The sequence below is a fragment of the Tachypleus tridentatus genome, chromosome 8 (genome assembly GCF_004210375.1).
Source record: "Tachypleus tridentatus isolate NWPU-2018 chromosome 8, ASM421037v1, whole genome shotgun sequence".
Classification (NCBI taxonomy): Eukaryota; Metazoa; Arthropoda; class Merostomata; order Xiphosura; family Limulidae; genus Tachypleus; species Tachypleus tridentatus.
Genome location: NC_134832.1, coordinates 92084499 through 92328291, shown reverse-complemented (window position 1 = coordinate 92328291; position 243793 = coordinate 92084499). Strand labels below are relative to the sequence as shown.

Below are 243793 nucleotides of genomic sequence, written 5' to 3'. Positions count from 1 at the left end.
AAAATCCCTGAACGCTCGACAAAAACATAAGTGATGACTTCCAGAACTTATATTACACATAAACGTAATATTATTGGAAGTGATAAACACCATGATTGTGATCTAGAAACCAGGCCTTTGACTAACAGGAACAATATTATATCAAACTAAGCCATCCAAGAACTCAATCAGTCCACACCAGATGGGTGAGACATATCCCTCTATTAAAATGTAATTTCCTATTTTAATTTATTTAAAAATAATACTCTACTTATGATTAAGACAATTACAATAAAAATTTAAATTTTATAAGTACAAGTACGGATCGATATATCCGTAACCTATCTAGTTACAGTGATATAAGAAAGTTTTAATGCTCCAGAAATATTGAAATGAGGAAGTCAAAACTATAAAAACTAGGGATAATTTGTTTAAAATTTTAAATACTTACTTTCTGTAGTTTTAACTTTCTTGTTTCAATACTTTTTGTGACATCAAAACTTTCTATATCACTAGCTAGATAGGTTAAGTATATATAGATTCCTATCTGTCTTTATAAAATTTAATTTTTATGATACTTGTTTGTTTCCTTTCCACTAAGTGTATTTTTGTGCGTTAGCAATACCGAGCGTGGGGCGCGCGTACACCTGATTTGATTTTAATACTCATCAGGATTTTTACCAATCTACACTCAAATCTAATTATATGTTCAAAAAAAGTGCATCGTACGTTTTCTCTGTATAAATATGTATACTAGTATTCTTTTCGACACAAGAAAGGAATAATTGGGACCACACACTGAACAGTTCTGTAATAGAATTAGAGCGATAAGGATCATAATCTTTTTCTATATGCTTGTATAGAAAAGTCAGTTACTTACTTACTTAGATGATAATTTGTTGAAATAGTGAAATTTGTATTCACTCCATAAACACGTACATAATGATTTAAGTAGCTTTATAAGTATAATAAACTTTGGTTTTGCTAAACCAATACTGTGAAATTATCATTGCTAACAATCAGACGTTTCGAATGTGGTTTTAAATGGGTCTTTTTTGGCCGCCATTTTGTTTCATTATGATCCCTAATATAAGTAGTGCCGTACTTAATGTTTAAGGTCCTAACAAGTTGAATCATACAACGAGTATTTAAGCTATACACCAAAAAGACAATTAAATTTCCCCTTTCTGCGATAAATTATATATCAACATAATAATTAGCTACAGATGATTTCGACTATTCAGCAGCTATCGTCAAGTGGAAAAAAATTAGATGAAAAGAAACGCGTCATCTACGATACACAGAAATAAAAATTTTAAAATATTGTTATACTACTATTTTTTTAAATCTCCCCTATACTCGACTATTTATCCAAATCGAGAATCAAGTTTAATTTTAATAGCTAAAGTCTCTTTAATTCGTAAAACAGTCATTTCTAGGAGTTTCAATAATTTTAAACTGCATTATCGTCACCGGAATATCACTACAACCTAACACATATTTAGTAATATTTGACACTTCTGTAAACCTTATGAGGCCACATATAGCCTTATCCACCAATCTTCTTAACGTACATTCTACAACAACTAGTATATTTGGAGAATTTATAGATATAGATAATTTAAAATGCAAAAACGGCTCGTTTGGGTTGAGAAAATATTTTACATAGAAGAGCGAACAACGTTTCGACCTTCTTCGGTCATCGTCAGGTTCACAAAGAAAGAGGTAACTGACCGGAAGCTGACCACATGTTTGAAAGGGGTTGTGTAACTGTGTGTCGAAATGTAGAGGGCGGTATTAGATGTTTGAATATATAATTTTATTTATTATATTAATATAGGTATAAAGGCGTTCCTTTATATTGGTTTATTTTGGGTTTAAATTGTTGTATAAGTAAGGCTTCTTTAATTTTGCGTTTGTTTATGTTTGTTTCTTTATTTAGTATTTGAGTGTTTTCTATGGTTATGTTGTGTTTATTTGACTTGCAGTGTTCGAAAACGTGTGAAAATGACTTTTTATGTTCTTTGAATCTGGTTTCCATTTTTCTACTTGTTTCTCCAATATAGAAGTCGTGGCAGTTATCACATTGTATTTTATAAATAATGTTGGTGTGGTGTTTGTCAGTGTAGTTTTTACATAGTATAGACCTCAGTTTTGTGCCTGGTTTTTGAATAAATTTGGTATTAACTGGAATGTCATATGTTGTTACTAATTTTTGCCAACTGTTGGTTATTTGTTTGCTGATGTCAGGAATATATGGTATACAGCAGTATATGGTTTCGTGGTTTTTTGATTCGTGAGCTATATTTACTTTAGTTGGTTGATTTTGCTTTCTGTCTAGGTGTGTGCGTATAATGTTTTCTACGGTTTGTGGAGGAAACTTATTGATGTTGATGAAGTATTGTTTTATTTTGTCTAATTCATCGTTAATTTTATCTGGTGAGCATAGTTTTATGGCTGTGTTTATTTGGTTTCTTAGTATGTTTAGTTTTTGTTTTGTTTCATGTGCTGAGTCCCAAGGAATGAATAGTCCAGTATGGGTGATTTTTCGGTAGATTTCTGTTTTGAATTATGTGTCAATTCTTGTAATTTTGAGGTTAAGAAATGATATTTGATTGCTTTCTTCCTGTTCACATGTGAAGTTAATGTTGGGATGTATAGAGTTAATGTGATTGAAAAAATTAAGTATGTGTTCTGTAGATTTGAATCCCGCAACCGTGTCATCCACATATCTGTACCAGTATAGTGGTGGATGTAATGCTGTGTTAATTGCTTGTGTTTCAACTTGTGTCATAAAAATATTGGCTAGAACTGGTGATACTGGGTTGCCCATGCTTAGGCCATTTGTTTGTATATAGTTTTGGTTGTTGAACATGAAGTTTGTCTTTATCGTGGTGAATTCTATGAGGGTTGCTAACTGGTTACTGGGAATTTCTATAGTTGGGTTAGGGTCTCGGATACAGAGTTCTAAGGCTATCTTGCAGGCTTCAGTGGTTGGAACTTCTGTAAAGAGGGATATAACATCGAAACTGGCCATTAAGGCTTTATGATTAAGTTGATTTAGTTTAGACTTGAAATTAAAAGAGTCTTTGATGAATGAGCTGGCTGATGTTACATATTTGGAGAATGCCCATGCTATGTATTTACCAAGATTGTAATTAAACGATTCATATGTGGACATTATTCTTGCAGGCTTCAGTGGTTGAAACACAAGCAATTAACACAGCATTACATCCACCACTATACTGGTACAGATATGTAGATGACACGGTTGCGGGATTCAAATCTACAGAACACATACTCAATTTTTTCAATCACATTAACTCTATACATCCCAACATTAACTTCACATGTGAACAAGAAGAAAGCAATCAAATATCATTTCTTAACCTCAAAATTACAAGAACTGACACACAATTCAAAACAGAAATCCACCGAAAAATCACCCATACTGGACTATACATTCCTTGGGACTCAGCACATGAAACAAAACAAAAACTCAACATACTAAGAAACCAAATAAACACAGCCATAAAACTATGCTCACCAGATAAAATTAACGATGAATTAGACAAAATAAAACAATGCTTCATCAACATCAATAAGTTTCCTCCACAAACCGTAGAAAACATTATACGCACACACCTAGACAAAAAGCAAAATCAACCAACTAAAGTAAATATAGCTCACGAATCAAAAAACCACGAAACCATATACTGCTGTATACCATATATTCCTGACATCAGCAAACAAATAACCAACAGTTGGCAAAAATTAGTAACAACATATGACATTCCAGTTAATACCAAATTTATTCAAAAACCAGGCACAAAACTGAGGTCTATACTATGTAAAACTACACTGACAAACACCACACCAACATTATTTATAAAATACAATGTGATAACTGCCACGACTTCTATATTGGAGAAACAAGTAGAAAAATGGAAACCAGATTCAAAGAACATAAAAAGTCACCTTCACACGTTTTCTAACACTGCAAGTCAAATAAACACAACATAACCATAGAAAACACTCAAATACTAAATAAAGAAACAAACATAAACAAACGCAAAATTAAAGAAGCCTTACTTATACAACAACTTAAAGCCAAAAATAAACCAATATAAAGGAACGCCTTTATACCTATATTAATATAATAAAATAAATAAAATTATATATTCAAACATCTTATACCGCCCTCTACATTTCGACACACAGTTACACAACCCCTTTCAAACATGTGGTCAGCTTCCGGTCAGTTACCTCTTTCTTTGTGAACCTGACGATGACCGAAGAAGGTCGAAACGTTGTTCGCTCTTCTATGTAAAATATTTTCTCAACCCAAACGAGCCGTTTTTGCATTTTAAATTTCTCAACAAGTGGGTTTCTCGACATCACAGGTATAGATAATGTTCGAAAATGTACCTGATCTCTCTTTAAACACAAAGTATTTGCTTACTTTCACGATGGGTTCAAGAATTATTCGAAAATCTACTTTCGGATAAACATTGCAGAAGGTCTTGAGGTTTCTCTATTTATGTTATCTTAAAGGCGCTAGCCGTCCCTAATTTAGCAGAATAAGGCTGGAAGGAAGGCAGTTAGTCATCACCACCCACTGCCAACTCTTGGGCTACTCTTTTACCAAAGAATAGTGGGATTGACCGTCACATTATAATGCCTCCACGGCTGAAAGGACAAGATTGTTTGGTATGACAGAGATTCGAACCCGCAACCCTCAGATTACGAATCGAGTGCCTTAATCACCTGGCCATGCCGGGTTGATAGTGTTAAATGAAAATTCTTGATCCGTATATTATTTAAAGAGAGGGACAAAGACTATTTTAAACAGTATTTCAAATATTTGTTCAAACTTATATGAGTTAGTTTTTTGCCCTCTGAATAATTTATTTTGATGTCATATTAAGCACTGGCTTCTGTTAAACAACACTTTAACGTTTCGTCGAAAGACATTTACTAATAAATGGTAACATTTTGCTACCCAAGACAATTATCATGGAACATATTTTCAATGACATGTGGCAGCCATGTTCAACTTTACATAATATTCTAAAATATATTGTTTTTATTTTCTTCTGAATAATAAGGCCTAGTCAATAGGTAAATGTAAGATATAGTTTATCATAAGTTTTTTTTTAATCTTCATATGAAAATAAGGATCAGCAAAGAAATAGATAAAGAATAACTCAGGTTTAAATTATTTTAACAAAGTAGTTTTTGTTCCCATGCGTTTTTTTTATTTCATTCTGTGCATGCTTTCTATTTCCATTTCATATCCGCAAGATCCGTCAATCCGCCTAATGCTATTCTTCTTAACATGATCATTTATATATTGCTAGGTCAGATTTCAATTTTCTTTGTGTGTGGAGAGTTTTTTAAAAAAAACCTTTTTTATTTTAATCAGTAAGAACTTAGAACGTTACAAAGTATTAACATAGAATTTTAATTTATATTTGCTATACGTTTTGGAGCACAAAATCTATTATTTAATTTTGGTTTTCATTTGAACTATAGTGCACTACAAATGCCGTCTTGTCTCGCATTTTTACCACAATATGGCTATTCACTTGGAAGTTAATGTTGATTAATATATTATATTGTAGTTTTGTTTTTTAAAAAAATAGAACATTTTTCTTTAAGTGGTACAAAAGCCGAATTTACATAACATACCTAAACTAATAGAATTTATCAATTATTTGTGCATTACTTTATAACTAGGTAAATATTGTTAACTGATAAATCTAATCTATTGTCAATAAAACAAAGTGTTATAAATTATGCACGTAACCAATAGATGATATAAAAAAATCTGGTTTCGATACTTATGGGCACAACAGTGTAGCCCATTATATAGCTTTGCGTGTGTGTTTTCTTATAGCAAAGCCACCTCGGGCTATTTGCTGAGTCCACAGAGGGGAATCGAGCCCCTGATTTAATCGTTGTAAATCCGTTGGCTTACCGCTGTACTAGCGGGGGACTTATACTTTTGCACTTTCCAACAAGCGCGCACTTTAAAAAAAGCATGTTAAGCTGTCATATAAATATATAACTATTAGAGAAATAAACCGTGATAAAATATATTTTACTTTAAAAAACAGAGTAAAGTAAATGCTATAATATAAAAATACAACATATTTGAAACTACTAAACATATTTTACAAAACTGTAACCACAAAAAGAAATAACTGATATTTCCTGTATTCGCTTTGTTTTGTTTCGCGTATTTGTAACATAAGGAATGTCTTGGGCAAGCCCTGCCATCTTTTATTTCGTTTTCATGGAATGGAGTAATATGTTTAATATGTCATTAATATTTTGTTTTGTATTCATAGCTTAAGGAATAGCATATGTTTTTGTTGTTGCTTTGTTTTGTTTCGTATTCATAGCATTAAAGAATGAGTTAGGTTTTCCTCAAATTTTTATTTTTGTTACGTATTCCTGTCATTATGTGATATTTTGCATTTTTCTTTGTTTTATTTGCATTCAAGGCGGAATGACTTGGTTATATCCTATCATCCTTTTTTTGTATACATAGCTTAAGGAAGGAGAAAGAAATTGTTCTGTCATTTTCGTTTTGTATTAATGACATTAAGGAGTGACGTAGGTTTATTTTCTAAATTCTTTGTTTCATTACATATTCGAGGTATTAATGAATGACTTAGATTTATTCTGTCAATGTTTTTTCCAATGAATAACTTGGATTTGTCCTTTTAGTTCTTCCTTTGTTAAGTATTCATGATACTAAAGAAATTACTTGCCTTTGTCTTGTTGTCTCTTTGTTTTACTTCTGATTCATAGCATTGAGGATCAAAGGACATTTATTCTGTAATTTATTTGTGTCAAATATTGATGGCATAAATACGAAAATGTCTTCAGGATAATTTAACTGTTTATTTGTTTAGTTACGAAAATGTCTTCAGGATAATTTAACTGTTTATTTCTTTAGTTACGAAAATGTCTTCAGGATAATTTAACTGTTTATTTGTTTAGTTACGAAAATGTTTTCAGGATAATTTAATTGTTTATTTGTTTAGTACGAAAATGTCTTTAGGATAACTTAATTGTGTATTTATTTATCTTAGAACAAAACCACTTTGGGATAACTGATGTGTCCACCACGGAGACAAGTAAAAAAGTAGCTGTGCGCTTAGCAACAATTAAACCAAACCTTCAAACATATTAATGGTAATGTTTCTCACTCCTGCTTACAATTTCGACTAATATTTAACGAATATTTATTTTAAATGAAATTAAAAAACTCGTATTTGCTACATTTTTACTTTCATCGTTTTCTTAAAAAGTATAAATTAATTTTGGGCTTGTATGGGTAAATGTCATATTCATTAATCCGCTATTACAATTTATTATTGATTAATTATATTATAGTTGTGAAGTTATACCCAGCGAATTTGTATTATGCAATGTTAAAATTACACTATTCCAATGAATATTTGAGAACTTAATTCTATTACAAATAATTAATAATCGTTATATGACTGAAATACAAAATATCTTTTTAATAACTGGTGGCTGTTCATTCAGGGTAGAAAAAATTAAAGCTACAAAGAGTTCAACTCCATACGCACACACACAACAAACATGTTTGTGCCTATAGCTCGAAGTAGAAGCTTCATATTGTGGTAATTCTTCTAAATAAATATGTCTGTATAGTATGTATGAATTCCTAACAGTAATTTTTTTAATTTGGAAAATTAACTATTACTTACTTCTAAAAAAATGTATTTTTTCTTAACCCATTAGAACAGTAGTTATTTTAACAAGTTTACATTAAAGTAAAACAAACCTTCCTTGACTAGTCTTAGTGAATAGATGAAACTTCTATCATCTGGACAACCTTATTTATTACTTTAATTGTTATTATAAATAATATAAAAGTAGAAGACACACAAATGTCTCTCAACTTTTTTTGTTATATGGTTTTGTCTCCTGCTCTCCACTGACACCAGTAGAAGTAACAATTCAATCCAAAGCTAATAACTAGAGCAGCTAAACGCTAGTGTGATTCCAAACTAAAAATGTTTTATCAACAGAAATATTTCATTATATCATATCTCAAATACAATACAGGTTGTTGATGTTACACTAACTTGACAAGAAGTTTCTAGTTAACTTTCCCTAATATTTGGATTTTAGAAACAATGTGTGATTATAAATTGATGTCACAAAATATACAAAAGCTCATATACATGAAAAATTAAAAATAATATTGGCTTCAATTTGTTAAAATTGTTTCAATATCCAGAATTCTAGTTAACAACAAAGTAACTAAACATTAATACAAAATATTAAAATCCATTTATTCTAGAAAACATATTTTCCCTCAGACGGAAAAGATGCTGAAAACCATTAATCAAACAGTTGAAGCTGTAAATATATTGAGAGGATAATTTGTTTATGTACAACAGTCATTACTGCTTCATCACATTATCAGTATAGGTAGCTGCACTGAAAACAGTTATTTTAAACTTTGGTTATTTTCATGAAATAGTTGTGTATTTTGCTACCTGCTAGGTCAGTATTATCTTTTTTTTCAGTTTTAAAACATGATATTAAATCCTGTGTTGGCGACTGTATAATGAATATCGTTAAAGACGAATCCTTTCTTATGATGACAGAGCTCGTCAAGTTGGCTGGACATACAGTGTACAAAATATCAATCAAAACGCTATTTATGACAGTTGCTTGAGGTATCAATTCATATGGTGTATAATATCTTTGCTTAAAGCGTGATTTACTGGTCATAGCTCACATGACTTAATGCAATAAGAGCGAAAATATGTTTTTACTCTCCTGGTAAGGGTGCGTAAAGTGTACGGTTAAAGTGCTGTTATGTTATTATTAGTAGAATACCACAATGTAAGAATGTTAAACTTTTTAAATCCATAACACTCCAGAAAAGGTTGCACAAATGTATATATTTTTTGTAGATTAAAATAAATAATTTTTATTAAAAGATACTGAAACTGATATCGGTACTCAAAGATCATATTTACCAGCATGTTCTAAAGAGAAATAAAAAACTATATACATTTAACGATTTGGACTTTATAATGAACTGAAATTATTTATTGAAGATGAAAAGTGTATGAGCGTTTTCTTTTAGCGAAGCCACATCGAGCTATCTGCTGGGTCCACCGAGGGGAATGAAGAGCAAATTGTAAACGTTTATTGGTTAGTTGTTACCGGAGAGAACGAATAAAGACTAGTTGTTAAACTTTAGCTTTAAACTTCGTTTGTAAATTAGTCAATTGAACAATTTATTTTAACAGAGACAATATACAACACTGACTGATCCCAGAGAATTATATGTTTGTAAGTGAGAGAGAGTAGGTTCACAATACACGTGAAACAAATCTGTTAGCAAATTTCTTTAGATTTTCCGTGCTAATTGCAGACACTGGGACGTTAGACGTTAAGCCTTCTTCATCATTAAAAATGAACAGCAAATAAAAGGTAACCATAACAAAATATAGCACATTTTAAATACCAATGGATTCTACTAGTTTCTAAAGTAATACTGAAATAACAATCTCGACTTTCTTGGTTTTTCACGATTTGATTCCCGAGTGTTTCAGTTGAGTACACGCTCGTTCCTTGACACTTAACTACTGGTGTTTTCGTTCATCACATTTCTCATGTTGACGCTTTTATTCCAGTCTGTTTTCACTATTATCACTCAGTGTTCTTCATAGAGAAAGATACTTCTTTACTTGGGCGTTTGTTTGTTCTTTGAATTTCGCGCAAAGCTACACGAAAGTTATTTGCGTTAGATGTATTCAATTTAGCAGTGTAAGACTAGAGAGAAGGCAGCTATTCATCACAACCCACCGCCAACTCTTGGGCTACTTTTTTACTAACGAATAGTGGGATTGATTGTAAACTTATAACGACCCCCACGGCTGAAAGGACGAGCATGTTCGATTACGAGTCGAACGCCTTAACTCACCTGGCCGTGCCGGGGCCAACTACTTGGGCGTATCTTAATAGACACTGAACATAAATGAAAAAAATAGAGACGATATTTTTTCCGAATAATGATTTTTTTTTATTTCTCTGTAAAATACAAAACTCTTTCATAACGACATTTTAATTTCTTCATAGTCATATATTGCCGATAAAAAGTTTAGAAAAAAAACCTTTATTCTCCACATGTTTTTTAATCTTAACCAACATTTGATTAAAATATATATATATCAGAAGTATAATGGTAAAATAAAATATATATATATATATCAGAAGTATAATGGTAAAATAAATATATATATATATATCAGAAGTATAATGGTAAAATAAATATATATATATATATCAGAAGTATAATGGTAAAATAAATATATATATATATATCAGAAGTATAATGGTAAAATAAATATATATATAAATCAGAAGTATAATGGTAAAATAAATATATATATATATATCAGAAGTATAATGGTAAAATAAATATATATATATATATCAGAAGTATAATGGTAAAATAAATATATATATAAATCAGAAGTATAATGGTAAAATAAATATACATATATATATCAGAAGTATAATGGTAAAATAAATATATATATAAATCAGAAGTATAATGGTAAAAATATATATATATATATATATATATATATATATCAGAAGTATAATGGTAAAATAAATATATATATATATATCAGAAGTATAATGGTAAAATAAATATATATATAAATCAGAAGTATAATGGTAAAATAAATATATATATATATCAGAAGTATAATGGTAAAATAAATATATATATATATATCAGAAGTAAAATGGTAAAATAAATATATATATATATATCAGAAGTATAATGGTAAAATAAATATATATATAAATCAGAAGTATAATGGTAAAATAAATATATATATATATATATATATATATCAGAAGTATAATGGTAAAATAAATATATATATAAATCAGAAGTATAATGGTAAAATAAATATATATATATATATCAGAAGTATAATGGTAAAATAAATATATATATATATATCAGAAGTATAATGGTAAAATAAATATATATATATACATCAGAAGTATAATGGTAAAATAAATATATATATATATATCAGAAGTATAATGGTAAAATAAATATATATATATATATCAGAAGTATAATGGTAAAATAAATATATATATATATATCAAGTATAATGGTAAAATAAATATATATATATATAAATCAGAAGTATAATGGTAAAATAAATATATATATATATCAGAAGTATAATGGTAAAATAAATATATATATATATCAGAAGTATAATGGTAAAATAAATATATATATATATCAGAAGTATAATGGTAAAATAAATATATATATATATCAGAAGTATAATGGTAAAATAAATATATATATATATCAGAAGTATAATGGTAAAATAAATATATATATATATATATCAGAAGTATAATGGTAAAATAAATATATATATATATATCAGAAGTATAATGGTAAAATAAATATATATATAAATCAGAAGTATAATGGTAAAATAAATATATATATAAATCAGAAGTATAATGGTAAAATAAATATATATATATATCAGAAGTATAATGGTAAAATAAATAAATATATATATCAAGTATAATGGTAAAATAAAATATATATATATATATCAGAAGTATAATGGTAAAATAAATATATATATAAATCAGAAGTATAATGGTAAAATAAAATATATATATATATCAGAAGTATAATGGTAAAATAAATATATATATAAATCAGAAGTATAATGGTAAAATATATATATATATATATATATATATCAGAAGTATAATGGTAAAATAAATATATATATATATATCAGAAGTATAATGGTAAAATAAATATATATATATCAGAAGTATAATGGTAAAATAAATATATATATATATATCAGAAGTATAATGGTAAAATAAATATATATATAAATCAGAAGTATAATGGTAAAATAAATATATATATATATCAGAAGTATAATGGTAAAAAATAAATATATATATATATCAGAAGTATAATGGTAAAATAAATATATATATATATATCAGAAGTATAATGGTAAAATAAATATATATATATATCAGAAGTATAATGGTAAAATAAATATATATATATATATCAGAAGTATAATGGTAAAATAAATATATATATAAATCAGAAGTATAATGGTAAAATAAATATATATATATATCAGAAGTATAATGGTAAAATAAATATATATATATATCAGAAGTATAATGGTAAAACAAATATATATATATATCAGAAGTATAATGGTAAAATAAATATATATATATATCAGAAGTATAATGGTAAAATAAATATATATATATATCAGAAGTATAATGGTAAAATAAATATATATATATATCAGAAGTATAATGGCAAAAATATATATATATCAGAAGTATAATGGCAAAAAATAAATATATATATAATCAGAAGTATAATGGTAAAATAAATATATATATAAATCAGAAGTATAATGGTAAAATAAATATATATATAAATCAGAAGTATAATGGTAAAACAAAATATATATATATATCATCAGAGTATAATGGTAAAAAAATAAATATATATATATATATCAGAAGTATAATGGTAAAATAAATATATATATATATCAGAAGTATAATGGTAAAATAAATATATATATATATATCAAAGTATAATGGTAAAATAAATATATATATATATATCAGAGTATAATGGTAAAATAAAATATATATATATATATATCAAGTATAATGGTAAAAAAAATATATATATATATATATCAGAGATTATAATGGTAAAATAAATATATATATATATATCAGAGTATAATGGTAAAATAAATAAATATATATATCAGAAGTATAATGGTAAAATAAATATATATATATATATCCAGAAGTATAATGGTAAAATAAATATATATATAAATCCAGAGTATAATGGTAAAATAAAATATATATATATCCAGAAAGTATAATGGTAAAATAAATATATATATATAAATCAGAAGTATAATGGTAAAAATATATATATATATATATATATATCAGAAGTATAATGGTAAAATAAATATATATATATATATATCAGAGTATAATGGTAAAAAAATAAATATATATATATCAGAAGTATAATGGTAAAATAAATATATATATATATATCAGAAGTATAATGGTAAAATAAATATATATATAAATCAGAAGTATAATGGTAAAATAAATATATATATATATCAGAAGTATAATGGTAAAATAAATATATATATATATCAGAAGTATAATGGTAAAATAAATATATATATATATATCAGAAGTATAATGGTAAAATAAATATATATATATATCAGAAGTATAATGGTAAAATAAAATATATATATATATATCAGAAGTATAATGGTAAAATAAAATATATATATAAATCAGAAGTATAATGGTAAAATAAATATATATATATATCAGAAGTATAATGGTAAAAAAATAAATATATATATATATCAGAAGTATAATGGTAAAACAAATATATATATATATCAGAAGTATAATGGTAAAATAAATATATATATATATCAGAAGTATAATGGTAAAATAAATATATATATATATCAGAAGTATAATGGTAAAATAAATATATATATATATCAGAAGTATAATGGCAAAATAAATATATATATATATCAGAAGTATAATGGTAAAATAAATATATATATAAATCAGAAGCTATAATGGTAACGGTAAAAAATAAATATATATATAAATCAGAAGTATAATGGTAAAATAAATATATATATATAAATCAGAAGTATAATGGTAAAATAAAATATATATATATATATCAGAAGTATAATGGTAAAATAAATATATATATATATCAGAAGTATAATGGTAAAATAAATATATATATATATATATCAGAAGTATAATGGTAAAATAAAATATATATATATATCAGAAGTATAATGGTAAAATAAATATATATATATATATCAGAAGTATAATGGTAAAATAAATAAATATATATATCAGAAGTATAATGGTAAAATAAATATATATATATATATCAGAAGTATAATGGTAAAATAAATATATATATAAATCAGAAGTATAATGGTAAAATAAATATATATATAAATCAGAAGTATAATGGTAAAATAAATATATATATATATATATCAGAAGTATAATGGTAAAATAAATATATATATATATCAGAAGTATAATGGTAAAATATATATATATATATATCAGAAGTATAATGGTAAAATAAATATATATATATATCAGAAGTATAATGGTAAAATAAATATATATATGTATCAGAAGTATAATGGTAAAATAAATATATATATATATCAGAAGTATAATGGTAAAATAAATATATATATATATCAGAAGTATAATGGTAAAATATATATATATATATATCAGAAGTATAATGGTAAAATATATATATATATATATATCAGAAGTATAATGGTAAAATATATATATATATATCAGAAGTATAATGGTAAAATAAATATATATATATATATCAGAAGTATAATGGTAAAATAAATATATATATATATATCAGAAGTATAATGGTAAAATAAATATATATATATATATCAGAAGTATAATGGTAAAATAAATATATATATATATATATCAGAAGTATAATGGTAAAATAAATATATATATATATCAGAAGTATAATGGTAAAATATATATATATATATATCAGAAGTATAATGGTAAAAAAAAATATATATATAAATCAGAAGTATAATGGTAAAAAAAAATATATATATATATCAGAAGTATAATGGTAAAATAAATATATATATATATCAGAAGTATAATGGTAAAATAAATATATATATATATCAGAAGTATAATGGTAAAATAAATATATATATATCAGAAGTATAATGGTAAAATAAATATATATATATCAGAAGTATAATGGTAAAATATATATATATATATCAGAAGTATAATGGTAAAATAAATATATATATATCAGAAGTATAATGGTAAAATAAATATATATATATCAGAAGTATAATGGTAAAATAAATATATATATATATCAGAAGTATAATGGTAAAATAAATATATATATATATATCAGAAGTATAATGGTAAAATAAATATATATATATATCAGAAGTATAATGGTAAAATAAATAAATATATATATCAGAAGTATAATGGTAAAATAAATATATATATATATATATCAGAAGTATAATGGTAAAATAAATAAATATATATATATCAGAAGTATAATGGTAAAATAAATATATATATATCAGAAGTATAATGGTAAAATAAATATATATATATATCAGAAGTATAATGGTAAAATAAATATATATATATATATCAGAAGTATAATGGTAAAATAAATATATATATATATCAGAAGTATAATGGTAAAATAAATATATATATATATCAGAAGTATAATGGTAAAATAAATATATATATATATCAGAAGTATAATGGTAAAATAAATATATATATATATCAGAAGTATAATGGTAGTTTTTTCTATACTCGTTATCAAACAACCTAAAAGTAAATTCTCCCATTGCAAAAAAAAATAAAGTTTGTTCAAGAACTGTGGACGAGATGATGTGAAAATATCAATTTCAATAGTTGCACTGGCAGAATGTAGCAGTGGAAGCTGTGTGGTCGTCTCATGTTATTGGGTTGAAAAGTCAAATTTATGAATAATTCTATTTTTTCTTCTTTTCGTAATAAGCTGCTGTGTTAAAACCAAAAACTTCATAAAATATAAAAAATAAGAACAAAATTACACGATCTTACAAATTGAATACAACTGACTCATCTTGTGGAAATGAAACAGACAATGGTATGAGGAAAAGACATAGGGCAGTGAAACAAAACTAGAATGATTGATTGATTGAATGATAAATAGCTAGAAACTTGAGTCGTGGTGAAATAGATGCAAGTTTAAGATAAATATACAACGATGGAACTTTTCACATTATAAACCAGCTTTAGGTGCGTGGGTAGTGTATTTGGACGAAATGCAAAAGTACAGCGCGAAAACCCACGAGACGTAATAACTGTATGATAAGAATATTCTGATAAATAGAAGAAAAAAATTTTTAAAGACAAAAACGATTTTTCTTGCATTCAAAAATTATAGCATATAATACTCCTTATAGTTCAATACATTGACGAGTAGTTGTTCTTGGATGTATCTTTATATAATGACAAAATGCAAGAACCAATCGAATTAATCATTCCAGTGTTTTTAATTTTATACGATACTTTTTTTCAAGTTACACAAAAATATTTAAGAATTCTTTAAAAATAAGATAGTTTTGTTTCGCGAATTATTTTTCTGTACATAACAACGTAATTTAACATTTCGCTAAAATAAATGTCCAAATAAAAGACAGATATGATCATTTATAAATTTTCGAAAGCAATGAAAACTATACTATGCATAACTAAACACATAGAACGTATATAAGAAAAGATGTGGTATTTTGCTATTAGGAAACATCTTAACAGAATAAACGAATGTCATGTTTCATATCACAGTTCGTCATTGTTTGTAACAAAAAAAATGTACGACTACAAGATAAGATTTCGATTTTTTAACCGTAGAAAAACTATGAAACTATTTAGGATTGTTTATAACTAAACGTGGAGGAATGCAAAGTTAACACTTAGACGTTTTAAAAGACCGAAACACCATTTGCATTGAAAGTATGTCTCAGTACTGTAAACTATATATAAGGATAAATAGTTTATACGAGGTAGACGCATTAATATTAAATTCCATCCGTAACTGTTTTTAACAACATATTAGTTGTGTCTTCATCCTTTTCTATACAAACTTATTTCATTACTACTTTGTTTTTGGTTCACGTTGGTCACACAACGCCTTTGGTGTTGTACCATAATTATTTTGTAAGAGTATTGTGGTTTCAATAAAAATGCAAAAATACAGCTTTTTGAGTGGACTGTTATTCTTATTTAATCATTTTACTACTTGACCATTCGTGTGGCCATCATCAGGTAACTATTTTATACAATACTACATGAGCATTTTGGTGCAATTTAGAAAACGGAGAGTAAGATGTTTCGATTTAAATTAGGTTTTAGTTCACGAATGGTAAACGTTCCTTTAATTTTTCTTCTATTAATGTTCTTCCCATTGCATAATATTTTAGAGTGTTTGATGTTAATTGGATATTGATTCGTTGTGCTATGTCTGTAAGTGTGTGATGGAAAACTTGTGTTTTTTTACTCTAATACTTATCGACATTATACATTTAGGAACACAGCACAACAAGTCAACGTCCAATTACATTAACAACTTATTGTACTAAGAACGACATTAATAAACGAAAAATAAAAGAAGCTTTTATTATTCGTAAACTAACACCTAATTTAAATTAGAACACAGATTTCGCCCTAAATAGAGGGGAAATGTTTTATTTTAGCAAATTCAATTCAAACTATCTGCTGTGTCTACCAAGGAGAATCGAACCTCTGATTTTAGCGTTGTAAATCCACAAATTTACCACCGTCCAATCGAAAGACCCCCCATATAGACGAACAAAAATATTTTAAGGTAAGAAGTTATAGTAAATCTGGAGATAGAATTTTATTTGTAAGCTTGTTTGTTTAGAATTTCGCGCAAAGCTACTCTAAGGCTATCTGCGCTAGCCGTCCCTAATTTAGCAGTGTAAGACTAGAGGGAAGGCAGCTAGTCGTCACCACCCACCACCAACTGTTGGGCTACTCTTTTACCAACGAATATTGGGATTGACCGTCACATTATAACGCCCCCACGGCTAAGAGGGCGCGCATGTTTGGTGTGACGGTTATTTGCAAACAAAAAAATAAGTGCACAAAAAATAATTACCAACTTCATAAAAACTGAAGCAGTAAACATATTGTGCATATAAAAATACCAATTTTAATAATGTAGTAATTTATACATCTTATCAATACAGTATACAAGCTGGTTTAAAAGTCTAGAAAATTTAAGAGAAAGCAAAATGTAAGAGAAATAGGTCTTAAATCTAAAGAAAATAATGTAAATAAATATACAAATATGTTAGCTGCTTTTTGTCTTGATCATGTGTGTATTAAAATAGATAAAGTAGATTATATACAAACAGTAGTCATAAAAACTAGAATAACAGACAATTGTACAATATCTCTAAAATTAATTTGAAATTAAAGCTAGGTGTAAAAATAATAATAATTTACATAATAATAATGAGGTGAAAATAAGTTACAAAAAGGTTTATGTAATTATGAAACAAACTAAGTAAGATTCATATAACGATTTCATTGTAAAATTATAAAATATAATTAAATCATCTATGGAACACATAAAAATAAAAACAGAAAAAAGTTTAAATCCTGGCTGATAAATTACGTTGTATACAAAAGAGAAGGTCCGACAGGGTCAAGTTGTTAAGGCGCTCGAATTGTAATCTGAGGGAAGCGGATTCGAATCCCCGTCGCACCAATCATGCTCGCCCTTTCAGCCGTGGGGCGTTATTATGTGACTGTCAATCTCACTATTCTTTGGTAAGAAAATAACCCAAGAGTTGGCTGTGGGTGGTGATGGAGTTTAAATCCTGCTTGATGAATTGTTGAATACGTTGTATACAGAAGAGTAGGTCCGGCATCGCCGGGTGATTAAGGCGCTCGAATCGTAATCTGAGGTCGCGGATTCGAATCCCCGTCACACCAAACATGCTCCCCCTTTCAACTGTGGGGGCGTCATAATGTGACTCTCAATCTCACTAATTTTTAGTAAAAGAATAGCCAAGAGTTGACGGTAGATGGTGATGACTAATTGCTTTCCCTCTGGTGTTACACTACTAAATTAGGGACGGCTAGCGTAAATAGCCCTCGTGCAGCTTTGCGCCAAATTAAAAAAACAAACAAACAAATCCAGAGCTGTTCGCGTGCGTGTCTCGTGAAAATAGTTTATTATATCATTATCATTATTTATTTTATCTCTTCTAACCTTGACTAACCTAAAGAGTTTCCCAATTATACTTTTAGTTACTTGTGTAATAACAAACAAAGAATAAATATGAGATACAGAAATAAAGTACTTACCTAGGTTTGTTTTTTTCTGTCGACTGTGAATGACACTTAACCCTACTTTTTTTATGCTAACAGTAGTAGTGCACTAAATAATTTTCATTCAATTAAATAATATACCAAAGAACGCAGTGTAATAACATGCAAAGAGCACACAATATCCCATCACTATCACAATTTTCCGGGCGTTCTAACTATGTGAGAAGATCCCTTACAAATTTATCTGAGCTAGTCAATAGACTTTTTGTAGGAACGAAGATTGTATTGAAAGAGAAATTCGAAAATTCTCTATATAGATAACGACGTAATATACTACGTCATTTGATAGATAAAAACCCTGACTTTCTATTGGTTATAAATAAATAGATGGAGTATCCGTCCATTTGACTGGTGAAGTAGAACTTCGTTTGTAACAAAGAATAAGAAATTGTGCTTCTATTTCTCTGAATATAATAAACACTCAAACTGCAATAAAAATACACACACACACACATATATACCAAAATTGAAAAGAAGATCATGCTGTTCTTAATAATTATATCAATATGATATTAGACAAGGACCTCAACCCCCCTCATAACCTTCTTCATATTATCCTGTGTCATTGAGTCAAGTTTGATGCTGATGGATCAAAAAATATGGGAGCGTGTAAGAAACAGATATGAAATGATAAATATATCATCGTGTTTTTTTTTTTTTCTGGGACACATTTTGCTTTACATAATAAATACAATAATAAACATAAGAGAAAACTATTGACGATCCCTGAAAGAGAGGATGCGACAGATAGGTGTTACAAGGGGAATCTGATTTTGTATTTGTTGGCTCCGTAACCGAACGAGATTACAGAATAGGAAATATTAAAGTGAGTAAAGTACGTTAAAGTGTGTTCGTTTTAAAGAGTTGTGAATAAAATAGATAGGAGGAGATGCCTATAGAAAAAAAAGTAACATTTCTCACAGTAGGAGAAATTCATTAGGTTTTAAATATCGCCTTATAAAATTACGAACTTAAGTTATCTATACCATTAAACTATTTATTATAATGTGTGGAACTTACGCTATAGTATCTCATATAACTTAAACAGGAAGTAGTTAAATTAAATTCTGAATGTAGCTCATTAAAAGCTCGTGACATGCGCAGTAAAGAATGCCTGTAACAAGAGGGTGAAACATGGTATAAAACTAAGATGTCTGTAGGTTCATCGTGTGTAATACCATACAATGAATGTGGAATTTAAAAATTATAAACTCTATATAAACGGAAACGTTGCAGGAACTTCACTCACCAAAGGAAAGGCATCTACCTTGCAACACACATCACCACCGAAGGGAATCAAACTCCTGATTTTGGCATTGTAAGTCCGTAGACTTACCACTGTGCTAGCGAGGGGCGAACCTAATGAACCTTCATAACAATTTTGGTAAACATCCATCCACATCCTGAGAAGTATTTACATGGATATACAACAGAGAGTACTATCATATTTATATATGTGGCGCCAGTGTATTTAGATCCGCATGTGACGTATTCTGACGTCATATCTGAGCCCTGAAAATGGAACAAAATAAAGTTTTTCGTGACGGTAAACGGAGATGAAACGGAAAAATCGTGACTCTTACTGCAAATTTACATATACACAGGATAAAAAATTTAAATTGGGGGTTACACATCGCGTAATAAAAAAGTTTTTTTCCAGTATCATACAAACAAGACTTCCATTATGGTATGATGACGTGCCTGACCAGAACTTGAAACTAATGTTAATGAACAATACAATACATGATTTCAGACTAATAAATATTTCAATATATATATATATAAAGGAATCAGGAAAAAAGAATCAGACAAAACCTAATTCCAAACTAACGATATTCCGTATTTAAACTGCAAAACTCACTAACGACATCTAGTAATATTAAGCAATAATAATGTTCAGCTATTTCTCATGAGCTAACTTGTTACAGCTCAATATAAGATTTTTATTCACTTGTTACATCACGAGATCACAAATAATGTGATCGTAATTTACATTATTCTGTACAAAATATCTGTACGCAATTTACTCTTGTGCAACATCAGTGATATTTGTACGTCATTACTATGGAAAACTGACGTCAGTCTCATAATATATGCAAAATAAATGTGAGCATCTAATAAGTGAGTTGCTCCCCGCTAGTACAGCGGTAAGTCTACGGATTTACAACACTAAAATCAAGGGTTCGATTCCCCTTGGTAGGCTTAGCAGATAGCCTAATGCGGCTTTGCTATAAGAAAAGTACACACAAACACACACATTAATAAATGAGCTAGTGTTTTAAATATAACTAAAAATTCATAGATAATCTAAATGCTAGATTTTATTTGTTGTTATGCACAAAGCTATACAGTATGCTATCTGTGCTTTGCCCACCATAGATATCGAAACCTGATTTCTCGCTGTTTAAGTCCTCAGACATGCCGTTGTGCCACGCGAGGGCTAAACAAAAGAAGGAATAATAAATGAAAGATAAGGAAAACTATAACAAATAAAAGCAGAATTCGCTACTTCAAAAAATTTAATCACACACACACACAAATCCTTTCTGCAGAAGAGAGTTATTGGTTTAGGCCGTTTAAACTCAGTTACGTACTAATAACTAGAAATTAGGCTTAACGTCTTGACAGCGACAATATTTCGAAAATCCTTTGCAACTTGATGTTAATAAGGCCCGCAATGGCCTAGCGCGTAAGGCGTGTGACTCGTAATCCGAGAGTCGGGGGTTCGCGCCCGCGTCGCGCTAAACATGCTCGCCCTCCCAGCCGTGGGGGTGTATAATGTGACGGTCAATCCCACTATTCGTTGGTAAAAGAGTAGCCCAAGAGTTGGCGGTGGGTGGTGATGACTAACTGCCTTCCCTCTAGTCTTACACTGCTAAATTAGGGACGGCTAGCACAGATAGCCCTCGAGTATCTTTGTGCGAAATTCCAAAAAAAAAAACTTGATGTCAAATGAATATCTTATATTTTTAATAGGCTTGAAATGACCTTTATTATTTCATAAAAGTTGAAGAAGCACGGATATTAAACCATAATTACAGTTAAAATTTAGATAATTTTTCTTTTCCATATATGTGAGAGGAAGAGCGTATTTTGATAATGAGACTATTTTAAATGGTATAAAGCAGACGTCTGGTGCTAAATGTATTGGTTTATACTACTAGTCAGGAACACAAGTCTTAAATCCAGTTTCAGTAACTAGAAAAAATGAGGTCATTTCTTTTAAACTTCACAAATAATATTAGAATCCATTTGCCAAAACTTATCTTTCACACAAGTCATTGGGAAAATGTTAACTGTTGATATTAAAGTTATGTTAACACACTGTTGAAACCAGGACGCAGAAGATTACAACCTTTGTTACTATGACGATAAGCATGCGCACTGTTTCCTTTTAAGCTACCTGCAGCGTGGGCACACAACGTCCTCGTGCAATCACAGAAGTTAGGAATAAAAGCGCTCTACATTCTCGTCTGCAGGTTCATTGAGATCTACTAACTGAAACTGCACGATAGACATGAAAACATCTTATTTGTTGACAGTCAAATGATAGAATTACCAAACGCTAGAACTAGATGAACACCTTAAATTTGATCGACTGATGTTCATTGAGGATAATAGAGCCCCACGTAAATAGTTTTGTACAAACATTTTTTACAATACCAGTAAATTAAGACTTCCCTAAACGTTAAACTGGAGATTTTATCTGTTAAACCATTGTTCCTGGATCAAGTTTGACATTTCTTGCTGTTGACTAGACGTTCAAGCAGTTTGAACTGCAGATTTTATCTGTAAAACGGTTGTCGACTTGGTTTTCTCTGGTTCTGTTGAATGTAAGCCTCACTCCTTATTGTTAGATATGACATAATGCCAGGGGGAAGAAGAGGTCTTGTTGCTCCCCAGAATACCTTCCTGGAAAACGTCATCAGGAGATACAATTCATTTGGTAAGTTTGTCTCCATAAATCTCTCATGCACAGACGCAAACAAGTTATTTTATTGCTTAAAAATATAAGTAAATGAATAATGACAATGTAAAATTGTCACTTTTCATAGGTAAGAAATAGGTGCTATTAATAGTTTTATTTAGTCCATTGTAATGTTTGTAAAAACAAAGTGATGTCTCTTAAGCCTTGCATATAATATTACGATTCATTTGCCAAGATTCAACTCTTACACTGGTACTAGCTATTGATGTTAAAGATGTGTTAGTATACAGTAAATAAGTAATGATATATATAAATCTGCCTATGTGTTTTTTTTTTTATTTCACGCAAAGCTACACGAGGACTATTTGCTTTAGCCGTCTCTAATTTAGCAGTGTAAGACTAAACGAGAACGCAGCTAGTCATCATCACACACCGCCAACTCTTAAGCTACTATTTTACTAACGTATAGTGGGATTGACCGTCACATATAACGCTCCCAGACTGAAATGGCGAGCTTGTTTGATGTGAAGGGAATTTGAACCCATCACCCTCAGATTACGAGTCCAGCACTCTAACCACCTGGCCATGCCGGGCCCTGCCTGTATGTCTGACTGTTGACAAAATTCGTTTTATTCAGAGTTTCACACCAACATCGATAACGCAGGAAGTAGATACGTGTAGAGAAAAAAAAAAACAAGTATAGAATCTCCAAGGGACTTTGATAAACGAACAACTTATTATATCGAAACGAGATGCAAAGTGTTTAATTTCGTTATATGTTTTGATTATTACTTATATTTGCTTAATAAGTTTACACATATGTGACACTCTTTACCATTTTCATTATCATATTCAAATCGTGCAGTTATTAATACTGTTTCAATTATTCTAATTTAATTAAAGCACCACTTTGTGATTTTGAATAAAACACATAGACATATAGTATAATAGTTTGTTTACATAAAACAGAAAATTCATTATAATACTAAAAAATTAAAAATGTTCCATTACCAGTTTGTGTCATCGTCATTAACTCACAACGGAAAATATCTATTCCATCTTTCAGGCATAATCCAAATTCAGGTGTTATACTAGTCAGCAGGGCACGGCATGGCAAGGTGATTAAGGCACCCGACTCGTAATTCGGATTCTCTAGCCTTACACTGCTAAATTAGGGACGGCTAGCGCAGATGGCCCTCGTGTAGCTTTGCAAGAAATTTCAAAAAGCAAACAAACATTTTTCTATGCAACTCATAAATTGAATGAATCCTCAGTTAAGTTTAGGTTTATTATAAACTCTTTAAACACCTAATGCTTGAATTATTCTCCACAGCTGCTGACTATTCTGACATCTGTGGTTTAATCATGTTTGATAGATGGAATATTCTTAAAGCTTTTGGGAGCTATGACCACACATATTTAGAATTATGGGTTAATATGACAAGGGCTGATAAACGAACAGATTTTAGTCTCACTGTAAACCTTTTAATTTGTATTTATTTCATTATCGTTGTATAGTGATGAGTTTATCAGCTATTTAAAACTAATGTAACTTATAGTCTTAGCATTATTACACGGAAGGACTGCGTTAAAAACAGAAAATCCACACCTTTGACTAATTATATTGGTCTGTTACAACTTAGAAAACGAACCGAAACAAAAGTAAATTAAATAATAAAAAAACGCTGCAGTAATTGAAAAGATCCCATGGTACAAGCTATAATGTGGGATTATAAAATGTACCCTACGTTTTGGACATGACTGAGGAAATAGGACTCACATTGCGGTGGGGATACACCGTCTGTCAGTCTTAACATTCATTCACCAGTCTCACATAAGAAATGAAAGAGTAGCAACAGATATACAAACAGAAATTAGGAGAGCGAGATGTGGTGTGTTCAAACCCACACCTCAATATCACTCTTCACTGCATGTAACAATTGTGGGAAGGTGACTGTTCTCCAAAGTATGTATGTATGTATATATACCTACTTATGATTATTCAGAATTTGTATAAAGGGAAAAAATTCTCAGAACCAACTTTCCATTAAGAGATTAAGAGTTTAATGGGGTAAAGGTCACCATCCTACATTAATAATCAACCTAAATTTGGTAAACTATATATACAGCAGAACATAAGCAGAAAATATTTAAAAAAGAAGTATAGAAACAACGAAGATGGAGGAACACTTAGTAGTCAGTATTCAAAACAGAAAACTATTCGTTATTAGTCTCCGCTTTCAAAGAACGGAACTTGTCAAAAGTGGAACTTCCTAATGTTCATTAATGAATCGCTATCCTAACAAGGAAGAACGTGTTAACACAATTAAAGAAAGAGAGATATAACTAAAAGTTTCTGTATAATATTTCCAGCTGTTTCATGTGTTTACACGACAGTGTTTGTTTTTTTTTCGTTTGGAATAACATTTCATCGCTTTCGTGCTTGAAAAGATAATCAGTCATCAATGAAGATTAGGACGTTTTTCTCCGAAAGGTCCAGTGGATTCTGTCACCGTTCCTATACTAATCAGTTTTATTTAATTCTCATGCTGTTAAAATATTTGCTCAGTGAAAAATCTGAAATGGTTAACTGATAAGAAGTTTTTATTTCCTGTAAATGTATTTTTTTCTTAAGCAAAGCAGTTTAGTAAAGAAACCGAAAATACTTTCCATGCAATTCATTCAGGTCATCCCATAAGTAATGTCCGAAAATTTAATACAGAAAGTGCAACATCATTTCTGTTGGTGTGATCCACTTTGAGTTGCTGCCACTCAATGCAACGATTACATCAGACTTCTATTGTCAACAGTTAAAGCTCTTGAATGTTGCACTGAAAGAAAAGAGGCCTGCTTTTATCAATCGTAAAGGTGTTGTGTTACACCAGGATAATGCACGGCCCCATACAGCAAGGATAGAAGAGCCATACTGGGAAAAACTTCCACATCCTCCTTATTCTCCAGAACTTTTCCCATCTGATTATGATCCATTTTGAAGTTTGCAGAACTATCTGCAAAAAAATGGGAAAAGGCTTGGAACACATGAAGATGTCAAAAATACCCTTTCTATGTTCTTTTCCTCCAAACTCCAAGAATGTTATAGAAGTGGCATTCAGAAACTTGTGAATCGTTGGCAGGAAGTAATTAATAATAATGGATCATACATTATTGATTAAATAATATTAAAAGCGTTTGAAATCCTTTCTCTTTTTCTGAACCTAAAATCGGACATTACTTAAGGGGTGACCTGAAAAAACGTCAGTTGTGAAAAACAAAATTAAATAAAATTATAGCCTTATGCTACTTCTAAGTCTCTATTCATATTTCGCAGAAGAAAAAGATTACACGTGCAATTATATAGCTAACATGTAATATATAATTTGAGTTATGAATGCCTTCTATGCTACGACGAATACTTTTATTTACTACAAGGTGAGGTACCTGTCTTTTGTCCAGGTTACAAATTTAAAAACTGCAGATGTTGATGTTATTTTCGGTAACACATATATCCCAAGTCTCACACAATTTATTTATAACATATCATATTATTACAGTATTCGTTACTACCTCACCTAAGGTTTTGTATAAGCTTTCAGAACGATGTATATACTTAACACATAATATACACTGTGTGGTGGTCAGATTATCTTTGTAGGAGGAGGTGGCGGTAGCAGTGTTTTCTGTTACCTGATTTCAACATCCAATATTTAATGTCCTTCCACACTGTTTCACGTTATTAATTAATTGACGATCATTGGACGTACGAGTCTGACGGGGTTGAGCCATAAGGTGACATGTCAAAGTAAGACGTGGGTATAACTCAAGAATCGACTTTTTATATCATGATTGTTGTTGTACATTAATACTTCATCTGAGTTCATTATTGCATTGGTGGAAATCATTGTTTTTATTGCATCCCTCAATAGAGAGTGCAAGTACACTCTCTGAGATATGTAAGGCGTTTGCGTGTCCTCCTCCCTCACAAAGTGTGTACTTTGCGTCACAGAAAATATACGTTTTGTTGTTGTTGTTGCGTGGTGGAAAAGCATGGTGCTGTCAATGAATAAAATTAACGACTTTCATGAATAACAATAAATGTTCAATAACAACAATAATTGAGATGGAGATGAAGGGGTTGTGAACCCTCACTAACATGCCCCTATTCCCACAAAGTTTGATTGATAATAACTTAGGGATCTAAATGTGGTTAGATAAGGGACAAACAGACAGACACACAAATTTTTGTGCTTTATATATACAGATTTACAATACATCTGCTATTTCTAATCTAACTACTTTTCTTCTACAGGCTATCCGCCCATACTTTTTTTTTTGGGGGGGTGACTCTAATAACTATGACTGTTTATAGACAATATGGGATTTAACAATACTATGTGAAATATTTTAGAAACTATCTCGTGACACAAGTACTTGATCAACTAAAGTTATAACGTACCGAACTGCAGAAGACCTAACATAATCATTTTTAGGAATAAAATTAAAATAGTAGTCACTTTTTTATTCCTTTCTTATTCGTTTTTTTAAGTTGGTTTATAATTACATTGGTTGCTATTGTGATGTTGTAAGTTGATACCTTTGAAAACACTATGCTAGCCATTACATCAAACGCTTTTTTTGCGAAAGATCAATAGCATCGTGTCTGTCAGAATCTTAACAGCAAGGCTGTAAGCTTGCAATGGATCATAGAGATTCATTTTGAGAAATATTCCTGAGGTCTTATTATTCTTACAGTATTCCCATGTTTCGGATCTCACATGGTATTACAGCTTGTGTCCTCTTAACGAGGAATATGTGGCATGGTTGCTTATATTGTATTTACAGCTTGTGTCCAGTTACCGAGGACTACGTGTGATGGATGTTTATATTGTATTATAGCTTGTGTCCTGTTACTGAGGGTTATGTGTCATAGTTGCTTATATTGTATTACAGTTTGTGTTTTGTGAACGAGGACTATGTGTCATGGTTGTTTATATTGTATTATAGCTTGTGTCCTGTTACTGAGGGTTATGTGTCATAGTTGCTTATATTGTATTACAGCTTGTGTTTTGTGAACGAGGACTATGTGTCATGGTTGTTTATATTGTATTGGAGTATGTATATTTTTTACAATAATCATGTGTGATGGTTCTTGATGACGAGAAACCCATTTGAAATAAAAATGTATTTCAGAACGGCTGGTATGGCTATTGACACTTTTATTGATAAGCAGAGAACCTGAAGATGGCCTGGGAAGGTCGAAATGTTGTTCTTTTTTTATCAATAAAAGTGTTAAAACCCATACAAGCTGTTCTCATATACATGTATGATGGCTGTTTATATTGTGTTGGAGTTTGTGTCCTGTTAACGTGGTTTATTTGTGATAGGTTGTTTACATCGTATAAGAGTTTGTGTTTTCTTAACGATGATCATCTGTGATGGTTGTTTGTATGGTAGAATAGTCTGCATTTTGTAACCGAGGGTCATGTTTGATGATTGTTCATATTGTATTGGAGTTTGTGTCCTGTTACCAAGGGTCATGCGTGATAGTTGTTTATATTGTATTGAAGTTTGTGTTCTGTTAACATGGATTATTTGTGATAGATTGTTTACATCGTATGAGAGTTTATGTTCTCTTAACTAGGATCATGTGTGATGGTTGTTTTTATGGTAATAGAGTCTGTGTTCTGTTAACAAGGATCATGTTTGATGATTGTACTTCATTTTAGTAGTTAATATATAATGTGGCGACAAGTTGTGTGAAGATTATTAAATAAAAACATTATAAAGAGAGATAATTTTAGGGTAAAACCTTTGAAACATAGATTGATCAAAAGTACAGTCTTAGGGGACCCATTTAAATGTGAAGCGTTGCTTACTTTAGATTTTTTTTGTTTTAAGAAATATAAATAATAAACCTCTCTTTCTCTTCCTCTCTCTAAACTTACCAATAAAAATAAATATAATTACTATCAAAACAAGCATGATATTAAACGCGCTGAGATCAAAGTTCCAGTAAAGGAAGAAGACATTGACTTCCTTAATCATCATTATGTTGAATTGTTTTAAAAGTGGAAATATTTATAAGCAGTATCACAGTTTACATAAAAATTTTATAAACACTTATACATCTTGTTTATTTCAATTTTTGTATTAAAAATATTAATCTTTTATATGTTATTGTACAATATCCTTATGCAACAATACATTTAAGGACATCAGTGAAAGGGTTTGTCATGCATTTCATTCTTTAAGAAATCGCATAGTCAGAAACATTAACTTAGAAGTAGAATAACTAATAAAAACAAAATGACAAACATTATTATTCGTTAGTCCGTGAACACTTCGAGCAATATTGGACGAAGCAAGAACAAACTTGGCAGGTGAATTCAGAGTGTCCCGAGGGCTGTTCCTGCTACATGGCGTATCCCTTTAGCATAGAGACTACAAAATCTCCAGAAGATCATTCGTTCACAATGGGGTTAAAGAGTTTGCTGAACTCGCATGTGGTGCATCAGAGTTTCTGTTCTTGACTTCATCACGATCCTCGTAGCGCCATTTTTGAAACTATATTCATACTCCCTCTCACAAGGCTTAGCACAATCAACCTTAACACACGTACTCAGGTGTCCTAACAAAGTTTAATTTCGTTTGTAAAAGATATAGAAATAATTATGGATAACGAAATAACTTGACGATCAATTATTCCCACCGTGAATCATGACGGAAGGCGGTGTTTTGAACTCCGCAGTGGAGCGCGGGTATTCTATGCTAGTTACAACAATAAGCACATAACACACTTCCACAGCCATCACTTATTTCGTCAAATGTATTTTATCCAGACATCAAAACTAACCTTTATCTCGATAAGAAACCATTAGGTGAATAACAGTCTGTGAAAGATCAGATAAGAAAGCTTTGAACCACGCCTTTTAATCACCACCTGAATATAGTAAACAACGTGTTAGGCAGCATTTGGTACAAAGTAGAACAGCACAGTTCAACAGTATCTTCTAATGTAATTTAAACTTATTGTAACTATATTGATTAGAACTGAGAGTAACTTATAAATTAATAAAACTAATTCTATATACTAAAGTAACTAGAAGTATACGATGTTATAAACCAACACACAAAAACCTAAAGCCCTTAATAATTAGAATGAACTGATTCGTTCATACACTTCTTAACAATATTTTCAACCGTAAACCTAAAACTATCTTCTGTACTAGAGATATTACAGTTAGTCCTACATAAATACACTAAGTTAACAAATGTAAAAATTGATAATGAAAACGTAAAAATTATACATTATAATAAAAAATATCAATATAAAATCCACTTCAAAGAAAAATATAGCAGTTATTACTAACATAATACATGAAAATCAGCTGTTTATTTTTCCTATGTTCTGTCAATGATCCTGCAAACCCTAGTTGAAAAGATTTGGAATGTTTCTTTTGAACAATGATAATGCGAAAACATGAGTGATTCTATTATTATGTTGTGTTTGATTTTGGAATGTTTTAGTGAAAAAATATAAATTGTTACATGTATGAAACTTTGTTACGAAAAATTTGTATTAAAGTATTATCGGAGTTTTCACCTAATAGTGTCATCTGCGTGTGGTTTTTGGGGATTAACTGTGCTTTACGAGGTGTTGTGACAGTCGCTATACAAATATTTCTCTTTATATTTATATACAATCGAACGATGCAATTACTAAGAGGAACTGAACGTGAGAAGAGTAAAATGTAATACATTCTACCGTTTGTAAATAAAAACAGTTCAGAAGAAGGACGCTCAAAAATATTATTTTATATCTATTTTTCTTAATACCAATCAATGGTGATGATTTGCAAAATGAATTACACGTAAATAACTTTATTTTGGTTTTAGTTAATATATTACTTAAAGCCTTAGTTTATAATAACACCATTGTGCATAATCAAACTCTTATCCCTTTTCCTTCTCCCTCACGAATTTCATTGTAGCTATTGGATTCAATAAAAATTGCTACAAAGAAATTGCCTTCCTAAAATTGCCCCTAAATTGGAATTGCTCCTCCACAAAAAAATAAAAGTTAATAGATTCATATTTTTATTTTGTGGAATAAACACACAGTTTTAAGTACATAAAACACGTTTTTTTAAAAAACACTATGTGCATACAAGCATATGTTTAAAAATTCAGTTTATAGGTATCCCTTTCAGGTTTACTTTAAAAGTCACAAAATAAAAAAATAATAATATATTTCTCATTCATAAAATAACTGAAATATCGAGTACTTACACAAAGTGAAAACTTATTACTTAAGTCACAATTTGTGTTTAAATAACACTTGTGCATACCAAATTGCTTCAACGTCTTGAATAGCTTTGTAAGTTTTCAAAAGCATAAGCCATACAAAAATATATTAAATAATTTTGTTCAGTATTTCACAACATATAATGTAATTTTAGATTTTACCAATGCACAAATATTCAGCAATGTTGTAGAAACATTGTGTATTAGCCAGGGTTAGTGTTAAGTAATCATAAATACAATATTTTAAACTGGAGGTGGGCAATTTTATTGGGCAAAGCAATTTTCTGAGGCAATTTTCCTGATACTTAGTTGTTGATATTTAAATTATTCGTTAGCAGCTGGAGTACCCGTACCCTGTATGGAAGTTATATAAATTAATGATTAATAAAAGGTTATCTTAGGACATGAAAAGTTGCTTCCCTTATCTGTAGTTATAAAAAAAGCAAAAATGCCCATAAAAACACCAAAACACAAAATGTGAAAAGGTAAATTTGTATGTATCCCCCCAGAGAGCTAATAAACCTCGATACCAAATTTGGTAAGAATCCGTCTGTATGTGGTAAAGTAGTGATAAAAGCACAAAATCTCCCATAAAAACCGCAAAATGGAGAACTGAAAATTTGTATGTACCCCGCATGAACTGAGTGAACATCCACATCAATTGTGGTGAAGGTTTGTTTACATCCTGCAAAGTAGCTATATGGCTATACAAGTTGACAGTAATATTATACTTATATAGATTTATCATTTCTTAAAATTATATTTAACCAAGCTCTGGCATAGTCTACAGCAATTTCAAATCCGTATTGAAAAACTATTAATATATTATGATTGTTAAAAATTCAATATAAGGGTTAGTATATAAAAAACTTAACGTCTCCGTAACTCTACAGAAGCTTTAAAACAAATATACTTATTTTCCAAGCAACATTTAAGTAACTAAGCTGAGTTTTTCAATTACTCTAAAGTCACTAGATTAAGTTTGTAAATAGCATTTAAAATGATTAGGATTAGTTTTTAAACACTTAAAGTAAATATATTTAGGGTATAAACAGTGGTTCAGTAACAAGGGTAAGTTTCCAAGCGACGCGTGAAGTCAATATGTTTATTCAATAAACAACACTTCAGTAGCTAAGATTAAGTTTGAACCAACATTAAGGTAAATAGGTTGAATTTCAGCAACTTTTCAATACCATGCACCACATATTTCACTAAATACATAACAAATATGAACTCGTAAGCCAGAATACTTCTAAAACTTTTTGTTCTCTTAATATTAATTAAATAATTCACTGAAAGTTCCAACATTTTTGTTACATATATTCGTTAATAAAATTTTGAAAAATACAGAAATAATGACAAAACTTATGTTGTATTGTCTTTTTGTATGAAAGCAATTTGATAAATGTGATGGATTTACTGTTATATATCAACTTTAATAATGATATTTGTTTGAGTTAAATTTGTATTTAGAATGTACATAACTTATACTGTTAATTCTCTATATCAAAATTCGCACCTATTTACCAAAATAGTAGAAGATTCTCGAGTGTTAGAATCAACATATGTATGTGCGTAAACGGAATTGTATCTTCTATATTGTTGTGCAGACTGAATTTTCTAGAAACTCTCCTTATGTCTATAAATATAATCAACGCGACGCGCGAAAAGACAACACATACTATTACTTTGCTGTAATTGGCGTGCCATAAACCTCGGAAGTTATAACTGTGGTTAACGTTTATTAATTACAAACTTCAGCTTTATTGACTAAGAATATTTATAGATTTCGAACATAACAGACCAGTTAATTTCAATGGATTTAAATTGGTCATTAGTATTTTTACGAAAACATTATATAACTTCATCGGTGAAAACTCAACGAAGAACGCAGAGCCAGCCTATATCAGCTCAAAGTTAATTCGCTCGTCGTGAACCCCCGAAAAGATATCCAGTCCCAGACCAAATAGAAGACTCAATATTGTTGGTAAATTCATAAAACTGTTGTACATAAATAATTATTTGTAATAACCTGTCTTATTTTAAATTAAATTATTGTTTGTATTTAAAAAAATTAAACTGTGCGTATCAATCTTTTGCAAATATCATAAATGTGTTACATTTCAACATTTAATTAATTTCTAGGCTATTTGAAAGTTTACTAAGCAACATAAAGAAATTTTTGTAATTAAAGAATTACATAAATGAGGAAGTTACTAAATGCTGAATAAAACAAATAATGATAAAACACTTCATGAATTAAAATAAATTTTCTAAAATACGAAAATAACGTTCAAAGCGACAGCCTTTAATATAGTTTCCATTGAGAAGAAAAACATCTGATAAAGTATAAACATCATATCAAAAGATATATATATAAATAAAGATAAAAAAACAGATAAAATTAATTCAGAATAACAATAATCGATTATTGCATATACAGTAGACAGAAAAAAAGAATTTAAAGAACATTTAAACAATCAATCTTTTCAGTGTTTTTGTTTATATCTAGAAGTTGGAATTTATGCATAGGTTATTCAGGTATATATCTCACTGTCTTCACATTTTCAAATGCCCCAACAGTTCAAAATGCTTGTGGTTTTCGTAAACTGAGAAAGTATGACGTTAGAAGCGTCGAACGTCAGAAGGCAGTAAAACTTGCTCACGACATTACATAGTAATTTATATTACCAAAATGTAGAGTGTATATATATATATATCCGTTTATTGTGTGTGTGTTTTTTTTTTGTATTGTAAAAATGGTTTACTGCAGAACTTTCGATTGGTACGATAGATTTAACATATTACCAGGTTTAAATGTAACAAAAAAAACACATTGAATTCATATCATGAACATAGAGACTGCGCTATTAACATTCTGTACACTTTAAGATACAATGTTTTGATTATCACCCCATAAAACTGACACAAATGAATACGATTATGTTAGAAAAATAGGTAAAAATCCAACGCCATACCAGCAATATTAGACCCGGCATGGCCTGGTGGTTAAGACACTCAACTTGTAATCCGAGAATCGCGGGTTTGAATCCTAGTCACACCAAACATGCTCGCCCTTTCAGCAGGTGGGGGCGTTATAATGTGATGGCCAATCTTACTATTAGTTGGTAAAAGAATAGCCCAAAAGTTGGCGGTGGGTGGTGATGACTAGCTGTCTTCCCTGCTAAACTAGGGAAGGCTAGCGCACATAGCTCTCGTGTAGCTTTGCGCGAAATTCAAACTAAATCAAACCAGCGATATTTACTACTGCATATGATTGGTGCTCAGTTAGTGTCAAACGAAATACTTGAGAGAAATCGTCTTTTCAAAAGAGGGCTTTTAAAATACGACAGTGTGAAAAGATAAAACTACTTTTCATTTAGGTGCTGTTTAAAATAGATGAGATCAGGAAAATAATTTCAAAATATTAATTAATGTAAAATTTAGATTTAGAATTTTTTTTTTTTTACTGTTTGTATAAGACTTATGCGTAAAACCTTCCAATGGAAGAAAAATGTTACTTTAATCTAAGAAAGCCTTTATAAAATCATATATATCTTGATCCAACTGTCAACATAATATATGTCTGTATTCTTTGATAGATTGTCTAGGCAGAGTATTCATGATGAAACTTTGTAGAATGGACGACAACTGCCTTTTGTGGAGACACAAGTGTAGAAGATGAAAGGCGGAAAACTTTCGAAACGTCGTCCTCTACACTTGTGTCTCCACAACAGGCAGTTGCCGTCCATTCTACAAAGTTTCATCATAATATATGTTTGTTTTTATGATGTTTAAATTATCTGATTGAATCAACTCGATATGGTTGAATGTTATTAGGATTAAAATTCATACCAGTTTTTGAGAAGAAATGTCTGGAAAATATTTAAAAAAAAGGTATTTAAAGATTGATTCGTTGTGATATTTTGCTTCGTCTATTCTAGTGCATACTATAATGTAAATAATGTATTGGCTGTCTTTGACGTCGACATATTACGCTTGTAGAATCTAACTAATCTTCACCATTCTTCGAACCTCTTGATGATGAGCGTACATACTTAATACATTTTGTATGTGTTATTAATTATGTAAAACCACTTATTTTAATTATATATGTTTTGAAGCATATTAGGTCACCGACTCGTAATATTACAAAGAATAAGTTGATTAAGTGTCCTTCGAATGCTCTCATTTCGAGTTACGCCTCCTAAGTAAACTACACTGTGAATGAAATAAACTACCAGGTTGTTATTTAAATCGATCAAGTGTGCTGTTGTATTAGTTCTAACAAATTGAACGCTGTGGATGGAAGTGTAGTTAAGAAGTCGATAATTCCTTGGATTCATTAATTATGACCTGAAATTATTAACAAAATCCTGCTTACTTTTAGTGTCATTAGAGATTCGTCATCACTGCATGACGAATCACTTAGTTTATTCACTAATATCGATATTGTTATATTCAGTATGATATTTGACTGTGTCGGTACGCAGTTTAAACATTACTAACTAGTTAGTTTCATTTTTTTATTGGCAGGGTCAGGTGGTTAAGACACTCGGCTCGTAATCTGAGGGGCGCGGGTTCGAATCTCCGTCACACCAAACATGCTCGCCCTTTCAGCCGTGGAAACTTTATAACGTGACGGTCAAGAGTAGCCCAAGAATTGGCGGTGGGTGGTGACGACTAGCTGCCTTCCCTCTAATCTTAAACTGCTAAATTAGAGACGGCTAGCGCAGATAGCCCTCGAGTAGCTCTGCGCGAAATTCAAACCAAACAAACAAACCACTTTTTTAATATTGAGGTTTATATTCATCATGAACATTCTGTATATGTTGAGTTTTGTTCTGCATAACAAGTCTTATGATGGATACAAACAGACAGCTTCAACATTTCCGATTTTGTCAGGTCGGCGTCGAAACATGTTGTATTTAGAGCTGAGTAAAGTATGAATACGTACGTTCAATAGTTTTAGTAAAACATGATCAGATGTTGTTTAATGCTCAGAGCAGAATCAACTTACTGTACGTATATATCCTTGACTTTAAACTATTATTTCAAATACTATATGATTTATGGTTTGAAGAACATCTATATACTTACGCGATCTAGTAATGTATAAACGTAAGAAAAACAGGTTATCAAAATCTGTATTCTTTTATTTATAATCCTTTAAAACCACAAGAGCACCGTGAGTCTCTGTTTACCCATAGTGTTAGAAAAGAAACAGACAATTACGGGCTCTATTTGAATGCCCATAATATTAAAAAAACAAAAAAAACAACAGGCGACCACAGGATGCTGATAATACTTGAAAGCCTGACTGATAAGAGCTGTGTTATTACATTACCATATTTACGTCTTTTCCACCTGGTATTTTATTGCCGACGGGTCAGTTCTGTATGTGATCATTCATGGGATCTTGAGCCAGTTTCGTTTGGTAAGAGTTCTGGATCGATATCAGAGCTGTTAGAAAGGAATCACTCTTAACGGTAACAGTGCCCTATAGATAAACATGAAAAATATGAGTACAGTCAACGAAGCAACAACAGCATGCTTATGTAAAAGAAGGACCCGTACAGCCTGTTAATTCATTTTTGTTTTTCCTTTCGTTGCCATCATGTGTTTGACCGTAAGTTTTACCATTCATTTATAAACTAAATTCTCAAATTTGGACTTGTCGATTCTAACACTATTTTCAAAACTTTGCTCTCTGAGTCTTAAAAGACATCGTAAGAATTTTTAAAGTAACTAGTTATTCAAGGTATTTTTTATATATTATGCTGTCAAAAATGAAATATAACTTAACGATAAAGGTTGCAATAATGTACACGTGCAGTACCTGTTGAATGTACTGATTTAGGGATATTTTACGAAACGTCTACATTCATCATTTTTTGAGAAAAAGCTATATTTTTCACATAGAAATTGGCATTAGCTCACTTAAGAAAAGATAAAAGATACCAAAATTGACAGACGGATCGAACAAATTAACACCCAACGGAAAATATCTTAAAACAGATCGTTACTAAAGTTTCAAATAGGATTCCTCTTATTATTACTTAGTGCTTTAAACTCAGAAACGTTTCACGAATTCTGAACAAAACATTTTAATCTCCTACAACTGAACAGTCGCCTTAAAAGATATTTTCTGAAGTTCCTGTTGCCTCCATCCGGAAACTCAGAAGTTTAAAATATGTACTTAATAACACAAAAGTAAATTACACCTCACTAAAGAATGTTTGTCATTCATGCGATAAAGCTTGTTGTAAAACTTCGAATTCATAAAAAAATACTGTCTCTTTCTGATAAGCACAATTAGAAAAACTTTAAAATTTCTAGAGAAATTACTTGCACAACTCAAAATACTGTTTGCTTCACACAACGTAAAAAATGCAATCATTAATATATATAGGGCAGACCCAAACGACTCTTAAATAGCGTTTCAACAACCATAAGTCTTCTTTTAACACCACAAATGGTCTACCTGTTGCCCAACACTTTAAACAATCCTGTAAATCTATTAGCCTGACTCTCAACAATATTGAAACCGATTTCAAAACTGATAGAAAGAGAAGAGAAGCCTGTTGGATTCAACTTTAAACACTGTGTGACGTTTGACCTTAATGAATAAATCAGTGATTTTTGATTATTCATTTGTTTTGTGTCAGAAATGCAGTTTTCTTCAACCGTGATAGAGAGATTCCTACTATGACTCTGACTTTTGTTGTTGTTGTTTTTCAAGTACAAACTTTTATCTGGTAGCTCCGCCATAGCTTCACCTATTTGAGATCTAATTACAGTTTTGGACTCAGGAGGGTGGTGATGACGTTCCCTCTAGTCTTACACTGCTAAGTTAGAGACGGCAATGGCAGATAGACTTCATGTAGCTATGCGTGAAATTCGAAAAAACAAATACTTATCACAATGCATTGAAAGCTACTCAAACAGTTCGGGAATTCCATAGTAGCGTGCATGACGTCACTTAAATTCACTTTATTACATACTTTGATTTAATCACCACTCCTAGTTTGCCCTCGAAGACGAAAGGCTGGCCTTTCGAAAGAGCTCGGATTCTAGAGAGTATGGTATTTTTAAGTTAAATTGATTTCTTAAACCTACTTTGTTTTCCTGACATTGTGGTCTCCTGGTGGGACAGCGTGAAGTTTATTGAATTCTAACACTAAAATTTGGGCTTCGATTCTCTGCGATGGAAATAGCAGATAGCCCAACGCGGCTTTGCTCTAAAACAAACAAAATCTAATATCATGAATATAAAGAAAGAATCTCTGTATAGACTATTGTATCAAATGAAAAAATAATTAAAACTCCTAAAAACGTCTGCGTATATAGTAAATAACAAGAAAAAAAAGAATAAATGGAAAACGTCTAAAATAAAATGTCGATATATTTTTAGACAAGTTTATGACGCAAATATTTAATATTCCCACTGCTTGATCCTTGGTATATATTTCAACCACTAAGTTCTAGGATTATATAGATTAACAGCTATTCTTCCAATCATACAACCATTTCTTTTATTGATGGCTTTTACACACAATATCGAAGTTTGTCTGTTTTTGAATTTCGCACAAAACTACTATCTATACTTGCCGTCCCTGATTTAACAGTGTAAGACTAGAGGGAAGGTAGCTAGTCGTCACCACCATGGCTTTTGACTCTGACGTTTTTCTTTTAAATTTGGGTCGGTTTTTCGCGGCCACCCAGAGGTTGTATATAACCGAAGGATTGGCTTGAAAATTTAAACCAGTTAACAGCAACTTTCTTAGTTTAATACAACAAGGAAAGATGGCCATATTCCTCTTGACCTCCGACCTCTGTTTTTACCCGAGAAATATAAACAATTTCCATTAGTTTACCTTGGCCTTTGATGAATATTTACTAAAAACTGAAACTTTGTTGTTACTTAGTTCTCTAATACCTTATTAGATATGCAGTGTGTTACAGTTTAATATCGCCTAAAAGTATGTAACTACAGACGTGAATGATAATTTTACCAAAATTATTATCAAGTCGAATCTTAAACTGTTTGTAGTTAGCCAAAGCGTTAATGGTTACAAGTTACAAACCTAGTAATATTTCAAATATAAGCAACGAGTGAAACTTTATTACAGAATTGAGGAAGAACAAGACAATTGCACTCTTCACAAATACGTCATTTATTACGATCATGGTTTCACCAGTAAAGACATCATCATTAGTTTTTGAACCTACTTGTTTAGGTGACATCAAAATAGGAGAGGGGGGTGTTTACTGAATTTCAGCGCTAAAATCCAAAGTTCGATTTCCCGTGGTGGATATAGTAGTTATCCCAGTGCGACTTTGCTCTTAAACAAACAAGGCCTTACATCATCATTTGAAAAAAAAAAAGCCATATATAAATGAGAGAAACCATGGTCATAACATATTTTGTATTTCTGAAACGTTTTGGTTTAGTTTGTTTGTTTTTCCTCAAATATGGTATTTGGAGATTTACCAAGTGTAGACAGTTTCAAATATCAATTATATGAAACTTTATTAAATATTATATGCGTGGGTCAAGGTTCACAATGGACACAGCTTGTGAATTTGATGTCAGTCACCTATATACAGGGTATCCCAGAAATCTGGAACCAAAGGGAAAATAAACATTATATTTTTAAAGTTAAACAAACGATTTCTAATGTCAGTTTACATATTTGAGGAAATAAGATACCCTGATGGCACAGAATATGTGTGGCTGTTAATAACATGTAATTTTTGGGTAACCCTGTATTTAAAGGATATTTTCTATATAATAATACAGTGTAGCAGTAGAAACAAAGTTATATATAGAAACTCCATGCTAAATTACGTATTTCCTTTTCCTGTGTTTTCATTGCAACAGCTGTGGGTCGATAACGATCGATGCGGACAGGAATTCTTTCATCACATAACAAATTTAGAAACAAAGCTCATGGAAAACCTTCTTGATTATCTTGGACACAACACCATTGAAATCGAATTACTTGAATTGTTAACTAATGTATTTTTTATTACTTGCATATACAACTTGTATAAATAAAGCAATTTTCCCCGTTAGTAAAGTGTCATCTCTTCAACCGTGTCTGGTTTCTCCAAAAGTATATTAATTATAAAATAGTAGATCGTCTTAAAATGTTGAATATTCTTTCTTTAAAGAAATGGCGAATGATTATTATTATTTCCTATTTTCCTGATGCTAAAATTACCCAGTAACGGAAAGGCAGTAAGTGAAAAATTCTTTATATTAAGTGATTGATTTGAAATCCTGTTAAAAAGCACAATGTGAGCAACTAAATTATCCAGTACAACATAACAGGAATTTAATGTTATACCCGAAACAAAAAGGAAGTGCACCATTATATTTTAACTATTAAAGTGTGTAGATTGGCAACGCTATCAAAATTAAAAAGAAGCTTTATAACGTGCCACCAGGAGCACTTACGTCACTAGTTCTACAACTCGGAAAGGTGCAGAAACTAAAAACTAAAGTATACTTTCTTTGAATATTTGATACATAAATCAACAGCTACATAAACGCCTTAACAGAGAATATCACGTGTTTGTGTTTTAGTAAATAAAATAATAAAATGTATTTTAAATATAAAAGTATCATATCATATCGAATCAGCAAATAATAGTAAGATTACTATTGCAATTTTCAATATATCGTATGGCGATATGATAAGAAATACATTAATACTTTTTTAAAAGTGTATTCTACAAGAAAGGAAGACAGCTTCCTGTGCATAACATAAAAATAAAGACAAATTACTCAATTATTCTATACATTTTAGACAACAAAAGTTAATTCTTCCTATTTCGATTAGTGCCTCGAAACTTTTTGTTTTTGCGAGCTATAAACAAACAATCCGCTAGGGCATTGTGCACCACTGTTGCATTATAAATATTCATAAGAGCTATGAATGAAAATTTATTATAAAGTACATATTTCATGATTTCGTCTTGATCATAATTAACATGTTATTGGTACATGACCAAAAGAAATCTGTCCAGATTTGGTAAGAGTAGTCCCTCTCAGTGGCTAGTGGCAAGTCGCAGGACTTAATAACACTAAAACTCTGGTTTTGATATCCACGATGGGCAGATAACAAATAGCCCATTATTTAACTTCGATTTTAATAATGAATGAACAATAAAATTGAGTTTTGCAATAATGACTACGTGGAAAGGTAGGTAAGCGGCAGTTCATCCTCTGTTCCTATATCACCAATTTAAACTATGATTTATAAAAACTTGACTTATTTGTTCTACTATTTAGTACAGTGCTTCCTAAATTGCAAACCAACAAACTATTGGATGATTATAGACCCAGTAATAAAACTAATCATTTCTCATGAAACTTTATGCTCCATTAGGTCTGACATCACCTAGTGCTTATGGTGTTTTGCCATAATTTAAGGGTCAAAAGTTCGAGATATGCTGTCAAGCACGCTTCTAACCTTTAGGTGTAGGGGCGCTATAATATTGACAGTGGATGACAGCCGAAATTATATTCTTAGTGGCCATGTAGGGCGACAGTTGTTACAAACTGATTTTAATACTCCATGACGAACAGTTCTAAATTAGGGATGGGTTATGCCTGAACCTTTAGACCTCTGACCTGTCCGCTTCACGCATATGCACGTAAGGCGTCATTTGGGTTGTTTGTTTGTTTATAGCTAAACACAAAACTGAACAATGGCCTAGCTGTGCTCTGCCCAAAACGTGTATCAAAACCCGGTTTCAGTGTTTGGGTTGAAAACCAAATACCAAATTGTCATCCACCATCTTAAATATTCTCAACCATTTTACTGAAAACTAGATGAGATGAACAGAGCTTTTAAACTGGCCCTCATTTATGTCTTCCGGAATGTAAAAATGGTGTTAGCATACAATTAATTACACTCAGTATCCTATACGTAAATAAACGAAAGCTACTTTGCATTTGAAAAAAAAAGATCATTTACCATGTTTTAATATATTAAAACTTAACGAAATTTCAACCGTGACCATAAGAAATACTATAGATGAAACTGTTTGTTTCCACACAACGGGCCCGGCATGGCCAGGTGGTTAAGGCACTCACTTCGTAATTTGAGGGTCGCGGATTTGAATCCCTGTCACACCAAACAGGCTCACCCTTTCAGCCGTGGGGACGTTATATGGTGACGGTCAATCCCACTATTCGTTGGTAAAAGAGTAATCCAAGAGTTGGCGTTGGGAGGTGGTAACTAGCTGCCTTCCCTCTAGTCTTACACTGCTACATTAAGGACGGCTAACGCAGATAGCTCTCGTGTAGCTTTGCGCGAAATTCAAAACAAACTCAAAACCAAATCCACACAAGTCTGCTTAATGCTCACCACAGGGATTGAAACCGAAGTTTAGCTTTATGAACTCTCATGTTTACCACTTAACCTCCTCGGTGGGGACCTTAACTGGAACTGGAAGAAATATTTCCATTTTAACATTCGTTCTAAGCACCTCGAAAAACTTTATCATTCTTCTCTCTCATTGTTCCGAGTATAAACTAGTTGTAAGTATAGTAGATTTTATTGTTTGGAGTGTACCAAACTGATTCATCATTTTTTTCTTGTTATTGTTCCCCGCTGATACAGCATTAAATTTACGGATTTACAACTCTAAAATCAGTGGTTCGATTCCTCTCGGTAGACTCGGCATATAGCTCGATGTGGCTTTGCTCTAAAAAACACACTTCTTACTCATCTGAGTTTGTACCTTGTTTTTAGTAACTTCATTTGTCACTTTACTTCCTCATTATTCCAATTATTCCAAAAAAGCTACCCGTACAACTTAAATCCTCAATAAAGCAAAAAAAATTGGATAATTCATTTTTAAATTAAGAGTGTGTGTGTGTGTGTTTCGTATAGCAAAGCCGCAAAGTGCTATCTGCTCAGCCCACCGAGGGGAATCAAACCCCTGATTTTAGCGTTGTAAATCCGGAGACATACCGCTGTACTAGCGTGGGGCTTTAAATTAAGAAATTTCTGTCAATATTCATATATTTATAAACATCTATAGATCTTTAAAACTAGCGAAACATGAGCTTCAAAATAAGTACTGTTTTAGTAGCTTCATGATTAAAGAACATAATTAGGAAGCAAACACACATGAGTTCACAATCTTTACTAATCAATAAATAAGGATACGACCACAGCAAACAGTGTTGTTAAAAGGACAGAAAGGTTCGCTAATTCTATGCTATATGATTGTATCCTGTTGTTTCCTTTAAAATTATGTCGTACTTATGTCTTACTGATATAAACTCTGCATCAGGCTAATTTTCTTTAAAATGTATTGACAAGCTATAAATCTTAATTAATAAAAAAAGGAATAGGTTTACGAACTTTATTCAAAGTCTTGTAATAATTACCAAGTCCTCTTGTGTTCAATAAACTGAGAGTAGTAAACATTATAACATGATTTGTTTGTAATATTCGTATTTGAAAAATAAAGTTTATAACCTCAGAGTTGCAAGTGTCAGTTTTATTGAAAACTTTAAACAAATGAGTGTGGTATTTATAACTTTTATATGAGTCCAGGCAGGTTGCTTTGTTTACAACTGAAGAGCTTTTACCTTGAATTATTATTATTACAAAGAAACGGATCTTTTAATCTGTTTACATTCTTCATTAATCACAACATAAACGAGGTACTGAGTTTCCACTTCTTAGCTTTGGTAGACAAAACTGTTAAATAAACATGTAGAAGATAACTTCGCTTTACCACTAAAAAATTTGATTTTTGTATTGAATTTCCTAAAAATTTATAAAGTACCGTGTAAAATATAGGTTTGTTTAATGATTCATTAATTCTAAATAATTGTAATTATGTTCAAAATGTAGTTTTGGTCTATACTTTGCACTATATAAGATGTTTCTTGTAACTACAGATTCTAGTACCATTTACCTTTAACTTGTTGACTGCCAAGTATTTCAGCTGGTACAATACAACTCTAGTACTTCTTCATTTTGTAACTTTTTCGTGACGCCATTTTGGATCGAGAGTGAAACAATTTCTAAGTAGGTAAAATGCATGTATGGTGCTGAAATCTAGCGTTGAAGTTAGTTATTATTGAGAACGAATTAACTCGTCCGTGGCACTGTGTTACCGATCGACTTGGACAAGTTATCTCGTCTCCGGCACTGAACAGGTTAATACATGAGTTAACCTTTTTGTGAGATTATAGTTTTACTTTGTGTATCTAGTAATTTGAAAAGTTTTATTTGTAGTTTAGATACCCGCAATAGGCAGAGCATAGATAGTCCATTGTGTAGCTTTGTACTTAATAATAAAAACAAGCCACCATAGTTACTTCTCTATCGGAGTTCGTGGTTTTTGAGCAATAGTTATTTACTACTGCATGAATGCAGATAATCGCGAATGAACTGAATACTTCATTAACCTTTTGTTGGAATGTTATCCTTCTAATAAATAAACAGCTGAAGATAGCTATGAATATTCTAATTAAATAAAAAAATATTATTTGATATGAATGACTATTGCGAAAGTTTCAAGTAGAATCTTTGTACACTAATATTCCTTTAGAATGAAGATACTATAAGATTTACAAAATTGTTGTCAGAAATTATATGGAATTTTCCTCATAAAAACATTTTATATTCTATGATATTTATGAGCAAACTGATGAACGTAGTTGTCAAATTATTTCACCCGTCTATTTCATGACATTTTGCATAAAGTAATAGTTAGAAAATTTTAAAACATTCATTATAACTCCTCTTGACGATAATTTGTCACTTTGATTGATTCTCAACATGTAAGTTATTTTTATCATATTTCAATAATCAAGATATATATTAAAATTTAATGTGGAATATCATCTTGCTTTCCTTGACACATTGGTATAAAGAAAGTAACAACAGTAATGTTAAATATATATTTTGCACTTATGACGAATCTGCTAAGGGTAACTCCTTTTGTCTCTTATTTTGAATTACTGAATAGGGAAAAAGCAGCCAATCAGCAGCACCCTATTGCTCACCACTCACATTAAAGGACTGACTATCACGCAGAATACATTCAGTTTATGCTTTAATTTTAACAGTTGGATCTCTAAGACACTTAAAGTAAAGCTAATTAAAACATTACTTCATCGCATTGAAAAATAGCCAGCACATATGTATGTTTTATACAAATACTTAAATATAAATCGTTTCCTAAATAATATTATTGACAAGATATACGTAATTACACACAAAAAAAGTTAGTAGTAATAAAAACGTAAAACGTAATGTTCTACAATGAACAATATCTATAAATATTACACCTACGAGTAAAAATATATTCAATTTAAAAATTTAACACCATCGGAAAATCGATTCAAGAATAGACTTTACATCTAAGAAGAGAAGAGAGTAATTTTTCAAGTTTAATTCTAGGCTCATTGATCCTCCCAACAGCTGGTTTAGAAACACACACATATAAGGCCCAGCACAGCCAGGTGGTTAAGGCACTCGACTCGTAATCTGAGGGTCGCAAGTTCGAATCTCCGTCACACCAAACATGCTGGCCCTCTCAGTCGTGCAAAATTAGAGACGGCCAGCTCAGCTAGTCCTCGAGTAGCTTTCCGCGAAATTAAAACAAACACACAAACGCGCATATAAAGTGATGTACAACAAATATGCAGTCACATATTTGAGAATGTGATATTGTCATAGGTCACAGTATGTTTAAAATTCTCACTAGAGGACGTGAAGAAAGTTCTTTAAGTAAAAAAGAAATATAAATGTTGTTGATTAAGTGATTACAGCCAGAGATGGGTTTAGAAATAAGGTTCTTACAGTAAGAGAGTGAGTTTATAGATCGCCCAACGTTTTCTTTTTTTCCCAGATATTCTTCTAAGCATCAGATTATCTTAACTACATTACAAGATAGACATTTAAGTCCTTCAGTCTTTTTATTTCTAACTAGAACAACCATGTACGTTTATTATTTCTCTCTCTTCTTTCCTATCAACAAGATCACTACACGATAATTTTAAAGTTAGTAATTTATTAATGATGCACGTGTGTTTCTCGCTTACCTTTACCATTTCTTTACGTAATTATTGCTTCATTTCAACTCCTAAAGCAACACGAGGACTATCTGCGCTAGACGTCCCTAATTTAGCAGTGTAAGACTAGAGGGAAGGAAGCTAGTCATCACCACCCACCGCCAACTCTTGGGCTACTCTTTTAGCAACGAATAGTGGGATTGACCGCCACATTATAACGCCCCCCACGGCTGAAATAGTGAGCATATTTGGTGCGACCGTAATTCGAACGCGCGACCCTCATATTACCAGTCGAACGCCTTAACCAACCTGGCCATGCCGGGCCAAGATAAGGAGGTCTAAAGCACCATTTGTTTGGTTTGGGTATTTGTTATGATAGGATAATTCTATTATTTTAGTTTTAAGTTCTGGAGCTTAGTTTACGTTGTGGAATAGAATTCATTTTATAAAAAGTAGGAGCTCTCAATCCCAGTAACACAGTGTTCAGCCTCAAGACATATAACACTAAAAATGGCCTGGCCTGGCCAAGTGGTTAGGGCGCTCGACTCGCAATCTGAGGTTCGTGGGTTCGCATCCCTGTCACACTAAACATCCTCGCCCTCTCAGCAGCGGAGGCATTATAAGTTATGGTTAATCCCGCTATTCGTTGGTAAAAGAGTTGTCCAAGATTTGGCAGTGGGTGATGACTAGCTCCTTTCTCTCTTGTCTTACACTGCTAAATTAGGGACGGTTAGCTTTGTGTGAAATTCAAAACAAGAAAAACACTGAAAATATGGTTTCGATACACGTTGTGAGTACAGCACACGTAGCAAACTGTGTAGCTTTGTACTTAACAAAAATAAGATGGAAAGTATGCTTTTAAGATGCTGCAAACGTATGCAGTAGGAAGTAGAAACAAAAATCAAAATTTTTTCTTTAATTTTTCAAATTACAAAAAATATTCAAACTTACATGATGAGTATTACAAATTCATAATGATTTCCAAAGAATCGTAATCTAATAATACAGAGAAAAACATAATACATGGAATATAACATCAAACGAAATATGAAGGTAATTTATGTAAGAATGCTAGAAGCTTGCTCTCTGATCTCAAGCTGGAAAACAGTTGTTTTGATCATAGTAGAGAACAAAGTAAGGAATCGTTCAATCGTATTCTAAGGTATCTAGAAACGTTTCTTTCGCGTCATTTTTAAGGTTTCCTGTTTTGTTTTTTGAACTTCATGCACTAATACAAGAGAAAAGACAATTAGTTATCACCACTCACCGCCAACTCTTGGGCTACTCTTTTACCAACGAATAGGTGAATTAACCTTCATGTTATAACGCCCCCACGGCTGAAATGGCGAGATGTTTGGTGAGATGGGGGATTTGAACCCTCGGCCACAAGTTGAATGTTTTAACTACCTGGCCATGCAGGGATTTTAGGATTTTTAAATGAGATTTAATAAAGTATTATTAAAAGCAACACGTTTACTCTAATGTCTTAATAAGAGTTACTTAATTAGAAGTTGTGAATAAATAAATAATGTTATTTGTTTGTTAATTCTCCCTAAAAAAAAATCCATTTTCGGTTTAAAACTCGAACAGAATCTGTACCGAATGCTCTGATATTTATTCAATTCTTATTGGGCCATAATGCATTGAATGCGTGACGTGTAAATCCTTTTCTTTCCTCCTACGTTTATAAATTGATCTCTTTTCGAGTTATCTTTATTTCGAACTTTCTTCTAGACTAAATGTCTAGCACGCAATTTAGAGCCCATTGATTTCAGAGCAAGTCAGACAAATCTTTCTGTGCATGTAATATTCTGTTAATATCAAATATGGTTTTACTTTACATAAATTCATATAAAGTTCCATAAAGTTTAAAAATTAAAATATTAAAACAAAAGCAAAATCATCAATTTTCCACGTAAGAATCGTTAAAAACAAGAGATAAATCCTGGAAGAATATAAGATTATTAGAAATATTAATCGTCTATCGTTTGTTGTTATCGTTATCGCTTTGTTTAACACGTATTCTGATCATCTCTGTCTGCTGAATTATACTGATGAAGACAAGGATTCCATAAAGGCGTTTAAACACAACTAATGCGGGGATGTTTCACCAGATCTATTAGAAATATTTTGTAATACGTTTTTAGACTCTGTAAAACAGGGTTATTTAATAATACACAGATCTAATTCTTTCATAAAATTATGTGATTGTTTAACAATAAAATATTTTATCTGTTGTTTCCGAATATATTTCTTTGATGTGTTTATTAGTCATTTTTAATTATTTGTTAATCTTTAATTGTTATTGTTTTCTTTAGTGCAAAACTATACAATGCGGGGAATCGAACCTCTGACTTTAGCGTTTTAAGTCTGTAAACTGACACTGACACACCGAAGGACTATCCTTTAATTAATCATATCACATTATATTAAGTATGGTTAAAAACTAATATTTTTAGAAAATAACGATTAAATGAACCAGAAAAAGCAATTAATTTGTAATAATATAATTTCCTTGAAATAATTTGCGTGCATTAACGCAGACTGTAAGAATTAGATTGTACGACTGTCGTGGCTAGAGAATTATATCATGTTAGGGTTGAATTACAAAACTGTGCTAAGTAGTGAAGTAGTTATGTGAGGCTATGTGCTACAAGCTGCACGTGTGAATACACTCGTCACTCCCCACTTTTCTAACATGATTTAAGACATAAAAATATTTAAAATACCTTTCTCAATGAAAATAATTCTAAGCGAGCACTTGAATACTGTCATCAAACTTCTCGGATATCTGAAGTTAACCTCTTGTAACTGTATTATATGAATATATTTATTACATGTGTAGTGTATTTTGTCAGAAAAATTATCTAAGACAAAGAAAGTACTTTTTTAAAAATATATGGGATATTGAAAAGTTAAATGTACTTACACTATCATCTAACCTGTCGGTAATATAACATAACCTTACAATTAAGGTAAGGTGTTTTTAACTACTAATTATTGAACATGATAAATCGTAACACTTAATGACCTGACAAGCTAAATCAGTTGATTGTTATAATATTTTAGCTAACACACTTTTAACTAACTATATCATCAGGTTTCAACTAGAAGTCTGCTGCCGCTCTTAGACGTGTAATTCTGAGTAAGAATTTGAAACTGAAGCTTAAGAACAAGAGAATGTGTTATCCACTGTTACCTGTAAATCCGTACAACCTAAAAGATTGTTATTGTTTTTGTTTCGAATTAAGCACCACGCTACACAATAGGCTATCTGTGCTTCTCCCCACCACGGTTATCGAAACTCGGATTCTAGCGATGTAAGTAAGTTTGGAGTCATACTACTGTGCCACTGGAGAACAACCTGAAAGATACCATCACTACATAATCTGATTTTACCACTATACGAAGGCTGTCACTTTCGACGTCACTCTAAGAAACCTGTTTGTTTGTTTTTGGAATTTCGCACAAAGCTACTCGAGGGCTATCTGTGCTAGCCGTCCCTAATTTAGCAGTGTAAGACTAGAGGGAAGGCAGCTAGTCATCACCACCCACCGCCAACTCTTGGGCTACTCTTTTACCAACAAATAGTGGGAATGACCGTCACATTATAACGCCCCCACGGCTGGGAGAGCGAGCATGTTTGGCGCGACGCCGGGCCACTAAGAAACCTAACTATACTATCACATAGCCTTAGAACACAGTCTCATAACTTGATTACACTACATCATGACTTAAAGACGCTATCAACTAACCTGATGACACCACCACATGACTTGAAGACACTATCATATGACTTGAACGTACATCCATATGATCTGAATACACCATCAAGTGATATGATGACGGCACACATGTCCTGATGAAACACATCTCATGACTTGAAAGAAACCACTACATGACCTTATTAAACCACAACATGACTTGAAGCATTACCACATGGCCTTATGATACGTAACACAAGATTTGAAGATAACCCCACATGATTTGATGACACCAAATGAGCTGAAGATACAACTAGTGACCCGTAGACATCATCTAATAACGTTATGACATTACCAGTTAATTAATCATAATATATTTTTTTAAACTTTGAGTTATAGTTGATGTTTTCTTAGTACAAAGCTACACAATGAACTATCTTTATTCTGCCAACCTCGGGAAATCTAGCCTCGGAATCTTTAAACGTTGAACCAACATGCATTTTAAGTTTAGTAAATGACAGAAAAATATTGACAAAGTCTACTTTTATAGTTAGATTAGTTTGTGGAATTTTAGTATTTAATTATTAAGTTTTTCACTATAGGTTTAAACCATTTCATTGTTTAATATTTTAAATTTAATGTGGTTATAACGAGATATAAAAGGCCAAAAGTAGACGAGCCTATGTTGTTTGTACCAGTTTAATCAATACATGCATTTCATAGTAGACTAACATTTGGCCAAAGATACCTCTTTTCATAATTAGTGTTTGCTAACCTACTTTACATATCAAACACAACGTGCATTAATTTGGTCGCTATATGTGATTGAACAAAAATTTAATGCGACTTGCAATTCTTCATTTCAGAATGCATGAAATAATTTGTAACTGTTCACAATTTACACAAATGATAATTTTGCAACAGATTAACAACACGGAGGCACAACATGGCCAAGTGGTTAAGGCACCCGGCTCGTAATCTGAGGGTCGTGGGTTCGAATCCCCGTCACAATAACCATGCTCGCCCTTTCAGCCGTGGGGCGTTATAATGTGACGGTCAATCTTACTATTCGTTGGTGAAAGAGTAGCCCAAGATTTAGCGGTGGGTGGTGATGATTAGCTGCCTTCTCTCTAGTCTTACACTGCTAAATTAGAGATAGCTAGCGCAGATAGCCCTCGCGTAACTTTGCGCAAAATTCAAACAACAAGAAAAATAAGTATATGGTGTATATTCCATTTAAGGATGGAAATATTTTAACACAACAGTGCAATGAAAATAAAATGTCAGTATGTCAGTCGTAGCCACAATATCTTAAGATTTCTATTTTGAAATATGAGAAAGGTAGCAATAAAAGGAACATGTGGTGGGGTATTTAATTTAATTTGGATTTCCGAATTTTCGTAAATAGTAAATAGTAGCTCCTTTCTCTGTTTATATTGATCAATATAGACTTGTAACATTTCTGTTAAGTAATATTTCTGAGCTAACACATGACTTGAAGATACTATGGCATGACCTGTTGTAACCGCCACAGACCAATTGTAAGTGTGTATGTGTAATTTACACCAGCCTGATCAATACACTCAGCCTATAGTAGACTGATGTTCAGCCAAAGCTACTTACACACTTCTACGTTATCTGCTGATCGTTTATTTCATTTAAACAAGAATGATTACTTTTACTTGATATTTTAACGTTAACGAGTATTCACTATAGAGTGTATGTGAGGACTCGTAACCAAGAAGTAATTAGCTTATTTACAGGTACGATTTATAGCATATATCCTCATGTAACTGGGGAGTGATGTGTTCTTTCATACGTGATAGTACAAGTATATTTAACTTTTCAATATTCCATATATTTTCTATAAAAGTTCTTTCTCTGTCTTACTTAATTTATTTTGGCAAAATACACTATACATTTAGTATATTCATATAATACAATTACAAGAAGTTAATTACAGATATCCGAGAAGTTTGATGGCTGTATTCAAGTACTCACTCAATTATTTTCACTGAGAAAGGTATTTTAAATATTTTTTTATGTTAGAAAAGAATGCATAAATTGATTCTCATCTTAATTTTTATTACGGTAAATATATCTTTCAGTTGTCTCTCACAAATAATTATTTTAGTTTCGTTAATTATCTCTATAAATAAGTTACAAAAGTAGCAATCAGCAGCGGATTAGTCCTACATTTTATCATCATTTTCAGGTTCACATTGGAATTTAATTAATGTGAATAAAATCATTATTGACCTTAATATTTTTAAAAATTCAACAGAACTTGCACATAATAACTATATGTCAAAATACAAAAAAAAACAGGTACACAGATACAGGTTACCATAAACCTTTTATACGTAAAAAAACAGGTATACAAATACAGGTTACCATAAACCTTTTATACGTAAAAAACAGGTACACAGATACAGGTTACCATAAACCTTTTATTTATACGTAAAAAACACAGGTATACAAATACAGGTTACCATAAACCTTTTATACGTAAAAAAACAGGTACACAGATACAGGTTACCATAAACCTTTTATTCGTAAAAGTTGTTTTCCTTGACGCTTTAATGACAATAGATTAGAAATAAAATGAAAACACTGTCTGTATAGCTTACACAGAGTTTAATGTACTTGAGAATCGAGTCAGTACATTCTCCTTAGGTGGCTCCTAGGAAGGGATTTTGTTTTATTATCAGGGTGTGGAAACAAGTAACATTTAAACAGAATAAATTATCAGCATCAAAGATGGATCCTAAGAAAGTTTTTTTATTATTTTTCTGTTAAACTCTGAAATAAAATTTTGATTAAGTTCACATGCGAATGGAGTTTTTAGCATTAGCCGAAGTAGAGAGTCTTTCTTCAATTATGACGTCCAAATGCAGAACTTTCATAAAGGCACAGCCTAGGTAGAGTTACCATGCCCCTTCATTTAATAATTTATTATAATCATTATTCAGTATCATTCTTTTACTACAAGTTCCCTAAGTAAATAGAGGGAGCTGTGGTTTTCATACAGATAAATGAGGACTGTTAATCGCTGCTCGACTCCATACCAACACAACATTTTCACTACTCACATATCATTATTTACATAAATGTTTGTTTAGGGTATTTTGATATATATATATAATATTGAAAGTCCTGCTTAGGATTTTCACTTAAGAAAATATTTTGGTTTTAGACTGAGAGTCAGCTCAAGTTCCGAACGCTTTGCAGTAAGTCGTGATGAAGAGAAACCCACTTAAAGTAAAAATATATTTCAAGATGGCAGGTATGGGTATTAACACTTTCTCTAATAAAGCAGAGAACAATGTTTTAACAATTTTTTTAACAATTTTTTTGTTAACCTGAAGATGACCTAAGAAGGTCGAAACGTTGTTCTCTACTTTAATAGAAGTTTTAACATCCACACCTGTCGTCTTGAGATACAGGCTTAGCAGTAAGATTCAAACATCTAGCTACACCAATCTGGTCTTTAAAATGAGATTCTTTAAACCAGTGGGTCGCATTATTAATTCTCACCTAAAGCTAAGACCGTGCTTAATATTTGCAGTGTAGCATTGTTACAACACCAATAAATTGAAACTAGTTCTTAATTTATAACGTGTAAGGCAGTTATATCTTATATTTGCGGTTAAGGAAGAATGGAGGCTTCTGATGCAACATTTCCGTATCAGTTAAATCGTATTTTTACATACGTTACTGACAACTGTGCGTAGTTGATTTATTACACGTAATTTAAATTATTTCAAACTATATGAAATATCATATAAATCAATCAATAAAGAAAAATCTCGTGGTCGTCTTAGTCTCTGGCGATTGTCTACATAACTAGTCCTTTGAACATTGCTGGTCAGGTATGAAACCTGCAGCAAAGAAAACGTTCTTATCACCATTTGCTCGATGTCTGTTAATTCTGGTTCGTGGTAAGTGTTATGTAGAATTAATATATTAAATTTGATGCTAGCAATTGCTTCTTTCGTATATATTTACGTTCAACTTAATAATTAGTGTCTAAATGTAGTAATGAATGTTAAATTACATAGAAAAAGCAACGTTTACATCTAGTCCTAAGCAAATATAGCTCAAATCGTGCAATTTATATTTTAGTAGCTGAAACAAAACTCTTTGTGCGTAAGCCTAATACTTATATGTAACAAGAAATGTTTTTAATACTGTAATACTTGATAACCTCAAAATACTAACTACTTTACCAGTTATTGATGTGCTAATCTTTAGTAGGTTAACTGAACTAATTCTTCACAAAAACATCATCGAAAATTCAGTGAGCAAATGCAGATGAACAAAATATTAATGTAGTGAGGTGAAGAGACATAAGTGTACCACGAAACATACTCTTACTTAGCACTTGGCAAATGCTTCGAAGTACAAATACATTGTGGAAATAAACACTCCTTGTGAAAATTAAGGCAACTTGAAATAAAAATATCTTGAAAATTAAACTTAAATGGAAGTTATACAAAACGACATTTATTTTAAAAGAAATGATCAAATAGCGTTGGTACAGGTAAATCTCAAGACCTGCACAACTTTTCTGGTTGAAAAGCAAGACCAGAGCGGATTGCTTCGAAAGTTGGAAAACGTTTGATATATTAAAGATTTACTCTATCGTATTTACTGTAACATACAGATCTACAATCTGTTTATGGTCCAATATGTGGTACACGATTGATTTATTGTTTGGAAATAAGCACAAAGCTACATGATGGGCTATCTCTGCTTTGCCCACCACGAATATCGAAATCCGGGTTTTAGCGGTTTGAGTCCCCAGACTTACTGCTGTGCTACTAGGAGACAGTGGTACACGAATATACCGTTATTCCACCAATCTATGCGTACATTAAAAATTATCCGAGAAATAACAGGTTAATGTTTTTTGTTTGTTTGTTCTTTTCAATTTCCTAAGAGAGTTTCACACGTGTCTTTAACAGATGTACATGTTTTCAAGATTTGAAAAGGAAATGAAAAATAAAAGAGTTGTATACATATCTTAGTTATTAACTATAGAATAAAGAAATAGTATAGGTACCACCATCACAACCTCTCATCCTTTATCTACAGTCAGCCTTCCATCTGGTCTTAATTAAATAAAATTGAAATATTAACTAAAATTTTTAACATGAAGCTGTCATCTGCATCTTAACTTCACACATAAGTAAACAATACAAGCACAGAGTTGATTAAATAACTATTCACGACACGTGATGTCATAAACATCGGGAAAACAATACGGACACATTTCAAGGGAAAACAACACTTACTCTTATCTCTGGAACAACACAAGAACAAGATAAAACAAACCAGAACACAACACAATAACGATTCATACAACCCTCATTACTGTAAAATATTAAAGTTCCGCAAGAGAAGCTCTAATAAGGTACTATGAATGAATAAACACTCAAGATCCTAAGCACAACAGAAAGTAAAAGTTCTAAGTCGAAACTGAAGTTACAAGATAACAAGCAAGTGAGACACATATGAAGGCATGCGAAATTTTACTATAATTTCACTATACAATAACAAAGTAGTATAAAAGGTTGAAAATTCTATATTAACTCACTTAATTATACCCATCACTTTATCATTTCTTAAAGTAAACACAAAATCAAAAGTTCATTAAAAACAGCATGAATACCCTTCACCATAGATATCAGCAGTATCACAATATCAATATTGGTTCATATAATCTATGGCAAACCCTTTAATATAAAGACACTGAGCTTAAAAATAATTATTTCATAATGATATATAACATTTCTTGACTTGAAAGAAATTGGATACAAATACACACCAAACTAATAACACGGCATACTAACTCGCACAGTTAATTCTTTAACTAACCTCAAAACATAGAAACTAAACATGGACAGATTATTCTGTAACTGTATATATTTTCTTATAGTAAAACCACATCTAGCTATCTGCTGAGTCCACCGAATGAAATCGAACCCCTGACTGTAGTGTTGTAAATCCGAAGACTTACCGCTGAATCAGCGGGAGACTGTTTTGAAATTAAATTGCTTCTAATACAAGTAGCTGACCTAACGCATTCATCAGTCCTCAATGAAACCATTGAAAATATTGGAATCTCTCTTCTTTCTTTCTCAGCTGCTGTTATATTTGTGAGGACCAGGAATTTCTCATTAGAACCATCGCTTGTATTGTAAATATTGTCCTTTATTCTTAAGCCCCTTGATTCATTGTTAAAGGCAGTAGTGAATAGTGAATGTCAACAGTTCTCACTTGAAGACATTGGTAGTTTGCCTTCCTTTTCTAACTCCTGCTGTAATAATTAGTTATATGTTGATGGCAACAGCTTCTTTGGATTTCAAGAGAAATCCAACAAGTTTTCCACCAAAGGTCAAACATCCACTGTCAAATCTTTGGCATATAGTACTACTTGTGGAGATATATTCACCTCTATTAGGGTTGTAATTTAATAGAATAATGTTGTTTCAGCTATGTTATTACCACGTTGTATGAACAGCTCATCAAATTTCACGTGAGCTACCACATTCAGCATACTTTCCACTCTTAGATTTGTTTTTCATGACTCAAAATTAAATCACTTGTGAAACTGTCAAATTTAAAATATTCTAACTTTTCAAGCTGAGGTTTGTTTTCTTGTACCAAAGCCACATCGGGTTGTCTGCTGTGTCCACCGAAGGAAACCAAACCTCTAATTTTAACATTATTGTAAATCCAAATACTTGCAACTGTCTCACTGGGGACCCAAACAGAAGTAAAGGAGGGGCAACCTTGATCACTCGAGACTGCCACTCCCTTATTTTTCTAAAGCTAGCATACTGTCACAAGACCTTGCGCTGAGCTTTAGAAAAGAGTAACCAAAGTCTAGTAACAATATCGAGTGCTTACTATGTTTTTTATAATAAATATTTCAAACCAATACAATCAGAACATGAAATACACTTCACTATTGTTGTTAAAAAATATAAAGAATTGATTCATAAGCTTAATTATTTCCTTTAATAGACTAATAAAAATATTTTGAGTTGTGCTACTATCAACTAAAAATGTGATGTTTAATTCAGACTTTACTTGGAATTATTTTCATATCCACCCTATATATAAGCGTAATAAAACTACAAGCCAGACCGCGTATACCGACTGCCAGTCAAAAACATCACATACTGCTGAACACCCTCGATATCAATGGGTACAATATAGAACACACATGTCTCTAGCCATACTTAATGACACCTAAATACAGTATAAGTACAACATGATACAAATAGTGCAAACTAATTATGCAAAAGCACATTTTATTATCATACATTATAACTATGTGTAGCTAAATATTATAAATGTTATATCCTTTTCGACCAACATGATAGTTTTCACTTTTCAACTTTTTGTGCGAAATTTGTTTAGTGAGAGAAAACACAAAAATGCCACTAAAAAGCTTAAAAAATTCACAACATTGTCTTAAGTCAGAGCAGAACTTTGTTCCTCACCATCCCTGTCTTATGCAAGAGCAGAACTTTGTTCCTCACCATCCCTGTCTTATGCCAGAGCAGAACTTTGTTCCTCATCATCCCTGTCTTATGCCAGAGCAGAACTTTGTTCCTCACCATCCCTGTCTTATGCCAGAGCAGAACTTTGTTCCTCACCATCCCTGTCTTATGCCAGAGCAGAACTTTGTTCCTCATCATCCCTGTCTTATGCCAGAGCAGAACTTTGTTCCTCACCATCCCTATTTTATGTCAAAGCAGTCATATTATGTATTTGTATTCAGTCCTATCTCCTGGACTGAAATATTGCATGTAAAGTTTGTCAGCTACAAAGTGTTGAATGTTTAAGGATAGTGCACGGGAATAGTATTTGCAAGAATTCGTGGTTCAGTTGAACCTGTATACAAGACTCTGAAGACGGTATACGACAGTAGTTCTTTCTTCATCTGGGCAAACTAGTCGCTCCTGATGAAAAACGGTTTGCCTTTAGTAAGTAATTGGAATATGAGGTGTCTTAATTTTAACTCTAACCGATATTTTGAATTTACATGTTTCCTAACATAATGAAAGAAACTAGTGTTTTTAATAATATAAGCGATCAAGGCAGAAGAACCTACACCAAAAGTGATACTAAGTATCTCAGAGTCTGTTCTTTTAGAGATAGATGATGGTCGAGTACAGGTCTTGCCAACATCATTTTTTTTGAAAAAATATGTATTTGAATGGTACCCATGAAGAGTAAAATATACATTAGAACAAATCGGTCTCAATGAACGTGAACCTGTTTAATAACATAGCTGAGAAAAGTTAACCAAAGCAAAAAGATTAAATAGGTATTAGACCACAATTAGAGCAACGAGAAAAGTTGAAGATGCATGCTTTTTGCAATTGAATCCAAGTTGTATTTGCTTGGCAGAAATCAGTGGCAATTTGTTCTATGAGTTTGTTTGTTTGTAATAAAGCGCAAAGTTATGCAATGTGCTGTGCCCATAATTGGTATCAAAACCCGGTTTCTAGTATTGTAAGTCTGCAGACATCGCTGTGTCACTGTGTTCAATGGCAAAAAGCAGAATGGTGCCATATTCATTGTGTAAGATCTAGAAGTATATGTTTGGTACTAAAGCTTAGCCAACACTGTCGATATTTGACATTCTGACTTCTGACAAATTCTAACATATTTTAATATATTAGTTCAATGCCTCAGAAACACAACTTATTAGGCAGTATTTCATCTTCCAGCGATATACTGAGCCCCAGTATTGGTGAAAGAGGTTTAGCTTGTGTATAGCACCTATATTAACATTCTTGAGACTGTTTTAACTTTTGTAAAAATTGAGAAGTTCAAAAGGCGACCAAACAAATTTATTAAATTATAGGAAGAAACAGAGAACAGTTTTCACAATATTCTCTGACTATACATTAACAAATGGTAGCACGAAAACAAGATATAGTAACCTGTGTAAAGTAAGGAGTCATATATAAAATATTGTTCATTTTATATTTTATTAGCTTTTACAAATTTCTTGTGATAATATTTTGTATTATTAAGATATTCATCATTTAGTTGCCATTTTCACTGTTGTGTGTTTCCATAATTATTTCCATTATATAGAGAATACAGAAAGAAAATATAGTGTTACAACTGACTACTTACAATAGATATAATGAATGTGCATACTGGCATCTAAGACCCTACAATTCCAACTCATCCAATGCTGCCATAAACATCTGATGAAATGAAATTCTGCATTGCTATTGTAAATGTTTCTGAGTTCTATTATTGTCAAAAATCTATTTTCTTACACAGAGAAATTATTATTCCATTGGAGCTTGCATTCATATCTTCTTTTTTCATCTCTGTCATCACCTATGTTTCTATTTTCCTGTTGCTATCACTTACTAGCGACTTTACTCAACTAGGTTTCAGTCTTTTGTTGAATTACATATATATTTGATCGAATTCCTTTTTAGTTTTAACATCAAAAGACAGGATATTTATTTATTTATAGATGTAATGCATTACAGGTTGATTGCAATACGGTGGTAATTTTTCTAAATAAGGCGATGACACATGAAAGAGCTTTTTCTTCCAGGTTTTTATAAGAAACCAGATAAATACTTGAAACGTTTCTACATTAGATGGTCAAGGTTAGAGTAACCGTTGCTTCCATTACCGTCTAATCCTTTAATACTGTCTCCCAGCAATCTAGACGTTCATTTTCAACATGGCTCATCACAGTTTGACAAACAAAAAGCTCTTGAGGTTTGATCCTTTGGAGGAATTTTTTCGAGTGCTTTAAAACAAGATATTAACCATGAATGAGCTAAAGCGTTAACAAAAGATAAACTTGAACTAATAAGTTAAAATCGTTTACACTAACAAAAGTATGTTGATTATCTTTTTCAGTCTCTATTTATGGCTATTACTACATTGGATAGCCTACAATCTCTCTGTTGTATCTTTCTCTAATATGTATGGCTTTTTTTTATGAAAAGTGCACAAACAATACAACGCCTTCATCAAAATTATTACAGAAATGTGACCAGTGGAATCATCTACACAGACTGATTATAATATATGATAGTTCCTCATACTGTTGTTAGAGGTTTTGAACTTCTGTGTTACATTCACAACACTGTGAATGTTATGAATCAGCATGCTCTACAAGAAGAATCAGAGCCCAAGTTAGAACTGGATCATTCTACTACTTCTTTCACAGCACTTTATTCATCATTCTTGGCATTACTACTGCTGATAAGTTCGAGTAACGTTGTGGTAAAATTCATTTATACTGCAGCATTGTGTCCTACTTCAGAACAGCTTGAAAACAGACTATTCTCCCTAACTGTCAAGAAAACCCATATAAATTTATTTGCTGTTGCATCATTTTGTGTGCTATATGAAGGTGTGCTCTTGCAATGCTATGATGCAATATGCAATCATACCTTCCATTTTATTAAAATTCATCACCTGTTTAAGTGATATAGGTAGTGTCAGTGGTACTTGATAAACAACACATCTTCAACCAATTCTTTCGTTTGTGAGCAATAATAACATTTAGCGGCTGTCTAAAGTAGAGGTACCATACTTAATCACGTTTTATCAAAGCAAAAGTACTGCTATTATTCCATTACCACTTATATCCGTATGTACATGGACGGTGTAACCTTGGATAAGTTAATAATAGCGCAAGAATTAAAGCACATCTTAGTAAGTAAAATAACAGTCCATCCAACATGTAACTGAGTTTTAAGGAATGTATAAAGTAATGTGACTATCTTAAAAACGTTGGCCACATAATGTTGATAATACTCCAAAAATAATACTTTCATGTCGTTTAATTTCACAACTTCCAGGTTTCAGTTCCAAACTTGTTTCTCTTATTTTCTAGAAGATTATTTTAAACAGCTGTCTGAAATATGTTTCTGACACAAGCGTATCACTGACACATATTTTATCTTTCTCGCTGAAATCATGACAATAGCTGGAATATTACAATGTCTGACAGACATAATGCAAAAGTCAGTATGGTTCGAGTGTTATAATTAATCTCAAGTTTTCTTTCTTTATCAAGAAGCTTGACCCGCCAGTAGCCAGATATAAAATGTAAAGTTCTGAATCAGTTGGATTTCTTTAAAGAATATAGAGCTAAATGAATTCAATTACCGCATTTACCCACCTTATGCCAAAACATATCCTTATGATGAATTTTATCCCTTGATAATAACAATCACAGACTATAACCAAGCACTATCCGATGGTCTTATGATTCATGTGATTAGCCAGTATTTTAATTATTTTTTCTTTGCTAACCTATATCAGCATTATTGTTACGATCTTCAGTCAAAAATCCAAGAAGCTATATAACCTGTAATTTCAAATATGAGTACAATGTTACCACAGTTGTATAACATATACATCTAGCTTCCAGCTGTTTATTCTCCATGAGAGTGTACAGAATTATTTTGATATTGTAACGTTGTACCTGCATCTCATATTCTGTAAGAGTATACTACTACCAAAATGTGTCTTTCTCTCAGATTTATTATAGTTCAACCAAGCCCTTCTTCATGCATGGACAAAACAACGTTTCATATGTGGCTTTCATTATTGCATGAAATAATGCAATCTATTATTTCTGGAATTACTTGGGCTAAAATTTCATTACTTTTCGCAAAATTGCAATTAACTTCTTTCAAATGTCAGTTCTTAAGGGTTCGAGCTGTGGCTTTGCATGATAAAACACATTTCTGGCAGATTCAATATCCACCAAGAAAGCAAGTTCGTGTGATTTTTATAAAGCCGTAAACACCTATCATACTATGTTTTTGTAGGTTTTGTTATGTGAATCAACCTACCTTCTGATATAGGAATTTCACCCATTGTAGTAAGTATCGACTTGAGGCTAGATAATTAAAATCTGTTAATGCTTCACTTTTCCTGGCTGGCCTTCTAGACACCTTTTTGATGATAGGATAGAATAAAATCTACTAATTCTTACTTAGGACTTGAACAACATACAAGTGTTTACTCCAACACCTATAATACCAGTTGAAGCAAATGTTTTAAATTAACTTGAAGTTATTGAATTCGGATAGTATTCTTGCCATGTGTATGAACTAGTACATGTGACAGGTTGTGGATAGTTTCATAGGTAACACTAGATGATACTTGACCACAACATCTGATGATGTTTGCAGCTAAGGATCACTGAGTCATCCTTGGCTCTAAGCCATGAAAACCTCTGAAGACTGTAGGATTGGCGAAGCTACTGTAAAAGTCAGTGCAGGTTTTCTTTAATGGCACTGCTTTTGTGAGAGCCAGTATGGCTGTCATACATAAGTAATGCCACAACACCCTACTTAGTAGACGTCTACTGAATGTATTCATGAGGATACTGTTATAAATCTGTTGCATTCATGGTTTAATATTTGTTGTCATATAAATGGCATAAATCAGGCCACATAAGCTGCTATATTCTCCTGTAACCATGTTATTGAACCTTAGTTTTGACTCAGTGTATGGCTTGATATTTCAACAGATTCGATCTAATATATTTATGCAATCTTATTATGCATTATCAGTCATCCAAAAATCCTCGTTTTGGCATGTCCACTACATCCAATACCATGCACGATCAACAGAAGTTACTGGACTATTTGATCTCACTATCCAAATATTTCACGCAGCTATTCATTGAAATTAATTGATAAATTGATATAAATTCTCATTCACTGTTTCCTTGTATGTTGAGGGGTTGATAACATTTCTCTCACAATTATTTGTCGTCTGGCTGCACGAAAATTAAAACGGTTTCGAGTCCGTGATGATCAACTACACTATAAGTATGAATGTGATGTACAAGTTCAAATCCAGCTGGTGTCATATTGCTAAAGAAACTATGTATGCTGTTTGTGATGGTGGTGAATACATAACATACATGTTAATCACTCCTTATGAAAGCTCTAGCTTCATTGCTCATTAGAATAAAGTTTAACTTGTAGCAAAAATAAGATTAATGAAAATTAAATGCGATCCCGCTTTCATAGTATTGTTGTAACATGTTCTTTAGTTGATAGGGTTATTATTTTTGTGAAAATAATACAAAATTCAGTCCACGTAATGATAAGAAATTAATTTACTTTATCAAAGAACTTGCTATCAGCTATGTTCACTTTCACGGACGTTTTAGGCCTATTCTCAAAGTTTTCAACATAAAATCTTGAAACTACTGTAGGCTTAACATACCAATATAACAATATCGCCTAACAGGAATTGTTAGATAACGTCTGAAACTTACTGAATTACTTTACTTCATAAATATTCTCTCGATTGGCTGGCGACTCGGTCTTTCACACACTGTCTTCAATCACTATTCAGTAATTTCTTAATGAAAAGTTCACTAACTTTTTATCCACTGATTTCTCGATCTAGATATTCTAAGTCTACTTTTAAAGTCGTGTACCTTATAGATAATATTTAAATTAATACATTGAAAATATCCTTTATTACAACATCGACGCAAGCACCTGTGTATTGCAGGGGAAAAAATACTCGACACGTGTTAAATGCGATGACATAAAAATTTCAAGAAAATTCTTTTTTTTTTTTTCATTTTACTAAATAATCGTTTGTAGCTTGTAACTTTTTGTTCTGCATTATACTGGTTTGAATAGACTGTCACAACAAGTGTCTGAGCAATAACTTGTTTTCTTGAAAAACTTGTTTGTTTTGTTTTGAATTCGCGCAAAGCTACACGGGAGATATCTGCGCTAGTCGTCCCTAGTTTAGTAGTATAAGACTAGAGGGAAAGCAGTTAGTCATCACCACCCACCGTCAACTTTTGACCTACTCTTTTACCAACGAATAGTAGGATTGATTGTAACTTATAACGCCATCCACGGCTGAAAGGACGAGCATGTTTGGTGTGACGGGAATTCGAACCCGCCACCCTCCAATTACGACTCGAGTGCCTTAACCAGCTGGCCATGCCGGGCCTAAACAAGTTGGAGAACTAAGACCTAACAAAACAGACATTTAAATCAATTAAAATCTTTTTACCTTTAAAAGTTTAAGATCCTGAATTTACTTCTATAAAAGTGACGTAATTCAATGAAAAAAATTATAATGTTCATTAGCAAAAATTACTACTTATTGGAAGAAATTCACTCTTTCAAGTTTTTATTAACGACATTTATTGCTAATGGATGTTTCTTCGAAGTATCGTCAGTAGAAAGAATTGATTTTTTTTATTATTTAAATAGTTTAAATATTTTCCATTTTATCAACAACAATCATTTTAAGGTTTTTAGACGACTTGAATAAATAATAAAAGGAGCTTTATTGTAAGTAACAGATGAACAATGTTTCGAAACTCGAGTGTGTCTTTATAACCTGACGATGAGAAAAATTTGTCGAAACGTTTATTTTTGAAACTTGCAACACAATTTTTTTCGTTACCCATTCAAGTCGTCTACAAACTTTATTTTCTAAATGTGGGTTCTTCGTCAAATAATAATTTTGATTTTTATTATTAATTACACAATGTTTTTGATTTCTTCATTTACAGTAGGCTGTTGTTTCCTGTATAGGAAATTGTGCATAAATATCAAAGGATAACATTGGTTTGTTTTCTTTAACATGAGAAAGGTCTCGCAAGAATAACATTTTCTTGCGTTTTCGAAGCTAGTTATTTATTGTAAAAAGGAAAGCTTATGAAACTTTTCTCATTACCTCAAAATTCCTGGGAAGCTCTCAAGTAATTCTAATACACATCTAACTGTTTTTTCCTACAAACGTGGTTGTTTTTTGTAATAAATCTGGCTACTTGTTTCAAAACCTGAGGGCCCGGCATGGCCAAGCGTGTTAAGGCGTGCGAGTCTGAGGGTCGCGGTTTCGAATCCCGGTCGCACTAAACATGCTCGCCCTTTCAGCTGTGGGGGCGTTATAACGTGATGGTCAATCCCACTATTCGTTGGTAAAAGAGTAGCCCAAGAGTTGGCGGTGGGTGGTGATGACAAGCTGCCTTCCCTCTAGTCTTACACTACTAAATTAGGGACGGCTAGCACAGATAGCCCTCGAGTAGCTTTGTGCGAAATTCAAAAAATCAAAACAAACAAACAAAAACTGGGTGAATGCTCTGGTAAAACCAGCTGAGTTATGCGTTTATAGAATCAAACTCCATCTTCAGGTAACGCGCAATGTCACTGATGTTGAAATGTTTACAATAGTATCTAAAAATAATTTAATTATTTATGTTTTTCACACTTGAAAGTCCATTCAGTTATATTAATTAAAAACACTTCAGCCTGGTATTTCTAAATATAAAACTTTCAGTCACCGTAAATTGACCTGGCATGGAAATAACATGGCAAATAGACCTCACTGCTGACGTTTCAAAACACTTCTATTTTTGTCTCTTCAATAACAAGATTATATAATATTTTGCCACGTTAATAGCACCTCTATGTATTGTTTTATTTTGCATTATTAATAACATCATTGTATATTTTGACTCATTAATATCATTTCTACATATGTTTCTTAAATATTCTTTATAAAAACAACTATTACTTTATAACCTTATAAATTTAGATTTATTTAAAACGTTCAGTTACTGTACAGGTTGTTCTGTACTTGAGTTTCTGATAGACAATTGGAGTTGCCTTTACATTTTGGCTATAGACTCCTCATATATCTTATATATATGTATTGCTTCCCGCTAGTTAAATATATTCATGGATGCAATTGTGTTAAGTGCAGTGAAATTTATATTTTTCCAAACCTAATGAAGTTAAAAAAAGTGTTGGCATGTTTACTGTTTACAATTTCTATTCTTTACGTGGTTTTTATCTAAAACCATGTAAACCTCATTATGAAATGAAACTTTGTAGTAAGGACGGCAACTGCCTTTTGTGGAGACACAAGTGTAGAAGACGAAAGGCGGAAGACTTTCGAAACGTCGTCCTCTACACTTGTGTCTCCAGAACAGGCAGTTGCCGTTCATTCTACAAAGTTTCATCATGAACACTCTGCCTAAACAATCTATCAAAGAAAACTCATTACGAGATACTTCAAACTCAGTTCAACTATATAGGGGTCGTATCTGCAATTCGTAGCAAATGCTTTTAGAATATATTTGCATTTACAACACTTAGAGCTTTACATGAAGACATAATAATATATATGATAGATTATAAAGTAGTAAAAACTAGCAACAAAATAATTCTTCTCAAAATATAACATTAATTATAATGTGTTTGTCTGCGTTTAGTGTGTGATATATTATTAATTATAACGTGTATGTCTGAGTTTAGTGTGTGATATATCATTAATTATAACATGTGTTTGGCTGAGTTTCTTGTACGATATATCATTAATTATAACATGTGTTTTTCTGAGTTTAGTGTGTGATCGGTGAGAAGACTAGTAATAATAAATATGATCGTCTGCAGTTTTTATTAGATAATTTTCAGTTAATTAGGTTTCAGTATTTTAAAATATCTTAGTATCTATGTTATATTACATTTCATAGCTAAAAGAGTAACAGTTTTCCAGATGAAATGTCTCGAGAGTTCTCTACTGGTTAGTATTATATACATTTTTAAATCTCTGACCAAGCTAACTCCTTTCCTAATGAAATGGCTCCAAGAAACACTTACTCCCTTTTTTTGAAATGTTTTATTCATAATTCACTCTTTTTCTGCCTACTGGATATGACTAAATTTATAAATAATCTCAGGAACAAGTTTTATTTAGGTGGCCCTCTTGCTTTTAGTTTGAAATTGTTTGCTTAATTAATTTTTATAATAAATGCTCATGAACGTTATTACCATCTCTTTCATCTGTTTATTTTAAGATAGGAAAAGCACGATATTCTGCCAAACAGTTGTAATTATATATAAAAAAGTATATATTTAAATGAATTAGTTTGGGCGATTTTGATTAGAATTAGAACGAATAAATGGTTTTCAGTAGGATAAAAATATTGCATTATCTTGATAATTTAAGCTACTCTGGACATTTAATTATTCGCTTCTTACGATTTCAATTTTCTCAAATTATATTCTACAGTACTTTCTGACCTTGGCTGTTGAACTAGTTTCCGATACATATTGAGTTCCCGTAGTTATCCTAAGTAAAATATTGGATCGTGTTGTCTGATACTTTTAATGAAGCATTTGGATTACAAATGCCCTAACTTTCCATATGACATCCTCCAATTCGCTTTAACTTTACTATAATGGACGTGGTGTGCATGTCAGTATCTTTTTTTATGTAACCAAACTCCTGTGATATCTATTGTTTGTTTTCTTTAATTTCGCGCAAAGCTACATGAAGGCTATATGCGCTAGCCGTCCCTAATTTGGAAGTGTAAGACTAAAGGGAAAACAGCTAGTCATCACCACCCACCGCCAACACTTGGGCTACTTTTTCGTCAACGAATAGTGGGATTGATTGAACTTATAACACCCTCCACGGCTGAAAGGACGAGCATGTTTGGTGTGATGGGGATTCGAACCTGAAACTCTCAGATTACGAGTCGAACGCCCTAACCACCTGGCCAAACATCTGTTGAATGGCACCACAAACAAACAAAAATGTCCCTCTCTAGTACAGCGGTAAGTCTACGGATTTACAACACTAAAATCAGGCGTTCGATTCTTCTCGGTGAGCTCAGCAAATAGCCAGATGTGGCTTTGCTTCAAGAAAACACAAAAAAAATTACAACTTTAGGTATTTAAGATCTATTCAAGATAGCTGTGGTATGTGCAGGAACCATTTCTTTATAATAGAACACAATTTAAAATAAAAGTGCTATTGTCACAAGAGGAACATGGCTTTCACTAGGGCTGTATGTGAAGTTTTTATTACATTTTTATTGGTGTCATTTGTAAATATAGTACTGAGACACTGGAATTTTTATAAAAATTGTTGTTTTTTTGGTTTTTTTTCATAAACGGTACCACTTTTACGATATATAAAACATTACAGTTTATATCAACAAATGTATATAATATTTTCAGCTCTGTACATTGAATCAATTTCATGCAATGAGTTGTGTATGACTAAAGCCCACAGTCAGAACAATTTTTCCATGCAGTTACAAAAAAAATCGTTTTATTTAGAAAAATGTTCACTTTTTTAAATTGTTTTCGAATGACATATGAGTTTTACGATTACACAAACATCAACTTGTTTGATGGCGTTTCTGCAGTTCTCGATAGTTGTCACTTTCACACTAAAATCTTCACAGTGAGCACTAGAAAGTCTTTGTTTTTTATTATTATAGTTTGTCGAAACATTCCTATTCGAACACAACAGAAAAGTTTTTCAAGAATAGAATTGGTGGTGGATAAAGAATGTTAATGGTAGATATACTCATTTCTACCTTAAAATTGAAACGCATGCTTAACACCGACGTAACTGGTGAGTTGAATTAAAATAGTTTGGGTAGAGTGCGCGATGGTGATAGGAGTAAACGCAGATTTTAGCGTACACTATATTTTATGATGCGCCCCACCCATTAAGTGCTGTTAAATAATTTCTACTTCTGATGATAGATTTAAGACTTGAAAACAATAACTGAAATCTTATTTCTGCTAGGCCTAACAATTTGTAATGTGTACTTATATCGACAACAGAAGATTAATTAATTTTATTTAACGATATTTTAAGGTATCATTAGACATGTCTTGGGAAATTTACTATCCAGGTAGGTACGGGGGTTAAAAATCCCGTTGAAATTACACCAAAGCATGTTTCTTATTGAGAGAACTGCATCATTTATTAACAAATCCAGATATCTCTGTCTAATACAGTATCGTTGAACCTATAAAATCCGATTACTCCAAGAGATGATAGTCCTATCCACATGACCCGACAAGGCCAGGTGGTTAAGGCAGTTGGCTCAAAATAATCCGATGGTCGCGGGTTCGAATCCCTGTCACACCAAACATGCTAGCCCTTTCAGCCGTGGGGGCGTTATAATGTTCGGTCAATCCCACCATTTGTTGGTAAAAGAATATCCCAAGAGTTGGCGGTGGATGGTGATGACTAACTGCCTTCCTTCTAGTCTTATACTGCTAAATTAGGGACGGCTAGCGCAAATAGCCCTTAAGTAGCTTTGCGCGAAAATTCAAAACAAAACAAACCCACCCACATACTATTCCTTGGCAGTTAAACATCTTTTTGTAGAATTAAGTGTACATTTTAGCTGTAAAATAGACAAGATGTTGTTCATATTGATCACACTCTCTACGAAATACGGCTATTTAAAGTGCTTATACATAATTTTGACTCACCCTGTATTTTAACGTATATAAAAATCCCTTGTATAATTCTACATACCTCTCCTATTTTAAAACCAACTGCGCCACTATTCCTCTCAGTTACTGTTACACTAGTATTATTAAACCTTCCTCACCATAATATATTTATCAAAATGGACTGGAAAAACTCGTGAACTAATGACAAACATATTTTAGAAGAATTGTGGTTAATATATTTCTTATTTTAACACCACACCCTTTGTATAATTAACGCACAACAGTTAACCATCTAGTGTGTTGAGCGAAACGCAATAAGAAAATCAATATTGAACCTTTTCTGTTACCTTTGATCGATTCTTTAAAACTAATTATACACAATATTATATTATAAAATATTGTTTGTTTTGGAATTTCGCGCAAAGCTACAAGAGGGCTATTTGCGCTAGCCGTCCCTAATTTAGCAGTGTAATACTAGAGGGAATCCAACTCTTGGGCTACTCTTTTACCAACGAATAGTGGGATTAACCGTCAGATTATAACGTCCCCAGAGCTGAAAGGGCGAGCATGTTTGGTGCGACCAGGATTCGAACCTGCGACCCTCAGATTACGAGTCAAACGCCTTAACCCGCCTGGCCATGCCGGGCCCAATATACAATAAATTGACCTGTATGACAAGAAAAGACAAGTTTCATGGAAAGATTTGCTGTAACTGTTTGATTAAACAATAATCACCACTATTTTCGGTACGGTCTGTCACTTACAATTATACTGGAAAACTACGATACTTATAAACTACACAATGCATTGAACGTTATGTTGTTAAACAGTGACGATCACCTAAATATTTCTCCTCAGAAGCATTTTAATTACAATATATTTTTCAACATGTACGTTATTTGAATTCCCTCTATCAATATGAACATTCGTGGGATTACTTCTCAATAACTAAACACGTCGTAACTGGAATATCTTTGTCAACGTGACGTTATCTGGCTTATTTCTTTTCTGTCATAAGCATTACCTAATGTATATATTTTAACAGGAACTCTTTTTTATCTCTTTATATATCGAATCCCCGTCACACTAAACAGGCTCGCCCTTTCAACTGTGTAGGCGTTATAATGTGACTTTCAATCCCACTATTCGTTGGTAAAAGAGTAGTCTAAGAGTTGGCGGTGGGTGGTGATGACTAGCTGCCTTTCCTCTAGTCTTACTTACACTGCTAAATTAGGGACGGCTAGTGCAGATAGCCCTCGTGTAACTTTGCGCGAAATTTAAAACGAACCAAACCAAACATCTCTAAACATGCACATTACCTAAAATTAAATTTTTCAGTATTGACGTTACCTACATTACATTTTCCAAAATGCAAATCAATGCTCATTACCTGAATTACTTATTCCAAAATAAACATCACCTAAGTAATCTGTTCTGAACCTAAAATGACTTAGGATAATGTTTTTCAAGAAAAGACGATTACTCTAGATTATCTCTTTTATCGTGTACATTACTTACAATACCTTTTTCGATCGTACCAGTATTATTTATTTCTACACGCACGTCAAATCCTCAATATGCGCATTCCCAGCTTTAACTCTTTTATTATTCATATCTTCCAACGCATAAATACCCACGATTACCAGCAATATAACTTTACACAATACCTGAAAAGTAATTATAACTAATGGTTTTGTTTTAACCGTTTAAACTACTTGAAGCTTTAACAACTAGATGTTTTCTGCGTGTTTACGTTTTTTATCTTGTGTACCAACGTTTCTTGATGATTTGCCGTATATATATATATATATATCTGTTGGTGAGACGTTTCACAGAGATGCGATTGTGAAACGCAAGATTCGAGACCACGACTTTATTAACTGAAACCGAGCAGTCTTACACTTGTTTTTGTGTAGCAATAAAAATGTTTTCATGGATTACGCATCGTTTTTAAGCATTCCTGTTTTCATTTGTTCAAACAGTTTAGGCTATGTAATACCTTCAAAGTTTTTCTATAAACATTAGTATATAACGAAATACGTTTAATTTTTCTGACAGTAGAAGTGAATGTATGATTGAAATATCCTACTTCCCAATTGTATTACTTTTTATCAAAGTATTTAGATAAATTCTTGTATTTTTAAAGCGATTAAAAATTAGATATTGAAAATTTGATAAAAATTTAACGGTAAAAAGTATATAAAATAACTTACTCTTGTAAAAATGAATGTTTAAAGGAAATTCGATTTTTTATTTGTCTTGTGGAAGACAGCTCACGTTTTCTCATCTACATTATTTTCAAGTTCTTAGAAAAGTTTAAGTTTGACATCAAACAACTAAGTGTAAAGTCTAGAACCAAAAATATCGATAACAGCACAGATACCCTACTGATGGACAAGAGCAGAGTAGTCGCGAAGGTTTTGGTCGTGTAATATTTATTGAAAATATCTAGTACCTCTCCTACTAGAAGTTATTACCTAAATGTACCTTGCTAATAACCTAAATATCCTTTCTTCTGATTCCTCATTGAAACTGAAATGTCTTTAATTGCATCTTGTTTCATTGCAAAATAAAAAGAATAAAAAAACAGAAAAGACAAGTCTTACGATCCAGTAGGTGCATACTTTTCGTGGAACATGGTGAATATGATACTGTATGTATATCTGGTTAAGCAAAGCCTAACTTCTTTCTCGTTACTATCTACTTTATCTAGATTTTCACTGAACATGAATTTCATTCTCTTTACTACACATTTGTTAAACCTAATTATATATGTACATTTTACTCTTCAGTCACAGTAGTTATATTCAGTTTAATTATTGTGCCTAAAGAGCTTATAAGCTGTTAAACCTGTTCAACAAATGTATAGTAAAAGAATAAGAAAATTAATTTACAGTGATAAACCTGGATAAAACTGACATCTCTATCTACACACACACACACACAAATATATATATATATATACGATACTTTACCAAACTTATTTTTGTAAAGATGTTTGTGTTTGTTCATTATCAGTGTCGTAAACAAGATATCCAATACTATAAAACAAGTATTAGATGGTTGGTTGTTTTCAGTCACGTGGTATCCAAGATAAACTACTTACTTTAATGCGAGATCTCGAAAACTAAACTATCAATTTTAGAAGCAAAAAAAAAATCGATTTTCTTTCGTTGTATGAAGTGTCCTAATAATGATTAAATCGAAGTGTCGCCGGTAAGTTCAAAGGTTAATTACACTTAGAAAAATCTATATTTTGTGTATATCTAGGAATAATGCCTACGGTTATAGGTTTCTCAAACTGTGCGATTTGTTCAAACAATGTCGTACTATACTTTGTTTAAAAAACCAATTGTTTGTATCGTATCATTTGCTACATGTTAAACCTCACTTTTCATACGTAATAACAGCTAATAAAAGATCATTTTACATTATATATCTTCTAAGTAATTAGAACACGAGTTATAGTACATAGTTTTAAGGATTTTAAGAAGACTTAAACAATTAATTATGGTATAAAAGGCTTTTAATAAAAGTATAAATAACTGTATATTTTGATTGTGATAACTTTCTTATTCGAATGTGAAAAATGATAATTACTTATAAATGAATGACTTGTAAAGGTCGCACCCAACAAAATAAAGCGTGTCGTTCTGTAAATATGTTCTATAATTTTCAATAGCAACAGAATAAAACGTGTCGTTGTATAACTGTGTTGCCATAATTTGCTATAGCGACAAAATGAAATGTATAATTATACAACCATGTCTGAGGACTTATATCCCTAAAAACCTGGTTTTGATACCAGCTGTGAGAAGAAACGAGAGCCTGTTTTGAAGCTTTAGTATTAACAACAAAAATAAAACAGAAAATGTGGTGTTTTTGGTTATCTGTCCACTGATTCCATAGCACAGTGACATGAAAGCGAAGAAAAGAAATGGCTTAGCTTCAATAAAACTGTTTCATTACTGGATTTATTTAAAAAGCTAGAAAGTTAAATGCATGCAGCAAGCACAGAATTACAGGAATCAGATTGTGACGTCAATTATTTGTCATATATATTTGCACTAAGCTCATACATTTAATTAATATTGTGAATGTTTCGAAATGGATCAATAGGAAGAGACATTAATAGAAGAATTATTTCAAATTATGAAAGTGGGTTTCTGCTGATTACAAGTTAGAATTATTTCGTCATTACCAAAAGGTTTATCTGATGTCTTATCCACATATAATTATATAGATTAACATATATATGCAAGAGGACTAATAAATATTTATTTCTATGAAAAGAAACTTTCTTTATATGCCATTGCTGATATTTTGAAACATTTTGACAGTCAGTACATTAAAGAGAAAAATACAGTATGTGTTACTACTACTTTATGTATTTTAAAGACTAAACATCAGTCATCTGAATATAAATATGATAATTATGGAAAAAGTCCTCGGTTGCTTTTTAGTTTCAATGTAGCAGATTATGGAATGATCAAGCAGCTCAGTTTGATAAAAATCGTGTCAGATAACTTGGTGAGTTGAGGTAGATTTAATAACAAAAAGTATATTCTGACATTATCTTACCACAACTTAATTGTAGGCTAACTTGGTGAGTTGGGAAAGATTTAATAACAAAAGTATATTCTTACATTATCTTACCACATCTTGATTGTAGGCTAACTTGGTGAGTTGTGGTAGATTTAATAACAAAAAGTATATTCTTACATTATCTTACCACAACTTAATTGTAGGATAACTTGGTGAGTTGGGGAAGATTTAATAACAAAAAGTATATTCTTACATTATCTTACCACAACTTAATTGTAGGCTAACTTGGTGAGTTGGGAAAGATTTAATAACAAAAGTATATTCTTACATTATCTTACCACATCTTGATTGTAGGCTAACTTGGTGAGTTGTGGTAGATTTAATAACAAAAAGTATATTCTTACATTATCTTACCACAACTTAATTGTAGGATAACTTGGTGAGTTGGGGAAGATTTAATAACAAAAAGTATATTCTTACATTATCGTACCACAGCTTGATTGTAGGCTAACTTGGTGAGTTGGCTACGTTTGGTTTTAAGAAGCATATTTGACATCAATTGATTATGGATTAAGTGTAGGCTAAATAGGTTTGATATTTTAAAAAAATGTATTTTACATTGACTCAGTATGGGTTAAATGTGGGCTTAAAAATGATGCCGTTATATCATCCGTTTCTTTGAACCGCTGAAATTGCTACGGTCTTGTAAGTGATAACGTAAAAACCCTAATTGTGGTTTTTCTGAACCTCCCACTTAAAAACATCATTGACAAGTCATGCATGCTTAAAAAAAGTAAAGATGTAAAAGTTATAACAGCTTAATAAAATGATGTTGTACTGATTGATACATTCCAAAATGCAAAATCTATAACAGTATTTAACGTCACTCATCTTTTCTCCAGCTAATTATACAGTATTTATGTATAACAGAAAACGTTTCTCCACGTAAGTTATGTGAGGTAATCAATGTTTAGGTATTTCTTATTAATCTTTACTGTAGGTTTATTTACATTTGTGTAAGATATAAGTTGTTAAAAAATGGTGCCTAATCTTTTTTTTTCTTTTTTAAAATATTGTTAATTGTTCACTCGCTCAAAAAATCCCCTTCACCCCTGGTGGCTTAACGGTAAGTTTGAGAGCTTATCACGCTAAAAATCCGAGTCTGATATGAGTGGTGGGCACTGAACGGGTGGCCTATTCTGTAACTTTGTGCTTAAATATAAATAAACAAATATTTGTTCAAAGAACCTCTCGATATTGGTTACCTGGTCCTTCAGTCACTTTTTAACACTTATAACAAAACATGAAACTTTGTTTGCATTAGGACAAAGCTACAGATTAGACAACCAGTAGCGCAGATAGCCCTCGAGTAGCTTTGCGCGAAATAAAAAAAAAAGACTACCAGTCCTCTGTTCACCGCGGAGAATCTAGCCTCGAATTTTAACGTTGTAAGTCTGTAAAATTACCACTAACCAATAGGATGAATCAAATATGAAAGTCAGAAAGTGGACTCATGACTAAATCATGAAAAAACACGCGCTCATGCATATATATATACATAAATATGTAGCTATCTTTCCTGTCAAAGTGCTTGTTTATAACAAATGGCCAGTTTTTAACAGTGAAACTTTTTTTTGGCTTGTTTCGTAAAGTAGAACATTTGTTTGTTTGTTTTGAAATTTCGCACAAAACCGCACGAAGGCTTTCTGCGCTAGCCGTCCCTAATTTTCAGTGTAAGACTAGAGGGAAGGCAGCTAGTCATAATCACCCACAGCCACCTCTTGGGCTACTGTTTTACCAACAAATAGTGAAATTGATTGTAACTTATAACGCACCCCACGGCTGATAGGACGAGCGTGTTTGGTGTGATGGGGATTCAAACCTGCAACTTTCAGATTACGAGTCTAAAGCCTTTAACCACCTGGCCATGCTGGGTTAAAGTGGAACATACAGAAATCATCATCCAATGATATTTATGTATAGTAGACCATGATCGGTTGCAGAAATGCATACCTGGATGCAAGCCGTAATTTGCCGTATTACATATTTTATACTGAAGTATGTATATGTAGGAACGTCTTCTTTATTTTACTTGAAAATTGACTATATATCATGTGTTACCTTGTAAACATCTAATTTTTTACTTGAAAAGTTATCTAACGCATGGTTGGAGGACAACTTTCTCTTCAGCTCATGACTGCTTTAATTCATACGCTAAGACACATCTTCAGCTTTACGTCATATGTGTTTACTTCTAATCTATGTATATATCTATTTCACCTTATGCACCTGCTCATTGTATCAGTAAAGAACTAGTTTAATTGACGACATGTATAAATATTTCAGTCTCAAGTATTGATGGTCAGCACGTGTTTGTATGATGACTGGGTGTGTCCGTTTTTTTAGCACGCAAAGCTCATCAGAAAGAGTCGGTAGTGACTTTGCAGAAGTCAATGTAATGTCAGAAAAAACGAATTTCATGCCCGACACAGTAGAGTATGGTCTATGATATGATTGTCTCTTCGATCTTTGGTCTTAACAACCTATTTGATCTATATTCTATCTACCATAACTGCTACAATTGTTGAGTATATTTCCCTTGATTCGAAAATTATTAGGCTCGGCATGGCCAGGTGGTTAAGGCACTCGATTCGTAATCCGAAGGTCGCGGGTTCGAATCCCAGTCACACCAAACATGCTTGCCCCATTCAGTCGTGGGGACGGTCAATTCTATATGTGACGGTCAATTCTACTATTCGTTGGTAAAAGAGTAGTCCAAAAGCTGGCGGTGGGTGGTGATGACTAACTGCTAAATTAGGGACGGCTAGCGCAGATAGCCCTCGTGTAGCTTTGCGCAAAACTTCAAAACAAACTAAACAAACCAATCGAGAATTATTAATCTAAATGCTAGAACATTTTAATGTTGGGAGATATAACACTCGAGCTACTAGGTGAACAAAATGTATTATCATAGAAAGTTAAATGTTCTACATAACCCAACGTATACTGATTTAGAATGTCACATTTTCTAGATGAGACAAAGTGTTCTAACAAAGTTGGATCATCAATACTAGACCTTTAAAGTGTATTAACGTAGATGGTTCAGTAATGTACATGACATTAATTTACTGTTTATTAACAAAGAGAACTAAAGCTTCTTGATCAGTCAACGTATATTAACATGATTTAGTGAAAGTTAAAGGTTCATCTGATTTAAAGTGTGTTAGTATAGTAAGATGGTTGACCATCTTCTTCCAAAACATGAACAAATCGATATCTTCAATGTTACAAAATATTATTTCCGTAAATTGTTCGACCTCCTTAATGTCTTGCACAGAAAATTAGGCCATTTATTTAGAATATATAGTACACCACCAAACGTTTTTCGAAGAGTCTAATGCGGTTTGTATAATATACAAATCATTGAACTGACCTGGATTGCACGTAACTGCTGTTAGAATATGATGCCAAATCACACTACGTTAGTTTGACGTTTATACACTACTTTATTTGTAAAAAGCCACTTTTTCCTTGCTTATTCTGTTTAGTTTTATATATTACTACTCACTTGACTTCTTTATTGGGTACTTATCAGACCCGTCGAGCCAAACATGCTCGCCCTTTCAGCCGTGGGGGTGTTATAATGTGACGGTCAACCCCGCTATTCGTTGGTAAGAGAGTAGCCCAAGAGTTGGCGGTGAGTGGTGATGACTAGATGCCTTCCCTCTAGTCTTACGCTACTAAATTAGGGACGACTAGCACAGATAGCCCTCGAATAGCTTTGTGCGAAATTCAAAAAACAAAAAACAAAAACAAACTTATCAGACTGGCGACCTCTAGAATCTAGTAAATTGTAATGTAAGACTCTGGCGTCTATATTCTCTGTTGGGTGTCATTACTCTCGATAAAATCTCGATTCCTGTGGTTAATGACTTACTCTAGATTTTTAACATGCTAGGAGTTAATTATAGAGTAAGAAGATTTCGAGCTTATTTGTTGTATAAGATACTATCACCATTATTTGTTGTATGAAATACTATCACTATTATTTGTTGTATGAGATACTATCACCATTATTTGTTGTATGAAATACTATCACTATTATTTGTTGTATGAGATACTATCACTATTATTTGTTGTATGAAATACTATCACTATTATTTGTTGTATGAGATACTATCACTATTATTTGTTGTATGAAATACTATCACTATTATTTGTTGTATGAGATACTATCACTATTATTTGTTGTATGAGATACTATCACCATTATTTGTTGTATGAGATACTATCACTATTATTTGTTATATGAGATACTATCATCATTATTTGTTGTATGAGATACTATCACTATTATTTGTTGTATGAGATACTATCATCATTATTTGTGTATGAGATACTATCACTATTATTTGTTGTATGAGATACTATCACCATTATTTGTTGTATGAGATACTATCACTATTATTTGTTGTATGAGATACTATCATCATTATTTGTTGTATGAGATACTATCACTATTATTTGTTGTATGAGATACTATCACCATTATTTGTTGTATGAGATACTATCACTATTATTTGTTGTATGAGATACTATCATCATTATTTGTTGTATGAGATACTATCGCTATTATTTGTTGTATGAGATACTATCACCATTATTTGTTGTATGAGATACTATCACTATTATTTGTTGTATGAGATACTATCACTATTATTTCGTAGTGACAAACTGATGAATTGTTGTCCATTGGTGTAATGTTTATTTAATCACGTATATAAGAAAAAATATAATTATTAAAACTGTTGTCACACGCTTAAGAAATTGTAGTGACTTCCGGCTTGTCGTTTGTTTTTCTTAACTCTCAAAATATTTTCTTTCGGGGAAATTTGGTTCTTATAAAGGTTACTTATGTTCAAATAACGGAAAGACATATAATATACCTGATTATTCTAAGTAGTGCTAGGTTATTTTTGATAAGGATATTATGATATTAAAATCTATTATTAATTAATTTAGGTTCTTATAATTGTAACATATATGGGCAAAGAATGTGGCAAATTACAAACAAGCACGTAACATTTCTGTTGGTGAAACGTTGATTATTATAAAAGCTCAAATTTTATTTACCAATTTTAAATTAACCTACGTCTACATTTCAGAAACTGGGTGATTCGGAGTAGTGTAGAGAACGATGTTAGAATAAATATATGAACAACATAAACTGATTTATTTTAGTATGTACCACTTATGTAGATAATATGCAGTGATTAGTTTATAATATATACCACTTATTTACATAATACGGACTGACTGATTTGTAGTATGTACCACTCACTTACATAATATTGACTGATTAATTTGTAGTATATACATGTAAAAGCATGGATATCTTCAACTTTCAAAATGACGTACCAGTGAGTGGCTTTCTAGTGTAAACATTGTTTCTAAAGGTCTTTTTTTATTTACTATTAACAAATGTCTTTCATCAACCATTACGAACGGAGACAATCGAAAGGATACACATACACTACTAAGAATGGTTGTAAATCTCTAACTACTAACGACTAACCGAAGCTATGGTGCAGGCTCATGATATACAATAGACTTCTTCATGTATCTTGTTTGGCCGCTTCCTTTAACAAAGTTACCACAAAGCAGCCAAAACCGGAATGTGTCACCTTTTTGTATTTTGTAGAGTTTGCAATACATCGAATTTAGGTTATAATGTTATCAAAAATTGGTCGAATCCGATACTAGGTGAGGCATTTTAATAAGATGGTCAGTAGGGAATATTTTGAAAACTGTAAAATTTTAATATTAATGTTTAGCTATTTTAAATTTATTAATAAACTGATAATTATAAATTTCAAGTTCCAATCTCGTTTATTGTGATGTTTTGCATCTTAAATACATAAAAATTAGATAAAGACTGGCACCATTGCGTTATAATTGTTAAATTTATTTTTAAGTCAAAGAAATTAGAGAACCAATATTGATAAAGAATTCTCATCTTTCATTAGACGTATAAAAATAAGAAAAATATATAAAAAATCAACAAACTAACAGCTTCTCTGTTCTTCTATTTTCCCAGCTGACTGCAGCTTTCTTCTGGCTAATGCCCAGATTGTGGATTATCCTATAGTTTACTGCTCGGACACTTTCTGTAAGATAGCGGGCTACAATCGGGCAGAAGTCATGCAGAAGTCATGTCGCTGTAGCTTCATGTATGGTGACTTAACAGACAGAATTACTATAGCAAAGATTAATCAGTGCCTCGACAGCCAAGCATCAGACCAGCTCGAAATTCTTCTATATAAAAAGAATAGTAAGTATAGAAACTACCATTGTCCTCTGTAATATGAGACTATTCGTCTTTACTCAGAATTACATTAAATAATTCACTTTTATGTTGTTTCCATTCATAACATGTTTATCGAAAGTAAATATTTTTCATTTCTTTTCATTCTTTTCTTCTTGCAGTTTTCTCCTGTTTTCTTGCAAATTATTCAAAGTTCACACATAACGAACTAATACAGGAGTAATATCAATTTGATAACAGTCCAGTTTTCCAACATAAGAGTTTAAGAATACGTGGATCTCATATTTTCTTCAAACTATCCATTTAAGTAGAGTCGCAATAGAATATTAAGATATTAAATCAAGATAAAACAATTTTTTTCGGACATTTCAACGAAAGTAAAATTTTCCCAATAGTTTTAACATCTGAGCCTTAACTATATTCTTATCAAAAGTTCCCTCAAGACAATAAAATAATCTTAAGAACAGTATATTAAAATCTTTGAGAGATCCATTTGACGCCATGCTTGTTCTTATTACAACACGAAGTGTTTTCTTTCATTATCAGTTTCTGTGTCGATAATCTCACCTTGAGTATTAATATGAACGTAAGGGAAACAAAAATCAAATAATAAAACAACAATTTAGAAATATAATTATAAACATATAACGAATAGATAGAAAGTCAAAAATACAGATTTAAAATCTAATAAATACGTGTTTCAAAAGAAGAAACATAAGAATTGTTCAAAGCGCACACACAACAATCTTATGACCACAATACTAAACATATCTTTCAATTAAGGACAATATAAAATTACTCAATATTACTCAAGCCATCGTATCGTCTACAAAAGATCATCGGTTATTGTTACTATGCATAAGAGAATAACAGAAGAAGGCTTCGACTTCTATGTGTAGAACGATCCAGTATGAAGGTTTCTTGTTTGTAAGTAAAACCATTTTCCATCCGGAATTTTAAGTTGAAACATGATGAATTCCATGGTCGTTCTTGTTTGTGTTTTGACGAAACATACTTTGTGTGTACGCTGTAGCCTGAGTAACTAGAAGGTAAGAAAACAATCTACTGCTACAAAGGTGCTTATTTTGTAACCGAGACTTGTCTTTCCATAATGCTGAAAATTCTCCATTTTCCAGTACAGAAGTCTAGGAATTTGCGTGAAACAGAAACAATCGGTGAGATCAATTGAGTATTCCTGCCACTAGCAATGTTCTACATATGCCACGTGATTATAAGAGTTCGTAATGAAATAAGTTAAAGCGGTTAATTACTCTGTATTATTAATTAGAATATACACACACGAGATTTACTTCTTCTTTTGTATAAAAGTCATTCACGATATTCATAATTCATTGCACTTAAGTGATTACGTAAAGTAAAATGGTGACCCACCAAAACTATGAGAAAATAAGTAAACTTACATTCATTTGTTTAATTTCAAAAAATAAGCGACAGTTGTTAAACATACCTTGTTTCATAGAGCAAAGATCATTCAGTTGAATGACTTTTATTTCTCGTACCTCAGTTTGTTTGTTAACAAGTCCATAAGTACACAATGAGCTATCTGTGATGTGCCCAACTTGAGTATCGGAACTCGGGTTTTAGAGGTGTGAATTTTTAAATGGATAGAGAAAAAATAAATAATTATTATAAACAGTATATGTTTATCCATATATTTATATATATCGCATACAACCAGTGCGCAAGGTCTTATTGTTCCATTGTAACGTTCTATATAGAATAAACATGACCACCGTTTATCAAGAAAAGTGAACTGCAGTCTTTTAAGAGAGTTTTCTTGCCATTATCAAATGCATAAAATACAATGTTCTTATCATCGTTACTTTAAAGATAATAAAAATTATTTTACAACGAAGAGCTGATGTTTAGTTATTTTGACAATGATCAAAACACACGATAGTCTGTCATGCGACCTGAACAACCTGCAGGACACACTGTGTGATATTAACAGGACTGACAGTTTAGTTCATCTTCTGTATATCCGACTGATATAATTCAAACTATCACACATTTTCAGAGGATATGCTTTACTAGATACTTACTTCAGATATCAAAGTTCAAAACAATCTATTAATAAATACACGAGATATAAAATCTCCAATTTTGATTGAATGTTTCGTATTTTTTTCTTCGTACTTTATTTGATATAAAAACAAACTTAACTTCTACGGATTTTTTTTTTAATTTTGTACATCGATATACAGTTTCTTCCTACAATTATTAGTTTCATTTGAAATAAGCATATGCCACATGTTTAAAGGTATTTAACAAAAATCGCTCAAATTTGACGAAAATGCTTGCGTATGCTTACGAAAAACGTCAGGTGAAATATTAGTCTAACATTTTTTATTATAGCCTTACCTAAACGGGAAAGTTGACCGTTTTTAGTCAATTTGCTTTTTGTCATTTAGATTAAAGACGGCGGATTTAAAGCAGCCAAATAATAAGGTGAAATGACATGCAGATAATAAAGTTAGACCAAGCTAACTAGATCAGCAATTTTTAGCTCAAGTTTTCAAAAGAGTCAGTCGGGTGGACATTTATTATTAATCATTCATTACAAACTTTTAAGCTCATATTTACCATATTTCATGAAATTATCCAAATTAAAAAAAGTTTAGCGTAAAGTGATAGTTGCTTAAGCAATTAATGTAAATAATGATTATTCACACGGCTGAACGGAATGCATGTAGGCTATGATAGGAACCGTTAATCTAGTTTCCATGGAGTTACCTTAAAGGAAGTTATTAACACTGTTTTAGAGAGTAAAACTACCACCGTATATTGTAAAGACTGGTTAGTTCTGTAAAATATAGGTTTGTTCCAAATAATATGGTTTCGATTCTGAAGCTAATGTTGATTACTATTCAGTGTCACTTTCTCACTTGCTGTAGTTTGTTGGTGTGTATGGACAAAATGTCATGACATCTAATAATAAAAAAGCCGTTGTTGTGAAAAAAAAGTTGTGAGTTAGAAATTAGATTCACTTGTAGCATTGATAATAATTTTACGGCAAATATTCATTCATTAGTTAGCTAGGTCGCGTTTTGTTTTGTTTTCAGCTTGGGACATTTGTTTTTTTGTTTGTTTTTTGAATTTTGGACAAAGCTACTCGAGGGCTATCTGCGCTAGCCTTCCTAATTTAGCAGTACAAGACTAGAGAGAAGGCAAGCTAGTCATCACCCCCCCCCCAATTCTTGGGTTAATCTTTAACCAACTAATAGTGGGATTGACTGTACCATTATAACGCCGCCACGGCTGAAAGGGCGAACATGTTTGGTGTGACGGGAATTTGAACCCACGACCCTCAAATTACGAATCGAGCGCCTTAACCACCTGGCCATGCCGGGCTGGTGGTGAGTAAAATAAAACGCACAAGCTAGCTAACTAATAAATGAATACTGGCTGTACAAGTCTTATCAATACTGTAAGTGTTGCTTCCAATTTGTCCGATAATTTTGATTTCACTCCCTTAAGTTTCATCGCAATCCTTTTCGGGAAGCACTTTTTTCTTTTACACCTAAAGTGTTTTTGGTTAGATTTAACTTGCATCGTTTCATTACAACCTTCAAAAAAAAGAAAATTCTCTACAAATACAAATTTATACACACAACTACGTTAAGAGCATTGACTGTAGAAATAATTATAAAAGAAAAATTTGCCTTGCGTGAAGCAATAGTATAAAAATACTTCAAATCCATGCAAAATTATTATTTCTCAATAGCGATGAGTTAAACATTTTGTTATATAGTTATTATATGAGCAATAAATGTTTCTGATATTACTATTGTTGTGGCTTGCAGATATCATGTTTCCCGTTCTTTTTCAATTTATTTGTTTAGTTTGACGACAGAATGGTAAATGTTTTTTTTTAAGGTGTTACTTTTTATAATAGGATTAAGACAAGCGTGGTATATATTTTAATTTAGTATTACATATTTCAGTTTGTAGATCAATGTCCTGTGTATAAGATTGTTTTATAGACGTCGCTTGGAAATTGTAATTTATGAGATCAGAAGCGAACATATGTAGTGCAAAGTAAAATCAGCATGCAAAGCATTCTAATTGCAGATATTTTGTAAAATATAAATGCTGTGAAATGAAACCTTAAAGCGAGTTTTGCATGAATTATAACCTAAACAATTGCATGGCTGTTCATATAAAATGTACAAATTAAGATTGTGAGTTTACCAATAAAGAGCATGTAGTGGGGATTTTTATAGCGAAATACTCACAGATTGTATTGTAATAACAGAGAAGGAAAAATAATTTGTCTTTTTAATTGTATTCTGAAGCAACTGAACCAGCCTGGATGACTTTTACGAAAAAGAGACAATTATTTAAAGCTCTGTATACGACTGTGACAACCAACAGTGCAATAAACATTTGTATAATGGTTTGATTTATTTTAATATGTTATTTTAAAACAAATGTATTATGTTGTAGTTTGTGTATTATTGAAATTTATTGCTAACTAGTCACTGTCATCTACTGTTAAGAATTCGACCTATAGAACGTGACAGTAGTAATAAAGCTTCGGGCTTCCAATTACATGAAACTATTTGAAGTCAAAAATGCTGATGCTTCATCAAAGGAATGTATGATAGATTGTGTATGAAATGTTAAATACCATAAAGAGCTGCACTATAACTATATAAGCATAATTTTTACAGCACAAACTAGTTTCAACTACCTTAAACAGTTTTCGTCTGCTAGATTTGCGACTATAATTTTTCATCAGAAAGTTAATCTTAATTGCATTAAACTGTTGGTGTTAACTGTACCAGTAACTGAAAAGTATACACAAGGTTGATCGTACTTTTTATGAACGATTTAATATCTACTAATATAGCAACGAGTCATCGCAGATATCCCCACAATACTTTTGTAAGTGTGTATTTCTTAAATGTAAAGGTAAGTGTAGTCATGTAATATTTCCTTCAGTATTACAAACCAAATCAGCATCATTAGTTTCTTTCTTGTAACAAGCTATGTAGCCATTTCCAGTTACCTTCATGTTGCAAGCTATAACGCTATAACAGCATCATTAGTTCAGTAATGCCTCAATATATCGTAAAATATTTTGAGCTTCATATCTTTGTATGTTCCTTTGGCAGTATATTACTTGTATTGATTTGCTTTCACTTTGTTAACAACCTGTGTACATTGTTTTCCACCTTAATGAGCCCAAACTATACTTAGACAAATACGTTTTTTCCCTCTTGTCAGACTCTCTTTTCGGATTAAAATGAGTTTTTAAATATAATTGGAACATTAAGAGTATTTTATTGTGAAACGTTTCATTTCGAATAAGTTAAATAAAACATATTTTTTTCATAATAATTTGTTTTCTGGAGGAGGATTATCTGTAGCTGTGTTGTTTAGTTGGATTAGACTACAGATTTACAAGTACACTGTGTTAACATTATCTGACTAACCCATCATTCAACATAACTGCTTTTATATCACAAACGTTATTGTATCCGACAAGAGGATTGCAGATATCCAGACTTTTAAGATAATTTTTCATGTGATATTTTTTATTCTTATCACATAGTTTTTCTAATATCATAATTAACATTTTTGTAACTCTAAGTTCATTTAATATTTGTTTGTTTTTCATTAAAGAGCTTATACTTTAAACACTGAGCGATAGAATCAAAATGACTTACAAACAATTATTTTGCTCTTTATTTCTCTTTTCTTGGAAATCTTAAATTCACACAACGAACCCCACTATCTTATAATCACAGTCCTCCATTTCCTATCCTTGTATGAAAATTACCATAGTTTTATACATTTCCTAAAAACCTAAGAAATTACTATTTAACTATCTGTGTATTTTATAGTTATTTTTGACACCTATATACTGACTACTATCTCCATGATGCTATAAACATTTACTATTTCATATTATTGTTACATATACTCCCTGAATGCCTAAAAAGTTATTACTTAATTATCTGTTTATTTTATAATTATTTTTTACATGTTTATACTGACTAAAATCTCCATAACGCGAAGCCCTAGAAATATTTACTATTTCATATTATTGTTACATATATTCCCTAGACACCTAAGAAGTTATTATTTAATTTTCTGTGTATTTTATAATTATTTTTCACACGTTTACACCGACTACAATCTACAATATGCTAGAAACATTTACTACTTCATATTATTGTTATGAAAAAACAGCTTTAAAAAAGCAGATATTCTAGTACAGCTGGACTTTTGTGTTGTCTCCATTCCAATATATAACAACGTATCTTCCGAATTAAAATGCGCAGTTTTATTTATCTACTTTTACTACATACAATATTTCTTCCTGAAAACTCAAAGACCTAAGATTCTGTGTATGTTAACACAAACATTTGTTTGAATGATTTGTATCCTGTGTGTTTGCTAATCTTATATTCCACTACAGCATCTATTATTTAATGTTTGTGTGGTAATATTTTACCTTCGCATTTTCTATACATCTTTTCATAGTTATTATTTCTTGTTGTTATGATAGTACCCTATGTGCTCTTACGTTCTAGATACTTTACTCTGGATGTTCATCTACAGATACTATTCGTTAATATTTCTATGGTAACAATGAACGCTTTATTCTGCATTTTTCTGTATAGGTATAAATCTTTGATATCTAAGGATAACTTGTTTAAATTTATGTTCAGACACTCCACTATGGTTGTTACTTCACATTGCTCCTATAAAAAACGAAAAGGATGTCGTGGTTCTGTTTCTCCTGACATTCAGAGACATCACAGCCTTGAAACAACCGTTAGAAGACGATGCCAGTAAAGGTGAGCTTGATGTAATCATATTATGTATGAACGTAACACAGAATTGTGCTGTACAAATACTAACTAAATTAAACCATACAACAAATTAAATAGAATACGTTTTCACGAACAACAGATAAAGATCGGATCAAAGTATATGTTAAGATACTTAATACAACTCGGTTCAAAAAAAAATATTTTAGACAATTGAAGTTGTGTGTGCGAAAACTCAAAATACTTCAAACACCATCATTTATTAAACACATTTTAGGTCTCAGCAAGTTTGCTCGACTAGCACGCTCTGTCACCAGGAGTCGCTCTGTTTTTGTCCAGCAGTTCTCCTCTCACCTGCCCGTCGTCAAGTCAGACAATGCCAAACAATCGCAGATTTCACAAGTAAGTATTATCACAAAGTTAATAATCACACTGATATACAATTTGGATATATTTTTCAAAGATAAGACACATAATTAAATTGGATTTATATAGATGTTAAACACTGGCGCACATAAGCGTTTTAATGTAATCTCTATAAAATTCCAGTGTTTTAGGTAACAATAAATAAAGTATTCGACTGTTGTTACTGCAAGTACTTTATGAATGAAACCACGTGAACTGGTTTGTTCGAAAAAATGATTTAGCAAGGAGTGCTGTTTTAGATCATAGATTCATATCAAAAACCAATATCATTAAAAGAATAAAAATCGTTGCTTAAAACATGAAAGTGTTTTATTTTTTCTTTATATAAAGAAGACATCTTTGAACGTCATTTGGAATAGAACTGAATAATAAAATTGTTCAAATCTATCTTAATGTTTCTCGTTATTTATAAAAAATATATGAATACTTATATCTGGTTTATATGAAACATTAGGTAAAGGGATTTTTTTAAAGTATCAGTTATTAACCTGCTCAGAACATCGTGATAATATTATGTAAAGCGAAATGTACTTCTCAAATGGGAAAAACTGTAATTAATGTCTGTAATCAGAATCCAAAAATTCGTTAATTGTTAAGAAAAATAAATAAGGATAAGGCAAAGGGAATTATTTACTTTTTCGTGGTTTAAAAAATTGATAAATTTCTTTATAATTTTGAAGCGACTGAGTAATAGAATAGTAAGACTGCGAAAATAAAACGTCTTATTTCTATAAACAAGCACTTAATATAAAGCGATTTTAATGATAAATTTACTTATTTTAAAACAGAACAACACCTTTGTTTAATAATACATGTTAATATAAAGGATGTTAAGTTACCTAAACAACTATCACGTATAATATAATCCAAATGCTTGTGTGCATATCAGATAAAAGCAGGTTTTAGATCTTCAAATAACATTGATATATTATCTTTGTTCCCTAAGTCAAAAAAAAGAAAAAACATGAGGTTTTATTGCACCATTAAGTTTTCATTATGCTTATGCAAACTATGACCAGGTTTACTGAGTAACAATATTATTGTACAATTTTGTAGGATTAGTTAAACTGTGTGTGGTAAAATGTGTTACTTACTAAAACTAAATGTTATTAATTTCTTAATGGAAGGTTGTGTAGGCTAATTATTTCGAGTTTCAATTTAAATCTAATTTCAAATAGATTTATATTAAATCTAAGTATACACTCGCGAGTGAAGTACAAAAGGCACTAACTTGAGGAAGTTTACGGTTAGAATAAAAATTTGTCTCAGAAACTGGGGTTAAAGAACACAAACAACACTTTAATTCAATATATTAAAATACTCAGCTACATCAAAATTACAAAGGGTATCTTTAAAAATCTCTTTGTCAAAATTACTAAAATCGTCAATCTAGACAGATAAATGACCTTCAGTTAAACTTAGTAAATACTTTACTACAATAAATATGTTATCAATTATAACATCAATTGCATTATGCTCAGACATAAGTTACTTTACTTTCTTTAACATTAAATTAGTGATGTTCGTTTATAACACTGCTACGTGACTGACAGAAACAGCTATTGTTACTTACATTGACCTTGAATGGTGACTATTCTGGTCAACTGTAGGATGGAGGTCTTCATTGCTTCTGAGGAATATCCATGTGAAAACATTGGTCAGCAAGACTAATACTTTGTCAGCAAAGTCAGAGAACTTTCTTCAGTAGGTTCGAGGCCTTTTCTTCACCATTGAATAGACCGACTTTGGGTCTAAAAATATGGGTTGTTATATAGATTTTCTTACGTTTTTGCAAATGGTGTACTCATCAATTCATATGTAAATCTGTCATTTAATTCGTTTAATTTTTTTCGTCTCACAATAATTCTAGGAACTAAAATAAGAACCAATCCAATAATTGGTTATGACTGAAGACGGTAAATTGGCAGTCTTTTAGCATGTATTTCTCCTTGTCTCTCTTCTGATCAAAGCTCCATCCAGAGTATTTGATTTCCTTTTGAACGCATTTTATAGAACGCATTTCTTGCCTTTAACAAGGCTAATATAAATTCTCTTATGTCCCTCTCTCTGCAACATTTGCGTCTGTTTATGTTCATAAGATAAACAGTTTATTTTTTATATTGTCTGGAATTCGTCCTACTTATACTTGACATATACCTTCCTTCCTTGATTAAGCATCATTCACTAAATGTGCACAATATTTGTTCTTATTGCATGTATATTATGCACGTGGAGCTTTATGAGATATTTTTGCTCAGTTCTTAAAGCATTCATAACGTGCCTCAAAATACTATAAAAACTTCAGTTTTATTTATTTTTTAGGCTACATGTGTTTACTTGTTTATTTTTACGCATAAAGCAATACAATGTGATAGCTGTGCTCTGCTACTGCATGAATCGATCCTTGAATTTTAGCATTACAAGCCTTAAATGCTAAGGATACGCAATTGGCGTCTTTTACAATCAGACTGTGACGCCAAAACATGTTATGATTTACAACTTGTAATTGGACACAAATCGCCCAGATGTATAATTACCGAATTGTTTATGTTAATCATACAAAAAAATTTGCTGTTCTTCATTATTTTTTTAAAGTTGAAACTGATGAGCCATTAAAATCAATGGGCATTAGAACTTTAATTTAAAATATTAAACTGTAGAGTTCTTTACTTTTCAGAAACCTTTTAGTCAATTAGCAGCGAAGTTTATAACAAAGGTTTGTAGTAACAACTGCTTGTTGTTAAGCACAAAGCTACACAAAGGACTATTTGTGCTCTTTCGGTTTCTCGCAGTGTTAGTCCGCAGACATACTCTTGGGCTACTGTGGGGTTGTCATACCAGCGTTTCAGATTTAGCTTTCTTCTGAAACAGTTCTTTGCTAGAGGGGGAAAGGAGAATGAGAAAAAGTTATTAAAATATGACGTGATGTTTATTCACGTTTCTGAACTGATAAACTGAGCAATTATTGTAATATGTTTAAACTTTTGTACTTTTGTCGTATTAAGTAACAAGAGCTGTATTTAAATCTTTTAACATTTTGCATGAAATGGTAACATTAATAATTTGTAGCAACTACTAAATCAGAAATTTATTTTTTAAATATTTTACATAATAAAGTTTGCATGTGCAAGATATAAATAAAAATGTTAAGGGTAATTCCTAAACATTATTGCATAATAAGAACCTGATGTCATCTTACCATGGTCACAGTCAATGATTGATACAGAGAGTCATTTACAATCTAGGACAAAGACCAGTTTATTCAATTCAGCTGAAGTTTCGTGATTACTAAATGCGGATGGTACCGAAAATTGATCTTGTCTGGGATGTCATCATTTTAAGACTTTCCATCTTTGAGTTCTCCAGTTTAATAATTTTAATGACTAGTATAAACGCTGCTCTATTTCTAAAGAAAACATTTTTCCAAAGTGCTGTGCGTGAAAAATGTTCAGATTGTGCTGTTTAGTCATGCACAACTCATTGCATCAAAATGATTTAATGTACAGAGCTCAAAATGTTCGTAACTTTTATTGACAGAAACCGTAAAGTTTTATATTAAAAGTAGATTAATTTATTATTAAAAAAATAATAGTTTTTAACAACTTCACTTTCTCAGTACTACATTTACAAATTACGTCAATAAAGATATAATCAAATCTTCACATACAGCCCTAGTGAAGGTCGTGTTCTTGTTGTGAGGAGATAACTTTTGTTTAAAATTGTGTTATATTATAAAGATGTGGTTATTGCACATACCACAGTTATTTTTCTAACTTTCTGTATCTTGAATACCCAAAGTGTGAAATTTGTATGTGGTGTCATTTAATGGATGATGCAGGAATTTTGGTTACATACTACGTCCATTATAGTAACATGATCAAAGCTCAGACTTTTAGGGTTTTTAAAATAGGAATGTATTTAGTTTTGAGGCATTTCAGTTAAAAAAAGATAAGACATTGTTCTAACAAGGGAGAAACAAGATATTCTACAACCAGCTACGAAGTAATAGCTTTTCACTGCAAGTAACTCCAAAATACAACAACAGATAATATGGGAACCTACTTTGGAATTGAAAACAAGATCATTCACGTGGCCTTCAAGTATAGGAAAGCGACACAAGAGCTATGTTCACAGGTTTTTCCCAAAGTACATAGCCAACCAGAAAAACTGACAAAGTCTGTATAAATTGTATCTGGTATGTGCAAAAAATTGAAATGTTGCCACAAACTATCTTAAAATGTACTAACAACTTATTACTGCAATGCTTTTTTGGTCGGTTGTCTTAAGTGTAAGGCTACACAATGGGCTATCTGTGCTTATTCATTGCAATGGTTATATTCTGATATTTAATATTATAAGTCCTTGATATTGTTCATGGGCCACTGTAGGGTTGAGGCATTAACCTGCCTGTGATTCAAAATTTCAAATATGGTACACAGCATGTCAAAAAATGTTCTTTCTGAAAAATGTATGACGGTTAAGGGCTACAGCATCAATGGTAAGTTAAGCATCCAAAAATTCGAGAAGAATAGTGACCTTACTATATCACTAGAAAACACCACCTTCGTGCTGACTGGATGCTAATAAAGTACGACTAAATCAAAATAAAACATTCAACAACATGCCGAAACCTACGTGCCAATCCCTCAGGAAAAGTCCAGAACATAAAGGTAATTTATACCATAATGTTCGCATATTCTCTTATGGACTTCTACTTCTTTAAAACACTCAAGTGGGTTCTGTTTGACTGTACACAATTGATGGACTTTCGAAAGCACGTAAAGCACTAGCATTGATCTCTGTGTACAAAATCTTTCCACAGTGCAACTTGTGCAGCAACAATAGTGTGTAATCTGGGTCATTACCTAGAACTCCATAAGTCATGGAAGAAGTGGATGCAAGTCCTAGGCTTGTATCATTACTTACTATAGGTTGTAAATGCTTTTCTGTATTGTAAGATATCTTGTCTAGTGTGGACGAATGTCGTGAATATGGAATTATAGATAATAGCTGTTACAATCTTATAATTAGAAAACTTGGAGAGCAATACATTTCTATGTATATCTTGATGTCTTATTATAATGAGAAACATCTGGTATATCGTATTAGATCAATTGTAGTGTTGTGTTTAATCAGTTGTGGTCTTATTAAAATGACAATAGTTTGTTGTAGCATAAGTGTAAAAAAGAAAGGCTTATGTGCAATAGCTGTTGTTGTTTTATAACGAGAATAGATGAGGTCGCAGAGATATAAGTATTAGCTTTGTAGTTTTATAGAGAGAAAAAATAAGAATAATGGAATTATAGTTATTTGCCGTTGCTGGCTTATAATAAGAAGAGTTGAGGGTCTGATTTTTATTATTATTAGCTATTTTCTATAGAAAAAAGCTAGGATTATAGAAGGCTAGGGATTATAACCAATGGTCTTATAGTGGCCTAGACTATAGTGTTATAGATGAAAGCTTATCCCGCGATATACCAATAGTAATCGAAATGTATACTGTAGGTGTCAACTATCCTGATAGTAACAAAACTCTACAGTTGTTGTACTCTAAGTATTAATTTTCATTATACAACAACCATGACATTTGATATAATGATATTTTAGGTATTAACTACCAAATCTTATTGTAGCAACAATCAATGGATACAGTATTAAACGCGTTAGCTATGACGAATTGATAATAACGAAAACCGAAAGTTCATAATATTATATGTGTTACCCGTCATGTTGTAACGTCATAGTCAAAAGTCTTAATGTTATATGTATTAGCTGTCACGGCCTGGCAGCTTACACGACTAAATTAATATCGACTGACAACACAGGATTCTTTCCCCCTGGCTCGCCTCCAGATGATGAGTCTGAGTGCCGACATGATGCCCCAGTACCAACAAGAGACTCCCAAAACTCCACCCCACATCCTTCTACACTACTGCGCCTTCAAAGCCATCTGGGATTGGGTCATCTTGTGTCTCACTTTTTACACTGCCCTCATGGTGCCCTACAACGTGGCCTTCAAGAGCAAAACGAGTGAAGATGTCAGCTTTCTAGTGCTTGACAGTATTGTTGATGTCATCTTCTTCATCGACATCATTCTCAACTTCCACACAACGTTTGTTGGTCCAGGTGGTGAAGTAGTTTCTGACCCTAAGATCATCAGGATGAATTACTTGAAAAGCTGGTTTATCATAGACCTGCTATCTTGCCTTCCCTATGATGTCTGCAATGCCTTTGACCATGATGATGATGTAAGTTGTTTTCACAGTTTTGGAATAATTATGTAAATATGGCGACTGTAATTAAAACCTTGCTCCTTTGTTCTCGTTTACTTTCCTACTTTACATTAACTTCTTAATATTTCTCACAAGGTTATCATACATATTACCCCTTAACGTACTCGACCACCATTATATGTCGTGAAAATATGAAAACAACTTTTACAGTAGAAAAATTAAACATCTGATTATAACTTAAACACTAAACTATATATAAATGTCGTTAAATATCCAGTTATTCTTGATCATCGTTTCTCAAATGCGATACTTTAGGAAAATTACAAGAAATCTTCTTCATAAATAAAACAACAATGTAATTATTTTGCAATATAGTGCATAATTTAAATAGCGGTCATATTAGTGATATTAACATTATCATGACTATATTTCAAGAAAGGTATTAGTAGCATGATTTATGATATAAGGGGTCATATTACTAATATTAACATTCTCGTGTTTCTCTTTCAAAAAGGATGTTTGTCCCACATTAAATGTTTTCATACTACTGATATTAAGTTACCAAAATCCTTTTTTCAAACAGGGTATTATAAGCCTGGTTTGTAACTAAACATTATCAGGTTATTCACATCAACGCTATTATCTTCCTTTGTTAAGAAGGGTATCTGTAGTTTCAAGTATTTTTCTTACTAACGGTAATGTTATCTTGATTATCTTCCAATGAAGGTATTCGTAGCATGGTTAGTGACTAAAGAGGGTCATGCTGCTAATATTAACGTTATCATATTTTTCTTTCAGTCAGAGTATTGGTATTCTGATTAACGACCAATGATTTACCTTAAAGCAGACTCTTTGCAGTCTGGTTAGTGGTTAAAGGTAGTCTTGCCACTGATATCAGAATTACTTTATTTCTAATTCAGGTAGAGTATATGGGTAGCCTAGCTAGTGACTAGCTACAGATTCTCTTTAATGTAAGATAACCTGGTTAATGACTAAGTCGTCATATTACTAATACTAATGTTATCATGTTTCTTTTTCAATCAGCCTATTATTAGCCTGGTAATTATTTAAATGTGGTCATGCTACTGATGTCAATGTTTTAGTCATTCAGACAGAGCTTTAATAGCTTTGTGAGTGACTAAAAATAATTATGTTACTTATATCAAAATTATTTAACTGATATTAACGTTATGATGTTTCTCTTTCGGTATGATGATTTAACGTTATGATGTTTCTTTTCAGTAGAATGTTGGTAGATGATGTTTCTCTTTCGGTAGAATGTTGGTATCCTGGTTGATATTAACGTTATGATGTTTCTCTTTCGGTAGAATGTTGGTATCCTAGTTGATATTAACGTTATGATGTTTCTCTTTCGGTAGAATGTTGGTATCCTGGTTGATATTAACGTTATGATGTTTCTCTTTCGGTAGAATGTTGGTATCCTAGTTGATATTAACGTTATGATGTTTCTTCTTCAAGCACAGCATCGGTAGTCTAGTTATTGACTAATGGTTTATTTTCAAAGCGTACATTTGTAGCTTGGTTAGTGATTAAATGTTCTATATCAAACAGGGTATTGGTAACTTGTTTTAAACCAAAGATCATCATGTTGTTGATACTAATGTTTCTCATTCACGAAAGATACCAGTAACTATGTTACTGATATTAACATTATCATGTTGCTCTTTCAAGTAAAATTTAGGTTTTCTTAGCAATAACTACAATATGTCCTTCAAGTAGGTTAATGATAGCCTGGTTAACGACTAAAAAGTGTTCGTGTTATTTATATTAACCTTATTATGTTTCTAGTCATGATACTGCTAGTAACTTCATTACATTTCTCTTTAAAGCAGGGTATTGGTAGCCTCTTTAGCGCCCTGAAGGTGGTTAGATTATTGAGACTGGGACGCGTCGTTCGGAAGTTGGACCGATATCTGGAATACGGGGCCGCCATGTTGATTCTGCTGTTGTGTTTTTACATGCTTGTTGCACACTGGTTGGCTTGCATCTGGTACAGCATTGGTCGCAGCGATGCAGAAAACGGCTACGTGTACAGCTGGCTGTGGAAACTGGCTAACACTACTCAGCAGCCGTTCTACTTTGACTTCTCCAATGAAACCTATAGGGCAGAGTTGTCCGGCGGTCCTCCAAGAGGGTCTATGTACGTCACATCTCTCTACTTCACTATGACCTGCATGACAAGCGTGGGGTTTGGTAACGTTGCTTCGGAAACAGATAACGAAAAGGTTTTCACCATATGCATGATGATTATAGGAGGTAACAAAAACAAACGTAATAATCTGAAACACAAATATGAATTATTTTCATTTCGAGTATAATATTTTGTTTTAGAACATTACAAAACGATATGAAGTTCAGAAACAGACCAAGTCAGTACGTGTTCAACTTTTTAAAACAGACGTCAGTTCTTTATTCAGATTTTGTTTCTCTAGCAATGAAAACAAAATCTTGAGATAAACATTGTGACTCTCGAATCTAGCTGTTCAAACAGGGAGTGAAGAGGAATAAAAACATGCGAGTCTTTCTAAGTATCGGCCGGCATACCTTAGTGGCTAGGGTACTCGACTCGTAATCTGAGGGTCGGGAGTTCGAATCCCTGTCACACCAAACGTGCTCGTCCTTTTAGCCGTGGAGGCATTATAATGTTACAGTCAATTCCACTATTCGTTGGTAAAAGAGTAGCTCAGAAGTTGACGATGGATGGTGATGAATAGCTGCCTTCTCTCTTGTCTTACACTGCTAAATTAGGGACGGCTAGTGCAGATAGCCCTCGTGTAGCTTTGTGCGAAATTCAAAACAAACTAAACTATAGCTAGAAGTATGTGTTTCACACGGTCTATAATTATACTGTTTCAAAACACAGTGTCTATGGCTAGAAGTATGCGCTTGATACGTTCCTACACTCTGTTAAATACACAGTGGCAACACTAAAAGCATGTGCTTCACAAGTTCTTTAATTTTACTATGTTTAACTCTTAAACAGCAGAAATGTTGTAGGTAGCAGCATCAAGTAATGATGACCGCCGTTTTAGGGTTAATATACAGTGTTTATGGCTAGAAGCATGTACTTCATTTACTCTTTAAATGTGTTACGTTTTATATATGCAGTGTCTAGTGCTAAAAGCATGTATATTACAAATTCATTAGGTGTACCGTGTTCAATACGCAGCGTCCTTTGGCTAGAAGTATGTATTTGATAAATTATCTAATTATACTGTGTTAAATTGAAAGTGCCTCTCAAGTAGCATATACTTCATAAGCTCTTTAGTTATACTGTGTTTAATACACAGTGTTTATGGCTAAAGGTATGTACTTCAAAATCTGTTTAGTTCTACTATGTTGAATACACAGTTCTATGGCTAAATGGTTGTGCTTCACAAGCACTGTTAGGCCCATATTTTAATACATACTTTCTGGCTATAAGTAAGTACTTTACAATTTTAGTTATACGGTATTGAATACACAGAGTCTGGCTAAGAAGCATATACTTTAAAAACTCTTTAGTTTATAATGTGTTGAATAAAAAGGATCTATAGGAAAAGGATTTGCTTCACAAGCTGTTTGGTAATGCTGTTTTGAGTGCAAAGTGTCTGTGACTAGTACATATATGCTGTTTTGAGTGCAAAGTGTCTGTGACTAGGACATGTATGCTGTTTTGAATGCAAAGTGTCTGTGACTAGAACATGTATGCTGTTTTGAGTGCAAAGTGTCTGTGACTAGAACATGTATGATGTTTTGAGTGCAAAGTGTCTGTGACTTGAACATGTATGCTGTTTTGAGTGCAAAGTGTCTGTGACTAGGACATGTATTTCACTAATTCCTTAATTAGACTGTGGTACATACATAGTGTTTTATAAATTAACATTGACATTTATGTCCTGTAATTCTTAATGCCAACTTTATTAAGTTTTAAATTTTGATAAAGTGATGCTGCTTTATGTCTTTATTCATGCATTGTCTAAAACTGGATATATATATATATATTATCACTTGAACTGTACCTTATGTGCACGTGGTATTGATGGCGAGGTCTGAAACCGTTGTTTTTTGATATGACTTTCACAACTGACCAGATAACAGGCACCACGAGGTTTCTTCCTGGCGTTTTGAGTCAGAAGTCAATATTAATTGTAATTTAACAGCTTAAAGTGGAAGAGTTGAGATCATTTGATTTCTTTATCGTAAAACAGCCCCTAAGTCAGTCTGTGAGAATTTTCTTAGTATTAGGAAATGTCGTGGTAGTAGTTCAAGTTCGTTTTCACATAAGTAGAAACAAAAACCAAAGATCTGGTTCAATCTTATGTTTATATTGTACGAGCATAATGAGAAACACATAAACTAGCTTACTGTATCTGTTTACATCATAAGGGTTTCAAGTTCATCTAGGCCACACTTCTATGTAAAAGACAGAGATCGTGAAACCGCTTTTCGGAATGACTATATATACATTTTTGTGCTATTAGTAATATATATGTACTTATCTAAGTCTAAGTAAAGGGAATTTCGTTTTGTGTTTTTTCCTTTTGTTTGTCTCTTTTATTTTTTTACGACAACCATCTCGAAGTAATTATCTATAATAAATTCAGATAATTTAAATAATAATTGCTTTTGATGTTATTTCGGGAAAACAATTAATCTTTGGGAAAAAATACCGGAAAGATGTAGTTGTTAAAATAAAGTATTTGGTAGCTAATCAGCTAATTATCAAAATAATGAATATTTTTTGTTCCGCTGTGCAATATCAAAGCATGTTCAGTCACTGTCACTGAAGGATCACGTGACAGACTATGTTCCTGAAAATATATTTCCAATTTCCGTAGCTATAGAATATAATACAATCTTTTCACCATCCTATTTTGGATAGTGTATAATCGTTTGTAATTATCCTAAAAGATACGGAGATATGGAGCTTACTTTCCTATTGTACGATCTTGAAATTCACTAATGTTTATTGTTACGTATATGATTTTTTTATGCATTTTCGTAATTTGATTTCAAGGCTTGAAAATATCCTTTATCCGTATTGTTTAAAAAAAAACTCGTGGAAACTCGATAATCGAGACGTCAGTGTTTATGAAAACGATTTTTAATATAAATGATTCTATTTCGCACGAAGAACATCACGATTATTTGTATTCCCAGTATTATAAGTATGATGATTGGTAATAAGCAACTACAACGTTCTCCAACTAATACCTAATTCAACAACATTAAAATAATTCATATAATAAATAATCGAAAATATCGTACTATGTACAAACAAATTTAATCCAAGATCATAATATTAGGAAGTGTTTGTTTGAAGCTACGATGAAAACATATAGGAACAGTTAATACCACTTCCACCTTCATTTGTCGCATTTATGAGTTGCGTGAAATTTGGAATTGCTTTAGCTGCTTTTCTATCTGCCAGTTTCTGTTGCCTAAAGGAAAAACTTTCAATGCAAGCATTTCACTAATTAATTGTCCCAGTTTTTATACATTACACCCATATATATATATAATTTAGGAGGGTTGCTCTTAATTTGCATAGCTCTTTTCTACATCAGTTTGTTATCGGGGATAATCAAGATAAACTTAAAAAGCTTTTGTTTTTGAATTTCACGTAACGCTACACGAGGGTTATCTGCGCCAGCTGCCCCTAATTTTCCAGTGTAAGAATAGAGAAAAAGCAACTAGTTATCCCCACCCACCGCCAGCTGCCCCTAATTTTCCAGTGTAAGAATAGAGAAAAAGCAACTAGTTATCCCCACCCACCGCCAACTGCTAAGGAGCTTGTGAAGTACACGCTTCTCCCCCTTTCAAAGTGATGGAGAGGTGATCGAGGCCTGTTGTCTTACTGCTTTTGATTTTGTAAATACAAGTCACGTATAAACTTCAAGACAAGAAATTTCGACATCTATACATAAACTAAACACGTTCCTCTATTACTTGCTAAATCAAATCACTTACCACTTTCCTAATTTTCTTAGAAATGAACATAATAGGAGATCTTGTGCAGTATGGCAACCTATTCCTTACTGTGAGTATGAGGCAAATTAACATAAGCTCTGAGATAAGTTGATACACATGAAATTAAATCAAAGACACTTTATATCAATATATTTATTTTAAGGCCCGGCACGTATTGTATCTATCTGTCTTTGATACAAGTTTAAGAGCATAAAAATAAATATAAATTCCTATTTGTGAGTATGGTTGACACGTGTGTCAGTACGCTCCAACTAAAATGTGTCAAAGCTCCAAACCGCCACTTTGCTACAAATTACTTTCCTATGTCGTTCAGATCATAGCTACCAAACAAAATTATGCACTATTAAATAGCCTAAAGTTGCGCTTTTAAAACCTACGTAGTTTAAATTATTTTAACAAATTATTTAATTGACATAAAACATGACATAAAACCTTCACATTACAAAATATTTATGCACGGGAAAATATCAATTTTTCACCTTGCACGTGATATAAGCTTCCGATCATGAGGAAACTATACAAGCAAGAGACACATGTTTCGATGTACTAGAGAGTGTAATATCACGGCTACAAACTTCAGAGCCTGGCATGGCCAGATGGTTAAGACGTTCGACTCGTAATCTGAGGGTCGCAGGTTCGAATCCCTGTCACACCAAACATGTTCGCCATTTCAGCTGTGGGGGCGTTATAATGTGACTGTCAATTCGTTAGTAAAAGAGTACCCCAACAGTTAGCGGTGGATGATGATGACTAGGTTCCTTCCCTCTAGTCTTACATTGTAAAATTAGGGACAGATAGCGCAGACAGTCCTCGTGTAGTTTTACGCAAAATTCAAAAACAAACAAACAAACAAAAGAATTTCAGCTTGTGAAAAATATCAGCGTTATGTCAACCCTCTTCCCCTGTGGCCAACCATTCCCTCCTTCCCCTATTATCAAGTTGGCACCAAGGAAGTCGTTAACAGAAAGTATTTTTTTTAAATGCCTTATCTTTTTCACCGATTCGGCAAAGCAATGATATTTTGTTCATAAATACAGGATTTCGAGACATCTTTTAAAATAAGAATTTGTAACACACTTCGTACTTAATAATGTTTATAGTATTTGAGCTGAAAATGCATTGTAACAAAACTCAAGAATTCACCATGAGTGAACTGGCTATAGCAAATACATGAAAAAAGTGTTTATGCATGTATCGTTTAACTGTAACAAGATAAACCTAATCTAAGTCGAAACACCTTTGAAAATGTAGTACATTATTTAACATGAAAAAAATCACATAAACAAGTAAAAATTTAGACTGTTTCTTTTTACTTTTTACATTTTTTTACGCATATAAGTGTGCCTAATTAGTTTTTAAATGTCATAGATTACTGTCAGTCTTCAGTAGATATGGGTGTTAAGAAGTGTACGAAAACAAATATTATTTCTCTATACTAATGGTATAATTTTACCTCGATCTTTTCCTTGGTATCAACATTTCTATAGAGAATGTAAGACTATATTCCAAATGAATTCAATATGCATTGACTGTTATGATTACTTCAGTCTCTGTCAGAATCTTCAAGCACAATTTATTTTATAATTTGTTGAAGAATTTCGGCGAAAAGCTATTCATGAGTTGTATAGACAGAACCGTCCTGCTAGACTAGAGGAAAGACAGCTACTCAACTGTACCCGCTATAAATAAATAAATACACATTTGAGCTATTCTTTTGTGACAGAATAATAGGATTTGACCGTCACTTGTATAGTACACCCATCGGCTCAAATTGAAAAGCTCTTTCCTGTGTCAACAGATCACCAACTTTGAACCTTTGAACTTACAATACAAGCACACAAATTATTACACCGCTCTCAGTACTGCAAATATAAAGTAACTCTTGATTTTAAAAAAATACATGTATGTCCTCACTGGCTCATTATTTCACATACCATAATAACAAATCCCAACGATGTCGATATATAATATGTAGTTTTTAATATGTTCTTTATCAAGGAAAAGTTGGAACACAGAGTGTTAATGGTTTAATCTATTTTCACACGTCATAAAATGACTTAGTAGTCTGTTTGTTCTGTACTTTATTTTAATTAAAGTTTTAATGCCCATACCAGCCGTCTTGACAATACGATTTACTAGTCTCTCTTTGTGTACCATATCCATATGGAACGTTGGTCACTATGGTCTTTCACAGATTTCATTTCCTTGGTGCACGAAGAATTGCCAGTGTCGATACACTCAACCATTTAAATAAACTCTTACGTAAATCAACCTCTGTCTTTCACGGTCTCTCCTTACTTCAGTCTTTCCAGTTACAATTAGACTTTCATTTCCTTCCCCATGATGTGTCTTAAAAACTCTAACTGTCTTTTTTCTGGTGTTAGTCAACAGCTCCCTCACGCGACACGCGCTTGACAAATATTTTAATATGAGGTATGACTTGTCCAACATAATTTGACGATGAACCTTAAAAACCACAACTCAGTTGTTTCAATTCTCTCTTCCATATTTGGTGATATTGTACAACATTCAGATGTATATGTGAAAACTGGTAAAACGTAGGAGTCCAAAACTCTTAACACTCTACGAAAATTGGGGCCTAATAGGCCCCAGAGCAACTTGAAATGTTATTAATATTAGGCTAATAATTTTGTATTTAAATGAAATTGCCATTAACTGACTCTATCCCTTTATATTTTAAGGAGCAATAATATTTTGACTTTTCAGACATTTGCGAAATAATATTTAAAAATTTTTAAAACATCCACTAAGGGTATTTTGGGGCCTATTAGGCCCCAGATCAAAAAAACATAAAAATGACTTTATTTGTTACCTGAATAATTCTAGAACAGGCCTGGGCAACCGAAAAAAGCAAATTATAGTAAAAATATATTAATTTCACAACTTCTTTTCAAAAGATGGATATTTAGGATAATAACTCTACACCAACAATAATTTTAGACGGTCCTGATTATTGCCTAGTTTGCCCACGCCCGTTCTAGAACATTCTAGAAACTTTACAGAAGTATTTAGAATAATCTAGAATATTCTTGAAGCTTCCAGAATATTCTAGAAGAATCCACAAATCCTATATATATAGGAGCTGAAATTTTCAAACCGTGTCAAAAATGATATCTCTTGATGAAGCTGTACATTTACTGACAAAACCATCCGACGATGAAAGTGAACATGATAATGTCGAAGACTACTCTGAAAGTTGTGATGATGATCCTTCTGAAGCCGAAAATGATGAACAAATCGCGCCGTACCCTTCTGAAAGTGAAGAAAGTAATCAAGAAGATCTTACTACGATGCCAGTGAACGAACTTTTGTCCAAAGATAAGAATTTTAGTTATTCAACAATACCTTCAAGGATCAACAGGAGAACCGCAGCTCTCAATATATTCAATGGGAACCCAGGCATTACAAGGCAAGCTGCTCCAAGAGTCTCTACACCATTCGAAACATTCAAAATTTTCATTTCAGATAATATGATGGAACAGATCATTCACTCAACAAACACCGTCATGAAAGAACCAATTTTTGAAGAAGACCTCTAGAAATGGATTGCAGCTAATCTTTTCCTTGAAATAAGCAAATCCAAAAATGCATCGATAGACGTAATGTTTTCAACCGAATTCGGTTTGCCATTTTTGCGAAAACTAATTACACAAGACAAATTCAAAAAAATGTGCTCAAAAATCAGATTTGACATCCACTCTCAAAGAAATAGAGAAATCAAAGATGCCGCCATCTCTGGAGTCTGGAATTTTTTCATTGAAAATTGCAAAAACAGTTACAACCCAAGCAAATACCTGACAGTGGATGAACAACTATGTAACTTCAAAGGAATAGTTGGCTTCAGAACATACATTCCGACAAAACCAGGCAAATACGGAATAAAGATTTGGTGCCTAACAGATGCAAAGACAAGTTACCTCCTCAACGCTCAAATTTATACTGGAAAGGGTTAAAATACGACAGAAACAAATCAAGGAGAAAGAATAGTCAGAGAACTGAGTCAGCCATTTCTTGGAAAAGGAAGGACAATAACGACAGATAATTTCTTCACAAACAATGACACTTGCCAAGTACCTACGAACAAAAAAGAACAGGACTTGTTGGAACCATACGGAAATCAAGAACCTTCCTGCCTCCTGAAATAAATGCAAAATCTAGAGAGTTATCACCAAAGTTTTTCTACCATGACGACATCACTCTTCTCAGGCACTCAGACAAACCAGGAAAATATGTGCTACTACTGAGTTCTCAGCATCAGTTTGGTGAAGTAGAAGAGAATGGAAAGCCCGAAATCGTCAATCTTTACAATGCAACGAAGGCAGGTGTCGACACTCTCGATCAACTGGTGAGATATTATACAACAAAGAGGCGATCAAAGCGCTGGTCAGTCTGCATATTCTATAACATTCTAGATCTTGCTGCGTACAATGCTTTCGTTCTATACTCGACAAAACATCCAGAATTTCTTCGTCAACATAAATCAAGAGCCAGAAGAGAATTTATACGGCAATTGGTGCTTGAAATCAAAGAAATTTACTGCAAAGATAATGACAAAACAACCTCATGTGAACCGCCTGCAAATAGGGCAAAAAGAGACGATGACATTTGTGCGGCAGATTAAAAGATAGACAGTCGAAAATTGTTTGCTCAAATTGTAAAAAAAAATGTTTGTCAGAGCCATTCTAAATTGTTTGTAATGAATGTTGCTAAATCACTGTGTTTCTATTGGAAAAATATATGGGGCCTGATAGGCCCCAAAATCACTTTAGTGGATGTATATATTTTTTTCGTAGGAGTGTTAACTACGTTCCCAAAGGAATTTTACAATTATTTTAGTAGTAGCTTTCTTTATTCATTAAAAGGTGGCGCTGTGCGTCATTTTTAAGGTTTATCACATTGAAATAAATCAACTCTCGAAATATTTTTCAACGTTTCATCATATTTTAATAAATCTCTTTACAGCTCTGCTATACGCCACTATTTTTGGGCACGTGACCACCATCATCCAGCAGATGACATCAGCTACGGCACGTTACCATGACATGTTAAACAACGTTCGCGAGTTTATGAAACTGCATGAGGTGCCCAAAGCTTTAAGTGAGCGTGTTATGGATTACGTAGTGTCAACATGGGTCATGAGCAAAGGAATTGATACTAAGAAGGTAAAAATCTCATGAGCAAAGATAATTTACTACTATAAACGTTAGATTTTGAAGAATTAAAGCAGCGTACGTAATTAATGCGTACTTTCTGTTTTTATCAAATAATAATATTTACATCTTTCAAATAATATTTACATCTGACGGTCAATCCCACTATTCGTTGGTAAAGAGTAGCCCAAGAGTTGGTGGTGGGTGGTGAAATGCTAAATTAGGGACGGCTAGCACAGATAGCGAGTAGCTTTGTGCGAAATTCCAAAAACAAACAAACAAGACTCTGTAGCAATTGCTTAACATTACGAGTTGTCACTTGTATGGAGAAGTAGTAGTTTTCATATATACTGTAGAATAACCGGCAAGAATGACTTTGTCTTTGCAAGCCCCAAACGAAATAGATCAAAAGTTCTGACATATTTCACACATTAACAAACAAGTAGAATAATAACAAAACGTCTCTAAACTTAAGATGTATTGGTTCATTAAAACATTTGCCCAACAAGCACACTGTCTGAATTCCACCTAATTATTCTTTTACACCTCTTTTTTTCCAAAATTACCTGACAGAGTTTTGACAGATTGGGTTATTAAAAGTTGCCTTAGTTGTTGTAACTAGGAAATTAGATTTTCTGCTCAGATGATAGAATGCTTATCTTCTGTACGTTGTGCTCGAGTTTAAACCTGATGCGGAGAAATAGGTACTGTTTTTGAGAGGGGAAAGAAGTCATAAATTGAGTTATTAAAAAAGTATCTTACTAAAATTGTTAATTAATCATATCCTTACCTCATTTAGTAGAGTATTCAACTGATGAGCAAGAGGTATTTGGTTCAATACGCAGTCATAAACAGTGTCTTACTTTTAACATTTCTATACTTGTAAATTGAGCAAGTTGATGCTTACTTCTTTATGAGTGACTTTGGGTGCTAAAATAATTAATTATTCAATTTCAGAAACTAAAACCTTATAAAATACTCTTCGCTTTGGAGGTAATATGCATTTGTTGAAGCAGTAGAGCAGGCTGATCGGAATATCTGCCTTTAAAGGCTACAAGTGGAAAGTTATTTTATCAAAAACTTAATTGGCCACAAACTATAGCTTACAGGCCATTAAGAGTGGCGATATACAATTTTTAATTTGAGTTTTGTAGCTTGGGTTTCGATAAGGTTGGTTATCGATGAATTTGGTGACAAGATTTTCCCTAAACAGATTAAGCTTGTTTTCACTATAGTGGATATGTTTGTTTGTTTTTGAATATCTCGCAAAGCTACACGAGGACTATCTGCGCTAGCCATCGCTAATTTAGCAGTGTAGGGCTAGAGGTAAGGCAGCTAGTCATTACCACCACCACCAACTCTTGGGCTACTCTTTTATCAACGAACAGTGGGATTGACTATCACATTATAACGCCCCCACGGTTGAAAGGGCGAGCATGTTTGATGTGACCGGAATTCGAACTGAGGATCCTCATATTATGAGTCAAGTGTCTTAACCACCTGGCTATGCTGAACCTTAGTGGATATGTCATTACAGAAGACGTTGTCATCTACCCCATGTAAACCTACACTCAGTTCATCAAAGGCCCACCTACGATCCTTTTGTTATTGTAAAATGTACCGTTACCAACACTTTTTATTCCGAATTCTTGTTTCTTTGTAAATATTGAAGAAACTGGCTGAACCATAGTTTTTTTGGTAAATAGAGTCCGTTATGATAAAATATCAGATCGTGTTATTCCTCGTAGACATCAGCAAGACATTGAAAACATTAACTTCCAAGAAAGCGGGAAACACTTTTATAATTGTCCTCTTGTTAAAAGTACTCTAACATTTTCACTGGAGATAGAATCATAAGCCATCCATTTAGACAAAAATGTTCGGCAAGAGTCTTGGGCATTGCAACAGGCAACTTTTGATAGGCGACTTCTTCAAAGAGAATGTATGATACATGAGAATATCCCATGAAATTTGGGAAATCTGAAAACGGACTTCAGAAATGAGACTGCAAAGATCAGTGAAAACTGTCCATGAATTTGCACATTAGTTTTACTTGGGGTTGCGCTTAATATGTTGATTGAGAATGAAAGAAACCATATTGAACACTTCTTATGGCAGATTTGGAAACACTTTATATCACCTCCAAACTTTACAGAATAAAACTTATAATTCTACGTGTTCATCACAGAAAGGAGTTAATCATTTTAAATAGAGAAGTTTTTTTGTAATAATACTATGTATTACAATGCACTACATCTTGAAAAGTATTTTCAAGTTTAATATTTAAGCTAAAAGTGTGTAAAAACTAATAACCTAAATTTACTACTATTTAGAAAAGAAAAATGTAATTTGTGTTTGATCGTAACATAGAATAAACTGAAATAATATTCCATTTTGGTTGTTGTTAAACACGAACATATGCAAAGGGCTATCTGTGCTCTCACTGCCACGGGTATCAAAACCTGAATTTTGGCGTCTAAAATCTGCAGACTTCACGCTGAGCTGCTGGAGACATTCAGATAAAACTTCAGAGGAAACAAAAGATACATTTAAAATATAACTTAGCAAAAACACAGACTATGAGCAGTTTCATAGTTTGAGTTTTAATATAGTTCAGGCATGATGCTATCATATTTGTACATATATTGTCAAACAAGGAAACTTAAAGCCCTGTCACATTTATTGAATGTTAACCTTGTATTTGTTCCAAGGTGCTAAACTATTGCCCGAAGGACATGACTGCTGATATCTGTGTCCATCTAAACCGTAAGGTGTTCAATGAACATCCGGCTTTCCGACTAGCCAGTGATGGCTGTCTTCGTGCTTTAGCTATGTACTTCACCATGGACCACAGTGCACCAGGAGACCTCTTATATCATACAGGAGAGAGCATTGATACATTGTGTTTTGTCGTTTCCGGCTCACTGGAGGTCATCCAAGATGATGAAGTTGTAGCTATATTAGGTGAGAAGTTTTATATCCGTTATTAATCAGTACTTTGGCTTTAATATCTAAAACTTTTCGTCTGCCATTCACAATATATACTTAGTCAGCCATTCACAATATATACTTAGTCAGCCATTCACAGTGTATACTTATTCTGCCATACACAATGTATACTTAGTCAGCCATTCACAGTGTATACTTATTCTGCCATTCACAATATATACTTAGTCAGCCATCCACAGTGTATACTTATTCTGCCATTCACAATATATACTTAGTCAGCCATTCACAGTGTATACTTATTCTGCCATTCACAATATATACTTAGTCAGCCATCCACAGTGTATACTTATTCTGCCATTCACAATATATACTTAGTCAGCCATTCACAGTGTATACTTATTCTGCCATTCACAATGTATACTTAGTCAGCCATCCACAGTGTATACTTAGTCTGCCATCCACAGTGTATACTTAGTCAGCCATCCACAGTGTATACTTAGTCTGCCATCCACAGTGTATACTTATTCTGCCATTCACAATGTATACTTAGTCAGCCATTCACAGTGTATACTTATTCTGCCATTCACAATGTATACTTAGTCAGCCATTCACAGTGTATACTTATTCTGCCATTCACAATGTATACTTAGTCAGCCATCCACAGTGTATACTTATTCTGCCATTCACAATGTATACTTAGTCAGCCATTCACAGTGTATACTTATTCTGCCATTCACAATGTATACTTAGTCAGCCATCCACAGTGCATACTTAGTCTGCCATCCACAGTGTATACTTAGTCTGCCATCCACAGTGAATACTTAGTCTGCCATTCACAGTTTACTTAGTCTGCCATTCACAGTTTACTTAGTCAGCCATCCACAGTGTATACTTAGTCTGCCATTCGCAGTTTACTTAGTCTGCCATCCACAGTGAATACTTAATCTGCCATTTACAGTTTACTTAGTCTGCCATTCACAGTTTACTTAGTCAGCCATCCACAGTGTATACTTAGTCTGCTATTCACAGTTTACTTAGTCTGCCATCCACAGTTTACTTAGTCTGCCATCCACAGTGAATACTTAGTCTGCCATCCACAGTGTATTTAAGAAAACAACCAAAAGATAAAGATTAATTTGAATACTAAAAATACTACTAGAGCTGGTCAATATTTTTTTCTGTTAAAAGTAAAACATCACGCACGTATGCAGGCAGGTTTGAAGGAGTTTGACCAAAACCCTTTTTTGTGATGTAAAATAGCCTTGCTAGTAAGATCACTTGAGCGTTCAACATCTACTCTCTACTGATTGAATTACACTATGTAACAAAATATTCACTTTTTCTTGTTCATGGACAGAAAGTGTTATTTCCCAATTGCTTATGTCTAAAGTAAATGAAAAAGACCTATTTTTCCCTTCAAACTTTGCTTTTGTGACCTGGGAGCGTATAACGAAAACATGATGGGGGACTATATTTTAGGGCTGATACGTGAAAGTGATTTACATTACAGTAGTAAATCTCGAAAAACTACTCACTTCTGAACATTTTCGTATAACTTTAGTATAAATACATGTAAATCTAGATTCATATATTGTTTTATTCAGAACTTATGTGAATGAAAATTTGCAAATTTTCCCGTTTTTACATAAAAAAAATAGGTTACTTTCTAAATTTCATTATCCAGATCACAAAAGCAAAGTTTGAAGGGAATAGTGGATATTTTCTGTACTTTTACAACATAAGCAAATAAGAAATAGCACATAATATCCAGGAACAAGATTTGTGTTACATAGTGTTATTTATTACTGAGGTGTACAAAAGCAGAAAAAAACTGGGTTCTAATGAATGTTTTTCATCCAAAAATAATCAATTTTGGTGACTTTACACTACCTACTTAACGATTAACAAAGCAAAAAAGTAGTTCTTATACATTCCGTTCCATGATGACTTTATGTATGCTGTAGTTGTCACATAACCTACTGACTTGCATATTCAAAATAGTTCTAATATATCGTATTTAACTCTGTGGTATAAAGCTTTCTGGCTTTATTTTCTCTTAACAGGCTCTTTTGAGAACTATTGATCTATTAATGTAGAAACGTTAAGGCAAGTTACAGTGTTTAAGTTAGAACATAAGCTGGGACGGACTTCCTACTCACTTAAGTGTCTATATGCATTAATGAAATCAATGATTTTTTAATACTGTTTCGTCATTTCTTTCAGATATTCACACAAAATGTTATTTGCACTAGACGTTCCTAATTTTAAGCTGACAGACAAGAAGAAAAGCAGCTAGTCAACCTCACCACCATTAACTCTTAGGCTACGCTATTACAATAATGGGATTTGAGCGCTACTTTTATAAAGCTCTCATGCTTCCATTGTGCAGAGAGCGATTTTTGTTTTGCAACAACAGGACTCGAAACATTAATTCACAGCTTTTCAGTCCGAAAAGGCAACCACAAGGTCACGTCCAATTCTTCCACATCGGGTCACAGATAGTACCAAGTTATGACATCGTTATTGTGTTATATTTATGATGTACAAGAATAAAAGTCTCTTAATTTTTACCTGAAGTCAATTCGAAGTTAGGAATATCTTATTTAAATCATATAATAACCCAACAGTATTGCTAACGTGGTACCTGCAAGAAACACATCAGTGGATAAACCGCGAGACACCATAATTTACATATACATATATATGTGTGTGTGTGTGTAGATGTATGTGAGAAAATATACTTAGTTTAATCAAACTTCATAAAAAAATATGTTTCAATCTCTGTGATTATCTTGGATAATCTTCTAAAGTGATCTGAAGCAAGTACAGGATCTTGAGTAACTTTAAGAACGAGGGACTGCAAATAATGAAATGAATTTGTGACTTTATAGTGAAGACTGGCGTATTACGCCCACCCCTTCTTGTCTCATATTAATCTGATAATGTATAATTTTAAATAATAAATTATCAAAGTAAAATTATACGTAATACGTAAAACTTCGAAATTTAAATAAATATATCTTAACAGGCCGTAACGCAAAAATATAGCACAAATTATGATAAATCAACGACAACGAACACTGATTACATGGTTTTCGAGTATCTTATCTCAAGCCAAAATAACTGTAGCTCTGTTTGCACTATTTTTCGTGTCATGAAACTTCATGAAAAGTTACAGAGTGGGTAAACATCTTCACCGTGCTTTCACATGACTTCTTAAGGATCAGAAAGTACACTTTAAACCAGAAAAAAAAAAGATCATTGAAACAGTGAATGTGTTAGTTGATCGTGAATCAGTTCTCTGTCAATCATTAAACATTGCTACTGCCTTACATTTGACCATAATAGTAACTATAATCAAAGGTCAGACACGAAAAAAAAAAATTTAAAAATTGAATTTAATGCGCTGATCCTACTGTGGCAGCAATGGTCACGCCTGCTGGTCTTTGAATTTTTGTGTTTTCAAACGTCAGTCACACTAACTTTGATGGTTGGTTTGTCTGTGTTTCGCGCAAAGCTACAGGGCTATCTGCGCTAGCTGTCCATAATTTAATATTATAAGACTGGAGGAAAGGTAGCTAGTAATCACCACCCACCGCCAACTCTTAACCTACTCTTTTACCAACGAATAGTGGGATTGAATAGCGTCACATTATAACGCCTTAACGGCTAAAAGGGCAAGCATATTTGTTGTGACGGGAATTCGAACCCGAGACCCTCGGATTACCAGTCTAGTGCCTTAACCACCTGGCCATGTCGGTTAGTTATACACTATTTCCCGAAACCGTAGGAAAAAATTAGGTCAAACTTATTTCAAATGTCTTCACAAATTCCCATGAATCTTCAACTTTACCTAGAGTCGACTTCCAAGCCTACGTTTGAAAGAACTGAAAAACTTAACAGACAAGAAGTTGAAATGAATTAGTGTGTTGTATACACTATTTTGTTGCAGGTCGTTTCTGACATCACATTGGCCGACTTTGTAACGATCTCGCTATCTTCACATCAGCTTCAAGTACAACAGCTTTCCGTTTATTACTATATCAATAGCACATAAGAAAATAAGATTGAGTTTCTTATTAGCAGTACATTACTTTCTTCCACGCCTCTTTCGGCTTATCCGTTTGATCTCACATCTCACGGTCTTCTTTTTTTTTTTTTTAGCCGCAGCATAGCGGCTCATAGAATGTTTTTTTTTTTGTTGTTGTTTCAAGTACAAACATTTAGCTCATAGCTCCTTCGTCTCTTCATCGATTTGAGATCCAATTAAAGTTTTGGACGCAGGAAATCAACCCCTTTAGAAAAATATATTTACCACCCCCAAGGTTTTGTAGGTTAATTAACTCTAATCCTGCCAAGAGAAGTTCAATTTAAGAATTGGCTGGTAGAGATCCTGATGATTAGTAAAATAAATCGGGTATTGACGGCCTACAGTAAAAAAGAAAAAAGTATTATAGCTTATTTTACTCTATTCCAGTCTAAAATAATTTCAAGTGCTGCGGCTATTGAGGGTTCCCTCTTGTTTTCGCTTTACTGTTTTCCTTTATATTTCTTTCTCAAACTCACGCCAACAGATCATTTTCTGTCCAACATTTCAAACCTGTTTTCCTGACTTAGTATCATAAAGATGTAAATTCCACAACAAGTAAACAAGAAAAATGGCAGATCATCCAATAATTTTTAATCACTTAGCGCTGCAACTCCTAATCTCCTAGGAGCTGACCAAAATTCGACTCCTTTCTCGACTCTCTCAATCCCAACCCATTCTTATACGAATTTCATAACACTGTAATGCTAGTTTTTTCATCTTAGTAGTAGTAAGCTTGCATGCTTATAACCCTAAAAACTGAGATTCATACCAGCGGCAAGCACAATACAGATGAGCCATTGTGTTGCTACGCACTTGACAACAAACTGCAACAGATGTGACTGAAAGTGTGTGAATCTTCGTCAACATCGAGTCCTAGTTTTATCTGGGTAACGTGTTATCAGAAGATGCAGTGGCTTTTTTAATTGGATAATAGTTTAAGTAGATATAATACTGCTGCAGGTTGGGTAGAGTACGTTTTCGGAGTCTATCAGTCCCTGAAATACTCTTTTGTGCAATATTTTCACTTTCACAAGGAATATTAAAACTTTTCTTTTTGAGATGTTGTGCCCTTTGATTGTGTGCTTTAAAGATTATCGGAAAGAGCTGTGAAACCTCCCAGCCAATAGTCTATTTACAGGTGACGTTCTATTGTCAACTTGTCGGGAATTCTCCGTAAATTATATATATGCTAATGCAGGGTCGTGTCTCACATATGCGAGACTTGGCGCCGCGGGTGACATGTTTAACATCTATATATATAATCCTTAGTATATATGTGTACACAGATATGTTTTTATTCGTTTATTATTACCTAAAATATATTTTAGATAAAAGGGTGCATTATTTTGATTGAAATGGAATAAAGACTAGCTGGTTTGTACATACTAGAAATAAACGATCTTATAAAATCGATTTTTTTTTTTAAATTAAGACACTGAACGTTTCGCTTTGCAGCTTCTTCAGAGATGTTCACTAAAACACAAACCGAAACTAACATTACAAAGCTTTAAAATATTTTGATATACAGTTTAACGAAAATTTAAAAAAATATCTTCAACAAAGTCCAGATTTTAAATAACTACAAATTTATTTTTAAAGAAAACTTGTGTCATCACTTTATTAAACGAGACGTAAAATCGTTAGTTATTAAAACAATGAGCAGTGTGTGTTTTGCTTATAGCACAGCCACATGATACCATCTGCTGAGCCCAGAGAGGGGAATCGAACTCCTGATTACAGCGTTCTAAATCCGCAGACTTACCACTGTACTAGCGGGGAACAATGAACAGTGAAAAAAACTGAATAAATGAATATTGTTACTTGAATAAGTATTATAACGTCAAGGTTTTTATGTTCTTAATTTTCTGAAGAAAAACATCTACATTAAAATTATGGGGTCCCCTGCTGGTACAGCGGTAAGTCTACGGACTTACAACGCTAAAATCAAGGGTTCGATTCCCCTCGGTGGACTCAGCAGATAGTTTAATATGACTTTGCTATAAGAGAAACACACACATAAAGTTATGTGAAGGGTCAGGTTCTATATTTCAATATTTTTTTTGTTTCGAAATTCGCTCCAACCTACTCGAGGATAGCCATCACTAAATTTAAAGTGATAAATTAGATGGAAGGTAGCTAGTCAATACTATTCACTACCAATTGTTTACCAACTAAAAGGGGACTAGACTGTTACATTATAACACCCACACAGCTGAAAGTGCGAGCATGTTCGATACGGGATTTGATTCCGCAGCTGGACGAAAATGAGTCTGTTTTCTTAGATTACCATTAGAAAGAGCGCTGAATAATAACGTTCATTTTTAGCACAAAAGTACATAATGGGCTATCCTCGCCTCCAGGATCAAGCCTTAACAGCATACATTTTCTATTACTGTTATCGACAATATCGTGTGGGAAATTTGTATGTTTTTAGTTAAGGACAATGCTCTACAATGGGCTATTTATGCTCTGCCCAACACAAGTATCGCAACCAGGTTTCTAGCATTGTAAACGAGCAAACATGCCGCTGTGCCACTGAGAAACTGTAGGAAGTAATAAGAAATTAAATCAACCATGAATAACGAGGTTATTGTCTTTTTAGCTTGTAAGATGAACTAAATGCCGATTAAAATACCTTCCTCCTAAAATAAATATATTTATTAATTTGAAACTCAGATCAAAATATCTCTCTTATATATATTCTTATTGTTGTTGTTATGAATTAAGCACAAAGATACACGATGGGCTATCTGTGCTCTGCCCACCACGGGTATCGAAACCCGGTTTTTAGCGTAGTAAGTCCGCAGACATACCGCTGAGTCACTGGGGGTCATATATTCTTATAAAATTAATTCTATATTTTTAGGTAGCAATTAGGACTAAATAATGCTAAATGATTATTTTTATTTGATTTAAAACAGTTTGTCATTTTTTAGTTTTATTTTTGATATTTGTACACATAATTTGAAACTCAATATTCAAAAACACAAGATAAATTAAAAAAATAATAATTTTTTCTTCTGAAACTGCCAATTTGCATATTACGTTTTGTAACTTGTCAGATAACAGTTTTTAAATATTTTTGTTAACCTACGAATCTCGCTATAAACCTAATTTACTCTATATTAAGTTTTTTGTGTGTTTTTTTATTTCGCGCAAGGCTACACGAGGGCTATCCGTGCTAGCCGTCCTTAATTTAGCACTGTGAGACTAGATAGAGGGAAGGTAGCTAGTCATCATCACCCACCGCCAACTCTTGAGCTACTATTTTATGAACGAACAGTGGGATTGATCGTCATGTTATAACGCCTCCACTGCTGTAAGGGCGAGCATGTTTGGTGCGACGGGCATTCGAACCCCCGACCCTCAGATGACGAGTCGAACGCCTTAACCCACCTAGCCATGCCGGGCCACTATCTTTTTTAGTTTTCTATTTGATTTCAGATTTACCAAAGTTTATTGAAATATCTTACGCTTCATGCCATAAATGTCTTCATTCTTTACAGCATTACATTCACAGAATGAATGTATGGCCACCCTTCTCCTTTTAGAATAGTATTTTTAGTCAACTCGCCTGCCTAACGTGTGATAGAAGTTGTATATTAAGCTCTATTGCTTTTTATCACATACAGACATGGAATGTAGGATTCCGATAACTTTATGCAGAGAAATATCCGACTTAAGCAGAAATTAATCTTTTGAATTCTGCCATAAAATCAAGAAAATACCTTTGAATCAAGTTACCAATACAGAAAACTAACTTAGGTAAGTAACTTACGAATATAGAATTTGTTTGTTTTTATACTAATCATGCTCTAATCATGTAGGTAAAGGTGATGTTTTTGGTGACGTTTTCTGGAAGGAACCTACGATTGGACAGTCTTGTGCTAACGTACGAGCTCTGACATACTGTGATCTCCATGCTATTAAAAGAGACAAACTTCTTGAAGTGCTCAACTTTTACCATGCCTTCGCCAACTCCTTTGCCAGAAATCTGGTCCTAACTTATAACCTCAGACACAGGGTAAGATAAATCTGTTTACAATAAAATTTAAACCTTCAACGTAAGTTTTGACTCCAAAATGTCCTTTTCTAATTTTCTAACTCAAATGACCACGACTTTAAATTGCAGTCGCTTGGATGATTTTTTTTTTACTTAATCGTAAAATACTGCTTTGTGGAAACAAAAAAAAAATAAAGTTATTAAAGTGTAGTTTCTTTTAATGTGGTAAACCAGAAAAAAAAATCATAAGCATTAGTAAGTGTTTATTATAAGAAGGCCTGGCATGGCCTAGTGCGTTAAGGCGTGCGCTTCGTACTCTGAGGGTCGCGGGTTCGCGCCCGAATCGCGCCAAACATGCTCGCCCTTCCAGCCGTGGGGGCGTTATAATGTGACGGTCAATCCCACTTTTCGTTGGTAAAAGAGTAGCCCAAGAGTTGGTGGTGGGTGGTGATGACTAGCTGCCTTCCCTCTAGTCTTACACTGCTAAATTAGGGACGGCTAGCGCAGATAGCCCTCGAGTAGCTTTGTGCGTAATTCCAAAACAAACAAATTTGTCACAAGAAAATGTAAATATATTTTATCATCAGTATTTAGTAATTTTGATACACAATTCTGTTAACACAAATTAGGTGAAACTATTTGATCCAGTGAACACAACTTGTTCTAAGAGTAATTATGAGTATGTCAGGAGGTTCATTATCACAGATGAGAAACAGAAAGCTATTTTCTCATTAAGTGTTATATAGAAGATTATTTTTTTTAATTATACGTCAGAAATTATAAACAAACATTTACTTCAAGTAAGATAAGTCCTGACATTAACAAATAATAATTTATTAGTTACGAGATCCCAAAAATTACTACTTTAAAATGATGAATTATCTCCTGATGCTGAACTGCGTGAAACATCATAGGTTTTGTTATTGTTTTTAAATCCTGAGCTTTGAAATATCTAATGAGGTTTTTTTTTTCACCCGATGGCTTAGCGGTAAGTCAACGGAACTATAAAAAACACAAATTGGATTTCGATACTCAGGGTGGGCAGAGTATAAATAGTTCATTGTGAAAATTTGCACTTTACAATAAATAAACAAACTAGTTCGCATAATGTTCTCTTTTAAATCGAACATTACTTGTCACACAATCATAAATTTACTGGGAATATTACCTTAAGCTACAACATGCTGAATGATGAATGAATTTATTGCTATCAAGTAAATTTATCATTAATTTTGTTTAGAAATGTTTATTCAGAAATATAATGAAATTTCTCGAATAATCCCACAAATGTCAATGTAATACTAATTTCGAAATTATTTTAAAAACCTAAGCAAAACATAAGTTTATGAGTTCAGGTGTGTTTTCATTAGTGGCAAAAATCAATAATGTAAAAATAAAAATATATTTATCTTTATTATCTTCATAGACTGTAATTGCAAAATTATGCCCACGTTTTCGTGTAAAAGTGAACATATTTAAACGTAGAAATAATATATTAATATCCAAGTTTCAACATAGTTTTAATGTGACATATGTATTTTCTAAACCTCTTCACCCGCTAATAATTTACTTGTAAATGTTTCCAATGATGTTATCCAAGCATAATATTTTATATTTCTATTTGGAATCTTATGACTAAAAATGTTTCATTGAAGTACACATTAAAACTCTGGCGACAGATTGTTGAAGTTTATTACACTTTGTAGGAACGAACTTTAGGCCCTTGCTGCCCTTGGAGCTACGCAATCATGGTAACGATACTAGAATAGGTCCATAAGTCTCGTATCTTCTCTTCCCACCACCAATGATACTCTATGTGATGGCTTAGATTATTTACTGTTTTACAACGTCATTTCCATTGTAGAAGGGTTTTGTGCAATACAATGAGGCGACTGTTGTTCCTTTCCTCTTTGCATATGCACAACCGACGACGTTAAGGGCCTTAAACAAGTCGAAGGAATAGAAATTCATACGATATGTCTACATACTATATAAAATCTTGTATTTGGGTCTTGCGAAAATACGAGCATGTTGTTTTAAACGTTTCTTTCGATACCCTTTTTTCATAAAGCCATCTTTAATGGCATATATTCTGCAGAAACCTTCTTCGGTCATCGTCAGGTTCACAAAAAAAAAAAAAAAAATGTGAACCTGACGATGACCGAAGAAGGTCGAAACGTTGTTCGCTCTTTATGTAAGTGTTTCTCAGCCCAAACGAGCCGTTTTTGCATATAAATTTCTCAACAAGTGGGTTTCTCGTCATCACTGATTTAATGGCATATATTCTGCAGAAAGGTAGTATTTCTTCGAGGTATCACGTGCTTCAGCACACTAGCCTAATAGCATATAGAGCTCAAATTGGAATTTTCTCGACTCCTGTATGCCTAACTTCCCATTATAACTGTAACCCAGACCCGAAATAATTTATTTAGGAAGCCTTTTACGGTGTGTTATGTACCCTACTTGAACTGTTGCTCCGCTAGTAAAACAATACCAATTCGCCTGGACGTATAGTTACTTAAATATAGTTGTCCAATGCGAGAACATATTTGTCACTCATTTGGCAGAAAATAAGAACATAATTCTTGTTGCCGCTTTTGTAGGCCTAAAGCCATGTATATTTCTTTGGTTCCAAGTGAGATTTTTATTTAACTGTAATGAATAAATGTTTTGTTTTGTTTTCAGTTTACTTCTGGTGATATGCTGTTTAAAAAGTTTTTTCTAACGTCTGATATACAATTAATAGCTCGTTATACATACGTCTCAGTTAAGCGGAAAGTCTGAAGTCTCATGACTTAAGACCAGGCTTCGTTACGTGTGGTTAGGTATAACACAGATGGGTCCATACTGTCTTTGCGCTTAAGAATAAACGTATCTTTTTTTTTTTTTCTCTCTCTCTCGTTTTGCCTGCAACTGTGGCATCTACTAGGAATTTAAAAAGCTACAAGTACAAGCTCGTTGTTTTTTTTTTCACTAAAAAAAAGTTATATTTACCTCAATCTTTTATTTCTGACATTAACTTTTATGAATAATAGAAATATACAAAGAAAGAAAGTGTTGATTTAAAACCTAACAATTTAAATAGAGTAATGGTGCCGTGAGTTTGATAAATTTCCTTGCGTAGTGAGAATTTTTCAGTTGTTGAGTAGTAATACTTGTGCGATATTACAGCCAAGTAAAACTTACAGTAATTCAAGCGATATCATTGTTTTTTGGCTCAATAAGAGTTGGGTTTTTTTGATAGAAGAAGAATGAATATTAGCACTTGAACCACACCTGTTTGTAGTTCAGAAAGACTAACTAACAAACATTGTATGTTTGTTTTTCAGAATTATGTGAAACATGATGAAGAATTAACTGCTTATAAATATAAATTAAAACTAAAAGGTATAATATTTTTTTCAATTTAGCATTGTTAACGTTTCTTTGGTGATTTGAAGAGTACTAGTCTGTACTAACAAAACTTTGTACTTTTCAGCTAATATTCCGCAAGATAATCGATGTAAGGAAAGAAAAGGAATTACAAGAGAGACGTCGTAATGAGCCTTTACAAGAGATCGCACATGACCACCTCGTGCGTAAGCTTTTCTCCCGTTTTAAAAGGAACGGATCTGCTAATAATCAGGTACCTTTATTGTCGACACCAGATGTGGAACAAGGGGAGCAACCAACATCTAGCGAAAGTAGGACTGAGCCTCTACGCAGAAACCATGCCCTCGTTAAAATACTAAATATTTCAGAAGTAGGAGAGAAGGATGGGTGTTCCGAACGGGCAGCAAAATGGACGCCAGCAGTCGGACTAATAAAAACTGTAAAGGCTTGTGGTGACAACAAAGAAAACCCAGGTGCACCCAAAAATTTAAGCCTCGTTAAAAATGGTGAAATAATCTCGAAAAAAACGGATTCGTTGCATGTGGTAAAAGATCAAAAAACCATATCAAACTTTGGAACAAACAATTTAACTAAATGGTCCAAAATTTTATCTCGTCAAGATAATATCGAGGAGACAACTGAAGCAGATAAAGAAACTGATGACAATATTTCAGGAAGCCCTAAAGACTACTACAACCGACATATTCATGTGGAAGAACAAGGGTGTGGAAACAGACATTATAGCTTTGACAGTGGCACTTTTTGCTCCGACCTTTTCTCACCTAGAAGTTTGTCCAACAGTGATTATCAACAAATAATTGCTAATTTTATGGACCTGCGAGTTGACTTCAAGCTGCAAGTTCAGAAATTAAATCAAAAGATTAGTAAAATAGAAGATAATATAACAGAACTTCTGAAACATATACCGAACTGTGAGGTTAATCTAGGACAATCTCAGACTTCGTGTGATCATTCAAAACACACGTGTGGAAAAACTAGCGGGCGAAAGGACCCTGCAAATAATGGAACAGATAAAATGCCAAATAAAAGAAAAATTACCCATTCCAAAAACAAGCCTAAGGCCTCCACTCCAAGAGGTTCACCCACAGACATGATTTTTAGGGCTATGCTGGAGAAAGAGCTTGATGAACAAGATAAAGATTCGTCCCTATCTCTTGGTTCTTGTGATAAGGAAGATCATTATGTGTGATCATTCTTCGTAAAGTTTACCGCTCGTAGTCCCAATCTGAAGTATCCCAGAGGCATGGTTAAAATATTTGTTACATTATAAGCTTAACCATTTTCAGCTTTCATTCTGAAAAAGTCATTTTACATCATGAAACGCAAATTTTTATTCATGTAAAACGGGTGGTATGGATTGAGAAAATGTTTTATGTGGAGAAACGAACAACGTTTCGACCTTCCTCGGTCATCGTCAGGTTCATGAAGACCGAAGAAGGTCGAAACGTTGTTCGCTCCTCTACATAAAAATTTTTCTCAACCTATACCAGTCGTTTTTACATATATATTTATCTCCACAAGTGGGTTTTCTCGTCATCACAAACGCAAATTTTGTTTTCGTAAATTTGCAATAATTGTCTTGTCACTTTCGTATATTTCTATAACGAGTCATTACAACACAAACGTGTTTAATTCTGAGACTCAAACGTTGGGATTACAAACCAAATATCAGTGATCTGTTTAAAGAAAATAACGTTATCTGTTCGAATCGATGAAACGTCACTAAATCGTTCTTACCTGAGCTCCTTTCCTTATTAGTGTGCTATTCTAAACATATTTCAAACTGCCACTACAGCCTAAACAATGAAGTGTGATTATTATTTTACCGTTTCTAATTGTTGTGGACTGGTATGGCCAGGTGGATAAGGCAATCGACTCGTACTCCGAGGATCTTGGGTTTGAATCCCCGTCACACCAAACATGATCAACCTTTCAGCCGTGAGAATGTTATAATGTTACGGTCAATCCCTCTATTCGTTGGTAAAAGAGTAGCCCAGCAGTTGGCGGTGGGTTGTGATGACTAGCTGCCTTCCCTCTAGTCTTACACAGCAATATTAGGGACGGCTAGCGCAGATATCCCTCGAGCAACTTTGCAGGAAATTCAAAACAAACAAACCATTTCTACTTTTTGTTAAAACCATTTCACTCTGTAAATACAGGACGTTTTCTTCTTTGAGGATGTCAGTAAAGAAAACCATGCTAATAAATAAGAATAACAAGGCTGAATGTACAAAATATTTTTGGTAGAAATCGGAAGACCAGGTTTCCTTTAGACTGGTTGGTTTGTGCTTAACAAGCCCAATATCAATCAAAAGTTCCTTATCAAAAAAAGAGCTTAATTTTTGTTTTATTTTTTGAAAGTAATGTGTTATGTACAGTGAAATATCAAATCATATGTCTATATATATATATATATCATATTATTAGGAATGAAATCACTTTCATTTTTGTAATACGTGACTCTTTAGGAACGTTTTTTTTATCTTTCTGACTTGTTTGAAGAAGTTTAAGGTATTTTTTATAATTTCCAGTCGAGAAATGAATGTATTTTTAAAATGTACTGTTAATTATAAGAATATCTAACTGGCTTATTAATCCGTTTTGATCTTTACAGAGTTTACTTTGGCCTACGTATGTACGGTAGTAATTGATTTCAATTTCTTATCCAATATTGTTTTTTATCATAAGTTACTTTTTAAATAACTTAAGTTGTGATCTACATAAATATATGTATATATAGGTAGTTAGCTTATTATTAACCAGAAATTAATTAATAATACCTGGAAACAAATGCAACATCAATTAGTAATTATTTGAAAACTATATCAAAATAGATCCAATGTTTAATCCAATAATCTTATTCTTTTATTAATTTACAAAATGTGCCTAAGCCGAAATACAAGGATCTGAGGATCGCGGGTTCGTATTTCCATCACACCAAACGTGCTCGCCCTTTTAGTCGTGGGGAGCATTATAATGTAAAGATTAATCCCACTATTCGTTGGTAAAAGAGTAGCTCAAAAGTTGGCGGTGAGTGAGAATGACTAGTTGCTTTCCCTCGAATCTGTTTCTAATTTAGCAGTTAGTGCAAATAGCCCTCTTGTAGCTTCGCGTGAAATTTAAAATAAACAGACAAATCGCAACACAAAACTTCGTATATATGTTATCAGCAAATTGAGATAAATGTAACCTGGGGCATCAATTAGTACAGTTAAGTAATATTCACTGTTGTACGTGTTTTATAATATAAATTTATCTCCATTTAATTATGTATACTGCTATTTATTATGCGCGAGGGCTATCTGCGTTGCCTATACCAACTTTATAGTGAAAGACTAGAGGAAAGGCAGCTAGTCATCACCATCCACTGCCAACTCTTTTACATAGAATAGTGGGATAGACAGTAACATTATAACGTATCCACGGCTGAAAGGGGCGAACATGTTTGGTGGGAAAAAGACTGTAACCCATGACCCTCAGATTGTGAATCAAGCGCCCTTACCATCTGGTCGTACCAAGCCCAAACTGGATGTAAATTAGTCTAAAAGTTCAAACGTAACCAACTTATAGAGGTTTCTTTCATCTAGTACTTGAATTAGTACAGACCTAAAAATTTTGGGCCTAAAATTCTGAGCTTGAGCTAATTTATACCCCCCCCAAAAAAAGTTCCCTAGAAAAAGTTCCCTGTTTTAACTTTTCAAATGAAACATTTTGCTCGCTTCTAAACAAATTCATATTCTTGTTATCTGTAAAAAAATCATCCGAGGTTATTAACTTAAGAAATTCTTAAATTTTAAAATAACTCGATAACGAATATAAAATAAAGTGTATTGACTGTTAAAACACATTCATTACGCTTAAAAGTATGTTCGAATTCCTGTTCTACAACATCCTTTTTTTTGCAAAAAACTAATTAAAAATCTGTGTTAAGTTAAATGTCACCGTTCTGTCTCATAAAAACGAGTTAATAAAAACTTTGCTGGGATGAAAAAAAAAAAATTTTGCGACTTCACGCTCAGACTAAAGGTAATGACAGATTTTAGTTTTCATACATGGTCAAACCGAAAATGAAATGTGTTTGAGTTGGTTCTACGAGTTTCTGATTTTTTTCTGTTTTTCGAACTCGGCACATGTTGAGTCTAAAGCTGATTTGGAGACCTGAAAATCTTGACCAATGTGGTTACTATTTTTCTTTTACATTTATTACATAACATCACAACTAATCTAAAAAAAATCATCTTTTTATACATATATTTCATTTTAGATAGCTCAATACCATAATGCATTCCGCCATGTGAAACGTTTTAGAACTAACTATGATTGCGCACCACAAAGTTTGCTAAGCCTTAATATACATGCATCCTGAGCGTGATGAACGTTGTCGAAAACCGTCTTTCAAAAAATGTCAGCCTGTAGAGCTTTAGGAAAATTTTGTTGTGGTTTTAATATTTATGTTTGTTCTTCCATTTAAGTGCATGTTCTATTTTGTAGAGCACAATTAGTGTTTATTAGCTGTCTAAAATCTTTCAACAGTAGAGCTTGTTTATCTAACTTTGACAAAATTGTTATTCTCAGTAATATTAGTTGCCAGATGTAATCACACTGAACATGTTTATGCATGTTCTCTATAAACATTATAAAAGTATTCCAGAAAATAGTAACTAACGTACTACTACCTATTAAGTACTAAGAACATTCATCTAAACGAAAGTTTTCTGTATTAATTTTCAAACGTTCATAATGAATAATTTTTCGTTTTTAACTGAATATTCTAACAGTTTGTGCTTATGCAGAATTATAGCCTACATTTTTTCAATAGATGGCGCCTCAAGAATTCCTCATTTACGTTTGTTTTAAATTCTGTGCTAATAGAGCTAGTTTAGAACTATTCCTGAAAAGTTCGATAACTACGGCACACAGTTTGGTTACTCTAGGTCTATACTTTGCTACAATGGTATTAAAGACGTCATTCTCAAAAAAACTTTACACCGATAAAATTAGAAGTATAGACCAGAGTTTCTAAACTGTTGGACCTCTAAAAGGTTTGAAATTAGACGACATAATTTTTGGTTTGGTTTGAGTTTGAATTTCGCGCAAAGCATCACGAGGATTATCTGTGCTAGCCATCCCTAATTTAGCAGTGTAAGACACGAGGGAAGGCAGCTAATCCTCACCACCCACCGCTAAATATTGGGCTACTCGTTCACCAACAAATAGTGGGATTACAGGAACATTATAACGACTCACAGCTATAAGAGTGAGCATGTTTGGTATGACAGGGATTCGAACCCGCTACCCTCAGATTGCGAGTCGAGCAACCTAACAACCTGGCCAGGCTGGGCCAACATTTTAAAGAAATGTTGCCAAATGCCGAAACTATAATGAATACTACATAATACCTCCCAAACCTAACTATATATTAATGTTGCAACTACAAAACAATATTGTCATTCGTTACATATTTATATAATTGTTTGTGGTGGGCCATGTGTAACATATACTTTTTTTTAGTATAAAAAGGTATGGATCATCTCAACTGAGAAAAGAATCAATGAAACGAGGTGCAAAACTATTATTTGATGTCACTTGCGAGTTCATAGACATCTATCATACTTGTTTTATGTCATATAACATTCTCAAGTGTTTCTTTCCAATGTGTATGGAAACACATTATGTTAATAAAATTTGTGATTTAACAAAATGACTTATAAGCATAATAGGTTTATTTTGTAAACAAACACGTTTTGGTGGAATATTGGTCTGTTTCTTTAAATCTGACAGTTTCCATTTTCCAACAGTTTAGTGTATGCTTTAGCTTACAGAATGAAATATAGTGCTTCCTATAAAAGAAAACATACATGCTTATTTTATTACATAACAATTCTTTAACACAGATACCTAGTCATTAAAAACTCAATTCAAAGTATCAATGTTACTAATATGTCATATATTATAATTAAAAAGAAAATTGGATCTTATATGAAAATTCATCATGATTTTATGTCATAACAATAACGAGGTTTCCTGTCATACTGTGCAAAAAGTGGTCAAGTCTATTTCGTTTAGGCTTAAATATTAAATGTAAACAGTGTAGCCTTTAATAAAGATTGTGAAATACCTTACAACATAAGCAGAGAAATTTTCTCATAAACGTGATGTTTGCAAGAATTTAGTATCATTTTAAAAATATTAGTATCAAATCACATATAAGGTAACATGATGAACAATGACCTTTGATGTAATTATCTATTAACACTTTAAATTCCTCACACACATCTTTATTAAAATATTTTGACTGATATGCTTCAACAGTTGTATTTTCTAAAAATTCAGCATATTATGCTTAGTAAAAAATGTTTAGAAAGTTGAGAAGACAAAATGATACATCAACTGAGACTCTAGAAATCATTGAACTAACTGCATCAAATATAACTTCATTTATATAAAAAATCATTGTGATCATTATTGGGCTGACATTTAAATAAATTTAGAAAATATTTTCTTATCCAATCAATACCGATAGTTTATAATAAACAGAAAAGTCTTAAGTGTTGTTAACTCATTTAAAAATACCTATTTCCAGATTGCACTAATAATGTTCTTACAAACACTGATTGCCAAAATGAAACATTTGAACAACAAATATTAAATAAATTTATTTTATTAATAAGCATCAACTGCAACTGTTACTAGAATAAAATCATTGTGACTTCATTAAAAAAAGGCAAAAAATTAGAATAAAATTTTATCCTGCTAAGACCAATAAGCTAAATCTACTATCTAATGCAAGCTTTTCCCTGCCTTAACCTTATGCAAATTTAAATGCACATGATTGAAATATGTTACTTTGGCTAAAAATTCTTTTTTTTTAGTTATACTTATAACTCTGGTAATAGCAAGTAATAACAATAAACATTTTGCAACATTACTAATGAGTAGCCATATTCAATGATTATAAGCACACTCTGTGAGTTGCCATGTAACAATTTGTCTTCATATCACGTGCAGGTGGCACAGTTGCTTATGCACACAGGCTATATGATCAGCTTACAACTATATCAGCTAGGTAAAAGAATGTGGACTAAGTATATTCTCTGATCTAGGTTCTAACTATGATCTAACCTTTGAAAGCAAACTTTTCAGTTCAATACATTTGACTTATGGGTTCTATGTTGTACAAACCAATTCTATCCCAGCAGACAGTGCCTAATATGTGAATATCCTATGTGAAAACAAATATTACCGCTACTGAAGTCTGACATGGCTTTGCTCAAGTACTCTGGACAAAAAACAAGAAGTTGTACAATTTACCTTTGCATTGTTTTCAAACTAAGTGTAACTTATGGAAATCTGAGATTAGACAGGAAACAGGGCAGTTTCTAAAATATGCCTTTGAAGAAAACAAAACAAGAGAAAAGTTCACTCTATAAATTAAAAAAATATATTTATCTGGTTCACTAAAAGGTCACTTCTCTTCAATAATCTAAGTTGTTATTACATTTCTAGTTGTGAATTACTCAGCTGCACATATGTTTGGACTTGGTCTGCTTGAAATGTATCGTCACCATAAAATTTTCTTCACATAATTATTTTTGGTATGAAGATGTCTCACACAAAACATCTACTGATAGATGAACAAGTTCTTAATAAATTTGTCAAACACAAATCTCTATCAGTACAGGAATAACTAACAGCCAAGTAGCATGTATACACAGATGTAAAGCCAGAAGTTTTGTTTTGTACAAACTAACTAAGCAATATCATGTTCTTTTTATTGCTTTTTGTCTTTCCCATTCTTGTACATCCAAAGACACGTGGCCTCCACAATACATGATGAACAATGCAAGTAATAAGGGTACAGGAAAACCTAAAAACACAACACATTTTTTTAAATTCACAGTAGCAGAATAGTTGCAAAATACTGTGCAAAATGTGATATTTAATTCAACCTAAAGATATTTCATTAAGTTTAAACATAGTGTTTTAAAGTCCCATAATGTGACTATACAATAGAAAAATGTTTTTGAAATACAAATGTTCTGTTTATAACTAATATATTTTATGTATCCAAAGAAAACATACCAATTAAATACTTTCTCACCTAAGGCAATTTTATTAATAAATTTCCAGCCAAGGTTCCAGTTTGACAAGAAAAAAATACAAGAAATGCACATCAACATAAAAAATGGAGCTGCACAGAGAGACTCAAATCTCCGTTGACCAGCAAGAGATAACCAATTTTCCTACAAAGAAAATACACAAATAATAAGTTATAGTTTACTGAACTTACAATATACATTAATTAAAAAAACAAAATGAAATTGCACTTTGTAAGAGATGAATAACACTGATCAGGTTACATTTGACACAAAATAAACAAACCTGAAGATGTAGGTAGCATTCATTAACCCAGGTGAAAATAAAGATAATGAAGCAAGTAGTAGAATGAAGCTTTGAAAAATTATTTTATCAAATACCTAATGTAATTTACAATACAATAAGAACAACATTGATTATATTTCACTGTCTGCATCATTATAACTTTTAAGAATATTAAAATATGACACTATTAAAGGGATGAGAAAAAAAAACTGATCTTATAAGGGAAGCCACTAGACAGCAAGGGAATACAAATAAATAGTTATATAAGAAATGTTAAATTTAAGTCAAAGGTTCTCATAACTAGCCATAATAATTTGTTTTATTTCAGCAGTTAGACATCACTTAATCCAGAGAACTGACAGGATGTTTACAATAAAGGAGACATGAGGTCAAAACATACACAAGAAATAGCATCACCTACATTAAGACATGTCTGTTAAGAAGGGAAATGGAAAATGCTTAAAAGAAACTATAACCATTAAACTCTAAACCTAATGTTGATATTAGCAAAGTAAGAGCAAAGTCAAGGACTAACCAGGACTGGAGGACCTTTAGCTTAAAGATCAACAGAGAATTATTTATTGATCCTTAGGACTTTTATACTGAATTACAACTCACATACACTGAAACATTCAGAACAACCCACATAAATTTATGACCTAAATCAAAATACAAGCCATACAATTGACTCTTTACCCTCTCCTATAACAATGCAAATATGTTTATAACACTTTTGCCAGATCACTTCTGCTGAACATATATACATTTTTTTAATACATGAACTCTATTCACACTAACATTAAATTAATCATTAAACAGAAAATTAACAAACAGTTGTCTTTTCTTAACCTCAACATTATAGGATCTGACAGACAGTTCAAACACAAATTTCCTCAAAAGTCACTCACACAGGCCCTCTATATCCCCTGAAACAAGAAATCAATACATTAAAAAACCTTATAGACACAACTTCAAGACTTTGCTCAACTGACTGAACAGATGAAGAAACCTACTTTATAAAGCATTCCTTTATTCATACCAACAAATTTCCCCTAACCATTGGTGAAAAATGTCCACGTAACCACCAATACAAACCTTAAAATTCAACTACAAACAAAACTGATGCCAATACACCAAATAACAACACAATATTACACTGCAGTTTACCATTTATTCCTGACATCAGTTCAAAAATAATTAACACTTGCAGAAAATTTGCAATTAAACATAAAATTCATGTTGACTTGAAATTTACCCCAAAACCCAACCCTAAAATGAAATCATTATTAAGTAAAAATTACATATAATTGCACAATACCAACATAATCCATAATATAAAATGCAATAGCTGCCCAGAATTCTACATTGGAAAAAACCAGAAGAAACCTAGAAACTAAATAAAAAACTATGTTTATTACCATTACAACTCAAAAACCCATACTATATCTATACAAAACACTAATTTTAAGCAAATAACCAAACATCAATAAATGCAGAATAAAGAAGCTATTTTCATTGAACAAAACAGCCCCATCCTAAATCAACACCCAAGGATACCAAGATACCTATACTAGACTGTGAAGAAAATCTCAGTCATACGACATCTTCATATGTAAGGACGACATAACATTGTTGAAATATCATAAATTTACAATAAAGTATTTTACATTCCCCATTCAAGTCACCCCCAAACATTTTAACCTGTATAAATGGTGGCCAGTAGGAACTACAAGTCAGTCATCTCTAGTGAGTGCCACCATGAGTATGCTACAGAAATCTTTGGATCACTCATGAAAAATTTTCTACATTTAGATAAATTTGCCTTCTGAAAAAATATCTATAAATGTAAATATAGAAATGATTCATGTAATCAGAGTATTAACAGAATTACTTGAAATACCATTAGGAACACAGAGAATCTGGCTAATAGTAATTTATTTTATTTGTAATTATTCTCATAAAACATTGCTGTTGTATGCTATCATGGCACTAAAATAAAATTGTGTTTTGTTCTGTTTGAAATCTCTGCCTAAGTCTTTAATCTTTTCACAAACCCCTTGAGTTGGTGATCTGTATATTTATCACTGCATATCCTGATATTTAAATAAATACTATTTGTAGCATGTATTGTCACACCCCTGGCATCCATTTTTTTCAATATGAATAACAATGACTAAATCATATTTTATGCAGAATAAATGAGCTTGATGATATAAACAGATGTAAATACAAAAGATATAAATAATACTGATTAGTTAACAAAGGCCTTCTTTATAAGTGTATGTGGCATGTGTAGTGCTTTCACTCCTAAACTCTTAAAATTATACAGAATAGGATGAATATACAACTGGTATTATATGGTTAGTATTAAAGGAGATGTTACAAAGACAATTTAGAATTTAATTATTGTTTGTTTCAGAGTAACAGTTAGCAATTAAACTATGTTCTCAATAAAGCAACTGTATTATTGGTTTTGACACATTTTGTCTGGGGAAAATAAACAAAACTAATGATATATACACCATAAAGGATTGAATTATTAAAATATAAACAGTAATAATCAGTATACGTTTTTATAGTAGACATAAACACCAAGAAACAAACAATTATGAAAACTAAATTCTTCATTTACAGGTGGCACAAATATTAAAATATAAACACTATTTGATTAATGTAAACTTTGCAAGAAAATAATTGTTAATATGTATACATTTCACAGAATACAAAACATTAAAAACAAAGATCAGTGAAAGTAAAAATTTAATGTATAAAAAATATTTATTGGAGTAAACCTAAAAGAAAATACTAACATTTAAACAGTATGGTTAGTGAACACTTCACTCACATGATGCCAAAAATTAAAAATATAAATACAGTTTAGTGTACACTATACAAAAAACATACTCACTAATATATAAAAATTACATTATTGTATTGTCTGATCAGCTGAGGTTACTTTTAATATTTATTTTATGAAATTAAATATAATAAATATCTCAAATAAAAACAAACCAATGGAAAAGTTCTTACTCTATCAACATAATTTGCTTTGTCTTTTGTTTAAATTGCTTTTGAATAAATCTTAGCTTGAGACGATACATTTAATTTCTTTCTGCTTGTACAATTACTTTACTTCTCAGTACTCAGTATACCTGGAATGTTTGGAAAATCCTGGAAGATGAAACCCAGCCTGCCAGCATTTCTGATGCAACACCAACAAAATTAAAAAACCCCCATATACAAACAGCCTTATCCAATCCATGCCAGAGAGAAACAAAACCAAAACTGATTGAAGATGCCAGTATTCTTCTACATAACTTTCCCATGTCTCCCACAATTGGTTGGTATAAATATCTGAAACAAATTACATTTCATTTATCAACTTTCAACTGTATTTACAAACAAGGTATTTCTTCATTCTTATCCTAACATTTAATATAAAACTCAATCACTGCATGGAATACTACAAGAGTTATTACAGAATGGAATGATCTCCAACAGTATCAGTTACAGGTGAAATTATCTAAAGTGAAACTTTACAGCATACATATATGTACATGAGAACTAGAGAAGCTTTTCAAGAAGGTTGCAGGACAAAATGACATATTCAATGAAATAAAGATGTTCCTACTTTTATAATACCTTCAGCTTTTTGGCTACCACATTATCCATTGCAGCTGGTTATTTCTTTCAACCTAATCATTTCCATAACAACTATTTACATAATGTACTGTAAGAAATTGATGTTTTTGCATTCAGGATTTTGCATTACAATAAAAAGATATGGAATGCTATTAAACATTGCACAAAGTGTGTTGAAAACAAAATTTGTATGCAAGTTAGTAAAAATCATTCATATCAAACACTTTAATGATTATTTGTATTTACAGTAAAGTTACTTAGACTGTCACCATCCTTATTATTTGTATTTACAGTAAAGTTACTTAGACTGTCACCATCCTTATTATTTGTATTTACAGTAAAGTTACTTAGACTGTCACCATCCTTATTATTTGTATTTACAGTAAAGTTACTTAGACTGTCACCATCCTTATTATTTGTATTTACAGTAAAGTTACTTAGACTGTCACCATCCTTATTATTTGTATTTACAGTAAAGTTACTTAGACTGTCACCATCCTTATTATTTGTATTTACAGTAAAGTTACTTAGACTGTCACCATCCTTATTATTTGTATTTACAGTAAAGTTACTTAGACTGTCACCATCCTTATTATTTGTATTTACAGTAAAGTTACTTAGACTGTCACCATCCTTATTATTTGTATTTACAGTAAAGTTACTTAGACTGTCACCATCCTTATTATTTGTATTTACAGTAAAGTTACTTAGACTGTCACCATCCTTATTATTTGTATTTACAGTAAAGTTACTTAGACTGTCACCATCCTTATTATTTGTATTTACAGTAAAGTTACTTAGACTGTCACCATCCTTATTATTTGTATTTACAGTAAAGTTACTTAGACTGTCACCATCCTTATTATTTGTATTTACAGTAAAGTTACTTAGACTGTCACCATCCTTATTATTTGTATTTACAGTAAAGTTACTTAGACTGTCACCATCCTTATTATTTGTATTTACAGTAAAGTTACTTAGACTGTCACCATCCTTATTATTTGTATTTACAGTAAAGTTACTTAGACTGTCACCATCCTTATTATTTGTATTTACAGTAAAGTTACTTAGACTGTCACCATCCTTATTATTTGTATTTACAGTAAAGTTACTTAGACTGTCACCATCCTTATTATTTGTATTTACAGTAAAGTTACTTAGACTGTCACCATCCTTATTATTTGTATTTACAGTAAAGTTACTTAGACTGTCACCATCCTTATTATTTGTATTTACAGTAAAGTTACTTAGACTGTCACCATCCTTATTATTTGTATTTACAGTAAAGTTACTTAGACTGTCACCATCCTTATTATTTGTATTTACAGTAAAGTTACTTAGACTGTCACCATCCTTATTATTTGTATTTACAGTAAAGTTACTTAGACTGTCACCATCCTTATTATTTGTATTTACAGTAAAGTTACTTAGACTGTCACCATCCTTATTATTTGTATTTACAGTAAAGTTACTTAGACTGTCACCATCCTTATTATTTGTATTTACAGTAAAGTTACTTAGACTGTCACCATCCTTATTATTTGTATTTACAGTAAAGTTACTTAGACTGTCATCATCCTTAATTTTGAATTGTTTAGCAGAGAGTAGACTTCCAGTTTCCTACCATATGTGCTAAGCCAAATAAGGCATTTATCATCACCTTAGAATGCACAATTTACAGCACAAGAAATACTTTCTAGTATGACATGAATTTAAACCCAGCTCAACAGCTATAAAATCAAAAGCTCTACTACAAAGTCAACCTATGTTCCACTTTAAGCAAAATTTAGTTATATACCAATATAATTAAATTTGTAAACTCTTTACAAATTTTTAATTTACAAACCAAAGAGTAGTAAGTTTGGAATTTAAAAAAAAAGTACAAATTACCTTAATATCCACAGATGAAGACCTCTATCAAAGTGTCTGCAAAACAAAGAAATAACAACTAACAACAACTTGCCTTGGTTACTTCTTGTCTTCATAAAATTCAAGAAGTGTTTTTACCAGCATTAAAAATAGTTATTTTATCATTTAAGTAGACTGTGAAATTCATGTTTTACAAAATGAGGTCAGCTTAAGTAAATTAAGGAAAATAATAATATTTATTTTATCATATAGGATCCAAAGTATTTCCAGCACACAAGCAAGGGTTTGGTTTGTTTTGAATTTTGCATAAAGCTACGCAAGGGCTATCTGCTCTAGCCATCCCTAATTTAACAGCATAAGACTAGGGAAAAGAAAGCTAGTCATGACCACCCACCACCAACTCTTGGGCTACTCTTTAACCAGTGAATAGTAAGATTGACTGTCACATTATAAATACCCCCATTGCTGAAAGGGCAAGCACGTTTAGTGCGACAGAGATTTAAACCGCAACCCTCAGATTACGAGTCAAGTACCTTAACCACCTGGCCATGCTGGGCCCACAAGCAAGAGGAGACATCCTTTACACTTTTCTTAATAGGGGTCAATGTATGACTTGGACACTAGTTTTACTCTGAAAATTGAAAATATATAGTAAGATACAAACAAACTTAAAAACTCCACAATGCTTTTGTATTTCTTAAAGTACAACTCAGCACATTCCAGTTGCTATTTTTACAGCTATGATTTATCAGAAAGGGAAAAGGGAAAACTATTTTAATAGGCCCTTACCACATCATTATTAATTGTTATTCTTGTTAAAAAAAAATCTGTGCACATCTGTAAAAACAAATTTATAGTGTAATTCTCTACTATCTTTGCCTTAAGTCTTGTAATGTAACATAACTTTAATTCAAGTTGTTTATGCACATGTCCATTTGTCCAAAATATTTCCCTTGATTCCACATCTGTACAACTTGTCAAGATAACAAATACATAAGCATTTAAATACACAATTTTTTTTCAGATTCAAAGGATGTGAAAAATAATGAGATAAAGTATCATCAATATTTTATTACAACTCAAGATATCGAAAGTAATATGATTAAATTATCAACACATGAAAAATCAACTACACTTAAAAAAGTGGAAATTAAAATTAATCCCACAGAAACTTGTTTTACCTTTTGATTCAATAGAAGTTAGCATCTTTCTAGATACTTTGAGATTTAACTAATTTGCCATCAAAAGCACAACTTACACTTACATTTTAAATCAACTTTATAAACTAACACGTATAAAATATTGACCAAAAAATATTATAACTACAGAGATAGATCTCTAATATTTATACTATATGATTATCTTATAAAGAAATAAAACTGCATTAATAATAATCATAAATATGTTTCTCTAGATTGACAATCAACTGGATTACCTCCATAAAAATGTACATCTGTGAAGGCGACTGATACACTTTGGAGGAGGAGGAACAGTCAAGCCATCCATTGAAGCTAAAGTACCAGCCACTCCATAAATAACAAAGTATTTCAGATAAAAAGCCACAGGTAAAGCATAACCCAAACCACACAATGTCCAGGAGTCAAAATTATCTGTCACTTCAGGGTAAAACTGAATAGCAGAAGAGTAAACAAAGTGTTGAAATAGCTCCAGCATCAAGTAGACCACAAGATAATGAAGCAGGAACAGGAATGTGTTAATTATTCTATTTGTAGTCCAGTGTTTGGAAGAATTCAACTGTAAAATTCAAAAAATGTTTTTTTTCTTACACAACAGTAAAAGATATAATTTAATAATACCATATCCATCTTAACTAAACAGTAAATTTTCTATATTATACAAATCTGCTACATAAAGAAAATCAGAAGAAAAAAACAACAAATGATAAGAACTAAAATGGCAGTTTTAATGAAATATCTAGCATACTAAGTTATAAAATATTTTAAAAACTTTGTTACAAAATCAGTGAAATCGAGAAAACCCACTTGTAGAGAAATATATATGTAAAAACAGCTTCCTTTGTGAACCTGACGATGACTGAAGGAGGTCGAAACGTTGTTCACTCCTCTACGTAAAAAAAATTTTCTCAACCCAAACGAGCAGTTTTTACATATATATTTGTTACAAAATATCTCAGAAATGTAATTTAATTTTCCTTTAATAATACTTTACTTAAAAGAGTAGCAAGAGAAAAACCAAGTTTTTCTTGTTCAGCACCTAAAAAACGTTCCTGTAACAATTTACTCCTTATCAGCTTTCAGAATGCAAGTAAAATAATCCATAATTAAAATCAAATATCAGTTAAAATGTATGCTAAATGGATGTACTTACTTATCCTTTTTTTTAATTAACAGAGCACTACAATTGATAACTGATCCAAAAATACAACACAAACGTTTAAAGGAAAAAGCACTTATTTTACTAATTACTATGTTGTGACTCATAAAATCCAGTCATAACTAAGTAAGTTGCATTCAAAATTGTAGTTTATACCTAATGATGACTTGATTATAAAAGTACAGATGAAATCCACTATTTTATTAGAATTGTCAAAAAACTGGTACAGATGCTGTTCAAAATCACAGATTGGTAGCTGAAACAGTATAGCCTTGTTTTCTATTATCCCTGCAGTAACAATGTGAGCTATAGCTCATTGGTAAAGCCAGCAATGGCTGCACCTAAGCTGTGACACAACATATGCATACATAATAAAATGTTTATAAACTCTTAATAACTAACTGTTTTTTACTAACTGTTGTAATAAAGAAGTTAATAATTACTTATTCCAACCACTTTCATGCACAATATTTATTATAACAGCTGCTTTATTATAATTACCATTTATTTTACCTCTTTCATATTAGATCCTCACTGGTTAAGTGAAAAATTCTTCAGATAGGGAAATTTTGGAACACAAAAACATGAAAAATATTATAATTAATAAAATTAACTTACTTGTTCAACAAACTCAGAATAGGATGTAATAGGGCCAGTGAAAAACAATGGCAAGTAGAAGCAGTACCCATAAATAGATATTACATCATCCCAGCTTGTTGTCTGGTGATGACCTTGCCAAATTCTGTCAAGGGAAAAACTAACACATCTTGCACTAAGCCATGCTATTCCAACATCTAACAGAAAGCCTTCTTTTTCATCATTAATTAAGAAGCTCTGAAAATATAAAAGTAAATGGTTGTAGGTGTAAAGAAATAGATATTTCTTGTAAAAAAAAAAAGAATGTTACATAACAGTATGATAAAGCAAGTCTTAGGATATATCCAAGTTATAAAATACAATGTACCTAAAAGTATGTTCCCCTTTGATTAAACTAAATATCTATCATGAAAAAAGGTGCAATTTATTTACACCTCAAAACAGTTTAAGATTGTTCTACTTCAGAAACTATGCATAAAATATTGATGACAGATAAGCAGGTAGAGTAATTCAAATGAACAAGAACCTTTCATAAGTAGTAAAATTTAGCATTTAGTCCACAATAATCTCTATTCTTCTGTGTATATGAGCCATGAGAAATCACATACAATAAATTTGCAACTTACAGAAAAATATAAACCACTAAAAAGGTTTAACTTATACTTATTGATAATATATGTTTCTTAACTAATTCAATGCAATATGAATAAGGAAATAACAGTCTAATAGTTTATTTTAGTACATAGAGAGTTTAGGTTAATTTAACAAGGCAAGACACAATATTTCTCTAATTGGAGTACTGCTAAAGGTAGTTCCATTAATAAAGGTGTCATTCTCAGGCCAATTATAATAACACATTCTTATTTCTACTACAAATTAAATATATCCCTACAGCAACATGTATTTTCCCTCACATTTAAACATTCATGTCAGAACTTTCACTATTTGCTGAGAGAGAGGTATTACATCAAGTTTCTTAGTGCTCAATATACTGAATGAAATATTATTGTACTAACATTGGAGCCAGCATATTCAATAAAACAGAATAATGACAGAAATACTCAAGTATAAATAAGAAATTAACTTATACACCTACAGGATGTCTACAGCATGAGTATTTATAAAGTAAGAAACACTCCAAGGGGCACTCAACATTGTTTTTGCACTCTGCTATTCTACATAGTGTATTTTGGTGTTCAAAATAATCTTACAGAGGTATTTCCTCACTACTGAGAAGGGTACTCTGAACATGTAATGTGTAATTCCAGATGTTTTGAGCTGAGAATTGGTAAGATTGTTGTTATAAGATAAAAAGAAATCTCCCTTTCCCTTATAACGAAATGTTGCCAAGGTCGAGAGTTTTTAAGAACTGAACTTAGAAGACTTCTTGCAAGCAAGTTATCATAAAAGCATGAGAACATCTGATTTAACAAGTTATATTTACTTCCAATTTCAGATTATTGGGTACTTTGAAATTTTTTTCAATGTATTCAAAATCAAATGTGCATTTGCCACTTTTTATGATAACACTTGTGACATTATTCAAAATTGACTTATTAAATTGCAAAAGTGAAATTAATAACTATTTAAATTCATGTATAGTAACAATGTAAGTTTTGTGTCACATAACTGTGAACTCATGAATTGACTTTTTTTTTATTTGCATAAGTCACAAATAGTTATTAACATTGACAACAGGAGTTACAAAGTCTTGTCCATTTCTTGAGCAATTTATCATTGTGATAAGACAGGCTAAGTTTAAAGGTTTGTCCCAGGAAAAAAGTTGTATTTAATCACTTGTGGTAAAAGTGGCCACACAAAGCATTCTTGCCAAAAACCAAGAAAAAGCAACAAAGCAATATTCCCCACCAAGATCTGGACTAAGATCATGGAGATACGTATAGCCTAATATTTCTTAATATACATGTACATAGGGTGGTATCTAAAGATGTTATTAATACAGGCATCTCATTATGTTGTAAGTTTTACTGATTTTTTTGTTCTTTATCAAGGATTAGTTAAAAACAAATTATCTTAAAAACTATTAGTTACTGGTATGTTGTCCATTCAAATATTAGATTCCATAATAAGTTCCATATTATATGAAACTTCACAACACTTAAGGTTTTGAGAATAAGTTTCCTAACTGTCACTTGGTATGGTTTTAGGTGCATCAGATACCTAATTTTATGAATTTAACAGAAATAATGCTGTTACACCTATATAGATTTACTTTGATTATAATGCACTATATCCTAGATTATATTTCACAGATGAACCTTGAATATTTTCACTGTTAAGGTTACGACCTGAAGTTGCTACAAATGTTTGAATGTTTATCAGTGAAGTAAAAGTCCTATTAGATGAAATAAAATCTACTACATGTATTGTATTCTTTCTGGTGAAATATTTTAGAAAATTCCTGGAAGGACAACTAGAATGTACAATTCAATTTATGTGAGTTTTAATAAACCTATTAGTATCTCACCAATAAAATGAACATAACATTTCTTATCTCATCTGAGAGTGTTGTTTTACTAGTTGATGGAATGGAGCTAGAAGGAGCCAGTCATCAATACAATGATAACCCAAGGGTTGCAGGTGGTAAGAACAAACTCAAAGAACTCTGCAGAAAACAGAAGGTGCTGATGCAAGACCAAAAGGAAGAGCTTGACATTTGTGCACAAACCTGAGAAACTTCTGAGAATAGGGAAACAAGCATTGGTAGCACTGAACTTCATTATTCAAAGCCCTGGTGGAAAGTGTCATTATAGAGTGAGAAAAGATTCTACAGTAAAGCAAGGAGTAACTAAAAATTGGTTGAGTTGAGAAAGATTGATGATTGGATGCCAATATCCTATCTTCTTGAGTACCACAAATAAACAGGAATGAAATCACAGAAAAATGGGATTGACAATCTTTCCAGTCTTTCTAACTAACCACTCTCTTATGGCCTGGAAATGGAGCTCCACTCACTGGGGATCTGTTGGAGATAAAAAAGCAACAGGTTGAGCAGGCAATAGTGGAGGTGATGCAAATTGAATGAACTGAAGCCAGAACCTGGAATGCCCATGGATCACTGGTAAAATAACTCCAAACATCCAGAAAATGATGTAATTTTGCTCCACTACCTCTGGGTTAGCAACCAACACCATTTTCAGAAGTATGAAAAGCCAAGAATACAGATAGATTCTATTATGAGAACAAATAAACCTGAAAACCAAAGGAGAGGTTCAGAAAATGCTGCATGCTGATACTCCCAACTTAAAGCCAGAAAGACGAGAAGCTGAAGACAATGGAGAAGAATATAAATGAGCAGCATCAATTTAGGATTCTAATATATCTCTGGAACTCCAGCAAATAACATGAGACAAAGAAAAAAGCTTCCCATAACTCAGTGAAGGAAGAAGACTATAAATGAATACTTTCTTCTAATAAAGTACCTCTACCAAATAAATTCCAACAACAAACCAGCCAGGAAACCAAGAAAGAATGCAATAACACAACATGACTGAGCTATATGTCAGTAAAATCTCCAACTCATCATCTACTTTCTGAGGTGAACATTGATTGGCTTCAAACAAAAGTTGGATTGAAGAAAAATACCTCAGGACAGTCATGACAGTCAGATGAATATGAGAAAATTGTGATAGTTTAAAGTGATCACAGATCCAAAAGGGGTATTCATCCACTGAGAATCTAAATAGGTCTCTTATTGGCAGTGATAAGCCAAAGTATGTTGATTCAATAAACATGGGAGACAAAGCCTAGCTATCCCACAATGTAACTGAGTGGCAAGTCTCCCAGCATGAATAGCCATATTAGAGGAAGGATGAAAACCAACTAGTCACTTGCAATCCTTTCTGCTAACAAGGAAATAGTAGTCAAATGCAATAGAAGAGACCCCCAAAATCTCACAAACCAAAGTATCCAACTGAAGAAAAGGGGCTGTAGGTAGGTGCTCAAAATGATCCTCTGTTGAAACTGGCCAGAAAAGGTTTTAGCCATAAAAAGCAAGTCTACATGCTCCCCAGTTGTTGGGTCATTTGCAAGAGTCACCTCAAAGCTCTCAGAAGAGACCCTTTGTCCACATACATCTCCATCTTGCAACAGATCATCTCAAGAACAGTTTCACAATTCCAAAGGTTAATACAACCTGCATCATTTTGTAAACGTTTATTCCAACTGGATAATGGTAGCATTACTTTTGATAAACCAAAATTTGCATAACTTATAATTTTTTTTATATTACAATTAAATATATTGACATTTATAGCAAGGAACTTTTCTCTCTTGATTTCATTCCCTGGATGTTTGTTTAGGACATCAGTGTATAATATCCTGATAAAATCAAGATTATTAGGTGTTTCTTCATCATATTTTATTAAAATGCATTTGGCAATCTTTAGGTCTTTATGCCTATCTATCTTGTTTTTACTGAAGTTTCATTAAAAGCCAAATAAAATTAGCTGAAATACTGAAATCATTAGCTTATTTCAACCCATTCTTTCATTTTTCAGTTCTCAGGAGCAATCTTTTGTGGCTACTGATACAAAAGAGGTTGGATTAGGAGTTGTGTCAACTCTAAAATAGAAAAGAAAATTATTAAATTTGCTAGAGGTGTTATCACCATAATAAATTCTAAATTTTATAAAACAAGTCATGATTTTGCAACAACACTGCATATTCCCAAGTCATTATATGTCTTAGGAGTTACTCAAACACTAAAATGTATGGTTAGAACTTATTTGAAGAATAAACATTTGCAAGTGGTATTGCTAATTTTTATTATCATGTTTGTCTTATGTAATGCTCTTCATAAAAGTGCAAGAATTGTTAGCATTTCTTGTGTGTGGAATAGACATTTTACATCCTTTGAGTTACAACCTCTCTTCATGTTTTAAGTGTGGACCCAAGGAACTACATGAATTAAGAAGAGCTGGCAAGATGTGATGTGGTTGCAAAGAATCACATTTCATCATTTTTGCACAGGTAGATACAGATTTGGAGAAACAAACAACTCAATCTTCTTGTGTAGTTTGAATTGTTTGCAACATGTTCTTTTGTCATACACTAAGCTCCCTTAAAAAGGATAAGTTATAATTTTCCTTCACTGAGAATGTAGTTTCAATAAGTACTTAGTTCCTCATGCATAGATAAGTTTTTCTCATTTAGTGCTGCCCTCTATATGCACAAGTTTTTCCACATGCCACAAGCTTTGAAGCTCTTACCCATCTTTGAATTGACTGATTCCAATGCATCTTACATGCAAATCATCATGTGATAAACCTCCACCAATAAGAGCAAGATACACTCTCTTGACACTTATGACTCTCATATTCAATTCTACTGAACTATCATTTCAAGTTTTGACACAAATAAGAAGCACTGATTTTCAGTGGAGAGGAAGGGTGGAAAGTTAGAGAAGATGCAAGTGCTTATCAGAAATACGTCTTGATTACAAGAAAATTAGAACTTCCAATATGGTGGATTCCCTCTGCTCACATAAATAGCTACAATCACATATTGAAAAGGCAGATGGGACCTGAATGAGGAAAAGAAAGAATAATCCTTCAAAAGTATCATAAGGATATTCCCAAAAAGTAGATCCTCATAGTAGAAGATCATATATAGGAGACTGTGCCACTTCTGTACCAGGTATATTTTATATGTCCATTTTGGAAAGATGTCAAATATGTGAGCAAGTCCAAGTATGAAAGAACTATGGCAGAATATGGATCCAAAGCACAAAATATTTATGAAATTCAATTCCAAAAAACATAAAAATGGATAAAATTAAAATAATGTGTCCCTAAATGTGGAGTGACTAGGGTACAACAGATCATACACAGTAAATAAGCTACACCTAAAACACCTAGCACTGGGAACTGACATCCACGTAGAGGTATGATAAGGTTCATATCATTGGTAAGTCAACTACAATCCAAAATTTGGCCAACAGGCACCACATTCAGGTGGTAGTAGGAAGTGCCACCTTTAATGCAATAACATCCTCAGAATAATAAGAACATTGAGAGATAGTGAATAGGGAAGAACCATAGTAATCTCCAAGCATCTCTATCATGACCCACAACACAGATGGAGTTACAATAGTATAAATGAGTGAGAGAACAGAGATATCTGTAATATATGTATGAGAACATACAGTTATGTGAAAAAGTTAGGACACCCTATGAAAGCCTGTGTATTTATGTAACATTTTTGGATATATATATATATTTAATCTCAATTTCAACAATACTAAGAGATTATAGGAATATACCTAAACAATTAAAACTGAAGAAAAGACTTTTCGAGATCTTCTGTAAATGCAATTCTGCAAAAATGCATATTCTAACTGAGGAAAAAATTAGGACACCCCCACATTTATTCCCACTTAAAATGGCTCAACTCACACACAGGTGTATCACACCAGGTGCACATGACTAGAAGATCGTTACTCAGCATTTTGAATGAGGCTTGCCCTATATAAACCTCAGACATTTAGTTTGGTGTGCTCCTGGACTGTTGAAGTGAGAGTGAGCATGATGGTGAGAGCAAAAGAGCTGTCTGAGGCCATCAGAAAAAAAATTGTAACAGCTTATGAGTCTGGTAATGGATTTAAAAAGATCCCAAAGATTTTGAAATCAGCCATTCCACTGTCCAGAAAATAGACAACAAGTGGAGGGCTTTCAAAAAAACTGCCAACATGCCCAAGTCTGGCAATGCAAACAAGTTCACCCTGAGAGCAGACTGTAAGATACTAAAAGAGGTCTCCAAACACCCTAACATGTCATCACGGGACATACAGCAGGCTCTGGCTACTGTTGATGTGAAAGTGCATGTCTCTACAATCAGAAAGAGACTGCACAAGTTTAACTTGCATGGGAGGTGTGCAAGGAGGAAACCTTTGCTCTCTAAGAGAAACATCAAGGCCAGACTGAAATTTGCCAGAGAGAATGTAGACAAAAACCAGGACTTCTGGAATAATGTTCTTTGAACAGATGAGTCCAAAACTGAATTATTTGGACACCAGAACAGAGGATATGTTTGGCATAAACCAAATACAGCATTCCAGGAAAAGAACCTCATACCAACTGTGAAGCATGGAGGTGGAAGTGTCATGGTTTTGGGATGTTTTGCTGCAGTAGGACCTGGACAACTCACAATCATAGAATCCACCATGAATTCTACTGTGTATCAGAGGGTGCTTGAGGATCATGTAAGACCTTCTGTACGAAAATTAAAGCTGAAGCAGAACTGGACCCTGCAACACAACAATGACCCAAAACATACCAGTAAATCCACCAAGGACTGGCTGAAATTAAGAAATGGAGAGTCCTGGAATGGCCAAATCAAAGTCCAGATCTTAATCCCATTGAGATGCTGTGGGGTGACTTGAAATGGGCTGTACATGCAAGAAACCCCTCAAACATCTCACAGCTGAAAGAATTCTGCATTGAGGAGATGGGCAAACTTTCTTCAGACCGATGTCAGAGACTGGTAGATGGCTACAAGAAGTGTCTCACTGCAGTTATTTCAGCCAAAGGGGGTAACACTAGCTATAAGGGGGTAGGGTGTCCTAACTTTATCCTCAGTTAGAATATGCATTTTTGTAGAATTACATTTACAGAAGAACTTGAAAAGTCTTTTCTTCAATTTTAATTCTTTAGTTATATTCCTATAATCTCTCAATATTGTTGAAATTGAGATTAAATATATATATATCCAAAAATGTTACAAAAATACACAGGCTTTCATAGGGTGTCCTAACTTTTTCACATGACTGTACACTGATTAGTTTTGTGAAGAAACAAAGATATCTGTAATAAATGTGTGAAAACATATACTGATTAGTTCTGCTCTACATCCAAAACCCAGCCACTGGAAACCAACATCCATGTGCAGGAAGATGAGTGATCCCAATCAAGGGGTAAATTGCAATTTTGATGCCTCACTCCACTGTTACATAGTGGAGGATACATGGCTACCTACACCAGCAGAACACAACCACCCTACCCTGAAATGAATGGTTTTACCATTCACATATTATGTCTACCATCCCAGCAACTTAGAACTTGAAAGTGGTAAGAGTTCTCAAACTCCACTAAAATAAAATGGAGGAAAAATCATAGCAGAGAGTCTAGAGAAATGACAACCCTTGAGACAGTGCAATGGGTGACCACAAATCCCTATTTTGAAAAACAGACCACACCAGTTCATTCAATACATGATAGGAATGGGGAACTATCCCCCTTTTACCAATGTAGTCAATGGGTGAATACAGTCTGGTACAGACAAAATAATGAAGTAAACATAAAAGATAGATCTAAAATCAATCTTATGGAACACCCCAACTCAGTATAGTGCGATTTTTGACCACGGATACTATAATATGCAAGTCAGATATACAGTGCAGATTTGACAAGTTTAACCATATCAGAAGATACCACTCATCACAGAATGGGATCCAGAAAGATTGAGAGACATGCCTCTGAAAAATATAAGGTATATTTTAGTGACTTAACAAGTAGTCTCAAGAAAGAGAGAAGAATAGCAACAGTTAGATGATAGAATGCCAACAAGGAAGAAACAGCTACCCAAAGTAGATAATTAGAGATGAAGATATGAGATGTAATTTCAGTGCTTAACAAAGTACCTTAAACAGATGAAAGGAAAAGACATGCAGGGACAAGAGAATTTGCATCATTGGAATGAAAACAGCAGAAGGTAAGGATGGGAAGAAGAAAAGGAATAGAAAACCAAATGAATCCAAATCCAATGGGTGAGGAAGAAAAGTAAAAAATCACTGAGAAGGAGTTGATTAAGGGAAGGAAATTGTGGGAAATAGATTCAATGGAAAAAGCTTTGAAAACAATGAAGCAACTCACAGCATGTACAGGAAAGAAGAGGTCATTTGGACCTCACCAAGAGGAAATGCAGAAGATGGTTAAAAAATGAAAAAGTCAAAAGAAATGCACCATATGTGTCACTAAAATGTAGATTAGTAAAATTAGAAACAAAACAACCAAAAGCAGAGTAGTGTCAGCCAGTAAAAATCAGTCTAAAAGACCTAAACCAGAGTGGCATGAAGGAATAAAATGAATAACCAAACATTAAACATCACTGTATTAGCAGAAAGAAATAAAAAGTTTTGAAATGAAGTAATACGTTCTGTAGCAGGGAAGAAATATAATTTCACTTTGGAATAACTAAATAATTAAAGATATTACTATTCTATAATAAATGTGTTGAGAGACACTGATACAAAGATATGGAAAAAAAACTCTTGAAAAAAACACAAACTAAACATGATCACTGCCAACCGAGGAAGTGACAGTCTGAGAGAACTGAACAGAGGGAGTCACATGCATCAAGAATGTGTATTGTGCTCTTACTGGTGGAGGATTGTCACATAATGCTTTTGCATCAGATGATTCAAAGGTGAGTTAGTGCTTCAAAGCATGTGAAATGTGAAAAACTTTACTGCATATATAGTGCAGCACTGAACAAGTATAGCTATTTATGTGAGTGGAGGTAATGTATCATATCAGAATTACAAATCACACTTCATCTCAGCATTTCTGATCAAGTACATTCAGCAATGCTTCACGTATACCCTGATGGGGACAGATACTTTCAAGAGCACAATACTTCTATTCACCATGCATAAATTGTACATGCATGGTTTGAGAAACAAAATTATGAATCTCCCACGGCCATCAAAATTCTCAGATATTAATACAATTGAATATCTTTCAGATGAACCTAGAAAGACAAAATTTTCAACAAGATTGTCTGCCTAGCTTGTTCCACAAATTGCAAAGAACATTTAAGACTGAATGAAGAAATACCCCTTAAAACATTTCCCAATCCCTTGTGGATTCTATGACCTATTATGTTATGGCCATTATTCAGGCACAAGATAACTCAACCATTATTAGAAATAGGGCTTAATAAGTTAGCCAGACAGTGTAAATTTTATTCCATTATAAAATTAATCGAATATATTAAGAATGGTGAAAAATAATATTAATGAAATTACAGCAAAACTAAATAGCTGTTCATAAAATTAATCTTCATAAAAGAAACAAAATTAAAAAGAGTTGAAAATAATTCTAATAAAAAGCAACTAAACTTATCTAATATTCAAAACTAGTTTTAGTGAGTCACAGCAAAATTTATAATATGGAAGATAATCATACATATCACAGTTAACGTTTTTAATAAATTATAAGTTATTTAATTTTTTGCTTTTTATTAATATGATAAACTTAATATCAATATTAAGTAAATTAAGATTTTATCCACTGAAGTATTTTGTCTTTGCCTACTCTAATTTTTTAAAGCTTACTTGATGTCTTATCATAGAAAAATATTAATAAAACTTTCAAACAAATGTAACTACAACATTTTCAGGAATTAAAACAATGTCTATAGAAACTATAAAAAAATTCCTAAATGTCTGATTTCCTCTCAAATCTTCTAAATTCCACATACAAGTCTGTTGATGTTCTCTCACCAAATTGTAAATTACTTTTTACACTAATTTATACAGCGTAAATAGTTTATAATATGCTCCATCCAATGCTACTTAAACTTTGCTTTCAGGTATTTGAACACTATTCCTTAGTAGCTGTTCCATTCTTTTACAGCCTCAAGACGTATGATGTGAACAGAGGCCTGAAATAATAGTTAGGCAGAGAAGGAAACTTCTGGGAGAAACAAGCCTTGATTGATTATATTCTTAAGGAATGACAGTTTCTAGAAGATGAAAACCTTTGGTTAGGGATGGACAGAATTCTTTTTTATGTTTTCTTAGTGAATTACACCAAATAAACATTGGAAAATACCAATCAATCGATGTTAACATTTTTTAAGTTAAATACTGTTTAAAGGGCATTAGAATTATTTTTACTTAAACTTTGAAATATGATATACAAATATGTGTGTGTTTGTGACTGTAATAAAGTTAATTCTAATAAATTACAAAAGAAATTAAAACAAGAAATACTGCTGATACTGTAATCTGAAACTACGTGCAAAATATGTATTAAATATTTTAAAAGAAGAAATGAACTTACTTTAACATTTACGTGTTTGTTATTATGAAGGAAAAATAAAACGGTTGTTGTCAGTGCAAAACAAAGATAACTTCTTCCAAATCTGTGCACTCCAAACATAAGCAGCACATAAGAGGCAAAACAAGCTGTAGTCTTCCAACTCAGTGAGAGTAGTAAAAACAATGTTGTGTATCCTGTGAAAAATATGTTCAACCCCTATGAGAAAAAAAGTTTCATTTTAGAGCATTTCATTATTTAATCAATCAATTAACCACAGTCTATATGTTGTCTGATTTAACTTTCCTTTAAAGATGACACAGAAGAAAATAGAAATATACAAATTCTAAAACTATTTCATAATATCACTTTCTGCCCAATTCTTATTTACCTATATCCAATATGTTTATGTTAGGAACTTTTTATAACATACTGCACTATAAGTATCCCAACATTATATTCATACATATTTGCACTTTTGTTAAAACAAAAGCAGGCTTACATCTGCTGATTTCTGTTATAATTGAAGATTTTGAAATTTACTTCCATTGTTGATCAGATATGGATATCAACCTTTAAATGGTTGGGTATTAACAATGATCCTTCCTCTCACTGAATACTTAATTTATGTTGGCTTTTTGCAGACACCTAACATACTCACTAAACAGTAAACTTAGCTGCTCTAATGGCTATTTTATTTTTATAAACACTGCAACTAAATGAAACCACAGTATATTCATTAAAAAGTAACAAAACTAATTTAAAAGAAAAAAATCAAACATCAACAAGATACTGTGATCTCCAACCATGCAACGTTTTTGCTTCCTACAGTATATATATTCTTCAAAAAAAGAAACGCAAAAGGCAAAATTTGAGACATATTGTTAATAAGTTTATTCCGGGTAGTTCTGTATGACATGTGTGAAACTTTGCACATTCACTGCTGAACATCCAAAGTCTGCAAAGACGAAGTCCACACTCACAAGTTGAAGTTTAACGTCACTCGACATCAATAACGAGTATGCCCCCCGTGAGCATCAATAACTGCTTGGCATCTCCTGCCCATGGAAGCGATGAGATGACGAATCACATCCTGTGGAATGGCTGTCCATTCAGCCTGCAAAGCTGCTGCAAGCTGAGGTAGAGTCTGCGGTTGAAGTTGTCGCCAACCCAGACATCGGTCCAACTCGTCCCAAAGATGTTTGATGGAGTTTAAATCTGGTGGGCCAGGGAAGAACGTTGATGTTGTGGTGTCTCAAGAAGACAGTGGTGAGTCGGGCTGTGTGAAAACGGGCGTTGTCATGTTGAAAAACGTCGTTGACGTTCACCATTATGGGTTGCACATGGGGCCTAAAAATCTCGTCGACGGTTGCGTACGGTCTGATCGGAAATCCTACGCAGCCCTGGTATGGTTGAGGCAGTAGATGTTGCAGTGGTGGTCCTATCCCGAAGGTGACGTAACCGGATGTAGCGATCTTGTGCGGGCGTGGTCACACGAGGTCTGCCAGATCGTGGACAGTCACGAGTTGATCCATGTTGTTGGTGAGGATTCCATAGCCTTGTGATGATGCTTGGGTAGATATTCACAGCTCTGGCAACATCTGATCGAGATTAGCCTGCTTCCAAGCGACCAATGGCATTGTTGCATTGTGCTTCAGTCAGTCTTGGCGTAACTGTATTGCGTGTCGGTGGCTTAACACTGAGCTATGGAAACCGAGAACCCGTCACTTTTATAGGGATTTTGCACATGTTACACATGCAGAACATGCAGATCTCTCAAACAAATTTATTGGACACGAATGCGTTTTGGCGAAAAATCCATTGTTTTCCTCCATTTTCAAAGTGCACAACTTTTATTGTCATTTTGGTCTGACAATCAGTGCCTTAACACGTGTAACATCACATACTCCGAGCTTGTAACGTTATTACATATATTTCTCTTTAAAATTACAAAAATATCCCCTTTGCGTTTCTTTTTTTGAAGAGTATGTATATAGTATATATATATACCTATGTCTTAATACACTACTTGTACCAGATGATGGCAAAACCACACATTGTAGATTTATTAGTGTTAAACTTCTAATTGATTTCTTTACTACCCATTCAATCTATCTCTAAATTATATATGCTTTATTCGCCACAAGTTAGTTGGCATCTTCTGATTGAAAATAATTTTTGTAGCTTTCAAACAGATATATTTTAACATAACACACTTTCACAATTCACAAACAAAATGAAATTTACAGAATCAACAATTATCTATTTTTACTTTACTATTATGTGATAATTTAATTCTTTTCTATTGAATATTATCACAACTTTTTTATAGCTGTTTTTCATTAGTAAATGATCAAACCACGAGATGTAATGACAAAACAAGGTTTCAACCAAGGACTATACAAAACCTGGATGAAATATTTAAAAATCAAGAAATTAATAATATATATTCAAGGATTCGTAACAAGACTAAAGATATTATTTTGGGTGGGCAGAAAAAAGTTTCTACAAAAATAAACAAATCAACAAGTGTGTTATATTGTTTGCATGCAACTCTTTGAAGATGTGCAGAAATTAAAATATTTTTTTATGTGAATTGTGCTTTATAGATGCCATAAAATTACACAACATTCATTCTAAAATATTTATGAACTGCAATATATGATAGATAGAATTAGCATATAAAATTAACCAAAATATATGCCTAAAAAATGTTACAATAATGTTACTGGTCACAATAATGTATTATTTTTACAATGTTATGATACCAGATATGTAGCTTCTAGAAATCTTTCTAAAAGTTAACTGTGTAACACTAACCAAATTTTCAGTATTTTCTTACATGAAAAAAAATTTCTACTACAACAAAATAATATAGTATTTTTGACTAATCAAAGTTGACTGTATATCCTCAAATTAACCTACATAAATAAAAAAAAAGACACACAATGCAGTGTCATGCAGCCAAAACAACCTGCTGTAGTTGTTGTTGTTGTTGTTTTGGATTAAGCACAAAGCTACAATAGGCTATCTGTGCTCTGCCCACCACGAGTATCGAAACCCGAATTTTAGCGTTTTAAGTCTGCAGACATACCGCTGAGCTACTGGGGGGCAACCTGCTGTAAGGCAAACTGTGTGTTACAGTTTAAGTGATTTTTCACCTTCTGTATTGTGAACTATCAAGATCTAAACTATCACATAGTTTTGGTAGACTACTGGACTCTTACTTCACATATCAAATTTAAAGGCAATTCATTACAAAATACCCAAGATATAACATATTCAATTTTGATTGAGTTTCTTCCTTTTCTTTTTAATTTCTTTGCATCAAAAGTATGGAAACTTTAAGTGATAGAAAAACCTACTTAACTTTTATGGGGTTTTTTTTCAAATTTGGTATACTGATAGATCTCTTCAGCTCACAATTAGAAGTCTTATTTGGCCTGAATTTTCTGACTGCATCTTTTGTCTTCCATTTCTAAGGTGTTTGTAATTAGGTTAAGATAACATTAGTATATTTCATAAATTATTAGCTCAGGTTATAATCCAGTGATTTCAAAGCTTATTTTTTTTTCTGGTAATGAGATTAATATAAAAAAGTTAAAAATATATCCAGTATTTAAATTTAAATTAAATAGCTATAACTATTAATAATTACATTAAGAAAATAATTATACCACTGGTAAACAGAATGGGTATTTTCAAAAGTCATAAACTTTAATCATACTACTTCCATTTTTACTTATTTTAGACATCAGTAATATCAAAATATCTTTCTCACAAGGATTACAAAATCTGAACAATGAAAAATTAATTCTATAACATGCTTGTTATAAGACATGCAGGTGTTCTAAGCAATACTAGCTTTGAAAACAAATCTCTAAATTATGAATAACTAAAATAACTGTGAACTCAGGAATCTTTGAGATTTATGCTTTCATCAGAAGTATTAATTTTTGTAATTAATTCTATCATTCAAATTAAGACTATTGTATTGTGAGAATTAAACCACACACACAAGAATATGTCTTGCATATGATCATTCATATATGTGGTACTTATGTAAGCAATATAAATATTATGATTATATATAGAATAACTTACAAGGCATAATGAAAGTTTATACAGGAAAGTTAAATAAAATTAAGAAAACTTAGTAAGTAATGTGTAAGTTCCGTTAAGCTTTCCCATTTAAGATTTCCTTTTACTACTTAACATATTCTTCCCTTGTGCAAAAATAACATTTATGGAAAATATATATAAGCCAATAATGAGCAAATACACTGGATGATCCACTTTGTTTAACTTTTATAACTTAAACACCACTTACTAGGTTTGCTTAATTTTACTTAACTTTCCCATATAGGCTTTTGCTGTACTATGCATTATTATTTCTTTATGTGACAATAACATATACCTTTACTTATGTCTCACAGGCTTGGTACTAATAAAAATAACCACATGTAAGATATGCTCTTGTGCATGGTTTAATTTTTAAAATACGACAGTCTCACTTTTACTAATAAAGTTCATTACAGAAAATATATGCTCTTGATGAAGGCATAAACACAAACCTTTTAAAGGTTCTCTGGAGTTCATGATTATTTTACTCATTCATATTTATGTGTACTATAATCTAGTGAACATTATGTACCTTAAAAAAATATAAAACAAAACTCTCTAAAGTTTAGACACATTGTAGATGTCTGGAAGAAACAGAGGCACAAAAATATACCATGGCAGTATTTTACTGATATCCATATTGTTGTATTATCTTAAAAATAACCAATTATTGGCCAAGGCTTGAAATGGGTTGTTATAGACTCCAACTGTGTTTATGTCACAAAACCTAAAAGCTGTTATGGTAATTAATACTTTATTAAAATAAAAGTGATGACACCTACTGTTTCTTTTGGATACTATGTGAATAAAACATCTGACTATTTTGCTCGTTTTATCAATTTCTGGAGAAAAAAAATCCTCCACCCCCTTAATCTGTACTTTCTTACACAACATTAAATAATACCGTTATTCATTTCTAAAAAAAATGTGATCCCCATAGGCCCTGCTGTAGCTTCGTGCCTGCTTATACAATATTAAAGAATATAGTTACTAATTTCTGAAAAAAAAAAAAAAAATGGATAGGGAGTTCAGACCCTGGACCCTTTATAGATCCATGACTGCTTGTCCTACAATAATGAATACAGTTATGCAACTTTAAATTAAAAACATAATATAGTACAAAAATACAGTAAATGTACACTATTTTACATTTGAGTAGCCAATTGCATCCCCTCTAGTCAGCAGTTCATAATTAGTGATTGTAATAACAAAGAAAGTGTGAGCAAACTTAGTGACAATGGAAGTCAAACTCAAGACCCTCACATCATAAAGAACCTCTCACATGGACATTCATCATATAGTATTCTTCGATAAAGTAACCATTTCAATAGGCAGTTACTGCCCATTTCACAATCAACTCATTATGCAGCTTTCTGCTTGACAATGAGTAAACATAATGGCAATATTTTGATTACTTGAATAATTATAATAATTGAGAACAGCATTAACTGAAACAACTAATTTTCATCAGTTAATTACTTTTGTGATAATTGATTTAATCATAATTTCAATTAATTGATTGTTGGAATAATTGAAAACAGTTGTAATAAGAATACTAATTTAGACTATCTGATTATTTTCATGATATTAATTAATTGTAATTTAAGTTAATTGGTCAGTTTATAACACTAAACAATGTAATCATTACTCATTGGAATTAATTAAATCACCCAGCTCAAATTTGTACCTAGAAAATGGTATAAATATCTGTTGTGACTCATAGTTGAAACAGACCTTTGAGGTGATGTGATAATAATAATTTTCTTTGTTGTGATCAGGTTTGGACTGGATATTTTTATGATCAATTGTTAATAATGACTTTTGTAATGATTATGAAACTGACCTTTGTTTTAACAAGTTGTTGGCACATCTGACTGAAAAGGATGTGCAAAACAATCCACAACCAATATTTCTGGATACTATATTTAATCATCAGCCACTCATAATCCGAGTTATCCTAAAAATGAAGATAAAAATTGAAAAGTATCAATATTGTACAAGGTTAAGTAATAACTAATGAAAGTAATGAAAAATCATAAAATGACCTTATGCAAGATGATGCTTTAAAGTTTTCATAATTTGGATCACCTGTTTAGCATAGACTGGAACTAATTCAAAAGCATGACTGAAGAAAACGATTTTGGCATAATAATGCTTAAAACACCAGCCTTCAAAATTTTGCTCTTTTTCTATTTGATAAGCTAATAGAATTTCAAAGTACACTTACAGAAACATTAATTACTAGACAAATGAAGTAATTCTCTCTATACAAGTAATTTAAAATACTGTATACACTTATTAAAAAGGGTTCACATGAGGAATGAAGAATTATTACATGGATAAAAGAGTATACATTATAAACTCTCAACATATTTTCACTTCAGAAAAGTCAGATAAGAGTTGATATTATATAAGATTATAAAATTATGTATAGGATGATAAGATAAACGTTTCCAGTTACCTTGTGCTATATTCTAAAAGGAATAAGACAAAGACATGATTTTAAAACTTTGTTTGTTTGTTGTTGTTAAACATAAAGCTCTACAATGAGTCATGCACGCTGTACCCAATACAGGTGCTGAAACATGGTTTTTAGCATTATAAGCCTTCAGAATTACCAATAAGCCACTGGTAGATAAGTATTTAAAAAAAAACAAGAAAAGCTCTCATTAAGATAGTTTTACAGCAAGGTGACTGACTTGTGAGATGAGCTGTTACATGCAGTTTTGGAGAACGGCACTTTTCATTAGTTTAAAAGGGGAATAAATATTGTTCTGAAAAATAAAGGATGGGTTCAAGTTCTTACTCTTCTTTCTCTGGGGAAAGTGTACAAGGTAAGCTTCGATGGATCAAAGTTAATATTTTCCTTAGCCTAAAGAGATATTTCAGATAGCTATTCATCTATCCATAGAAGAAAAAAACAAACAGCTTTAAAGAGGGTTGTAAGAACCAGTGAAGGAAATAAAAGAAGGTTGTGCACAGTTGCCTTAAACTTTTGTGCATGAGTTAAACCACTGAAAGAGATTTCACTCCTGCAACTAATAATGTGCAATGCAATCTTCTTGCACAGTATTCATTCCTCTTGAGCATTTTGTACAAACAGAAAATTCATTCTAGATGAGGCAAATAGACACACTGGAAATAAGAAGGTAGGGTGGATTATTCTGTGAAAAAGGGATTTATCTGACATACATTTCAGGTAGGGAGAATAACTTCATATAATATTACTCACCTCTCCACAGAACAATTAACTACAATCACATATTTAAACAATAGTGGAGTACAGGTAAGTTAAAGAGATAAGCTCTATTCTCAGATGATAGCAACAGAAAACGGAAACCTAATGAACCATGTCTCCTACCATGAGGGTGAAGAAGGCTGTTGACAAAAACTCTTCACCCAATACAAGTTATTGTTCAGAAATGTCTAATCAAAAGAACCTCCTGCTTTTTGCTGAAGTATCACATAAATAGGTGAAATTCTAATGTTATTCAACTGTTTTATATATTCCAAGAGATTGTTAAGCGTGATAAGGGCAATATATTAAGCCAAACAGTATGTGAAATATTAAATAGACTAGATAAGAAATAAATCATCCCAGACCAGCTTCTCAAGGTGAAATCATGACCCACCCAGCTGGTCATAACCACCTGTCAAGTCCTCAGTGTTAAGGGAGGCCTATACTACTCTTCCAGGTTGACATTCCTGTCCTATGTCCAATAAAAGTAGAGTCTGGTAAAAGGAAAGCAAGGGTCCTCCTGCTTCACTATAAGATATTGGGAGAAACTTGTGTAAAGAAAACACCACAGGTATGTGGACCAAACAAAAATTACTTTATTTTCATAAAGTCCCTCAATAAGAAACAGTGCAACCTTTATCTGCAAACTGGGAAACCAGAAGCTATACTGTTGAATGGTTGCTTTGCCAATCTTTTTTTTTCAGTGTGGTTTGGATGGTAATTAACAGAGATATACATGCAAGTATCTATATATACTGCCAAAACAGCCTTGTAGAAAATCCCATCTCAACAATGAGCACTGAGTAGAAGCAAATGGGCTTAACACATTTTGTTGTTTCTTAGTTTATGTAGTTATTTGGATTTTTTCCACCTCTTTCTCTTTAGAGGTAAAATTCAAAGATGTACTGAAAAAAAAACAACAATCAAAAACACATCTCCATTCAATCTCTGAGAAGATTTGGGAATGGTGACAATTGGGAGATGAAACCCAGAGTATGTGGCACAAAGGATTATCCACATCCTTATTTCATTTGGGATATAACAGCCAAATGCAAGATAAATTGTGAGAAGACACACTTGATAGATGACATCAAAAAATGAAAAGCAAGATGAGCTGTTTAACCCAAGTAATCAAAATGAAAGGAGAGAAAATGCAAAAAAGAGAAGGATTTCATGGCACACTTTTCATTAAATATAAAGACAGCTCATAAGCAAAGTAACATTGTACCGCACACACAAGACAAAGTAGATGATTGGAGTCTGAATTATCACAAAGAGAAGAAATGGAAGAAAGGATAATTGAAAAAATATCAAATAACCCTATAACAAGCAGACTTAGAAAAGAAGGAACTGTCTACTAATAAAATCAAGCTGTCATTTCAAAATCCATGCAGGCTGTTTCTAAAGCAAAAATATCTGAACACTTTTCCTGAATTTAACAAAGCTTTCACTATAGAATGGGAACTGGACAAGGATAACAACAGAATAGAAAAGCCTTGAAAGGGCTGTAAGAACCAGAGAATGAAAAAAAGAAAATTGTACATTGTTATCATACAAATGGATAAATCCCTCTCAAAAATCCAGTTGAAAAAGTAAAGTGAAAAGAACAAAAGTTAAATGAACATAAGGAAAAAAAGGTGGCAATCAAACCATCCATTTTCACTGATAAACTTCATGGGCAAATGGTTTAAAAGAGTGAGCAAGAAAATGGATTACAGTGTGAGAAAATCCTCTCCATCTTGCAAGCACCTGGACAAGCCATGAATGAAGATGAAAGCATTAAATTATCACAGTGAAAATTTGTTGTCCAAGACTGACATATGATGGACCTCAAAAATGAAAGAGGTAAAGGCAAAGGTCCATGACCAAACTGGCCAAAGCAGAGCAAGTGAAGGGATATAGAATTAGGTGTTCCACTTCAAAATAACAAGTTACAAATATCACTATTGTATAATAAAAAGGTAAACTTATTGAGAGAAATTAATACATATATACAGAAAAAAATTAAGATAGAACACTTGAAGATAACACAAAATAAATATTATAACACAAGTGCAGCCAAATGAGAAGTGATAGTTTGGTATAATTAGACAGAGGCAGCCCCATGCAGCAAAAGAATATATGTAGCACTGTTATTGGTGGAGGTTAGTCCCATGATAATTTGCATGCAAAATGAACTGGAATCAGTAAATTCCAGATGGGTGAGAGCATTATGGCTTATGGCATGCACAAAAAAAAAAATGTATTTGCACATGAAGGGAAGCACTGAACAATAATAGCTATTTATGTAAGTGGAGATAATGTCCTATATTGGAAACAATGTTGTTAGTGGATTTATTGACAGCAGTAATGAAGCATCAACAGTTTAATAAATCTAACTAATCAGTAACTTCTTTTCAACTCATAAATTGTGCATTGATATTAATAGTAAATTTCTTTCAATGTGTTAGGCATTAGTAGATTTTGTCTTCAACTCTTTTTAGCCATTATTCAAAAAGGTTTACTTTTAATGCTTTCTTTTCTTTGCAATGTTATATTTTATTAGAACATAACATTCAAAAGAACTTAGATTTCATGTATTCAAAAAATAAATTATTGTTTAATTGAAAACAACATGAACCAATTTCACCAAAAATTATCCTTGCACCCAGTTCATACATCATGTTAAAATTTTAATGACATTTAAAAAAAAAAGTTTTTAACTATCTCCAATCTACATATAAATCATACCTTCTGCCTAGAAAATAATGACCAGCCTTCAACAAAATCTGTGGGATCCAACATATACTGAAATGCTATAAAAAAACAATAAAAACTTGCACGTAAAAGGTTTTTCATTTTTAAATAATGTTCATGCCTATTATTTATTTTTAACAAGTCAACAGAAACTCCTATAAACATGTATATATACAACCATATAAATTTACCAGAACTCATGTATTATTTTGTTTTACTCGAATCAGTGATAATTCATCTCTTTTACATACATTCCTCATTGTTTTAATTTCAGCCAAATGAAGAAATCAACCAAAGAGGCCAATATCACATGTGAATGCAACTTGTCTCCACTATGCAATCCCAACATGGCCAATTGTGATACCAAACAAATCAGGAAAATACAGAAAAACTGGAAAATGTCTACACCTCTCCACTGCAAAAATCATCTTTATATCAAATTCCATGCAAGTTAGTCAAAACAAAACTTGGCACTGGACCAAAGACACATAAAATTATGGGTTTATTTAAAATTTTGACCTCCCCCTAAAACAACTAAAAATGAACATATCCCATACTTTTGAATGTGTATGTATGGAACCTGTAAAAAAAACAAACTATAGTACCAAATACCATGTAAATTGGCCAAAATTCAAGAGTAATTTTCATAAACTTTAAAATTATGCTTTTTGTGGCATCTTGATCCTCTTATAATTATTAAAAATGGGCAAGTCCACCATTTCAGTTTGTCAATGGGTGGGATCTGTAAAAGCTATCACATAAAATTGGTCAAAATATGGCTGAGTAATTGATCAAAAATCAAAAATTATGCTTTTTTATGCACTCTTACCTCCCTATTAAATAATAATAAATATTAAAAAAAGAGGACTTATCAAGGGGAAATCCAACTTTTTGAAAATCAATGTGTTGAGTGCATAAAAACTTATATTTGTGCTAATTTCCATCTTCATTTTTGTAAATATCATCCCAGAAGCCAAAAATATACATTTTGGGCTTCTTTAACTTTGACTCCTTAAAAAGCCCTAAATAAATAAAAGAAAAGGCACCTGGGCACATACTGGACCAAGGTATAAATCTACCAAGTTTCAAATCAATCTACCAAAAAATGATGGAATGGTAATTGATTGAAAAGTGTTTTTGTAAGAATAAAAAGCAACAGAAAAAAAATTGTATCTCTCTGAGGAAACATAATTACACACAATAGAATGGAAACACAAAAAAAACTTTCAGAAAAATACACAAGACCTTTGTTTCTGATAGTTGCTTAATATTAAAAATCTTGAAAGCAAATTTATAGACTAAAAAAAAACAATTACAAATAAAGCTCAATTTTTCATCATACAAAAAATTATGTTCAAATCAAACTAAAAACTTCAAAAATACATAAAGCACTTTGTCTACTTGAGATTTATGGCAAATTATTGTTCTTAATTACAAATAATACACATTTGACATGTATCTATAACAGCAAACAATTTAAATACTCTGTATAGTTGAATATTAAAACCAGACTGATTGCATGAGAAACAGTAACCCATCCAATATTTTGTCATGGCATTATTTCTTCTGAAAGTATTTTCATGGTATATAAACTGCTAGTATTGACAGCTGCATGTTAACATGAACTGCACCTCTACTTGTGCAAAATTTTATTAATAACACATATTAATGTACAATACTACATACAGTTGATAGAAATTATAACTACAACTTACATGTTTTTATGAATATCTTTAAACACATTTTTATATAGTAGCTTTTGTTTTAAAAAAAAAAATCAAAACTACCTTTGGAAGCTTGAACAAAGCAGTAGAGAGAATAAATTACTCCACCACACCATACACCCCAATAAAAGTTCCTTTCAATCCTTCTCATCTTGATATATTATTCTCCTGAAACATCAACAAAGTTTATAACTATTATTAAGTAATCTTTTTATACAGGCTTTTTTAGGTATTTATTTATGGTTATCTAGTTTTCGTTTTGAAACAAATATCAAATTGGCCATAACAATCAAAACATAATAATGTATTTACATATGAATGCTACTTACATAAAACTTTAAATTATTTTAATCTAAATTTTCTTTCAGTTATTATTTGATTATTTTCCACAGTTATTAAATCTAAGTGTATTATATATATGAGCCAATCTAAATGAGCTGATCTGACACTGTTTTTTTTTCTAGCTTAGTTTTACTAGTTTATGGAAATAAGGTCACAAGTAGATAAAGGACTTTTGAAAAGAAGGGTCAAAATTAAAGAGTTTCAGAGTCTGAGAGGGCATTTGCATCCATCTAGAAAGTTATTTTTTTAAAAAATCCAATTCCTTACACTTTTCAGACTTTAGCAAGTCCCTCAAATCTGTAAATTAGTAATAAAAAATGAAAGAGACAAATATTTTCTACTATTACTGAGAATATCTCTTTCTTCTTTTGTGAAGCTAACTTTAAGTATCTAATAATGGAAAAGGCTTTTTTCAGAATCTTTGGCAAGTTTATAAATCAATCATAATAACTTGGAACAAAAATATCCTTTACATCTATCTTCAACATTTTACATATAATAGATGTTCAGACCCCCATTTCCATGTGAGAAAATGAGAATAACAGATCTAAGAAAATAATGTAATATTTGTACTAACTGTACCCCCATTTTTCTCTTTATTTCTGTTCAGTGGTTTACATAATTTAAAAGTTATAATGAAAAGTAAAACATGACCACAAATTGAAAAAATTAAATAAATGAACATTCTAAAAGTGAGTTTGATAAGTGACTTACCAAAGTTTAAAGAATCTCTTCACTAAAACAAAAATTAATTCTCATATAAAAATTTAAACAATGAACTTTCATTTCCATAACAATCTCCAATGCAGATTTATAATTTAATAGTTTTATCCATACTTAATTAAGTAAACAGATTGGATACTTTAAAGCCACATGATCTCACCTCAGATACAATTAATAAAATAATTCATATATATAAAACAATAGTTTACTTTTGATAAAATACAATATTATTGACCATACTGGTACATTGCCAGAATTAATTATTGCCTAGACTATAATCATATATATTATCAATATACTTACTAATACCAATAATACTTGGTACTGAACAGAATTTACATACAAATATGGAAATATGGCAGTTTAACTCAAATCTTTTTCAATATTTGACTAATCTACATTACTAATACTAGATTGTTAAATGCTGATAAAATATTTAAAAAAATACAATCAATTTTATTTGTCACAGTGTTAGTTACTACTATTATTCTATTTTTAGATGTTGCATTTTTATTCAGTCCCATGTTTTCCATGAAAGATATATATGAGCAAAACACTATTCTGCATTTACTCATCTGTAGAAATCTCCAAACTAAAGCCAAAAACAGTGTGACACCAAATATTATCCCCCATCCAAATCTAATCCGGATGATAAGATTTTCCAGCTCTGCCAAACACCATCCCATGTCTAAATTTCATCCCATTGTATATTTTAGTCTCAGTTAACTATGTGTCCTTTTTTGCTAATTTTTCTTTTCACTTTTGGTTTTGATCAAAAGTATTTCATAAATACTATTTCATGTAATCTAAATGGCCTATTTCACTGCATTATTTATAAACTGTGCTATTTCTAAGCCTATCTGAATAAATGAGTTACAGTACTAATAATACTGTACATAACTAGTAACAATGCAAAATGTTATTTATCATCCAATAATTTATTGATAATGAAAATAAATTATCAACTCTTTATCTAATTATCATACTTAGAAGGAAATTCTTAGAGAAAATTTTGCACTAAGACTCGTACTTATATAATACTAGTAAGAATAAGACAGTTATTACCAATATGGATTGTAGTTTATAATGTAGTACTTGTAGGCTTACTAATTTTTTATACTAATATTTCTAACAATTTATACTAGTGTAAATAATTTTTTCATTGTGTGTTATTACTTTTATCTCTAGGCCACACAGTTCTATTACTCAATGTTAATAAGAACTATTACCACTCAAAATTATGAACCTCTGAACATAAGACCAATGCAAACTTGTAATTATCAATATTATATTTTCTTTCCACTTTGCACACACTATTACTCTAACATTTTACTAATTCTGCATTCACTTCCTAACCATTTATCTCTAAAAATTTGTTTCTCAAAATCTAACTATTCTAAAATAGAAGTAAAATATAAAACTAAGTGCTTGAATATTATACTTTTCACTTTAATTACAGTAAACAATTAATCGATAATTCCGTGTTCTTTTGTTTCTGTAAAACATGTTTATGTATTGAAATAGGACTCTGTAATGATTTTTTTAATTCCAAATCTGAAATACTAAATAGCAACATCGAAATACTGATCATGGATATATAGGATGTATACCACAACATAATTAAGTTCTCAAGGATGTGTATAAAGCAACTGATAGGCTGAACATGATATTTGATATTGTCGTAAGCTATGTTTATATTTCATAATTCTTTTTCTTGTTTTGAACAATATTTGCAACATAATTTTGAACTTAAAATAGACTGAATGAAAATGTAAATCATTTTATGAGTAAAATTACATTTAGAGTATTCTTGTTATTTTTGAAAAATCTGCAAAAGTATTGCATTTAGATTTTGTCAGACAACTAAGTTCACACAATATGAATAAAATGACTTGAAGAGATTGTTCATTTACCTACATTTTACTTATTATATAAATACAGTAACCATTATCACAACACTATGTTTAAATTGGTTGATATTTTTAACTTTACCAGAGCTCAAACTCTCAACCCAGAGAATGAGAGGCATTGGCTACAACGTGTATTGTGTTGTCCTTAAGATTCTTCTTCTTATTGCATACAAATGTGCTTACTGAGGGAAAACAGCAGAGGTGATGTTATAATAATCATGTTCATGTTGCTTATTTGTACTACTTTACCTATTTAATTCTGTTGTTCTAAACCCACAGAAATTTAGTACCATTTATAATTACAAGTGATATATTTATACCGATAATGTAATTGTGCCAATTTCTATGTCTAAGCTCTATCAATGCATAAACCAGTCATTAGCAGTGATGATCCTTCATGATCAACATTGCTGTTGCTTGCAAGTATAGTGTGGTAGTTTCCCACTTGCTGAGAAAGTAAGATGTTTCTATGCTGCAATCATACAACAATCAGACTGTATCACAGTAGAATATCCAAAAATTGGTAATTCAACAAAGTTCTCTAAACAACAAGACAAGCATGTAGTATAAACTGTTGTATATATACATTAGTGATGTTTTTTACAAAACATAAATGATTTTTTTACAAGTGATTGTTCCTTGTGTACTATTCCCAAATTATATGAAACTCCCCTTTACATGAAACAAAGTTTTAATCTACAAATAGAGCATTGGAAATTTATTTTAGAATTGATGTACACATAATACACTCATTTCATATACATTTTAATAATTTTATTGTTATTCATTTCAATATCTATTTTTTTATCTATGTATAACCTACATTTAGTGTTTTAAATTCCTAATGTATAGATTAATCAAATTGTTATAGAAAAATTTTAGTGCCCCAATGTCATAAGGTAATAATATATTATAAAAGTAAGCTGTCTGAGCAAAATACATAAAATTATGGTGAAGCTTATAAATAAAAACTTATCTTAATATCACAATTATAAACATGGGAGATGTTCATATGAAACAAGGTGACATGTTGATTTTTCACCATGTTTTGGTAAGAACTATCATAGTTATATAATTGTTTTTTTTCTGTGTTTGATAATTGACAAAATAATTCTGTATTACAATTATATGTTTAGAGTAGTTCAGCAATTACCATTTTAATTTGCCAACCTCCATCATAACTATTTATATTGTAATATGTAATTCATACTATACTGTAGATCAATTTTGCTTTCCTTTGTATGTTAACACATTTGTCTGGTGACTAAATCTGTCATGTTGGTAAGAAGCATTAACACTCAAAATTAGTAACTTCCTAAGACTAGTATAAAGTACAATTATCAATATTATATTCTTCTTCAAATTTGCACTTACTGTTGTTTTAACATTTTAATATTCCTGCATTTACTTCATAACATTACAACAGTAGTTAGATTTTGATCAACATTAAACTAATCTTAAAATATAAACATGGGATTGTTTGATAACTATACTTTTCACTTTAAGTATACTAAACAGTTAATTGATAATTAAGCAACATTTTATTAACTTTATTATACACTTATATATTTACACAAGTGTCATAATTACTTAAAAGCAATATATAACAAACCGAATCATGAAAATGCATATCATAACATACTCAATTTATCACGAATGTGTGTTAAGCAGTTAATAAACTGAGCATGATATTGTTATCTATAAATTGCTCTTAGGGTTGTATGAATGAATATCAGATTTTAAAAAAGTTGACATGTATCTATTTTCTTTATTTTTTCTTTTGAAAATCACTAGTTTTGTTTGTTGTTGTTACATTTGTGTTTAATATTCACAATGTTCTGACAATTTTATGTTCAGAGTAGCTAAAGGCACTCTACTTAAAGTCACGATTAAGGAATTATCACTGTTAAAGTTAATACATTTTATTTCTTTTATGAGAATGCATAATTGTTACAAGAAAGGAATAAACTTGACATATTTCATACACAAAACATTTTTTTTTTAAATGGTCTCCACATCACCCCTTCAAGCCATCCTATCTTCTCAATTAAAAAGAAATTACAACTTAGAAATGGTCAAATTAAAAAAAAAACAAGTATAAACACATGTGCCTTAATTATTTTCTTGTGGTCCCCATGTCTTGCATTAAAGAGAAGAAACTATGGACATTAATTTTGCACTGATAAGCTCTCATGTGACCTGCATGTTACCAACATATCAGTACACTAAGCTGTTGTTGTGGTCATGAAATATTTTAAATAAAACATGAATACATTAAACTGTTGTGATGGTCATAAGATACTTTAAAAAACAACAACAACATGAAACTGAAATTTGGGTCAGTAATATAATTTATTGTTCAACAACAAACTTAACAGAAATGCTACAAAATACAATAGTTAAAGTATATATTAAAAAAGATATCTATATCAGGTGATAATTTTCCATCATTATACTATTGGATGAATATTACTTAAATAATTTTTTAATTAAGCCAATTTCATGTATATTCAATCTATTCTAACAAATTGGAAATTATTAATAAATATTTCCTATAGTTGGCTTCTGCTCATTAGAATTTATTCCAGTTCTTATTAGTGATGAATACATCTAAAGAATGAACTATTACACCACTACAAAAGATAATAATAACCGATATGGTAAAACATCTTTAATTAACTTACTATTCACAAGTTATTACACACAAATAAGTGTTTAAAACTTAAAAATGATAATAACAAATTTACCATATTTTGGCTCAACTTCTATGCATACCATAACAAAAATCAAACTCAGGTATGCAAAAATATCATTAAGAATAATTAACAAATTCTAACGGAATTTTTATATACAGCCATGATACATTATATGTTATTCTAGTAAAAAAAATTATAAAATCACATACTACTGTGGTTAGCATAGTTCATATAAGATAAACAATTTGTAGACTAGAATAATAGGCATAAGAAAATAACATTTTTTAAAATAATACATAGATTACTAAAAGTAAACCTGATGTGAAACAGAAATTAGTGAAAGCCACAAAACCTGACAAAAATTAACCACATTAGAATTTTTAGATGTAGTAGTTGTACTTCCTTCAGTAGTTAAAATAAACCACCGCATATCATTTGACCAATTTTTAAGTATCTAGATAAAATGAAAAGAAATAACTCATGTTATATAATGCTATCACATAATAATAAAAAATATTTTGAGCACTTGTTTTCCTATACCATACAGTTTGTGAAATGTGACTGAGATAACATTACTTCAGTTGTATTCATTAGCATTAATAATACTATACTAGAGGAACACTACTTTATATAATTTGATGCAATTAGGTGTTTATATTATTAGTGCTTTTGTTTCATTTCTTTAGAATACACATTTTACTTAGTAATACTTAGAAGTCAGTTAACAGTATATTACACTTCTAGTGACACTACTAAGTATTTGAAAGTGACAATTGACCTACGGTATACTTTTAATATAGCACAATGACGTTTGATAATATTTTGTCATAATTAGTGTATACTCATAAACCTAAGAGAAGCACTATTTCTGAAAGACAGTTTCAATGAGAATATATTGTTGTCAGTGTTGAATATATATTGTTACCGTCCCTTCATCATAGTGAAGTTATACCTCGTAGTTAACACTGACACTTGTTACAAAACATTAAAGAAGCATGGTGTACTGCACGTTAATCAGTTGATATCGAGCGAAAATAGATATAGTATTTACCAATTTAAAATAAGTATACGAACAAAGCCGCACTCATAAAAGTAAACAATGAAAAATTTCTATAATAAGAAATAGTAGCATTAATATTACCTAAAACATTTTATACAAAACACACAATTTAGAGGAATGAAATTTGAGACTTCTTGCCTATGTATCACGCATGCGCATATGTGCTATGGAATAGGATTTGGACGGAAATGATATTTCGCGGGACACTGGACAATGTTTTTTTAATATAATCAGCGAAGTTCTATTCTTTGTGACTCAATATGAGGAATATAAATTTTAACTGATACGATCACGAATTAGCCAAGCAAAAGACGTTTACTGTTTAAAAATTACCTATAAAATATTTTTTACATCTGTATTATTCCGTCAAACTTCATAAACCTAAACTTACCTCAAATCCACTTAAACACACTTTCATATTACGCGAAACTTCAACACTCCACGACTATTTGCAGACAATTTTTATTCTCTCACGTTCTTCACGCAGCTGTGCTTGCACCCTCTCAGCTTGTCTGCTCGTCTCTAATTTTGTATTGAATTTTCTTTGTCCAACTTACGACATCGAAGAGAACAAAAAGGTTGAAAAACTTGTGTCAAATTTGCATTCGTGAGGTTTCTATTTCACTTCTACCCATTCGTAAAAAAGAAAAGTTGTAAAACAATTATGAAAATATTTCGTGTTTTGGAACACTTTTAAGTTTGAAATATATATTCCTCGATTAACAGCTATTACTGATCAATGAAGAACATATTTTTAATTAATAATGTAACTATTATCAGGTACTCTAAGGCATCGTTTGGTAGTTAATATGTTTGACTGTCAATCAAATAATCTGAGGGTTAATCCATAGCGCCGTTAATGAAGTTCCACACTTTCGTTTCTGATACCCTGACAAATATGAGAATCTATCTTGTTAATTGGTTCAAGAGTCCTTGTGGCAATGAGTGCTTCTGACTTGTCCTCATGACGCTAAGCAAATTAAAATTATGGATGTCTACACCTGAACTCAAGAACAATCTGATTTAGTCATTTACCTCATATGAAAATTTCAATTCCAAATCATACGTTAAAAAAGAAGACGGATTTAAATATTTTACCAACGTCTTTAGTTCGAAATATCTATTAGGTGCGTTTACGTAAACTTTACCTGCATATGTATAGCCTGAAGAATTTAAAATAGCAAATGGGCGTATAATTCAGTTTCTTGAGTCAAAAATGAAAATATTATATATTTTTATGAATTTAATTCTTATTTGAATGAGCTAGAATTGAAAGAAAGCTAAAACAAAGTAGTCTGTCCGGCAGAAAAACAATAAGTCTAAGGATTTATAACGCTATAATCAGAAGTTAGATAACCCTATGTGGGGCCCGGCATGGCCAGGTGGGTTAAGGCGTTCGATTCGTAATCCGAGGGTCGCGAGTTCGAATCCCTGTCTCACCAAACATGCTCGCCCTATCAGCCGTGGGGTCGTTATAATGTTACGGTCAATCCCACTATTCGTTGGTAAAAAAGTATCCCAAGAGTTGGCGGTGAGTGGTGATGAATAGCTGCCTTCCCTCTAATCTTACAATGCTAAATTAGGGACGGTTAGCGCAGATAGACCTCGTGTAACTTTGCGCGAAATTCCGAAAACAAACAAACTAGCCCTATGTGGATTTTACTATTAACAAAATTATTTAAAATTCGGCTACGAGTTATCAATTTTAATTCTATTAAGTACAATTTTAATCATTTTGTTACACTAACTGTACTAACCCTCGTAAAATGACTCTTAAAATGGTGTTTACAATACTTATGTTAACCACACTAAATAGAAAGTTACTTATAATAAATCCACTAAAAACGATTTTACATACACTCTTACTTATGCTATTTGAGACGTTTATACTAATTACACAAAATAGTCTAATTTTAAGTTATTAACATTGTCAGTATTAGCTAAGCATGCTCTTACTTTTGTTGTTTGCACAAACTATACTAACTCCAACAGGCAGGCTCTTACTTTTGTTGTTTGCACAAAGTATACTAACTCCAACAGGCAGGCTCTTACTTATGCTGTTTGAGCTGCCTGTACAAACTCGACTAAACAGTCTTTTACCATATTCGATCTACTTATCCTAACTTCAGTAAACAGCTTATAATATACTCAGTGTTCACTACTTACACTAATTCTACTACGCAGACTCTTTCTTACTCATAGACAAGAACTTTATTTTGCGAACAAATGTATTAATATTCTCACACACGAGGGAGCGACGGAAAGTTTTTTACGAAAACCTGGTATGGATGTTTGACGAAAATCTACTCTCGCGTGTTATAATAAGGATTAGAAAATTGCTTGAAAATTATATTTCAGAAAACTTTCTACAAGCTCTGCTTTATACAAGTATAGTTTGAAAGGTTTTGTAAACCGTTTAATTACTAAGTACAGGTGGCATTTTATTATATTATGTGTCACATTTTATAGTTTTCTCTCTTCAACAGAGACCAGGCCTAGTGTGTATTGTGTTAGGAAGTATATTAGAAGTTCAATGATATTCAGTTTTCTCTGTCATTGAATAAGTTCCGTATTTTAACCTGTGGTGCATTATAAAAGTGACAACAAATACACTTATCCTCGTTAACGTTTTGTGATGGCTGATTTTGCTGAGTAGCTTACTTCTCTCTGGTAATTAGTTCAAAATTAGAAATAGTTATACATGAACTCTACAAATCTATGACCTTATCATTTGTAGCTCACATACGTGAAAGTTATCATTATTAAAATTTAAAGTATAGGTTCCACTGGACAATTAATTCAAGTATAAGTGAGTTTTGTTTTGTGTAAAATACCGTAAAAAGGATTTAAAAGAAACTACATGTACTTTGTGTCTTAATTCTCTCTCTTCAAATTTTTCCAACTATTTTCTGCTTGTGAGTTTTTGTTTCTGACATTGCTCAGTTCCCCGCTAGTACAATGGTAAGTCTTGTAGTCAACCCTCTGTTGGATGTTGACATTTGGACGGCCACTTCACGCTCTTACAATTTCGAGGCGAGTCTGCCACCAGTGCTGTTGTGGAACCTGTTTCTCGCCGATGGAAATATGCTAGTGTGGTAGCGATGGACTCTGCTGAGACCACGAAAAAAGGTGGTGGACGGAAATGTTTATTGGACCTGACGGTAGTGCGTCTCTCTAAGGCGAAGCTCAAGACTGTCTCAACAGTAGTTACCTATTTGCTAATTTTCTTCTTATTTTTGGTGTCATTATGATATTGTGCACGTGCATAATGTATTTTTACATAGTGCATTTTCTACAACATGTTGATGTCTTTGTTCATATTTTTGTAATACATTAATTTGTTTATTCATACCATGTTTTTTATCTTAGCGTGATCCAATCACTTAAGGTGGGTGTATTGAATTGTAATGGTCTGCATAATGTCAGCAAGTTTTCTTATTGTTTGGATTACTTTTTTACTAATTTTGATGTGGAATTTTTTTTTTTACAAATTATTTTATTGAAGGGGTGGCTATTTTGTTAGACGATATTTGAGTGACAAAGTTACACTTGATTTCTCGGACGGGGTTGGTCAGGTGTTAACGTTAAAATTCACATTTGTGAATTTGTCCTTCAAATTGTCATCTGTGTTTGCGCCACGTAATATTTATGAACGACGGAGTTTTTTCGTTAATTAGCCTTTCCATTAGATAGATGATTGTTCGGATACCTGTTATGTGCTTTGTTAAGATAAAATGTGTTCTTTTCTACAATTGAGATATCTTTTTCATCGCAAGTGTTCCATTGTTTTCTTTGTTTTATTAATGTTTTTTTGGTGTATTTTGAGTTAGATACTTACCGCCAACTATTACTTATTTTATATTTTCTAACACATTTTATACCTTTTGTTGTAATTTTTAGCAAGGTGGCATCTTGCAATGTTTTCTTTCCATATGTTAATTATTTAACTAGTGTTTCATTTGATGTACTTTTATTTATACCCCCTCTTTGAGGTGGGAAGAATAAAGAGAAAAAAATACGGATTTTATAACGCTAAAATCAGCAGTTCGATTCCCCTCAGTGGGCTCAGCAGATAGCCAGATGTGGCTTTGCTCTAAGAAAACACACACACACACACACACACACACTGTTCATCTAATCATTTCCCCTAATAGAAAGTGATTTCTCCTCATCTGTAGGAAATTGCATGATTTTTTTAAAGTATCTTTTTTTTTTCATTTGTATGGCTATAAATGCATAAAGTAGACGTAGTTTTTTCATATCTACCTGTTGAGAATATTCAGCCAAAATTGATTTAAACACGTAAATAAAAACAGAAATATCACTTGTAAGATCCCTGAGGTCATGTTACTGAAACATTTTCACTATCTTTTCAACTTCACAGAGAAATTAAGAACAGTCATTATCTAATGTATTAAGTATTATTTCAAAATGCCCTACGTTTACTACTGTAACTATAAATTAAGAATAAATAAGTAAAAACTTGACAAAAAATTATTAGAAAACACCTCGCATGATTTTGCAAAAGGAGATTATTTCAAAAAATTCCCTAACCGTTTGATCAATGCTATGTTTTAAGTAATAAAGAAAAAGTGTGGCGCTTAATTTCCAAGTGCTGCATATCACTGCATGTCAACGTCTTTCAAAATAATCTGAATAATATGTACATGGAGTATAAATTATCACTTTTTTCACTACCGTGAGGCTTCTGAACGTTGGTTTACTCTGGTGAAAAAGTACAAGTTTAATACTATGCGTAAAATTTACAGATAAAAAAAATAAATATTATTTTTTATCAAAAATTATTAAGTTTGTAGTGCAATAACGTCTTTAAACACATACGTTTTATTTCGATTAATGAGAATAGATACGAAAACCAAACAAGAAAAAAATACTCAAACGTTCTAAAACTTTTCGCGTAATATGTTAGATCTGTTTCAAACACTATTTTTACTAAATATCGCTTATCGTGCTATCTCTCTATTAGGTCTTTACACTAAAAATTACTGCCGAGTCTTACAATCACTGAACAAACGTAATGAAAAAACAGATTCCAAGTCATAATAGAATATTCGCTTGCATATACATTTGTATTAAATTTTATCGTTAAAACAAATTTGGCTCAAAAACTTACAAATTCACATTTTATTGCACAATTAATTGGTTTGTTTGTTTCGAATTTCGATCAAAGCTGTTCGAGGACTATGTGCGCTAGCCATTCCTAATTAAACAGTGAAAGACAAGAGGGAAGGCAGCTAGTCATCACCACCCACCGCCAACTCTTGGGCCACTCTTTTACCAACGAATAGTACGGTTGATCTTTACATTATAACGCCCCCACGGCTAAAAGGGAGAGCACGTTTGGTGAGACGGGGATTCGAACCCACGACCCTTGGATTACGAGTCGAATGCCTTCACCACCTGACCATGTCGGGCCGCGCAATTAATATTTACTCACCTAAATTAACTTAGGTTACTTTATGATGGGTTACAAAGGACTGAAAAACAACATAAATAATATTTTTTGAAATATTTTAACGGGAGGATGGGTATATTGATACAATAATAAAAAAAAGAGGAACATAGAAATTAGCTTCTCTAGGAATGTGTATGCTACCCCGTGACGAGAAATTTATATTGCAGAGATATTAACACTACGTGATTAATTCACAGCGATAAACCTTGACTGCTGGCCTATTAACAGCTCATGGTTCACTCTCAGAAGACGAACCTCCGCTAGTACAGCGGCATGTCTATGGATTTACAACGCTAAAAACAGCGGTTCGATTCCATTCGGTGGGCTCAGCAGATAACCCGCTGTGGTTTTGTTATAAGAAAACACACAGTCACTTTGAGAAGAAACTTCCACTTTAGGCGTATTAAAATGTTAATATTTCGTATCTTCCTCACAGGGGATAGTAATTTGGCAAAAACTGATAGTTATGTTACTGAAATTGCATGATTAACGTCTAAACAAACACTACAAAACCATTAAAAAAGTAAATCTTAACTCAGATAACAGCAAAATAAAACTACGCCCCTATGTGAAATATTTGGGTATAATTTTTGACACACTGCACATAACATTTTAAAAACATTAATATATCCATTAATGAGAAAAATTAACCATCTGAAGCTCTTAACAAGAAACAATAAAGGATGTAATTCTAAAACCATCATAAAAAAATCTGTTAAGGGTATGTACGCTCTATAAGAGAATACGACTCTCAAATTACCTACATTATGTCCCAAAGATTACTGGTTTGTTTGTTTGTTTTGGAATTTCGCACAAAGCTACTCGAGGGCTATCTGTGCTAGCCGTCCCTAATTTTGCAGTGTAAGACTAGAGGGAAGGCAGCTAGTCATCACCACCCACTGCCAACTCTTGGGCTACTCTTTTACCAACGAATAGTGGGATTGACCGTTACATTATACGCCCCCATGGCTGGGAGGGCGAGCATGTTTAGCGCGACGCGGGCGCGAACCCGCGACCCTCGGATTACGAGTCGCACGCCTTACGCGCTTGGCCATGCCGGGCCTACCCAAATATACTGAATCACTAAAAATCAAACAGAGTTCTAAGATTAGCCCTCAATGTATCAAAATTTATCCTGATCAATTAATTACATGCACAAAGCTGGCAACATCTCATTACTCAAAAATAAACTAACAACATTATCCCATAAATATTACCACAAACAAGAAATATCTTAAATGCCAAACTACGCACCATTATTAGCGCCGCACACAAAACAATATCCCAGTACAATATACATCTGGCCTCCAGAACATCTTAGAAAATATGACAATCAAACATGAAGGCTACATTTTCTGTAAAGACAACAACAACAACAAAATGATGATGTCTTGTGTTGTTTTTTTTTATCTCAGTACTGGGCACAGAGCAGGTGGAATATTCGGCGCCTGTCTCGTTAAAGTAGACAGGCATAGCCAGGTGGTTTAAGGCGTTCGACTCGTAATCTGAGGGTCGCGGGTTCGAATCCCTGTCACACCAAACATTCTTGCCCTTTCAGCCGTGGCGACGTTATAATGTGATGGTCAATCCAACTATTCGTTGGTAAAATAGTTGGCGGTGGGTGGTGATGACTAGCTTTCTTTTCCTTAGTCTTACGCTGTTAAATTAGGGATGGCTAGAGCAGATAGCCCTTGCGTAGCTTTATGCAAAATCAAAACAAACCAAACCCTTACTTGTGTGCTGGAAATACTTTGGATCCTATATGATAAAATAAATATTATTATTTTCCTTAATTTACTTAAGCTGACCTCATTTTGTAAAACGTGAATTTCACAGTCTGGTTTTGGTTTGAATTTCGCGCAAAGCTAAACGAGGACTATCTGCGCTAGCCGTCTCTAATTAACCCAAGAGTTGGAGGTTTTGGTGATGACTAGCTGCCTTCTCTCTAGTCCTTCACTGCCTAATTAGGGATGGCTAGCGCAGATAGTCCCCGAATAGCTTTGATCGAGATTTAAAACAAACCAAACCAAAACATAATTATATCTTATTTGAATATACCTGTGTATAGTACTGGAGTAGACAATTTTCGCAATAGGCAGAATGTTATTTTTGAACAAATTTTCTCTTTATTTCGAAATTGCAATTTTCAACCTGAATGGCACTGTATGCGCACGTAGACTTAACCAAAACATTAGAGACCAAGACGTGGATTTAGACCGGCTCACATCGATTCACTTGAACCGCTGAAAAACGTTATAATTGTATCGACAATGGACATTTCAAGCGTTGTTATTATTATTATTAATTTGTTGTACTCCACTGCCAAAGAGACTTTATACTCAGCACTGAAACTCTCGGTTGAGTTACAACATTCTACGTCTTGGTGTAAACAATATTAACACCACAGATTCTCTTTTCAATTTCACCTCTGATGAGAGAAAGAAAAAAAAAGTTTAACACACACAGTATATTTATATACCGGAAATTAAATTCAACATTGACAACCGTGAGATTTTTAACGGCTTGGCATGACCTATATTCAAATTTCATGATACTCAAACAGTATGTGTGACAATTGACACGTGTTAAAAGGTGAAACTGAAGAAAATCTGTAACGTGGAGGTTTGACGCAGGCCGTATATTTTGTTTTTCCCACCATCATTCCTCAAATTAAGAGAACATGAGGACTAGCTAAGTAATGAATGAACATTGCTGTACATTTCTTATCAATGCTATAACTGTAGCTACCAATTTGGTTTTGATTAAATTTCTTCAAATTCTTTTTTAGCCACCTTCTTTTCAAGCATAAGGTGTTATTAATTGACGGTGAGTAGTAATGAATAGCTGCCTTTCCTCTATTATTACACTGCTAACTTAGGGACGGCTAATACAGATAGCCATCGTGTAACTTTGTGAGAAATTCTAAAACAAACAAACCTGTCTTACTATCTGTTAGTTTCTTTAATGTTAGAGAAACTGTTTATTTTGCATGACGATAGCATTTAAATTTCCTAAACTGAGAAAATTAAACCTTGAATAAAGAACTCAAAATAAAATATTACATCTTAACTGTTAATATCTCTTCAAAATAAACTTTAAAACATCAGTGTTTTGTTTGTTGTTGTAATTTTTTATGGGAGTGGTAGACTGAAACATTGTATATACATATTTGGTCAGAATGCAAAATTAAAATATTAATATGCAAAGAACCACAGACGACATAAATAGGCGAATAACAACAGGCCTAATGCTAACTCATCTTTGGTTTTTATTATTTTATTTTTTATTGTTGTTTATTTAACTGTAACGATGGAAAACAGATTAACCCAATTCAATATAACATTTTGATCATATGATAAACGTCATTGTAATCACTTCTTAGTGTTACCTTCAAATCATATAACTAAAACAATTTTGACAATTATTAAATCGATAACTCTTCATTTACCTGTAAATATATTGAAACTAGAATGCACTCAATAAAAAGTCAAACACCATCTTTTCCACTTGTGCAGTAACTTCATTTGTAAAGGTAAAATAATTATCGTTAAATAAAACAGCGATGTATTGCTGGCTACTGAACTTGAAAAAAAGAAACCAAACAAGATGAAGATAAAATTGACATATAATCTCAGAACAGCTGGTATGAACATTAACACTTTTATTAATAAACCAGAGAACAGCATTTGAACTTTCCCAGGTCATCTTCAGTTTAACAAAGAGAGAGTTTGCAAGTGACCGTTGCCAGGCACACGTCTTACAGACGAGAGTATAAACGGATACGGGACTGTAGGATGCGATGCAATTAGATGTTAGGTTATGAATTAGTATAGGTATGAAGGTGTTCCTTTATATTGGTTTAATTTTGGTTTCAATTGTTGTATAAAATTAACGATGAAATCAACAAAATAAAACAACACTTCATCAACATTAACAAATTTTCTTCAAAAACCGTTGAAAAAATTATACTCACACACCTAGACCAACAACAAACAAACAACAATAAATCCCAAGATACAACAAAATACAAAATCTTACACTGCTGCATACCACGTGTTCCCGATATCGGTGAAAAAATAACCAATATTTCTAAAAAAATTATAACAAAACACAACATTCCAGTAAACACCAAATTTATTCAAAAACCAGGTACAAAACTATAATACGTACAAAGTTCGTATTATGTAACACAGGGGTGTGCAACATGTTTCGTCGGTGGGCCATATAACCAACTTCATCAATCAAGCGGGGCCACTTAAAAAACAAGCTTATTCGTGTACATGCACAATAAATTAAAAAAAATTCTCAAAATGCAAGCAATAATATTTTATATTTTTGCATGAGTGATCATTTTAGTGCGACACTTGAAATTTAGAGTCCTTGCAGAGCTTGTCAATATCAGCTTTGACAGAAGTGGTTGCCACTCTTAACTGACTGGTCAAATGTTCATCAGTCAGCTGACTTCTACATTTGGTTTTGATGAGCTTCATTTTGGAGAAAAATTGCTCACAGCAGTAGGTGCTACCAAAAAGGGAGGCAATTCTTTGTGCATGACAGGACAAATTGGGAAACTTTTCACGTACACAGAGTTTGTAAAAGTCTAGCAAACTGTTTTCAGAGAATTTCCTTTTAGTGTCCATGTCAGCCTGCAGTTCAATGAGTTCCATTTGGCAATCATCAGGACTGTCTTTCACTGCCAAATCAAAAGGTTGAGCGAACAATTTCAATCTAATTTCAGTTTGTCTGAAATCTGGAAATCTGTTTGCAAACTCATCACGCAGCTTTTGTACACTGGTTCCATATTTGGTGCAATCCAGATTAGGAAATTCCAGTTTCCTGGTTGCAAGACATGTAAAATGGGTCAATATGGCTCTTCTCAACTGAACCTGGAAAAGTTCAATTTCTTCTCAAAAGCACAAATATGCTCAAACAACTTATTCACAAGTTGACTTTTCCCTTGTAGTTTTAAGTTTAAATCAGACAGATGCTGTGTAATGTCTGTGAGGAATGCTAAGTCATTCAGCCAGTTCTCATTGCTCAAAGAAGTCCACATTCTGACGTTTGCTCTCCATGAAGAACTTAATCTCCTCTCGCAGATTCCAGAATCTCTTCAAAGTAGCAGCTCTACTAAGCCAACGTACAGCAGAGAAGTACAAAACATCTGAATACTCACTGTCAGCTCATCTAAAAAAGTTTTAAATTGTCGATGATTTAATCCTCGTGTTCGAATATAATTTACGCATTGGACGACATTTTTCATGACTTCTGCAAAATCCAGAACTTTGGTGCACAAGCTCTCTTGGTGAATAATGCAATGGCTTACAACTATGTCTTGTGCTCCAATTGCAGTTAGAAATTTCTTGGTGAATCCATTTGTCCTACCTGTCATGGAAGGAGCACCATCTGTTGTAACACCACATAATTTATAAGGATTCAGTTCAAACTTTTCTACAACCTTAAGCACTTGTTCACAAATATCCTGTCCTGTGGTTGTGGAGGAAAGGCTTGCCATATCTAAAAACTCTTCGAAAACATCAAAGCCTGCAGTAACAGCTCTGATGAAAATGACAAGTTGGGATGTTGATATCAGTGCTTTCATCCAAAGCCAGACTGAAAGCTTCACACGAATTCAATCTCTCTTTCAAAGTTTCTTTGATGTCCTCTGAAAGATCTTTTGTCCTGCGTGAGACAGTAAAGCGGGAAAGGCTAGTTTGCTCCACCAAATATTTTTTCTCTGGACATGCATATTCTGTGAATATTGTTAAACAATTTTTAATAAATTCTCCATCACTGAAAGGCTTTCCCTTTTCTGCCATACATTCACAAAGCTTAAAACTCAGTTTTGTCACCAGTTCTGAATTTTTCTTGAAAGTGGTAAAAACACCTTGTTGCTTTTCAATGGATGTTTTTAAATGTTCAATTTTGTCCTTTCGTGCCTGACCAACAATTTCATCAAACTGGGAGGAGTGCTTAGTTGCGTAATGTCGCTTAATATTGTACTCTTTCATGACTGCAATTGTAGTTTGACAGACGAGGCAGACAACACCTTGATTATGTGGGACAACAAGATATTTTGTGCACCATTCACTGTTGAATAACCTTCCCTCATCATCAATTTTTCGTTTCTTAACTGCTGACATTTTACTAGCCCTGAAATCAAAACAAAAATTATTCTCACGAAAATAGCAAAGTAGAAAAAACATAGAATTTATTTACACATGGAACCTCTTATGGACAGAAACACATGTTTCTAAATTGGCATCCCGATCATAGCCTTCCGGTACTTAAATTAATTGAGAATAGCAAAATACAGTGTGACCTCGCCTATTCGCGGTTCGCCATTCGCGGCCCGCATATTCGCGGGTTATGCGCGAACTGCGTTTTGTAGGTCACAGAGACTGAAAGGGCTTTTCGAGGAGATTTCTGTTGTATTTACTCAATCAAGCCGTTTTATCAATTGTCGTCTTCACCAAACAAGATTGGACTGCTATTGGCTGACTGCCTCAGCTTCCCCAACAACGCAAACGGCAAAGCACAGCCCGGTAACGCACGGTACAATTTAGTGAAATACATAACAGTATGCAATATTGCTACATTATTACTGCATCAATGAGTATAAGTATCATTAGTGTTTGGGAAGCATTTCATATAGTATATAATCGCATACATATACGTTTTAAAACTGCATCCAATATTCGCGGTTTTTCGCTATTCGCTGGAGGGTAAAGAACGTAACCCCCGCGAATAACGAGGTCACACTGTACATAGAATCAGATGCATCTGAAAGCAAAATTTTAATAAATTCAGTAAAGTCACAACAATATGCTAAATAATAATCAATTTACCTTCAATCTCTTGTAGTAACTGTAAAAAGGTAATAAAATTTTCACCAATAATGAACGACGGACAGCAGAGGTTAGGGAAAATTGTCGCCAGCGGGCGTAGGCGAGGTTCAGGACATGACGTTGAGTCGTAGACAATAGTGCTAGTGCACGTCAAGTATTCATGCCCTAAGGAGGCCGACCAATCGAATTCGGCCTGCTCCTCTCTAGCAAAGATAATTTTAGAAGTTTGTCGAGTCGAAGCCTGGGAATCCCGTAGGATCGATGCTTTTAAAAATATTCCATTTGCGTTGGATTACAGATCAGGCCACATGGTTAGATTACAACAACTAGGGCCACACTAAATGGCTTGGCGGGCCGGGTTGTGGCCCGCGGGCCGCCTGTTGCACACCCCTGATGTAACACCTACTCTGACAAACATAACACTGACATTATTTATAAAATACAATGTAACAACTGCCACGACTTCTATATTGGAGAAACGAGCAGAAAAATGGAAATCAGATTCAAAGAACAAAAAAACACCTTCACACGTTTTTGAATACTGCAAATTAAATATATACAATATAACCATAGAAAACACCCAGATACTAAGTAGGGAAACAAATATAAAGAAACACAAAATCAAAGAGGCCCTACTTATACAACAACTAAAACCAAAATTAAACCAACATAAAGGAACATCTTCATACCTATACTAATTAATAATCTAACATCCAACTGCAACGCCTCCTACGATCCCGTATCGATTTAAACTCTCGTCTTTAAGACATGCGGCCGGCAACGGTCAGTTGCAAACTCTCTCTTTGTTAACCTGAAGATGACCTAGGAACGTCGAAACGTTGTTCTCTGATTTATTAGTAAAAGTGTTAATTAATACCCATACCAGCTGTTCTAAGATACATTTTTGTTTCAAATGGGTTTATCGTCATCAAGAAGGATATACAATTTGATCGGCTTGTGATCAAATAGCAGACTACCAGTAATAAACTTTAGACAGACAATAAAATCCTTCATGTATGTAATTTAGAACCATTAATAGTATTAAAAATACTTTTAAGACTATATAGAACTGTGATTTGAACTCCTGTTAAATTTATTAAATTCTTTACCTATGCTAAATGATATATTGTTGTTTTTAAATAACATTTTTACAAAACTTGACAAAATTATTTTGTTTTAACAGTTCTTAAAAAAAACTAAAGCAAATTATAAAAGTTAATAACTACAGTTTTCGATTTAGATGATATTGTTATTAACTGATATATATGTATGTGTGTGTGTATCTTTATTATTATATTTTATTACTTTATCATTTTTATTATCATATTTTACTATATCATTAGCTTTAATTATTTTTACTTTGCCATCTTTATTAGTATACTTTTAAAGTAATATTTTCTTTGGTTTTTAAAGTTTTATTTTTTGTTGTTCATATTTAATGTTCATTTGCGTGACTAAAATGTGTATTTTATTTATTTCAGATTGGTTTTGACACTTTTGAAATTTCACTTATATATGTTTTTTGTAATTCTTTTATATATATGTGAACACATGTCATTTGTGTATTTGCATTCGAGATTTGTTAGTTACTTATTGAAATTTAGTTTAATAAGTCTGACATTTATTTATTTATTATGGTCATAAGTTCGGCGTGGCCAGATGGTTAAGGCAATCGACTCATAATCTAATAGTAACGGGTTCTAATCCCCGTCACACCAAATACGCTCGCCCTTTCAGCCATGAGGGCGTTATATGTAAAGGTCAATTCCACTATCCATTAGTAAAAGAGTAGCCCAAGGGTTGGCGGGGGGGTATTAACTAGCTGCCTTCCCTCTAGTCTTCATTGCTGAATTATGGACGGCTAGCGTAGATAGCCCTCGTGTAGCTTCGCGTGAAATTCAAAAAACGAAACAAATAATAATAATCATATACAATAATTATTCTTGTAGTTTTGTATTAAAATATTAGGCAGATGGTAGCATTGCCTGCGTATGGATGGCTCGGATTATCTACCAAAATGGTAGTTTAAATATCTTCTCAACAGGTCATCAGAACTTTACAGTGTTTACTTTTATAACAATATCTATGTAATGACTGAGTCACAAGTTATGAGAACGCCTGTTAGTGTCATAGCAAAAAAAAAGTTTGAATATATTATTATTTCTTCTGGTTATTTTTATTACATGATAACTCAAAAACCAAAGCAATTGTGTAAACCGGTTTCGCTGAGGTATCAGTTTCAAAGGAAGTGTCCGCTGTTGTAAATATTATTAATTATTAATAGCGATTTTAAAAAATCATAATTCTAATGTAAATGATGTTATCATTACGCCTTAAAATTAGCTTTCTCGGAGAAATGTGGTGTTCCTTTAAAATGCTTAAGTAGGAACTACCAGCCAGTAATAGATAGACAGTAAATATTACAATTTGAACTTAATTTTGTTAGAAGTACAACTTTTCTATATCTATTGAAACATTGCATTTAAAAAACAAAGTAAAGAAAAACTTTCAAAAAGAAGGTAAACGAAAGGATGACTAATATCAATCCTTCCAAAATTGTCAACATTTACTTTTGTTTTTTGAAAGATTTTTTTCTTTACTTATGTGTGTGTGTGTGTATGTGTAATTTCTTGATGAAGAAGTGTGAAAGATTTGAAATGCCATTTCTGGACGTAGCACTTCTAACTTACAGTATGAAAAATTAAAAGATCCCTTCACTGACAATCAAAGACACTTAGACATCCTTAACCATTAAAGAAACGATCCACTATTTTTTAGAAAAGACAATACAAATCCAACAACTGAAATATGAAAACAAAATATCTCAGAATTACTTCATTACGTGCCCAACACAGCTCTTTAACATAAAGTTCGATATCTCTGTCAGAAAGAGAAAACAAAGTCCTGTACTTGAGATTTAATTTTGATACCTTTGAAGCAAAATTATCCTACGTGAATTTTGCTGCAGACCTAGAATCAACTCTTTAAAACTGTTGCAAAAGAGTTATAACATAATACTTTCTCCATAGTGGGTATTGATAAACGATCCTGAACCAAATCTCACTATGGCAGAACGGAAGACCATTAATAACTTATAAAGATATTCAAACACCATAATACTACCTGCAGACCAAGGAAACGGCACTGTCGTTATTTTTCAACATGAAGTACCAGTATTTTATCATATCAAAATCCAACATATCCTTAAGAATAGCAAATAAAGTGAAACTATTGATAGCTCTGCAGACAAATCCTAACATATAACTAGCTATACAGTCTTTCTTTCTCAAAATCTGGTCTAAGTTCTGAGAGTCAGTAGCAGTTTATCTCAACAATTCTATGGTCAACCAAAAATTCATAAGCCTGATGTTCCTTTTCACCATAATTTAGTATAATCAACTCACCCTCTCACCAGATTTGAAAGCATTTAGTACCTATTCTATCCCCCTTTGAAGTTATACACGACACCGCATAAAGAATTTTTTAGATCCATCCGTATTCTCCAAAATATGCACATTAACCACAACAGTTAAATATCTCTGACCTCTTTTTCAACCTTCTAATCAATGTAATTCTCCAATTAGAAAGAACTTACTTAATGACGCGTCCCATATCGGCCTCACAAATGTGAACGTATACAGCATAACGAAAATTGTCACTCTTTGCATACAAGCGACCTATTTCAAATGCCAAGACAGTTTCATTAAACAACTAAGAAACTTAGCAATCTTCCCCATATTAGTAAATATCTATATGAAAATCTTTGAAAACCCTGTGTTTTTTTATCACAATCTAAGTTCCATTTCAGATGTATGTTGATAACACGTTTATTATCTGAACACATGGAGACCCTTCAATAAAAACAATTCTCTCATATTTGATTCTCATCAATAAGAATATAAAATTCATCATGGAAGTATAAAAAAACAACATTCTTGTGTTTATGGATGTTGTGATCAAGAAGTGGGGCAATGAACTTCACGCTACAGTACAAAGAAAACCTACATAAACTGAGAGATATATCTTTATCTTAAAACAATTTATCAATTTTCAGAAAATATTATCTGTGAAATCCCCTGTTCTTATAATGAATAATATATTGGGAATATTGGTAGAAATTTTGGTGTTCGATTCAAAGAACACTAACATTATGCAAGATTGATGAAAATTTAAAAATCAACTATTGCAGAAAATGCTGTGTTGAAAGACATAAGATCGACTAAAATAACTATAACATTCTTAGCCAAAAACAACACTGGAGAACAAGGAAAATCAAAGGAACAGTTTTCATTAATATTAGGATTGTTTGTTTTTGAATTTCGCGCAAAGCTACACGAGAGCTATCTGCGCTAGCCGTCCCTAATTTAGCAGTGTAAGACTAGAGGGAAGGCAACTAGTCATCACCACTCAGTGCCAACTCTTGGGCTACTCTTTTACCAACGAATAGTGGGATTGACCGTAACATTATGACGCCCCCACGGCTGAAAGGGCGAGCATGTTTGGTGCGACCGGGATTCGAACTTGCGACACTAGGATTACGAGTTGAGTGCCTTAACCCACCTGGCCATGGCGGGCCTAATATTAGGAGACCAGGCCTCAACATGTTTGAAACTAAAGTCAGTAATAGTTGATTACTTTTAATGAACTAAAACTGAATCATACGGGAAATGAAAAAACTTTTCAGCTTTCCCCGAAGTCCACGTACTTGTCTCATATAACCATGCTCCTATTTATTACCGACCCATACCTGAAGACGGAAAACAGAAGTTGCTCGAAATGTTGAAATAAATTAGTTATTACTACCATAGGCTGTTGCTGCTAATAATGTAACTTTTTCTAACGTCACAGATACATGACCTGAACCATTCATCAAAGAGAGGTAGTAATGAGTTTCTAGCAATAAAAATATTATTAATTAACACTTAATTGCTGGTTTGTTGTTGCTCAGCGCAAAGTTACACAATGGGTTATTTGTGATCTGCACATTATGAGTGCCAAACATTAATTTTTAGTGTCGTAACGGTGTTTTATCAAAACATTTTTGAATGCTTAAGTGTTGCTTGTTCACACCTGTTATTTCGGGTAATTCACGCACGAACACGAGAAGGGGGAGCGTTTCAAAGAGGTTCTACATTATTTCCTATTCTTCTGATGATAAAATATTGTGCTTATGCAGTTACAGTGCAGCTGGCTGCTTATGGTATTTAACGTTTTCACACATAGTCTATATTTTTCTGTTGAAACATTGGCATTTTTGGTTTGTAATAATCGCATGCAATGGCTTTCTGTTTACACTTTGTAATTGGAATTCCGAAGCCTTATTGCTACTGTTAAGGTTTTAGGCTAGATTCTTTACAGTAGGTATCTGTGTTTTGTTGGCAATAAATTTAAACAATAAGCAAACAGCAACATAGTCCACTTATTTTAAAATAATACATTTTGACTTGCCATTAAGTTCACGTTCATGTGATCTTTTTGCATCTGCTCTCCGTTGATTGAATAATTGTTTAAGGTGTGCAGAAATCGAGGAAAGAATGGTCGCTGTAGCTTTAATACATATTCATTACGACACGGCTATTAACACTGAAACTGTATGTAAGTAATTTATGGTAAAAAAACCCTAGAAGAATGTAGCTTAATAACGTGGTATTTCAGTAATGCATACAAGTACATATATGATAGCCAGTGATTAAGATAGCTAAAATATCATTGTTGTACAGAGTTATTTATTGATATAAATGTAATAATACTGTCTGTTGTATGTTATTGTAACTTCTTCGTTGGATGTGAATGGATCCTCATCAAAACCAGTGTTGAGGTTCATGGGTAGATACATACACATTTCCAGTTTTGTGGTTTGTTTGTTTTTTTATAAGCGTTTTTGCATTTTTTCCACTATTTTTCTCCATGTTGACGGATCTTCACCAAATTTGGTATACAGGTTTATTGAATCTATAAGGAAATATACGCAAATTTGCGGTTTTACAGTTTGTGTTTTGCATTTTTATGGTTGTTTTTCTTTTTCACAGCATCATATAAGGGAAAGAACTTTTCATGTCCCTAGATAACCTTTCAATAATCATTAATTTACATAACTTCTCTTCAGGGGACAGGTACTCCAGCTAGTTAGTAATATAATTTAGCAATTAATAATTACTCTGCATGAAGATAGTATTGTACTTTATTATAATACAACATACATGTTTGTGTTAATTTACGTCTAATTTCCATGTAGTGTTACTACAGAACGATGATTTGTTGACTTTTCATTGGATGTTTGTATATTTTATGTGAATGGCCATGTGACTGTTTAAGCTACACTTTATTTTTAAGAAAATGCTTCCGTATTTAATCTTATAGCACTTATTTTTTACAAATTTTCTAGAGAGTATACTTTCAGATCCCTGTAACATTAGTATGCTTGCATGTTGATTATGCTTTGCATAATATGTGTTGGAATTGGATCTTAGAAATTGGAACCCTCATTTTAAACATTCTGCGTTCGGACCTGTAAATGATAACAATTTTGAAAAGAGATAACATTAGTAATGCAACATTTCTCTTTGATGATTTTTGTTGGCTTTCTGTTACATATTATATTTCAATAAATGCTTTTGTAAAGCTTTTTTTTTTATCGGATTCTTTAGATTTTTTCCAACTACAGAAATATGACTAACTGGTATATAATTTTCAGAGTAACTCTAATCATCTACTTTCAAAATAGAAATAATATAAGCAACTATCTAATCCCAGGGATCTATCAAACCATTCTCTTTAGTGCTACTACAGTTGAAAAAAAAAAAGGTTCGCATATCTGATCTTTGACTTACCATAAAATCATGATAAGACGTTACGTGTTCCTGGTGCTATATCTACTTTTGATATCTCAGTCTTTCTACTTACGAACAAAACATTTGTATATGTACATGTTGTTGTTTGAAGTTAAACACAAAGCTACCCAATGGGATATCTGTGCCCTGCCCATCACGGGTGTTGAAAGCAAGTTTCTAGTGTTTTAACTCCTTCGACTGGGGTGTCATGTGCGTACACGATTCAGATAAGTTCCAATATTTCCTTTAGATTACTCGCACGTTCGAATCCCCATCACACCAAACATGCTCGCCCTTTCAGCCGTGGGGGCGTTATAATGTACGATCAATTCCACTATTCGTTGGTAAAAGAGTAGCCCAACAGTTGGCGGTGGGTAGTGATGACTAGCTGCTTTTCCTCTAGTCTTACACTGCTAAATTAGAGACGGCTAGTGCAGATAGCCCTCATGTAACTTTGCGCGAAATTCAAAACAAACAAAAAAATCCAAACATTTAGATTACTCAAGATCAGTTAGATAAATAATTATTTTTGTATTTACTGGTTGTTATATACAATTAATGAGTAGGCTGTAGTAATATGAATTAAAACTGTTTGTTTGCCTCATTCTAAGTGCAGAGCTACACAATAGGTTATCTGTGCTTTATTTATTACAGATATCGAAACCTAATTAAAATAGATAAACTCATAGTTTAAATGCTCCCATGAACGGTCTCGTATATCACGTGACTTTGGGTAAGGTCAAAATAAAGAAATGTAGGCTTACGATGGAGAGTTGATTTTGCTAAAGGTGATACAAACTTTTTGTATTAATTTTTCTAACATTACATTGAAAAATAATTTTTCTGATTTATAATGGCTTTGTTCCAACCAATTAATTTAATAGGTGATAATACTTAAAGTTAGCTGAACGTATTATAATTTGTTATTGATAATAATATGGTTCATTACAACTTAAGCCTAAATTTAAGTTAGTGAGAAGGGAAGGTTAATTTAGTAGCAGTTACAACTTTTAATTAAAGTACCTAACATTAAAAGTAAGTGAATAACAGTTTTAATTACTAATTAGACAAATTATTGTGGTCGTTACCATAAAATTAAGTTTAATGAACATATGCATTCATATATATTTTGCTAAATTGTAATTTAGACTAAAGTTTACGTTTAATGTTAGAACGTGTATTATTATTCTGTCAGACTTTATTTTAATTAACGACTGAATTAGAAAAAGTAACCTTAACACTAACACACCACTTATGTTTAATGGTACAGTGTCAAATTTAATAATTGTGATATAATTTAAATTATGCCCATTAGTACACTTTCTTAAATTTTCAAATTATGTTGTAAGCATTACTAATCACCTGTGATTATGTTGACACTGGGCATTAAAAAAAGAATCACAAAATATATTGATATTAAAGTCTTTTTTTATCACTTGCAAAGTCTCTTTGGATACCTTTAGCCTAATGCAGTAACATAATATCTAAAGAAAGCAAGGGGCTTGTTGGGCTGTAAATGCTGTTCCCTTCTGTTAACCAAAAAAATAAAATCACCCTCAAAGCCAGTCCTTAACATGTCCTCATAATACAACTTTCAGTCAACGATATAATCACTCTTGCACTTCTTGAGGGAACTAGCTACTATGTGGCTCAATTAATCTTTCAACCAATACTAAGGTCTAATGATTGACTAAAATTCAGATCAGGTAAGTATTGGTGTACTGTAGTGACCAGTTTGCATACAATGAGGCTCAGTTGTTATAGTAGGACAAGAAAAAGTTATTTTTGTGAACTGTTGGATCATCAACATAACAAAAATTGTTTTGTGACCCTGTAGTAAGTGCATTCTTGACTTTTTTGGGGGGAGCATGAGGCATTGCACCTTTATCCCTAAAATGTGAGCAGACGAGGAGGTGCTACATATTCTGGAACAATGTATGAATGTGTCATGTTTCCAGTGGGTGTGTAAGGTTTTACAACAGCTGAGCCAGATCTTCTTTTACTATTCAGTCAAAAGTGCAGTGGCTTAAGTCTTGTCAGAGATTAATCAGTTAGTTGAATGGAATCAATTATTGATCCTGACAAGTAATTTATCAGCAAATTCCACTAATTTTCTAGTTCTACCACCACTAGGTGGACTTATATTACCATTTTTGACACTTGTAGCTGCTACATTTCTTCTCACTGTTACATAAGTTTCTTATCAACATAGTTATTTTTGCACGTTATACTTGTTGGTCTGTTTCAAGGTGGGTTGAACAATTGATGTTTTTAAATTGTCATGGTTTAAATGTTTTATAGTGCTTCTCCTTGTGTAATGTAAGCAGTCAACCAATAACAGTAGAATTTCTCACCTCTTTTACTGAGAGCAAATTAACATTACAGAGATCACAATGTTATAGGTTTGGTGTAATGAAAACTGCAAAGAAGGAAACATCAGACACTGAATTTAAATTATTTATATTTATTAAACTTGCCAAAACTTTGAACAAGTTAATTTGTAACAATTTATCATTATGTACTGTAATACAGGAAGATATGGTACCTTGAACATGAGGTTGGTAATTTCTGTGATTTAAGACAGTTTAAACTGATTTGTAAACAATTCATATGTTAAGAGTAAATTTAAAACAACATGCTCCTGAATTAATAAATCATCATAAAATGTTTATTTTTATATCAGTTATGACACTAAAATAAACCCAGTCTATAAACTTATAATGTTAATTTATATATGCAGAATAATCTACTTCAACACCTGCACAGAAAGTATATAAAACTGGAAGACAATTTTGTAATCTAATAACATGAGATGGTGTGAGCTTAACCAAAGATCTTGGCTGTCAGGTTTATATGGTGTGTATAATGGGATAAAGAGGTACAAACCATCAAGATTGTAAATGGTTGCATAATAAAAGTAGTGTGTGTGCATATAATACACACACACATTTGCACATGTTAAGTATTTGCACTATAACTCTTAATACAGCATGTGTATTGTCACAAAATATGGTATACTTTTAGTGAAGATAACTGTTTATAAAACAATCAGAGTTTTTAAATAAATTATTAAATCTTGTAATGCTGTATATTTTAAATATATATTTTTTATTATATTGATCTCATAGTTATGTGTAGCTAACATTACGTAACTTGCATTGATGAGGTACACGTGCTTATGAGCACAGATAGCCCTCAAGTTCAAAACAAAACAAACAAATGTGCTTATGTGAAATAATCAGTAATATAAAACTGACCTTCAGTTTTTCCCTGTCTTGGCTGTAAGTGGTCTAGTATTTTATAATATAGTCACATTTCAATTATTATACATTACATATAAGTGTAAAGACTATTAATATTTAGAAATACATTCTTAAATTTATTTCTCTTAAAATATAAAATAATAAATCAAGAAGAAAAGCAATTATCAATTCTTGCTATAATATTTATACTCAGTTTCTGCTGATCATAGGTTGCCAAGTCTTTTACAATTCTGCAACTGGAGGGTATCAAACAGAATTGTTTTCTAGGTTTTATTTATATTGTTGAATAACAAAAAAATCATAAGTAACTATGTTGGTACTGTAGAATTCCACTATAATTTATTAAGCAAAGTAACTAAGCTGTATTTAGGAATAAAAAAATTCTTTGAGCAGACTTAAGACACAATCTACCTTCTTGAAATATTAGTTCAAAAGAACATGGTAGCCTTTTCACAGATTAAAATAACTGAGAAAATTACTTGAAGGACATTTTGAGCTGTCAATTGATTAGTCATATGTTATATGTTGAAGTAAGTGTATATAAGAAACCATTTCTGATAATGGAAAAAGGTGAATGGGGCTACTGTGTTCAGGTTTTACACAAGCCATATCACAACAAAATAAAAAGATATTACATTCTTGTTTTATATTCTATATTGTTAATACAGGTAATTTGAGTTTTATTTGTATAAAACTATAGACTTATGATTTTGATGCTACAAACATCCAATTTTGAATAGTGCTGTATTCAACATACCATGTGACTAACTAAAATCTATATTTAGGTGTGCTCTTTTGATATTTACTTTTAAATTAAGAAATTAACTCATATATTAAAGTTTGGATTAATAGTAGTTTAATAAAATTTTGAATGCAAGTCAACAAAGGAGGTGACATGGCCTTTGACCCATGACCAATTGTAATACGGTTAATTAAACTTAGCAATTCTCATCCAACTACTGTATAATCAGTTAGTCTTCCTCCAGCTTCTTATGTAATCGTTTTAGCTAATCTTTCATGAGGAACTTTATCAAGAGATTATTTAAAATATCTGTGTACCAAATCCACATAATTTCTATCACTGTTCACATCACTATCATCTTTGAAAAGAAGATAACATAGTAGTACGATAAGATTTCTGTTTGGTAAATCAATAAAAGCATTAGTATGAATATGTTTCAATAAGTTATTTTGTATTTTATTTTGTCAGGCTAGAATTTTACGAATAACAGAAGGGAGACTAACTGACCTATACTTTCCTGGCAACTCTTTTTCACTGTCTTGGTTTGGTTTGTTTTTATAATTTCGTGCAAAGCTACATGAGGGCTATGTGTGCTATCCTTCCCTAGTTTAGCAGTAAAGACTAGAAGGAAGGCAGCTAGTCATCACAATCCACTGCCAACTCTTGAGCTACTAATGGAATGTAATTGATTAATGAGCCTGATAATTAATAAATCACTAGATTCCATTACTAACTCAGCACCAGTCCTGATTTCTTTGGTTGTTTTTAATATTTAATTCGTTTTACATTTGTCATCCAGGGGAATATATCTGTATGATCAAGGTCAACTTCTTTATCTACTAGTGAATGTTAATGGGTCAGGAATATTACTAATACCTTTTCTTGTAAAAATAGGATTGAAAAAAACATTAAAAACAAGCCTCCTCATAGTCTTCAGCAAAATCCTTGCCATCAGTATCCTTTGAAAGCCCAACTCTTATTTTATCATTTTGTATTACAAAATGCAAATCTAATTATGGAGGATTCACTCCTTCCAAATTTTCTCCCACTTCATCTCTTGAAACTTTATTAGTGGTTATCAATAAACCTAAAAGGGTGCCACTTTTCCTAATTTGCTGAAGGGCCTGTTCCATACATGGATTATGATCCAGTTATTAAAACCCAACTATATGCCAGTTGGCAGTCGACCTGGAGTAAGTAATGAAATAATAAGCTTTTTTTAAATCATGCCTTCTTTAGCTCTTTGGTCAACTTGTTTCTGTAAAGACCGGAGGGAGGAAGTTGTGTTGGCTAGACTATGCATTGGTCACAGTTTTTTAACTCACCACTTCCTTTTATCTGGTACTGATGCACCAATGTGTGGTCTGTGTGGCACTCGGGTCACAATCGTACATATTTTATTATCCTGTCATTGTTATAACCAAGAAAAATGAACCCATTTTGAACATATTTTTAAGGTAGGTTTGCCCTTGACATTGGCCAATGCCATAGGTGATACTGGCTGCCTCACTCATGTTTTTACATTTTTAAAAGCCATTGGTTGTTTTAACTTAATTTAAGGTTTTTATTGAACTATACATTGTTCTAGCATGATTTCTTTAATATATTTTAATTTTATTTTGACCTGAAACCAGGACTGGAAAGGCCAACTTCAGGTGACTGGCAACAAGTTTGAACTTAATGCTTCATTTTTCCTGGCACGTCTTAATTTTACATATTTTTACCTTCATTTCCAATATACCATTATAATGTACTACATCTTGTTTGGCACAGATAGCCTAGTAGCTTTGTGCCAATAAACATGAAATACCTACCTTCCAACCTTGCTGAAGGGCATTTTTCATGAAGGTCAGTTGGGAGATCATTTTATTTTTTGGAAACATTACAAAGACTAGGGGTAGGCATTATTACAAAGGGTTAGTCTGGCAACCTGAAACAAAGTATTTTTTTCTAGGCTTAATTAAACTTTTGTAATTATTATTTATAATCAGATTTAGAAGAAAAAAGTTTAGTATTGATAAACAGGACTCTTGTTTTCAGACGTTTTTAAAAAGATGTTTTTCATACAGTGATACAATTATATATTTATTTTAAACATTGGCAATATGAACATCTTTCTTAAGGAAATTCTGGCTTCTAAACTGAAGTAGAAAGTTTAATATGTTTGTGTTACCAAAGCTGCAGGTGTACTAAACATTTATAACCTTATTAACAAGTTGAGCACAGATTAAAAACATCAGTAAATCAATTATAAAGTATTCATGTAGAAAAAGTGTTAAAAGTAACACGATGAGTAGTAAGTGGGAAAATTTCTGTAAGTTATTCAACTTTTTTGTTAAAGAAGGACATTGTATTAGAAAGTTAAGAGTTAGTTGCAAGGTTGAGTGAATAATAACTATCAGTTATTCACGTGTTGTGGTGTCACTGATTGGAACTGTGATGTAGTTTCCAGAGAGCACAGCTGTCACAAGATATTCTGTTTGACCAGCACAAAGATGTGATTGTCTGTCTTTGTAGAGTGCAGCCACATGTTTGATTGGATGGGGTTTGGGGTGTGGAAGGGGAGCCAAGGCAGCAGAAAATGTTGGTGAGAGGTTATCTCTACGAGTGTGGATGTCTGTTGAGATAGACATTTGGCACTATGGAGGACTGAATGCTAGTGTTTGTATGTTTCATAGGTAAAGTATACTATATTCTTTCTTTATAGTTACTTTTATTAATTGTATTGTTTGGGATATTTGATATATATATTTAATTTTATTAGATATAGATCAAACATTTGAACACATTTAAATGTTATTTTTAGCAATATAGTTTCATTATAAAGGTTTTTTGAATTGTCAGCTTAGTGTTTGTATTTAGGACGAACCTAAATCTTGCTGGCTGAATCTCTGACATACATTGGGCTTATAGTAAAATATATTGTTAACAGAAGGATACCGAACTGAAGAAACCATGAATTATTATCTATATAAGTAGTTGTATAGAACAAATATATTTAATTAGCAGTATTCATAACCAGATTGATTTTAAGTTTAGCTTATAAGTATTTAGCTTACTTCAGTTGGAAGTTATCATTATGTGATAAAAACAAAGATGTAAAGTCTCAACATATAGATAGTGTGTCTGGAAAAAGCCAAGTCATTAAAACTGACATTGGTTGAATTTAATTGAAATACATATTGTTGTGTTAGCTTTGAAATTACCATTTACTGGTTGAGGCCACAACTTGATTGTGTAAATTTCGGCTATGTTGATTTGAAAAAAACAAAATAATTACAGTAAATAATTGTTCATTTCAGTAAAAATACTGACATCTGATGTTTTATTTTGATAGTATAAGAAAGTCTGTCTGTTTTTTTCCATTAATCTTAGAATGAAATGGAGGAGAGAAGTTTGGACCCCAACATGTGTCTACTTATGCAATGTTAAAGAATATACTTATTAATTCTTTGAAAAATGTACGATGTGGGGGTTAGAACTCTTCTTCCTTAACTCTGCTCCTGTTTATTAAGCTTTAAATAATACAGTTTTAATTCTTCAGTTGGAGATTTGGATTTTCCCACTAAATCCAGAGCTTCTTTTCCAGTTACACAATTATAAGCTAGAAATCAGTCAATTTACTCTTTATTTAACACTTGAGTTGTCAGATAGTTGGTGGTGAGTGCTGCTAGTTAGTTGTCTTTCCTCTTGTCAGCAGTTAAACGTTGGTGACAGTTACAGGTTGTGTTAGTAGTTTTGCTATTAAAAAGTCTGGGTGACAAAGTTTAGTGATGATGGGAATTGAACCCCATGATCTTCAAATCATGAAGTGCCCCTCCATTATGTAGGTTTCTGCTTTCCAGCTAACAAAGTTAAATACAGTATTTCAATATAATTACTCACTGCTTCTTACAGTTACAGATATTCTTGATTTGACTTCCCTCTATTGTGAAAATGTTTTGCTTGGCACTAGTCTTGAATTCCCACCTAGTACTGTGTGGTTCAGCTGCACTTCAGCATGTGACAATTCTCCACCAATAGGAATGCAACACACACTTCTATGTTAGCTGACTCCCTCTGTGCAGTTAAACCCATTATTCACTTCTTGATTTGGCACAACAGTTGTTTTCATTTAGTGCATTTTTTCTAGTTTTTCAGTTACTTTGAAATTTACTTTTCAAATATTGTTTTTTTGAATCTGTGTCTGAATCAAATTTCATTTTGATTGTGAATTCTCTTGTACATTCAATTTTAGTAGTTTATCAATATTTTGTGAATTTACAGTTTACTATCCTAATAGCAATGGCTACCAGTAGTACCAACATCTATCAACCTGTGATGGTGGTTGGAGGGGTAGTATTATTGGAGGAGGAGTTATTGCCAGTAATTCGATGGGAGATGGCTTCTTTCATGTGGGCCGATGGGTTTCCCATTTGACAGGTGATTATGCATTTGCCTGAAGATTTAGGTTAGGATGACAATGTTTTAGACATCCTTTTCCCTCTCCCTTCTTTTATTGTGCTGGCATTTTCTCAGCTTGTAGAAGCACGTAGGCCTCTGTCACTCTTTTTTAGACTTTAATTTACACGTATCTTCTTTTTATCATATATGACCCTTCCATTTTTCATATTAGTTGAAGGACCTACTTTAGAGTTTTTTATTCTTCTCCTTCACCTGGTTATGGGGTCCGTGCAGTCAGGTTTGGAGATAAAATTCATTTAATGTGGGAGTTAGCATGTCTTTTTTTCACCAGGATCATGTTTCTCAATTTTGAGCTCTTCCTTTCGAATAGGCATCGGCAGCCTGTGTTTTCTGTTGGGTGGTTCAGTCATTTGCCCATTTCCTTCATGCTGTCAATGACTGTTTTTTAACTGGCTTTATCCTTTGCAGAGTCTATCTCACACATTCGACGACTGCTCAGTTGAATTGGTTTATCAAGATGGGGAAGTCAATTATCTACTCCACTAAACATCTTGTTTATTTTATTCAAGCCCAGTCTTCTCTTTGTTTGCAAACCACAGAGGTTTAGGTCAGAGAGAAATTGTTAACAATTTCTGTCCCTGCACGAGAGTTTGTCTTTTTTTGGGGGACTTGAAAATCATTGCAAACTCATATACCTATGGGTCATGCCTTCATGTGTTCCTTGCAGTGGGTACTACAAGATTAGTGGCCCCTCATCAGACACCCTCTGGATTTATAGGCATCCTTTCCTGCTTCCCTTCAGTCTCTCTTCTTCTGGAGGTTAGATGGGATAACACATCAGTTGAGTAATTACTCCTCCCCCCCCATCTGGATGGAGTGCATTCTGCAATACACAGGAGATCTCGGGGCACGATGGTTGTGATTCATCTTGACAACTCAATGGCTCTCTCTTCTATCACCAGACAAGGGGGTTCTTATTGAACATGGTCTTTATGTTACCACACTCTAGATCTTTTTTGGGATCACTGCCATCAAATTTATTTGCTAACTTGTCACATCAGTTCTGTCACTGATCCTCTGTCCATTCTCAACAAGATTTAACCTGTAGAGTGGACCAAATGCATTTTCCACTTACTTGAATGCTACGTTTCTTCTGTTTTGGTCCCAAGTTCCATATTCTTTTTGCATACTTTTCCATCATTCTTCTGCTGAAGTAGTTTTTTCAATCCAATCCATGTCAAGTCCTTTTTGTGGCTCATTTCTGCCAGCTAAACCAAAGAGTCCATCTTTTTTCCAGAAACTACCTGCATTCCCAGTTCCTCCTCTGGCAGCCTTACTCGGGTGCTTTGTCCCTCTGTTCACACGTTGATTTCACATGTTGCTTTTTTCTGGCCCATTTGTATAGTGTCCTTGTTGTCTTTTTTCCATTTCTCACCCATGTCTGTGTTTTAACATAAGTGGAGAATATTCAGTTGTTGGTCTGTTCAGCATGAATTCTTCCTTTCTCCAACTTCTCTTCCTCAGATATATCATTTTTTTATATGATTGTTTTAACAACTGCCTGTATGTTTCAACTGTTGCAGGTTATAGTGTTTCTGTCATCTCCTTTTTGCATTTGCTGTGGTGTCTTTTCCAGGTATTCCCCTTTTGTTTCTGTCTAAGCATCTTATTCGTCCTCCAAATGACATTCAGTTAAAAGTGTGAAATCTTAATGTTGTTCTCCATGCCTTTTCCCTTTCTCTGTTAGAAGTGGTAGCATCATGTCCCTTAAAGACATATTTTCTTCTCCTTTTGAATTCTGGGTATGACCAGTTGGACTTGTTTGTCGTTTAATTTCTCCACATTTGTATCATAAAACTTTCCAACATCCTAGCCCCTATGAAGGGGATTTTACTTTCACCCCTCTTTCTTGTCCTTTCATATTCTATATTTACTATATTTACTCTTGTTTCCAGTTTGAGCTTAAAGGTGTTAGGTGTCATGCACAGTATCTTTCCATGGCTCTTGCTCCTGTTTATTCATTGGAAGCTGTCCATTTCCTGTGATATTTCTCTTATTTCCCTTACTAGTTGCATTCATCAGGTTGTCATTATTGTGAATTTCTCCCTTTCTCCTGAATTTTGCCAATTGGTTGCTTGCTCATTTCTGTCATCTCTTGTAGATTATCCACTACCAACATCTACTTCCACCATCTGGCAGTTTCCTGCTCTTCTGGATACCCATTCTCCATGGGTGCTGTTCAGATGCTTACCTGGTTGATTTTACTCTGGTCTGTTTACCTACTCAATGTGGTATTTTAGCTGTATCTGTGATCTGATAGATATTTACTGCTTTTCACACTTCCACCCATTCTCCCCACTTCTATTGTTGGTTTTTGTACTGAATCTTGAAGTGAAAATTAAATTTAACTGCATTGATGGAGTTAGCTTTGTGAAACTTTGCACATGGAGGAGGTAAAACATTTTTTAGAATTAATGTGTACATTTTTAAATAACCAAATGTTATAAATTGCACTATCAGTATTTCAAAAATCCACCATAATATATCAGGTTTACTGACTAAACTGTATTTGTGAAAAAAAAAAAAAAGTTTGGACAACATTTTCATTTGCTCCTTCTTTATGAGCTTCAGGACAATGAAATAATCTTGGGAACTTCTCCACCTTATAGAGGTTGAGACAACCATGTGGAGGACATTCTGAGCTTTTGATGGTTTTTCAAATATTATAGATAGAAGAAGGTGTATATCTGAGCATTTTCAAAAATGAGAAGTTTGTGGGACCCATTATGTTTGATTCACAAAATATAGGGATATCTCAGTGAGTATAAAGGATGGGAGGTTCTTATTTCATATTCTAACTTGTCAATATTGTTAATTTGAATTTTTAAATTGTAATAAACTGTAGACATATTTGTACGTTGCAAACATCTTAACACTCCTACGAAAAGTGGGGCCTAATAGGCCCCAGAGCAACTTGAAAGGTTATTAATATTAGGCTAATAATTTTGTATTTAAATGAAATTGCCATTTAAATCCATTAATGAATGGATTAACGAGATTCCCACTGTCCCTATCTACTATCTAGCGAAACCACAGCCAGGGGAACGGGCTTGGAGAAATCAGGACTAGAAACATCTTTTCGTAGGAGTGTTAACTTATAACAATGATGCATTCAACATACCATGTGACATACATAAATTGATAATGAGGAATTTTGTTTTAATTACTTTTAAATGAAGAATTTAACTAATGTATAATACTAAAATTTGGATTATAAACTGTAATGTGATATCAAAATTATTTGCATGCATTTATAAAGTAGATTAGTAAAATTCTGAATACAAGTCTACTGCCCTTTAAGAAGTTACAGTAGGAAGTTTCATAGTGAGAAGGTTAATGTGTTCTAAATCTCTTATTTCCAGACATTTTTTGCTATACAGCTTGTTTTTATCAATTTGTTTATTCTCAATTTCCTAAGCTTCTTTTAACAAATATTTTTCAAGATCTTACCCATATATCTTAACTGTTTAAGTGGAGACTATTTCAATCATATAATTCATCATTACTCTGAAAATTATCCCAGAGGTAGAACCAGTCCTTCTGTTGCCATATTGATGAAAATATTAAAGTTTTGGATTATATTCAATGATTCATTTTAGCATCTCGTCTGAAGGAGGACTCTCAAAAGGGCTGCATTTTTGTTTTAATTCCTAAATTTATAAATTCTATGTTTTTACACTATTTAAATAATCTTATTTATTTACAGTTTATAAATTAATTATCTTCTACAGGCATTAGGGAAAGAGAATATTTCTTGGTACCAACAAAACTCACCACATGCTGTAATCTACACTGCTGTTGTATCTGGCAAGAAAATTGTAGTCATATTTTTTTCTTGCTCTCAACTACAAGTAAATCAGTATACTTAATGAAAAAGACTTCTACTATGTAAACTTCTTGATCATTTTATTTCTCATTACAATTAGCTAAACTTTCAAAACGTTTTAGAATCTGATACCTAAATGCTAACTAAACCTGTCTCCAACTTTATTATTACCATGTACCTTTTTGTTAAACTGAAGATTATCTAAGATGGTTGAAATGTTATTCTGTACTTTAATTAAAGTTTTAATATCCATACCAGTCATCATTAGAATACACATACCTTTGTAATCTCAGGTTTACAGGTGTAGTATAATATATCTTTCAGGACCTTCTAAAAACTTGCAAAAACATTTAAGAGTATGTTTAAATAAATTTGGATTTTAATGATAAGTAATTCAAAGCCAAAAAAATTTGAACTTTGAATATATGTTATATATATATATATATGTATATTTTATGCCCTTAGTTCATTGAGTTTTAAGGTAGTTCCATGTTATTATGAAATACTTTATATACAGGAGTTGAATTTTTTTTTTGTGACATATCAGTCCAGTGTTTATTACTGTTTTTATTTGTGTAGGTCTTTTAGGGACGATTGACAGTCTCGTTTTCCAGTTTTTCTTTGCGTTAGCTTAAAGACGTCAGCATTTCAGGCCAAGAGTCTGTATTTTCAATGTAGCAGTAACTTCATGGTGTTCTTGTTGAGAAAGATAGATGTTTAAAAGGCAAAGAAGTAAGTATGTAAATTATGCACATAAAAGTAAAGCTTTCACATTTGTACTATAGTGTATTTACAGTATATGCATGTAGTACTGTTCTTATCTAACTTTTAAAGCTTTTACAAAACAAGTCATTGAATTCTTCAAATAAAAAGTGTTGTTTATATACAACATAATAAACTTTTAAGATTCAATTTGGAGAAATTAATAGTTTTTTAAAAGAATGTATTATGTCATTGAGTTGATATATAATTTCAAAGTAACATGAAACATAGTATGTAACATATTTTTCTTGAAAAATATGTATGTTATTCAGATCTTTAACTTTAAAATATTTTACTTACATTATTGAAAGAAACTTTTTTTTTACCTTATTGAAAACATTTTGGCATCTTCAGTTCTTGTGCTAATTTGTTTTTTAATATATCTTAATGTCTTTTCACATACCAGTGATTAATTTAAAATCAATATTAAATTGACAGTGGAAGATGTCAATTCAGGACTCTTAGATTACTTAAGAATTTTGATATCTGTAGATTAAGTTTGAACTAAAGGAATGCTGCAAGTATAGTGCAAGGCATTATTATGGCTTTTTCAAGGTTTGTTTACAGGCTCTGTTTCCAGTTTTGAATTATTAGAATAATTTTTGTTAAAACTGGGGTTGTTTTCCAAAATTCAGAAAGAAGCTTTTATTTACAGACCAAAGTATGGAACTTGTGCAAGTGGTAAATGTCTTCTTGTTTTCAAGATATTTTGCTTGAGAGATTACTCTTACCTTTTGTGATTTAGTGTGTACATCACTTCTTTACCTACCACTCAGTGCTGGAAAAGAAAAGCACACCTCTCTCACGAAATGCCAGTCACTTTTAGCCATTTATCTTGTGCTCTAAAATATATATCTTAGATCTTTCAGTGACATGTAACCATGCAACATTTTAATATCACACTCAGTTGAACAAGAACTTAATAATTGTTTTTTATAGCTTGAAACATAACTGAATTAGGAAAATTTGTTTGATCTCATTTATAATCCACTATTATTAATATTTGAAAGATTAATTATTAGATATGATTTCCATAATATTTGATCAGACTTAAGCTAATTTTATTACACTAACTTAATTACCTTTTAATATTTTCAATAAAATTTTCTGTATTTTATAAAATGAAAACTGTCAAGATTATACAAAGGTTTTGTATCTTTGAAAAAAGCAAATATTTAAAAAATATTTTTATTATTCAGTGAAATTTAAAAGCATTTTGTGATGTATTATCAACTTTTGCAAGATTTATATGAGAGAAATCATAAAGATATCTGTAAAGTTTATATGGGATATATCACAGAAACATGTGCAAACAAAGCTTTAAAACAGATTGCAGTTTTTGAAATGACTTGTTTTTGTTATGTAGAAATTATCCAGCAAAAACCAAAATTGTTTGTTATATTTGGCTGTTTTAAACTGCACAAAAAATTTAGCTTTTTAGTAAAGTATTAAAGTTACTTTATTGGTAAATCTAAAAGTATGCTACATTTTTTTGACTTAACATAAACATAACTGATTGAGCTTGCAAAGGTATATGTGAACTACATCCTAAGTTTAAGAATATATAATACATATGTTGTACATTGTCATTTATTTTCATCACATTGAATAATTCTGTAGGTCAGTAAATGAAAGTAAATTAGTGTAGTTATTTCATATTTTAAACTTTTGTAAAATTTTGGACATATCAGTAAAGTTCTGTTACATTTTACTTCATCAGCATTTACAAGTATACACAAATGTGTAAGTTGCCTAATAACACTTGTATTTATTGTAACAAAACAAATGGTGATGATTCTTAACTTTCATGCTAATTCAGTGAAACTTAACATAATCTAACTATTTTTTGAAAATAGTTAAGGTTTTGCTGATGAGAAAAACATTGCTAAATTGAAACTTTAAAGCTAAAATACTTTGTCCTTTATATTGTATTAAAACTGTACAATCAACTTGCTTAATCAATATATTCAGCTACCTTTGAGTTTTGATTATTCTGATTGTCTCACAAAATAATCAATTAAATAAAATTTGTTTCTGACTTGTACTGTTTTTAACCATTCTAACTATTCTAGTGATTGAAGTAATGCAAATAGGATTTTTCATTATTATTTTCAGTTAAAGTTTGTTCTGTTTAATAGATTAGTTTCATGGCTTATGAAAATAATCAACTAGTTGAAATTAGGATATTCAATTATTCCAGCAATTAAAATAATCAAATACTATCATGATTTCTCACTACTACTTCTGTTAAAAGTATTTATTAACTTATTTATGAGCTTTTCTGCTCATGTCACTGGATTTCACAGAGTTAAATTTAAGAATCAATTAAACAAATTTATTTTAAATTTGTGTTGATAAAATTAACATGAAAGTTTAGCTTATAATTCAGAATTCTATACTATCTATGTTTTAGTTTATTAATTAAAAACATGTTTAAAAAAAACTTAATTTTCATTTCTATGTTATTCGATACATCCATGTTCTGAAATATCCTTTTTTAACTTCTGTAACTTCAATTGAAATATTATAATGACTGCACTGTTCCTCTGGTTGAGTTTAGCATACATGATCCTGCCATTCCAAGCCTGGGGTATTATCGTTTTTACTTCTTTAGGAAAGGGAGAAAATTTGTACACTTCAGTGTTGGTTAGTTTCTTGTTGTGATTCCAGTGGTATGAAATGCATCATTTTATAGCTACAGGTAGGGATACAATCAATATATATTATGTAACATTGCAGTTCAGTAGACCTAGCCACCAATACCATGACCCTTTAACTCCAATCCTGAGTCATGGAACTTCGTTATCTAGTTGGGGCTAGCGTATACTGATGATTACTCATATTCTATTACATCTTTGATAGAGGAACTAAGTTCTGGTTTATGTCTCAAAAAAGTGATTACATTATCAAGATGAAGTACTAATATAGAGTGCCTAGTAGTGTGTGTATTGAAATTGGTGAGAAATTTTACATACAAGTGGAGTATAAATGACTGGAGCAAGCATTCTCTATGGTTAGATGGGCAAATAGTGGAAACCCTGGAGATTGAGAAATAGCTGTAGTGTCAATATAATTTACTACAGAAATTAGATGTAAATACTAATATCAATTGAATGTGTTAGCAGTTAGCTGTAGGTTAATGCATATATTCTCTTTTAGTTAATTAGTATTTTACAAGGATTTTGGAAGCTACTATTTGTAGCATAGCAGTTATTACACATTGAATTTTTAACAAACAAATATAAAACATGTACATTGTATTATGGCATAAACACACTAAAGAGTATAGAAGTTAAACATATTACTATAGATTATGGAATAAATATAAACAGTTGTTTGTTTGTTTGTTTGTTTTTTGCAGTTGTTTTATTGTTTTACTCCTCTAATTTGTGGATTGGGTGTGGCTTAGAGGTTAACTTGCTAAATTGTTGATCCAAGCATCCATGCTTCACATCTTGTTAAAACCAGTGCCATAGGTATATTATAAAAGTGACAGTCAAATCCTACTGCTGCTTTTGAGTAGCTACCTTCTTTGTAGTCAGTTTAAAATTATAGATAGGTGGTGGTGCAGCTACAAATTTTCTAAGTTTATGTGAATATCTGGAACAAAAAAAAACTTCTCATTTAGCCAATTTTCATTTTCTCTCCACTTCCAGGGAAGACATTTTCTCCCTTAATTAGAAATAAAATCTCAACATGAAGACATTATTAAAAACCTGTTTGTTTGAATTAACTATTGAACTTGATGATTCTTTTGGTAAAAAAAAATAAATAAATAGTGAATATATTTGGACAGTGATTTTGAAAGTGCTTTTACATTGATTAAATATTTTTGCACTATGGTATAAATTCTCATTACTGGTAGAGAGCATTTCCAACAGGAGTGTAATCCATATTTGATCATTATAAATTTTAAAACTATCCTTGCATTCAGAATAATAGCAGAAAAACATCATATTAATTTGTGTTTTTCAGTATCCCTGATGGAAAGGGCTATTATCCAAGGTATTAAAAAGCTCCGCGTTTTAACTCCCTATGATTATGACAATATGGACGAACTCGTCCAAGATCTAGCCAGTGCTCTGGAAGAGACATCATGCAGTAGGATTTCTCCAGGCAAAGGGAAGAAAGGACGATCGTGGAAACGGCGTTCCAAATCCACTGGAAACCTTGCTCCTCTTGGTAGCAGCCTTCCCAAATCCAGTGCAGTTAGTGGGGATTCTGAATCAAGTCTAGAGGATCGTATGAGAATTAGGATGGATGTGTCGGCCAATGGTTCACATGCTCCTAGTGATTCTGATGAAGTATCTTCTTTTAAACAGAGACATCTTGCTGCCTGGCGCCAGTGTCCAATTAACCTTCCTGAATCAGATTCTGTGAATGAAAATTTTTTGCCAGCATATCAGCATAGAAGGAAACGCAAGTTTAAAAGAATGGCTGTTGACCACCAACCTGATGAAGTTGACAATTCAACATCTTCATTAGCAGGAGTTTCAGGAGTACAAAAGCTTAGACGCATCAAAAGTGTGAGGAACTTAAAGAATAAGGCTAAAGTATGCAAAGTTAGTGAAGATGACATAGAAAACTTGGAAGGAGCCATGATGATAGATTCAGAAGCTTTTGCTGTGAGCGGTAAAAGGAAACGTAGCATGCGAGAAAGAAGTGTAGAGTGCATAGGACGAGGAGAAAGATGCAATTGTCATTCCAAACCCCAATTCTTTATACATTCTCCAGAAAGAAGGTATAGTTTTATTCTCTGATATAATTAAGGGGGTTTTGGTGATATATGATTGACTAAAAACTTTGTTTAAAGTTATTCAAAAATAATTGCATTTCACAGATTAAGTTAATTTTACCAAAAAATAGTGTAATGTGTCACGTGCTAAAAAATTTCAACCTTTAAAAAATTTTATGTACGATAAATAAATATATATTTTTAACAAATGAATTCAACTTCTACATTACTATGAAATGGTCAATGTAATTTTGATATTATGGTGAATTAGAAGAGAACTGTAATCTATTAAAAATTGTTTGTGTTTGGGTTACTGAAAGTGAATGAGATGTTGAAGAAAGTGTTATTTTGTGCAGGGAACATGCTTGTAGCAGCAGCAGTTTTAGCAGCAGTGAAAGTGATTGTGGAATTGTCACAAATGATGAAGGAAGAGAAGGTTAAGTGTGTTTAATACACTGATTTTCATTATTGTTATAAATACTTCTTACAAAAACAGTAAAATCTAAGAACAAGTCTTTTAATGTATTTTATTTTTCAGTAATATTATCAAAAATATATTAAGACTTATGTGTAGACTTAACAGCAAAGTGGTGATATTTTTAATTGAAAGTTGTTTTTGTCAAAATGAAAGTCAGTAAATGAAATTTATCTTCAATTCCCTAAAGTGTGTGAAAGTTTAGACAGCTCTGTGGGATTTATATATATTCCCAATTCAGTGTAATAATTTTTATTTTATTTTACAGCTGATGATGAACAGAGCGACTTTTTTCATGAAACTGGTCCCGTATATGGCGTTCCAGGAGGTCCTTCTTGGTGGGATGAAGACGAGAATGAGGAACTACAGCAGAGAGAAATTAAAACACAAGAAATATCTGTTGACTGGATACAACACATGTCAAGAGCTGCAAAAGAAGTATCATATCAAGCTAGAATAGCCAGATTGGCAGCAAAAGTAAGTTTAATTTAGTATGCGTAATTTTCCTATAAACATAATGTAAACTGTTATAAGTTTATTATATTTCTTACTAAAAGTATCTTTAATGTATGTATCTTCTTTGCCTATTTTTAATTGTGTAGATAAGTGTTAAGTTAGTTGCAGTGTCTTTGTGAAACCAAAGATGAAAAATGTGGGCCTTTTTTATGTAGTTTTCATTTAAGATTTTCTTTAATACTTAGTGCACTGATTCACAGGATGTGTAGTTTTGGTTATTTGCTGGAGTAACCATACTAGCAGTAAAAGTACGTTCGAGTCAAAGGTAGTACACAAATGGTGAAAAATGTAGCTTGATATAGCATTTTTTCTAAACTGGTGATTACTAGCTGAAATTCTTGGTGAAGCAAACTATTTTTTGTTTCTCAGAGTTTGACAGTTTTTCTCAGATTATTTTATTTAAACAGGTTATTCTGTTTGTACTGGTTATCACTAATTTCAAAATAATATCATTAACCATAACAAAATCAAAAGAAATTGCTGAAGAAAACATTTTCACAGGTCTCCAGTGCATGAATTAAAACAATATAACTTTTAATAGGTAGAAATAATTGAACTCACATACTTTAGTGTCTGTTCTCTTTGCCAAATGATCATAGCTTGTCCATATGTTATACTGCAACATTAGAACATTAGTTATCAGGTAACTATAATAATAACAATTGTAATTTATTTTCATCTTCCTGCATTTAATATTTTATGATCTTAGATTAACCTGAAGTAAGTATATTTTCTGTTCTTTAGGGAAACAGCAACAGTATGCCTAAATTATTAGCACTAATAATAATAATAGTCTGTATTGAGCTTTAAGCTTCACTTATATTTTCTTGCCATCTTTGTACTTGCTTGCATTTAAGTTCATACTATAAAGTGTAACGTGAGAGTGGAAAAGTGATATAAGACCATAAATTTACATTTGAAACATATCAAAGTGTAGATTATCCACTTATGAATGGAAATTCAAACTTAGGAATCTAACATATGGTTAATAGTTAATATGTAAATTATTTTTATCCAATTATCTTTCAAACTTCAAATTTAAGTTGAGTTAGTACTGAACGTGTGTTCACACTGAACAAGTTTCTATCAGTTTAGTTTTGTAACAGCAATATTTTCAGTCTTTGTTGTTCATGCTTTCATATACTGTAGCCTAAAAGTTTAAAATGAAAGCCAAAAATGAGAAAGAAAATAATATATATAAATAAATCATTCTGAAACTTCATGCTTAAGATGTATATAGTTTTTTAAATATATTTTAACTGTAAGGAATGTATTATGTGCTTGATAAAAAGTCTATTTACATTTACACTTCATAATTTCTGTGTATATTTTTAATTATATAGAGACTTTTTGACTGTTTACTTCAATAACAATGTCTTTGTGAAACTGTAGATAAAAAAATGTATTTTGATAATATATTTTCTAAGGTTTCATTAATTGAGTGCTTAGTCACATGATGTGTATTTTTGTATCATTATATACATATGTGTGTGTGTGTTTTTATAAAATACACCTGATTGTTTTCACTTGTGAATAGCTTGACAGTTGGATAATACATATTAAACCTATCAGAAAATAATGAAAAGAACAAATTAGTATAAAACATGGAATTATACAATTAAGTATTTGAATTAAAAGGTTTTATGCAAAAACAGTCTCTTATCTATGTAAAATAAATAAATTAATAAAAAAAAAGAATAGCCTATAGAGGATTTCTTTTCAGTTGTATGAAAAGTGCCAGATTTGGGGGGCAACTTATTCTTTTTATATTGTACATTTTTGTTGCACTCAAATACCAGTATATCCATCTACTAGTTTTTCATATCTATTTTAGGAGTTCACTCCTTGTAGTTGTACTTGATGGTGTTAGGTTAATCTGGTGAAAAATTATAGTCACAGTTATTTTACTCTGTATTTGTCAACAAACACAAGCGAAATCTTAACACTATTTTTGTAATGAATGAGAAAGACCAAGAGTAGTACATATATTAAAATATTAACAATACATGCATTTTTGCAAATATTTACTACAGAGTTTTCAGAAAAAGTGTACATAATAAGAAAACCTTGCTTTTTCCAGCACTACTGAATTACTTTAATACCAATAATAACTGTTTTGAAGACACCTGTCACGTCTGGCATTAGAAAATGTAAAGTGTTTCAACTTTTATTATCCTTCAAGTGTGACACTGCAAGAAAAGTTATGTAAAAATAAAAATAAAAAAATTTCTTGAAAAACTTGAAATAAGAACACGTTTGCTCGGATGTTTTATTATAAATAATAGTAAAAGTTAAACTTGAATGTCTTGTTTTTCTAAAACTACATAATCTTAGGATCGTGCAAGACAAATTTTAAACTATTTCATGAACAAGTTTCATTTTTGTGAAGAACTTTCATGAAAGTTGTATACGTACTTACAGTGTAAGTAGGTTGTAGTCATACAGTTCAGAGACAAGGTATAAATGAACTAAATAACCTCATCGTATCATTGATTAAAACAGTCTGAGAAACAAGAAATCAACTTTTCATAGTTTAAGCCATTATTTTCCTGCTGGTATTACTTCTTACAAAAAAACAATTCTCATATGTGTATGCCATTTATGTATATTGCATCAGTAATGAGTAACACAAATTTAATATGTGGTTTTGTTAATTAACCATTTTAAATTGATGAGGGATTTTTTGTTCCATTTGATAGTTGTGTATAAAAGTTAGTACATACAGTTTTACTGGCTTAATGTTGCCCTCAGTGAATAGTGTTTGTGTATGTGTATTTTAAAGTGATAACTCTTGTGTGTATGTATATGTTTAAAAGTAATACAACTCTTTTTTTGTGTGTGTGTGTTACAGCATGGAAGAGAGATACGAGCTGGAAGACGTAGGCTTGGAAGTACAGTAAGTGTAGTGTGTTTTTTTATGAAGTTGCTTGTCATTGTTGTAATGATGGAAATTTAAATTTTATCCATTTCAAAGCACTTAATATGGAATAATTTCAGCTCAGTGTTTCACAGATTGTTAAGTATGCAGGTTCTCAAGACCCAGAAAAGTGTTCAGTAACAGTTGAATAAAATTTGAAAGGGATTATCCATGTAAAGGTTCTATATCATTAAACATACAAAATAGTTGTCAGTTTCTGCTCTTGAAATATAAAGTGACTTTGGTTGGGAGGGGGCTTATACTTGAACAAAGTGTTGATTAGGCTTCATTGTTAATTAATTCAGTGTATTTAAGAGGTATAATCTTTTACATTGAAATGTTTTTTTAATAAAATAAGATAGATATTAGAGTTAGGGGTAGTATACTGTTGGATGTTTCTTTGCAATTGACTGTTATTATTCAGTGCATGTGTGTGTACATCTCTGTATGTATTCATTAACATTGTACTGTTTGTTCTTTTAGCGACCTTCTTTTTCTATTGTATCATCTATGAATGAAAAGATTTCTTCCTTCATGCAGAATCCTTTACAGAATGAGTAAGTTAAGCCAGTGATTTCTTCTTTATGTTAAATTATATGTTTGCACAAAATAACATTTTAAATTACAGAAGCAAATTTGTGACTTTATCTAACAAAAGAAGGTTTATTTATCATTAAACTATTCTGCTATATCCAAAATGATCAATGTCAGGAAACACTTGAAGTTGGAGACCTTTAACCCTGACAGGCCTTTTGAGCACATTTCAGGTGTCAAATAAACATTCCTTATCAAATATCAAAATTTAAGTAAAACTAATAGTTCTTACACTATTCTGAAACTTTATTTACTGAAAAATATTTTAGTGTTAATATTTTTTAATTATTTAACACTTGTTTAGTATAATGTCCAAATAAAAATAATTGTTCCAACATTTTTTCATTTTTAAGGAACTTCACCTGTGTATAATATATTTATAAATTGTTTAATTTTTGGGGGTTTTTCAAAGTATAGGTGTTATATTTCTTAAGACAGCATTTCTCAAACCACAACTCCTGCACGAAATTTCATATAACTGTTTAAAAAATATGATTTATGTAATAATTTTGTAAATTTAATTTGCTTTAAAACATTTAATTTGGTTTACAGCTTTCCACGAACATGGATTTTTTTTAAATAAAAAGTATTGGTAGGTTTGAGGATTTACAAAAATTTTAAATTAAAAGTGGGGTCATCAGGTTACTGTTGTCTGAGAACTGTGATTGTAAGGAATTACGTAATCTTAAAAATAATGATTTATGTTTTATATTTGCAAAAACGGCTCGTTTGGGTTGAGAAAATATTTTACATAGAAGAGCGAACAACGTTTCGACCTTCTTCTCTCTTCTATATAAAATATTTTCTCAACCCAAACGAGCCATTTTTGCATATATATTTCTCTACAAGTGGGTTTTCTCGACATCACTGATGATTTATGTTTTGTTTTTCACATAGTTTTCCTTATTTGTGGTTTTATTACTACAGCTCTTCATTTCCACCCTTTTATTATATCACAGCATAGTTACTAATGGAATTCAATCTTGAAAATAGTTAGAGCTAATAGCTAAAAGGAATTGGATAAATGAGGTTATAATCAGCCTATATCAATGTAGGAAAAAAAAATTGAGTAGTAATTTATGATTTCTTGGGATACTAGTTACCTGGAGACTGATTGTAGGAGTGAGCAAGGGATTCTGATAAAAGGTTTGAAGACTTGCAAACAAACCACTGATCTGTGAATTTTGTTTAGTGTGTTTAGATGTCTCTTTACATCCTAAAAATGTTATCAAGCAAAATTATATTTATTTAAAGCTTTAGAATTTATTTTGTGACAAGCTATCAGCTAAGATAGGTTTAACAAGTGAGCTGAGTAGAACTGAATCATTATTGAAATTTGCCCTTTGAATCCTGGACAAGCTCATCAGTCAGTTGCACTTACTAATCAATTATTGCATCATGAGACTTATAATGCAAACAACAGGGTTTTGATACCTGCAGTGGGCAGAACACAGATAAATCATTATTTGGTGTTTGCTTAACAAAATACATAATAGCAATTCATCAGTTACTTGGATAGTTGGAACAATAAAATAATAGCAGTAATAAGAAACCATAATTTTAATTAGTTTATTATTTTCATGAGTTGTGACACTATTTAATTAATCCTGAGCATACAATAGGTTAAAGTACAAATTTCAGTCTTTGTTTACATAATTACATTCAAAATTTATTGGAATTACTTTATTATCAAAGTTTGTCAATAAGCCTAACTCATAAATGTTCAAAATTCAACCTCTAACATCATCAGTATTTTAATTTCTTAATTTCAAAAGGAAATACTTTAATAAATTTTCATTTTACATTTTATTTGTCATATGATGCATCAGTGCTCAGAATTGCTCATTTTAAATTTTCATTCTACTCTTGTATGATTTTTTGAGTGCTTAACTGATAAAAATACACACTACAGATACAGAAAAAGCATGAATCTAAACTTGCAACCTCCAATCCTTTTGCTTTATTGAGATATTAAAAAAAGAAATTCAAGCCCACATTACATGTTGTTGTTTTTAAAATTTGTCAGTAATTTTCTGTGTCATTGCTATTTGATTACATTTGACAAATATAAAGAGTGTACAAGATTTCAGATAGTTATTTTACCATTACAGTTTTATTGTTTGAAATCATGTTTTTCTGCCTTAGCAGCCAACAGAATTTTTTAAACCTGTTTATCACTTAGTTAGAAGCCCTGTTATGTTAAAGAAGTTTTGGGAAATTTCATTTTTTTACTGACTGATTTATTTCTTGTGTAGTAAAATGTATATATGAAATTAAAATTCATGTTTTATGGATAACCAACATGGTATGAAAAAAACTAGTTATAAGAAAGAACACTGGAGTACAAATTACTGAAGTAGGATTATTATATATTATGATAAATCCAAAGTTAGATAAAAAGGTAAATAAAAATCTTGCAAGATCAACTTCAGCTGACATGATTCTTCATTTTAAAACACAAATAGTTGTTTACACTGAACTCTCCTGCTATGATTAATTTGCTGTCACACACTTAGATGGGGTTTCATGGGAATTCTAAAGCAATAAAGTTAAAAGTAAGTAGAATTTGAAATGTTAGCTATCTGAGGTTGTGTTGATAAATAATTTTAATTGCCTATTACAATCTACAGTAATACTTGAAACAAAAAATTTTGAATTTATTTTATATTTTTTTACAATTTTTCATTTGGTAATTTTACTAAAGTTAGCATTAAGGTAGATAAAATAAAAGATAAAAATAAAGGAGGTTTTAGCAGTTATACAAATGAAATATAAAAAAAACTAAGATGAATAGAAGTGTTTTTGTTCTTAGCAATAAAATCACCTAAAAGTGTTGAATAGTATAGCACATAACATCTTAAGTCTTTATCACTTGAATCTTTTTTGTAGTGGTATCCATCTATTGATAGTATATCAGTTACTGGGTAGTTGTAATAAGTGAAAGTAGTAATAATCAGAAAGATTAATTTTAATTAGTTTTTTTTTGACACTAAGTAAATTATTTAATTGTTTGTATAATCAAGAATAGCAGATATCTAAAATAATTGTGACAATAATTGATTTTAGGCATATATTTGATTAATAAATTATTTTATGTGCCACTAGTCAGCATAATAGCAGTTCATACCAAAATGATTTAATCACTCATTCCTGAAGCCAAATCGTTCCAAAATATTCTAATAACAAATCCTTATTATTTATTGAAAAGAAACTATATGATATGTACAAATTACTCTTGATTGAGAATAATATTAGAAAAAATTGTGATACTCCTGATGAAGGTAAAGTCCCAAGTTGTGGATAAATCCTTTTTCATGTTTTGTGTGATGAACTGTAGTCAAGTTGAAACTGACTGGATATTTGAAATAAAACTTTCTATCCAACAACAAAAATAGTATTTTAATTATTTTCAAAACAGTGTCTCACAACAAACAACTAGAAAATTTATAATATAAAAGTGATAGAAATACTAAATGAAATTGTATGTTGCTATTAAAACGGAAGCTGATATCATTTAGTAAGTGTGCACTAAGATTTGTGTAGTTTATTTAAGTATTTTCAGAAAGAGAGGGAAAACTTTAGAGATACGAGTGGTAGCCCTCCAGTTTGAAAATAGTTAAATATTCATCACACTATGGCCATTTCGTGACAAAAGATATTGAAAGGTTATTTTGGTGTTAAACTGTTTTATGTCATATAATTGATACTCCTATCACAACAAGAGACCCTTTCATGTATCAGTTTAACGTTAAAGAGCTCCCTTAGGATTTGAGACTCAACAGCTGATAGTTTTTGTGTAGATGTGTCATAGAGATATTTTCTTTTTAAATTTATTTATTTATTTATTACAAATATTCCAAATTTTACTTTTAAAATTTTTCACATCACAATTTAAAGTGAAACAGGCATAGTAATACTAGACTGGACCTCTAATCTGATAGCCACCTACAAAACCTATACAGGCATGGTTGTGGTTGACACAATACACAATTGTATTGTTATGTTGGATTTACCATGACCATATTTATATTGTGTTTTGAAGCTGTGAGTTGTCTATTGTTCTCTGCAGTAGCAAACCCATTAGGCTGAATTTTGTGAAATGAACAGTTTATGCTGAATTGTTTGTGGTTAGATTAATAACTAATAGCATGAATAGTTTTTGACTATAAACTAATGGTAGTTACTGTTACAGTTCAAAAGTTAATATATGTGTATTTGGCTAAGTATTTGTAGAAGCACTAATGAAAAGTTGTTTTATTTTAATGACTGTTTTGTTTGTTTTGTGAACAAAGTACACAAGTAAATATTAGTTGTGAGTTTTATTATAAATATAAATAGATAAACAAATAAATAAGCTGTAGATTAAATTTTAATTTGTTTCAATAAATGAAAGTACCTTATTTGTTCTAATACTTAAATATGAGAGGCCTACCATGGCCTGGTAGTTTAGGGCATTCAACTCCCAATCTGCAGTTCACTGGTTTGAATCTTTCTTCATAAATATGCTTGTCTTTTCAACCATACAGATGTTATAATGTGATGGTTAATTTCACTATTTGTTAGTAAAAGAGTATCCCAAGTTTTGATGGTTGGTGATATTGACTAACTGCATTCTTTATAACCTATTGATGCTTAATAGCTAGTGCAGATAGCCCTCAAGTAGATTTCTGCAAAATTCAAAAGAAGTCAAACCAGACATGGGTATTACAGTTATGACAGAAAGTGTTCGTATCCCTGCGTCGCGAGTGGTTTTTTGCTCATAACTTAAAAAGTATCATGAGTAGGCTAATAGAAGTATAATGTATTATAAATATTATACTAACACACATCTACATAAATGTTTATGTAAATTAAACAACAAATAAACTGCTTATAAACAAATAACCCAAAATAGGAGGAGCAGAAAGTGTTTGTACAGTTCAGAACGTGTGAAAAAACTGATATTCCCATAAAAAGTTTGTTTAGTTTGGTGAATAAACCACATTGTACCATTCCAGAACTAGACACTGGGTTCATAATTATTGGAATTTAGCCAGCAAAAAATGTACTTCCGACAATTTAGCACCATCTCCGTCATTATCTGCTTGGTCATCATGGCAAATAGAAAACACCTGCTCAATGATTTAAAAAACTGAATTATTGTAAAATACAAGTCTCGTGTGTCTCTTTCTGGTATTGCTACACAACTTAATGTGCTAATATCTACTGTTCAAAGCATAATTGCCAAGTTTAAGCTTACAGGACCAACTGCTAACCTCCCTCGTTCCGGACGCCCCACCAAAATTCCAGAGAGAACCAAGAGGAAGGTTATCAGAGAAGTTAGAAGGAACCCTTGTTTAACATGTAATGACATACAGAAACTGGTAAGGGAAACTGGGGATGAAGTAAGCACCTCTACAGTTACAAACATGTTATCCTTTTCTGGGTTCAAAGCGTGTTGTCCTCAAAGAACTCTATATTTAAGGCCTGTTCATTTAGAAGCACAATTGAGGTATGCAAGAAAGCATGTAGATAAACCCTTTACCTATTGGAAGAGTATTCTTTGGTCAGACGAGAATTAAAATCAAGCTTTTCAGTCACAATGATCTTTGCTATATTTTTCATAAGAAGGGGGAACGAAATCTTCCAAAGGACACTGTCCCTACAGTTAAACACAGAGGTGGCTCGATCACGTTATGGGGTTTCTCTAGCTCTTCTGGTGTAGGCAGCCTTCACTGTGTCAATGACCCTAAGCACACATCGAAATATGTGCAATCCTGGTTGCAGAGGAACCATATAAGCGTTCTGGAGTGGCCATCACAGTCCCCGATCTCAACCCAATTGAAAACGTTTGGCATGATTTGAAGACCAGGGTTCATCAACGTCATCCGAAAAACTTGCAAGAGTTGGAGGCCTTCTGTAAAGAAGAATGGAAGAAAATACCAGTCGAGTGCTGTCAAACGATCATGGAGGCTATGAGGAGAGATTGCGCCAAGTAATTCACCTGAAAGGCTACACAACTGATCATTAAAGTAGACACACGAATACTTTCTGCCCCTCCTATGTTTGGTTATTTGTTTATAAACAGTTTATTTGTTATTTAATTCATATAAAAATTTATGTAGATGTGTGTTAGTATAATATTTATAATATATTATACTTCTATTAGCCTAATCGTGATACTTTTTAAGTTATGAGGGAAGAACAACTCACAATGCAGGGGTACAAACACTTTCTGTCGTAAGTGTAACTATTATGTTTGGTATTATCAAGAAACTATTAATCTGTATACCCTTAAATGATTATTATAGAATTATAATAAAAAAATATATATATATTTTGAAAGATTACTTATAAACATAATTTGGTTTTGCACTTTAATATTTGATAAAAGAGGTGTAAAAAGGGCATGGTTATAAAAATAATTGTTTTTGACTAATAGAGTGAAATAAGTTCTGTAAGGTTTGAACTGATGAAAATAAATAATACTTTTTTTTATTTGTTTTTGTGTTACAGACTCAGACTTCAACATCTCCAGTTTGCAGATTATCAGCAGGTTTGTGATTTCAGTTAGTTTGAAATGGAAATTTTGAAAGCATGATATTTTAAAATTTTGGTTCATGAAGTTTTAAAAGCATTTTCTATTACTGCTTAAAAACTTTTTTTATAGTCAGTGAAATTTAGATTAAAATGAAATTACTTTTCAAAAGCAGTTTAGAGCATATAGAAACACAAGTGTTAATATATATGAGGTATTTCAAATTTTTACAAAATGTAAGCTTATAGTAAAAAGCAGTTAACAACATAAAGCATGTTCAGAAATGGTTTATAACATACGTACATATTAAATTTTCATAAGAGAATTAATTCTTTGTTACAAATAATGAATACATTTTTCATAGTGTTAAAATATTCAGCTTATTTGTATTTGTACTTATAAAATATTTGGATTTGGAACATTCTTTAAAATAAGCCACATAATATATGTTGAAGTACTTTGTGTATGTTCATTAGGGTTTCTGGAGAGTTCATTCCTTTGGTTTCTATAGATGGAACTATAGGGTGCTACTTTAATGTTTTACTATATTAATGGTATTGAATATTGCAGCATGTAACATCTTCTTGTGAGTCTCTGTTACATGAGTCTGTTGCAGTAGCATTCATCAGTTAAGAAATTTTTGCTGGGTGATGGTGGTAGACTGTTATGTTTTAGTTATTTCCTTGACTAGCAGTGGACAGATGATAGAGATGGCAGCTGAGGAAGTACTATTTTAATACATTATCAATCAGGGGGAAGGGACACCATCATGATTGAATGTGACATCCTGAATATATCATCCTGTGGAGTTGTGGTATGAGTGTGCAGTAACTCATGGTGTTGGTGTCTTGTCATGATGCATATTACCAGTCCTAGGGTGTTTAATTCACAATGAATAGCCCTACTGTAATTATACCATAATTAAACAAGTAGTCTACTGTAGTGTTGATAACACAGTTTTGGGATACACCTTAACCAGTTTTCATTAGATGCAACATATACCATGGATTCCAATGTAATCATGGTAACTGGTCTGTGTGCGACATCTTAGTTACTTTTTATGCCATAGATATTTCCTTTAGTTGTTTTACTGGTGTTCAGTGCCTCTGCAACACTGAGACCACTAATGTTTATGGATGTCCTTACTTTTGCGTGTCAGTCAGTCAATAGTACTTTCTAATCATCTGCTTACAGCACTGTGCATGGTCCACAGTTTTTATTGGTTGTACTATGGTATAGTGCTGCTTCTGTATTGTAATCATTTTAATGGTACACATCATCCAGCATGATGCATTGTTCCAAACTTAACATTTTTGTGTCTTCCACTATTAGTGATAAATAATTGCTTTTAATCCATTCCATGCTTATATGCTAGTTTAATTTGGACTTGCATCTCCACAGTGTTTGATGCCCTTACTTACAATCATCATCCTACAGACTGTTAAAAACCCAGTACTATCTATATAACCATCCTAAAAGCATTAAACGTGCTCATGGTATTGGTTTACTGGCATAAATTACCACAAGAAACTGAGATTTTTAACCAGTTTGTGCAAATTTGTGTACAAATCTGCTGTTGATTAATCCATTATTTTGGTTTACAAGAATGAAATACTTTTTATATGTATTTTATTTAAAATAAAATAAAGTGTAATCATGTGATGATTTCACTCATGGTATACTTTTATAGGTATTATAATTTTAAGAACTATATGTGTGGTATTTCATTGTTTAAAAGTTAATTTCATAATTTGACCAAAAATTCAATGGTGTTGAATTTAGAAACATATTTGTACTTCAAATAAATGACAATTTTATTAAGGCATTCTTTTAATTAGTTATAACATGCCAAACTCATACTTATTTTGAGACCACTAAACAACCTATTCAAAGAAAGGTAAAAGTTGAGAAATAAAAACAATTATTATTTTTCAAAACTTACCTTATAATACTGCTGTATAGTGATTGGTACTAACCAATAAGTTATAATTTGTGAGGTGTTTTTTTTTATGAAAAGGTGATTGTATTTAATGTTCACAAAGTTCTTTACTGCTTAGTTGTTGAAAGAGGACCTGATTTTGTTCTCCTAGTTTGAACAGTTGAGTAAATAAGGATTTTTGTCATATATTTCAGCTGAATCAGTTAGCAGCACTGTATTCCTTAGACATAAGACAGGAAGGCTCAGTGGAGGGAGAAAGTACTTTACTTCTTAAAACTAGGTACATTTGTAACTTTATAGTCATGGCTGTATTCTGTAATATTAAGTTTCAAGTGGGGGTATAAAAATACTGTTTACAAATACGGTTGTACTGAGAGCTGGTGAACTAATACTAAGGATGTGTGCGTGTGTGTTTGTATATATATATTATATACAAATGCTTTTTTTTCCAAGCCAGAACACAAGCCTGTCAGCTCTTAATTTTGAAACTTAAACAGATAGTCTGACATAACAGCTGTTCTTAGCGTAGGCTCTTTTTATAAATACTAGAGTATGTTCTATTATTCCCACATTATGTTTTGTACTCTTTACATATCCTGTGTTTTTTGTTTTTTAAAATTATAATGCAAAATTGTGAACAAGTGAAAGCATGAAACTTAGTTTAATGGATGGCAACTGCCTATTGTAGTTACTGTCTATTCAACCAAGTTTCATTGTGAATATTTTGTGTAAACAGTCTATCAAAGAATAAGTAAAATCATTTTTTCTACAACATAATACTACTGTAACTAGTTATTGTTAGTGTGAGGGTAAAGTTATATTTTGTAATTAGTTATTTATTTTTTAAGATAAGACTACAAGCAAACTGTTAATCTTATAGTGAGAAGTTATTTACATTGTACTACTACTTTATAGGGAGATCTGTATTAAGCCATTTCATAATTTTTTTCTCACCTAGACATACAACACAGGCTGTTTGTGTTGACCCTGCAGTGAGTCGAACAGCCATGGTAGATATCAAAAGGCAAAGGAGAACACCACCTGTTGATCCATCCCTACATTTCTTAAATAGTAATTTCCCTGATAGTGGTATGTTTTCAAAATTCTAGAAGAAAACAAATTTTCTACCAAAAATGTTATTTTCTAACTCATTTTTGAGTTTCTGATTCCTGAGTCATCTATAAATGTCATGAATATGGATTTCCAAGACAGCACAAATAATTTTGCTACTGAAAGGAATTTAGAAAACAACAACTTGTTTTTAATCTTTGGAATATTTTTAACTTTTACTAACATTTAACATTATTCATCATTCAAATCGTGCTACTTAAGAAGTAAACTTATGTGTGAGTATTCAGCATAAGAAGCTGAGTTTAACATTGTAAAAGCTAATTTTGTAAGTTACAATTTAGAAATCCAAGTAAATGGCCATGTTGGAAATTGTAGCTATGAATAAATGTTGTTATGGTATAGAAAATATGATAAAGTAAGATTCACTCTAAAGGGTTTTCTACCAAGTGTTGAGTGTTGATTTGGTACATTGAAGATATGTTGAAATGATTTGAAAGAATTCAGTATCAAATTGAAGCTAATTGATTTAGAAATGCTTAAAGTTGTGGTCACTGATGTTTAAGTAAACTGTTGTGATTATTGAAATTCCTAGTTAATTTTGATATTACAAATCTGTTGAATTAGAATTACATATATTTTTAAATCGTTTGTTATTTAGTTGATGATTTCTCTTATATTATATATAACATACTTATTTTGGGGGGTGGAACATTTTTGAAGTTATATTGTAGTTAATCCTATTAGCGTACCCTGTGTAAGAAGCATTACATTAATTAATATGGTATGGCATAATTACAACACTTATTAGTATGTGTGTGTCTGTCTCACTTATCTAGATTCAATTCCAGTGAGCTGTGACTATGTTACAGGGACATACATAGAAGACAGTGTTTTGTTGCATGACAACTGGCAGAATCTAAGGATTACTCAAGTTTCAGAGGCACCATGCACAAGCTCAGACAGCCAGAACCAAGGTTTTCAGCCCTGTTTTGTACAGATGTTGCCTACCTCCCAAACACCTCCCCCACCCCCACCTCCATCTCCTCAACCAGGACAGGTATCACAAGCTGGTTCAACAGTTTTTTACTGATCCAGTAAGCACAGTATCATACACACAATTAAAGAAGAAGCACAGGGAGTGCTTCAGCTGATAATATGGCTATTTCACTTAAGATATTGTGTAAAATGAGCCATTTCTAAGTAAAGAATTTATCATCAAATAACAAAAATCTTAATATATTCTTTGTCCACATTTCTGGACATTTTTATGAATAGATATTCCATATGAAAAGTTAATGTTTTACGACTTGAGAGCTGAAATTTATATAGAGAAATATACAAATATGTACACTCAATTTTGACAGTACAATTAGAAAAGTTTTTTATAATACCTATACTTTATTTTTACTCAAATTTTACCAATCAAATTTGGAACCATGAAGAAATAACCATGGTGAATTATGTGAATTTATGAAAACTTTTATAATTTAAAATATTGACATTTGGAATTTGAGTTGGGAGACTGTCCATATTGTTAGATATTTGGAAAAAAAATATCTTGATGGTTTCACTACTGCTATTCATTGTGTTTCCATTTCTGGTGGTTAAATAGTATAGGAATGAAAGACACAAGTCACAATGAGCAGAAATATTTCATTGTTTATCAGGAAGATTAAAAAAATATGTATGTAGCTCAAGGAAAACATTTCAAGATTTAGTTGAACTAACCACTTAATTGTACAAAAATGTTAAATTTGCTTCTTCAATATGATTCTACAAGTCACACATGATTTATGCTTGTTATGCCACTGAGTTACTGCTGATTTTATTTATGAGAGCTTGTATGACACGATATGGTTGATCTCGATAGATGTTATAAATTTTCTCCGCTAAAGTACATGTGGAGTAATGTTTAAAATTATCTGATAGGCTTAAACCTGTTGAGTGTATTCTATTAAAATTGTTCAGGGTTATATAAGGTAGAATCATTGTTTAGCATTATTTTTGTGAATAGTTTAAAATACTTTTTTCAAATACCTACTGCATCATTTACACTTTATCATCTGTTTTCAGATTAAACTTACAAATTATACTTATTAGATATATAGTGTACACGTTAAACCATGTTGATTACAGCATATTTCCCTGTAATGTTTTATTTTGTTCAGCACCTGTTAAGAACAAAGGGAAGTAATAAAAGCATACTTTTGACTTGAATTACTTAGTACATTTATTTTGATTGTAGATTAGGTTGTTGGAGTGAAAAAAAACTTTAAAATGGGTGCTGTATGATTTTATCTAAAGCTAAATAACTAGGCAAGTTTTATAAATGTAACACAGAAATTAGTGGGCTTGCTTGATAAACAGATATTTCTAAATTTTACTTAAGAACAAATACTTCCTTCTATCCATAAAAGTTATTACTCACTGGAGACATGAATTAAGAATATTCTCTTAATAATTAAAGTTGTATGGAAAGAACCTTGGAGTAATATGAAATTTATTTTTGTTAAAGATACTATCAAACAATAATAATTCTTTGAACTTATTTTTATTGTTTTTATGTTTAAGAGAATAATGAAAAAATAGAAGTGTTACAAATTTAGTGACTGTTTCTCTGATGAACAACTAAACACATCTAGAGAAACAGTTTTCCTAGTAAATGAATAAACTGTCTGTTTTTATAATTTGCTACTGTTAAGAATTGGATGGATTATTGCATGGCAAAATTATATATAGTCATAAAAAAATTTACAAACGAGTGTTTTAGATGTGTTGTAAAGTGCTTTGTGAGTCACTATGGGGATAAGCTGCAACTCAAACTCATGTTGATATATTACAGTAGTCACTGTTGAATGTATGTATGCAACCATCATACTTTATCCTCATATTGGAAAAAGTAATTATTTCAATACTGTACTAAAGTATTGCACATCCATGCTTTTTATGGTGTATGATGTATCAGTAACATAACCAATCATTATCTTAACTACCAAATTTAATTTGAATGCAGTTAGGCCTTAGAATTTAAAAGAATGCAGGAGAAATTATTTATGATGCAGTTTTTCCCTTTTGTGAAAAAAAATCCAGTGCTTTTGTTATTGTTTTTAATTACTACAAAAAATTGTTGTATGTAAATTTAAATTTGAATATTGGAATGGAATATAAGTTAATTATGGACTGTAATTATGTAGAAAATACAAGAGCCTTCATTTTAGTTTAAAATGTACTTGACTAATTAATATTTTCGAATATACAATATACATGCTTGAAATCTAAAATATCAGAATCTCGAAGTGTTGTATATTAAGGATATAGGGTTTATGTTATGGTATATTTAACAATGTGTACTAGTTTAGGGACAGAAAAGGCAAAGGAAATGTGCTTGAAGATTTTTTTTTTTTGGTTTGTCTTTTTTTTTTATGAAATCCCAATAAAAAAGGATTTCTTAGTAGCTGATGTTTCCTGTCTTTCATAACCAACAGAATTTTCGTTTGTGTAAGTTGTAGTTAATATGTCAGTTATTCTTGAAACAAAACCATTATTATTTCTCTGTGAAGATTTAAAAAAAACTGTAAAAAGTACACTTAACTAAGATAAAACATAGGTAAGGTAACTTCAAAATTAAGTTCTTCAATTCATTTGGATCGTTGGTTTTTGAATGTCAAAATTCAAAGTTGTATATAATGTTTCTGTTAACAGTTTTTTAATATTGGTGAATGATTGATATATGGACCTAGTTGATCAGAACAGTGTTAAGGTGACACATGTACAGAGTTAATGTTTATATAATAAAAAGTATGTTCATCATGCTAGATAACTTTTAAGGAAAGAAAAGAAAAAATATAAAACATTTATTTAGGTAAAATCTAAAATGAGAAATTGTATTGTTTACTGTATTTTAGTATATCTTTTGAAAATTTGGCTTACTTCAAATGAAAGTAATTGCACTAAGTTTCATGTGTAGGCAAAGCAAGTACATATTTAACATGCTTGAAGAGTGAGGACTAAAACTTAAGAATCCCATAGGTGCTTCTAGGATATGGATAAAATTATTATAAATTAATTTTTTTACCTTACTGATGCTGTGTTAGTTTGTCTTTTCAATAATTAGGTAATTGTATACTGTAAATGTTTTTGTGAAAATGTATGTTTTGTTTCCATCTTGAGTTATACTGTGATTTTTTTATTCCACAAGTAATGGTTTAAATTTATAAAAAGTTGAAAGTCGTGACTTAATGTAAGTTTAAGAACACAAGAAAAGGCAGTGCAAGTCTTTGTTGAAATGAGTATTAAAATATTTGAAAAAGGAAGATTTAACATAACTTTTGTTCTTTGGAAATAAAATGCAAACTTTTTTTTAAAAACAATTTACACATGAAGTCCCACTCACTTGTCTTTTGGTCCCAAAGAAAAAATGATAACAACCATTAATGAAACTCCACTTTAATTTGCTATTAAAAGCCACATTAATAATATTTGTTGTTTTTGTAAGTTTTAAGTGGTTTAAAGTGTGAAAACATTCTATTCTGGAGAGTGTTTTCAGTCTTGTGTATACAATTGTTCTGGAATTCATGGTTAAAGTATTTTCATTCATGATAGTACTTTTGTTTTATCAGTCTAGGTGTGTGGTTTTTGTTTTCTTTATTAACCTGTGAACTAAAATTTTCATTTTTTGGTAAAGGTTTATTTTTCTTATGAGGATAAATTTTCTCTGTATAAATGTGCACATATAAAAAAACATTTCATATATTGTATTTTCAACTAATTATCAGTGAAGTTTCAAAATATACAGAAATAGGAATTCAAAGATGTGAGGAAGTTTAAATGAAAAACACGAGTTCCTTGTTTTGTATTATAAAATTTGTTTAGCTTGTTACTACAATTCACTTTATTAGTGTTTAGGTAGTGCTTTAAAACTTGGATACTTGTTTGCCAACAATAAAATTATGTAAACAATTATTTGAAAGTATTATTATCCAGAAAAACATGTGATAAGTATATTGAATCACAACTTCAATACTGAAAATAGATATCTAATCATTATAGCGTAATTGTTTTTTTAGTGAATTAGCGTTACACAGTGCATTGACCTGTATGAAAGAATAAATTGCTTTTTTCAGGTGACATTCTTAACAGTAAAATGACTACCAATATCAAGAATGGATTTTTGAATATAACATAGTTAAACAAAAGTACTGAACAATTAATCGATACCATGCATATAATATAACAGTTTGCGTATTGTGTTTTATAAAATTCTACCTTCAGAGTAACTTTGAACCTGTTGTAATTATTTCTTGTTTATTCTTAATGAATATTTTAATTGGCTTAAGAGTTTGATGTTTTGCAACACTGTGTGATTCTTAAACAATGGAGGAAGGTACAGGTTCTTAAGAATTCATAGAAGAATAGTTGTTTTAGTTGGAATTTAAACTTTGTATTTGTCTTTATGAAGTAGCTATTCTCTTTGTTGGAGGCCACAGATAAAAAAAAAAAAAGACTTTGAAAATTGCTCAAAAAAGGTATGTTTTAAGTAAATATAAAAATCCAGCTAATTTTGTGATGATATTAACTTTTCATAATTAACTAATCTGTAATTGTAGATTTAAAGATCAACTCCAGCTGTGATATTTTTAACATTAAAAATTGAATTTTGAGGTTTGGACTCAGGTTTTACACAACCATTTTATTTCTGAAAAAGTTGAACCTTAGTTTAACACTCAAGGGTCATTCTTAAGTAAAGTCAAATACTTTCACAGAAATATTCTGTTAGTGAAGTGTTGATTTTATGTTTACAAAAATGTAAATATTACTAGTATAATAAGTATTATTATAACTTGTATTAACATTGTATTTCTTCTATTTAAAACATTTCCTCCCATCATTAAGCCCCTTGAGGTGGATTCACTTAAGTGGTGAGGGGATCTCTCAGAGAAAGTCCTGTACTTTCAGTTTACCTCCTCTTTGATCTAAACATCTGCCCATGTGTTTGTCATGCGTCCTGACCCATGAAGGGGAAGAGAGGATCCTGGTGGTTGAGGGGTCCAACCTCAACACACCACTTTTGCCTTGAATTTTTGTAGACAGGCAGCCTTATGGTGCCCTCCCCCTTTTGAGTCAGTCAACTGGTCTTGTTGGGCTGGGGTCAACTAAGTACCAGTGCTGGATGTGTCTGATTCTGGTGTATAGTTCGGGTACAGTTCTCACAAAACTCTAGTGTTGCTGCAGTGTTCTTGTTTGGCATTGTAGTATGTCTACTCATACGTCTCCATGGTGAGTGGGGTCAGTGGGTATTGAATCTTTCTTCTTTTATTATGGATAACCCAAGTCCAAATAAAACTAAATAAAAATATTCATTGGTAAACGACAATGTCATGAAGACTCTGAACAGCATTCTTCACTTTAGTCTGCATATATATCTCATTTCCTCATACTACATTCTTTGTTAGAGAAATCTTTAAGGGAAATGTTTCTCTTTTTTTATTCAGAAGGGATTAGAGGGGTTTGCTGGCTTTCCAGAGTCTGCCAGGAAGCTACGTTTTGAGGAAATCTTGATGGAAACATTCAGCCAAAAACACGGTAAACAATGTAAACAGTAAACTCATCTTGCATTTGAAGGCCATTGAAATTACTAGTTATCTACTTTTAATACTTCACGAGGATTCGTTATTGAGAGGGATTTGAAGAACCTTCGGAGTCAGAGATCCTTGTTGGTTTCTACACCAAAGGAGTTTCTGCAGTGATATGTATCTTTGTTTGCAGGGACGGAATTATGCTGCCTATCAGAGTTCTAATTTTAACGTTTACGTTACCACATCCACCTACTGCTTTCAAGGCAAGCTATTCGAACTGTAAGGTACGGCCATACATACCCAATCCTCTCATATGTCCAGCGGTTCGCTTACTTGAAGACATAATGTTGTGGTTTTTGACGTGTGTTCGTTGCAGTGGCAAAGACCATGATGTCGACGAGTGCGAACTGGACCCTCACTGTGTTCATTATAGTGGCTCTCACCCCTATTATTTTCGTTCTTACCTTAGGTGGGTGGAGGAGAAAGAGGTACAGCGTTTGAAAACAGTTCACAACTTTCCTTACCTCAAGACTCGAAAGTAGTTGTCCGCTACTCCGTCTCTGATACATGCTGCTGCGTTACATTCCATTGTTTCAGTTGGAGTGCAGACAGATCTTTCAGTGCCACCAATAGATTAGTCCTTAAACCATGAGCCAGAGTCTTTTGCCCTCTTTGGATAAACGTGGACTGTTCGGGTCCACTTCCTTCGGTTCGGAGATGTATAACGATTATTCGTTTTCGCCTTCAGTCGCTAGAATCTACGTATACTGATAGAGACCTTACCCACTCGATCCAGGGAAGAATCCATGGGGATCGAAAGACCTACTTCTAATAAAGAAAAACGACTTAGTCGTAAATCACTCAATTCTCCTCCACCTAGATAAAAGTGTTCATATTGATACAGTGGAACTGTTAAGGTTTCCATTTTAATCTAGATGACATTAAGGCCTTGACTGATTCCTATCATGCCATGTTTTTCCTTACAGGAAATGTTTTTGAAATCTTTCGCTATAGTAACTTTTCTTGGAGGTGTGGCATTGCTGGTCGACCAGCACGTGTCTACCCTGTTTTTGTCACTCGACACACCCTTGGAGGCAGTCGTTATTCGTGTTTCCTTGGGTCGTATAATTACTGTTTCTTTTTACCTGTTTCCTGGGGAGACTTATGATAAATTAGGTTTTCATTCTCTCATTCAACAGTTGCTATTTCCATTTTTAATCCTGGGGACTTTTATGTACATAATCCCCTCTGGAGTGGTGCTGATATTGATGGGAGAGGTTCTATACAGTGTATGCTTTCGGATCATAACCTCTCTCTTTTCAATAATTGTTCTTATGCTTATTTCCATGCACCTAGTTAGTATCTTACTGCTGATGATCTCTCTGTCTTATCCCTTTCATTCTTGGAAGGTCGACAGTGACCTATGAGTCTGTGAGCATTTTGAGGAAGACTGGTCGTCGTCAATGCCACCCGACCCACCTGCCTCGGTGGAAGCTGGACCGGACCATTTGGCCCTCTTTTACTGCTCTCTCGGAAGTTGATCCTGCCATCGATAGACGACTGCGTGGCAGCAATGACTTACTGTATTGTCCAGGCAGCTGCTCAACGTGTTCCAAAAATATCGATACGTTTTCCATGGTATCCTTGTCTGTGATGGAATCCTGCTTGCCAAATGGCATCGAAGGCTTAAAAACGGGCCTGGGATATATTTTGTAAAGTATCCCACAGTTTGAAAGCGCAGAATCTAGATAAATTTATAAAAAGATTCGAACACGCTGCTTTATCTTCGTTTTATAACTCCCATAAACCTGCTTTCACCATTACTCACGAAGATTATACTGCAATAAAGGAATTAACTAATAAGAAAAATATCGTTATTTCCTACCAAAATAAAGGTATAGGTATGGTTACACTTAATAAGTCAAACAACACTGACAAAATGTGAAGTATACTCAGTAATAAAATAAATTTGATTGGTTTTCAGTTTCGCGCAAAGCTACACGAGGGTCATCTTCGCTAACCGTCCCTAATTGAACAGTATAAAACACGAGGGAAGGTAGTTAGCTAGTCATCAACATCCACAACCAACTCGTAACCTATTATTTTACCAATAAATAGTAGGATTAACTGAATATTGTAACGCCTTCACAATTGGTGGGATAGGTATTCGAACTTGTGACTCCCAGATTGCGAGTGAAGCACTCTAACCACCTGCCCCTTTGATTAAATTGTAAAATTTAATTACCGTGGATAATAACTATGGTACTTCTGAGATCTGAGTCTTCATCCTTCTCCAATCTCTTAATTAAGATGTATTTTTCTAAAATACTTTCGTAGCCTGTAATAGTAGTTGGAAAATTAATGAAAAACAACACATAATCTAGAGTAGAATGAATGTTGTTGTTACAAGTAAATAGTTCTATGAAACACAAGTTATGTAACCCCTTCCAAATGAAATATGTATATTAAAACATGCCAACAACAACACATTAAACTAATTTCGTTTCTTAAACATTTTATAAACCTGTTCAAGGCCATATACCGTTCGAAGTTTGGGCTGCATGGTTTTATAGGAGGAAAACTAACAGGAGAGGAGACGGAAAGGAATATTTACATCAATTAAATAAGGAATTTTATTCTACATAAATTTATAATAGTAGTAGTGTATATGATTCAATAAGTAAGCGACAGTGATGATTGTAAGGGGTTTCGAAGTTACCCATGTACATAATATAGTTAATGTTCTTTATATTTGTCTTCTGGTATGTATTGGGTATTAACAAAAAAAGGTATCCGACAGTCTTGTGTTGTTATAAACTCGCTTGTTACTGTGGTAATCTGTTGTGCAGATCTAACCATCGTACTATGTATAACGTGGTTATGAAATAAGTAACTGCTGGGTAGAGTTAGTCCAAGATCATTGCGTTCTTCCGGTCTGTGACGTCGTACTTCCTCATTTTTCGTCATGTCCAGAATTTATGTCCAGTGTCCCATTGGTTGTCATAACATCGCCGTATTAGTATATATGCCAATTTTACATTTAGATTTATGATGTTATCGTTGCTAACCTTAGCTATTCCAATGTACGAAATAGTTAAGTCAGTCAGTCGAACTAACATAACGGTCGATCGTGTTGATCAAGTTTTGACCTTTAACCTGATAATTTGGGCTCGTGAGTTTCATATTCCATAAAGTTCATCATTTTACTTAGCAGGTACGTGTGTAGTAGAAATTAATGAACGAAAGACTTACATTTTCCTTTATACGTGATTACAAATCTAGCATGTACATGTAGGTAATTATCAACACAAATTATATGAATTTAAATAATTGTTCTTGCATTTTAATCAATCACGATTACTTTAGAAGGTATTTTCAATAGGCAATAAGCTTTTGGTAATCATTAGATAATCCCGTATAATGAAGCACATGTAACAACCTGAAGTAAAACATTTTTGTTAAACATTTTATTTATATTGTGATAAATGTTTTACAAAACAATAACAGACTCATTAGGTAATAGTATGATTGACAGGTTTTCTGGTATCTTAAAATTAGAGATTAATATAAGGACATCACACTCGTTCTGAAATATCTGCTATCAATTAATACGAGTTTGATCACAACTTTTTATCGAAAGAAAAAGGAAAATTATTTTTATGAGAGTGATGATGGCTGTGTGTTTGTATTCCCCTAATACTGAAATGCGAGACCAATTTGTTAGTTTTATATACTGATACTTGTACTGGAAATATTTTTTTATAATTTGCTTGTTAGTTATATTTTGATTATATTGCTTTTACGAAAGAAAGAATAGTTGTATATCACCGTTATTCTCTGCTGTTTATAACATGAAAATATCAAAAAGGCACTGTGAGGGAACCTGGGTGAGAAGAATACATAGCTTTATATCCATCATATGGTTTTCCTTTTAAAGTATGACATAGTGGCGCGTATAATGGTTCAATTGTTATTGTTTTTTTCTTGTTTTTCAGTACAAATTGTTATCACAAAGCTCCGTCATTTTGTCACCTATTTAAAACCTGATTACGGTTTTGGACTTAGGAGGTCAAATCTTTTCGATTTATGTATTGTCAACGCCCAAGGTTTTTTAGATAAGTTTACAATTTAATTCTTCCTAAAACATTTTCAATTTGAGGGTAAGCTGATAGAGATCCTGATGAGTGATCAAATAGAATGGGGTATACACACACCCCACGCTTGGTACTGTCGGCACACAAAATATAGCTAATAAAGAGGAAAAACTTGTTTCATAAATTATTTCACTTATCCTGCCTAAACAAAATTCAAGTGCTGCAGCTGTTGAAGATCCTCTTGATTATTCTTCGATCTTCAGAGTGAGCAAATTTCATTTTGAAGTGCCTCTTCAAATGGAGGCGTGTTTGTTTATTTTGAATTTTGCGCAAAGCTACATGAGGGCTGTCTGCGCTAGCCATTTTTAGCAGTGAGAGACTAGAGGGAAGACAGCTAGTCATCACCACCCACCGCCAATTCTTGGATTACTCTTTTACATACGAATAGTGAGATTAACCGTACCATTATAAGGCCTCCATGGATGAAAGAGCGAGCATGTTTGATAAGTAGTCGAGCGCCCTAACAACCTGGCCATCAGATAGTGGAACTTTTAAATTTATGAGTTATTGATAAAGTTGGGAAGAGCGTATAAACTTATGGTGAAAGGATTTTTCGTTGGGTAATTTTGTTTCTTGTGCTCGTTTATCGTTGAAATTGTATTAGTTAATATATTTGCTAATTTATCTCAGTTAAATTACGCCCATGTATGATTCAAATGTATGCAATTTATTTCTGGCCTTTAATGTGTTAAACATTGAATTAAGTTTTAGGAATAATACTTTATTCTTGCATATTTCAAATAAGACTTTATGTTAAGCATTTTGGTTTATTTAACTATAAATGATTCATATGGTACATCATACTAATTGTCATTTTGCACTGATAAAAACAAAAAGAAAGATATGAATAAATGTTGGTGGAATTATTATTATGAAACGTCTTTTGCATTTATTTTATATAAATAAATTTCTGCAGTGTGTGTATATACATAAATGAGAATTTGAGCTCAAGCATGACCGAAGATCAAGTTAAATAGCAATAAAGTTAGTTTATTTTTTGATTAAAAACCATTCGTATGTAGTTTTTGCTTCATTTATTTACAAAATATCGTATCAAAAATTCAATTATGTTTTTTTTTTTCAGATGTGAAAACTATTTGTGTTACACATCTCGTCTTCCTTTGTGAATATTTTGAATTGTTAAATCATTGAAAATAACAATGATGAATGCTGACTCGTTCGACTTCACAAACGATAGCGGAACAGTGTATGAAGCAAAATCTTCTCTAATGCATGAACGTAAAGAACTGATGTATTTTGCTGCCTTTTGTATTATTGTTTCGATCATTGTTGGCCTAAGCGGTAACTTACTGACTATTGTTGCTTTATTAAGATGTCCACGAGTGCGCAGTGCCACAGCTGCTTTTATTATTAGCCTCTGTGTTGCTGATTTTCTGTTCTGTGCTTTGAATCTACCATTCAGTGCTTCTCGATTTATCCACCAGAAGTGGATTCATGGTGACATTTTGTGTGTTATGTTCCCCTTCATGCGGTACGTCAATGTTGGGTTATCGTTGATGTCCATCACAGCGATTACAATAAACCGTTATATCCTAATTGTCCACCAAAGAATGTATGAGAAGATATACCGAAAATGTTACATTGCAATAATGATTGCTGCAATCTGGTTGTTTTCATTTGCTATGTTGTTACCTACACTAATCGGCGTATGGGGACGTTTTGGATACGACAAAAAGATTTTAAATTGTTCTATCCTGACAGTTAATGGCAAATCTTCAAAGACGTTTTTATTTATCTTTGGATTTCTTATTCCTTGTGTCACTATCATAGTTTGTTATGCCCGTATCTTTTGGGTATTAAAGACGAGTGCCAGTCGGGTTCGTGCCTATAGCAACTCGGAAACTAAGGAACAGAAAAAGAACCGAGATGCAAAAAAACGGAAGGAGGAATGGCGAGTGACGCGGATGGTCCTCATCATTTTCTGTTCTTTCTTGGTTTGTTATCTTCCTATCACAATCGTAAAGGTAAGTTTCATTACTGTATGATACCCTCATCCACAGCCTTCACTTATGGTAACTTTAGTCGATATTTATATATACGTATTATAGATGTCTATACTGAACAATTAAAACAGTTCTACACTGTTTAGAACAAAAGTTATAATTCAAATGTAACTTCGGTATTGATAAAAGGGTGAAAAATTACTTCCTAAAGCAAGTAAGGGAACACAAAAAATGTACATATGAATCATACAAGTATGCATATTTTTTACACGTGTCTCCTCTGTATGTTGCACACACATCTGTAAGTGTCATATAACTTATTATTAGAGTTAGGAATGTTATTACGTTCGTAAGAAGAGTCAATATTCTTGATAGCGCGACAATATCATAGTTGTTGGAGAGAGGTTTGTTTCTTTTATCGTTGAGCACAAATTTATACTGGTTCTAGTACCAGTGAGAATCATATTTTTGATGGAGTGGTCAAGCTGGCTCAAGTGTAAGACAATATGAAGTTTCTTTTTCACTGTTGACAGAGGGTTTGTGGTTAATTAAACCATTTAATCTTTAGCATTTTACAAGATATATTTTGAGTTTCATATGATATTGTTTTGTGTGTTCTTAGTTTTTAAGTGCTAGTCAGTAAAATTGTTGTTGATTTGTTTTCTTTTGGCAAGGGGACCGGCCGCAAAGTGACGCTCTATAATTGGTTTTTTCTTGAAGAATTTTAATTTTCGAAAGGGAACAACAATAACAAATTTGAAGGATGATTTGTTCTGGAAATTCCTGAAGGATATTTTATCAGCCGTGAAGGCGTTATAATGTTACGATCAATCCCACTATTCGTTGGTAAAAGAGTAACCCAAGAGTTAGCGATGAATTGTGGTGACTAGCTGCCTTCCCTCTAGTCTTTCACTGCTAAATTAGGGACAGCCAACGCAGATATCCCTCCTGTAGCTTTTCTCGAAATTCAAATCAAACAAATTGGTGTTGTGAAAGAAATGATGGGACGACAAGGATAGTTGAGCTTATGAGCTCTGGAGATTAAGTAAATTCTTCATGAGCAGGCTTGTGTGGGTGGTAAGTTTTCAAAAATATTTTTTTATCAATTTGATTGGTCTGAAGGAACTAATTGTTATTAGTGGTCTTTGTAAACTCGTTATATATAGACCTCAGTGAGGTAGACTTTTTGTTTTTCAAAGTATAACAATCGCTCCACCTCTTTCAGCAGGTTTTATAACTATTACTTAAGAGCAAATCCTGCTTTAGGATTTAAATTAATACGAATGTGCTTACAGGATTTATATGATTTTATCATGTATTTACCAACGTTCAACGTAGATTTCAAAGTGTGATTTTCTTTTGTTGGGAGTTGTTCACATAGGCTGTTTTATAATTGGATACCTGTTTCTGGTTAGAAGAGGACACTTTGTTATGAAATAATTCACGAAGAACTCGTGTTGGTCAGAATTAAATTTGCTTGATAGGAAAAAGATAAACCATTTTCCTAGAAGACTGACTTCAGCATCAGAAAAGTCGTACTTGTGAGATTGAAGGTGTTGAAACGGTTTTGGGTGATATGTTGTATAAAGGTCATAGTTGGATAAGTATGCTTTAGGTATCTGTTTCGCTATTAAAAGGACGAGTATTCGTATTAGTAATTTTATAGTTTGAAACCATGCGTGCTGCCTTTCCAAGACAGTGTATTTAGTCGCAGTAGGGCTGAGATACCTGTTGTTTTGTCGGTTAGGTTTATTATAATTAGTTAGTCTTTCTTATTGGTGTGAAAGGTTTTTGTTTTAAGAGTCATTGACAGCTTTCCTTTTATTAAGACAGATTTTATAAAGCTGAGTGATAGCGGTGATTTCTTGATCTTATTGAATTATACTATTGTGGTAAGAGTCACTTTTTGAAGTTGCGAGTTGATTGGTGCCAAATATTACAAAATCCCTTTTCATGAGTATCTACTGAGCTATGAGATAAAGGAATATATGTTTATTCTGCATATTGTTGTGTACATTCGACGTGTGTTGGGTATCTGATTCTATTCTCAGTTGGTTTATAAATATTTGAAAGTATTTTCTTTTTCATTAATTTAATTCAGACATACTGAAGTAAAGAGTCAAGGGAAGTGTTAGAGAATTGGGGATGATAATTTATAGAAATTTGACTACTGTTTCATTAGGAAGCAAAAACTAAGGAGATTAATTTCGGTAGAAACGCTACTGTGAGAGTCTATAGTGAGGGAAGAAATAAGAACAGATAAATCAATGGTAACAGGTGACTTAGCTTTCTCTAATACCGAGAGAGTAGTTATATTAAAGAATTTGGGGCATATCCCAAGAATAGAAGAAAATAATAGTTAAAGTCGAGGAACAGTGGAGATGTATTCAAATTGTACAGTGTTATTAGTTGCTGTAATACAACAAGTGTCTGATGTAGTAAGTCAAAAGGTTAAATAACCACAAATTCTCTGTAGAAATTTACATTTTCATGGATAAGTATTTCAACACTGTCACTCTATATGGTATGAACCTTGATCCCAGTAACCCCGGTATTAATAATCTTTGACCTGTATCTCATAAATTCTCAAAATATTCTGTTTTAAAACACGTTTCTATATTATTCAATCAATAATGTTTTAATTTCTGATACGATGCATGTACTAAAATTATGTAACTAATAAAAAAATAATACATAGACGGGGTTAGATCCTCAGCCTCTTGCCTTTGAAGCGTGTCCTTTGTCATATATCACAAAGCCCAAATATATTTTTACATTGTTATTGCATGCATATATGAGTAGGGTATATGTTTAAAAAAATAATAAACACCAGCGCTCGGGGTGAAACTCTAAAAAAAAAATAGCAATGGACTTCTTTTTGAACAGGAAAAAAAATACATGTAAACATAAAAAATCTACAAAGTAGATCAAATAAGTCCTAGTACTAGTACCACATTGAAAAATAAATTTCGCTAATCAGTACCGGCAGAATTTCGTCGTTGAATAATATTAAAACCTAGAAAACACAGTAAGGAGTTGTATGTACATTTGAATAAACAAGTGTAAAAACAGGAAATGATAATGTATATATGACCCCCTCTTTTTTTTTTATGGAAATACTTTGTCAATGTGGATAATCGCCATCTTTGACTGGGATTTTGAGATTTTTTTCTTAATAAGATACTTGATAAATTAACATTATAAAATAATGAAATTTTCAAATGATGGTGTCAGGAAGTATAAAAATCAACTTTCTTCGTTTTTCACTTCTCTTTATTTTTCCTTTCCTAAAGTATTAATAAAATGTCGGGTTCACAGCCATTAATAACGTATATTGATAACAAAAATGTTTTTTTGCATACGATATGTATTCAAATATAGGACTAATTTTCAAATTTTAGCAACCTGTACCGGGACAGTTAGAAACGTAATATAATTATAAAGTAGTGTTTGGTTTTGATTTTCGTGCGAAGCTACACGGGGGCTATCCGCCATGGGGGATTTATAACCTGACGGTGAATTCTACTGTTCGTTGATAAAAGAGTAACCCAAGAGTTGGCGGTAGGTGGTAATGACTAGCTGCATTCCCTCTAGCCTTACACTGCTAAATTGGGGACTGTTAACGCAGATAGTCCTTGTGCAGGTTTGCGCGAAATTCAAAACAGATTTGTCAGACGTCGTCCACTTTTGCACTGGTATAAAATGTACCACTACACACTTAGTTACCAGCAATACTTGGTCTCCATGTAAAATAGTAAGTATATGCCCTCAGATTGACTGACTCACTTTAGATTACTGAATGAAAATGATTTTCTCTCTCCTTATTATAATTTTTTCACTTGTATGTTTATTATTATTGGATTTTAATTCTTACGTTTGTTATGAATATTTCACGCTGCCATTTGCTGTATCACTAAACACTCTTGTTGATAAATGTCAGTTGTTCTTCATATTACATCTAGTACAAACATGAATTATTGTAAGACATTCTTTTTTTTTTTTCCATCGCGCACACACACACCGTGCAATGTCATAATTTAGGTTATATTCTGTGAAACGCATTATGTCTAACTTCCGGTACGATTCCCACAAAACTGATCAACATGTTTACTATGACCATCTGTTTACCTTTGGTCGATGATAGTCTACTTTTCTAAAGCGTCCAGATGATTGGGTGTATTTTCTGATACTATTGTTGTTGCTGATGGTAAATGTATACGTTTCAAGATATTACAATAACACAGGAATATTATTAGGATGATTAAAATCATCAGGTTGTGTTGGTAATTTTTTATTTCATCATTTGGAAGCTGTCATAAATGCTTCTGACACGATTAGAATTCAGACAGACAGTACCATTACAATGATACATATGTAAGTATAGTTAAGACTCTAAACCCAGTGACCTTTGGTGGCTCAGCGGCAAGTCTGAGAGCTCATAACACTAAAAATCTGATTTTGATACACGGGTTGAGAAGTTTTCATGTATTCTTGTGCCTAAAAAACAAGAAAACCACATCTGGTGGCGGTTAAATCGTTTATGTTTTGTTTTTTCTTGCATTTTATAAATATTTAATTTAATAATCACGGGTAGTTTGGAAAACGAAAGCTAGAAGGTAAGAAACATAATTATTTCAAGTAAGTTTTCAGATTTCCATTTGAGTATAGAAGATTGAATTATATTCAATGACATCTTCTCTTTGTCATTTTTAGCAAAGAAGTACTATTATGTTTGTCTTTTACGAGATAACACAACATCAAACAGTATGCGCTTACTTTAAAACGAAAATATCTATGGTTCTAGAAAAATCGCTCCATGTGTTTTTCTTTGAACAACGTAGTTACAATGATCAAAATGTTTTAGCGTAAAGCTAAAGTAATACTGTTAAAGAGGCAGACACGAACGTTTATACATTTATTTGTTTTCTCCTGGGGGACAGCTATACTTTCTCCGGATTTACAACGCTAAAATCAGGGGTTCGATTACCCTCGGTAGACTCAGCAGATAGTACGATGTGGCTTTGTTATAAGAAAACATACATATTTATTTGTAAACCTGATACGACTAAGAAAGTAAGAAACTTAATTGTAGCTCAACCAGTTAGTCTTCGAGATATCCAAAATTGTTGAATATTTTTACAGAATAGGAAAATATCACAATTTAGAACATTTTTATAAATGAAAAAAATTACCAGCGAATCTGAAAGAACATCCTTTTGTACTTTTGTGATTTGTTTACGAGTCTTATCATAGGCGAACATTTGAATAGTTATGAATCGGCGTATAAATATACGGAGACGTTACCAAAAAAGGTGGCGAGCTTAGACATTCTTTCCCTGAAGTTGCAACTAAGTAAACACTTATGTACAGGAGGTTACAATGGTGGCTATGTAATTAGAAAACACGTTAATGGTTCATAATAAAGTTTGTTCAGGAAGTTAACAAAACTTTTTAGAGAACAAATGATAAAAACTGTTTTAAAGCAGATTGTTCTTGGAACACCACTTAAAACCTTTTATTTAAACGGCTAAATGTTCTAAAATATTGATAATATAAAAAATTGATTTTCCAATTGTTAGACAAAATTTCATTCATTAGTTCTTCACATAACTGTTATTATTTTTCATATTATTCTTGTTTCACAAGCCCACGAGTACCTTAAAATTCATCGTCCATAAAAAACAACAACATAAGAAACAAGATAATTAAAAATATTAATTTAAAAGGGAAATATGATCGTCAAAAAGTGCAGAACGAAGTTTAATCAAAATGTGAAGATTATATTTTCGAGTCACTAGGAACACTTACAAAGTAACGACAAAATTGGAAGTGGTATCTATATTATGTTTCTCAAGCTACAAATCTGTGCATGTGAGTGAGGTGTTTGGTTGGACCAAGCGCGAGCCGACGGTTAGCATGTCGGACTGTGAATATCTGAGTTTTTGTGGTTTGACAAATACAAAATTGCGTTTCGCACTTTAGGGTGGTGAATGCATTATTAGAATGACAGTCAAATCCCACTGTTTGGTCTAGTACGAGTAATCTAAGAGTTAACGATGGGTGGTGTTGATTACTTGTCCTCCATCTATCATTTCACAGTTAATGGCGGACAATGCAAATAATCCTTGTGTAGCATTACGTGAAGTTAAACAAGCAACAATAAAGGCTTAGTCGATAATCTGACAGATGGAACAATAAAAAATATAAGGTAAAAATCATTGTTTGTTTTTGAAGTTCTGTTTATGATTGTTATTTGGTTGAAAAGTGACGTATAACCGTGAGTAAATTATAAATGCTAGAGTGTACCCAGTTTATTATGCCATTGGTATATTTAGTATATAAAGCCAAGCCAATCATTCGATTCAATACTCTTATACATTCTTCAAATCCTGTATAAACATAGGTTGATTGTGATGTGTAAAGGACAACTTAAAAACACCATATGTATGTATACCTTAGCGTGGTGAAATTCCTTCTGGCAACAGCAGTTAGCGCTATAAAAATTTCAGTGATACACACTTAACTCTTTAATAATTTATAAATTCTCAGCACGTGACATAAACTAAAATGTCGCTGTCTCCAACCTAATAATTAGATAATAAGGGTTTGTTCTCCACTGTCTTGCTGAACAAGTGAATGCAACACAAATTACCCAACTGTGGTAGGCTTCTTTATCTACTCGTACAGCATCCAACTCTATTAACTCACGCTTTAGAATTATGAGCACGTGACTTAGCTCTAATCTCCTTACATGCCATGAATACTCCCTTCAATTTCACTGACTGTTTCTTTCTTTTGTAATGAAAAAGAACCCAGTTGTTATACTGTGTTTGTTGTTGGTAAAGACAACGTTACAATGTTTTGTTTTTTTTTACTGTAAAAATAATAGCAATTATATAATAGGCCAAGCGACTACATTCTAATATAGTACTAACAAGTGAGAGTTAGTTGTCTAGGTATGTGACAGAATGTCTACAATTATCCTATAGCGTTATCAGGGATGGCAGTCAGAACTAAAGTGGATTAGTTTTGTTGAAATAGCTGAAGGTTAGTTATTCAGTAATCAATGATCAAAGTTACAGCAAAAATAGACAATATCAATTGATTGAAGATATATTAACAAGTAAAGAAGTAGAATAAACGAATATTTTTTGCACAGTGAAAATAACTATGTTATTGTTAATAGCCGAATTTACATAGAGTAGCAAGATGTGCCTAAATATGAACTATATTTTAATATCTTATTGCTGGGAAGTTACGAAGATTAAGGCCATATAAGTGTGACAGTGGTGGTGACACTTACTCTATTTTGTTAGAGAGTCAAAACACGTGGTCGTTTCTGTAATCTGTTTCCCTTGCTGATATATTTCAGATTCTTGATTCTGTTGTCTATGTATTTTAATGAAGATCAAGATCATAAGTTAGCTTCCAATGAAAGACTGAAATTATACAAAGGTTATGTTTCCGCAATATATATATTTTGAATATTCAAAACTTTTGGTATTATAGTTCTGTTGGCTGTCATTTGTATTCTGTTTCTGTTCCGGTAATTATAAGTTTTAGATATAAACTTAGTTTATATAATATAGTTCCTTAAACTATCTGTAATAATTTGGTATTTGTGTAATTATGGTGGATTTTATAATGTAAATATCAAATCCTTTTTAACGCAAAGCTACATAATTAGATGTCTGTACTGTGTCAATGGAGAGTATAGTATCCTGAAATTTATCATTAAACATATTTCAGTTTACTACTGAACCACCAGAGGACATTATTATAGTAGATGTAGATAGTGATATCTACATATATATTTCTTTTTTTTGTGGTTGTTTAGTATTACGAAATTTAATGCTAAAAACGATGTGTTTTATATCAACATGTATTAATCTATTATAAATCATTATACACTGTTTAATTATGCTGATAAGTATTCTCAGTTGCATTTACCAAGTGACGGTAATAACAGAGAAATAGTTGGGACATTCGGTATTTTCAGTGTGAGCGGTGACTAGGTTTCAAATGGCTAAGTCAGAAACTCAAAAAATTTAAGATTTGGCCATACCTTATTTTGTAAACTGTTGACCAGGAGGGAGTAGCAAGTAGCCAGTATCACTCAGCGACCTCCTTTGTGGTATTTTCAAATAGCACTGATTTCTCGTAAGAGTGATAGTATAGGCTCCGTGAATAGTGGCAGATTAATCAGAATATTTACTTTGAAATAATTCAGTAATTTATGGCTAACTGAGTTTGCATAAATAGATATATTGAACAGAAATATAAAATCACTATAAACAATCTTAATTCACAAAAGTGCACATGCCATAGTTAGTTTGAAGTTGTTCTAATTTAATCAAATGAGATTCTATGCAAAACTAACTCTTCAGATTCTGTTTCACTCTGAATAAACTTCACATTACTTACTTCGTGAGCGTAAGACTACACAGGACTACCGTTATCCATGTGACTAGTCATTTCCAAAAATCCTAGGAGCTCATTACCTGAGGAGATCGCCCGACAGCCAGTAGAAATGTTACCGTCTAACTACACACACTACAGGTGACCGTCCGGTTATCTTTTTTATTCTAAGTGAATGACATAGAGCAATAGATATTAGATCAACAATAGCTTAACTACCTCTTTGGCCAATGTGTTACGTGGAATTTGCATGCATACTTAGATCAACAGAATATTTTGAAAAGTTCGTATGTTTATACAAGGAAGTAGAAAGCATGATGTTCTTATATACCACATTATTACCTGAAAATGAAATTGACTGTTACTTTTATAACTCATTTACGGCATGTAAAAATGGCTAATTCGACATGTTCAGGACTGTTATAAGTAACACAAATTTATACAACCGAATCATGGTTACTACATCGATATTCTTATGAAAGGAGTAAGAAACATCAGATACTATTCATTACAATAAATATTTTTATTTTTCATTTTCTGTTTTCTATAGCCAAACAAACGGAAGACTTTAATGAACATTGATGTAGTCTAACGGCTACAAGAAACAAATACGTTTTCCTCAAAATATTCACAAAAACGATTGATTTGAAGCTCATCGGTTAAGGTTAATGCAATGTAGTTACATTCCCCATCGACTGCTTAAAGTATCAAATAGATTTAGTCTGTCAATTCTATTAGACTTAATAGGTTATTTAAAGCTAAATTGGGGTTTCCTTGTTTGCAATTGGTGAGCGAGCGAAGCTTCGTTGAGTTGGCGCCACAGAGACTGGCATCTCTTGCAGTTAGCGTTACGAACTGTGTTTAGCTGAGAGTTGTGCCCCTGTTGTTCTGCAGCTATGATAACAAAAGAACACTTAAGCTAAATAATGCACAGGAGTATACGACCAAATTACAACGCAGGAAAAACTAAGACTGTTTTAATGTGTATTTCATTAACTAACAATGCTCCTTTTTTTATTGTGTAAATGTTTATGTACAAATTGAAATAAGGTATTCAAACGTGATTGTCTTTTTATTTTGTTAGTTGACTAATATCTAACAAAATGTTCAAATGATGTACCATTATACAGGCTGTTAGTTATTATGTGTATCTGAAAATATGATAAAGAAAAGTTTTGTGTTTGTCATCTGTAGGTTGCGGACAAGCAGGCCAAGTACCCAGCTTTACATATTGTTGGCTACATCCTGATATATATCAGTGCTTCAATCAACCCCATTATCTACGGTGTAACGAACAAACAGTATCGACAGGCTTACGAAACAGTTCTGATGTGTCGTCGACCGCGCAGTCTCAGTGTTAGTGCAAATGTTTCTAACACTAACGATCCGTCCATTAACCCATATACTTTGGTTTCGAATGTTGCGCAAAATAGCAAGGATGATTCTGTATTTGTTGACGAGCGAGTCTGAGATAACCATAACGCACATTAGTTTTCTCGAAGGTCTATATATGTTGTAAAAATTAAGTATATTTTATATTGTAGATGTATAATCGTTTCTAATCTTTCTTAAAATATCGTACAGGTTCAGATGCTTGTTGACGAATCAGTGCAGATTGTATGAAATGTTACTTTGCTTTGAAAAACATATTTTACTTGCTATAAATAGTATTAATATCTCTAAGTACTTCAGGTAGCCTGGATGTATCTTTGTCTTTCTAACATTGTTAGAGAAGACATTTCTTAAAAGTATGAAATTGTGAAATAAGAAATGAAACTTGAAGTGTACCTTAGTTCTGAAAAAATAAAAGGGTTATGTTAGTTAGGAACCTTCATATTCTACACTATTAAGATATATTTGTCTTACTAGAGAAAAACTTGAATTATTTTTAGTTCTTATAAAAAGCGAAATATAAATCGTAAGTTTTGAGGTTTTGAAGGTAAGGGTCAGTATCTTTCAGTAAGTTTACAAATAATCGTAGTTATTCCAATATCTCGTAATGAAATAAGGCATGATATTTGAGCTTGTTGAAAACAAGGCCCTTTTAAGTTTGTTTGTTTTTTAGTTGCATTCGGGTAAGAAATAAGTTAGCTGTAATTCTGAATGTAACTGAAAGGAAAGTTTTCAGAGAATAAATCGAAGTCAGGTTAGTGGAATAAAAGGAACAGGACACAGTGATATAAACAAACAAATATGTTCTTTCTTGAATCACGAACACATATGAACGCACTACCCTAGTATCAGAACTATTAAGCTTCACGTAACAGTGAATGCTAACTGCTGATGCAGGTTACTCCACTATCAGAACTAGTAAGCTTCATGTAACAGTGAATGCTAACTGCTGATGCAGGTTACTCCAGTATCAGAACGAGTCAGCTTCATGTAACAGTGAATGCTAACTGCTGATGCAGGTTACAGTATCAGAACAGTATCAGAACAGGTTACCCAGTCAGAACAGCTTCATGTAACAGTGAATGCTAACTGCTGATGCAGGTTACTCCAGTATCAGAACTAGTAAGCTTCATGTAACAGTGAATGCTAACTGCTGATGCAGGTTACTCCACTATCAGAACGAGTCAGCTTCATGTAACAGTGAATGCTAACTGCTGATGCAGGTTACTCCAGTATCAGAACGAGTCACCTTCATGTAACAGTGAATGCTAACTGCTGATGCAGGTTAGGATGACATCTTTACTAGACAAAAAAATAGCAAGATTGTCTTAAGTCACATCTTTAATCATGTAAAATTTCACCCAGTAAAATATCACATACTCTTTAGTACTCGCATTACCAGTCATACTCGTCTTATATTTTGAAGGTATAATTTTATGCTTATACTGGCTAGTTTTTGGTGTAACTCGTGTGTTAAGCGAATTAATTTTAGTTTGTAGAATGATTCACATAGTATGTAACTTGCCCAAGGCAGAGATTAGGGGAAGGTAGAGCACACTACATCCTGTTAAGAACTACTGTTACTAAATTTTAATGCGTCTATATGGAAGTTTCGTAAAACTGCGAGTAAATAAACATGAAGGTCGGTAGTCTAATTAGAGACGTGTAAAATACTAGTGGTTTACAACTGACACGGTTCTAATAATGTTCTATATCGTAAAATACTGGTGGTTTACAACTAACACGGTTATAATAATGTTCTATATCGTAAAATACTGGTGGTTTACAACTGACACGGTTCTAATAATGTTCTATATCGTAAAATACTAGTGGTTTACAACTAACACGGTTCTAATAATGTTATATATTGTAAAATACTGGTGGTTTACAACTAACACGGTTCTAATAATGTTATATACTGTAAAATACTGGTGGTTTACAACTAACACGATTCTAATAATGTTATATATTGCGTTTTTTCTCGTTAACTAATTTTTATCGTTTCCTATAATCTATTATGAAAAACATTTTCTAATGGAAAACATTGTTGAGGTTGATAATTTTTAAAAATGTTGATTTCTTTAGAAATTCCATGACTGAATAAGTTTAAAGAGTTTCTCTTAATATCTTTAAAATATCCTGTTTGTGAAATAAATTTAGACACATGTTCAAAGAGAAATGCATATCTTTCTACACATAATTAATTATTCCAGTGATTTTTAAAAAGTGTTTCTCTGAACTGTTTATGTAGCACGCCCTGACGTAAAAAATAATAAATGTTCATATTGTGTTGAATACTTTTATATGTCACTAAAAAACAATAACACTGTGTAATAGCATAGTATTTTTTATTCTTCGTTCTAGTATTACGACATGTGATATCAAAGATGTGTTTAAAGTTTTGTAAGTTTTAAAGTGCGAAGAGATTAATATATATGTGAACACGGCTGGTTTGGATTAAGAAAATTTTTATGTAGAGGAGCTCCTCTATATAAAAAATTTTCTTTACCGAAACCAGCCGCATATATATATATATTTTCTCTACAAGTGGGTTTTCTCGTCATCACTGGGAAGAGATGATTCTGCTGACGACAGCTGATGTTTCACATATTTGCAATACGAAGAGGTTCTTGTCGTGTAGTGTGTACATATTGTCATATCTTATAAACATTAATAGTTCTTACAAAGTTTTATAAAGCAATTTGAACTAGTTATTGTGTAAGAATAGTTGACTGGTCATTCAATTCATATGTTTTAAGACAAAACAAAAGTTTAAAGTGAAGTAATCATTATTATGTAATGTATATGCACCCCGTTTTTAATGCATTTAATATTACAGTAAATTAAGATAAAATGAATGAACGATCACATGCTATTCATCTGATAGGTTCTTTTTCTGTGGCTCATACATAAGCATGAAGTCTGATAGCGCTAAATGTTTGGACCACTATCTACATTTTGCACAGCAAAGATAGCTCATTGTGTTACTTTGTGCGTAACAACAAAGAAAACAACCAAGATGTCTTAATAGATTTAGTGCACCTGCTGGATACGTTTCACAGACTGCTTCAAGAGACTGAACTCAAGTCTTTATCTTAAATCAGTTACACTCTTTCATTTAGCCCTTGTAAAAAAACATGCAGTTCTTGCAATATCTTGAATCTTCAAGATATTTTCATTTCACATGTGAAATGTATGTGCTTATCGGAATGTTTAAAGTCATAATGCACATTATTTTAAACAGAGTGATGTTCAATTTATTTTGTTATTATAAATTGTAATACTATAATCTAAACTATAGAATTTTATAATTACGTTTTTTGACTGGATAAACATCAGATGATCTATAAGCCTCGTGGTGTATGTTGTTTTCATCTGTCGTTTTTCCAGTGTAAAATCTTCAATGAAGTTGAAAATTGACGTATGAAACCTTTGGATACAATAATTTTGACGTAGTTTATTTACGTGCACACATACAGAGACTGTTGTGCTCCATACTTCATGCTGAGTCAGTAATGAAGAGATATTTGTTTAATTTTCATCAATCTATATAGAAATTTACGTTTTCTTCTGTAGCCAACATAACTTTGACAAAAGGTTAGAGTGTACATGAACCTTTCGAAACGTTGACAATTTTTAAAGTAACACATTTATACACTTAGCAATACTTACACAACAACAATGACTGTTTTTAGGAGAACAAGTTTGTACACAACAACAATGACAGTATTCTTAGGAGAACAAGTTTGTACACAACAACAATGACAGTATTCTTAGGAGAACAAGTTTGTACACAAGAACAGTGATTGTAATTTTAGGAGAAAAGTTTGTACACAACAACAATTACTGTGTTTCTAGGAGAACAAGTTTGTACACAACAACAATAGAGCTCACTTCGGTCATTAGTTTTAAGAGGTCTACTTTTTCATCTTATGGGCAGAAGTCACACATCGATATCTAAGCTTAAAGAACTCAAAAACTATTTAATTCTGAGACTAGTTTTTCATTGTTTATTGTTAGAATTACAGTTCATTAATCCATACCTTATGTTTAGATTTTAATCATGTCGGATTAACAAGTGGTCATTAGAATTTATAAAACATAACATGGCACTGGAAAAGTATATAACTTGTGACAGCAACACTCCTAAAACATCTTTAACGCCAGTGACATCTCTAAATATTCTGTTATTTGAATAACCATTCTAAAGTGTCTATGTGTCAGTAACAGTTTTATTAGCATTAAAAACGTTTTCTAAAATTATTTTTCCTCCACTGCAAATATTATTTCTTTTGCACAAATAATTTGTGCAATAATCCTATAACTTTGGTATGAAGAACAGTTCGAAAGCTTCCAGAACATTTTGTTAAACCTGTAACGATATGGAAGAGTCTCAGTGATGCTGAATAATTCTATTTCTGATTTTTATCATACTAAAAATTTTACTGCCTGTTTGTAGCGGATGGAATATGAATTCGTAAACTACTACGAAATTTCAGAATAGACATAC

At 32.1% G+C, this 243793-nt stretch overlaps 4 protein-coding genes across 7 annotated transcripts; 3 read left to right on the top strand and 1 right to left on the bottom strand.

Moving 5' to 3' along the window:
• The first annotated feature begins 22619 nt into the window (after positions 1-22619).
• On the top strand, positions 22620-120725 carry LOC143224220 (potassium voltage-gated channel protein eag-like). Its single transcript, XM_076452642.1, has 10 exons — positions 22620-23098; positions 80063-80296; positions 86992-87120; positions 87371-87495; positions 93372-93767; positions 95606-96029; positions 104730-104929; positions 107629-107881; positions 115784-115980; positions 119438-120725. Exons 1-10 carry the CDS (start codon positions 23020-23022, stop codon positions 120539-120541), a joined length of 3141 nt encoding a protein of 1046 aa, XP_076308757.1. The 5' UTR covers positions 22620-23019; the 3' UTR covers positions 120542-120725.
• Positions 120726-125195: 4470 nt separating this feature from the next.
• rasp (protein-cysteine N-palmitoyltransferase Rasp) lies at positions 125196-166462 on the bottom strand. 2 transcript variants are annotated; one of them, XM_076450167.1, is made up of 11 exons: positions 166200-166462; positions 159141-159245; positions 157348-157412; positions 153223-153336; positions 147282-147476; positions 136219-136434; positions 134681-135000; positions 133267-133302; positions 130887-131088; positions 127454-127595; positions 125196-127219 (listed from the first exon to the last, which is right to left on the bottom strand). In XM_076450167.1, the coding sequence occupies exons 2-11, from the start codon at positions 159226-159228 to the stop codon at positions 127113-127115; spliced, it is 1485 nt and encodes a 494-aa protein (XP_076306282.1). In that variant the 5' UTR covers positions 159229-159245; positions 166200-166462; the 3' UTR covers positions 125196-127112. The 2 variants fall into 2 exon arrangements, with proteins under 2 accessions (XP_076306282.1, XP_076306284.1); XM_076450169.1 differs by lacking the exon at positions 166200-166462 and adding an exon at positions 165890-166174.
• A 19148-nt stretch (positions 166463-185610) lies between these two features.
• Positions 185611-221742, top strand: LOC143222937 (G patch domain-containing protein 2-like). 2 transcript variants are annotated; one of them, XM_076450160.1, is made up of 12 exons: positions 185689-185747; positions 191410-191642; positions 197834-197986; positions 201992-202757; positions 203108-203187; positions 203495-203703; positions 206594-206638; positions 207143-207216; positions 213749-213788; positions 215904-215989; positions 216668-216798; positions 217617-221742. In XM_076450160.1, the coding sequence occupies exons 3-12, from the start codon at positions 197968-197970 to the stop codon at positions 217868-217870; spliced, it is 1704 nt and encodes a 567-aa protein (XP_076306275.1). In that variant the 5' UTR covers positions 185689-185747; positions 191410-191642; positions 197834-197967; the 3' UTR covers positions 217871-221742. The 2 variants fall into 2 exon arrangements, with proteins under 2 accessions (XP_076306274.1, XP_076306275.1); XM_076450159.1 differs by lacking the exon at positions 191410-191642 and having other exon boundaries at positions 185611-185747.
• Positions 221743-222177: 435 nt separating this feature from the next.
• On the top strand, positions 222178-241578 carry LOC143222940 (G-protein coupled receptor moody-like). 2 transcript variants are annotated; one of them, XM_076450166.1, is made up of 3 exons: positions 222178-222305; positions 228594-229494; positions 239086-241578. In XM_076450166.1, exons 2-3 carry the CDS (start codon positions 228670-228672, stop codon positions 239359-239361), a joined length of 1101 nt encoding a protein of 366 aa, XP_076306281.1. In that variant the 5' UTR covers positions 222178-222305; positions 228594-228669; the 3' UTR covers positions 239362-241578. The 2 variants fall into 2 exon arrangements, with proteins under 2 accessions (XP_076306281.1, XP_076306280.1); XM_076450165.1 differs by lacking the exon at positions 222178-222305 and adding an exon at positions 222352-226569.
• Positions 241579-243793: the final 2215 nt, after the last annotated feature.

Coding starts and splice junctions, on each gene's coding strand:
- LOC143224220 (XM_076452642.1), top strand. CDS start 23,020: ATGCCAGGGGGAAGAAGAGGTCTTGTTGCTCCCCAGAATACCTTCCTG. Junction 23,099..80,062: donor CAGGAGATACAATTCATTTG/GTAAGTTTGTCT, acceptor CTATTTTCCCAG/CTGACTGCAGCTTTCTTCTG. Junction 93,768..95,605: donor CCTTTGACCATGATGATGAT/GTAAGTTGTTTT, acceptor TCTTTAAAGCAG/GGTATTGGTAGCCTCTTTAG.
- LOC143222937 (XM_076450159.1), top strand. Junction 207,217..213,748: donor CAGAATCCTTTACAGAATGA/GTAAGTTAAGCC, acceptor TTTGTGTTACAG/ACTCAGACTTCAACATCTCC. Junction 213,789..215,903: donor AGTTTGCAGATTATCAGCAG/GTTTGTGATTTC, acceptor CATATATTTCAG/CTGAATCAGTTAGCAGCACT.
- LOC143222940 (XM_076450166.1), top strand. CDS start 228,670: ATGATGAATGCTGACTCGTTCGACTTCACAAACGATAGCGGAACAGTG. Junction 229,495..239,085: donor TTCCTATCACAATCGTAAAG/GTAAGTTTCATT, acceptor TGTCATCTGTAG/GTTGCGGACAAGCAGGCCAA.
- rasp (XM_076450167.1), bottom strand. CDS start 159,228: ATGAGAAGGATTGAAAGGAACTTTTATTGGGGTGTATGGTGTGGTGGA. Junction 157,413..159,140: donor CTTTGTTCAAGCTTCCAAAG/GTAGTTTTGATT, acceptor GTTTTTTTATAG/CATTTCAGTATATGTTGGAT. Junction 136,435..147,281: donor ACAAACACGTAAATGTTAAA/GTAAGTTCATTT, acceptor TTATATTTTCAG/AGCTTCTTAATTAATGATGA.